This window comes from Pleurodeles waltl, chromosome 7, assembly GCF_031143425.1.
Source record: "Pleurodeles waltl isolate 20211129_DDA chromosome 7, aPleWal1.hap1.20221129, whole genome shotgun sequence".
In the NCBI taxonomy this organism is placed as follows: Eukaryota; Metazoa; Chordata; class Amphibia; order Caudata; family Salamandridae; genus Pleurodeles; species Pleurodeles waltl.
The window spans coordinates 1,165,869,489-1,166,157,846 of record NC_090446.1 but is presented as its reverse complement, the minus strand read 5'-3'; the positions used below and the strand labels follow the sequence as shown (position 1 = coordinate 1,166,157,846).

The following is a 288,358-nucleotide window of genomic DNA, read 5'->3' as shown; positions in this document are numbered from 1 at the left end:
ACATTTTGTTGACATATACGTTCCAGTTTTAAGGTCACAAATGCAGCTGTGACTACAGCAGTTGAGTTAAACACATACCCCAGTTTATCAAAACATCATTTGTTTTCAGCGCTTATGTATGACACAACATGAAGCACTATTAGAAACAATTGCTGAGATGCTAATGAACTGTCAGTAAAGGGAACTTGTTTGCAGTGCTAATCTCACAGTAAATATGGAACCCCCACAGATACTTACCGCATGGCCTATTGTGACACTGCACAGACAGACGGGAGGCAGCCCAGATAGAGCCTAAAGGAAACGGGAAATGTAGTGCTGGTGGCTTCGAAGATCCGACTTGAACCTGGTGAAAGTGAACAACGCTCAATTTTGTTGGCACCTAAAAGCTAAAGATAAAATCGCTAGCATGAAGATCCTATGTCTCATACTTCTCATATGCACCAGCAAATTCTGATAGAGAAAAACCAATGTTCCCGTGGCGAAAACGTAATTTAAGAAATTACTTCATTTGCTGAGGAACTGTGCTTCACGAGTTTTAAGAAGTACACATAACTGGGGGAACAGGAATGTCTGTGGGCATTACCTTAGTTGTGGAGTACTGTAGGTGGAATGAAAAATGTGTCTCTAAAAGGGGCATTGGGAAATAAGTGCAACTATGATTTATTTTTTTTTTGTCCATGAGACTTGTCCCACGTAATTAAGGGGTTGGCTTAAACCATGGTAATTAAAATTCTATGTTTACAAACATGCTTCTTGGTCTCTCCATGAGTTGTATGTTATTGCATCCAGAAAATATGCCTAAAAACAAGCTAGACCTGTTGGCTTTGCCAATGCTTGTTAGATGTAGCAAATAAATGATTTTGATTTTGGTATGAGTAATTAGATTTGAAAATGTTCCAGTACTTAAAAATTGAGACTAACTTAAACATTGCTAAGATCTGTGGAAAGGGAAGTGGTCTTTAGAGTGTCTCAATCAATTCTGTTACCCTTTGCGCCACTTTCTTTCTGCCGTCTCTCACTTTGCTAAAAACGTACTCCCTTTTTCTCCCCACATCTTTCTGAAATCTCCCCTTTGCATAGCTCATAAATCATCATTTCCTCTTCACACGTCTAGCCACTCTGTTCTTCTGCACTTACTTCTCGCCATCTTCTCACTTCCCCAACCCCCACAGCACGAAACCCACCACCTCTGTTCTATACACAGCATTTTTTTCCTTTGTTACTGTCAATATTTTGATAGATGTGTAACTCCTTGGTACACTTTGCCATAAAATCACAAGTACAGTTGGCACATATGTGACCATCGCTCTGTCACTCTGCTGAGAGGCCAAGAATTGCATGTGCATGAAGTCTAAATGCCTTTATGACACATTAAGGTACTGTGAGCTCTCCCTTGTGACTCTTCACGACACTCACACAAAGCCATAAACTATCCAGCAGCCTAATGGTGAATTGGTTCAGGTAACTGAGTTATATGTTGCATGAAAAAGTTGCAGAAACACATCATATGGAAAAAATACAAATATCAATAGGGAATGTATGACGAAGTAAAAATGCACCGTAAACAGAGACTGCATCGCTGTTAAGGATTACCTCAACACATTTTACAGTGGTTGTTGGAAACTGAAGCATTGTCGTTGCCTGTAAAACACATGAATGTAGGACCCAATTAAAACCGGTAAATGTTTTTTTTTGTAATTACTAGACAGATTTTGATCAATTTTAGTGTTTTGACAGTTTTTAATTACTGACTCTCAGAGACCTGAAGGTACTTTACCACTTAAAGCCCAGCAGGCGGCACACGGATGTGGAGTAGCCTAATCAGATCCCTGGTCGCTTTACTGCCTGAAAATCACTTACATCTTCGTGGGTCACTTTGCCCTCTCAGGCCCAGTCGGAGAGGTGGGTCAACCACGTTAAATCAAAGCCAGATGCCTAGGTCTCGCTCAGCTCGAGGTAGGGTGACCACCTGGCATTGAGGCAAAATCTGGACAGGACTGTAAAAAATTCAGTACAAAGGGTCAAAATTCAGAACAAAAATTCAGGACAAAGGGTCAAAATTCAGGAAAAAAATTCAAGAACAAACTTCAGTTCTACAGGCACACGGAAGAGGCCATGCCTCACTATGTTGTCAGTGCATTTTTTTTTTTAAACACATCACTATTTATTTACTGTCGTCTTTTTGTGATTGCCTCCTGGTATGCTACATTCAGGGGTCACATTATGTCCTTGTTCAGTAGTAAATGAATGCCCTCCAGTACTGCAGCAAGTTCATCACCCCTACCCATATCTACCCAATCTTTCTTGATGAGAAAGTAACAGCAACATTTTGATTATGTTTCTGAACATTTTAAAACCCTTGGCAAACAGCTTGGGACAAGTCATTAACCTTATGTTAGTTTAAACAAATAGAACAAAAACATCTGGCTTACCCCAATTGCCCATGGACTTTCACCCTAAACAAAAAATAAAGAGGCAGGGCAGATGGTGTGGGCGACAGCCTCACACCTTATGTCAGGATGTGAGGTACCCACAACTTGTCTGTAATCTCACAGCACTAGAGTGTATGTCTGGGACTCCACATTTATCTCAGAAATGGGAGCCCGGACTACTAATCAAAGATAATAATAGAGGGGGATGAAATTGAGATCAAATGAGAGATCCGCGGCAACTGATTCAAAGGGTTGTTGCTAAGAACTGGATACATAAGGAAGAGAACAAGGTGGGGCAATTTCTAAATCAGACAAGATGGGTCCACAAAGACTAACGGAAGGTATTAGTTCCTGGGGAGTTGTCTCTGCACACAGGAGAGAAACAGAAGAGGATCTGTCAAGTGGTTAAAGAAACAACATCCATCCACCTTGGCAAACTCTTCTGGTGCAATGGTCCGCTGTTCGGGCTTGTGAAGGGTGAGCAGGGGCCAGACCCCTTGCAAGGTTGTGCAAGGCAATTGTCCGCTTTGTCCATGTCTTTAAATGGTTTTGAAATTGAGCAAAAGCCAAACTAGTGATTTGGGTTATCCCTAACTGTCAAGTGCACATACAATCTTCAACATATTTGGGATGTAAATTGCACATACAAAATACAAGAATTTTAAAATGTAATTAGTGTTTCTTTAACATATGGCACGGTTTTCCCCTTTATATACAATTAGATAGCAGATTGAACTGGGAACCAGTTACCTTTTGATACCTAGTGATTAATATCTACCATTCTCCCACTGATTTGCAGGATGGAAATCTCAACAGAGCGTCATGGTCCCTCCAAGCCCAATTTGCTTTTTGGTCTTCTCTTCTGCTTTCTGTAGTGGGCCACGTGGCACTAGTGAAGATGGTGTGTTGCCCCAGTGATAGTATTATTATGCAAACCTTCCCCTGTTCATCCTTCATTCCTTCTTCAGACATGCCACACATCTGATTTGGTCGCCGCTGAATAGCTCTTTCCACTTTAAAGCTACCCATGACTGCGGGTGGATAAGGCCTTCTGGACTTATAACGCTATTATTCAGCTGCATAGGTCTAATGGGTGGCTCGCTGGCTTTCTGCCCACCTCACTGCATGAGATGGGGTTTACTAGTAAAGACTTTTAAGGAAGGCTTAATGCACTGCTCATTGTTTCCTACTGACCATTCTGCGGATCACCATCTACGGTTATCATGCACAGCTTTCTCTTACTTTGCTAGAACCTGTAAACTCACTGACACGAAGAAACTCTATGCTCTTTGCTAAGCCTTCCCACTCGCACAGGACGGCTGTGCTCAGAGCAACTCCATCAGTGGCATGCTGCAGGTATCTTAAAATTGGAGGATTGTTTCTAGAGGGCAAGCTACTAAATTTCCAAACCCTTGTGGCAGTCTACCAACTTCACTCCGGTCAACTCCTTACTTACAACCACCTTACAAAATCATGAAATGCCCTATTTCATGTCTACCACTTAGCACTAACCCTACATGAGGTGTGCCAGAAGCTCTACACCTTAATAACTGGTGGCAAACTGATAGAATGGGTGTACAGACCTTTCCTGCAACATGGAAACCACTCCAGGTCTTCTCGTCATACTACGTGGGTGATTGATACGGCCAAACCTCTGCAAGATATGGACTGGACTAAAATAATGGACTTTCCCCACAAAGTATCCCATGGCTGTCACTTTAAGTACATTCATAGTGCTTCCTTGTGAATGCATTCAACCCGTTGCTTGCCATTGGCCTTGTGGTTTGTAACTCACATTTTGTTGCTTTCAATTTGCTGGCTTTATTTGTTTTAGGCTATGCAGTTTGAGTTTTTCCCTTCCCTTGTCAAAACCTTATTTACAGTATCCTTCATAGTGCTCCCTTTCTGTGAAAAGGCCTGTAAATCTTGTTCTTATCTCATCACATTTGCTGCGCATTAAAATAACAAAGTCAAATGTCAGGCTCTGTCCTTGGTGGGATCTTAGTGTTTACTTTTCTTTCTCTGACTTCAAAGTGAGAGGATTTTTGCGACAATCTTGCTGGATACTGGGGTTAGGAAAGAGTTTTTTCTATCACATGACAACATTTAAATAAACATCAGAATATATCAGAATTAGGAGTACAAACGAAGCATATTTTGTTAATTCTGAACTGTGCTGGAAACAAATATCTTTATATGATTAAAACAAATCATTGCATTAGGTGATGCAATTTCCACACATCATTGTCTGTGCACAGTATAGTTTTATTTGAAAAACTGCATTAGCTCTGCAAATGTAATGGTCATTTCAATCAAAAATGTGTTGTCTGTAATGGCAGTGTGTTACCACACCATGCATACTCCACTCTGCTCTGCACCACTCCACAACAGTACACCCTGCTCTGTATCACTCCACTTTATGCCACTCCATGCCACAGCACTGCACTCTTCTCCATTTTGAACCACTCCACATTATGCCACTGCACTCTATGCTACTTCAAGCTATGCCTCTCTACTCTACTCTGTACCACTCTACGCCAATGCACTTTACACCTCTCTACACCTCTGCGCTCGGCTCCTCTGCATGCTATACCACTCCAGTCTAGGCAACACCAATCCAGTCCGCACAACTCCACTCTATGCCACTCTGCAACACTGCACTGCATGCCACTGCACTCTAAGCTAATACACCCTATTCTAGTGCACTTTGCGCTGTTGCACTCAACTCTATGCCCCTGCACTCTACATCAATACACTGTACTTCATTATAATCTACTCTGCACCTCTGAACTCTATGCCACGGCTCTCTACACCACTTTACTCTATGCCATCACACTCTATGCAACTCCACTCTACCCTGCACCTCTCCACTCTAAGCCACTTCACTCTTCTATGAAACAATCTACTTGATGCCACTGCACCCTGTGCCACTGCATTCTATGCCACTGCACTGTACCCTGCACCTCTCCACTCTATGCAACTGCACTCTACTCTGAAACAATCTATTGTACACCACTGCACTCTATGCCACTCTAACCACTGCACTCTTCTGCAATGCACTCTACACCACTGCACGCTGACACTCTACTCTGCAACACTGCACTGGCTGCCACTATACTCTACACCACTCTACTCTGTACTACTACATTCTGCACTAGTACACTCGATTCCACTGCACTCCATGCCACTACTCAGCCCCATGCCACTCTATGCCACTGCCCTTCACTCTGCACCACTGTACTCTATGCCACTGTTCTTTGTACCACTCCACACCACTGCACTGACACTCTACTCTGCAACACTGCACTCTACACCACTCTACTCTGTACTACTGCATTCTATGCCACTGCACTGCACATCACTGCACTCTATGCCACTGCACTCTAGGCACTATACTCTACTCTGCACTGCACCACTCTACAATACTCCATTTTGCACCACTCTACGCCACTGCACTATATGCCACATAAGTCTACTCTGCACTCTATGATACTGCACCACTCTGCATTACTGCACTCCCTGCCACTCTTTTGTATGGCACTCTACTCCACTGCACTTTATGCTACTCTACCACATGCTACTCTATGTCACTGCACTCTGCGTCAATGCACTCTAAACATCTGCACTGTACGCCACTGCCCTCTACTCTGCACCACTGTACTCTATGCCACTGCTCTCTGTGCCCCTCTACATCACTGCACTGACTCTCTACTCTGCAACATTGCACTCTCTGCTGCTATACTGTGCACCAATCTACTCTGTACTACTGTATTCTGCGCCACTGCACTCTATGCCACTCTACTCTGCATCACTCCACTCTACGTGACTGTACTCTACAGCATTATACTCTACTCTGCACTGCACCACTCTACACTATGCCTCTGCACTTTCTGCCACGTGAGTCTATTCTGCACTATGGCCACTGCACCACTCTAAACTACTGCACTCACTTCCATTCTATTGTATGCCACTCTACACCACTGCACTCTATGCCACTCTACTCTGCATCACTCCACTCTACAGCATTATACTCTACTCTGCACTGCACCACTCTACACTATGTCATTGCACTTTCTGCCAAGTGAGTCTACTCTGCACTCTATGGCCACATCACCACTATAAACTACTGCACTCTCTTCCACTCTGTTGTATGCCACTCTACACCACTGCACTCTATGCCACTCTACTCTGTAGGAACTCTACCTTGTCCACCCCACTCCATGCCAGTGCTCTCTAAACCACTGCACTCTACACCAATTCATTCTAAACAACTGCAATGTACTCTGCACCACTGGGCTCTACGCCACTGTTCCTATGCCACTCTACTCCACTATGCCACACCACTATGCCACTAACGTTTAGCCATGTTGAACAGCAGCCACTCTGGTGTATAACATGGCTGAAACACATTGGCAAAGCCAATAACTCTTGCGTAGATGAGACCTATTGGCTTTGCCACTGTTTGTTAGTACTATGAGGTACTGAGGTCCCTAAAAGAACTGTGAATATGCAAGTCCTTATTTTAAACATGCATTCGATGCCTCGTCAGGTTAGTAAGCACTATATAAATACAACTACATCATAATATAGGCTGTTCCAAAAGGAGCAAATACATTTTGGTTAAATAAAAAAAAATGCTTTTCAAATACAGATTTAAATAATATACAGTTTTATTAACACTCCATTAAACCCACACACTCCACAGCTCACCTTGGAACACCATTAGAGAACCTCTCTAAAATAAATTATCTTTGCCATCAGAAAGCTTCAATTGGCTCCTTTGGTTAAAGATTATGCAGTTTTTCAAGCCCCTTTGCATTTGCAGATTTACTAGTTGCCCACATGTGCATTTCTTTAGGGAAGGAAACAACCTGTCGTCCGTTGTCCTTTTGGTGAAAGGCTAAATTTACAGACAAATGCCGTCCGTTAAGGCTTTCATCACGGACAACGGACGGCAGGTCGAAATTACGGACAGTCCGTGAAATTTACGGACGGGTGGTCACCCTAGCTCGAGGTCTTCTTGGACTCTTGCACACAAAATAAGCTGAATGACATTCTAACGTCGTGTGCCTATAAATGACAACAAAGCAGTGACATTTGATATTAAAACAGGCTAGGGAAAGAGGCACCCATGTAGTAATTGAATTGCTATGTGGAACCAGAAAATCTGATATTAATTCTGGCTTCTCCGCTTGAAACAAATTGTGTGACTTAGGCAAATATGTTGTTTCACCGAGCCTCCTTTCCCTTTTTTAACACACTGGAGACTACCTAGCGAATTCAGGATGTGTGTTGTACAAAAAGCGCTTTTTCCGATTTAACAGGCTCATTTTCAAGCTGTAACGTGTGAAATTCTGAGAAAAAATCAGCTAGATCAGATATTTTCCCATTGGTCTATATTGAGGCAGGGGCTACCTTATGTGGAGAACGCTAAAATAGAGCCTTTTCTGGCTTCGAAATTCGGGAACCCCCCAACCTGAATCAGGTCTATTGGCATGCATGCAGACTGTAATGTTGCCTCATCTATAAGAATCTAGGCCACATCCTAGGTTACATGGACGTCATTTAGGGATCGCAGGGGTTGCAGCTGTGACCCCTGGCTTGCCCTTTGCTACCCCTGGCACTGCTTTTGCAACTCCTGGCCTCATAGGTGGCAAATTGAGTGCTAGGAACACAGTGGCTGGTCGTCCTTGTGAACATCAGTTGGGACTCCACTCTCTTTGTTTTCTGTCAATTTGTTACACTAATAGTGAATACAAATAATGTATTCACTATTAGAGTAATAAAAAACAGTGGTGCCGAATGTCAAGGGGGCGACATGGGGGAAGGGGGACAACGAAGACTGGGGGACAAATAGAAAAAAACAATTACTCTTCCCTCTGACGCCATCTCCTGCCGTCTTGCTCCTCTGCTTTTCTGGTGTTCCAGCATTTACTGGGACACCAGCACAGGTTCCTCAGCAATCCTGGCGCTGCTCTCATGCTAAACCTAGCGTGAGAGTAGCATCACAATTGATCTGAGCTGCTTGGACTGCCACTCAGACACTACCCTTGGGTATGTACTGTCTCTCCAGCCTGGCTGTTCAACACAGCCAGTTCGAGAAACCTAAGTGCGCGTGTGTGTTTGGCTGGCCTAAGACTGCCGTCCAAACGCACATGCGCGCTTAGTGCACGCCATTTCTCCTAACCCCTCCCATGGCCCAACCCCACCTCTATCTTCACATGCTGACTGAGCCAGCAGCAGAAAAATAAAACGAAAATTAAGTATGCTGCTGGCTCTTTGCCTGGGGAGGGTAACGCCCCTCCACCATTGCGGAGTAGCCATCCCGCATAAAAACGGAGTACAGTTAACTGGAATATGCCCTTTCATGGCAGCAGTGGTAAGTAAAAAATGCTTTTAAATGTATGTTGTGTACGTTCTTGTGGGTGAGTGTGTGTATGTGAGAGTATATATAATTGTGAATTTGTGTGTATGTATAAGCTTGTGTGAGAGTGAAAGTGGAGGTGAAAGGGCGTGTAATGTCACTTCCGTTACCCCTGGCATTTTGGTGAATTGACGTCCATGCCTGGCATGCAAACTGACTTGCCTCTGATTTCTCTAGTGGCATTGTGGGCAGGACTGGAAGACATCAATATTTTTAAATGCATGCTTTAAACCTATCGAAATAACCAAATGTCCGTCAATGTAGTGATAGAATCTGAAGTATAAAGGTGAAAAGCTTCCAGTTACAATACATTTTTAGTTGTGAAGCGACTTAATCAAATGTGTACACGTGTGTTGCCTTTATGTTGCATATTGCTTCATGTCTTAGGAAGTCCAGGGCTCTTGCAGCCAAGCCAGATACTTGGCTCAGCTCTGAGGCGAAGACCCGACTGAGAAATGATCAGACTCCATATATTCCTTCCTAAAGCTACGTCTGTGACCAGTGACCGCACGTGGAATAGGATTGTTATTCTCACCACAGACGGCAGCTCCAGGGACTCACTCCACCGTAAGAATGAAAGCGAAAGTACCAAACCCTTCGTCTGCAAATAGTTTTTCGAGTTTAGAGCAGCACTACTTGGAAATGAGTACCCGTACCGAGCCGGCGGTCGTAGTGCTGCCGCTCAACCAGCCCGGGACTCCGAAGCATCGGGAGATTTTGCATGGCCTGCGCTGACGTAAGTGTCCTTGGTGAGGACTGCCTCGACGTCAGAGAGTGTCAGTGAGTGAGTACGATCGATCGCCCATAGCGCTCAGTGCAAACCAGCGTCTTCGGGGGAAGAAGCAGGGTCCAGTTTAGGAAAGCGCCCTTGCGCCATCTAGATGCTGATAAATAGCTAGTAAAGAGTAGCAGCGTAAGGGGTTATATTCACGCAGCGCGTTAAAATGCTGTGCACAGTACGAGTATAGAAAGTGTTATTATGCCAATGCAATACACAATTATTGTAACGTGCGGTGCTGCAGCTTTAACGTTCATCTTGTATGACCTTTGTTCTAACACACACGTTCCCCTTCTCATTCTCTCTCCCCTCATTGGTGCTGGAGAGGCACCGGCCATGGTGCCCATGTGTGTTACGGGTCCACCGTAACCCGCCGCAAATCATGGAACAAACCTTACGCATAATGTGAAGAAGTATTTTCAAAGTTCTAAAAAGTGTACTGCTTTAACCCATGGCAGCCTTGACATTAATACTTTTCATTATGTAACTGAAGGGACAGGTATATATGGAAAGTGATGTTTTTCAAACATAAACTTAGAACAACTTCTGCCCCCGCCCTGGCGACAGTCCCATTAGTGACCAACGAGGCAAGTCTGTTGTAATGTGCACCATGCATGTGGCCCTATTCTTGTAGAAACAGCAATGTTATAGTATATTAAATTATACGCAGTGGGCTTGACCACGAGTGGGTCGGTTAAGTCTGACCCATGTGTAAACACCTGTTGTTACAAGGGTCGGAATTACGATGTTTGAAGATATTAAATGCATCTGAGAATTATCAGATCTGTTAAATAACTCAACCTTCATTACATTTCGACAGATCAAACCTGCTGAAATCAAACAGAGAAAAACCATACAGTGTATCGTGTGGATTTACAGACTCGTAATAGGTATTATTTATTGCACTGATAAAAAACGTTCCCTGTAGCATCCATCAAGTGGGTTACATAACACCTAAAATCCTAATCGGGACTAATAATTTGTTGTACAGCTGGTATTTCAAACCCACATTTTTGAATACGCTTTCATATGTGGTTATGCTTAAAATGAGAATCGTGAAAATAACGTATTTGCCTAAGGTCACACAATTTGATTATGAGGAAGCCACGATGAATTCCATGTTTTCAGGTTTCCCTTTGTACAAAGCAGCCACAAAATGAGTGCTTGTGGTCGTGCTGAATTCCCAGCACCCAGGGATTTGAGCATATTGGCTTATTTAAAGACATGCATCGGCCCTATTTCTTGATGTTCTTTTATACCTTAATCTCCCTTCTAGGTGTCTGATTCGAGATCCCTTGTCAAGTTTGTCATCCTTTTAAAACACAGCAGAATACAAGATCGTTGCGTTGGTTACAGATCATAAACTTTCAAGAAATATTGTCGGTTTTGTAATTTGTATGTGTAAGGAAATGCCTCCTGGCATGGTTAACCTCTGACTTTTTGCCTTTTGCTGATGCCAAGTTATGATTGAAAGTGTGCTGGGACCCTGCTAACCAGGCCCCAGCACCAGTGTTCTTTCCCTAAAGTGTACCTTTGCTTCCACAATTGGCACAGACCTGGCACTCAAATAAGTCCCTTGTAAATGGTACCCATGGTACCAAGGGCCCAAGGTCTCTAAGGGCTATAGCATGTCTTATGCCACCCCAGGGACCCTTCACTCAGCACATGCAAACTGCCTCACAGCTTGTGTGTGCTGGTGGGGAGAAAATGACTAAGTCAACATGGCACTCCCCTCAGAGTGCCAAGTCAACCTCACACTACCTGTGGCATAGTTAAGTCACCCCTCTAGCAGGCCTTACAGCCCTAAGGCAGTGTTAGAAGGAACTCTGTTAATAAAATAAGACATATCAATTTAACACAGTAATATAGGTTTAATCAATTTTCAGCTGGGAACAACAGGCAGACTCAACATAGAGGCCATGACTGAAGTTCTAAGTTCTAGTTCACAAGCAGTGGTATTTATACTGTAAAAACAGCAAAAAAATATGCTGACAAGTTCAGCATTGGCGTAAGCAAGAACAAGCAGTACAGATAAGATAATAAGGGAGAGGTACCTCTTGATAAGAGCACATGCACAATTATTGGTCACCTCATGGTTGGGTAAGTAACATTGACATCATTCTGCATCTCTATCTTTCTGCACGACAAGTGATTATATGTTTCATGATGCTCACGGTAGCCCTGCCTTGTGCAAATGCTTATCTGACCCTTACACAGTTCCCCTCACCAAGATATGAATGACTTGTGGTTTTTAGGACCCTTGTGCCAAGGCAGGATACACCCTTTTGTTCCACCCTGTTCGTGCTAAGTGAAGATTTTGAAAGCGACAGTTGGTGCAGCTCCAAAGAAAAACTCTCATTCTAATGTGGCTTGGGCCTCTTGTGTGTTTCAGCACAGCTAACTTAACAATGTAGCATGTGTATAAGTTTCCTAAATAATAAGTGTTTGTTTGTCCTAAATATGAACTGCCTTTTCTATTGAACCCACAGTCTGTCTTTTTTTAGCATGTCATGTATTAAGCCTTTCACTACTTACATTAGTTTACAACTATCCCTAGCCATGGCTGTCATTAAATCAAGTACATATCTGTGTTGCATTACCATCAGCCTAAGGGCTCGGAGTTCTTCCTTTAACCCATCTTCGGTTGCATTTATGGTCTTCATCAATTCAAAGCGTGTGATCTGCAGCCAGCGTGCAGTTGCTTTCACCTGAATAAATGGTAGGATGATACCAAAAAAACATTTGGGCATCATTAAATAGTCTATGTTTCTGTGGAACGTCTTTTCACACTGCAGTACCAAAAAACGTAGCAGCTCGTTTTCTCCGGTAATGGTGAAGCAAGGTTGTTGGACCGCTCATGGGATGGTCTTGTAACTGAGAGATGTCCACACCTGGTATCACCTGGGAGGGGGTGTGCAAAGTCACTAGGAAGCAGAGGCCATTCCAGTTTGGGGGTAGTTGCATGTGGAGCCGGGCCCCACACATCCAGTAATGATCCATCAGGCTGGAGGTGCCACCCTGCATATCAGCGTTGTAGGTGGTGATGTTGTAGTTGAGGTTACTCCCCACCTTCACTGTCCCATTCCCTCTGAAACAAAGAGAAAACTATGTTAATTTCATTGCTATTCTAGGGGTGTGGTAGTTCCTGTCCATGTATATCTCTGTATGTTTGCGTCCCATATTTCCTGACATAGGTCCGTTATCTTATTAAAACTTAGTGGACCTTGTGTCTCAGTGCCATTCCATAATGATATTGCTCTACATATGACTTTGGCCTCGGTATGCCATTTATCATGGGCAAATACTGATCCTGTGATACTAAGAACTGGCCTGCCTGCGCAATCAGGGGGCAGGGGTTTAGCTAAATAGTTACTACATTCAGATGATGGGTAAGACCTTCCAAAAATACCTTGATGTAATACCCCTTTTCCCCAATCTGGTGGTACCTTTTTTGCCCTGCTTTCTTCATTGTTGATATCTCTTCCATTATCTCTTGTTTTACTGTCAGGGCTTGTAGGACGTCTGGGATGGTGTCAAATCTAGTTGTGTTAACTAGTGCAGTACCAGGACTAACGTGAGTTGGTTGTAGCTGTGCTCTCATTCTGCATAAAAATAGGTGCAGAAGACAATGTGTAATGTTTGGGGATACCTCTTTTGGGAGATGCAATCCATCTACTCCAGCAGCATGGGGGATGAGAGAGCATACATAACAACTGGTGTTGGACGTGGATGTGCCTATACTATGCATGTGCTGGTACCACATATTATCAAACAAAGCAGTATGGAGAGGGTGATGGTCAATATCATTATCAACAGTTCTAAGCATGCATGTAATAATTAATATAGGATAAAAAAAATAAAATTATCCAAGGGCTAAAAACATCAATATCTGTGCACCAAGGAGGAAAAACAAACATAAAATACATAACTGGAAAGAAGAATTGTCTAATATTGGAGCTTTAGATGGAGGCTTTACTGCAGTTGCTTCTCCTGTTCTCCCCCCTCTTTATCCTGCTCGGTGTCCGAAGGGATGGATGGCATGGTTGGGGCCAGGCGGATGTCCTGGAGGTGGTACCATGGTTTGTGGCCTTGGACTTTCACTGATGTAGTCATGCTGTCTGTCACTGGGAAGGGTGCATTGAATTTGCAGTCCTTCCACTTTCTGACACAATTGCGATTATATACTAAAGTTCCCAAAGGTAATGGTGTTTGTTGATCCATTACAGGAGATGCGTGGGCACGCTTATTGGCTGCACGTGTAACCTGTTTAGAGAAGAACTTTGCAACTTTGGTTAGCTCAGACATGTATTCATTCATTTCAGTTTGTACAACTTCAGGTGCACTCTCAGTCTCCAACTTATGTTTAGTTGATGGCACAAATGTGCTCATTGTTCTACCTGTCACTATTTGATGAGGAGTCAAATGGTGATCTGATCCTGGGGTATTTCTTAAAGCAAAGAGTGCTAGTGGGAGGCAGTATAGCCATTTCTTTTTCAATGTCACACGTAGTTTACTTATTTTGTTCTTGAGGAGGCCATTAAGGCGCTCCCCAATTCCATTGCTTTGCAGATGATAAGCTGAGGACAATTTGTGTGTTATTCCTAACAAGGTGGTGAGGTGAGAAATTATATTATTGACGAAGTGGGTGCTGTTGTCAGATCTGATCCCCTCAGGGACACCACACTGCGGTATTACCTCACGGGTCAAAAAATTAGCAGCAGACTTGGCATCACAGTGAAGACAAGGTCCTGCTTCAATCCACCTTGAGAATGGGCAGACTACAACTATAAGATAGCGATAATGATTGCATGTGTCAATCATATCAATGTAATCAATGTGCAGTTCCTTAAAGGGACCTTGTGGGCGAGGTATTGTGGAAGCTGTTACTTTAGAGGTGGGACTTGGTGAATACTGCTGGCACACTGTGCAGGTGTGTATGTACATTGTAATCATCTCATGTAAGTTAAGTACAAACCAATCCTGACCTATTTGCAGGAACATATTGTCGCTAGCAGTATGTGAAGGAAGATGTAGCTGGTTTTTAGAGCTATCAGTAGCAATGGTTGGGGCATGACAGGCTTTCCCTGTTGACATTTGTCTGTATATTTAATCTGTTCCTGTCTGTGTGCATCCTCTGGCTTCCCACAACTGTTTCTCATGCTCTGGGGCATTTTCTTGTATCTCTTTTAAATGCAGATGAGCTGTCTCTGTGTAATATCTGAATGCACTCAAAGGGTCTGAAGGTGTCAATGTTTCACTAGCTAACAGAACTGTGGCATGTGTGTCACTAAGACAGCATGTTGCTGCATCTTTGGCTGCCCAATCAACCAGGGCATTTCCATGGGACACAACATCCTGACCATTAGTGTGGAATGTGCATTTCACTACTGCAACTGCATGTGGCAGTGTTAAAGCTTGTATCATGTCTCCAGTGTGGTGCGTAGAGGTACACTGTTTTGAAAAACAATCTCTGTCCTTCTAAGGTCATCAGCAAACAAATGGTCATCTGATATGTCACCCACCTGCATGTTGGGATCATAAAAGATGACACATGCCCACATCGCACCAGTGTGGCCACTTGCCATCAGTGTCCCATAGGTGGGGGACACTTCTGGAGCCTCTATTTCCAGAATGCGGTCTTTGTCTAACATTTTAAAATAGGGGCCCTGTCGTTTAAAGAGAAAGCTCTTGGGAAATTCAACTAGCTTCCCTGTCAGTTCTGGTGTTTCTGCTATGATGGTGTACACTGCTCTAGTAAAAGTTAAGATGTCTACAGGTCTGGCTCTAACTTGGTTACCATCTGGGGGGTGTGTAACCATTGTCATGATGTGTGTACATGATACTCCAGGTGTTGAACAGATCAGTCCCATCCTCTTCAAAGTGAATAGTCATGTTTAATTTTGCCATGAGATCACGTCCTAGCAGATTAGCTGGTGCATTTGGGGAGAATAAGAAACATCCATCAACATACCTTCCCCCAATTTCCATCGCCACAGGTTTAGTGAATGGAACCCTCATTACAGCCCCGGAGAACCCCTGTGTGTCCATTGATAAATTTGACAATGGCAGTCCCCTCTCACAGATACAGGACCTAGTGGCCCCAGTGTCAATGAGAAAGGTGTACTCCTTGTCATTTATGGCTACCATCACAGTGGGTTCCTCGTCTGGCCTGTGGGTTACCGATAAGACTGGACACATGAGACTTCTCCTTGGGCACCTTCATTGGGCATATCCTCCCAAGTAGTTTTGCTGGAATAGGTTTCCTACCCCTGACAGTTACCCCTTCTTGTAAGTTCTGGTGCTGCAAGGTGTGCTGCACTGTCTGCTGTGGCCCATACTGTATTTGGGGCATTGATTGCTGTAACTGTTGAGGCTGTATCTGTGGTTGAGGCTGCAGTTGTATTTGGGGCTGTGGGAGATATATCACTTGGGGACTCGTGGCAGATTGTGCTACAATGCCACCAGGCATTACCATTTGTTGGCCATAATTTGCCCTTGTCTGATTGCTAAGTTCATCTTCCTTTTTAAACCTACAGTCTCTAATGAAATGTCCTGTCATCTTGCAATAGTGGCATGTAAGTCCACTTTGGAATGTGTTTACTCTATTTCCCTCAAACCTTCCTCGCCCTCCTCTTCCATTATTCCTGTTATTGCTTCTCTGGGCATACTGGTAGGGTTGCATTGGGGTGCCTGAAGGAGGCACTCCCAGGGACACTGCAGCTAACTGGGTGGTGGCAGTGGCAATTCCTTCCTCTGTTTTCTTCGCCAGTTTCTGCTGGACCAATTTAGCTGCTGCTTTCTCTATTTTATCTTTCTTGCTCTTTTTCTTTTCTTGTCTCTTCTTACGAAAATGTATTATGTGTGCTTGTATCTCTATCCATGGTTTGGCCTCTAAGGCCACTATATCATTTAATTTATCCTGTACTTCAGCTGGCAGACCCTTTTTTACTATATTGTAAAATAGTATTGCATCCTGTCCAGTTACATCGCAACTCTCCCCCACTTCCTGTGTCCATTTTTCCTTTATTCTGCTAAGGAATTGGGCTGGGTCCTCATTTGGCTGCATTGTTTGTGCCATAAGGGACCCAATGTCTAGCCTGTCTGGATACATTTTTTCACAGTTGTTTCCAAACAATTCCCCTTACTCTATTAAAGGGTGCCCATCACATTTTGGGTTGGTCAACGTCACATCCTTTACTCCTGCCTTTGTGAACAGTAGGTCTGCCTCATCTCCTATAAGGGAACTTAGTAAACTCTTAATGTCCCCTATTGCAAGAGTAATCCCTGCAGTATGTTTTTCCAGAGCTGCTATCCATTTCCCAGCACCCTCAGCAAGTTGTGGCAACTGTTTTTTAAGATTTTCTTTGTCCATCTGGGGCTATGGTATATACTGAGGTGCCCCTGGGCCCTTGAATAACAAGGGCAGTTGTGACAGGACTGTAGTCCTATTGCCAATAGGGTGACGAGAGTCATACTTACGGGCATATTTCTACCACACTCTTAGACCTTTCTGCATATAGGGATAATCCCAGTAAGGATCCCATGTGCCCTGAAAAATACACATTTCTGCATTAGCCATGTCTCGGGGTTCAAAGGAACCCTCTCGCGGCCATGGTGTCATCTGTGATGCCAATCCTTCTGTCCAACCTGCTAGGTTGTCAGTAAAAGGGACATTATACCAACTATTTTCATACTGAGCTACTATTTCATTGGGCGTCAAATTATTGCCAGGGCATACAGGGAATGCATGTGCCATGTCTTTTCTCAGTGTCATTTTTCCTGCCATATCAAATGTTCCCTTTTTCTCATATGGGCGTGCATGCACCCCATCAAATACTAATCTCTGTAATTCTCTTGGCTTCTTTTGTAAAGTCTGTCCTGTCTTATTGTTTTCTTCTCCCTCACAGGCATATTGTGACTGTTCCCTGTGATGGTCCTCAAGAAGGGACATTCTTTTAACATGTTAAATGATGTCATCTAATGCCCCCTCTGATCCTTTGTAGGATTTTTCTAAATCCAGATCTTCCTTCACCTAAGCTGCTTTGTGTGAAGACTGTGTCCTCTAGTCCTTCTTGTTCAATCATTTGTGGCCCAGTGAGGGCCCCTGACTGCCTCAAGGGCCCTTCCTCCTTTTCCCAATTCACTTTTTGGTCTACCCTTCCATCTTCCTGCACTGTGATACCCTTGCCTACACTATTCACCTCTGCTCCTGGGTGCATGAACCTCCAGCACTCTGTGGGAGGACTTTCTGGTGTGTAAGCTATCCTTCTTGTCTCATTTTTAATGTTGGTACTTGGTTTTTGCAAAACACCTTCTTTTTTTCTAGAGCCATCCATTCTCTGTGCCTCTCTTTACCCCTCATTAGGTATACCTTTGTTTTTCCTAGTGGGGGACATCTCGTCCTCTAAATGAAGTGTAAATGTGGCATCTACTGTCCCTATGTATTTAGTACTGCTCCCACCTAACATTTCCTGTGGTGTACTGGCCATTTGAGGACATGGAGATGGGTGGACATATTCTCTATGTTCAGAAAAAGATTCTAATTGTGGGCTATACTCAGGGCTGTATATCCCACAGCAGGGGGATGTGAAGAGGTGGGTAGTGAGTGTGGGGTACCACGTTGCATCGTATACATGCCCTGTACCTTTTCACTGCCTAGCCTTAATTGCACGTCTTGATGGGGGGTGGAGAAGCCGAAGGGAGGGTCTGATGCTTTGTATTTGACTCATTCATATTTGTTTCACAAAAGACCCTCCGTAGGTCTAGTGTGATCTTCCTTTTCTCTAATTTATTTCCCTTGAATTTACTTTGTAGGAAGGTGGCCATGTGTTCTATTGTTGTATTATCAAATGTGCCCTTTTTGGGCCACGCATGTTCAAGTTTTAATGTTGCTTTGTGCCATTTCTTACAGTATTTTCCTATCCTGTCATTGTCTCCTGAGAACACCTTAACCATGTGTTCTAAAGGAGACCCCATGTCTGTTTAGTGAACTTAATCCATTGTACTATATGGTTTATACTCTAAATGAACTTCTATTTACTTCCTGGGGTATTTCCAGACTTCACATAAACTGTTACTAGGCTGTGAAGGTGATCATCAGATATATATATCCCTAATCTCTGAAAGACTTTGTTAATTTATATATATATTTGGTAGGTGCTTTTATGTGTGGCCTAAGTGGTGTGTTTGCCTGACACATCAAACCATAATGTTATTGTGATATATATACATGTTTATAAGTGACTCATATCCTAAATTCCACACTGGGAGGTCCCTAATAAATACATACAGTAGGAGGTGTAATGCTAAATATGAGTCTGTTATTGTTGCAGGGAGTTCACGTGACTGTTGCCCATGGTTTCACTGAAAAATTGCAGTGACTTCAATATCTTCACTTTCTGGCCACAAGGTGACACCAGTGTCACACATGAAAAATTAAACGGAATATTTTAGAGGCCTTCAAAGGGGTGCCTCACTCTTGGAAAGACAACTGTATTGGGTTTTGTAGATTTCAAACCAAACTCTTTTATTCTAATTATGCGAAGGTCCTGTTCACATCTATCTGAAAGGTAGTTAAATATATTTGTATGTATAGTAGCTGATAATATTTCTTCTATTTGTATACCCTCAAGATATGTGTATATGTCAGGCCTGATACTTAATCCTAAATTATACACTATGGGCTACATGTACGAAATTTCGGATTTGCGACCCACTAATTGGGAGTCACAGTGACTCGCAATTTGCGAGTCGCAAATCCGAATGTTGGATGGTGCCCCTGACACCATGTGCGATTCGCAATGGGGTCGCAAATGCCCACCTCATGAATAATCATGAGGTGGGTCACAATTTGTGACCCCCTTGCGAATGGCGGCCCTCACAGTGATGGTGGCCTGCTGCGGACAGCAGACCACCATGTCTGTGACTGCTTTTCAATAAAGCAGTTTTATTTTGCACTGCAGACAGTGAAAAGTGTGACGGTGCAACTGCACCCGTCGCACAGTCACAACACCGCCGGCTCCATTGTGTTGTGGCCGTGATCCCCGCTGAGCCGGCGGGGATCTCAAAATGACCGCGGCGGGAGTGCCGCCGCATTGGCAGCCGCCCGGCAGTCAGCCGCCCGCCAAGGTTGTAATGAGGGCCTCAGTCTTTTATTCTACTGAGGCAGACTAATTCTACATCAAATATAAGAGCATTCATTTTAATTACAGTAACTCTAATAAACTATCTGGAGCTAATGGAGTGTAAGGCATGTGTGCTATTGTTGGAATTATAGCAGCTGGAAATTAAATACATTCTTCTTAGGTGTGGTCTAGAACCAGCTTCAGGATTTTGTTAGCTCACCTATTATCACATTTCAAAAACAAAAGAACAGAATAAGAGAAATATACATGTATATACATAAAGGGGGGGGGGTCGTCTCTGCGTCTGCCTTCTTCATTCATAGGTCACATTTTACTTCCACCCACCAAAGCATGTTTGAATAGCTCAAACAGCCACTGCTGCTCTTGCATTGTAAGGGATGCTCCACTCCACCCTTTAAAAACGAATAAGGGTTGCAATGCCTGTACTGAGTAGTCATATGTTAAGTTATGTTGATTTGTATAGTGCACTAATCACCCGAGAGGGAATCCAGGCAATAGTTTTGTTTTTTTTTATTACAATTTTTCCTGTATTTGGATGGCTGCATATTTTATTTTTTTATTTTTAATCCTTTAGTTTTTGTGGCAAGTCAATGAGGCGAGTCATTGAAATCTCAAGACAGATGCCTGGCTCTGGATCAGTTTGCAGTCCTATTGGAACATGAGCCAAGCATTTTTATGGTTTCTGCTGCATCCCTCTTACCTTAGCCACCATTTTTTAGAAAGCCTTTTTGTTCCAACTTGATTTATTATATAATATGTATTACATAGTAACACATTGTACTGATGTACCTCTTCAAAGTATTAAGGATAAAATGTTATCCTTTGATGTAAAAGGGGAGAGAGATGCCCACCTACTGGTTTCAGTGCACAACCAGGAAACCTGAGTTCAATCTTGGCCTCTTTGCTTGACCAAATTGTCTTGGCCTAGGCATTCACCTTTGTTTCGCAGTGCCTCCTCTTACTTTCACATTTTAGAGATCCTGGAAATTCATCAGTCCAGGATGTATAATTATAGGAAAAAACCTCTCTTACAAATGTTTTAAAAGACATTAATAATACTTCATCTCTAATAACGGCATAGGTCACCCATAGGGTAGACATAGAAAGGAACTGACTTGCCTCATGGTTCACTAATGGCATCATCAATAGGATGGGGGGTGGGCATAATTATTACAAAGTTTACATTTAGAAACTATAAGTTCTAAAAATGCCTCTCGGTGCAGGGATATAATCTAATGTCTTAAAGTAAAATGCTACCCCAAGATATATCAATATGCTTTTTTGAAGTTAGAAGACTCATATTTCTATGAGACCTTTTGTTCCCGATTTACATGGCTAATATTTTGAAGGCTGGGTTTGTATTATGGCACTTAGAGCCAAGCCAGACCCTTGGCTCGACTCTAGTGTAGGTTTCCTTGTTAATTTGCTGACTCAGATACCTTTATTCATTTAAGGACATGATAGCTATTGCTACAGTTAGCCAATGCCAGACCCACTTGCATTGCCAATGATTGTTTTATACTAAGCTGTCATCACGTGTTATCTGCTTTGAATGCATAGCTGTCAATTCTGGCCATTGTATGCTTGTCACTGTAGATAGTAACAGCACGGTTAAAACAGCGAGCCATTTTACTGGCTGGCTTAGCCTTTACAATATCCGTTTTAACAGCACTTTTTCATTGTGACTCATAAAACTATAATGTTGTCGCTTCACTGGGATTCAGTTTGGTCTTCTTTAGAGTGCAGACAATTCTGTTCAGCGCGTGCATCAGCCCTACTCTCCCCACTGCGAGAGAGGTGAGAGAAGAGTTCGGCCAGCTATTTAAGGTTCGATACAGGATCGAACCAGAGGCATGACTGTGGCTCAGCTCGAGGTCCTCGCGGACCCTCGAGCCCAACACGAACCAAGCTCTAATATGGTCTTTGTGTGCCTAGAAATTTAAAAACAAAGCATACATCTTCGATATTAAAAGGGAGAATAAGAGGTGCTCATCTAGTTGGTGAATTGCATGACCTGAAGCTTGAAAATCTGGGACCAGTGCCTCCTTCCATGCTTGACCAAATTGTGTGATCCTAAGCACATATTTTATAGAGCCATTTTTTTCTCATTGATCACATATAAGCGCACTTTCGAATACATGAGTTCAAGGTGTGCACTGCGTGCATGTTAAAGAAATACCTTTTTTAATTTTATAGTGGATATCATATTTTCACATGATGTTTGTTGCATGATTATTAGATGCCAGCTATTTTCAGGGCACGGCTCGGGCTGTTAGGAACCCTTGGCTCGGTTCTTGCTCCGCTGTTCCTGTTGATTTGTTGGTTCGCCAACCTCCAAGTGAGAGGAGAGAGTAGACATAGCATTATTACCCCTAGCCCTTAGGGATGTGTGGACTTGCAGATTTACAACAATGCACTGTATGCGACGTAATAAATGCCAGAGACAACATTTGTGGGTACAATATGTCTCAAGTTATTGATTACACATGTTGGGTTAGCTTACGGGTGATCCAGGTGTCGGAGGTGAGTTCCTTCAATGGCCGACACCCATCCTGAGAAAGCTAGAGCCGTCCCGGTAGGTGTTGTCAGCATCAACGCACTTAGATTCTTTACAGCTCATTCCTTTATTGAGGGTTACCACTTTGCTCTTTCACTTATGTGTCATGCTCCTGACAAGTCAGAGCGAGACCCCCAGCCAGTCTCCACAGTTGCTCAGGATTCCAACTGTCCCTTGAGGAATTAAGGAGCGCCATTGCGTCCTCCCATGCCCCTTGTAAAGACTCCCAGTGACCTGAGGAATTGCTTTTGGCTCCAAGAATCACTATCTGGAAGCCTTTTATTTATTTTAAAGCTTTAGTATCGCCCTGTAACTTCGCCAAGCCTCGGGGATGGCACTTCGCGATAACCGAGGCCCCCCCCACCTGTGCTCCTCCCTTACCACCTTACATACAGCCTGCTCTTTCTAGAGCCTCAGACACTGCCCTGGGGTATGTACTGTCTCTCCAGCCTGGCTGTTCAACACAGCCAGCTGGAGAAACTTAAGTGCACATGTATGTTTGGCTGGTCTAAGACTGCCGGCTAAACACACATGCACTCCATTCCTCCTAACCCCTCCCATGGCCCAACCCCACTCCGCTCTTCATGTGCCTGAGCCAGCAGCAGATAAACAAAACAAAAATTAAGTATGCTGCCGGCTCTTTGTCTGGGGAGGGTAATGTCCCTCCACCATTGCAGAGCAGCCATCCCTCATAAAAACAGAGTTCAATTAGCTGGAATATGCCCTTTCATGGCAGCAGAGGTAAGTAAAAAATGCTTCTAGATGTATGTTGTGTGCGTGCTTGTGGGTGAGTGTGTGTATGTGAGAGTGTATATAATTGTGAATTTGTGTGTATGTATAAGCATGTGTGCGAGTGAAAGTGGAGGTGAAAGGGCGTGTAATGTCACTTCTGTTACCCCTGGCATTTTGGTGAATTGACGTCCATGCCTGGCATGCCAATTGACTTGCCTCTGATTTCTCTAGTGGCATTGTGGGCAGGACTGGGAGACATCAATATTTTTAAATGCATGTTTTAAACCTATCGAAATAACTAAATGTCCGTCAATGTAGTGATAGAATCTGAAGTATAAAGGTGAAAAGCTTCCAGTTACAATACATTTTTAGTTGTGAAGCGACTTAATCAAATGTGTACAAGTTTGTTGCCTTTATGTTGCATATTGCTTCATGTCTTAGGAAGTCCAGGGCTCTTGCAGCCAAGCCAGATACTTGGCTCAGCTCTGAGGCGAAGCCCCGACTGAGAAATGATTAGGGGGTATCAGACTCCATATATTCCTTCCTAAAGCTACGTCTGTTACCAGTGACCGCACATGGAATATGATTGTCATTCTCACCACAGACTGAAGCTCCAGGGACGCACTCCACCGTAAGAATGAAAGCGAAAGTACCAAACCCTTCGTCTGCAAATAGTTTTTCGAGTTTAGAGCAGCACTACTTGGAAATGAGTACCCGTACCGAGCCGGCGGTCGTACTGCTGCCGCTCAACCAGCCCGGGACTCCGAAGCATCGGGAGATTTTGCATGGCCTGCGCTGACGTAAGTGCCCTTGGTGAGGGCTGCCTCGACGTCAGAGAGTGTCAGTGAGTGAGTACGATCGCCCATAGCGCTCAGTGCAAACCAGCGTCTTCGGGGGAAGAAGCAGGGTCCAGTTTAGGAAAGCGCCCTTGCGCCATCTAGATGCTGATAAATAGCTAGTAAAGAGTAGCAGCGTAAGGGGTTATATTCACGCAGCGCTTTAAAATGCTGTGCACAGTAGGAGTATAGAAAGTGTTATTATGCCAGTGCAATACACAATTATTGTAACGTGCGGTGCTGCAGCTTTAACGTTCATCTTGTATGACCTTTGTTCGAACACACTCAAGTTTCCCTTCTCATTCTCTCTCCCCTTAACTGACCCCTTCCAGGGCCTTAGCTATCATTGGTGCAGGAGAGGCACCGTCCATGGTGCCCATGTGTGTTATGGGTCCCCCGTAACCCGCCGCAAATCATGGAACAAACCTTACGCATAATGTGAAGAAGTATTTTCAAAGTTCTAAAAAGTGTACTGCTTTAACCTATGGCAGCCTTGACATTAATACTTTTCATTATGTAACTGAAGGGACAGGTACATATGAAAAGTGATATTTTTCAAACATGGACTTAGAACAATTTCTAAGGCGACAGTCCCATTAGTGACCAACGAGGCAAGTCTGGTGTAATGTGCACCATGCATGTGGCCCTATTCTTGTAGAAACAGCAATGTTATAGTATATTAAATTATACGCAGTGGGCCTGACCACGAGTGGGTCGGTAAAGTCTGACCCATGTGTAAACACCTGTTCTCACAAGGATCGGAATTGCGATGTTTGAAGATATTACATGCACCCGAAAATTATCAGATCTGTTAAATAACTCAACCTTCATTACATTTCGGCAGATCAAACCTTCTGAAATCAAACAGAGAAGAACCATACAATGTATCATGTGGATTTTGGTGCACTAAATTCCAAGATTTGTGTGTTATTCCCCACAGGCTCGTAATATGTGTTACTTATTGCACTGATAAATAACGTTTCCTGTAGCATCTATCAAGAGGGTTACATAACACCTAAAATGCTAATCGGGACTGTATAGCTGGTATTTCAAACCCACATTTTTTAATGTGCTTTCATATGTGGCTATGCTTTAAAAGGAGAATCTGGAAAATAAAGTTTTTGCCTAAGGTCACACAATTTGATTGCGAGGAAGCCAGGATTCATTCCATGTTTTCAGGTTTCACTTTGTACAAATCAGCCGCAAAATGAGTACTTATTTGTCCCTCCTGCTTATCTCAAATATCAATGCGTGGCTTTTAACTCTTTCTGCATGACAGTAGAGGAAAGAAGGCAGAGTCCACATGAAAGCTCGGCTCGTTTCGACTTATAGGTTCCAGAACGCAAGCCGAGCCAGAGCGTTGGTTTGCACCAGGGCCCATAAATCCCCTCCAGCACCTCCTGCGGTCGTGCTGAATTCCCAGCACTCAGGAATTTGAGCTTATTGGGTTATTTAAAGACATGCCGCTGCCCTATATCTTGATGTTCTTCTATACCTCAATCTCCCTCCCAGGCACCTAATTGGAGATCCCTTGTCATGCTTGTCAGCCTTTTAAAAAACAGCAGAATACGAGATTGTTGCGTTGGTTGCAGATCATAAACTTTCAAGAAATATTGTCGGTTTTGTAATTGTTATGCTTATAAATAGCGGTGTACTAAAAGCCTAATACTCACCTACGTTGCATTGCACGTTTGATGCTGGTAAAGTATCTAGAGGGTTAACGCTCATTGTGCAAAAAGCAAACCTGAAGATGTCAGGCTCTGCTGATGGCAATACGAACTTAGTCGTTATTCCACCGAGGCCGACTAATTCTACAGCAAATATAAAAGCATTCACTTTAATTACAGTAACTCTAATGATATACCTGGAGCTAATGGAGTGTAAGGCACTTGTGCTATTGTTGGAATTATAGTAGCTGGAAATTAAATATATTCTTCTTAGGCCTGGTCTAGAACCAGCTTCAGGATTTTGCTAGCTCACCTATTAGCTCATTTCAAAAACAAAAGTACAGAATAAGATAAATATACATGTATATACATAAACGGGAGGGGGGAGGGTCGTCTCTGCGTCTGCCCTCTTCATTCATAGGTCACATTTTGCTTCCACCCACCAAAGCATGTTTGAATAGCTCATCCGACTTCAGCCACTGCTGCTCTTGCATTGTAAGTGATGCTCCACTCCACCCTTTAAAACTAGAAAGGGTTACAATGCCTGTTCTGAGTAGTCATATGTTAAGTTATGTTGATTTGTATAGCGTACTAATCACCCGAGAGGGTATCCAGGCAATAGTTTTTTTTTTGTTTTTTTTTTATTACAATTTTTCCTGTATTTGGATGGCAGCATGTTTTCCTTTTGTATTTGTAATCCTTTAGTTTTTGTGTCAAGTCAATGAGTCAGTCTCAAGACAGATGCCTGGCTCTGGATCAGATTGTGGTCCTATTGGAATATGAGCCAAGGTTTTTTATGGTTTCTGCTGCATCTCTCTTACCTTAGTCACCATTTTCTAGAAAGCCTTTTTGTTCCAACTTGATTTATTATATAATGTGTATTACATAGTAACACATTGTACTGATGTACCTCTTCAAAGTATTAAGGATAAAATGTTAACCTTTGATGTAAAAGGGGAGAGAGATGCCCACCTACTGGTTCAAATGCACAACCTGAGTTCAATCTTGTCTTCTTTGCTTGACCAAATTGTCTTGGCCTAGGCATTTACCTTTGTTTCGCAGTGCCTCCCCTTACTTTCACATTTGAGAGATCCTGGAAATACATCAGTCCAGGATATATTGTTATAGGAAAAAACCTCTCTTACAAATGTTTTAAAAGACATTAATAATGCTTCATCTCTAATAACGGCATAGGTCACCCATAGGGTAGACATAGATAGAAAGGAACTGACTTGCCTCATGGTTCACTAATGGCATCATCAATGGGATGGGGGGTGGGCATGAATATTACGAAGTTCACATTTAGAAACTATAAGTTCTAAAAATGCCTCTCAGTGCAGGGATACAATCTAATGGCTTAAAGTAAAATGCTACCCCAAGTTATATAAATACGCTTTTTTGTCGTTAGAAGACTCCTATTTCTACGATACCTTTTTTCCCGATTTACATGGCAAATATTTTGAAGGCTGGATTTGTATTATGGCACTTAGAGCCAAGCCAGACCCTTGGCTCGACTCTAGTGTAGGTTTCCTTGTTAATTTGCTGACTCAGATACCTTTATTTATTTAAGAATATGATAGCTATTGCTACAGTTTGCCAAGGCCAGACCCACTTGCATTGCCAATTCTTGTTTTATACTAAGCTGCCATCACGTGTTATCTGCTTTGAATGCATAGCTGTCAATTCTGGCCCTTGTAATCTTGTCACTGTAGATAGTAACAGCACGGTTAAAACAGCGAGCCACTTTACTGGCTGGCTTAGCCTTTACAATATCCGTCTTAACAGCACTTTTTCATTGTGACTCATAAAACTATAATGTTGTCGCTTCACTGGGATTCAGTTTGGTCTTCTTTAGAGTGCAGACAATTCTGTTCAGCGCGTGCATCAGCCCTACTCTCCCCACCGCGAGAGAGGTGAGAGAAGAGTTGGGCCAGTTACAGGATCGAACCAGAGGCATGACTGTGGCTCAGCTCGAGGTCCTCGCGGACCCTCGAACACAACACGAACCAAGCTCTAATGTGGTCTTTGTGTGCCTAGAAATTTAAAAACAAAGCATACATCTTCGATATTAAAAGGGAGAATAAGAGGTGCTCATCTTGTTGGCGAATTGCATGACCTGAAGCTTGAAAATCTGGGACCAGTGCCTCCTTCCATGCTTGACCAAATTGTGTGATTCTAACGACATATTTTATAGAGCCATTTTTTCTTCTTTATCACATATAAGCGCACTTTCACATACATGAGTTCAAGGTGTGCACTGCGTGCATGTTAAAGAAATACCTTTTTTAATTTTATAGCGGATATCATAGTTTCAAATGACGTTTGTTGCATGATTATTAGATGCCAACTATTCTCAGGGCACGGCTCGGGCTGTCAGGAACCCTTGGCTCAGTTCTTACTTGCTGTTCCTGTTGATTTGTTGGCTCGCCATCCTCCAAGTGAGAGGAGAGAGTAGACATTTCGTGTACGATATTATTACTAACACGTGTTACTTACACCTGAAACATCGCAGCTGCGTCTTGTAAAGTAAACAACACCTTTACAGCGCCTTTGTTCTGAAAACAAGGTCAGAGAGTACAGAATACGCGAGCGCATTCTTGTATTTAACTTGGCCAATTAAGCATTCACTGCTTTTCTGCCGCATGTCAGTAAAGAAAAGATTTAAACAAGGAAGCCTGGAGGCAGAGGCCCTCCCTCCACTAACAACTGAACTACAATTTCTCATCCCAGAATAAAAGCCTTTCTGGTTAGCACTTAATACTGACATGTTGAGGCGGCACGTGGGTCTCGCGCTTTGTTTCCACAGTGCCACAATTTCTGGTTTAGAGTTTTTAGAAGGCCAGGCGGATCCTTAGTCTGGGTGTGAACCCAACCAACATGACACTCAGCAAAGCAGCTGTCTGCTCTGATAGTCTTAACAACGTTTACAGCTACATGCGCTCCGTCTGCTTAAATCGTTTAATTTCCCAATTTCAGGTGACTAGATGCATACCTTATTGTCCCCAAACCTCCACCACATGCAATGTTGTATGTATGTTGATTTATGTAAAAGCAGCTGTGAAATGTGCTGTTTTCACATACCACCCCCGTTAAACAACAACAGCAAAAAACAGCAGAGCAGAGGTGTCATGCCACGGAATATATGTCAGAGAAAGCAATGGGAAAATAACTATCTGGCATTGAGTTGGCCATCACAAAAAAGTAATATAAGGTGTTCTATAAATAAGAACGTAAGTCTTACTAGTGGTTTATTTAATTCCCTAGTGCTTCAAGACCTTTCAGAACTTGCAACTTTATTTAGTTGAAAAGAAGGAAGGAAATGTTGTAATTTTGATTGACATCTGTTTAAATAAATATTTGTCGTTTTTTAACACTTAGGAGGTCATTCCGACCCTGGCGGTCATGGACCGCCAGGGCCGGGGACAGAGGAAGCACCGCCAACAGGCTGGCGGTGCTTCTGGGGCAATTCTGACCGCGGCGGTAAAGCCGCGGTCAGAAAAGGGGAACCAGCAGTTTTCCGCCGGTTTTCCCCTGCCCCAAGGGAATCCTCCACGGCGGCGCTGCAAGCAGCGCCGCCATGGGGATTCCGACCCCGTTCCCGCCAGCCTGTTCCTGGCGGTTTACACCGCCAGGTAGAGGCTGGCGGGAACGGGTGTCGTGGGGCCCCCGAACAGGGCCCCATTCAGATTTTCAGTGTCTGCAAAGCAGACACTGTAAATCGCGACGGGTGCCACTGCACCCGTCGCACACCAGCAACTCTGCCGGCTCCATTCGGAGCCGGCTTCATCGTTGCTGGGGCTTTCCCACTGGGCGGGCGGGCGGCCTTTTGGCAGTCGCCCGCCCGCCCAGCGGGAAAGTCAGAATGACCGCTGCGGTCATTTGACCACAGTGCGGTCTTCTGGCGGTCTCCGCCCGGCGGGCGGCGGGGTCGGAATGACCCCCTTAATGTCATGTTTCTGACTTTTCTATGTGCTGGAAATAGCAAATGCTACTGACATGCAGTTTAATGGGCCTCAATTTACCTGCCTCAGAAGGCTGGAAGGCTGAGCCTGCCTTGCAGAAATCTATTTTGTGACCCGACAATCACGTTATTTTTATCAGAAAACATTCAAATACATGTAATTTCAGTCATTATTCTACTTAATGCACACGATAAGCATGTGTTTATGTGGGAACATACGTTTATATTTCTTTATGCGTCAATACTGCAGCATCTGCTGGGATTTATATGAAATCTCAGGCTTACAGTTGGATTACCAGCAGGGTATCTCAGTCTTCTGACTTTCTGAGACTAACAAAATACGTATCACCTAGTTGACTGTGGGACCCTTGGTAACTACAGTGCAGTGAATCCTGAGGCAACTGATATGTATCTACAGTACAAGGTAATATGCACTTATTACATAAAAAAATATGCAAGTGAAAGTTATGGTTACAATGGATACCAAGGGAACATCTAAAAAACAAATAACACTTCAGGTGAGATGATTTCTTTCTTTAAAAAACAATATAGTGCTATATAGATCTACATTTCCTGGAACAATACATATAGTCATGTGCTGTGATGAGGAGTGTTTGTGGTAATTCTGAATTAGACAAGGGTTTAGAATAACACTATAATCAGTGTTAGTGAAACACATCTTCACTGTTGTACACTTGCCTTATTGCGCCACACCTTTGGCATCACTCTGCCGCATTGAAGCTGGGAGCTGTCAATTTGGCACCTTTATTCAGGACAAGGTCAGGCAGATAGTGCTGCAGGCAAAGATATTTTTTTTCCTCATGGCGCCGATTATTATGGCACCACTCCTGCCTGCACCAATTGCTCCATTAATTCTCATTAGAAACTTCATAGCATGTTTTTTTTTTAAACTGTTTTTGTTAATTGGCAATAAACTGAAAAAATAACAGTATTTGTGTTATGTTGCATAGTATTTTCTGTGAGCCTTCACTTCAGACTTATCATGAAAAAGTTGAAATCAGCCTCATCAATCTCATTGTCACCTGCACAGAGGGTGTCTCCCATCTATTTGCATTCTGTGCTTCCTCCTTCAGCCCACCAATTTTGTAGTGAGCGTATTCATAAAGTGATGTAGCAGCTTTAATAGTCCTTCCTCTACCATTCCTGTCTTTCTTCCCATCATTCCTAAATCTTTGCAAATTTCCTCAGTCACCTCTGCCTTCCCAAACAACCTTTTCAATTCTTATTGACCTGTCCTTGTTTTCACACCAAGAATAAAATTGTGATACTACTTGTGTGCCATATGGCCTCACAATGTTGCTTCTTGCTAATACCAGCCCAGTTTCATACCTTTGTCCTCCATATTTGGTGGGATGCTGTTAGACCTGTCAGCCTTAGTGTGGTCTTCCCCAAACGTTTTGCCTGCTTGCCTCCATCTTTTCTGGATATTTGCTCAGTCGGCCTTAGGACTCTGTGCACCTTACCACTGCTAACCAGTGCTAAAGTGTTTGTGCTCACTCCCCTAGACATTGTTCTAAAGGCGTACATTTGATTGGCATATTTAATTTTTACTTGTAAGTCCCTTGTAGAGTGGTATACCATATACCCAGGACCTGTAAATTAAATGCTATCAGTGGGCCTGCAGCACTTATTATGCCACCCACTTACATATCACTTCAAAACATGTCCCATGCCTGCCATTTGTTGCCTGAAGGCAGTGTCCCACTGCCATGTCAACATGGGATTTAAGACCCATTGCCAATCCTTAAACTCCTCCTTTATTACATATGTCATCCCTAAGGTAGGCCATGGGCAGGGTGTTGTGGTAGGACATGTACTTTTAAGTTTTACATATCCTAGTAATGAAAAACATCAACGTTCGTTGGTCACTACTGTGAGGCCTACCCCTCCTATAGGATAATGTTGGGGATTCCTCATGACATTGATTAAGCTGTACTTCCTAAACCAGAGGAGCAGAGGAGGTAGCTATCTCATGTTTGGTATCTATGAACTTATAATGATAAACCCTCTTTATTGATAAAGATGAATTGATCATTTCACGTTTGAAAATGCCACTTTAGAATGTTGGTATTTTCCTGCCTTTAAACCATTGTGCCTTAGGTCACATGACTGGGTATAACTGACATTTGAGACTTTGTGAATTCACCCCAGGCAGTCAAACAAGAGTGGGATTAGAAGAGCACGTCTTCCCAATCCACATTTTCCAAATCACTAGAATCCTTTTGCCATTTTTCTCAGACTCCCTGCACTGAAATTTCAAAGTAATCTGACAACCAACATGATAGACTATGTATGTAATGACTGGACAAGAGCAACAAACCATCAATGAAGAAGGCAAAACGTACTAGTATTTAAACCAAACTGCCATTACCAAATGCCCTTCTAAGGAAATTCCTAGTAATCTTACATATTTCCTTAAATAGGAGCACCATTACAAGCCCCATCAGGAATGTCTCATTGACAATGGCGGGTCAAAGGGTAGCAAAGACTGAAAGTTTCGTATTTCCTAGCATTGTTTAGCCACCTTCTATGTCCAGGCCATTATGGGACAGATGATACGAAAGAGAGAGACACCTAGAGAGACATACTAAAAGTGAGAGGGATACAAGTAAAGCCTACTTAAGCTTTAAGGTAGCACTTTAAAGTGTAAATATGTTTTCCTAAGAAGTTTGTTCTGTATTTGAATAGCTGTTGTTTAAGCCACCACAAGGTCATATGAAAGCATGGAAGAGGCAGGAGATGGAGAAGAAGACCAGAGGAGCAGGGGGAAGGAAACAAGGAGACTAAATAAATTGAGTGAGGAAGGAGCCATTTTCATTGGAGTGATCTTTATGAAGAAACTGACAACTCACTGCACAGTGTAACCATGCTTTGTGGGCATCTGGTCTTTAGCATCTGACCAACAGGCACTAAGGAAAGGAATATATGAAATAATAGAACATAGAAAAGAGCAGGAGAGAACAACTGAGGGAAAGATGAAGCAGTTAGGGGTGACAGACATTCATGAATATGGTTCTAAGTGTACTCATACGGGACAGAAAGAGCCCATGGGAGGCAACATGCTGCCTACTTACTCCATGGTGTCTACAAGCAGACCTCATATAAGTGTCATGTTAATCTTTAGATTTAGCCGCATGCCCACATCTGCAAATGGAGAGGTGGGGGAGGATCTCTGGGAAGACAGCCACAATCAGGTATGGAGATGGCAGTCTTTATCAAAGACATAAGAGCGTGAGAAGGAAAGGGTTAGTTTACTGGGAAGGGCAGTGTATTAGTTGAAAAATATCAGATGTAGATTTTTTGCTTTCTTGTAGTACCTATTTTTCAGAAGATGAAGTACTCTGCATCCGAAAATCAAATGAGAATGGGCTTAGAATTGCAATTGTCCCTACCTCATGCCTTCTACAGAACAGTAGACGAAAGAATATTTGCAAATAACTATTTTCTCCCCATTAAAATGACCCCTATTGGCAAAAAACTTTTAAAATGTTATTTCTGTTTAGCTCCACTACTCCCGCTAGTAGACAGATTCATGCAGTTACAATTATTTCATCAATTACTTTGTTTTTCTATTACTTTGCCTCACACAAATTCCACAGAAATGCCCTAGAATTACATAGTCTTATAGGGAATTTTTCTTTTAGCACATGTTCTGAATATTTTCATAAATGATTTTACTATTTATTAGTCTGCTGCTCCCAGGGTTCTTAGCTATGTTTCAAGTTTGGGTAAGTCTCTGTTGCATGAGCACTTTGGATAATCACACTGCACTCCATATCTGTGCTTCATGTGTTTCAGCATTATCTTTCAAAATGTGGGCTGTATTTGAATCTATGGGAATGCCCAAGTACTTCACAGTCAAAAATATTGATGAGAGCTGAAAAATATAGTTAACGTAGAAATGTAGTAATATGTGTTATAGAGTCTGAACATGAGGCACCCACTCCCACAAGACAGTGAGAGAGTTGTCTCCTGTACTAACATTCTGTCTTATAATGCAATAAGGGTAGTGAATGGTGCAAAATATAGTATGAACAAACTATACTAAGAAATGTGCTTAACTAGCATAATTTGTTACCACTTTCGCAAAACCTGATTTGAGGCCCGAGAAAACAAATATCTTCCAATGTGGTTTTTATTAAGCCCTTTCAGGATGAAATTTATGCAATGATTCCAGTGTGTTTTAGACCCAGCAACTAAAACTCAAAATTCAAAATCATACTATACCTGCAGGTCCACAATATCTTAGATTGCAACACTTGTAATGCTTCTGCTAACAACTTCTAGAGCAAGAATCCTAAATCCACTGTAAAAGTTGTTTGTTATGTTGTAAACCCTGTGACTGGCCCACTGCACTTTAAGATTCAATAAACTCTACTCACGGACCAGGAAAATGACATGCCATATTAGGCATTATACGAAAACAGTGAAGAGGTAACACCCATAAACAATTTGCACTTGGGCTTTGAAGATAGCTCGACCCGTATTTTACCAAGTGGTAGTCCACACCCTCGAAATTTGGGTCTAGTTGCGGACTTCCTTGGAATAGTATTTGATAATGCACATTGGTGCATATGTCTGACTATGAAAATAAAGCATAACTTTCAAGAAAGTTCTCTTCCATCCCTCTCGGTCTAGTGCAAACATTTAATGCGTGAGGCTCATTGTCTGCAAACATAAACATAGCAAAACATTTGACAGTTCAGCGGAGTAAAACATCTATGTTGTTCTAAAATTCCAAAACACGTATATTACTTTGAACATGTATTTCTTGTAAAGCACCCTGTAGACAAAATTCGAGATGGTAAAGGAGAATCAGAATGTTCTCCACACGAGCTCATTGGGGCAGCCTTGCCACCAGAGCTCTTACTGCGCCTTTGGAGTAAGACATATCCCATTTCAGTTGTACAGTTTGTCACATATCTGCGAAGTTTTCAGATTGCCCATGTGTGAGATACTCATGGTTGCAGTGTGCATATTAGTGACATTCTACTGCGAGTAAAACGAAGAGATGAAGTTAGTTAGGAATTTACAATGCTCACAGCTCTAACTCGAGCAAACACAAGACCCATAGCATTACAAATGCTTGCTTTCTTTTTGCAGATGGGAGGTGGGCAATACAAGTAGATGGAGGCGGGGTGGGCAAGACAGACAACTAGAGGATGGCTGGGAGGGCACTGGCAAAACAGACAATGAAAGAAACAAGCATGTGCAATGGAATGGGTCTTGCGTTTGCTTGAGTTAGAGCTATTAGCGTTGTAAATTCCTAAATGGACTTTTCTTGCCACATAAATTGAAAATGAAAAGTAAAACTGTTGACATAAGCAAGTCAATTCAAAGCAAAATGTTCTCTTAGTGAAATCGCATGGGAGGAAACTCAGCACACAAAGGAGGGATATTTCACAAAATGCACCAATAAAAGTGAAGCATTGAAAACAAGCACAGCAAAGAATGAATAGGAAGAGTCGGCGTGGTTAAAAGCCCGCAGGGAGATTACAACAGGCCAGAGTGCTTGCGCGCTGGACCCTTAAAAAAGAGTAAACTCAGATGCAAAACCTAAGGTAAAGAAAATAAGTGACAGTGAAGGAAGAGATGAAAAGAGGGTCGATTGCAGAACACGAACACGTCCTAGACGGGAATATGCACTAAGCCTGACACTATAGGACGTTTTCCTTTACTCATGATAAACACGTAACAGAGCAATTGGTTCAGTCATCACTGGAAACAGCACCGGGTTAATGTTCTGCGGTGATTTATAATGTACACTGAAGTGCAGCCTCCACTTCAGATGTTTAACAGTGCGAGTCACAAAAACAATGGATTGAAAAAAAAATCCTAAATTGTATAGTTGTGCCATCTTCGTCTAATTCCTCCTAAACGAAGGGCATTTGAATCAGGGCTCCAGGGCATGCGTGTTCACAACAATAGAACTCTGAGTTAAATTCACTGCATTTACTTCAGGAAGCGAGCTATTTATTCAGAGCTTCGTTCTTTTGGCTTTAGAGGCTGGCAGCATTTCCACATTTGTTGCATTCTTTGCATGCTTCCTGTCAAGAGGCTCTGAGGCGCTTAAATTAAATGTAAGTAAGAACAGAGCTAGAAGTGGCGATCTTCTGAAGCGATGCAGCAGTAATTGTGAAAATGTGGGAATAATGATGAGACTGCTAGACTATAAATACACAGGGGAGTTGGTTCGTGGCCAGCAGCGATAGACGGAGGGGCTATCAGCAGCGACAAGAGAGGGAGTGAGGAGACAGGTCAAGCAATGAAGCCGAATGGGGTGAGGAGAGAGGCAAGCAACGGCGGAGTAGGGAGAAAGCAACAATGAATGAGAAACAAAAAAGAAGCATCTCAATCCCAGGAGGATCAGTTGAATGGAATCTTAATTAGTTAGTACGTGGTCCATGCTCAAGGGAAGAGAGAGACACATAAAGAGGAAGGGAAGCGCCCCTTAACCGACCAATCAGAAGCAAGGAAATGAGATTGATCATGAAGCCAACCAATGGTAAGTAATTGGTAGGCTGCAAGCCCCTTGTTTGTATACAACATCTCTCTCAAGCTACAGCTCATGTGCCAGCAGCATATGCGCTGTCCCAGGTGAGACCTAAAAAGTTCTATGATGGTCTCAAAACACATTTTTGTCTTGCTGAAGACATGGCATCATAGAACTTTTTTAAACAAAAGACAAGTGCTAACCAGCATGATAGAATGCCCACCTCATTAAAGGACAGATACGTTATTCCAAATAAACGAGGTTTGCAATAAGAACAAATATGTGAAATATATATATTGACAGATTAGCGCAAGGGTATGTTTTCAAATAAATGTTTGTCTTCCTGTACAGCCATTTTCTGGGACAACAATAAACTTGATAAGCTTGTCAGTTAACCCATTGATCACAACATCCCAGCTAAAAACAGTGCTCTGTCGGAATGTGAGCCCCTTTGAAGCAGGCAGCTAGAGGTAATGACGAGGACCCTCTTCACTGTGCAAACAAAGGCACTGCACGGTGTAGCCTGATAGCACTACAGCCTTTCCCTGCCGCACTGTCTCTCCCAGGATTCCGAGCTCACTTACCATATCCATAGGCTCACTTAATTCTTATTGTATGTGTCGTCATATGTGGAGTACAGAAAATAGTAGTGCACTCTGGTGGTGGTGCAGGGCGGACACTTGGAGCCACTCACAAAACCAGCTTCTGTCATTCTGCTTATAAGCTCTTTCCTCTGTGAAGCAGGTCCCTGTGATTGCCTTACCAACACTGTGCATGACAGAGCAACGATGACACATGCACTCGTAGTGAGTGCTGCATTGGGGAATAAGGGAAAAAGCACTATGACGGGGCCAGTGCTGGCAGTGTCAGAGCAACTATTTTCTGCCAGGAGGGGACAGGGATCGGCGGGAGGGATGGGCTAACAAGCAATGAGAAAGGAGGGATGAGGCAAAAAGCAACAAGATGGCACAACAGGGAGGGATGTATAGGGACAACTAGCAATGGAGCAGGAGGAGAGCAGACAGTAGAAAAAAAGTACTTAAATCGAAGTGTGACCATTGCAAGAACACCTATAAAGAAATCAATCAATACTTAGTCCATTTTCCATAAAGTACACGAAGAGGAAATTAAATGGGTATGCCCTGACCTTGGGGAGCAACGAAATGAGAGTGACGATAAAGAGAACCCATGAACAGTAATGGACGGGCTCTAAGTTGTCTTTAAGTTAAGTTAATAAAGAAAGATCTCAATCTCACAAGCAACAGCGCTAACCTATACAAGAGCTAAAATAGGAACACTAGATATTGGGATTAGTGTAAAAACCCAAAAGCTATTTCGCTTTGTATACTTGACCTGACCTGACCTTTCACTAATAGTCCTATTAAAATCTTTATTTTCCATCTGCACTTAGGAAAGAGCTAGAAAAACACTTGAAAGTTATTCTCTGCTTATTTTTTTTAATCTGACTTAACGTGGAAATCATATTTTTGATAATTTAAGCTGGAAAGTAACTTTGTGAAAACATAGTTTAGTCTGTTAGAGCCATAACTGGCTCAAGACCAGTTCTGCCAGTCATTTCACCTCCAGAGATAGACTGCCCATCCTCAGCTGTGGGGAGAGAACAACCCTGTCTCGAAGAACAACAGGGGTGGATAGGAACATTTGCAGAACAAAGAATAGCTTTGGTATTACCTCTTTTGAGTTGGATATGCCAGGGAGAGCATCTACTATTCATTCCCAGTACCCTTCTAGACAGCCTGTCATCAGTCACAACAAGAGGTAAAAACAGTTGTTCCACCTATCACACACCCAGAGCTGTAATACACATCATTGACTGGGAGAAGTAACAAATGCATCTCAGAGGACAATGGCTTGCCTCTGAGCCCAGGAGAGGTCAATGGGTGTTAACTACTGACCCTTCAGCAAGAATAAACTATATGGAAGTTGACTGGAATAGTTGGCAGAACAAAGAGCATCTTTAACACCACCTGTTATGACTTGGAGATGACAAGAAGGGCTTCTTCTGTTCATCCCCAGGATCCTCTTAAACAGTTAGGCTCCAGCCACAGTGAGAGGGAAGAACAGTTTTGACCCTTTCAGATGGGGAATTGGTCAATAAGCTGAAGACAGCCCTGTCTGATGGCAGCTGGGTCCCACCATCGTGAAACAGGGGCCCCTTGGTAATTTACAAAAGGCAAGGAGGAAGTGCTGCAAAAGGAGGAGGATGGTACAATTCCTTCTATCATTTGCTACAGCACAGGACACATTTGGCATATCCACCATCCCATCCTAAGGAAATTCATGGACCCATAAAAATTTAATCTGAAGAAGCAGGCCCTGTTGGAAGAAGATTTCTGGCTCCTGTGGGAAGAAGAGGACTCACACAAGGACTCAAGGACTCTTGAATCCTGCTGGCACCTAGGGACTAGAACTGCTCTCCATGAGTCACATTATTGGCCTCCTGTCTACATGCTTCAGCATCAAAGGAGAACGACTCCTTTCTTTAATAAGAGGACTAGCACCTACAGGAGACCTGGCTGGAGAAGACCTGGGGTACAGAAACTTACCTTGAGGAATTAAGGGCTGCAGGACTAACCAGATGGTTTCCCTGCAGTTGAAGATGAAGGGTCTGATTTTTATTTGGGTGGACAGGTTACTCCATCACAACGGATATCCCGTCCACCACAATATAAATCCCATTATTTCCAATGGGATTTATATTTCAGTGGATGGGATATCTGTCACTGTTTTGACGGAGTAACCTGTCCACCAAAACCTAAGTCAGTCTCGAAGTCTGTAGGTAAAGACATTGACCTGGTCAACTCACTTAGTATATCCCACCTCTTCTCTTTCATGGTCGGACAAAAAATATGCCTAGGTCTAAGTCCATAGCGTACTGTTGTTTTTCCATAGTGCTTGAGTTTTTCTAGGTGCTTTTTTGCCTTAAAACGTTGCCTTAAATCTTCAATTCTTCTTAATCTACTCTGAAGATCTTTGTGTCTGTTTGCTCATTACACTTTCTCTATTTTTTGCATTTTCTCAGTTTTATTTAAATAGTTTGGAACCTATATTTTCTTGTGTTTTTTACTTTAAAATTGTTGGTACTACTTGAACTTAGCATACACTTCCCTGGCAATTGCCTGCTGCCACAGCAGGAGTTCAACAGGGATTCACTCAGAACTGTATTTTGACCTAACCAGAATAGGTTTATCAAGTTGGCATGGGTGCCTCCCTCCCAAATTATATACCCCACTTCTGACAATATTGTAACCATCCGTGTGTAAAGTGCTCTAATATTCTTTGGGTGCCTTTTGTGCTATATGAAACCCTAAATAATATCTTTTGTGAGCCATGGCTAGATATGACATTGAGTCCTGCCTCAGCAACAATAACACCTGATGACTGCACCATCAATAAATGTGCTCTCTAAGGTAGTATTGGTGGTGTGTGTGAACTTGATATTTAAGTTGGAAATAAAATTAACAACTTGCAAGACATTTCTCCTTGCCCCTTTAGAGCATTTGATTGCAAAAATTGGGGTTTTTGTCCTTGAACCTCAGGAAGCAAATACTACTGAAAGCTTAATAAACCTACCTCCTTTTGATTGTCTGAGGGAGGGAGTTAACGGCACGTGTCAACACATAATCAAGACTAGTATCTTATGGAATGATCAGATAGAGCGAACATGAAAATGGTACACAATAATTATAAAGTCCATGCACTGTTATAGCTTTATGATAAAACTATTAAAGTTTAGTTAGCAGTAAAGATTAACTAGATCAACGCAGTTGATCAGTAATATTTAAGTTAAGTTAAACAATGTAATGTGAACAATCTGGCTTTCCTTTGTTTGACAGAGTGGAAAGGGACTGAACGTAGGTGTCATGCTTGTCATAATGACTCAATTGCAGGTGTGATGTTGTCTTTGCAGGGGGAAGTGAGAAAGTATTCTGTGACTGGCTTGTTTGAAACTTAGGGCCTGATTTAGAGTTTGGCAAAAGGGTTTCTCCATTACAATGGTGACCAATATCCAGACCGCTGAAATCTAAAGCCCATATGATAGATGCAATCCCTGCGATCAACAGCCGGCCTACCATAGAACCATGCAGGGCTGGTATGGGTCTCCAATTAGCACACAGTAGTCCTCCAGTCTTAGGGGAGGCAGAGCACATCAGGTAAGAAGCACTGCAGGAGTGGATGTCTTTGTAGGTTTCTTGAATCCTCCGCCTCCATGCTGGCTACAATCACAAGAGGGTCTGTACTTCAGTACTTCGACCGATGACAAGGAGAGCTCTGCTCTCAGCAGGGTTCTGTTCTGAATAGATTAGGCAGCAAAATGGCTCCCTTGTCTCAGCAGCATTCCACAGGTTGAGTCGCGATCCTCACAGTAGTACAACACCATCTTCTGAACACAACACCTAGGAACATGAATTTAGAACATCCATATTGTTCAGGTGTAGCAGTGACCATTGTGTTGGGCATAGTCATTTTGAAAGAGTACAGGTTGTCGAGCTTCAACTGGTCTGAACATATAGAAAAAGTATCAAGAGTGGCCGCTGTTCCACTGAGAGTTTTGTGAATCAGAAGAGGGAAGGGCTGGACTCAGCACATCCACAGTGTGCTGTAGGTTCCTAGGCCACCCTCAGAGCAGAAGACGATGCCCTGATCCAACCATTCCCTCAGGGCTCCATTGTATTGGAGTTCTCCTGCAGTGCTGGGCTGTTTTGAATAATTTTGTCAGGTCTAAACTTATTTTGCAGTTGGGCCCATGAACTATGTTTGTGACATCATAGCTATAACTAGCCATCTCGCGGCCTTACTGTGGGATAAGATGCGTACTCTGCTGCTGAGAAACTCGTTTAGAATGTTATGTCGACCTCCTGCCATAGGACCCGTGACCAAGAAACATATCAGAAAATTACCCACCAGCCGGGCAGCACAGTGCCACTGCCACCGTTTTGACCCCACATTACTGGGAAAGAGTTTGATAAAATATTATTCCAGAGAATTAATAATGGCATGGAATGTGCTGCACAATTTCTGGCTTTTTCTAGCGCATAATTCAGCCACTTGTATTGCGTACTGTAACACTATTTTGACACCCAGCACTGAACCTGTCGGCAGACCAGTCCAGTACTGCGTCAGAACAGCCTGTGCGGCACTTGTGCACACTTCTGACGCTGTGAGGCTACTCAAAAGGCCATTACCACACCACCTCTTTTTGGTGCAGTTAGCTTTCATTGCTGCCCCGGCTTCAGACCTTGTAAAATTTACAGAGCGGACATATCCACGAGTAGGGGCATAGCTTCAGCAGGGGCGTTTTGGCGGTGTTAACCTCCCCCGCCCCCCCCCCCCCCCATATAAATGTGTTATTTAGTAACTAGTTGGGCGCAGTAGCTTTCAGTTAGGTATGGTAAGGCTCCGTCGGATTTCGCTTGGGATTTTTAAATACTCACTAAAACACATGCACGCACTCTTGTCTGTTTTGAAGGTCTTAAAACATGGATATTATACAAAGTACTCGAGCTCCCACTCCTCTCCCCTTTACCGATTAAGCTATGACCCCGTCAATGAGCCATGCATGGATGGAGGAGCACTTTCCATAAAACGAGAAGTTACATTTTCAGATGGGCATTCTGAAAGGGGCCTTTTATGCTTTTCGGCTTCCGTTTGCTTGTGTGGCACGAAAGTAGCCGGACTCTGGGCATTAGTGTTGATAATAGTCTGTGCTCTCAACTCTATGTCTTCATTTAAGAGCACTCACAAGTTTTCTTATTGCATGTGTGTAGGGTGACCAGATTTTGAGGATAAAAAACCGGGACAGGTCAGACATAAAAGAAGGACTAAAGACTTTACTCTCACTTTTATTTCTGTCCTATCCTGTCCTGTTTTTTGCATAGCTTTGTGAATGTGTGCATATGCATACATAGATATATATGAACACACAAATTTACACACACGTTTACAAGACTACATCTATAAAATTAGCTATGGTTTGAACTTCAACCCTGCACACCCAACCTGCCCCCACCCACCTCTCTCTGGCCTCTGATAAAGGAGATAGCTTTTGCTTCCCTAGCTGATCTGACCTTTGTCCCAAAAACCGGGGCATTTATTTAAAATTAAGAGAAGCGTTGGGACACCAGGACTGTCCTCTAAAAACAGGGACTGTTCAGGGAAATCAAGGATATCTGGTCACCCTACTTGTGTGTGATGACATCATCTTAGCAGACTGCTTCTTCAAGTGATTATAATGTGTAAAGTCATGAAATAAGGAACTGTCAAGCAAGGGCACACTTCGGAGCCTGCGGTTAAGTCGGTTGTTTTTAGCTGCATGGAGGAGAACTCATGTTCTTAATTAAGGATCCTGAACGTGACTGCTGTGGGAAGACTGTTTCTCTACAGCGCATCACTTCAACAAGTAGTGGAAAAATGATAACAGGTCTGACTTTAATGTGCTGCACTCTGCATTCACAAAACATGCAGCTCGTAATGCATCCACATGGGCATACCCAGGGTTGGATTGGGGCCACAATTAGGCCCAGGCAGTCAAAACAAAGTGGCCCACATTTGCAGATCGCAACCTATCCCATAACACTGTTTAGTTAGGAGCATAGAGCTAATGTTGGTAAACATTTCTGGTGCTAACAGTATTTTAAAGCTTATAAGGCCAGGAACATTTGACAAGACTGGAAACAAAATTATTCCACCTTATTCGCTTTGGCCTCCCTGGAATATTTCTTACCCTAAGGTCCACTGAGAGCCTTCCTCATCCTCAGGCCTTTTACACTCACCCAGGGCTTTTTAGATAGGCACAGTACTTTTACAATACTTAAGAGAGGCCCAGAAATCCAGTGATCAGAAACTGGCGAGAGGCGCATCATTATTTTTGTTTAACTTGATGCTAGCATCATGCCTAAGTTCCAACAAATAGAATGATGCTAGTGTGTAAATGCAAAAATAAATATACCTAGTGTCACTTTCCTCACATACATGTAGTTTTATATAGCACAAATGTGACACAGGGGTATTGGAGCGCTTTACAAGAGCTCCAGATAACAACACAGAAGGTCAGATTAATTTCTTTTTAGGCTTAGGTGTATTGTGTGATTTGCCCAAGATCACAGGATGTTGATCTGATGTTAGGACTCAGACCTGGATTCACAGTTTCAAAGTCCGCTAAGGCCACAGACTCTCTTTGTTGGCTGCAGGAACTGATATGGGACAAACAAAGAACAGCAGAGACTAATTTATCCCCACCCTGTTCCATGGAGCAGAGGGGGACAAAAATAAACTGCGGAGTTCCCTCTCTACCTCTCCCCAACCCCCACCGCCCATCTCTTAGGACCTCTCCCCAGTCCTAGTCCTCCGGAAAGCAAGTGGTAACTGCTTCCCATCAGCAGCTCTATCACACCTGGAGGGTGTCAGGGGGCATGCTGTGACAGCCAGACAGCCCATTGTCATTCTGTCTGTGACAACTGGCTGGCTGCGCTGACTTCATTGCTCAGTATATGTATGTCAAAGGTGTTAGAACAGCCTTTCACGTTGATGGTGTCGGAGACACAAAAATAGATCGCACTGTTTAATAGACTGAAAAACCATGCCTTCACACACAGCTCTAACACCACTCACTCTGCGCTCACGCCACATCATGCACTCACACACCACACCCTACACTCACATACACCACTCTGACTGCAGACACGCTGTTTACCCTGAACACATACCACTTGTCCTGCAAACACACACTGCTCACTCTGTACTCTTACTCACTGGTCACTCTCCACATGCAATGCTCAAACTGCTCAACGTGCACAGTCGTAAACCACTCATCCATTTAATCATGTACTCCCTCACCCTGCGCTCAAACACTTCTCATCCTACACACATGCTCTGCTCATTTGGCACACTCCCCCTGCACCAACATCATTCACCCAGCACTTATGCACCACTCACCCTGCACACAGACACCATTCAGCAGGGACCCAAGACACTGCTCATCCTGCATTCAAATATCACTCACATACTTCTCTCCCTTCTGGCAAACACCTCTCACCCTGCACTCACATTCCTTATATACCTCACATCCTTCAGTCAAACACTAACACCACTCTTGCTGACCACTCTTCTTGCACACACCTCTCAGCTACACAAACTGCTCACCTTGCACATACACTCTCATCCTGCACACTCACATATTGCTCACCCTGCAGACTCACCACTCAGTCTATACACACACTGTCACTCAACCCTGCTCACCCTTCACACAAAACACTCATTCTGCACCTCACAGAAACTCTTACAGCTCTCCCCAGCACTCACTATTCATCCTGCCAACTCCAAATACCCACCCTGCACTCATCACTCATCCACCACTCACCCAACACTCAAACTGCACTCACCTACCACTCACTCTGTACTGACAAACCACTCATCATGCACGTAAACACCACTCTTACAGCTCTCACTCTGCCCACACACTACTCACTCTGAACTCAAACACCAAACCATGCAGCACTCATACATCACACCCTACGCTCCCACACATCACTCTACCTGCACCCAGACACACTGCTCATCTTGCACTCACATGTTCAGCTCACTCTGCACACTCAGACACTGGTCACTCTATGCAGAGTGTTCACCCTGTACAGTTACACAATGCATGCTCTGTATATTCATCCTGCCCTGACATCACTCACAGTGTGTAGGAAAGTGCTCCCTTATTGCCTAGTTCTTGATGCAATTTTGACTGAAAGTGCACTGGGTTCTTGCTAACCAGGTCCCCAGTGCCAGATCTCTTTCCCTCAAATCTGTGCAATTGTTACCTAATTGACCAATGCTCTGGCACCCCTATAAGTCCCTAGTAAATGGTATCCCTGGTACCTAGGGCATGGGTACCAAAGAGGGTCCACGGACTGCAGCATGTATTGTGCACCCTCAGGGATCCCTCACCTAGTACATGCAAGGCTGCCATTGCAGGCTGCATGTCACGGTGCAGCTAAAAGTGAAAACACAGCATGGTACACAGCCTGTGTGTCATGTCTCCTAACACTGCATGTAATATCTGTAAGTCACCCCTACAGCAGGCCTAGCAGCTGTAAGGCAGGGTGCATTATATTACACATGAGAACATATCTGCAAGAGCATATATGCCCCCACTATGTCTTTATTGATTCACAGACATAATGACTGAAGCTATTTTAAGTACATGTGCTGGACACTAGTCAGTACAAGTTCCCCAGCTGCATGATGGCTGCACTGAAAATAGGGATGTTTGGTATCAAACACCTTGTATTAATAAACACTTACTGATGCCAGTGCTGGATGTATTAATACATGCACCTAGAGGACACATTAGAGGTGCCCCCTGAGAACCCACCATCTACCTGTGTGCTGGCTGACTAGTTCCAACACATTTCTGACCCCCAGGGGTGAGAACCTTTGCTCTTGGGTGGACAGAAACAAAGTCTGCTCTGGCAGGGGTGTTAGCACACCCCTCCCAACAGGATGATCTGCAAAGCTGCATTCCAAGGCAGGGGGCTTCAAAGAAGTCCACCACACTTGATATGTAGCTCTAGCTTCATTCAAAGGAGAGGTTGCCGACTCCCCTGCCACAGGCCCCATTTGGCACCTGGACAGGTGGGAAAATTAGTAGTCAGAGAGGCATGCCTACCTCTCAGGTCAGTTCCACCCCTAAAGTGAGCTGCCAGATGTGGACACAACTTTTGAAAGTCTGACACCTTGTTAATGGCAGAACTAGGAACCCTGGGACAGGGTTATGCCCACTTTCCACAGGAAGTGGTAATATAGGAGGTGTAGTGACCCCAGGGGTAAATAGTCCATTGGCTACTACCCTATGCTCCCTGAAACACCCCAAAATTCTGTATTTTTATGGAAGCCCCTGGCACTAGGAAAGTAGAGTCCGCTGTCTTAAAGAAAGACAGTCCAGAGACGAAAAAGTGAGAACTGAAGACCAGTGACAGACTCAGCCTGCCTACCAACTTCGACAATCGTGCTACATGTGCCTTGTCCTCTAGCTGCTAAACACCCAGCCCAGGAAGACTCTCTGTCTTCACCCCAGCACGAGGGAACTCCAGAGGAGTAGCGGAGCTGCTCCCCCGCATCCTTTCAGACACCTACAAAATGCTGAAGAGGTCTCCGGATTCCCAAGACCACACCACTGCATGCTGAATGGGTCCAATGGTGCCAAAGTGGTCCCCATCCTCTCCAGTGACAAAGTCCATGGTGGGTTTCCCCACTGCAGCCTTCATACATACATCTGCAGCCTCTTTGGGCAGGCCCCCCTCATCCACAACCTCCTCCAGTGACGGCAATCCGACAGCCCACTGCACCCGGATGCTTCAGACTGAGGAGAAGAGGACCACTGGTGTCTCTGCATCCCCAAGGCTTGTGAGACTTGAGCCCACTTGTTGGTTCACCCTGGCTGTTCCCCAGTCCACACCTGCAGCTTGTTTGTGTGAGATCCTTCCACTGTGACAGCCATTGGTGATGGACATCTGACGGTCCAAGAACCCTTTGCACTCGGACACCCCAGACCAAGGAGAAGAGGAACACTGATGTCCCTCCATCCTCGAGCATTGCAAGACCTGAGCCCACTTGGGGTCGCACCCTGACTGGACACCCAGTCCTAACCTGCAGCCTCTTTCCAACTGGACAGATCCCTATTGACTAACATTGGGCACCTGATGCCATACCCCTGCACCTGGCTGCCCAAGTGCTGCCTACTGTGACCTGCTGGTGTGGTCCTGACCCTTGCCCAAACCTTACCTTAAGACCAGGAGATTTGTTCCATAAGCTGCTGTGTTCTACCTGTTTGCCTTATTTGTTGTTCCTTCATATGCCAACGTTGTAGCTTTCATTGCACTAGGTGATGACTGATTTGTCTTGCAAAACTTACTTATCTGATCGTATTGACTCTGGTGCCAAATACATATAAAGATACTTGTTAATTTTATAAATTGGTGTGGATCTCCTTATTGAGTAGTTTGTCTCATTTATTGACTGTGTGTGTATTTGCAAGTGTCTTACACTCCTCTCTGATAAGCCTAACGTTGCTCGACCACAATTGTCCCTAAAAGAGCCCCTTGGATTTGCTAGAGCAATCCCTGTCCACTAGTAAGAGAACCCCTGGACTCTTTGCATGATATATCTCATTTTGATGTACCATATAGTCAGCTTCCTTTGCAGTGCACTTAGACACTGCTCATTCTGCACAAAGACATCATTGTGCTGTACTCACACACCAGTCATAGTGCACTCACATACTGCTCACTCTGCACTAATACCACTGACACTGCACTAACATCAATCACATACTGCTCATCATAGACTGACTAACCACTGTAAATCACTCACCCTGACCACTCATCCTCCACTCACCCTGCACAATCATGCACTGCTCATGCTGCATGTTCGCTGCTCTCCCTGCACACACTCGTAACTCCCACCCTGAACCCTCACACACTACTTCTCTTGACACTTACACCATGGTCACACTGCATGGAAACACTTTCTCCCTGCACTCAGACCCCTCACCCAGCACTCAGGCACTGCTCACCCTGCATAGTCAGAAGCTGTTCAGGGTACACTCACAGTACTCCCCCTCTTATCACAACATGTTCACACACCTCTCTCCTTTCACTCACACTGCTCACCTTGAACTCATTCACCTCTTACCATTAATTCAGACCTTTCATCTTTTATTCACACAACCTCCACCTTGGATTCATCTATCGCAGACTGCCCTGAACCCACACTCCACTCACACACCAGTTGTACACTTCTTACCCAGCAGTCACTTACCTCTCACCCAGGACTCAATCACTGTTCACTCTGCACTCTTCTACCTTTCACAATTGTGATTTTTGTTTAAGCATTTGAGCATGTTACAATTCATGCAACAGGGAACATACATCTCACATTTAACACCAGGAATCAACAAAAGCTAATCATTCTCGAAAAAAGAGAGAAAAAACACCATTGTGTCAAGCAGTGCCATGTTAAGGTATATAAAAATGCAATTTGATTCTCGGCATAAAGAACTCAAACAGAAAAATTGCACTCTGAAGTTAATGATGGAAAGGGAAACAGAGAAAGAGAATGGAACTCCAATACCACAAAATATTCCTCTTAACTATGCTCCTTCCATCTTTGCTGCTGTCAGAGAAAAACAAACAGTAAATTAGCTAATTATTTAGATGGTGTTTGTAAGGAAATGGCTCCCTGTTTCAGTTACCCCCCACGTTTTGCCGGATACTGATGCTGATGCTGACTTGACTGAGAAGTGTGCTGGGACCCTGCTAACCAGGCCCCAGCACCAGTGTTCTTTCACCTAAAAAGTACCATTGTTTCCACAATTGGCACACCCCTGGCACACAGATAAGTCCCTTGTAAAAGGTACCAGTGGTACCAAGGGCCCTGTGACCAGAGAAGGTCCATAAGGGCTGCAGCATATGTTGTGCCACCCTAAGGGACCCCTCACCTAACACATGCACACTGCAATTGCAGATTGTGTGTGTTGGTGGGGAGAAAAAGGCAAAGTCGACATGGCATCCCCCTCGGGATGCCATGCACACAAAATGCTGCCTGTGGCATAGGTAAGTCACCCCTCTAGCAGGCCTTACAGACCTAAGGCAGGGTGCACTGTACCACAGGTGAGGGCATAGCTGCATGAGTAATATGCCACTACAGTGTCTAAGTCTATTCTTAGACATTGTAAGTACAGTTGTGGCCATATCAAGCATATGGTCTGGGAGTTTGTCAAAAATGAACTCCACAGCTCCATAATGGCCACACTGAATACTGGGAAGTTTGGTATCAAACTTCTCAGAATAATAAACCCACACTGATGCCAGTGTTGGATGTATTAAATAATCCACACAGAGGGCATCTTAGAGATGCCCCCTGTATTTTACCCAATTGTTCAGTGCAGGACTGACTGGTCTGTGCCAGCCTGCTGCTGAGAGATGAGTTTCTGACCCCATGTGGTAAGGGCCTTTGTGCCCTCTGAGGCCAGAAACAAAGCCTGCTCTGGGTAGAGGTGCTTCACACTTCCCCCTGCAGGAACTGTAACACCTAGCAGTGAGCCTCAAAGGCTCAGGCTTCATGTTACAATGCCCCAGGGCACTCCAGCTAGTGGAGATGCCCGCCGCCTGGACACAGCCCCCACTTTTGGTGGCAAGTCCAGGGGAGATAATGAGAAAAACAAGGAGGAGTCACCCACCAGTCAGGGCAGCCCCTAAGGTGTCCTGAGCTGAGATGACCCCCTGCCTTTAGAAATCCTCCATCCTGGTTTTGGAGGATTCCCCCAATAGGATTAGGGATGTGCCCCCCTCCCCACAGGGAGAAGGCACAAAGAGGGTGTAGCCACCCTCAAGGACAGTAGCCATTGGCTGCTGCCCTCCCAGACCTAAACACACCCTTAAATTCACTATTTATGGGCACCCCAGAACCTAGGAAGTCCGATTCCTGCAACCTGAAGAAAGAAGAAGGACTGCTGACCTCCAAGCCTGCAGGGAAGGAGGAAGACGAGAACTGCTTTGGCCCCAGCCCTACCGGCCTGTCTCCAACTTCAAAAACCTGCTCCAGCGATGCATCCGACAGGGACCAGCGACCTCTGAAACCTCAGAGGGCTGCCCTGAACTACAGGACCAAGAAACTCCCGTGAACAGCGGCCCTGTTCAAAACCAGCTACTTCTTTGCAACAAAGAAGCGACTTCCAAGGACTTCACGTTTCCCGTCGGAAGTGTGAGAATCTACACTCTGCACCCAACGCCCCCGGCTCGACCTGCAGAAAACCATCACCTGAGGGGGGACTCCCCAGCAACAGCGAGCCCGTGAGTAACCAGAGACGACCCCCCCTGAGCCTCTACAGCGACGCCTGCAGAAAAAATCCAGAGGCTTCCCCTGACCGCGACTGCCTGTAACAAGGGACCCGACGCCTGGAACCAACACTGCTCCTGCAGCCCCCAAGACCTGAAGGAACCGAACTTCGAAGCAGGAGTGATCCCCAGGTGACCCTCTGCCTTGCCCAGGTGGTGGCTGTCCCGAGAAGCCCCCCCCTGTGCCTGCCTGCACCGCTAGAGTGACCCCCGGGTCCCTCCATTGAAACCTATACAAAACCTGATGCCTGCTTTGCACACTGCACCCGGCCACCCCTGTGCCGCTGAGGGTGTGTTTTGTGTGCCTACTTGTGTCCCCCCCAGTGCTCTACAAAACCCCCTCTGGTCTGCCCTCTAGGACTCGGGTACTTACCTGCTGGCAGACTGGAACCGGAGCACCCCGTTCTCCATAGACATCTATGTGTTTTGGGCACCTCTTTGACCTCTGCACCTGACCTGCCCTGAGCTGCTGGTGTGGTAACTTTGGGGTTGCCTTGAAACCCCAACGGTGGGCTGCCTATGCCCCAGGACTGAGACTTGTGAGTGTTTTACTTACCTCCTAATCTAACCTTTACCTACCTCCCCCAGGAACTGTTGATTTTTGCAGTGTGTCCACTTTGAAAATAGCTTATTGCCATTTTTACAAAGACGGTACGTGATATTGTTTTCATTCAAAGTTCCTAAAGTATCTAAGTGAAGTACCTTGCATTTAAAGTGTTTACTGCAAATCTTGAACCTGTGGTTCTTAAGATAAACTAAGAAAAGATATTTTTCAATATCAAAACCTATTGGCCTGGAGTAAGTCTTTGAGTGTGTGTTCCTCATTTATTGCCTGTGTGTGTACAACAAATGCTTAACACTACCCTCTGATAAGCCTACTGCTCGACCACACTACCACAAAATAGAGCATTAGAATTATCTACTTTTGCCTCTGTCTTATCTCTAAGGGGAACCCTTGGACTCTGTGCACACTATTTCTTACTTTGAAATAGTATATACAGAGCCAACTTCCTACATTGTTTAATAGCATTGCAATGACATGTTCGTGACCGGAAACGCAAGGTCCTCACGTACGCATCTGACTGGTTCATGCCTCTGGCTAAACAAACAAAACAATTATGACAGCTGCTTGGAGGGTAAATATATATGTTTTTATATAGAAACACACAGCTTTTGCCAAATCAAAAACTGTACTCAGGGGAACCAATATCTGGGAGAAGCCACAGCCACTCTGGAAAGCCAGAGCTAATGGGGCTTAAATAGTGAAAACGTATCAAACAACCATGGCATTCATTTTTTGCAATGAGCTGTGTATGGTATCAGTCTTTGAAATTTGTTGGCAGCACATTTCCAATGTTACAAAGGTCAATAATGGTTTCATGTTTTCCATAGCATTGTGAAATACTTTGTCAGCATGAGAGACACATTCAGGATAAGGACTGCCACTGGCCATATACAGGAATTGGGAATATAGGTTCTATCCATTCAAATGCATCTCAACAGAATGGAGGTTTGGCAATAGAACAGAATGAAGGAATGCATTTATCACCTCAAAATTAAAAGAAATATTTCCAGTGCTTAATTTGTAAATAAAAATGTGCCAGTGCCCAAAGCCCTACTCTTAAACACACGGCTGCTGCAATTAAATGTGGGAACACGGAATACTGAGGCAGTGTAATCCTAAAGCCATCTTGGTCCTCTTTAATCCATTTACAGCCACTCCCTGCCCATTTATCTCACTTTTGCCGCTTTCTGCTTTCTCCCATTGTGATGCTTTTTCTTTTTTCTCATCCTCCATCTTTCCCATATGTGTATTTTGCTCACAGAAAATGCTTGAGGCAGAAGAGAAAGCTCCAGCACTCAAAAATAAGTGCCGGTGTTTCTCACCGTGTTCTGCCACATAATTCCTAATGCAGTTTAGGGAAATCATTGAAGCAGCACACAGTACTGAAATCCAACATGCGGACTATATTCTGGTCCAAGATCAACTAAATGTTGCCTCCTTGGACCAGCCTTTCCCTGCTCCAGCTGCACGTGTCTCTGTTCACTACAAGGAATGATTAAAGGCCGTTAAGTTGCAACCAGCAGTAAGCAATTTTCAGTCACCATTTTCCTGCCTGAATACATCTCTAAGAACAGGAAAGACATGTTGAGCTGAGGTAATATAACCAACATTTTAGTACCTCGCGAGTACCTGAAAAACTTGAATTCTACCCATATGTCAGCAAGTCAATTTCAAACACCAGATTTGCAAAAAATGAAGCTATTATAGTCACCTGAGTTTCAGGGGAGATGGCTACCAATGTTGTACGAGGTCAAACATTTTTGAGGACTGGGGAATCACTTTAACCTAAGTTATAACTAAACATTATCTGTCGTTCCTCCTAGACAATAATTCTATTCAACGTAAGGCTCTCGGAGCCCCTCAAGCACTTACTCCTTAAGTAGGTTTTTCTTTAGTCAGAAACCCCTGTAGCTTTGAATCAAACTTTTATCTTAACAATCCTTCAATACACATCACCCAGAACCTCCTATAAGTCAGGCGCTGCAAGCTAAGTGAAGCTTTCAAGATTAACTTACATCAGGACAACAGGGGACCTGCTGACTGCAGCTTTAAACTCAAACAGTAAAAACAAAACTGACAAATTATGCATCAAATTTGCCCACCCATTAATTAAAGTAAAGACTTATAATTAATGGAATTCATTAATAAAGTAATTTAAATTAATTTAATTTAATTTGAATACATACATTTAAGTTAATTTAATTAAGTTCTTTAATTAATAAATGTAATTAGTTAATTAATTAAATTAATTAAGGTAAAAGAGTTATGGAGTCTCCATTCTGTCGTGGCATGTAGGTGGACTCTCTAAAGTAACACAAGAACCAGAGGCTGTTTCTTTACTATATACTCATGACTTGTTCTGCCTACAGGAAGCATAACGAGTGAGAGCTTCCCAAATGCCAGGCTACATTGAGCTCTTTACACCAGGACATAGAATAAAGAAAAAGGGCCATGACAATGGTGATCTAGCCATTTACATTACAGAAACTAAATAGTACAAGATAAATAAAATCAATACTTCTACTACCGCTCTGTTAGAAATGTTAATTGAAAATTGGGATTTCGGCTTGCAGGTCATTAATTAATGTTTACATTAAGCCATACTTTAAAGTCAAGAATCAAATCATAGAAGATACTGAGGTTTCTTTGCGAGGTTTGAAACTTACATACAGTTATACAGTTTGGATAATCACTGGTGATTTCACTTCTAATCTCAACTCTAACACAACGAAAGGCATGCAATACACAGATGACACCTTTGTAGGGCATACCGCAACAAGAAACCATACTTCAGAGAAAGCACTCAACAGGAGCATCATTATTATCCTCCCTAAACAGTCTGGATCTTCAAACCCTAAATAGTTAGTTTATAAATGATCTCCCCATTCTTTATACCCATCACACAGCAGCCTTGCAATTCCGGGACAACACCTTTGGGTCCCTTCAGCTATTCTCCCATATTGCACATTTTTACATCATGAAACATTATGAAAGTGATGACTAGCCACAAGTATTTGGCGTTATAAATACAAACACCACAATGGAAAATGTGTCAGCAGTTTTTAGTGAAGGGCAGGAAACATTGAAGAGAAAAAGCTCGAGCCAAAAACCTGCATGACGAAAGGAAGAGGCATATTGAGCTGTCAAGCCCTAATCTGCATTCGGACATCACAACAGCCTGTGAGCAGATAGAGAAGCAGCTGATAGCACTCTGTGCTCCCAAGGGTGCTAAAGGGAAGCACACCAGCATCCACAAACAAGCACATTTCTGGTATTCCAAAACCCTGTGGAATAACAAGTCTACATTAATTAGGAAGGTCAGATTACTGAATAAAAGTCCTGAGGATCAGTGCTTAATTTGTGCTTGTTGTTTCCAGTGCTGAGCACCGGCACTTGTTTTTGAGAGCTGGCGCTTAGTCTTCTGCCTCAAGCATTTACTGAGAGCAAAAGACACGTTTGGGAAAGACGGAGGAAAACAAAAAAGAACAAGTATTTTCAATGCAACGGGTCTCGCAGTTGCTCGAGTTAGAGTTATTAGCGTTGTAAAGAAAAAAAACGCAGCTCGATTGCACTATGTAAAATGCAGCGCCATTGCGCTGTGTGGAAAATAAACAGATAAAGTAGTCCAGACCCCTGGCTGAAAACATTGAGCTTCGTATGTTTATAGTAGTTTACCGGTGCAGTGTAGGTGGGATAAACACTGGAAAAGGCTTGATTTATGCATGCCTTTCACAAATGAAAACAAGCGAATTTTAAAAAGCAAGCCCACAAACCAATGTAAGTGACTGACGTGACATGGGCGTGGTTTGAAGCCCAAAGAAAGATTACAGGATGGACGGAGCACTTTGCCCTCGCCCATAAAAAGTGCCAGGACTCAGTACCGGCCCATTTAACTACTTTGTTGGTGCTTGTTAGAATATGTGTAAGTGGCTTGAGGTAGCGAAGCATTAACAACCCAATTACAGGTTATCAAGGTGGAAATCCAGTGTGGATTTCTGCTCTGCACGATTATCTGGGGTCTGGTGTTTCTGCAACCAGTTTTTCCCAGGAGTGGGCATACGAGAATAGAGTTTACCAGACGGAAAAATTAACTGGTAAAACCGCTTTGGGAAGTAGGTGCGTTGCAGCCTGCTTCCATTCCACAGCTCCGGTATGACTTTTTACCAAGGCACGGGGGGGATATATCCTCTCCAACATCTCCCACGTTCCCTCCCATCTCCCCGATCAAGAATCCGTGCAATCCTTGCTGGCATTAACTACCTGACAGGCGAAATGCCTACATTAAACACACAGGAATCGGCATGCCTTGCAGCGTCTGGCCCAGCAAAGCCAGACATGCACACTTTTTTTTCCAATGGGTTTAACTTGTATGTGCAGGGATTCTATGCAAACTTTCCTGCCACACTGATGTTTCGCCTAGAATGTCTCACAATTTGTGATTGGGCCCTACACGTTTACCTACTGCCCTTGCCAGTGAGTATTTATTTACAAAGTGAAATCTGTGAAGGATAACTTCCATTGTAGAATCGACCACTTTGGGCGTCAGGGGAAGCAAGCAGCTGTCCCTTTTACATTACAATGTTTTACAGAGATTGCAACCCCTTTGCTATAAAAGGACAGGGTTCCAATGGTAGAAAACAATGAAGGCGAATGAAGAGATGGTAGTTTTACTGCCCTTTGCTTGCCTCCATCTTTTGACTTGCCACAGAATGAATCCTGAGTCATGTAAATTGATGAGACAACATTTCTGAGAATACTTGTGAATGTTCTATTTGCATTATACAGGATTGTTTATTATTATTATTTGTGTGTTCAAAAGCTGCTATACATGGGAGCATAATACATCTTTACAAATACCCAGTGAAGCTCAATGTAGTAACACAGTTCAATGAGAGTGAAATATCGGGCACTGTCCAAAGACTTGTCTCTGACAGTAGTACATTGATGACATATTGTTTTGATTAACTGGCAGAATTCTAATTCCAGGTCCGAAAATGAGAAATTTAGCGAAACAAAAGGTCATCCTTTAGCAAAAAGTGCTTGGTTTATTTAGCTGAAAAGCAAACACCTGCAGTAATAAATGGAAATTGTTGAAGTAACCAAAAAAACTGACTTTAAAACATATCCTTCAGTAAGTCTTTTTTTGGATTTAAGAAACCAAGCACATCCAGAAATTACTTTTTAAAAGAATATTTGGAACCAGGCTTTCTTATTTTTTTTTTTAGCAGACCATTTCTTTCTTTCAGTGAGATGTTTTTAATTGCACTGAAGCAGCTTGATTTTGATTTTATTGGCTATCCCCGCTGAGTAAAGATTTTAACAGATGCGCGGCCTTAAGGGTTTGCGATTAGTGCTAGAATGCTTACAACTCGAACACCTCCATAGGATCGGAATTTCAACGGGCAATAAGCGCTATATTTTCCTAGAACACCGTATCAGAGTTTCAATTAGAGTCCTTTGTGTGGTTCCATGGCGCCCAGTCAAAGTGCATTTGCAGATTTACATATATCCTTCAGGGCTCGTGTCTAACAAATGTTATGATAATTTTGAAGATGGCCTGTTCAGTTCATTCAGAGAAATCAACAACGTTTTTACGTTATTACGAAACAGCTGGTTTACTACAGGATAGCGCTACAAAAATGGCCACGGGTGTGTAACTACTGCGGAGCAAAAAACGAAATACGAAAAAGTGTTGCGGAAAAACACCGAGGCAGCTGCACTAATGAGAAGGTGCCCTCGAATGGAATGTGAAAGTACTAAATACAAGCATTTGCAATGCAACGGGTCTCGCGTTTGCTCATGTTAGAGCTGTAAACTCCTAACCCGACTTTTCACCTATCGGCAAAAGTGCATTTATGTACCTAACCCGAAAAAATGCAATTAACTGTGTAAAGCACTCGACTTCTGCTAAACAAAATTGCGCTAGTAAAATAGTGAAAAAGTAGTCCATGAGCCGGACAAAAAACAGCGAGCCTCGCATGTTTTCTGTGCTTGGTCGATGCGCTCGAGGAGGGCTAGCCACCGGAAAAGGCATGACGTATGCATGCCTTCGACTAATGAAAGCAAGCAGATTTTAATAGGCAAGCCCACGAACCAATGAAAAACACTGACGTGACGTCGACAGGGCTCTGAGCCCTTTTCCAAACCCTAAAGCGTCTCGCTGCGATACGCATGCGCGAGCGCATGCAGCAGGCTCGACCCTAAAAAGCGTCACATGAGAGAAAGCAAAAAGCAGCAGCTGTGAGCTGAAGGGGCAGAAAGTGGTTTTAAAGGAATTGAAGAGGCCTGAGATGGTTTCAGAATTACGCTGCCGCAGTATTCCGTGTTCCACATTTAATCGCAGCAGCCGCGGAGGAGGGCCTTGGGCACCGGCACCTTTTTATTTACAAATTAAGCACTGCTGAGGATGCCTCTCAGCTACAGAAGGTATAAGAACTACGAATAGGATACAAAAGAGCTATTTGGAATGCAATAAGAACAAGGAAGATAAAAAATGGCTGCCCAACTGTCACAAAAAATTAAGCAAAATTCTGACAGTCAACCAGTAGTAAAAAATATCTGGCACAAATGCATGGCAATAACGTCTTACATGAAGTATGGGTGTTCCATATTATTGCACTTTACTGGAGCTCTTGAACCTTATCTAAGCGGGGGGACGAGGTGAGCTAGTACTTATCTAAGTATGCTTCCCAGTGCAGCCCAGTGCTGTCTCCAACAAGAGAAATAATTCATCAGTAATGGTAGAACTGACTGCATGCCGGGTCCAAATCGCTGACTAGCTGCCTTATACAAATATTACAGCAAGTCCTGGGCTATTACTCCTCATTGTCTACTCTAGCGCTGCCTCATCACAATGCTTTATCTAGATTCCTGGTGTGGAGAAATATTATAGACAGTATTCAACAAAGGTTCTACTTCGGACTCAAGCTACTAGAGGCTAATAGTTCTGTGATACACAGAGACAAAGTACTTAGCACATTTCCTATAGAAATATCTGGAGGGTTGGGCACGCAATATCAATTCAATTCAAGTTTAAATCAAGTTTGCACACTGTGGAGAACAAAATTTTGTGACCTAGCCAAATTGATCAGGACGTCAGTCATTAAAAAAATATTATTAAACACCTGTTTTGTTGATTTCAGTGCAGCAATTGACCCTGTCAACAGAAATCCTCTATGGAAAACATTGGACAGTTTGCAGATACCTCCTCATTTTCTTCGGGTAACAGCTGCTTTACTCAGCCATCTGGGTGAAAGTTAAGTTTGGGCCAAACCAATCACTTTCCTGCAAGATATATACAAGTTCCAGCTTTAAATAAGGATGTTTCCTCGAACCCTGTTGTTTAACCTCTATAATGCAAAAATGAGTCCTCAACTTGGAGCTGGTGAGACCCATCCACCAAAAATAGACTCTCAATTTATCACTCTTCTTCAGTATGCCTATGATGTTGTGGTATTAAATTGTACTGTAGGCCTCCAGAAGTAAGTGCTTCCTTCTGCCACTTAAATTTCATGTCTGTCAATTTTGACAAAACCAAACTTGATGTAGGCTGAAAAACTCTCAACATACAAGTATCAAGGAGTCTCATTCCAAGAAAAAGGCGTTCATTGTCAACATCTGAATTCACTGAAACATAGGCCCAGATTTATGCAGGCTTAGCACCAGTCCAACGCCACATTAGTGTCACGTTTCTTCACTAATGTGACGATGGAAGGCCAGAAACGCTGCACCAGGCATAATGTATACAAGGAGGGCGTTCCGGTTCAAGGGGGGCCGAAAAAACAGCACAAAGAAATCTAAGATATTTCTCTCTATCATTTTTATCAGCATTTTTAATCCCTGCTAAGAGCGAGCTTTAAAATGAGGCTCCCGTTGTTTCTAATGGGCCTCTGGGTGCTTTGCAGGATTAAAGTCATAATTTTTGGCGCTAATCGTGCAAAGCGCCGGACTAATGTAAAAAATTATGATGCTAGTCCCCTGACTACCACCAAGGTGCCCCATATTTAAAAAAACGGTGCACACATGGAGGCATTAGAGTGGCAAGAAGGGGGCGCAAGAAAAGTGGTGCTGCAGTAGGTGCAGTGCCGCTTTTCATAAATCTGCCCCTTACTCTCACTGCTATGCTTTGCTTCAGTGCTTAACAGAATTTAACAAGAAACCCCTTACTTGACATTCAAATCTGCGTTTCTTAAGTACTGTTTTGAATTAACAAATGGGAAAAAATCCAATATTTTATATTTGGTCAGAAATTAACTCTGAACCTTTCATAGCAAAAACCCCACAGGCATATGCATTTCAACTCCTCCTTTACAGCTCTGCAGGCGCACGGGCTGCATGAATTTGAAATGTGTTCTCCATATTCAAACTACCAATCAGCAAAACCAGGTATCAACGTATCCAGGCTGTTGTCAACTAAAACAAATTCAGCTACGTTTTGGCCTTCCCCCAGCCATAGATTTTCCGACCAGACAGAACTCAGCAGCCAGATGGACCTACATCACCCCCACCGGAAGAAATTCCACTAGCTCCCTCTACACAAGAGATGCCAATTCAATATTTTGATATCCACCTACAAAGCCCTCCAAAACCAAGGACCAAACTCCTGAGCTCCACCTCTCTCTCCCTTGCCCACACCACCTGCATCCACCACAGCAGCAGTGGAGGTTGTTCCTTCTTCTACCTCGCTACAAAATCTGAAAAAGCCTCCCCATCCACCTGAGGAAATCTCCATCCCTCCTGGAATTCAGAAGGTCACTCAAGATCTGGCTGTTTGACTGAGACCACGAGCAGCCTTCACCCAGCACCTTGATACCCTCTGGGTGATTAGTACGCTATAGAAATCCAGATGATTGATTGATCGACTTTTTCTGATAGACAATATTAATACAATGGCAATGCCTTACTGAACAAAACCTTTGTTGCTGAATTATATAATTTTGAGTAGTATCTGATGAAAGGTTTTTCTTTGGAAATTGTGTTCTCTAGAGAATTTGGAAATGATGTAGTAATAGCTACGTGTTCTGAAAAGTAATAAGAGCTGTTTAAGAATGCTACAAAATATGCTATAAACTGTACACTATATACCCATGATTCCAATTTCACCCCCCTTGCCCGAAGTTTACAGGATGTAAATTCATGGAAAACCAAAATAATAGAAACCCATTAATGGGAACCCAAGTATTAAAAAGTCCCATTGAACAGAAAAATAAATTAATACATTAAAAAAAAATAAGAAAAGTCACAGAAAAATTTAATATTAGTGTACTGAAAAAATAGAATCACAGATTTTAAAAGAAATCTAATTATTGCCCACATAGAGAATGCTAAAAAGAAAACATAGATTAATAATAAAGAAGAAAAAAAGAGGCAAGTACGGAAACCATTAAGAAGAGAAATAAAGATCAAACATTGGTCCCCTACAAAAAAGAGTAGAAAATTAGGAACAAAGGGTAGGAGGAAAAGAGAAATTTGAAAAAGTCTAAACTTGGGATATTTAGCTTTTCTACCCACCTTAAAAGAAGGGAGGAGAGGTAGGAAAGTGGAGGAGGAAGTGAGAAAAAAGCATGGGAAGGAGGAGTAACAGGATGTGAGATAGGAAAGGTGATTAAGGGACAGAGGATCCATACACACCTTGCAGATGAGTCAACAGCGAACATCTGTTTTCAGTATTAATGCAATTCACAGCTTTAAAAAGAATGTAAAAGGCAATTTCGAAAAAAGATTTTCTATCATTCTTTTTGGGCGTATTGCTGTTAGCTTGTTCAAGCCTTGAAAGTTGCAGACATCCACCACCCATGGATCTGTTTATTGCCACCAAAGAGTTGCATTTTCGTTTCTCTGTAGAACTAAATCCAGCCAGGAAATGGATTATTTTATTTACAGAGGCACACCCTTCTCCTTCTAGTCAGTAATGACTTTCTGCCCTTCCTTTTCTTGTATAGCTGACAATTTTCCCTAGTGCTACACTTTCTTGGCTTTCTTTTTATCTCTGCTGGATGGTCTAAAATCCACATTGCAAAAGCTTTGTGGTGTGCTTCACCTAGCTGTGTTAGCTGAGGAGAATCAAGTCCTTTCTCACTAAATCTCAATTTTGTTTCCTCCTAGCATTTGTGACTTGGAGATTGCATGAAGAAACTCACATATCCATGTTTGAGTCTGTCTTCCATTGCCCCACTGAAGGTTATTTTTAATTCTGCTGCACTGTAGGTGGCCGGCTAACCACCCATTGTGAAGTCTGACCAGCCTCATTATTCCCTTGTTGTTTGAAAAGTGCTGTTTACATTTGCAATGGACAATACAATGTGTATTGCAATGTCTGCTGTATCTTCTTCTGGAGTGAAGCGGGGTGGGTGCATTGACTAGCCCACGTCGGATGTCTTGAGAAACCCATGAGAATTGTGTAAAGTAGCACTGAATGATTGGCATTTCACAATCCTCCAATAGTAAACCCAACCACTGTAGAACTGCAAATATGTGGGCAGCATTTGTTTGCAAGAGAGCATGGGCGAGATTAGCGGCATCACAGAAGGTGCAATGCATAAGGTAACCTTAAAACATGTTTACTTTTAGTGGTATTAACAAAGAGGAATGTGATCAATGGCAATCAGACAGGACTCTTCTGTAAAGGAGCCTGGGATAACCATTAAGCAGTTGGGGGCAGGACCTAAACCAACAGAGCACCAGCCTAAGACCAGCACAGCACCAGACTTACACGTGTATGAGGCAAGACCAAGACCAGCACATGACGGGCCCTTAAGCTGTTGAGGACTGGACATACACCAGCAGAGTAATGAACCAAGACCAGCACAGGAACAGACCTACACTAGCAGGAGAACAGCATGAGACTGGCCCTAAAACATTTATCACAGTAAGCTAACCTGGTACTAGCCTGCTTACCGTTAATCATCATGAAGTAATCTGTACACACCAGGCGGTGCTGTAGAAATCTTCTTTATTAGTAATAACCTTCTTTGACAGGTCCTAAGCAAGTCAACACTATGACCGAGCATCAGCTCCTCACCAGCTCCTCCATCCTCTCCAAACATTTTAATCCTCCCCTTCTCATAAACATGGAATATCCAACAGCAAAGAAAGGTCACTCTACTATTCCACATTCCATAAAAACAAATGCTACAAATATAATGAACATGCATTGTAGTGAACATAAATTACTACACTTCCCTTCTTTTTACAAAACAATCAAAAAAACTATTACCATCATATCCTTCTAAATTATTTGCAACAATTCACTTCTAGGTCATCTGCACAATATGCATTACTTATCCCTCTATTGTCTTCCTCAGACTCATCAGGTAATAACTCAGTTGGAAATGATGTGTCCTCAGAGTCATGAAAAGGCAATTCTCTTTGAATTTCAAAATCAGTACTCATGGTATCCAACCACCAATATTTACAAACTGGTACTACTTTTCACCCAAGAGCCTGTTTTCCATTAACATTGCAATGTCTTGCTATTATTAACTAGTTGTATTACACCTTTAACTACTTTGTTAGCAGTTTCTACAATACCATTACCTCTGGGATGTAACGTGCAGTACATTTCTGTTTAATACCAGAATGCTTCAAATAATTTCTCATCTCTTCAGGTTTGAATTATACACCATTATCCATAAGGTTAGTTGCAGGGAATCCTTTCCTTTAAAATACTTAATCTAGGAATTTTTACATTGTTTGGATATTCAATAAGCACAATTCAGTTCATCTTGAAAGGATGTCAACCAATACGATAATGTATTCGATACTATTATCATGTGAGGCCAGGGGCTCCATAATAGCCAGAGCTATCTATTTGCACGTAAATGTAGGACAACCAGGAGAGCTCAAGGGTGGGTTTAAGGTTTTTTGCAACCTATCTGCTCTCTGATACTCAATGCAAGGCCTGACAAATCGTTCTGTTTCAAGGACAATTTTAGACCACAAATATAGATCCGCTTAGTCTATGTAATACCCAAATTTCTTTCATAACAAAGAGCATTAATTGTTCTCTAACACCAGGGACTTACTTTATCATCCCTCAGTTTTTTTTGTTTTTTTTCACCATCAGTCATACTTTTACTTCCTTCAATACATCATCATTTCTATAAACTTCCATCCGTTTTTCCTTATCAGAAGTGTTTCCAGCACTGTCAATTTGAAACACTGCTGCAATGCAATACTCATTCCATGGATCCATATTGAGAGTGAGGTAAAGCCATCCTACTTAAAAAAATCTGCAGTAAAATTATTTGCCACAGGAACATACAGGACTTCATACATAAAATCCTGCTACCACATAGAAGGTCTGGCAATTCATGCAGAAACTCTAAACAATTCTTTTGTGGTCAACAGTTGAGTTAAATGCCAATGATCACACCTTAAAATAAACGTTCTTTCTCACAAAATGTTGTGAAAGTGTTAAAGGGCCCACATATGTTAGTGACTCTCTTACTCTATAACAGACAACGTTTTGCAGTTGGTGAAAGCAAACAAGAGGTGAAGGATAATGACAACCTCTTTACCAGACTCACTACCTTGTGAACCTGCACCAAAAAAGCATTTGCAGCTCTGTATTTACAAAGGTAGTGACTGAAGAATCAAAACCTTGTAAATTGTGTGCTTTAGTGATGATAGTCTTAAGTTCAATAGATGGATTTTGGCATTCATTAGACATTTCAATCTTAGACTTCATTTTCAATAATGTCATCATAGCATATGTCTTTGCTGAGCAGTTCTTGACAAACTTTGAATAAAATTCAGTCAAACCCAGAAACGATCTAAGATCATCCTTTGATTGTGATGAAGGAACGTTAGTAACAGCATCAATTAATTTTCTTTAGGTCTGATACTTGTCACTTAGCTCATGACCCAAATAAGTAACTTTTCTCTCCACAAATCTGCATTTGGCAATGTCTACAGTTAATCCCTTATTCTGTAGGACTTTAAAAGCACTTCTCAATCTGCCATTGTATTCTTTTTTACTGCATCCTATGATGAAAATATCTTGCTAAAAAAATATTACCACCAGCATATCACAAAATAGCACCTTTGTAGGCCTTTAAAAAACCTCAGCAGCAGATGTGAATCCCAAAGGCATGCATTGGAACTGAAAGCAACCAAAAAGTGTGCAAAAACTCTATTAAGTGTCTTCTTGGTGGATATAATGGAATATACCAAAGATAGAACAATGGTAGAAAACCACTTGGAATGTCTGGTAAACAAAGGCACTCCTAACAATAAAAGTAATATTACAAATTATGTGTATCTTAGGCATTAGCTTTACATGTGAGTGGACCTGTAAAATCTTTACTTTTCCAATTTTACCATTAAAAAAATTAGAAAAATCAATTCTTTGGTATTTTCACTGTCACACACAACCATAACGGGTTCCGGACTGTAGGGTCTAAAATTATATCCAAAGCTCTCTGATCTTTTCAGCTTACAATTAATGGTTCATCAACAGTGATATATAATTTGCAAACAGACTGCCTCTTTTTTAGTTGGATTATGAGATGTCTAAAATCAAGCTTTGTCAATTTTATCATGAGTACAGCTTACTTGATTAACATCTGTTGGTTCCCACTGTGATCCTATGACTTGTAATAAGACCTATTCCCATACTGACTACAAATTGATTGTAAATGGTGACCCTGAATCAGCAGCACCCTGAAAGGACACCCTCCAAATAACACCCAACAATGGCTTGTTTTGTTTATTGCTACTGATGTTTAACACCACTCTTTATTCTTTGAACAGCATTCTTCTGTAGTGTCTTCCTCTGATGAATCTGTTGTTTTCTCTGCATTACATGCTGCAGTATTCTTTTTCTCCGTTTTTTACTTGCACGCTCTTGTGAACTAACCAAAGGTAACACATTCCAGATATTTGTCTATTTTTGCTGGACACTTATCAGATCCAGCACAATGGTTTGTACTTCCACAGTGGTAGCATATTGCTTTTCCTTGATTTTAAAGAGGCCCTTTGAGAATTACTTATCTTTGGCCATGAAGCTCCCCATGCCCCCCATTATAACTCTCACACATTTGTCTTTCTGAAATTTTATCCACAACCCCAATTTTTTTCCTCTTGTGGTAATGTAGCCTTAGCACAACCTTCTTTACCAGTGCAAGTGTTTCTTTTTGACTGGAATCTCCTTTGAGCCGCAATCTCTCTTGTACACCTTTATTCCTTGCGTACAGTACTATTTGGTTACAAATTATTTCATTGTGCAAATTACCAAATCTGCACGTGAACACATTTTAGGGATGGAACTGTCTTCAGTGGTTTCGCTTTTCTCCCGTTGTCTCTGAAAAAATTGTGTCTTGTCACTGCTTTGCAAACTATAGGAGAAAAATACGCATCTAAATCTAAAATAGTGTTTTTTTAAATATCTGTATCACCAGCACCTCTATCCACCTTTTGCATTTTATTATTACTGCGCAGACCTTCAGGTCCTAACTGAGCATTATGATTTTTTTTTTCCTGTCTGCAGATAAAGCACTGCTATTATCATCAACAGTTGCAGTGTTGTTGAGGAAATACTGTTTCCACTCAACTAATTTGATACATGGTTCATCGGGAGCTTAAAGGATCTCTTTAAGGGTGCTGATGCTTAAATTATATGGTGCAGTCGTCATATCTATTTACTAAGTGCTGGTACGGCAAAATAAAGTTAGTTTTTTCAAACTAAAGGCGCAGGTAGATATAAATAGAATACTGAGGGAAACGAGGAATTAAAAAAATATGTATACAACTGTACATTCACATGAAGAAAACGAATAACATCGAACAGAAACTGCATTCAACAATAGTAATGGCTTGTATTCCGTGAAGTAACTATTGAAATGGTTCCCAAAAGCTGGCGGCAAACCGAGTCATGCTCCGTGAACTAGCATGAGGATGCTTCGGGTGATGATCCTTGCTTGGTGGGTCTTATCATGTCAAAGCACACGCAGGTGGTTTCAGAAAATGTGTGGAACGGAGAGAAACAACAGCCAGCAAGGTAACCATTACTCCAAATGTTCTCCTGCAACCAATAATCCATCAGCATTAGAAAAAGACACATTGGTTCTGACCCGTGAAATCTCTTAATCGCAGCAGAGTAGTGCGCCTTAACAACATTATTTTTTATTACATTTTGGAGATAATGAAATTGTCCTAATGTAGTGTGGGCTATGGAGGTTGTGGTGAAACTCGTCACCAATTTCTGTAGTAACCTGCACACACCATCGAAGTTGTAGAAATCAGACTTTTTCTGCATTGCTCCTTGACCTTGGATCTCCCATCTGCTAGCGAGCTGCACATTTCCTAGTTTAGAAAACTAATTTCTGGCTATGTAACCCAGCAGATTTATTTTTATTCTCCCTGTTTGCTTCTTTAATTTCTTTTGATTGTATTTTGTTTCAATTTCCAATTCGTCTTTATTTGAAGCTTTTATATTCAGCATCCTCTATCCTTCAAAGTGAGGACGGCACTCTCTAAATGTTGAAAACAACTTTACAAAAGTTTGGAAGGCATAACTATGATCCCTGGAGGCTGGTGCACTGTCGCTTCACGAGGAAAGTGAAAGCAGAAGAACGATATTCTAAACAAGGAAGTCTCTTCTGTTTTTCAGAGTACTCCTGGATGTGTGTCACCAGAGGAGACAGTGCTCCGAACTCATTTTTACTACGCTCCAAAGTCTAGATCGTAAAGTACTGCGAGTTTCTATATTGTCCTATCAGATTGAGCCTTACCGTGACACGTAAGTACACAATCTTGAACTTTATATATTGCAATTCAAAACAGAACATTGTGTCTTACAGGCTTTGTCTGCATCGAGCAGGGATTGTGCTGGGGTCATAAAGGAATAGTGGAGGGAGTTATTGAAGTCCCCAATGTAGCAAGCAAGAATAGAGCATATTTGACATGTTTGTTTTGCAACAGTGTTTGCTGTTAGCATTGCAAAACATGGTGTATATGTTATTTATTCACATTGTGTGTTAACACCAGTGGAATGCACACTTGCACTATTACTAAACAAGCATGTTTGGCATGCAATTACAGAAGGGCAACAAATACAAAATATTACAGTGCAAAGGCGAGTCATTATAGATTTCAATTTGCATTTGTTTCTGTCGGACTCTGGTCTAACTTTTGTTTTCTATATATCTTCCTATCTGGCTCAACATCTGTCTTTCTCTTATCTATCTTTATCCATCTGTCCCTCTGTAAGCAATCTTTCGACCACTATCTGTCTGTCTTTCTCTTTATCTGTATGTTTCTGTGTTTAGAAAAAAAATACTACATATACAGACCCTAACAGCTTAAAGTTGTTTACTTAACAACAAAGAGTAGAAGAAATGGATCTTGGTGCAAATGCTATCATATGATGTTCCATTTAGGTTTTGTTCCTGTTGCGCTTATTGGTGATAAAGTTCTGTATATCTAATGTATACTTTGTTATTTGCTAGTCCAATATATATATCCTATTGTTATATATTTATGTTCAGTTTTTCTGTTCTTTTTTATTTCAGGTGGCAATACATGTTGAATTAACCAAGATTTGTTGCCTGGTCTTCCTTTCCCATTGATTATTACCTGTTGTGTTTACTAATCTTTACAAACATTTTTTACAGGTAAGTTTTGTTCTCCTCGTATTTGCTATATTATATAATTTTTATTTAGCACTGTAATATTTTTTTCTTATTTTTGTAATGTCACCTTGGTTTTGTATATTATCTGAGCCCTGGATTATTTACCTTACCTTAGGGGTTCCGGCATCCCTACACCTTTTGTGGAGTGTTTAGTTGTTTTTAATGGTCCTTTCTGCGGCTTTGCTTTTAGCCACCAATATTTCTCTTTCAACAAGATTAAGGGTATGTTAGAAATGGGGTCTTTGGTTGACAGTCAGGTTACCCCCTGTTCAAGCAAGGACCATCACTCTAGTCAGGGTAAAAGAGAATCACCCTCAGCTAACTCCTGCTTACCCCCTTGGTAGCTTGGCAGAGCAGTAGGCTTAACTTTAGAGTGCTAGGTGTAAAGTATTTGTACCAACACACACAGTAACTTAATGAAAAACACTACAAAATGACACAACACCAGTTTAGAAAAATAGGAAATATTTATCTAAACAAAACAAGACCAAAACGACAAAAATCCGACATACACAAGTCAAGTTATGAATTTTTAGAGATTAAACTCAAAAATAGCGCTTAGAAACAAAAATGCTTTGATGAAATGTTAACACAGGGTCGTGACGGAGTCGTTCCCAACAAGCCGAAACCAGCGGCGCTGGACACGGAGTCGTGTAGACCCCCAAGTACAGTACCTTTGGTGAAGAGTGAAAACAAGCCGATGCGCGCAGTCGGGAATCGCGGCGTCTGTGCGAAACGTTGAATCCGTGCACTTTGAGCGGCGTCGGTCACGACGCGGTGCGGCGACTTCCACAGAGTCGCGGACTTCAGCGGGGCTGCTGCGGCGTCAGGCCTGCGAAGGTCACGGCGTCAGGTGCAGGCGGTGTTACCGGATTCAGCAGCGGCGTCGGTCCGAAGTTGTCCGAAGTCGATTTCCTTGGATTCCACCAGCTTTCCTTTCAAGGGCCCAGGGACTGGATAGGGCACCACATGTCGTGGCAGGAGTCTCTCCAGAGACTCCAGGTGCTGGCAGAGAGAAGTCTTTGCTGTCCCTGAGACTTCAAACAACAGGAGGCAAGCTCTAACTCAAGCCCTTGGAGATTTCTTCACAAGATGGAAGGCACACAAAGTCCAGTCTTTGCCCTCTTACTCTGGCAGAAGCAGCACTGCAGGAAAGCTCCACAAAGCACAGTCACAGGCAGGGCAGCACTTCTTCCTCAGCTATCAGCTCTTCTCCAGGCAGAGGTTCCTCTTGGTTCCAGAAGTGTTTCTAAAGTCTGTAGATTTGGGTGCCCTTCTTATACCCATTTTAGTCTTTGAAGTCACCTTTCTTCAAAGGGGACTCACACCTACTTGTGAAATCCTGCCTTGCCCAGGCAAGGCATCAGGCACACAGCAGGGGGTTGGAGCCGGCATTGTCAGAGGCAGGCACAGTCCTTTCAGATGAGAGTGACCACTCCACCCCTCCCTCCTAGCAGAGATGGCTAATCAGGAAATGCAGGTTACACCCCAGCTCCCTTTGTGTCACTGTCTGGTGTGAGGTGAAAAACAACCCAACTGTCAAACTGACCCAGACAGGGAATCCACAAACACGGCAGAGTCACAGAATGGTTTAAGCAAGAAAATGCCCACTTTCTAAAAGTGGCATTTTCAAACGCACAATCTTAAAATCAACTTTATTAAAAGATGTATTTTTTAATTGTGAGTTCAGGGACCCCAAACTCCACATGTCCATCTACTCTCTAGGGGAATCTACACTTTAATCATATTTAAAGGTAGCCCCCATATTATCCTATGAGAGAGACAGGCCTTGCAACAGTGAAAAATGAAATTGGCAGTATTTCACTGTCAGGACATATAAACCACATTACTATATGCTCTACCTTATCCATACACTGCACCCTGCCCTTGGGGCTACCTAGGGCCTACCTTAGGGATGCCTTACATGTAAGAAAATCGAAGGTTTAGGCCTGGAAAGTGGGTACACTTGCCAAGTCGAATTTACAGTGTAAAAATACACACACAGACACTGCAGTGGCAGGTCTGAGACATGATTACAGAGCTACTTATGTGGGTGGCACAACCAGTGCTGCAGGCCCACTAGTAGCATTTGATTTACAGGCCCTGGGCACCTCTAGTGCACTTTACTAGGGACTTAACAGTAAAACAAATATGCCAATCATGGAGAACCAATTACGTACACATTTTACACAGAGAACATAGGCACTTTAGCACTAGTTAGCAGTGGTAAAGTGCTCAGAGTTGAAAAGCAAACAGCAACAGGTCAGAAAAAAATAGGAGGCAGGAGGCAAAAAGATTCTGGATGACCCTGCATAAGCAAAAGTCCAACAGGGTAGTTTCCTGTAGTGTATTTGTATCCCACCATAAAAGTTATTCATAGCATATCTCTGCATACAAGGATGTATAACAGTTCCACTCACATCTGTAACATCTCTTTCTGTCCCTCTACATTCCACAGTACCCTGTGGATATATATATATATATATATAGACAAAACTGTAAAAATTCAACAGTTATAGTTACCTGAGCTAACTACAACTTGCGCTCCCATAATGCACTGCCTATGATCTCACATTACATCACTGATCTCATATGACATCACTGATGACATCATCCAGTAAGTGTAAATGGTTGTATCGATGTGTGAGTAGGTATGTGAGTGTGTCTATGGATGAATGAGTGGTTGAATCATTTGCTGTATGGGAGACTGAATGGATGTGTAAGTTGATGTATAGGTGAGCGAGTGACTGTGAGCAGCTGCATTTCATTTAGTGAGTGGGTCTGTGGGTGGCTGCTTATGTGAGTGGGTGTCAGAGTGGTTGGCTGGGTACGTGAATGGGTGTCACTATATTGGTGAGTGACAAGGTGAGTCACTTTCTGTATGGATGAGTCAGTGAGTGTCTGAATGGTTGTAAGCATAACAGAGTGCCTGTGTCAGTGACTGTATGGGAGAGTCAGTGGGTGTATGAGTGGCTGTATCGTAAACTGAGTGAGTGAGTCAGTTTTTATATAGAATAGTGACTGGATGTGTGAGAACATTTGTTGGTCAGTGAGTGGCTGTGTGAATGGCTGTAGGGGTGACTGAGTGGGTATGTAAGTGCCTGTTCATGTGAATAAGTTGGTGTGTGAATAGTTGTATAGTTGAGTATTTGCGTGTGTAAGTGACTGTAATAATGAGTCAGTGACTGTGTCAGTGACTGTATGGGTGAGTGTGTGGTTGTGTCAGTGTTTCTACAGCTGATTAACTGGAATAGTAAACTATTAATGGGCTGCATGAGTATGAGTGGGTGTATGAGTGGGTGTGTAAGTAAATGTATGAGTCTGTGAATACCTCAGTTAGTAGTGTGTGGGTGAGTGAGTGGTTGCGTCAGTGGGTGTTTGAATGAATGTCTGTATATCACTACTTTTATGCATCTCTGAATAAGTCTGAGAGAAAATGTGTGTGTGTGGGTATACAAGAGTTTGTATCAGCAAATGAGTTAGTGTATGACTTTGTGTGGATGATGTCATCAGTGATGTCATATGAGATGCCATCAGTGATGTCACTGACCATGTCATGACTGATGTAATATGTGAGGGCATAAGCAGTGCATGACAGGAACACAAGTTATAGTTAGCTCAGGTAATAATAACTGCTGAATTTCCACAGTTTTGTATGAGTAACTTCAGAACCGATCTATAACGTAGATTTTTCAGTGAATTTCTAAGGTTTTTTAAATTCTGTTTCCTAAGTATAATGTCCCTGTAACCTTTGTTTTTTTCAGTGAATTGCTAAGGTTTTTATTATATTTCCTAAATATAACATCCCTGTAACCTTTGTTTTTTTTCAGTGAATTTCTATGTTTTTTTAATGTATAGTAATTTTAATTAATATATAGTAATCCAACCACCGTTGCTCACAGCCTTTGCCCATGCGTGGCGGTGGTTGGCCACAAGGTCAGTGTGTGATATTCATACTGAGCTATGGGGTTTAATTTTGTTTAATCTTTTTTTCTAGCCCTTCATGGGCTTTCAATTTATTTATGTAAAATAAAAAATACAAAATAATAATCAAAAACCCTTTACGGGCTATCTGGCACCGGGGGGAAGCCTTAAGTGCTCCCCCACGTTCCCTATATATATATATATATATATATATATATATAGTTTTTTTTTTTTTTAAATACCCTTTACGGGCTATGTGGGACTGCGAGGGGCCCCTCAAGGGCTCCCCCCATGGTCCCTATTTTTTTAAAATGTTTTTTTAATAAAAAGTTCTTACATGCTCTCTGACACCGCAGGGGAAGCCTTAGGGTTTCCCTCGCAGGGCCAATGCTTCAGCAAACACGGAGCTGCTTTAACAGCAGCTCTGTGCTTGCTGAAGCATTTCATCTATGTCACACGTGCAGAGGACAGAGATGAAACTTCAGATTTTGACAGCGGGACCTGCTTTGAATGTCCTGTTGTCAAAACCCAGGCTATGTCCCAGGGGGAGGCCCCACCCACACTAAATTGTTCATGCCTCCCGGGACCTGGCCCACCCAGGCTCCTATAAAAAACACAAGCGTTTTCTTTTTCTTTTTTTTGCTGCAAATTTGTGAAATGATAATAAAAAACATTTTTTTGCTCTGGGTGAATTCCTCTGGGACCCGCCACCAGTGTTATGGGCTCAGGGTGTCTCTACCCTGGCCCCTTTCATTTTATTTTGACTTTTTTTCAGGGACTTGGCTCAAACCGAGCCCCAAGATGGCTGACAATACTTCCTGGTTTGAAGGGCTGGCAGCCAATCACAGCTGTGCATTTCACTGCACGAGCTCGTCTTTATTTGTGAATACTTTGCTTACAGAGATATACAAATTTGAATCTCCCTAATTTTTTCAAAAACGTCTGACTGGATTTACTCCAAATAACCAAAAGCGTGCTCTATGGCCCGACAGCTAGCTTTCTGCCAAATTTGGTGTAATTCCATCCAATGGTTCAGCCTGTTCTCATGTCTAAAAAATCCTATTGAAATAAACATGGCAAACACAACCTTTGTTCAGCCCCTATTTCTCGTCCTTGCTTGATGGATCACCCCGAAACTTTCCATGCGCAACCAGAATTACTGTGACAATTTGTTTGGAAAATGGTGTTAAGATTTGTCAAACAGTGGCATTAAGATTTGTGAAACTAGGTCCTAACTATAACTACCTAGTGGTGACCGCCACTAGGAAATATATATATGGTAGGATACATTCCTCGTGTGTTAGAGAGCACCCATTGATCACAACTTTTCTATGTGTTCCTAAAGGTATTACTGATTGTAGTGATTACCAGATAGCAGTTCCCAACAACTCACTGGTGGGACAACAGGTAGTGCAGGCCAGAAAGAGGGAATGATCAGGTACTCCAACATTCTATGGGAAATAGAGAGGTAGAAGAATTGGGGTGCACTCTTCCTTTTACGCCACATTAAACACACTAGTGTGTCTTCCTGCCTACAGGAAACTGAAAGGAGAGTTAATATCCACAGACGGGCTGCCTGGAGAGGCAGGAGATGGTACAAATAACTGGAACAATGTCTCTTATCTCTCATTCCCCTTATGCCTAAATATTATGGCATTGCCAGGTGACTTACAGCCCATGACCCAGACCACAAACTCTCTGAGTTCCTAGGACTCTGAATTCACTGGGCAACCAAGTGTGTTGCCAACTGGTAACTCCTTTATAGATCAAAACAATTCTATGGACTGTCTACAGCGTGAATACCACTTACAGAGATGGCAGGTCTCTGTTGGCACCCCACTATTATTATTATTGTTGCTTTTGTTGTTATTATTATTATTAGAAGTAGTAGTAGTTGTGGTAGAAGAAGTAGTATATAGTGCTTCATATTACTCTTCCTCTTTTTCTGCATGCTAAAAATAAGCAATGTTACTACAACCAGATTTAATGCTCAATACTCCTAAATGGTCCTTAAAGGTCCAGTTAGCTGTAGTGGTGATTACTGATCTCCTTGGGTCAAGTGAAAGCACAAGGGCTACAACAGGGGTACTAAAGATGTGTTTGAGTCAGAGAGGCTCTGATATATGACAGAGGTCCTTTTTAGGGTGGGTGACTGGAAACTTGTCAATGTTGAAAACCAAACACAGGGTGAGAATTGCAGAGTACTATGAGCCAGTGAGTATTGGGTTAAGTTTTAGATTTTTCGTTGCAGCTTTGATCTGAAACAACATTGGTTAGATTTTGATATGAAGGCAATTTTTCACACAGTTTGGTTAGTTCATAATTTTGTGTGCAGAACTTCACTGTCTCTAGTAACTCAAAATGTTGTGTGATTTACCTGCATCAGCTGGTTTAGAGTAGAAGCTGCCTCATCAAGAGACATTGTCTCCTCAAGTGAGACATTTCCATCTCAAATCTGTCCTCTGCTGGTATGCAACTGATGTTTTGAGTAAGATATACTACAGCAGAGAAAATTTACCTGGAAAATATATTTAACATAATATGCTTAATTTTGTGAAAATTAGCAATATTGGAAAAATATATTGTTGATTTCACACACCTTTATTTAATACCTATATGAATGCCTGAGGATTAAATCATCTATTAGATTTTGGGTCCACTCTTGCATACTGGTAGTGTTTGCCCTTTATTTTTAGATCTGGGATTAGACTGGAGCTTTTGATTTCACTAGAATTCTATGTATAATATACTTACGAATCAATCACTCACTCAGTCAGGATTTATAAAGAGCAGCTAATCCCCCGCTAGAGTATCAAGGCACTTGCTGGTCCGGGAGACTTATTCCAACAGCCAGGTCTTCAGGGCCATTGGAATTCCAGAAGTGAGATGATGGGTGGTTCCAGGTTTCTGCTGTGATGTGAGAGAAGGAGCATCCTCCATATCTGCTTCATTAGATGCAGGGGAAAATGGCAAGTGAAAGGGAGGCAGAGCATAGTCTTCTCCACGGTTGGTGTAAGTTCAGGTGGTGATTAATATATGCAGGTCCTTGGTTGTGTAGAGCCTTGAATGCGTGCGTCAGCAGCTTGAATTGGCATCTCTTCTGTATGGGGAGCCAATGGGGTCACCTGGCATGGGGTGTGATGTGGGTTCGTTGGGAAGGGCAAAGGAAGAGTCTGGTTACAGCATTCTATATGGTCTGAAGCCTCTGTAGAAGGTGTGTGGCGATTCCTACATAGAGGGTGTTGCCGTAGTCCAGTTGGCTAACTTTTAAGGGTTTTCAAAGTGGCCTCTTCATCCATTGATCTGTTTTTCAAATATTTCGACTGCATACAACAGCATTGGGCAATGGGTCAGACTTCTTAAGCTAGTGGCTATTTTCACTGTGACTGATGGCATTCAGCCCTTTAATAAAAAACACTTACAAGGTAGTTCCCTTAAATGCCATGGACTAGTGTGGCCCAAAAATATTTTTGCTTTTAGCCAGTGGGTTCTTAGATTGATAGAGGGCCGGCAACTTTTTCAGCAATAAAGATTTGCAAAAAACATAGCACATTAAAACAAGAACCTAGCAAAACCAAAGGGCTGCTATGCCCATTGGCATTGCTAATGGTCGTTGAAATTTGGATTTAGCACAAAAGACAATCTGTGGACTGTAGAGAGTTGCTCCCATCTGGATATCTACGCAGCCTGTTTGCAGCCTTTTAAGGAAATCCTTTAAACACGTTTGAGACTATTCTATTTTGTTTGTAAAACATATATTTTGTTAGATGTCTTCATTACAGAGGGGGGGTAATTATTTGTTTCTTTTGCTGTGAAGATTATCTTACTGTTTTATCTACTTTAGTGAACCTGTCTCAGTCTATTGCTCTCAAACAATTGTGCACAGAAGATTATGATTGGTGTATTGCTTTGTTTTACTTCTTGTAATTGAGCATTTAAAAAAGGGGGTTTACAGTTGCACAGATATTTATTCAACCCTCCATCCATTTCTTTATTTATGTGTTGCAGTCAGTGCCCAAAGCAAAGACCTCCCACTGAAATGCACTCTACCTTTGTTGCTGCATGATGTGAGGAGGGACTTTAAGTGTAAGATGTAAATTCATTTTCAGCTACAAAAAACACGACAAGTTAAATAAAAATAAATGAGGTTGAAAATTAAGAGCTATATTTCAATTAATTACTTTGTTTTAAAATAATCATATCTGTAATAAGGATTATCTTTTTAGGTCTTGTCTATAAACAGCTTTAAGCTGTCTGTTGTCTCTGTTAAAAAACCTCTTGTGGACCGTACTAAAATGTGCAGTGTGCTTTGTGTCAGCTCACTGCTTACCTTTGGTTGGCTTTCTTGCTACTCTCATTTGCTTGCTTCTCTTTCAGTATTTGTCTTCCTTTCCTTGGGTCCGAACTGCATTTAGTGGTATGTAAAGTATTTCCACAGTATATCCTATTCATGTTCCACAAAATGCAATTCACAAACCTATGACCAAAGACATCTGCCTTCAGCTGTTACATCTTTTCTAGGGAAAGTTTTGTGCCATGTTGGCAGATATCTCCACACACGTTTTAGTAGTAGTAAATGTAAGAGGGACCAGGGTGTGTGGTGTGGGAAAATGTTGAATAATTACTACTAAATGAGAGGGATTTAGGGAAATTTAAGGAGTGGTTCTAGAGGGACATGCTAATATAAAAAATAAGCACAAAAGACTAAGGGGGTTATTACAACTTCGTAGGAGGTGTTAATCTGTCCCAAAAGTGACGGTAAAGTGACGGATATACCACCAGCCGTATTACAAGTCCATTATATCCTATAGAACTCGTAATATGGCTGGTGATATATCCGTCACGTTACCGTCACTTTCGTGACGGATTAACACCTCCTCCAAAGTTGTAATAACCCCCAAAGTCACTTGTAATTCAGACAGACAGGCAGAAAATCTTTATTTCGGCCACAATATGGCTATAAAACACCAACAAAACAATAACCTTCAAACATAATACATTTCAAGCATATTAAGTTTAAAAGGACAAAAAGGTCTAAAAGCAGTTTACATAAAATAAAGAACACAAGATTAAAACATCAGAGAGATATGCAATTTAACAGCTGCCTTTAAAAATCCACCCATTCTAAAGACAGACATCCGGCAACGTCTAGAGATAAAGGAGTGTTGGCCTACACTTTGTGATTCTTGCTTTCTGAAGTACTGGAATAAGCAGGCCTCTAGTCAAGTCTCTGTAGAACCAACAAAAAAACAAGAAGTACAATAAAGTTTGACTTGTCGCAAGGGCAGTGACAGATAGTAGACACATCGTACTGTCCAAGAGGGAAACATAGTTTTCACCTGATAGATCCCAGGCAGAATCAAGTGAGAAGGGACCGCTTCCAAGGGCTGGAGAAAAATAAAATGGTAATTCACAACTTTCTCTTCTAGAAATTACTACAGCCCTAAAGGTTTGGGCATAGCAAGCACCACACATTTTCAACCACTACAACTGGTACTGCAACAAAATTAATGAATGAATGAATGTCCAAACTTGTAGAGCCCACAGCTAGTACGAGAGCGCCCCAGCGCTGCAGGCAGAAGCAGGTGAAGGTACAGGATCATGGCAAACTAAATAAGCGGGATTTTAACTTTTTACCAAAACACTCCACATTCGCCATGTTCCTTAGATAAAAAGGGAGATGATTTAAGATCTGAGCTGCCAGGGCAGAAAATGAAGACCCCCATCTTCTCATCCGAAAAAAGTAACCACCAACATCCAGGCATCATCAAAGTGCACAGCCCATGATGGAAAAGATTGCTGTAACCTGGCAATGAGAGATTGTGGCCTGTACCATAAAAAGCTCAGTGATCTAAAATGAGAGCTTTGAATATGATTCTCTTTTCAACAGGGAGCCAAAGAAGTGTTTTCAAATACAAAGAAGTGGAGGTCTGTTTGGAAAGTCTAAATAAAAGACCTAACTTGCATATGTTGAATCAGATGATCTGGCAGACCCAGCTAAAGTCTATTTGAGTAGTCAAGTCGGGAGATAATCAGAGCCTGAAGAACTAATCTCTGTGCCTCCCAAGGGAGAAAAGCCGGAAATTTTATCGCACGTTCATTATCCAAATACAAGACATCACCAGCGAAAAGATCTGAGCCTTAAAAGAGAGGTGAGAATCAAACAAAACCTTGTCACTTCTAGCAACTCCGAAGGTGTAAGAGGCACCAGGCATTCCCTTGTCCAACTCCCTTTCCAACCTGGCAATAGGTTTGGCCCAAATAACAGAGTGCCTTTCTCATCTGGGTTGTATGGTAGATTCGTTTTTCTCAACCAACTCATAACTCCCCATCAACTAGGCCGAGAAAGCCTTGTTTGCTAAGATAGAATCACCCTCATAAGAACCCTCTGAGGCTTCATTAATGGAGTATTGGCTGGCACACCCATTTGTGTGTTTTATCTTTAATACACGCAGACTCAGGTGCCCTGAAAGGAGAAAGTTCATTTCAAAATATTTACCATCTAAATGGAAAGTGAACAGTAAACCAAATATCTAATGTCATGCAGTACTCCTGTGAGTGTAACCCAAGCCATTGACTGTCGGTGAAGTGGAGCTGCCCCACTACCTCTGCCTTGTCTGTGATGGTGTAAAACCAAATGCATTGCTGTTAAAAACAAGCAGCAGCAGACCCAATAATTTTCTCTGGAATCATTTTCACTAAGCCTTGATAGCACACAATACAGGGGCAGCATGGGATGCTATGGAATGAGAATTTATATGGCATTTATTACCCTTGATGATGGCTAGAACGCTACTCCAGGCCAAGAGCAAGCCCAAGAGTTACCTAACATTTAGTACACGTGTATGATTTCCAGCAGCTGCAGTACATACCTTCTCACACATGCAGCAAGCTTCACTCATACACACAACAACAATTGTATAAGTGACACTAACAATGCAGGATCCTTCACGCAAAGCAGTGCAGTTGAGCAATCCCTCCTACATACCAGGGATAGGTCAGGCAGCAGGAATGAAAGCTACCCTTACTACAGGGCACCTACAGCATGAGAAACGTAGCAAAAGCTTCCCTCCTCTACAAAACAGGTATACATCTTCAACACCACTGCAAGATTTCCTCCCTGCAGAATGCATCCATCTGAGCTCATCTGTGTCGGAGTTGAAACAATTGTATACATAATCCAGTTCCACAGTTCCTGAATGCACTGTGTTCAAGGTTAGTTTCTCAGGTTCACTATTTGGAAAACAGTACAGCATCTATTACCCAGCTAGCATTTCGTGGGAGCAAAGTCTAAAAGAAAAGTTCACTTTAGCAAGAATGGCTAAACATTTTCTGCACAGTCAGGCAACAGGGCCTTGCAGGACTCACTCGGGCAAAGCAAAGTGAATTAAAATGGCACATTCAGTTATATAACATTCAGAATTATAAATATAACATTAATAAGCTTTGTCAGTGTTCATGTTACAATAGATTTAACACAAAAAACTTTGTTAATATATTGCATTAAGTGTGATGCACAACTTTTGCATGTAATATTTTAAACATTACTCTCTTGAAATCATTTATTGTTTTAGTTAACACTATTAATTAGCATGATAGAGATTCACATATAGTTGAATCGATTGATTAAACATGAAGTTTAAAGGCTATACCAGCACACTTTTGAATTGCTATTCAACAGTGAATGCACGTTAATGTAGGCTTTCATCGCACCACTTCACAGCTGATATGTTAAACCTTCAAATAACAAAATGCAAAAATTGTCACATATAGATGATCACTGTGATGCCAGGGGTAGCAGTAATATTTCTGCTACATCAGTAGCATTTCCCAGAAGTTCTTGCTTTATTTATTGTGGAAGGATACAAGATTGAGTGAATGTCCTAGGGTTTGAAGATGTGAATGTATTTTATACATTACTGTAAGAGTAACACAGAATGCAGAGACATGTCAGGATATAAGCAGTATAAAACTACAGAGCTACAGACAACCATTACATAAAAGGACCGGAGAAGGGTAAATCAAACACTTTTGGGATGAGTAAAAAAGAGCGCAAACTCAGAATGGCAGTGGGGCCACACAACAACCACAGTTGCCCCATGCCCAGTTACTTGTGGATGTGCTACTTATGAGGATGCTTCCCCTGGTGACCAGTTAGTGCTAGTGTGACTCGTGTATGTGTCCTGTCTGAGCCCTGCTTTCTCCTGTGCCCCAGCCATCACTGTCCTGTCTGCCTAGTCTGGTGCTGTATAACCCTGATATGTTTTTTGGTGTTCAGCTACCTGACATGTCTTGATCTCTGCAAGTGAGAATGCATCCTAATGTTCCTTACTGTTCTTCCCTGGTATTCATTACTGTGGATACTTTATTTTTCTGATACTAAAGCCCAATTGCATGTCAGCGGATAGGGAGAGAATTGCAAGGCTGCAATAAAATGAAGAATATTTGACAAAGATAGTGATTCAGAGATGAACCTCTAGTTTTCTGGGTCCTCAGGACTGGCAGTTGGCATAAACAATGTGTTGGCCAAGGCATGCTTAGGCTTTCGAGAGCAACCCTTGGCAATATTGAATCTTGTGATAATGGGTGGGAAACTGACTGAGTTTGATAGTTGTTTGTCTGGGCAGGATCTAAGCAAAAGATTTTCTGTTTATTTGTCATCTTTGTTATAGCGCCATAATAGTTTCTCAAGAAGGGTCATTTGAATACTGGGGTACTGAAATCTATAAGTGCCATTGCATATTGATTTATGCCAATACTAGAAAATGCAGTTTTGAAGAAAGGGATCACGTCTTCACATAGTTTTTGTAAAGATAGTACCTGTGATTAATTGGAAAAAGATGTACCCAGTTTTAAGTAGATTCAAAAGAGTTCTTCTAACAATTCTCAAGTTAAATAATATGAGACTCAAAGGCACCTCGCTGTACTCTGTGTATGGTTTGTAGCAGTGGCCACACGCTTGTCAGCCAAGAAAATTGTATGACATTTTGGAGTCCCTAACACGTATAATTCATTTGTTGTGTACTGTTTGGCAGATTTATTTTCTTGAGGATTTGCCTCATTAAGGCAAACAATGTTGATTTGGAAGACGTGATCCAGGATTCTGATGGATCATCAGATAAATAGTGCTCGCCAAAAACGTGGTACCAGTGAATACACCTTTTATTGTTCACTTTGTGTTTGTGAGTAGCCCATGATTCCTGGGAAAAAAACTGATCTGGTGCTCAACGCAACCATGTAACTTTTTCTACACATTTACCTACTGTGCTATTGGACCTTACTGCTAAATAATACCATTTGTAGTTACTTTGTTTCAAGCCATGATAAAAGTAATTGGCTTCTTAGCAAAACACCATATTGGCTTAACATCATCTGTAGAATTCTATATGCCATTGAACGATTGAAAAGGGCACCGGCAGTCGATTCTTAATATAGAATGGACTCCTGAGCAAGCCAGATATTATTTCTAAATTATTATGAACTAAGCACAAAGGAAAGGATTTCACTTACAAACCAATCTGACTGGAATTATGTAAATGTACTCTTTGTTGTACAAGATCAAACCAATTAAACGTTCAAACCCATGTAGCAGGTAGGGTCAAACCCAAAGGATCAAGCACCCAGCAGTTACATCAGATTACATTTAACTTAAGCGTATCGCTTAACCCATCTTTCACAGCAGGCAGCCCTTTCTCTCCGTTAAGCACGTATTAAAATCTGTTGTTCAAGAATGGAAGCATGTTAGAGCTCATCATTAAGTGTTATGGCAGGCTACCCATGGTCTCAGCACTTCACATTAGAATACTTGCTGAAGATCTATGTGAAATCAAAGAGGTGTCTGCACCACCAGACCCTAGTGATGCTTCATATGCCTCATGAAGCATTGATCATGTGTCAGCACTCAACCTTAAATCTGAGTATGCATGTTCTGCTTATTTACCTCAGCATATGTAGAGCTTGCACACAGCACAACAATAATTGGCAGACAGCAGCAAGTAAAACATACAGTTCCTGCAGTAGATTGCCCTGGAGCTGTAATCCTGTGCCACCATCAACAGCATGAGTTTTGCAGACTTGGGGAGAAACCCCACTACTCAAACTGATTAGACATCAGCCAGGGCCGGCCTTAGCGCTGGTGGTGCTTGGTGCGATGATCTTTTTTGGCGCCCCCCCATCCCATGACTACCTCCACAGATTTCTTCACTACCACCTAGCAAAAGTGCCCCTCATCTCTCCATAGCACCTCTCACGTACATTTTATTTGTTTTAAAGTGCTTGTAAAGCTTGGCTTTGCTAATCCACTCAGCTATCTACATAAAATATAGTTCTGTCTTTACAGCAGGTATATTAGCTTTCTTTGCTACTTTATGGTGAGTCAAAACTGGCACTGGACAAAACGCATATCTCTCTCTAGCAAGAACATTAATCACTGGAGTAATCTTGAACACACACGGATCTTTTCAGCAGGTGCTTTTAAATTGCAAGTTTTTGTAAGTTATTGCTCAGCGCCCCCCCCCCCCCATCCAGGCCAACACCCAGTGCAGCCGCACCTGTCGCACTGCCTTATAGCTGGCCCTGACATCAGCTCAAGGGATTAGTACAATTTAAAAAATCACTGTCATATATCAACCAAAGAATGTCTTCACTGACCACTGGAAACTATGAAACAACCAAATACATGGAAAGTTGATATTGCATCAAAGGAGGCAAGTTACTTCATTGGCACGAAATAGGTCGGTTAATTCACACTACACACTGTTTGTCTGTAGCGCAACTATACCCCCGGAGCACTGGAAAATAAAATAGTCAGAAACACACTGATAAAGCAAACATTGGCACACATGAAACCCAGCATAGTCAACATTGATTTTCTTTGCACATCCACACACGTCTGCCATGTGTGAAGTAATACGTGCCGTTGTTGAGTGCCATTGTTGAGTTTATAGGCATTCTCATCTTTCTTTCCAAACTGCTTACGTTTTTTGCGAAGCAAGATGTATTGTTTTTATTACCCTTTGTGGTTCCACTCTTTCTCTCCCCACATCTGTGACCTTCTAGCACCCTGTAATGCAATGGGATGCTTAAAACGTCAGCAATAATAGGTTGCATGCAGATATTTGCATCTGGTTGTAGGCAGAAGAAACTCGGTTGGTATGTCTTCGCATGTGTCTCCGACTTGCCAATGACCTATAGAGTTTTTTGTTGTAAGAAATTGGGTTTTTAGGTGAGGTGAGTGAGAGGCCCACTCAAGTAATGAACAGTCTTTGTCAGGATGAACCACAAAACTCACTAAGTCAATGAAGTCTTTATTCGATATTTCATCATAAAAGACATGCTACACGTCATAATACTTATAAAATTATCAGTGCTAACGATAAAACAATAAATACAATATTTCATAAAAGCTACTAAGAACGTATTAAATCTACTAATGCTTCTTTTGTTAAATATTTTAACATATTAAAAAGAAAAAAAAAGTACATTACTTTGAAAACTCAGTTCAAGGTTCAAGATAATTTACTTATCTAAAACATGTAGCTGTTTTTATAGTTCAGAACGAATTATCCATGCCCACCCCAGGAATTTGGCCACCCCTATTGCTATAATAGGTGAAAGATCAGTTTTAAGGATCCTACAAGCAGTCTCAGCCGATTGTGTGCCCAGACTTTTACATAGGGGAACCAACCACTTCTTCCTTGGGGCAGCATATAATGGACAGACAAAGAACAAATGGCACACATTTTCCCGCATTTCACTACACAATGGGCATTTATCTGGGCCTCCCGTGCCCCAGGTTGAGGTTAAACACCTTAATGGTATTGAGCCCACTCTAACTTGGTGATATAATTTGCGGTCCATAGGTTTTGTAATAACATCCCAGTACTTTTCAATTGCGGAGACATCTTTCACGTGTACAAATGTTGTTGTAAGGGAACTACCTATAAGGGATGAGTGTCTTATGCCTACCACCCATTCCCAATATAGTTGTTTCAGCTCTTTTTTTGAAGGAAAAGTAGCTGAGTCTGGGTTGTGCCAAAGGGCACCTAGACCCATGGCACAAAGGGTGGTTCTAACACCCTTAAACCAACCAATCTTATCGGATCCTAGGGCGTCCCTTACCTCGAGGCATGCTTTCGCATATAATAACGGCTCTGGGGTAGACCACAACCTCCGCCAGAAGGCCAAGGGCCGAAATCTGGCTTGATCTTCCACCGGTTGGAGCCCAAGGTCATAAAGGAGCGGGATGCGTGGAGATGACCTCGGAAGACCAACCGCCCCTCTTATAAATCTGTTTTGGGCCAGCATCAGTCGGTCCAGATTACTATAACCCCAAAGCTCAGCCCCATACAAGACTGAGGGAAGAATTTTTGACCCATAGATTTCCATAAGTGGGGACATCGGGCGGGTAAATGATCTTTTATATTCCTTAAGAAGGGCACCACCTAATTGAACATGTTTAAGAGCTTGGATATCAATCTGGGGTTTCCAACTAAAATTATCACTAAAATGCACACCCAGATATGTAAATTCATTAGTTTGCTCAAGAATAGCACCACCCATTTTAACCCTTGCCACAGTTTGTGTTCGACCTCTTAGTACCATGAATTTTGTTTTAGAAACATTTACTTCTAGCTCATGCTCGACACAAAATAACTCAAATCTGAGTAGGGCCTGCTGGAGCCCTTGCCTTGTCTTTGATAATAACAAGGTGTCATCCGCGAACATGAGCAGTGGTACTTTCATTCCCGCTATCTGGGGAGCATCCGTGGGATGTGTTGCAAAATATTTGGTAACCCCGTTAATAAACAGGGAAAACAAAGTGGGAACCAGGACACATCCTTGTCTAACACCTTTCAAAACATGGAACCTGTCCGTAACCTCGCCAGGCTTACCCCAGCGGACTTGGGCATAAGTATATGCATGAAGATTCATTAAGAGTCGCACTAGAGCCCTGGGCATTCCCTGTTCCAGTATGCAATCCCATAATTTAGTCCTAGGGACCAAGTCGAATGCAGATCTTAGATCCACAAAAGCTGCATACAACTTGCCCTTACCCAAAAAACCTGTTTTCCAATATAAAAGGGCAAAGCGAAAGGCTTGATCAAGGGTGCTTACGTGAGGTCTAAAACCCGCCTGCAACGGAGTCAAAATATCTGAGTCTGTTAGCCATTCCTGTATCCTCCCTAAAATGAGGCGCGCTATGATTTTTTGGATCGCATCAATAAGGCTGATAGGCCGGTAATTTGAGGGTACTGAGCGATCGCCTTTCTTGTATATAGGAAGGATTTCTGCCTCATACCATGAGTCAGGAATTTTAGCGCCAGCTGCAACTGCATTTGCCAGGTGGAATATTTAAGGTACCCACAGGTCCTGGTCTTCCAAAAAAATGTCAGCTGGAATACCATCAGGGCCAGGGGCCCTCCCTTTGGGAAGGTTTTGCAGGCAATTGATAACTTCAGTAACTGAGAACATTAACTGCTCGGCGGGCTCAAGACAGTAGGGTATAGTCACTTCTACTGTATGACACTTAAACTGATCCTCAAATTTTTTTACCCACTGATGATTAGAGACAGATGCTGGGCTATAGTGGGCGTCCTGCGAGATACCCCATTTTATGAGGTACCAAAACTGTTGCATATTGCGTTTACCACAGGCTTCTGACAACATAAGCCAGCGTTCCTCGTCCCACTTTTGTTTTGCTTTGCGTTTTGCCTCATTATAGAGTTTTCTACAAGATCTAATCTGGCTATAATTTTTGTTTTTAATAGCCTCGAAGAGAACTCTTTTTGTCTTGCTACACTCTTTATCAAACCAGGTAGTGGATGAGTATTTCTTGGTCCTAGGTTGTTTAGGGATAAATTTGATGAACAACTTTTTAAGTTCCTGAAACAAGTCAGAATGGGTACGTATAAATTCGCTGTTAATCTCGTCCTGTGAGCCACAATTGGTTAAAAGCTCCACAGAACTAGACACTAAGGTTCTTATCGCCCTGCGGGCCCCAGCATCCACAGCTATTTTGGGCCAGCGTACCCTACGCGTATCATTGCTCACAATGACCTCTTTTTCTGTTATATTAGGACCACTGCCCTCAGACCTCTGAAAGCTGGAATCCCTTAAGGTCAAAACCAGCGGGTCATGATCGCTCTCTGGGCGTTCCGTAACTAACATATCAACAACTGCAGACCATTGCCTCACATCAACCAGAATATAGTCGATACGACTACTGTGTCTGCCGTTGTTGAACGTATGCCTGCCCTTCCTATCTGACTTGACCCTACCATTAACAGCTCTTAGACCCACTAAATAAACCTGTGCTCAACCCTCTGCCAGCTTCCCATAAAAGCAGCCAGGTTTAACTTTGAGGCAATGTGTAAAATATTTATGCAGATCTCAAATACTAATAAAGTGAAAACACAACACAAAATCCCTTCCCAGTTTAGAAAAACAGAGTAATTGTAAGTAAATAAAATGACAAAAATTCAATTGGGAGTACCGGAGTTATGAATTTTTGAAGTTTAATTTGAAAATAGTGTGAAAAAGCATAAAGTGACATCTGCAATTATCTGTCCATATTTGACCAGGTCAAGTTGAAGCTGACCGCAGTTGAAGGAGAAGTGGGTCACATCAGAAAACATCAATCATGCCTAATCGTTTTCGATCAAAGCACTCTAGGAATTTTAACTGAAGAACTCATAGATCTTGTAGAATATGCCATCTTGACAAGCTCCTTGCTCTTGCCACTGATCAGGAAAAATATTGTACATAGTGAATGATTTACAGGATCTGGGAGAAATGTAAACTGATATCTCTTGGTGAGCTGGGTCGAAAGTCCTGTGTGCATTCACAGAAGCACAGATTGCCAGGGTCATCTCTTCATGAGCATCTCACTCTTTGATATTTAGTGGCATCAGAGCTACCTCTTTGAAGACTTATTTGACAAATAAACGAAGATGTTTGTGCCATTTATATTCTACCCTTGAAACGGATTCTGTTTAGAAAGTATCCCTTCCAGGATTTTCATCATGGACATTCATTGTAGGAACTGCTTGTCCGTCAGTTTCGCTCACAACTACAGATGATCCAGAGTAATGGAGGGATCTTCAACCAGTGACAGCATCAACAGCACCCCTGTAGTTTATACCCTCCAAGAGTATGTGGAGGCAAGAATAGATACTAGGAGATGAACCTTATGATGTAATCAACAACTGCGACGGTACTATAGAGAAAAGTGTACTATAAACAAAAGTGTGCATTATCGTTATGTGACAGATTTTTTCCAGTGCTACTAAAGAGATTTACTGAAAATTAAGACTGTGATCTTTGCAGGGGACTTATCTATTTTGAGAAGTTCACCTTGTGCTACAAAGCTCAAGAAAAGCTAGAAATGTAGCTGAATATCACTGAAATACAGAAAACCTGAGCATTGTTATATGCGACTCCAGATCTGGTTATGGAATCAGCGGCATTGCCTGTGGCTCTTGATGCATGAATAGTGGCTAACTTAACTATTTGGTTAAGTGAGATCCCTGCTGCAAAATTTCAGAACTCCCAGTCCACCAAGTCTCCAGTTCCCATGGTTCATTTATAGGAGGGAAAACCACCGTTTTTGTGATGACAGAGCCCCGGCAAGTTCCACTGTCAAAGATCTGTGACTGGAACTCTGTCTGCCATAGGGCTGCCACTCTAAGAACATCAGAAGGTCCATCCTATTTAGTTAGAGTGGGCTTTGTGATGTTTATTTTTTCTGCCTGGGATTGTTCTGCTAGGCATGGCAGTGCTGAGGAGAAAAGAACAGAAGGAAAAAAACTGCTGCTTCAATTACATATATTTTTGATTTCTAAGCACAACCTTGATCTGGGAGGATGTTTCTGAGAAACCAAAATAACTTCTGCCCATTTCACCACAGCAAAGAGCCCGTCAAGCATTTCTTTTGGGCTGAAATAGATTCCACTGTGTTGTGAGAGCACTCTTGGTGAAAATGATCTATCAGTGTGACTAAACAATTTAAATATGACAGACAGTTCTCCACTGGACATGTGTAGGTGAGTCCTTAGGAATATTAAAGTCAATCTTTTGAGGAAGGATCTTAACCACAGGACCCTTTCTGAAATGTGCTAAGGTGCTAAGGGGCATATTTATGAGAGGCTTCAGCCGTCTTTTCATCACATTTAGTAACACAGCAGCGGCTTAAACCTCTCAACCATATTAATGTGGCGACGCAAAGCCACGTTGCTTGGCTGTGAATGGCCTCATAGATGTGGAGTAAGGCAAGGCAGCGCTAATCGCTGCATTGCCTTACTCTGCACCAGGGAGTTGTTCCATGGGCATTGTGGTGGGTTTCCTCCATGGATTTTGATGCATTCCCAGATTTACATAAGCCTGTAAACCTGGGGATGCTCCAAAACCTTAAGACTCCCCAAGGAAGGCACAACAAGGAAAAGTATCTTCATTTCTCCTTGATTTTCCTCTTTCTATGTGTGCTGAACAAAAACAATCCTGCCAACAATGCAGACACCCTTGCACCATGGATCAGCGCAGTTGGAAGGGAGAGGAATGTGCTGTTTGACGTAGTTATGGCGCATTCATGTCCTTTTCTTTTGACTCACTGCACTGCCCTGCTCCAAATTCATGTAAATGTGGCCCTAGGTGTTCAGAACTGCATCCTTTTGAGAGTGGAAGCCATTTTAGGAGTTCAATGTTGAAACCACTGTGTAGTGGCTGACATGGAGTTGGAAAAATATTTTTGATATTTTTGTTAGGGCTAACAGATTGCATTTCACGTGGAATCCCTACCAAAATGACCAGTATAGTTTACGATGAGAATTTCAAATACTTGTCAATTTGAGGATTGGAACCACAGTTGCTCCAGTCTCTAATTGACTTTTCAGGATTTTGGCCCTCATTATGAACACGGCGGTCAAAACAGCCGTGTTCACTCTGGCGGTCTTTCTAGTGAACGCCAGCTCCCCCGGAACCCCGCCGGCCGTATTCTGAACATTCCTCTGGGCCATCAGGCGGAAACATTGTTTCCGCCTGCCAGCACAGGGGAATGCATGGCCAGGACATTGACGGCGGCTCCACATGGAGCCGCCGCCAATGCCTCTGTGCAATGGGTACAGCTGCATCCGTCGCGCAGATCACTGCAAGTAAATCGGGCAGTGACCTGCAAGATGGGGCACTGCACAGGGGCCCCTGCACTGCCCATGCCAAGTGCATGGCCAGTGCGGGGGCCCCCAGGGGTGCCCCAGTGCACCCCTTCTGCCAGCCTTTCCTTGGTGGGGAAGCCCGCCAGGGAAAGGCTGGAGGCTAAGGGATCATTATCCAAGGGGCAGCACTGCTGCCCTCTCGTATAATGATGCCGACCACCGCCAGGCTGCCTCACGGAGGCAGCCTGGCGGTGAGTGAGGGCCGCCCCATGGGTTCATTATGTGGCTGTGTGGGGCGCCATGCTGTCTGGCGGGATTTCCCGCCACCGCCGCCATGGCGGCCCACACCACCATGTTCATAATGACCGCCTTTGTCACATAAATCTGTATTTTGGCTGCACACCCAACTCCACTTTGTTTTTCATCTGGGTGGCAGATCCGCTGCTAAATGAGGTTTGAGGAAAATGTTACTCTTCCGATCAGAATTAGGAGATATGTGTGCCTTCTTAATAAGTATGAAAGGTCTCTTCATGTAAGGGTAAAAATCCTGCATTATATTCAATTTCAACATATTGATACAAGGTCTATCTAACCCATTCTGCCTTTGGTAAATGTACATTAAAATACGTTTTGCATGATATTGACTTTAGATATGACATCCAGCTAGGAAAATGCACTTTCATTGACCTGGCTATGGATTGCAGGTATGTGGCCCTACATATTATAATTCAAATAAAGGGTTACCCACTGTGGGAAATATAGAAAGAGGAGAATAATCTTGCCCAAGAGCATTTTTGTCAAATCTGTTTATGCTCGAAATTTGAAGAATGTAATATTATTTATTGATGAGGAACAATCAGTTTTCAAAGTTCTAAGTGAGATCTGAGAAATAGGAGTTGCTGCCTCACTTAAAGAACAGATTTTTTTAGTTTGTTATATCTTCTCTTTCAATATGATGATCCCCAGAGAGCAGGCTAAAGACAAAAGGCAGACAGGTGTTTGAAGAAGAGAGCTGAATACCCTCAATGGTGTTTCTTCAGATTGAGGTTTCACCACAGAAAGTAGCAGGTGAGACATTCTATAAGGTAGATACCAGAACAGAGCAGCCTTGTATGGGCTGTCATGTAAAACCAGTAATCTGCAGATGATTAGAACTTGTAAAGTGTAAAGAACAACATAGCCTGTAAGGTCTCAACTAGGAAATACAAGACTATGACATATACATAGTGATGTAGAGTGTACAATATTTGAAGGAACTTTAGTATTCAATGAAAAGCCAGTGGAAGGGTACCAATGTTGGGATAGAGCACCAAATGTATGAGGTCACACAGCCATACCAAACTCAGGGGCATATTTAAGAGCCCCTAGCACCATGGTAGCATTGCTTTTAGTGATGCTCCGGTGGCGGCATGCACTACACCATATTTACAAGGTGGCGTTAAGTCACTTTTTGTGGCTTAACGCCACCTTGTAAATACAGCCCCTTCACAGGCAGCACTTTGTGTGGAAGGGGTGTGCAATGGGTGTTGCTGTGGGCGTGCCACTGCAACACCCATTGCATTTTGACTCTGCCCCAGAGTTACGAGTTTTTGTAAACCTAAGGCAGCGCCAAAATCTAACGGCACCCCAGGGGTAGCATTAGCAGGGTGCAACAAGGAGAAATGCTTTCATTTCTCCCCGTTTTTTGCACTTTCTATGTGTTTAAGATTGTTTTGTGCAGGAAAATGTTCCTTCCGGCACAAAAACAATCTCCCCCTCAACGGAGCCATCCTTGCACAATGGTGCAAGGTTTACTGCGTTGGCAGCAAATTCAGCGCCGGTGCAGTGGGCAACACAGGGTTGCGTCATATTCTATTAAATACAGCGTATCCCTAATTTGTGAAAATGGTGGTGTGCGACAGGCAGCACTTTGTATGGATGGTGTGTGCAATGGGTGTTGTTGTTGGCGTGCCACCACAACACCCATTGCATTTTGACTCTGCCTCAGACTTACGAGTTTTTGTAAACCTAAGGCAGCGCCAAAATCCAACGCCACCCCAGGGGTGGCATTAGCAGGGTGCAACAAGGAGAAATGCTTTAATTTCTCCTCGTTTTTTGCCCTTGTTATGTGTGCTGCATTCTGCATTCTGCAGCACACATAGAAAGAGCAAATCGCCATTTAAGATTGTTTTGTGCAGGAAAATGTTCCATCTTGCACAAAAACAATCTCCCCCTCAACGCAGCCATCCTTGCACAATGGTGCAAGGGTTACTGCATTGGCGCATGGCAGCAAATTCAGCGCCGGTGCAGTGGGCAACACAGGGTTGCGTCATATTCTATTAAATATGGCATATCCCTAATTTGTGAAAATGGCGGTGTGCAACGCTGCCAAATTTGGCATAGTGATGCGCGACGTCATTTTCCCTTAAATCTGTAGACTCTGCTGCGGACGTGATGCAGGCATCATGACTGTCAATTTGGAATGTAATGCTGTACTGATGTAGTATACTCCATGAACAGTGCAGTTCATGTGTTGTTGTCCATTTTTCCATTGCAAGGAAGATGGAGCTATGGCGGAGAATCTTGGATAGGGTGTACTCTGTTGGGACAGCACCATAGAACAAGGGACGACATCAGGAAGAGGTGGAACGACCTACGGAGGAAGGTACGTTCCCTTGCAGCAAGGCACCGGCTCGCCATACAGAGGACTGGCGGTGGACTCCCACCTCCTCCCCCACAGCTCACAGCATGGGAGGAGCAAGTACTGGCAATACTGCATCCTGAGGGACTCACTGGAGTTCCCGGAGGACTGGACACTTTTAAGCAACATTTACTACCTATCACCCCCAATACCTGCATGCCATCCCACACCCTCACTCCCATCACTCCACTCCATCCCAAACACTCCACCTACACATATAACTAACCCCAATGCCAAGCCCTGTATGCCATACCAATGCTTGGACAGCCCTCCCAGCCCAGCATGGACACCCATCACTAAAGCATGCACAGCATAGTGAAACTAACATACCCACAATACATCACCATACACAAGCAAACGGTGGCAGGGCAACACCAACGATAGAGGGGAAGTGAAGGATGTACAAATTTCATGCACTTGAAGCATAATACATCACTTACATCCCCACAGGTACCCCGCCACTATCCAGTCCCCCAACAGACAATGCCCCCAGTGATGACAGTAAGTCTGGATTTCAGGATCTGGAGGACCTACCTGGCCTATCAAGGACCACTGGACAGCTGTTCACCCAAGCACAATCACAGTCCACCACAGAGCCTCCCCCATCAGGATCCAACACCACAGCGCCCACCCAGCGTACCCAAACCTCTGTCCCCAGGACACGTCAATCAGCAGTGTGCCCACCTGTACAGGGACCTCAGGCCACACCTCGCCCCCAAGACAATCAGGGACCTGGGGTCAGTGGCAGTGGGCACACCGTTTTTACGGGAGAGGGGCACAGGCCAACAGGGAAACTGGGAGGACTGCTGTGCACCAGGGGGAGGACAGGAACAGGGAACCGACTCTCCAGGAGGCACTCACCGAGATCCTGGGAGCCTACCAACAGATCCAGATCCTTGACAACGTGCAGGAGAACAGGCGGCTGCAGGAGGGACCGTACCAGGGGATGAAGGAGGACTTGCAGGCCATCAACACCACCATTGCAGGGGTGCTCACAGACATGGCCAACATCTTGAGGGAGGCAACAGCACACCAGGGGGTCCCTACCACTAGCCAGTCAACTGAAGAGCCCTCCACTTCCTCTGCCGCTAGTGGGCAGGAGGCCCCTCATGGAGTGGAAACTCTTACGATTCCTGTACACCTGTTCATTCTGGCTGGGGTACAAAAACAATATGTGTCCCATCAATCGCCCCAATAATATTGGAGATATGTCCCATTGCATAGAATCCGGCCTTCACAGTGTCCAAACACTCCACCTGGGGGAAAGCTATGTAGCTGCACATGTGTTTTACCAGGGCAGACAACACTCTTGGCAGCACGATTGAGAACATTGGCTGTGAAATTCCTGCTGCCTAGCCCACTGTCACTTGGAAAGAACCTGGTGCCAGAAAATGGAGCAGTGATAGCACTTGCACAAGAGGGGGGATCCCAGTCGGTTGACAGATAGATGAGATCAGGTGAGGCTTCAACTGGGCACAAAGCTCTGTGATTGTGGCCCTATCAGGCCTATAGGTGAGGCTGATGTGCCTGTCCTCCAGTGTAGCTAAGTCCACCAGTGGTCTGTACACAGGGCATGTCTCCATCTCCTATTCATCCACAGCGGTAGGTATCTAAGGGACACATGAGGGAGTAGGCTGTCACAATTTGAACAACTAAACAACTAAACCACAACAGCAGTCCACATTGTGCATTTATGTATTGGGACAGTGTAAATTTCAAAGTATGTGCCTATTTAACCTGTGGCGCAACAATTCTTGATAGGCCTGCTCACCCCCCCTGAAATGGCGACTGCCTGTCCTGTATTGAGGGACAGGTGGAAGTGAGGTAATTCTGACGACATTGAGTGTTGTGGTGGTAGGCGGTCGTGTACCGCCGTGCAATTCCTCATTGGATAATATTGGGCCCTATGGAGTACAGTGGCCAATGGGGATGTACGCCGGTGGTGACGGTGTACACCGCTGCGGACGTGACCGCCATTTTCTATCTGATTCCTCGTTTGTTTCCTGACCTTCAACAGGATAAGACCTACACTGTGTGTGCTGCTGTGACCTGTGTCTGGAACCTATCATGGCCTGTGTGACCAGGGAAAGGGCCCCAGCCTTCAATTTGGAGGAGCTGGAGCGACTGGTGGATGGGGTCCTACCCCAGTACGGGTGGCTGTATGAGCCTCCAGACCAACAGGTGAGTACACTTTGGGCACGATGCATGTGGCATGGATGCATGGAGATGTGTGTGAAAGCATTGCATAAGGGAGGGATTCTCTGTTGGCAGTGTACATGTTGTGCGCTGGACTATGTGTGTGCCAATGGTGATGAAAACGGGTATGGTGGGCCATGTGTGTGACAGGCTGGACTGTTAGTTTAATGCAGTTCTCATGTATGCAATACCTCTGCAGGTCAGCACCCATCAAAAGAAGGGATTATGGTGTGCCATCGCCAAGGACGTGCAGACCCTGGGGGGTCTATGGCAGGCAGAGCACCCACTGCCGAAAATGGTGGGAGGACCTGAGACGCTGGGTACGGAAGACCACTGAGGCCCAGCGGGTGGCCTCCCAATGAGGAAGGGGTACCTGTCGGACCCTGACCCCCCTGATGGCCCGCATACTGTCGGTGGCGTACCCTGAGCTGGATGGGTGCTTGAGGAAATCACAGCAGCCACAAGGGGGGGAGTGGGGTGGTTTCTGGGTTGTGTGTTAGTGGGTGCCCCTAAGGCCAGGCCACACATTGCAGCATGGGTAATGGTTGCATGTCAAATACCTAGATGTTAGTAGTTACTTTAAGGCAGGGTATCGTGGGTCCCAGGTGTGCTGCAGTTGGCGGTGTGTGATCCTCATCTTGCCTTGGTGACTAGCCATATCACTGGTAGCGCAATGCATATTGCTTAGGTCTGTTCCCTGTGTGTAAGGGTGCTGTGTATGCCAACGATGGTGTTGGTGCAGTAATTGACCAAGTGTTTCCTTTTTCTTTCTGCCCCCCTTTTTGTTCTGTCATCCTGTCCTTGTGTGCATTAGCATCATCTGGCGGAGAAGCAGGGGCACCGGCGACAGAGGGAGCTGCATCCCACAAGACCCTGGATACAGAATCCACTGACGCCGAGGAACCAGTGGGACGGAGGGCGAGGGGAGCACCACGGCGGAGACAGGAGGAGACGACACAGACTCAGATACCTCCTCCGATGGGAGCTCCCTGGTGGTGGCAGACATCTCTATGTCCACCCCAGCTGCAGGTACAGCCACCTCCCCCTGTACCAGCACCACCCTCCCAGTAACCCCTCAGCGAGTTTGCCCTAGGCACCTCAGGCCCTGCCCCAGAGAGCCCTGCTGCCCTGAGTGAGGGAGCTATTGACCTCCTGAGATCCATCGCTGTAGGGAAATCAACCATTGTGAATGCCATCCAGGGGCTGTCATCCCAGATGCAGCAATGTAATGCATTCCTGGAGGGCATTTATGGTGGATTGGTGGCCCAACAGAGATCGATTCAGACTCTGGCCTCCTCTCTGATGGCAGCCATTGTCTCTGTTTCTACCGTCCTCCCTCCAACTACCACTTCCCAGTCCCACTCCCCTCAACCCGAACCCATCTCAGGCACACAGACAGATGAGCATGCACACAAGGCAACAAACAAGAGTGGCACAGGCAAACACAAGCACCACACTTCATCCCACAGGCACTCACGTAAACACCATACAGTTGCAGACATGACAACATTTACTGCCTCCACTGTCTCCCCCCTCCTCCTGCTCTTCCCCCTTCCTTCCAGTCATGTCCACACTCACACCTGCATGCACTACATATACATCCACTACCAGCATCACCACACCAAGCAGAACACACACCTCACTGGTAGCCAACTCCACAACAGCCATGCACTTGTCCCCTGTGTCCTCTCCCACCCTGTCTGCCTCCCTCTCCTATGGGACACAAACGCAAGCATTCACACACCCAACAGCCACCCACCTCACATCAGCATACTGCCCATGCACCTGCACCCAAGTCCAGCAGACATACACCTCCAACAACCATTCCTTCACCCTCCACTCCCATTACTCCTCCCGCCCCACCGTCCCTGAAAAGCTTTTCCTTTTCCAATTTGACCTTTTCCCTACCCCTCTCCCCCCTCCTGCATGTATGGGCAGGGTACCAAGGACACAGCCCAGCACCTCAGCCAAACAGTCCATGGGGACAGTGGTAGCACCACCTACCCGTGGTGGTAAGGATACCAAACCTCCATCACAGAAGGAGAAGGAGCCATCACCACCAGGGAAGAAGGGGAAGGGGCCTGCACCACCTGGGAAGAGTGGGAAGGGCCCTGCACCCCCTATGAAGAAGGGGAAGGGGCCTGCAGCACCTGTGAAGAAGGGGAAGGGGCCTGCACCACCTGTGAAGAAGAAGAAGGAGCCTGCACCACCATGCAGAGAGTGGAAGAGCCCAGCCACCCCTACCAGGAAGGGTAAGAGATCCACAACTCATGTACAGGAGGAGACAAGGCACTCTACGCCAGTGGAGGCTGTCAGGCTGACACCACCACCAGCACCAGCTGTCACGGGCCCCCCACCACCAGCTATGGAGGTGCAGCTATTAGAGAGTACAGAAGCTGCCCAGGAGGCTCCTCCATCGACAACCACAGTGCAGCCATCGGACAGTGCAGAGGCTGCCCAGGAGGCTCCTCCATCCACCACCACAGTGCAGCCATCAGACAGTGCAGAGGCTGCCCAGGAGGTACCTCCATCCACCACCACACTGCAGCCATCACCGCCAGTGGATGCCATGTAGGCCACTCTCCAGGGGCTGCTGTGTGAGTTGCCCCCTCCAGAACCAGTGGGCAAGTCACCCACTTCAGAGACTGTGGCCTTGCACTCCCAGCAGAGAGAAATGGGCATGGAGCACCCTCCAGAACCAGTGGGCAAGTCACCCACTTCAGAGACTGTGGCCTTGTACTCCCCAGGACAAAGCAGTGGGCACTGAGCCCCCTTCAGAACCAATGGGCAAGTCACCAACTTCAGAGACTGTGGCCTTGCACTCTCCAGGACAAAGCAGTGGGCATGGAGCCCCCTCCAGAACCAGTGGGCAAGTCACCCACTTCAGAGACTGTAGCCTTGCACTCCCCAGGAAAAAGAAGTGGGCTTGGAGCCCCCTCCAGAACCATTGGGCAAGTCACCCACTTCAAACACTATGGCCTTGCACACCCCAGGACAAAGCAATGGGCATGGAGCCCCCTCCAGAACCAGTGGGCAAAGTCACCTACTTCAGAGACTGTTGCCTTGCACTCCCCAGCAGAGAGAATTGGGCATGGAGTCCCCTCCAGAACCAGTGGGCAAAGTCACCCACTTCTGAGACTGTGCCTTGCACTCCCCAGGACAAAGCAATGGGCATGGAGCCCCATCCATAACCAGTGGGGGCGTTCCCGTATTCGGCTGAGGTGCCCCCCATCCTCCTGAGGTGCCTTCCCACTTGCAAAATTATGCTCCTGCAGTGTTCTCTCCGGATGTGTCAGGGTACAGGTTGGGCTTTGGACTGTGGCCTTGTGTTCCCTTATGACTTTGGACTGGGCATTGGCCCTTTATGGACATCTGTAAATATATTTGGTTTGTGTGGTGGGTTTTGCTATGCTAATACATTGTCAGTACTCCAGCATTGTGTTCTGTGTTTTATTATGCCATGTGTCGTGTGCCATTGGTTTACGTGTGCAGCTGGTTGTGTGTATGGTGTGTGTGTGTCGGGTGTGTGATGTGCGTGTGTGTGTCACTGTCATTTTCCTCCCACCCTCCCTTGTGTGGCTGTACTCACCGTTGTCGTCTTCGTCGGCATTGGTGTTCCAGGTGGAGCATGACGTAGAAGATCATCAGGAAGACTTGCAGTTCGGGTTCCATGGCGATGTGGTTCTTCCCTGTGTCTCCAACGGTGAGTCCACCAGCGTGTTGGTGGTATTACCGCCACTTTATCACTCACTTCCAGGGTCATAATGAGGGCCATAGTGTGCAGGATGCAAGACAACCACACTCACTAAAACAAATTGTGGTAGAAAATGAGTTACTTGTATAACCTGGCGTAGGCTACAAATGTCCTTAAAACAATTTATAATGTCCAACTTCCAGTCCTCTTTGCTCCTTACCTCACACCTTTTGTGGTATTAGCACTGGAAATCTTAAGTGTTTGATTGCAGCGGCCTCAACACTACCTAGAATGCAGCCATTGCCTCTAGCCTCAACAGCTTTGGTAGACCGGCTAAACTCTTGACTGCTCTTGGTTCAGCATAGAGTTCAATGCATAAAACTTGGACTAGTGCTGTGGGTCAGATCAGGCGAACAAAAAATAAATCACAGTCCCCACTTAAAAAAGACTAACTTGCTAATATTATTGTGTTGGTCCATGAATGAGAGAGCTAGCTTTATGTGGAGTGACACCACCACATTGTTGCCTTTCCTACTTCTGTGGGAGATGGTGTGGTGACAGGGAACTCATGTTGTTGGAGTTCAGGTGGGTGGTGGCCCTCATATCATATGGTATCATATGGTAAGTAATGTGTTTCCCCACCGTTGCCAGTGAGAGTGGACTCGTAGCCCCTTCTTTCATGACCACTTTTCACATTCAGGAGAACTTAGATGATAGATAGGGAGTGGTGGGAATCATAATTATGACCGTTTGCACTTCGTCTTATCCACAACACTCCTTGCTGTTGCCATTCTCTCCTTCTACGGTCTTTATCCTTAGCTATCACTGCTACTACCTTCACAATATATTTCCACCATCTTCTACGCATGACACCTTGACTAGTCACAGTGGTAGATGGTCCTATGCCATTGGTGACTACAGCACCACTCAAAAAAAGTTTGTTCCCATAGCTCTTTCACCCTGTCCCCTCTGTTTTTACATGACCCACGCTCTAAGATCCTCCCTTTAGTACTGACAATATTTTATAATGAACTGCTTGGACACTTAATACATGCCCTTCTGTCCTTGGGCCTGTACCCTCTCATCCCATCTCACACACTACCTATCACTGTTAGGAGCTATGGGCCTCCTGGGTTTGTCTTCATTGTGATGAGAAAAAAAAACAAAAATTTCCACACAACCCCTCACAAATCTCTTGGAGTACTTTTCACATGCAGCCCGTTAGGAGTCTTACTGTGCATGCTCTTAATGTTAGTGGCCTAACCCATTATGTGAAATGGAAGTGAGTATGAGAGTGAGAATCTGCGTTGAGACTAGGTAGTCAGGGAGTACCACGCTTGTAAGTAGCCGATACAGGGAGTTTTTGTCTTGCTCTCAGTACGTTTTACCATAAGGGACTGGTAAACCTGGTAAACCTGCTCAGGAAAGTACTACAGTTGAGAGGTTACAAAAACTTACATTGACCCAGCTGGTCATTCATAAAGCCAGCTACAGAGGGCGTGTCTTTGCTCCTCGGTTTTGCCTATTCCCCGACTGGGGAGAAGGGACACAGAGCCCTGGATTGCATCCTCCTTCCCTGCCCAGAGCTAATGTGCTTCTCAGGGGGAGCCTGGAACCCAGTCTTCAGCCCTGTAAAGGATAAATCGGACCGTTACATACTCTATATCATAAGAAACTGGCATGTCTTTACAGACTTATTTGACCACACCATCGTAGATCCCTGGCGATTGATTCGACCCAGCACCCCTGACTATACATTCACCTCCTGCACACATGGCACATGTACTAGGATTGATTAATACCTCACAATGGTGGCCCTTCTTTCACATGTGGAAGATATAGTGATTTTTCTGAATGGCACTCCAGATCATGATGTAGTATGACCATAGGTATCCTAACACCCCCAGATGGGCCAATGGTGCTTTATTGTCACCTGGTACAGGACCACGGTGATTAAAAGTGAAGTTCAAACGTTTTCACACACTTACCTGGAAAAAAAATAGCCATGCTGCATCTTCCTCCAATTAGTTATGGGAAGCTTGGAAAGCAACCCTCACAGGGAAACTGATGATGGACTCAGCCTTTATGAAACAACAGATATGTGAAGTATATCAATCACTGAAATGCGAGTGGACCATCTCACTAAGTGCTATTCCAAAACACATTCACATGATTTGCTTCTGGAACAGCTTTGAAAGAACTCAAAACTTAATAATCTCTACTCCTCACAAGCGGGACAGTCCCTCTTTAGTTTAAAGTAAAGGAATTCCACCTTACCTTGCCCATACTGACCCTGTCGAGACCCTGCAGAAATAACAGCCCAGCTAACAGAGGATTACACTGAAGAAGGGATTGGCCAGGTCATTAATGACCTTCTTACCTCTAAAATTCCAGGGATAGATGGATATTCACGGAATTTTATAAACTCAATAAAATACTATTGGGTTCCCTCCTGAGCAAAATTTTCAGTGAAATTCAGGATGGCTCACCCCACTCTCACTGAAGATGTAAGTCAAGAATATCACTCAAACCCAACAAATACCTGCTAGATTGCATGAGTTTCCAGCTCATTTTATTAATCAATGTGAATCTAAAGATATTAGCTAAGGTGTTAGCCAGTAGGCTTATGGGTTTGTTACCATCACTGATACATTCCAACAAAGTGGGCTTCATCCCACACTGGTCATTGGCCTCTCATGTATTGACTCTAGCACATGTGCTGTTTCAAGCCAGAGATGGAAGTGAGGATAGTAGTGTTCCTCAATGCCAAAAAGGCTTTTGATCGGGTGAAGTGGGGCCACTTATTTAGACTACTGAGCTTCATTGGAGTAGGCTGGATATTTTTAATGACATTGAAATGGCTAAATACTGGTCCCACAGCAGTAGTTTCTTCCACCAAGCATATCCTCAAATCAGCAGGGGAATATGGCAAGGGTGTCCCCTATTGCCTCTTCTTTTTGTACTCACTCTTGAGCTGCTAGCGATAGCCATTCCACAACACTGTGAGATCCAGGGGATCCCCATTCCAGCAGAGGAATTGAAGGCATTACTATATACCGACAACATCCTCTTGATTCTGCCTAATCCAGCTACTTCCTTGGCACATCTCTCATTCCTAATTTCAGATTTATCTACCATTAATAGATAACAAATCAACTGAGGAAAATGTAATGATGCTATCCCCTTAACTCCTGCAACTGCTAAAAAAAACTGAAGTACCTGGCAATTCTACTGAACCCAGGACATTGCAACATAATGGAAAATGGGTGACATCCCTTATAGACCAAAGTCAGGCAAGATATGAAGAAATGGTCTGCTCTGAATCTGTCATTAAAGGACAGAGTACAAGTTTTCAAAATGAACATGATACCCAAGTTTAATTATGTGTTTTGAATGATCACATTAGGGATACCGAAAAGAATCCTTGTTAACCTCTCCCAAATAATCAAGCTGTTCATCGTGGGAAGGAAGAAACGCAGATTTAAAATATGCAAATTGTATGCCAACACAAAATGTGGGGAACCTTGATTTCCAAGCCCAGTGTATTACTGGTTGTCATTCCAATTGGTGCAACTTTGCTGTTTCCTACACTTCACATTGGAACGTCCAAGATGGGTCTCCATTGAAGATACCTTGTTATGTAAAATGGGTGGTTTTTGTAATTTGCATTCTACGGACCAACAAAAATGTGTTGAATCTAGCCCGATTTTGCAGGCCATGCTCCATATATGCACAAGGTGCACCACCTACTGAACGTGCAAAGACATAAACATGTAGGTTCTCCATTTTGGGGCAATGGTAAAATTAAGATTTCAGGCCAAGAACCCCTATGGATGGACTTCATTCAGAAAGGTGTGATGAATTTAGATCAAGTACTATTGGATGGTAAAATGATATCCTTTGAAGAAACTCACACCAGATACAATCTCTCCCCCCATCTATCATGGAGATATTTTCAATTAACACACTCCCTTAGTGCAACAGAAGGGCTATTCCCCACTACCTCGTCAAAGTCTCTATTATGATCCTACTGATTAACACAGGCAAAGATAGTGGATGACTCCACATGTTGGAGATGTACTGCCCGACTATGCTGTAGTCCATATAGTGTGGGAAAACAGAAGTTGAGACACTATTGGATAGATTGCTAGGGCGAGGGCGCATATTATGGTAAATCACTATGAGGAAAGCAGCAGCAATTTAGGTGAGATAGAAGAAGAATGTACAAGGAACTATTGGAAGAAAATGATCAGAGGGAATGAATTATATTTATGTCTTTGAATTAAAGCCAACTACTTTGAATAATGGTTAAAACTCGTTTTGGGGGAGACAGTGAATTGATACAAAAAAGCCTCAATTTGGATAAGAAACTACTGGAGCAAGATTTAGAACGAAAAAAATAGAAAATTTGAAAAATTAGTGGGGTACTCGAAAAATGGATTTCTATCTTTGAGGTATTAAGGCAAAATAATTAATTAGGCTACCAATACTCAGTGGGGAAAAGGTAAGCAGGGAGACTCGCTTGTATATAATCAGTGAATTTAGGGAACAATAAGTGAATTTGGGTATCTGTTATAAAACAACCAAGACAGAAGGTGTTTATTCTGGCATCAGCCATGTGACATTCCAAGGCTGTGCACCACAGCTCCAACTAGCGAGGTCAGATCAAAGGTAAATAATAATAGAATTCTGTTACACAGTAAACATTTTCCTGCATGTAAGTAAACCACATCTCTTTTTTTCCGTTAAGGACACACAACTTACAGAAGGTGCTTAATCATCTTTACACAAAAACAGACACATAAACGCATGAGGAACAAAACAAAGTTGAGACAAAAGCATGGCAAGGAAACTGTGGCGAACACTCAAAACAACCCTAGGATAAAACATATTTATGAAACCAAATGAAATTGCAACCATTTACAAACCAACTTTACTGCAAACATAACTTTCCAACCTGCCCAGTGGTATGTATCTTCTTGCCAAGTGTCTGACCACTGGTATAATTCTATAAGTGTTGTTCGAACAGTAACCCTCCTGCCCCCCCCTAACCCTCACCCCCCGGCGCCTTGAAACCCTCACGGGTGAGTAGCGCGCTTTAAAAATCTTTTTGATTGATTGTAAGAGTTTTTTCCTTACCTGTTGGCCACGGTCGGGCAAAGCTCCCGAGGTTCTGTCTCTCTTCTGTGGGCTTCCACCCATGCCTCTGTCTTCTCTGATCCCAGGGCGCCATTGTAAGGGACAGCTCCTGAGACAGTATGTCTCTTCAGTGGCCATATTTTTTTTTATTTTTTTTTTACTGACCTGTGCTGACATGACTTGATCCTTTGCTCTGGGATTTACAATAATGTGATTTTTTTTATTGGTATGTCCATCCTAAAATTGGTGGATCGGACTCTGCAATGCACACTTTGCCGACTGTTCATGCCCCCTGATCTTAATATTGGCAATTATGAAACCAAACACACCAGTGCTCACTCCTTTGTACCCTTTTGAGTTAACATCTGTAGTGTGCGTTGAGAATATCAAAATGAGAACATTGATGGCACAGAATTTGGAGGACAAAATATCAAATCCAAAGTGTTGACAGGTAAGCAAGTCTAGATTTTCTATAACTAACCTCACGCTGATGTACCTATGCACGTAGATATGGAGTTAGGAATAGTAGATCTGTACCTTCCTATATGCACCTACCTTTTGATATTTTGTCCCTTGATACTTTGTCTCTGATATTCTTGAACCACAATATTCTGAGGATCAATATTTAGTAGTACTATCAATAGTATCATTTGGTTTTAACACTTCCCTCAGCCATAAGAGAGCAAAGATGGTCCTAGGGAACATTCTTGTATAAATACCCAAAGTCCACCAGTAAAGATATATCTTTCTCTTTCACATTAAAGTTGGCTCTAGGTTGTTTTTCTCTGCTATGTATACTTTTATCTCTATCACACTGACCATTATCCTCTCCAGGGCAAACATTTTCAACACTTTTGCAATAGTAATGGCTTCCTTGCAACCTATATCCTTTGCTGCATTTTGTGCTGCAACATTCACACAACAAATTTGTATTTTATTAATTCTTCTGTCATCATCCCAAATTAGCATTCTGAAGCCAGGTCATGTGGCTTCATGACCTGGCATTTTTTGAGACTGTGTATAAACTTGTAGTGGCACAGTGGAATGTTGTCAGATTTAGGAATCTGGTCTACAAATGCTGTTTGCTTCTTCATACACTTCTAATAATTTGTTTCCATTCTCATTAAGCATTCTGGGTAGACACTTTTTTTCTCACAGCAGGAAAATCTATCCTCTTGCCTGTAGAAATGTTTCAATCCAGTCTTGGATTAATTAAAAAGCTAGATGGGGGTTATTATGGTTGGATTTACACTTATTTTCGCTTTCTTGTCTTTACAGTACAGGGAGTGCAGAATTATTAGGCAAATGAGTATTTTGACCACATCATCCTCTTTATGCATGTTGTCTTACTCCAAGCTGTATAGGCTCGAAAGCCTACTACCAATTAAGCATATTAGGTGATGTGCATCTCTGTAATGAGAAGGGGTGTGGTCTAATGACATCAACACCCTATATCAGGTGTGCATAATTATTAGGCAACTTCCTTTCCTTTGGCAAAATGGGTCAAAAGAAGGACTTGACAGGCTCAGAAAAGTCAAAAATAGTGAGATATCTTGCAGAGGGATGCAGCACTCTTAAAATTGCAAAGCTTCTGAAGCGTGATCATCGAACAATCAAGCGTTTCATTCAAAATAGTCAACAGGGTCGCAAGAAGCGTGTGGAAAAACCAAGGCGCGAAATAACTGCCCATGAACTGAGAAAAGTCAAGCGTGCAGCTGCCACGATGCCACTTGCCACCAGTTTGGCCATATTTCAGAGCTGCAACATCACTGGAGTGCCCAAAAGCACAAGGTGTGCAATACTCAGAGACATGGCCAAGGTAAGAAAGGCTGAAAGACGACCACCACTGAACAAGACACACAAGCTGAAACGTCAAGACTGGGCCAAGAAATATCTCAAGACTGATTTTACTAAGGTTTTATGGACTGATGAAATGAGAGTGAGTCTTGATGGGCCAGATGGATGGGCCCGTGGCTGGATTGGTAAAGGACAGAGAGCTCCAGTCCGACTCAGACGCCAGCAAGGTGGAGGTGGAGTACTGGTTTGGGCTGGTATCATCAAAGATGAGCTTGTGGGGCCTTTTCGGGTTGAGGATGGAGTCAAGCTCAACTCCCAGTCCTGCTGCCAGTTCCTGGAAGACACCTTCTTCAAGCAGTGGTACAGGAAGAAGTCTGCATCCTTCAAGAAAAACATGGTTTTCATGCAGGACAATGCTCCATCACACGCGTCCAAGTACTCCACAGCGTGGCTGGCAAGAAAGGGTATAAAAGAAGGAAATCTAATGACATGGCCTCCTTGTTCACTTGATCTGAACCCCATTGAGAACCTGTGGTCCATCATCAAATGTGAGATTTACAAGGAGGGAAAACAGTACACCTCTCTGAACAGTGTCTTGGAGGCTGTGGTTGCTGCTGCACGCAATGTTGATGGTGAACAGATCAAAACACTGACAGAATCCATGGATGGCAGGCTTTTGAGTGTCCTTGTAAAGAAAGGTGGCTATATTGGTCACTGATTTGTTTTTGTTTTGTTTTTGAATGTCAGAAATGTATATTTGTGAATGTTGAGATGTTATATTGGTTTCGCTGGTAATAATAAATAATTGAAATGGGTATATATTTTTTTTTGTTAAGTTGCCTAATAATTATGCACAGTAATAGTCACCTGCACACACAGCTATCCCCCTAACATAGCTAAAACTAAAAACAAACTAAAAACTACTTCCAAAAATATTCAGCTTTGATATTAATGAGTTTTTTGGGTTCATTGAGAACATGGTTGTTGTTCAATAATAAAATTAATCCTCAAAAATACAACTTGCCTAATAATTCTGCACTCCCTGTAGTGGTGTTTGAGTCGTATTTCTCCAATTTTTTAATTATTTTTTTGGTGAAAGAGTTGGTAATTCTGTCGTTGTCCGGTAGGTGGCGCTGTGGAAGTACTTTATGGTTGGGAGAGCTGTGTTGGTGGGAGTAGATGTGAGTAGCAGCAAGGCAGTGTTATACGAGGAGAACTGCATATAAGGAGTACGTGGGGCTGTGAACCAGTGAGAAAGAGATGTTATTTAGTCCTTTTATTCCGTCTGATATTGACAGTACTATTGCATGAAATCAGTCTATCAATATACTGGCTAAGAGAGCACACACACGGGAGGAAGGCGTGTGGTGTTGACACGGTCAGGTTACAACTGAAGGAAGTCTCTCTGGGCTCAGTGTTTGCCTGTATATGCAAACTTGTATTAGTGGTGCACGCGTATGGCTGTTGATTTAAGTTGATAGAAGCGTTATTAAAAAAAATCTGATAGGCCTATGTCGGACATACAGGGTGATCAATTGTAGTTTTCACAGTTGCGAGAATTTCTGGTTTTGTTTGTAGCAAAAATAAAAATTGAGCAATAATGACTGTAGTATTTGAAGCAGAATCCAATTCAATGTGTGAAAGAGTAACCAAGTTCACAAAGCAGTGAATCAGTCCAAGCTGTTTCACGTGCAAGGGCAGCGTAGGAGTAGAGAACGCGCTGTCGGAGTTGTTTCCCTTGAGGCTGTGCCTCGCCAGCTCGTCGCTGAGAAGTGTTGTAAAAACAAGCGCAAGCCAGCATATTTCAGGAAACAGAAGATGTTTATTCGGGCAATAACCAGTAACAGCTCCAACTGGCAAGGCAAGTTCCTAAGTAAACTATAAGAGAACCCCAGGACACACATTTGGCCTTTTGTTACACAGTGAACGTTCTCCTGCGTGTAATTACAACAATATCATCAAGGAAACTGCACAGTACTGACAATTGTGTCCAATGTAAAAGTTAAAGGGGCTGCCTTTTACAGTCCCAGGCTACAGTAGTAGAACAGTAGCACCTAAAAATCTGAGCAAATGGAAATAAAAAATGAGCACCCCGAACATCGGTATGAACGGAACCAATAAAATCATATACAGGGGAACATAGAAAAGATGGGTAATGGGAAACGTCCTTTACGCCGACTTTTTTATAACGAAGTCCTGGTTAACGAAAGCGGAACAATGCTTTTTTTAACCACGACTTCGTTATTTTGTGCCTTAACCACGCATGTCCTGAACAACGAGCATGCGTGGTTAAGGTACAAACAAGGGAGTCTGCTGAGGAGGACAACGCAGATAACGAGGCGACGACTCAGGAAAGTGGGGGTTTTTATGTTTTGGGGCGGGGTGGGGGGTTTTAGGTTTTGCAGCGGGGTTGGGGGCGGGGCGCTTTAGGTTTTGGGTTGGGGGTCTCGGGGTTTTACGTTTTGGGGTGGGGTTGGGGTGTGAGGCGTTTTAGGTTTTGGGGCGGGGTGGGGGGTTAGGGGGTTTTAGGTTTTGGGGCGGGGGTTGGGGGGGTGGGGCGTTTTAGGTTTTGGGGCGGGGGTTGGGAGGCGGGGCGTTTTAGGTTTTGGGGTGGGGGTGGGGGGTCTGGGGGTTTTAGGTTTTGGGGTGGGGTTGGGGGGGTGGGGCATTTTTGGTTTTGGGGAGGGCTGGGGGTCAGGGGGTTTTAGGTTTTGGGGTGGGGTTGGGGGGTGGGGCGTTTTAGGTTTTGGGGAGGGGGTGGGGGGTCAGGGGGTTTTAGGTTTTGGGGTGCGGTTGGGGGGTGGGGCTTTTTAGGCTTTGGGGCAGGGTGGGGGGGTCAGGGGGTTTTAGGTTTTGGGGTGGGGTTGGGGGGGGCGTGGCGTTTTAGGTTTTGGGGTGGGGGTCTGGGGGTTTTAGGTTTTGGGGTGGGGTTGGGGGGGTGGGGCGTTTTAGATTTTGGGGCGGGGTGGGGAGTCATGGGGTTTAAGGTTTTGGGGGGTTGGGCATTTTTAGTTTTGGGGCAGGGGTGGGGGTCAGGGGGTTTTAGGTTTTGGGGTGGGGTTGAGGGGGTGGGGCGTTTTAGGTTTTGGGGTGGGGTTGGGGGGTGGGGCATTTTAGATTTTGGGGTGGGGTGGGTGGTCAGGGGGTTTTAGGTTTTGGGGTGGGGGTTGGGGACGGGCGTTTTAGGTTTTGGGGTGGGGGATTTTAGGTTTTGGGGTGGGGTTGGGGGGTGGGGCATTTTAGGTTTTGGGGCGGGGTGGGGGCTCAGGGGGTTTTAGGTTTTGGGGTGTGGTGGGGCGTTTTTGGTTTTGGGGTGGGGGTGGGGGGTCAGGGGGTTTTAGGTTTTGGGGTGGGTTGGGGGGTGGGGCGTTTTAGGTTTTGGGGAGGGGGTGGGTGGTTAGGGGGTGTTAGGTTTTGGGGTGGGGTTGGGGGGTGGGGCATTTTAAGTTTTGGGGTGGGGTGGGGGGTCAGAGGGTTTTAGGTTTTGGGGTGGGGTGGGGGGGTGGGCATTTTAGGTATTGGGGTGGGGTTGGGGGGTTGAGGTGAGGCATGCAGGATCAATGGGTGCCTATTACTAATGCCTTTACCAGGAATGCCTTTACAACAAAATATCGTTGTTAAGGCATTCGTGGTAAAGGCATTAGTAGTAACAATGAGGTTGGTGTTCCGACCTCGTTGTTCAGTCACTTGTTGTTTTGGCAGTCGGCGTTCCGTCGTACAACCATGGGTAATCAAAAGTGTTGCGAGCTACTGGCAGCTCCAAAGGTAAAATAATGGAAGAGAGTTAATGTTCATAATGTTGGTGAATTAACTTGGAGTCTGCAATAAGTGCAGTTTCAGTGGCCTGACTAGGAGGGAAACCTGACTGGCTTGGCGAGAACCAAAGACAGATCTGAAAATAAGCTGCTGAGATTTAACTATGAAGAACAAAAGGAGGAGTTTTGGAAGCTGTGTTGGCTGAGACATGGGAGGAATACAGGGCAAGGAAAGCTGTATTAGGTAGCCGTATATTAATAAGAGATGTAAGGTAGCAGGATTCTGTTAGAACATATGGATTTGCTAAAAATAAAAGTGAGATACATACAAAGGAACAAACAATTAGCACAAATAACAGGGTCAATAGCCCATGAGATAAAGGACCAGATGTATCAAGTTCCTTGTTTGCATTTCTTAAATAGCAAATTTTAAGAAATCGCAATTTAAGAAATGCAAAATGGGATGTATCAAAATTGCGAGTCGGTTATAGCGTTTTCTTAAAATTTTTGTAAAAAATTAGTGATTCGGTATTTGAACATTGCAAATTACAAAAACAGCAAACCGGAACAGGCTGATGACATCACAACCAGGAAGTGAGTCAGCCCATGCTGTTTCCAGGAGCCACATCCACAGGAGCAGGCAGAGAGACACAGCCCAGCACCAGGGAGGCAGTTGTGTTTTCCAGCCAGGACCAAACAGCAACATGGCCAATGATGGGAATGTGAAGGAGAAAGGAGACAGGAAGCGCAAGCTCAAATTTAGTGAGCAGGAATTGGAGTTGCTCACTGAGGAGGTGGTAAGAAACCACAACAAATTTTTTGAGAAGAACTCACTCCAGGTACCTGAAAGTGAGAAGAGGAAACTGTGGTCAGAAATCCAGACAAAAATATGCACAGTGAGTATTGCGCAGCGCTCTGTTGAGGAGATACGCAAGCGATGGTACAACTTGCGTTCCGATGCCAAAGAGAGGCTGTCCAGCAGGCTAAAGGAGGCAAGGAGCATCGGAGGAGGACCCCCCACCCATACACCGTCTACACCATTGGAAGACATGGTGGAGTCCACACTGCTTCCTGAAGCTGTCAGTGGTGTCACTGACATTGACACCTCAGGGACACGTAGCACCAGCAAAGGTAAGGGCAGTAAAGATGTGTATCCCCATATGTGCATCTACAAATGCCCCTTAAAAAACAGCTATTAGCTCGATGCATTGTGATAAGTAGTCCATGCCACATCTTACATACAACCCATTAATGACTTATGGGAGTGGTAGTCCACACCCCTCAAGTGCTAATCCCACATATATAGCAAGTTAGTGTACAGCCACACAGATAACAACACAAATAACTCACAGTGGTACGATGTTAGTGTACATTCATTATTATTGTGCAACATTTAGTGAAATATTCATAAATGACATGCTACACATTGTCGTTGTAGATATCCCGGGCCCTGACGCAGCAAAAGTTGGAAATGTGGGGGATGGCAAAACACAGCCACAGCCCAGCTCAAACACCAGTGAGTCCATCAGTATTGCACCAACTAAACACAGGGCAAAGGTGTTACCTCTCCCAGAGTATAAACTGGACTCAGATGAAATGCTAGATGAAGTACCCACACCACGCCCAGAGGCTAGATCCACAGGAAGACAGCAGTCCCTGCCCCAGTGCCAGTCAACTCCTCTCAGGAGGCGTCACGATGCAGGCAGACAGTGCACAGATGAAGGAGAGGGCCAATCAATCTTTGGTGGCCTTGAAGATTCCATGCTGAAAGTGCAGCGCCTGCAATGCAAACACATGAGGTCAATGCACAGGCAGTTTGTGTCTCACAATGACAATATGGGAGTACTGCACAAGCAGTTGGATGCACTCAATGAAAACATGGGATCCATGCACAAGCAGTTGGAGTCTCTGAATCAGGGACAGCAATCAGCAGCTGAAAACATAAAGGAGTTGACAAATGGCGTTAGGGGACTCTGCAGTGAGATTCAGCGGGAGAGTGTCAGCCACCGTAGGGGCCATCACCAATTTATGGGAAGGTTTGATGGGTTTTGCAGATCGGTCAATCAGCTGGCTAGCTCAACTACCTTGATTTCACGACATTCTGCGGGCATTCAGGTGGAGATGGCACAGTGCAGTCGGGACGTTGCATAGGGATTGGTGCAAATAACCAATGTTCTGGATGCAATGCAGACAGCACGCAGTGCTACAAATAGCAAACTTGGTGGTGGGGATAGCGAGGAGCTCTCTAGCCTCAGCAATCTTACAGCCCCTGTGTTGGATCCTAGGTGTCACAATACCAGACACAGTACTGTCTTGGAACCCGCTACAAGAGGTGCCAGCGAGGCCACTGAACACTCAAGTGGAGTGCGTGGACGTAGGAAGTAATGTTGAGGGCTACAGGGGACTAGCTTAACATGTAGCTCTACAGTTATATTATGATGCTAATAATGTGACACGGTTACTCACACATGTTTGCCTATAGTACATAGCTATGTCATATTGACACATAACTTATTTGAATTCAAGGTAATAAAGATGCTAACTACAGAAATACATAAAAATGAAGTGGTGTTGTCATTACTTACATCAGAAATGGTTGCGCGTGATGTCAGCACGTCTTTGCCTACTCTCTGCTGCACTGCTCCTGTCTACTGGGTGAAGGTGTGGCAAGGGATCACCATCCTCATCTGAGTCCGGCTCTGTGGGCTCCACAGGTATGCCCCTTGTCGTTGCAATGTTGTGCAACATAGCACATGTAGCCACAATTTTGCAGGTCGTCTCTGGGCTGTACTGTAGTGCACCTCTACTCTTATGGATGCACCTGAAGCAGCTCTTCATCACTCCAAAGGTCCTCTCCACCACACTGCGGGTTGCCCTGTGTGCAGCATTGTACCTCCTCTCAGCTGGCATTGCAGGGCTCAGGTAAGGCATCAGTAAATAGGTCCGCACTGCGTAGGCACTGTCTCCTGGAATGAAAAGAGAGTAAAATGAGTACTTGTGATATCTGATGTCACATTTACATCAATGCAACATTGTCAACTATTACATTACCCAGTAGATATCCTTCACAAAACTCCCCAGCTAGTAGTCTTGTGTGAATTCCACTGTGGCGAAAGATGTAGGAGTCATGTGTGCTACCTGGGTATCTAGCCACGAGATAGGTTATGATGTTGGAGGCATTGCTAATCACTTGTATGTCCATGGAATGATGATTCTTACAGTTCCGATAAACATACTCAGTGGCCAATGGTGGACAGATTGCTACATGTGTCCCATCAATGGCACTTCTGACATGTGGGAAGTGGGCAATCTGGTAGAAATCATATTTTGTCTGTAGTAATTCCTGAGGGGTGTTGGGGAATCTTATGTGCTGTTGAATTTTGCTCAGCACGGCATTGAGAAATGCTTTGAAAAATTGTGAGAGGGCACTCTGTGAGACCCCTCCTGCTGCTGCTGTGACCCCTTGATAGCTCCCTGAGGCTAATAGGTGCTGGGAGCATAATACTTGTACATGGGTGGGTATACTATCGCTCCTGTGTGTGGTGCGCTGCAGTAGGAGTTGTAGATCAGCTATCAGCTAAAGTATCATGGTTGAGCTTCACCTGTACTTCTCATAATTTCCTCCTCTGTCTGGTCAAAAAAGATTATGCGCACTCTGAAAATGCACTCCTGTCTTGTTCTCCCTCTCCTCAAACCTGCCAGGATCCTCATTCTCCTCACCATCACGTAGAGTGCAGGCATTGTGGAAAAAAGGCTGAGTCATTCTGAGCCTCTTTATATAGGTTGCACCTGGTTACCACCTGATTTCAATTTGTGGTAAATTGCATGTGCAAAAGGCCATTCTGCGAATATTCGCTATTTGCAGATTTTTAATGCATCACATTGCGAAACATAATTTGCGTGTCGCAATCTGCGTCTCACAAATAGCATCATGATTTTGTGGATCGCTATCTACGATTCACAATTCTAGTTCGCAATTTGCGTAACACAGATAGCAATTCGCTACATCATGTTGCTATTTGCGATACGCAGATTGCAACACGCAAAATCATGTAGCAGTCGCAAGGAATCGCTATTTTAGTGATTCCTTATTTTCGCACTGCGAGTGTCTTTAATACATCGTATTTGCCATCTTTGCATTCGCAAATGGCCGATTTTTGCGATTCTCACCGTTTGCGAATGCAAAAGAGTTCGATACATCTGGCCCAAAGTGGGCAATTCCAGCTTTAAATACTGGCATCGTTGATGAGGCAACCAGTTGAGATGGCTGAGTAGCGATAATGGGTTTCGATTTAAGTGGTATTTGTTAAAGGGGCATTAGAGTGGTGGCTTAAAAAATATTTTTTTAAAGTGAAATTATCAGAGAGATGAGAGGAAAATGAGAAGGTAGGAATAATTATTTGTGCATTCTTTAAAACTCATTTACCAGGGCCGGACTGCTTAACCAAAAGCAGCTCTGGCAAAAAAAACTCAAACCAGTTCAGCCCGCTCCCGTCCTCTCCTCATTCAGTTTCCCTCTTCACATCCATCCATTCTCTCTCTTTGCTTTTATCCTTTCTCACTGATCAGTCACACTCTCTCCATCGGTTCTCCTCCTCTTGCTCTCTCTGACTTGAACTTCCCTGTAGCTGCTGCAACAAGTGTCGGTGAGCTGAGGAAGTGGCTGAAACACCAGCAGTGGCCCTGGGCTATCAAAGCTGGCCCAACAGCCCACCAAGGAAATGTCAGATGAAATATAAGGTCAGTCCAGGATGTTATTGATCACAATTGGAATGCATTGACTGATTAAGTTCTACAAGGAGGCGACAAAGGAGTATTTGTCCAGTTAACTCTTCTATCCATTAAAAGTCTCTATGTTCCAGTTCATTTCTCACTTTGGGAAGATGGGTCAAGTTCATCATGAATACGGCATGCACAGAAGATGGTTATTTTGGGGCTCTATCAGGTACAGACATTGAATTGTCAAAGAATCGCATGCTGTGAATCAAGCTGAGCCTAAGGCCCTCATTACAACCTTGGCGGTTGGTGATAAAGCAGTAGTAATACTGCCAACAGGCCGGCGGTAAAAAAAATGGAATCATGACCACGGCGGAAACTGCCAACACAGACAGCCACTTTAACACACCGACCGCCACGGCGGTAGCAAGAAGCACTGCGGCGGTAACTGCCAACAGCCAGACGGAAGACAATGTTCCGCCCACTGTATTATGAGAGGCCAATCCGCCACCTTTTCCAGGGCGGTACCAATGCCATCAAAAGCATGGTGGAAAACAGTACACAGAAGGGAAACGACTCACCTCTGGACACTCAGGGAACAACCACGACATCATGGAGTCCGAACTACAGGTGTTACCCATGCTGGTCTACTTCCTCCTACACCAGGAATACCAATGCCGGTGAAGACGACCACGGTGAGTACCGCCCCTAGCACACAGGGGAGAGGGGAGGAAAAAGAGAGTGACACACACATGCAACACACAATACCCCCACCCTCACTCCCACCCCCACCACCGTACACACAAACAGATGCAGTAACATTACATATACACCCCGTACCCCTCAGGAATAATGCAAGGACAAAATGATTTGAAGAAAGTCAGTGTAATGCATAAAAATACTATGAATAAGTGCATAAAAAAACAAATGTATATACATATTTACAAATGCAGGGACACTGCCCAGTCCGTAATGTTCGTGGGCCACATGGCCATATCACATAGGCCAAGGCCCCACTTGACTCCTGCCTCAATACGGAGAGAAGACTGCTAGGGCATCAGGTCAAAAATACACAGGCACCTCAGGGGGAAGGGGGATGGGGGGGCACCTCAGCCAGAAGATGGGACAATGCCACTGCTCCTGGAGGGGGCTACATGCCCTCTGTGATGTCCTGGTGAGTGCAAGGCCACAGTCTCTCAAGTGGGTGGTTTGCCCACTGCTTGGTCCTGGGGAGTGCAAAGCCACAGTCTCCAAGTGGGTGGTTTGCCCTCTGCCTGGTCCTGGGGAGTGCAAGGCCACAGTCTCTCAAGCGGGTGGTTTGCCCACTGCTTGGTCCTGGGGAGGACAAGGCCACAGTCTCTCACGTGGGGGTTTTGCCCCCTGCCTGGTCCTGGGGAGTGCAAGGCCACAGTCTCTCAAGTGGGTGTGTTGCCAACTGCTTGGTCCTTGGGAGTGCAAAGCCACAGTCTCTCAAGTGTGTGGTTTGCCCACTGCCTGGTCCTGGGGAGTGCAAGGCCACAGTCTCTCAAGTGGATGGCTTCTTCCACTGGTTCTGGAGGGGGAATAGTGCCCAGTGTGCTTCATCCTGTCAAGGAGGGGGTGAGTGGATGCCTTCTTCCACTGGTTCTGGAGGGGGCATAGTGCCCAGTGTGCTTCATCCTGGCAAGGAGGGGATGAGTGGATGCCTTCTTCCACTGGTTCTGGAGGGGGCATAGTGCCCAGTGTGATTCATCCTGGCAAGGAAGCGGTGAGTGGATGCCTTCTTCCACTGGTTCTGGAGGGGGCCTTGTGCCCTGTGATGCAGCACTTGGGGAGTGCAAGGTCACAGTCCCTCACCTGGGGGTCAGACCCACGAGATTTTTAGTGGGCAGGATGCATGACACTCCATGGAGGCAGGACTAAAGTCCATCCGCTGCCGACGACGGCTGCACAGTGGTGGTAGTGTCGATTCAGGTGGCGGTGCTGATGGTGGTACAGGTGGCAGTGCTGGCAGTGGTGGGGGGAGGCTCCAGCCCTTCCCCTGCAGCCTTGGATGGCTGCCCAATGGGGCTGCTGCTGCTGGCAGTGATGCTGGTGGGGGTGCAAGTGGCGGTGCTAATGGTGGTGCAGGTGGCAGTGCTGGCAGTTGTGGGGGGAGGCTCCAGCCCATCCCCTGCAGCCTTGGACGGCTGAAGTGCCATGGTTGGTATTGTGTGCTCAGATTCAGCTCCAGCACCAGCTCTTCTATCCTTCCTGCCAGCAGAGGCCGGCCCTTTGTCATTGCCCTTGGCAGCTGGTGGTCCCTTCTTGCCCTTGGCAGCTGGTGGTTCCTTCTTGCCCTTGGCAGCTGGTGGTGCCTCCTTGCCCTTGGTACATGGTGGTCCTTTCTTGCCCTTGGCAGCTGGTGGTTCACCTTGCCCTTGGCACCTGGTGGTGCCTCCTTGCCCTTGATAGCTGGTGGTCTTTTCTTACCCTTGGCAGCTGGTGCAGGCACACTGGCAGTGCTTATGGGTGTCTCCTTGGAGCCTCTCACACCTGCAGTATCTGCTGAAACGACCATAGCCGTGGACTAGGTGGCTGAGGTGCTGGCCTGGGTTCTGCCCACCGTGGCCCGAAGGGAAGGATGGGGGAGGGGCAGAGAAGAGGTCAAGGGTGGAGAGGAAAAGCTTTTTAGGGACACTGGGGCGGGAAGAGGGTGAAGGTTTGGGAGTTGAGGAAGAGGGAGTGGTGGTTGGAGGTGTCTGCTGTGTTTGGGTGCAGATGCATGGGCTGGATGCTGTTGTGAGGTGGATGGCTGTTGGGTGTCTGAGTACTTGCGTTTGGGTACTTTGGGAGGAGGGGGCACAGTCACAGTGGGAGAGGACACAGGGGAGGTGTGCATGGATATGGGGGTAGTGACTGCCAGTGAGGGGTGTGTAGTGAAAGGCATGATGGTGATGGAGGTAGTGGATGAGGGTGTAGTGCATGCAGCTGTGAGTGGAGATGCTACTGGGAAGGAGGAGGACGAAGAGGAGGAGGGGGACACAGTGGGAGACAGTGCATGTTGGCATGTTTGATTCTGGATGGTGTTTGTGTGAGTGCCTGTGGGATGATGTGTGGTGCTTGTGTTTGCCTGAGCCACTCCTGTGTATTGTCTTGGGTGCATTCTGGTCTGATGGTGTGCTTGGGATAGGTTGAGGTACAGGGGAATGGTACTGGGTAGAGGAAGTTGGACATGAGAGGCTAGAAACAGGGACAATGGCTGCCATCAGAGTGGAGGACAGAGCCTGGAATGATCTCTGTTGGGCCACCACGAGTGAATGCCATCCAGGAATGCATTTGTTTGTTGCATATGCCCTGCCAGCCCCTGGATGGCATTCACAATGGTTGACTGCCCAACAGAGATGGATCGCAGGAGGTCAGTAGCCTCCTCACTCAGGGCAGTAGGGCTGACTGGGGCAGAGCATGAGGTGCCTGGGACGAAGGAGATGCTCACCCTCCTGGGTGAGCGGGCACAGGAAACACACTGGGGGGCTGCTGGGAGGGTGGTACTGGTACGGTGGGTGGTGGCTGTACCTGTAGTTGGGGTGGCCACAGAGGCCACCACCAGGGAGCTTCCATTGGAGAAGGTATCACTGTCCGAACTGTCCTCTCGAGACTCCGCCGTGGTGCTCCCCTTGCCCTACGTCCCACTGGTGCTCTCACAGTCGGTGGATTCGGCCTCCTGGGCCATGTGGGATGCAGCTCCCTCCGTCACCGGTGCCTCTGCTCCTCCGCCAGATGATGCTAATGCACAGAAGGAGAGGGTGAAAAAAACAAAAAGGGGGGGAGAGACAGAGAATACACTTGGTCAATGGCAGCAACAACACCACCGTTGTCGTACACAGCACACAGGGAACAGCCCTATGCACTAGGCGATGTACTACCAGTCACAATGCTAGTCACCAGGTCATGGAGAATAATGCCTAACGCCAATAACAGCTTATCTGAGACCCACAGATCCCTGCCCAGTAGTAGATGCCCACTAGCATGTTTGGGGTGCTGTACATCAGACCCTCCCCAACATGGAACCTATCCTGCAATGTCTGACCTGGCATAGGGACACCCACAGGCCTACATCCCCCACCCTGAGAACACCCCACTACGCACAATTTGCAGAATTGGAAACTGTACTCACCCCCTTGTGGCTGCTGTGATGCCCTCAAGCGTCCAACCAGCTCTGGATAGGCCACCGCCAGTATGCAGAACATCAGGGGGGTCATGGTTCGATGGGCACCCCTTCCTCATTGGGAGGCCATCCCCAGTTGGGCCTCCACCGCCTTCCTTGCCCAGCGTCTCAGGTCCTCCCACTGTTGGTGATCCGCCTGCTGTAGACTCCCAGGGTCCGCACATCCTTGGCGATGGCATGCCATTTACCCATATTCTGATGGGCGTTGACCTGCAGAGAAATGAATATAGAAGAAGGGATCAGTCATACCGTCCGGCCTGTTACACTAATGGCCCACCATATCCCTCCCATCCCCTTAGGCACATTTATTGCCCACCATACATGCAGCTCTCTGCCCACGACCCCTCAACCACCCCCACCTTACACAAGGCCTTCACACACAACACTCCATGCATTCATGCCCCATGCATCATGCACACAGTGTACTCACCTGTTGGTCTGGAGGCCCATAAAGCATTCAATACTGGGGTAGGACCCCATCCACCAGTCTCTCCAACTCCGCAACGGTGAAGGCAGGGGCCCTTTCTCCAGTGACGCGAGCCATGGTCAGTTCCAGACACAGGTCACAGCAGCACTTGCAGTTAGGTCCTCTCCTGTTGAAGGTCAGGTAGCAAGTGAGTGAACAGATAGAAAATGGCGGTCACGTCCGCGGCGGTGCATACCGTCACCGCCGGCATACATCACCATTGGCTACTGTACCTCATAGGGCCCAATGATAACCAATGAGGAGTTGCACGGCGGTCCTCGACCACCTCCCGCAATGGCACACAACGTCAGCGGAATTACCTCATTTCCACCTGTCCCTCCACACAGCACAGGCGTCCGCCATTTCAGGGGGGCAGGCCATGGCACCTAACTGCGTCACAGCAGACATAAGCACTTTTAGGGGCCACACGTAAACATATAATTTCTGTCACAACATGCAATGCATTTTACTGTGAGAATATGTTTGAAAATGACCATCTGCACACCGTTTTGCCCCCTAGGTTATAACCGCTGAGGATGATTAGGAGATGGAGACATCCCCCCATGTACAGGCCCCTGGTGGACTTGGCAACAATGGAGGACAGGCACATAATCCTCACCTACAGACTTGATAGGGCCACAATCCAAGAGCTGTGCGCTGCTTAATTGGAGCCAGACCTGATCTCAGCTATCTGTCAGCCCACTGGGATCCCCCCTCTTGTGCAAGTCCTATCAGTGCTCCATTTCTTGGCAAGTCGCTCCTTCCAAGTGACAATGACCATGGCAGCAGGGATGTCACAGCCAATGTTCTCAGTAGTGCTGACCAGAGTGTTGTCTGCCCTGATGAAACACATGCGCAGCTACATAGTTTTCCCCCAGTTGGAGGATTTGGCCACAGTGAAAGCTGACTTCTATGCAATGGGATGTATCCCCAACATCATTGGAGCAATTAATGGTACACATATTGTCTTTGTCCCCCCCCCAGGAGAAATGAACAGGTGTTCAGAAATCGAAAGAGCTTTCACTCTATGAATGTGCAGATAGTGTGCCTGGCGGACCAGTATATCTCCCATGTGAATGCAAAGTATCCTGGGTCTGTGCATGATGCCTTTATCCTGAGGAATAGCAGCATCCCATATGTGATGGCTCAACTCCAGAGGCACAGGGTGTGGCTAATAGGTTAGCCCATGGTCCCAACCCAGTGTATGTTGGTATATGGGTGTGGGGTTGGTCCTAAGGATCAGTGTGTGGCTAACAGGTATCCCTCGATATTTGCAGGTGACTATTACTCCAACCTCTCATGGCTACTGACCCCAGTGAGGAATGCCAGGACAAGGGCAGAGGAACGTTACAGTGAGGCACATGCACGAACAAGAAGAATTATTGAGCACACCTTTGGCCTCCTGAAGGCCAGGTTGAGGTGCCTCCATCTGACAGGTGGATTCCTGTGCTACTCACCAAAGAAGGTGTGCCAGATCCTCGTGGCATGTTGCACAACCTTGCCTTGAGACGCCAGGTGCCTTTTCTGCAGGAGGATGGGGCTGGAGATGGGCGTGTGGCAGCGGTGAAGCCTGTGGACAAAGAGGAGGCAGAGGATGAGGATGTGGACAACCGAACAACTATCATTCGACAGTACTTCAAGTGACATACAGGTAAGACTGTAACTTCACCTTCCATTGCTGTTTTGTGTAGTGAATTCTGGCAGGCTGCTGTTCCCACTACCATGGCCTCTTACTGTAACCTTTGACATGTCTATTCACAGATATTTGTGCCCTACTATGGCTCCTGGTGTATTGAATGCAGCACAATACAGGTCATACCTATGTATACATATTTGTACAGTCTAATTGCAATGTCTACAGATTGTTAAACGAATACATCCTTAAATCATTTGCCATACTCCATACTTATATTTTTTAAAAGGGTGTTTATTTAAGTGCTGAGAAGTAAATGGGGTTGTGCAATGGGCTTGGGTGATGGTGGAGGAAATTCCAGGGTAGAGTCCAGTCTATTTGTATCACAGGTGCATTATCGAATGGGGCAAAGGAAGGGGAGCAATGGCAGTCCAAGGTGGACAGGGTAACAGAGTGGGACACAAGGGTGACAATCAGGAGAGTCTTATTTCCTGGTGGGGGTCTTGGCAATGTTCTCTGGTTTGTACCTGGATCGCAGGAACCGTTTGCGGGGTGGTTCTCCTTTTGCAGGGGGTGGGGTGCTGGTAGCCTGTTGCTTCTGTGGTGGGGTCTCCTGTCCACTAGCGTTGGCGGAGGTGGAGGGCTGTTCATCGGTGTGGCTAGTGTCAGGTCCCCATTGGTGTGCCACTGCCTCCCTCATGGTGTTGGCAATGTCAGCCAGCACCCCTGCAATGGTAACCAGGTTGCTGTTTATGTCCTTCAAGTCCTCCCTGATCCCCAAGTACTGTCCCTCCTGCAGCCGCTGGGTCTCCTGCAACTTGTCCAGTATCTGGCCCAGTGTCTCCTGGGATTGGTGGTATGCTCCCAGGATGTTGGTAAGTGCCTCGTGGAGAGTCGGTTCCCTGGGCCTGTCCTCCCCGTCGCACAGGAGTCCCCCCAGCTTCCCTGTTGTCCTGTGCCTCTGTCCCCTGAACCGTGTGCCCACTGCCCCTGACTCCAGGTCCCTGCTCATCCTGTGTTCGTGGGGTATCCTGGGGTCCCTGCAGTGGTGGACACACTGCTGATTGAAGTGTCCTGGGGACAGAGGTATGGGCCCGCTGGGTGGGTGCTGTGCTGGTGTTTCCTGAGGGGGAAGCTTTATGGTGGTATGGGACTGTGGCTGGGTAACCGACTGTCCAGAGGTCCCTGATGGGCCAGTTTGTTCATCCTGATCCAGGTGTCCAGAGCTGCTGTCATCACTGCGGGCCTGTTCTGGGGGGGACTGGATGTTGCTGGCACCTCTTCTCCAGTGACGTTGTGTGGAGGACCTGTCGGAATGTAAATGCAGTGTTATAGTTTCTGCGTGTGTCATCTTGTGCATGGGTATGTTGCCCTCTATGGTTGATATTGCCATGGCAGATTAGCCTTAGTGCGAGTAGTTATTTGGTGGGCTAGGTGTTTGTCTCTAGTGTGCATGCAGTGGTGATGGTTGTCCAGGCAGGTCTGTGATGGGTGTCCATGCATTGGTATTGCATGCAGGGATTGGCATTAGGATGAGTGGGTTGTGATGGTGGGGTGTGTGGAAGGTGGTGCAGTTATGGGGGTGAGGGTAGGGGTAGGGATTTGTGATGGCATGCAGGTAGGGGGGTGATAATATTAGAGAGTTGATTACCAGAGTCCATTCCTCCTGCTACTCCTGCCAGGCCCTCAGGATACAGTATTGTCAAGACTTGCTCCTCCCATGTTGTTAGTTGTGGGGGAGGAGGTGGGGTCCACCGCCAGTCCTCTGTACAGCTATCTGGTGTCTTGCAACCACGGAACGCACTTTCCCCCGTAGGTTGTTCCACCTCTTCCTGATGTCACCCCTTGTTCTGGGGTGCTGTCCCATGGCGTTGACCCTGTCCACGATCCTCCGCCATAGCTGCATCTTCCTTGCAATGGATGTTTGTTGCACCTGTGATCCAAATAGCTGTGGCTCTACCCAGATGATTTCCTTCACCATGACCATTAGCTCCTCCTCTGAGAACCTGGGGTGTAGTGTGAGTGGTGTGTATGAGGGTATGTTGGGTGATGTTTTGGGGTGTATGCTGTGTGGTGCATGGATGGTGTATGGATGATGGTGTTTTGTGGCTCTGGTTCTGTGGGTGCTCTTGGTGTCTCTCTCTCCTCAGTAGTGTGGGTGTGTGGTTTATAGTTGTGTGAGTGTGTGGGTGTGGTGTGTGTATGGGTGTCAGGTGTGCGTATTTTGAATTGTCCAATGTAGTGTTGTTTTGTATGTGTGAGTGTATTTTGAGCATGGCGGTATGTACCACCAATGATTTACCTCGGTTAAATGGTGATTCGTGGGTCATAATGCTGTGGGTGTAGTTCTGTTAACGTAACGGTGTGGGTTTTGGTACTGCCAGTTTATCACTGACCTTTGGGCTGGCAGACTTGTGTGTGTGTCTGTATAGGGACGGATTTCTATGTGTGGGTCATGATACGGTTAGCGGTATACCGCTGTGGTCGCGGTATGTTGGTGGCAGTCAGCATGGCGGTAAGTGGGACTTACTGCCAATGTCATAATGAGGGCCTTAGTCTCTAAAAGATGGCCACCGAGATGGAGCTCCAGGGAAGAGCTCCTGGGTTTGGGATTACTAATCTGTGAATATCCCTTGATATACCCCGCCATCCTCCCTTTCACTTTCTACCTGCAACAAGGAACTTGCAAGAACTCACACTTGCGCAACTGGTCTCACTTACATGTGCATTTTTGGATGATTTGCTTCTCTCCAAACAGGAATTCTGAGTGACTGGCCGATGCATGCATTCTGCCCAACGCTTCCAAGACCAATGCCTATGGCTTATCTCACTGCACGCCTACTCTGCCTGTGTGGCTGCTGCACATCTGCTGCCAATGCCTGGTGGAGAGGTCAGTGACCCAAATAATCTTAGGACCAGCTGTGGCATATGTGTTGGAACCTTCTGTGGGACTAAAGATCTCCTGTCTCCCCCACTTGCCTCCAACATGCAAAGTACAGGAAGACAGCCTCCCACCTTGGGTGTGCAAAGCATTGTGAGTCTTGAAAAGTTCACTATTGGCCTGCTCGTTGCCCCTCAACCCGTCACTGGTGGGGTTTTCTTGCCCTGGAGGGCATCCTCACCAGCCACAGAAGCCGCCTCCCTTCTCCCAGCCGATGCAATCAGGTCCCAGGCTCCGTCACAGGGTTCCTTTGGCCTGCCCAAGTCTTCCTTCATTACTTGCCTCCTCCTCCTGACAAGATTTCTCCTCCCAGATTACCGCCCGGTCAAAAACAGCCGGACCATTTGACATGTGCGTCCTCTCCCTCAGTATTTGCAGCTGATTATAATGCTGCTTGTTTCTGGTGGGAACCCTCTGTTGTGGTGCCTAATACTCAGTGGTTGATGTTTTGTGGTAGACTCTGAAGGTGAGTCTCACAGGGCTTTGGCCTGCCAGCCATTTTGGTGTTCCCTCTCTCGCCTTTCAGACTGAAGGACCACATTCTCAAGATGGTGGCTCTCTCTTCCCTCGTGCAGAGAAACTATCATTGGACTGCTTTCGAACAGGAAGAGAAACTGTCATAGGACTGCTGACACAAAGTTCAAGGAAACCGAAAAAGGACTTACTTGCTCAGTGATCAATCACAAAAAAGTTCATGGAAAGGATTAAAAAAAGAACTCAATGCTCAAACGGAAAGTAAATGAGCGGCCATCTTGTAACTGGACCTAACCTCTTTTCTATCTTGAACAACTTACTCTAGCCATATCAATGCAGCTTTTCTCACAGTAACTTAAAGCTCCTGCCCTATCAGAAATGTTTCAGTGTTTGAGCTTCATTTTCCTCACTCCCTCCTCACCTCCCCCTTAAGAATCTTATCACTAACTACTACCCCCTTCAGAAATGTATCACTAACTACTACCCACTGTGCTTTGACACAGGTTCGCAGCCTGGATTGATACTCAGCAGTTCAATTGATAACTTCACCACAGTGGCACAGAAATGTTTAGGATGCTACACCCAATATTACAACTTTAACCCCTGACAAACCTGTTCAGCACTTTTGTGTCCTAGTTACTCGCTCAGATATGGATCCTAATCCCCTAAGAGCACTTGACATGAAATGTGAGCCGACTGGCCACAATTCTTATAAAATCTGTACTCTCACAATCTAACAAAAAAGGCATCCAAGAGGTTAAAGCACAGACTCCTCAAATCTCACCCAGAAAATCTTATCTCTGACTCCTACTTTTGCTAGAAATAAGGAGCCATAATAAGTGACCTTATCTTTTACACGAAAAAACAAGCGCTGTGTAGGAAAGCTCTCTACCAATTGCTCATGATTACCACATCTAGGAAATCCCCTCATGTTCTAAGACTCTCAATAGCTCCCTCACCTGCCTTCAGATCAGATGTATAATAATGGGATCGTCCTCATAGAGTCCTCAGACCACAACCTAGAATTATTTGATGACATTTTCTTCATCATAAAAAATGTGGTGACAAGTAATGAATCAACCCCTCCCAAGGTCATCCTACTTCTTCAAATAACCCACAGGAATCCCAAGAAGTATCTGTGCATATCTGAACCACACCTAGCACCACAACCCTCTTCCCCCTTGCATCTCCATGGCATTCAACACACATAACACCATTACCTCTTCAACTCATGTAGGTTCTGAGTTCCTCCCTTGAATCATCATACTGAATTGTACCCATATTACATCGCTAGAGCAGTTGACACAGAGACACACAGCTACAAAAGTATCACCATCACCCTGATTCTTCCTTCAACCTACGAATACGTCAGTGTAGATTCTACTAGCCTGCCTACAACACTCCCCATGGCCCATTCAAGAGCCAACTTGAAGTCCGATGGCCCTAATACAAATGGCAACATTACCATCCTAGACCCAGCTCTCTTACCTACCCAGTTCTTGAGCTCTCCACCTCCCCTTCTCAAACTTAACCCCATCTCAAACCAATCCTCCCCTGCACAGGTTCCCCCTGAACAGCAACACTCCATCACCGCAGTCCGGAGCACCCTCCCTCCAAGCCCCTTAATCAACCCACGACCACTTGTTCCCACTCCTCACCAGAATCCAGACTTCTAGAGATTACACAGGATCTTTAACAACTTAAGGCAGATTTACAAAGACTAATAGGCATCATCCTAGAACTGGCAAACAATCAGTGGCTCAGTATAACTCCTGGGAGGAGTAGTCTCAACCACGCCCAATCTACCATTTACCCCTTTAGGCTGCCATATCACCCCTCAGCCAATGCAATCTCAATTAGTCTGACTTCTCCTCACCTGAGATGGAGAACTATACCCTACCCCAGTGACTCCACTAGGCCCATTGGGTTTAAAGAGCCACTATCTGACAGGCACATCCACTCCCTCCTCCTCTCTTAGAATTCCACACAGTCTGATAACACAGACAATGTTGAACAAATACAAACAATTCATGCAAACCCACAGATAGAACCTACGCCCAACTCCAAAACCGTAAACATTTCCAACCTTAAGTATGTTACCATCAGACAGACTATCTCAGAGGTCACCATACCTCTCCTAAAATGTATGCTGCTCAATTTCAGAACAGCAGTAAGACACGAGGTGGACATCGCTGAACTCATTCTTACACATGAACTTGACCTCTTAATTCTGATGCAACATGGCTAAATGTTTCATATGCACCTATCCTTGACTTACTAGTCCCTCCCAGCTATGATATCATAAGACTAGATAGACCCTGCAGACCAGGTGAAACAGGCATAAACTGTGGCTATATCCTCATTTCAATATCCATGCATCAATATTGCAAGTAACAACAGACCAATTTGCAAACTAAACATGATCTACCGTCCCCAGGAGATAACCTATCATTCATAGAACAAACTAGGTGAATCAGCTCATCCTATGCGGGACAATACTGCACCCAGATCTTTCTTGGAGATTTCAACCTCCACTGGAATGACCCAAATGACTCTGCAGTGAACAGCCTCAAAACCTTCCTAGCTGACCTCAACTTGATCCAAATCTACGACAGTCCTACCCACAACAAGGGTGCAACCTTGGCTATAATCAATGCTAAGGCAAATTCTATTCAACATGAATCTATAGTCCCATGTGACAGAGCACCACTGCATCACCTTCCCCATCAAAGAACCAATGATAGCTAATAAGGCACAACTGAAGATACCTAAGCACTGGAAAAGGAGCACATGAAAAATAAACCTGAATAATCTGTCATCTCTCAGCAAAAATATCTTGCGTCCTCTGGTGGACATGTCAGATGTCCATGACCTTATAGATCAGAATAACTCAGTGAGGAACATTCTAGACATGATTGCGCCCTTAGAGGTAAAAAGAATGTCTACTAAAGACTCCAGACCATGGTACAATGGAAGCCTAAATGCAGAAAGACGTACTTTGAGACTTGCTGAATAAATGTGAAGATACTCTCCATTGCTCAAACACTTTAAGCATCTGAGATTACTGAGTATTAGACTTGGCATCCTTGGTGTGGTCTCCCCTAACTTTTTGCCTCTGTTTCCCAGGTTGTTGATGTGTGCTGGGCTCTGTTTTTGCTGTTTTTGTTACTCTGGGCACTTTACCACTGCTATCCAGTGCTAAAGTGCATGCGCTCCTATGTAAAATGTATGCGTAATTGGCTTTTCCTGATTGGCATATTTCATTTACTAGTAAGTCTCCAGTACAGTGCACCTGGGGTGCCCAGGGCCTGTAAATCAAATGCTACTAGTGGGTCTGCAGCACTGGTTGTGCCATCCACATTAGTAGCCCTTTAAACATGGCTCAGACCTGCCACTGCAGTGTCTGTGAGTGGAGTTTTAAACTGCCAATTCGACTTGCCAAGTGTACCCATTTGCCAGGCCTAAAACTTCCCTTTTTATACATGTAAGGCACCCCTAAGGTAGGCCCTAGGTAGCCCCGTGGGCAGGGTGCAGTGTATGTAAAAGATGGGACATGTACTTATGTTTTTTACATGTCTTAACAGTGAAATACTGCCAAATTCGGTTTTCACTGTTGCAAGGCCTATCTTTATCATAGGTTAACATGGGGGCTGCCTTTAAATATTACTAAGGTGCAGGTTCCTTTAGGGAGCAGATATAAATGTGGAGTTTAGGGTCTATGAACTCACAATTGAAAAATACATCTTTTAGTGCAGTTGGTTTTTAGATTGTGTGTTTGAAAATGCCACTTTTAGAAAGTAGGCATTTTCTTGCTTAAATTATTCTGTGACTCTGCCTGTTTGTGGATTCCCTGTCTGGGTCAGTTTGACAGATGTGCTGTTTGCATCTCTATATTAGACAGTGACACAAAGGGAGCTGGGGTGTAGCCTGCATATCCTGATGATCCATCTGTGCTAAGAGGGAGGGGAGGAGTGGTCACTTACACCTGAAAGGGAGGTGCCTGCCCTCACAAATTGTGGTCTCCGAACCTCTGGTGTGTGTCTGGGGCCTGTGTAGGAGGCTGGCCTGGCTTGTAGTGGGTACCAGAGGTACTTATACCTTGTGCCAGGTCCAGTTATCCCTTAATAGTGTAGAAGAGGTGTTTCTAGCAGCTTAGGCTGATAGAAGGTAGCTATGGCAAAGCAGCTTAAGCTGAACTAGGAGGCATGTAAAGCTCCTACTATACCACTGGTGTCATATGCACAATATCATAAGAAAACACAATACACAGAGTTACTAAAAATAAAGTTACTTTTATTTTTATGACAAAATGCCATAAGTATCTCAGTGAGTACCCTCAGTATGAGGATAAGTTATATACACAAGATATATGTACACACACCAAAATTAGGTAAGTAATAGCAAGAAAAGTAATGCAAACAGTGTAGAATTGTAATAGGAGCACATAGGGATAGGGGGAACACAAACCATATACTCCAAAAATGGAATGCGAACCACGAATGGACCCCAGACCTATGTGAGCTTGTAGAGGGTCGCTGGGACTGTAAGAAAACAGTGAAGGTTAGAAAAATAGCCCACCCCAAGACCCTGAAAAGTAGGTGTAAAGTGCACCTACTACCCCCAGAGAGCACAGAAGTCGTGATAGGGGGATTCTGCAGGAAGAACAAACACCAGCAAAGCAACAACAGTGGATTTCTGGACCTGAGTACCTGTAAGACAAGGGGACCAAGTCCAATAGTTGCAACAGTGTTGAGAGTGGGCAGGAGCCCAGGAAATGCCAGCTGAGAGTGCAAGGAAGCTGCCACCTGTTGGAAGAAGCTTGGAGTTCTGCAAGAAAAAAGAGGACTAGGGACTTCTCCTTTGGAAGACTGATGTCCCACGTTGCGATGAAGCTTGCAGAGGTGTTCCCACGCAGAAAGACCGCAAACAAGCCTTGTTAGCTGCAAGGGTCGCGGTAGAGGTTTTTGGGTGCTGCTGTGGCCCAGGGGGGACCAGGATGTCGCCACTTGGAGAAGGAGACAGCAACTCAGGGAGCCCTCACAGAAGCAGGCAGCACCTGCAGAAGTACCCCAACAGGCACTCAGAAGAAAAGTGAACTGGAGTCCATGCAAAGTCACAAAAGGGAGTCCCACGACGCCGGAGGACAACCCAGCTGGTTGTGCACTGCAGGAAAGAATGCCGCGGATCCAGGTGTGGATGTGCATGAAGGAAATCCTGGAAGAGTACACAGGAGCCGGAGCAGCTGCAAACCACATGGTACACAGCAATGCAGTCTAGCGTGGGGAGGCAAGGACTTACCCCCACCAAACCTGGACTGAAGAGTCACTGGACTGTGGGAGTCACTTGGACAGAGTTGCTGTGTTCCAGGGACCACAATCTTCAGGATGAGAGGGGACCCAGAGGACCAGTGTTGCAGTCTTTTGGTGCCTGCGTTAGCAGGGGGAAGAATCCATCGACCCACAGGAGATTTCTTCATAGCTCCTGGTGCAGGGTGAAGGCAGGCTACCCCCAGAGCATGCACCATGTGGAAACAGTCGAGAAAGCCGGCAGGATTAGGCGCTACAATGTTGCTGGTAGTCGTCTTGCTACTTTGTTGCAGTTTTGCAGGCGTCCTGAGCAGTCAGCGGCCGATCCTTTGGTAGAAGGTAAAGAGGGAGATGCAGAGGAACTCTTGTGAGCTTTTGCATTTGTTATCTGAAGAATTCCCCAAAGCAGAGACCCTAAATAGCCTGAAAAGGAGGTTTGGCTACCAGGTTAAGTGGATTGGCTACCAAGAGAGGTAAGAGCCTATCAGAAGAAGCCCCTGATGTCACCTGCTGGCACTGGCCACTCAGAGCAGTCCAGTTTGCCCCCAACACCCCTGTTTCCAAGATGACAGAGGTCTGGGACACACTGGAGGAGCTCTAGGCACCTCCCCTGGGAGGTACTGGTCAGGAGAGTGGTCACTCCCTTTTCCTTTGTCCAGTTTTGCACCAGAGCAGGGCTGGGGGATCCCTGAACCGGTGTAGACTGGCTTATGCAGAGATGGGCACCATCTGTGCCCATCAAAGCATTTCCAGAGGCTGGGGGAGGGTACTCCTCCCCAACCCTTCACACCTATTTCCTTCCTGGGCCCGCCTGCAACCGACTCTGTGGTCCTCGTTGGAGTGCGACGACCCTCACAGGCTCGACACTGCTGCAGCCCTGTTGAAGTCCATGACTCCGTGGATTGAGAAGAATCTCCAAGGGCTAGGACTGAACTTGCTCCCTGTTGTGAAGTCTTAAGTTCATCAAAGACTTCACCTACGAGCACCTGGACTCTCTGCTGAGACTCCTGCCCTGACAAATGGTGCCCTATCCAGTCCCTGGGCCCTTGAAAGGAGAAGCTGGTGAAAATCCAGGAAAACTGACTTTGGACGACTCTGGACAGACGCTGCTGTCAAATCCTGTGATGCCGCCTGCAACCGACTCTGTGGTCCTCGTTGGAGTGCGCGACCCTCACAGGCTCGACACTGAAGTCCGCGACTCCGTAGAGGTCACCGTACCATGTTGTAACTGTGACACCACCTGAAGTCCGTGGTTTCAACGCTTTGCACCGATGCTGCCTCACCTCCACCGCTCAGCAGCAAGGACCCGACCCTTCTTCATGATGCCTCCAGTCCTTTGCCCCGCAGTGGGGGGGCGGGTCTGTGGAAGCACTTTGAGGTAGAGGGGAGGGACACCTTGACATCCTTATGGGATCCTCAGGGATTCACCTACACCATAATGAGAGATGCCCTACTCACAACATATGGTCTTACCCCTGAGCAGTAGAAGGACAAGTTTAGGTCCTACAAAAAAGAGTCTCAAACCTGGTTGGAGTGTGTGGATTTCTTTTGCAGGTCACTGGATGGTTGGGTGAAGGGCAGTGAGGTGACAACTTCTGAGGGGGCTTTACAATTTAATTGCTTGGGAGCACTTGTACAGTTTATGTTTTCCAGAGCTGCACCAGCACCAAATGGACAGTAAGCTGACTGACCCCAGGAAGCTTGCGCAGGAAGCGGACTCCTGGGAGTGTTCAAGGGTCCACAAGAGGTATGGGGGAGACCACGCCAAGGTTGGGTAGGGTCCCTCTCAGAAGAAAGGGGGATAGGAGTAAACAGGGGGCGTTCTCTAAAGGGCCCCAACCTAGTTCCCAGGGTCAGGATTCCCAGCCCCCAGTCAAAAGAAGCCATTGTTCTCCAAAGGGAGAACTGTGGAAGGAGGTCCCCCTCGTAAGTTTTAGTCATGTGACCAGCTGGGTCATGTGAGGAGGGACCCCAAATGCCCCAAGAGTACAGCGGCACCCACTAGTGAGCAGTCCCAGGGTTTGGCTAGTGTAGCGCTTGGAGATGAGTTGGTTCCAGGTGGCTGGGAGCCAGCTGAGATGACCCTTGTCTTGCTAGAGGACATTGAGATGGTCCAGAGAACCCTCGTGCCTGAGAACACTAAAAAGTACAGGCAGTGGGTGACCATTAATGGACAGAGGGTGGAGGATCTGAGAGACACAGGAGCCAGTGTGACTATAGTGAGGAGTCACCTGGTGTCTGAAGAGCAGATAGATCTCCATGTATTTCACCAAGTAGTTGCAGTGTACAACTCAGAGTGCCTGTGCAGAGTGGTGCAGGTTTCCTTTGAATGGGGGGGGTCTCAGGTTCCTTGAACATAGCTGTGAGTCCAACCATGCCTGTGGATTGTTTGCTTGGCAATGACCTGGAGGATTCCCCTTGGAAGGAGGTGGAACACAGGTCACATTTGGAGATGTTGGATCTGCCTGGGTGGGTATGCGTATCCACCAGGTCAGTGGCAGCCCAGAAGGGTGGTGAGAAACCACTGGAGCCTGATACAGTGACCCAGGGGACCGCCAAAAAGAGGAAGGGCAAAGGGCATGGGAAACCGGCCCCAGAAGTTCCCACGGTACGGGATGAGGCGGAGACTGAGGGTGATGGCCCGGTGCCTACAGGGGAACAGGTGGCTGAACTGGGGGAGGTTCCTGAGCTGTCGCAGTGGCAGCAGGAAGGTCGGACCCACGAGGGAAGAATTCTGTGAGGCACAGAAAACATGCCCTACTCTAGTGGGTTTAGGGCAGCAGGCTGCAGACCAGGCGGCTGGCAAGGAGCCAGGATCTCACCTGATCTATCGGGAGGACGGCATCCTGTGTAGTGAGCCTAAAGTTGCTGAGCCTGGTCAGCCCGTGAGCTGGTGGTACCCCAGTCCTTCAGTCCCTTCCTACTTGGTCTGGCTTATGATGTGCCTTTAGCTGGACATTTGGTGCAGGACAAAACCTTTGAATGGCTTGTCACCCACTTTTAGTGGCCCCTAATGCGCAGGCACTCGGATGCTCATTGTAGGTATTGCCAAACTTGTCAGGCAAGTGGCAAGAGTGGGGGGAAATGTACGGCTCCCCTCCAACCTTTTCCTGTAGTTAGTACCCTCTTTAAAAAAAGGGTCGGTATAGACATTGTGGGGCCTCTGGATCCCAAGACAGCCATGGGCAACAGGTACATCCTGGTCTTGGTGGACCATGCCACCCGGTACCCAGAAGCCATTCCGCTGAGATCAATAACTTTCCCTGTGGTGGGTCGTGCATTGATGGGGGCTTTTACCCACATGGGGTTCCCCAAGGAAGTGGTATCTGATAGGGGTACCAATTTCATATCCACGTATATGAAATCCCTGTGGCAGGAGTGTGGGGTAACTTATAATTTCACCACCCCTTACCACACCCAAAGGAATGGTTTGGTTGAGTGATTCAACTGCACCTTGAAAGGCATGATCATGGGCCTGACAAAGCCCTTGAGGCAGAAGTGGGATGTCCTCTTGCCATGCCTTCTGATCGCCTATAGGGAGGTGCCTCAAAAAGGGCTTGGCTTTAGCCTGACTTGTTCTCACAGTTTACTAAGGTACTGTACCTGGGGGTCTGTGTGACTCTGCACCCTGCACCCTGCACCCTTGGTGTCGGATTGCTGTGAACGACTCCGTCACGATGCCGTGCTATCACCTCACCGAACCATTTTGTGTTTCTAAGTGCTATTTTTGAGTTTAATCTTTAAAAATGTATACCCTGACTTGTGTATGTCAGATTGTTGTTGTTTTGGTCTTGTTATGTTCAGATAAATATTGGCTATTTTGCTAAACATGTGTTAAGTCATTTTGTGATGCTTGTACTGTATTACTATGTGTGTTGGTACAAATACTTTACACTTGGTCTCTGAAGTTAAGCCTACCTGCTCATGCCAACCTATCAAGGGGGTAGGTGGGGGTAACTGAGGGTGATTCTCCTTTACCCTGAGTAGAGTGAGGGTCCTTGCTTGGACAGGGTCTAACCTGACTGCCAACCAAAGACCCCATTTCTAACACTGAGGAACATCTATGACAAACACATTAGAAACTCTGAAGCAGATTTCACAGAAACCAACTAGATAAAGCCAGAAACTGACCCAAAAAACCTTTTGAGCTCATTAAACTACAATCGATTAGTCAACCCAACCCTCGTCCAATTGGCTCCAGTCTTCAGCTAAACTGTGAGGAGTTTGCCTCCTTCTTACTGGAAAAGACAAAAACATTGAAAGTGATCAGCTGATAGCTATGGAGCATCTTTTGTTCTTACCACATCCAAGCCTCCCCTCTCCCTGGGTCGTTGAGCCCCCATGTCTCACAGGTCTTCCCCCCAAAGACAATGCTTCATGGAACATATTCAAAACCTTTGAGAAAAGCGACATTCTCAAAATTCTAACAGCACTGAAACCCTCAAACCACTTCAGCAACCCTTTACTATTGAATCTCTTCAATGAGATCAAATCATCTATACTAGTACAGTAAATGCCTCACTCCTTATAGGCACTATCCGAGATTGTCTAAAGTCTGGGTAGGTTAGCCCTATTGTGGAAAAAACCCATGGCAGATCATACAACTTCCGCCCATTCTCCAACATTTCAACTCTGGCAAAGCTCCTGGAGAATTGTGTCCATGTTCAATTAGACAACCACATAGAACAATTCCAACTTTTAGACCAATCCCAATTCGGCTTCTGCCAGGTCCACAACACTGAATTGTCTCTAATGCACATAGTAGATGGTGCACTAAAAATGTTAGATCAAAACTAATCCTGCTCGACCTCTCATCACGTTTCAACACAGACAGCCTCCTAGACTTACTGGAATGTAGGATGGGGCTATGAGGGCCCGTTCCTAATTGGTTCACCTCGTTTCTCAACAACATGACACAAGGAATCAAGGTAAATCAGTTCTTATTGATTCCCACACTGGTCGCACTAGGAGTCCCACAGGGAACAACACTCTCTCCCACTCTCTTCAAACTGTTCACCGAGCCTTTAAATTAAATTCTGAAATTATCTAACATGCAATATCACATGTATGGTGATGACACCCAACTGAACTTGGAAATCTCTTCACCTGAAGTGTCGAGTATCGAGTCTCTCAACATAACCCTACTAAAAACCCCAAACTGGCTGACATGCAACCACTTCAAACTAAATGCTCTCAAAATGAAATTCCTCTTAATTGCTCCACCCAATCAGTCACCAGATATCAGAGAATGGATTAGGCATCTAACAGCCCATAACTGTTTACCACACTCCATAGACTCCACAAAATCACTAGGAATAATGCTAGACAAGAACTTGGACATGCAGGAGCACATCATTAATATCATTAAAGGAGTTAACTTCCAAATAAGGATCCTAAGGAAAATAAAACCCTTCCTCCCTCTTGATGATTTCAAACCAGTGATTCAAGCCCTAGTGATTTCCAACCTGGAATATGGAATTGTAACCATCTGTGGCCTACCTAGATCTAAATTTGGCTCCACTAAAGGCATCTCTTAACTCTGCTACAAGGGCTCATCACAGGAACAAAAAGATACATTCACGTCACTCCTGACCTGCAAACCCTAAACTGGCTTCCATATAAAAAAAGATTTAATTAAAAATTGCCTGCATGCCCCATAAAGCCCTACACTTCAACACCCCGAAGTGCCTAGCACAAAAACTGGAGCTATCCAGTGGGTGCAGATTCTCTAGAAGTACCAGCACCTTATTGCTGAAACCACAGAAATTCTGCAAAAAGAAAGAATACAAAAGAACCTTCTCGGGTATTGCCCCAAGAATTTGTAACTTGTTGCCCCCTGAAATCAGACTAATCCCCTCAACAACATAATTTAACAAGCATTTGCAATGCAATAAGTCACGCATTTACTTGAGTTTTAGTTATTGGCATTGAAAATGCATAACTGGACTTTTTTGCCACACTAATTATCAACCCTGCCACATATTTTGGTCCTTTCTGCCACATAATTCCAGTGGCCCTGCATATAACTAAAAGGCTGGTAGGCCCACTGGAATATGTTTTCAAACAAGGCACTTAAAACACAAACTACTCCCAGGTGCAACACATATTTACTGGGCAGTTGGTACAGGCAGCTTTACCCATGGGGCAATGAATAAATAGTTGCACTCAAAGAATGCATGCTCACTGGATCACTGTCCCTTTACTGCAGTCTGTGGATTCAAACAAGACGCCCATGATTTTTCACACACTTGAGAAGAGCCATCTCACATGATATTAATGACCCTCAGTTAGGCCCTCATTGCGTCTTTGGCGGTCTTTTGCACAGACCACCGAAGCCATGGGCTTTGGAAGAATGCAAGTGCTGGTGGTCTTCCGACTGCCATATTATGAGTACTGAGGGATTTCTACCACAATTTGGATGAAAATCCACCAGCTGGCGGTGGGAGGTGCAGGGGCGGTTCCACCACTGGCCCACCCTGCCAAAGGGACTCCACCAGCCGTATTACGAGCAGTAATACGGCCTGGCAGTGTCCTGACGTTGGGGTGCTGCCGGCGGTGGAAGCACCCTTTCCCTGCCGGATGGCCTCCTCGCCGGACAAGGTAAGTCGATCGTCTGACAGGGGAGGGGGTGGCAGGGTGGGGGCCAGTTGTGTGTTTGTGAGTGAGTGTTGTCTGCGTGTGTGAATGTAAGTGTGTATGCATGGGTGTATGTATGCATGCTTGTAAGTGTGTATGAATGCGAGTATAATTGTTGAAGTGAGTGCATGGTGGAATGGTGGAATGTCTGTATGAATGCGTGTAAGGATGCTTGTAATTGAATGCGTGTATGGATGCTTGTGAGGGAATGCATGTATGGATGCTTGTGAGTGCATACGTGTCTGTATGTGTTGGTGAATGACTGTATGCGGGGTGCATGTGAGTGTGTGCGTGTATGCGGGGAGGGGGCGCTGTACTGGGAGGGGGGCACTAGACTGGTGGGGGAGCTATACTAGTACAAGGGAGGGAGGTGGGGTGCTGTTCTGGTAGCGGGGAGGGCAGTTCTGGCATGGACGAGGGGGGTATTGGGTTTGCAGGGGGAGTGGGGGAGTCGTCATCTGGTGACAGGAAATAAATTTCCTGTCACCGGTAGCCTTTCTGCCAGGGTGTTTGTGGCGGTGCTCCTACAGCGGAAGCCCTGGTGGAAAGCCAACTCCTAATACCGGCACGGCAGGTCTAACCACCCTGACGGTAGGAACGGGTAAGTGACAGTTTGACACAGACCAAACAGACACACCTGTAATCTGGAGGTCTTCACCGCCGGCCCGTCAGCGGTGGGAGCGCCACCACGAGTCTGGCGGTCAGTGGACCGTCAGACTCGTAATGAGGACATTAGTCTTGCACTAAAATATTAGTTATAAAATTTTACAGCATAATCAGCTGTAAGCTCTCCTCGAGGTTAGTTTTATAAATACACGCGCACACACAGCTCAAGTTTCACAGACTCAAACATATGTAGTTCATCTAGTCAGGTTTCTGCTTTTATTCGCAGCTCGTATCTTGGGCTGGTTTCCAACTTTACGATATTACAGTTGTAATGCACTCTTTAATAGTAGTGTATCAATAAAAACATGGCACAGCCAGGATTTCAGCACCTTCCCTGACTGTTTTCATCATGGACTGCACCTACAGCTGGGCTTAGCTGCCTGGACAGGGTTTGGAAGAAACCGCAGTGTACAAATTTCAAAGGTATTTATTAAGGATTTCAGTAAAGTTGTTGTAGGAAAGTACCCTCTTTTTGGCATGGTTATCCTCACTTTTGTCCGCTATTAGTGTGCTTAGATTGTTTTCACCAGAACCTCAGTGATCATGCTCTCTCTCTTAAAATGTGGTTACCTTGGACTTTTGTGTACTGCAGAATGTATTATGCCCCCATGGGAACCAATGCAAAATGTGTCTGCAGGATTGCCATTGCCAGGTCAATGTAAATTATCCCTAAGGTAGGGTCTTCCAGCCAAAAGGGCAGAGTGCAGGTCCCTGTGTGTGAGGGCAGCCCTGCATGGACAGAGGTGACCCTACAAACCCCAGTTCCAATGTTCTGGACTTCGCAAGTGCGGGTAAACCATTTTACCTGTGTACTGGCCACAGGTCACTCACTACCTGTGGTCCAGCCACTTAATGGTAACTCTAAACCTGGGCATGTTTGATGTCAAACATGTCGGAATCATTCCCCAATACTCCCTAATACTAATGCCAGTATTGATGGCATGATTCCATGCACTCTGAGGACCCCCCCCAGTATTGCTCCTACCAGTCTTCCAGGGTATATGGGCAGCCCACACTGTTTCTGCCCTCCTGCTGCTTGACCAGCTCAGGTAGGGGAAGGCAGAACAAAGGATTTCCTGTGGGAGAGGAAGGCAACACCCTCTCCCTTGGAAATAGCTTATACAAGGCTGGGGAGAGGTAGCCTCTCTAGCCACCGGTTTGATTTGAAGTGCACATTTGGTGCCCTGCTTGCATAAACCGGTTTGCACTGGTCCAGGGGCCCCAATTCCCTGCTCTGGTGTGAAAGTGGACAAAGGAAAAGGTCACTCCCCTGTCCTTCACCACCTCAGGGCTGGTGCCCAGAGCTCCTCCAGGTGGCCACTTGATTCTGCCATCTTGAAAATAAGATGTGCAGAGGTCCCGGGGGGCATCTGAGTGGCCAGGTCAGGCAGGTGATGACAGTGATCCCCTGCTTAGTGACCAAACTCCCTCTTAAAGCTATTTAGTGACTCTCTTGCTGGTGGGTCCCCAGATTCAGCATGCAAGACTCCACCAGGACTCCTCTGCATTGTCTACTTCCTCTCCTGGCCACGGGAACCACAACTGGACACTTCAGGAACCAACAAGAATGCAACTCCAGAGACAACCTCACCTTGCAACATTGTTTCCCCGGCTCCATCCAGCTGCTGCAACATTTCCATGGCTGTGCATCCTCTGGGGATGGCAAGACTTCAGCTGCACTAAGAAGTAAGAAGGAATCTCGCTTGGAGTAAACGAGTCACTTCCCTGCATCTGCAGGCACCTACAGCAACAACATCCTGCTGTGTGGATCTGCTCTCCTCTGGAACTGCGTGGATCCTCAATTTCAGTATTATTTTATTTCAGCTGTTCTGTAGGAAAACGTTGTAGGATCTACACAAATTATCCCTTGCTGAATTCAAAATGTTGTCTACTTTTCAGAAATGTTTAGCTTTCTGGGATCGCAGTTGGTTAGTGGTCTGGAGGACCACCAAAAGGCCTTGGCAAATGGAAGTCAGAGCAAAAGAAGAGTTGCAAGGTTGAAGAGGACCAACAAGGTCTAGGAGACTTGACCCTGGGATGGGAGTCTGGGCTAACCCTCAGTAGTTGGGAATCCCAGCAGAAGCAAGCGCAGCGCCCACCAGCGACCCACTGGCAGCAGGCACAGTAAGTTGCGGTGAGGCCCAATTGGCACACCCGGAGAGGAGTTGCCAGAACAGGGGACAGGAGACTGTCCTTGCAAGGACGCCCATATCTGTCACTAATTGGAAGGAGGCTGATAGCACAAAAATAGTAAAAATGTGGTACGTCCCAGTAAAATACCAAAATTGTGTTGAAAAATGTTTTTTTCTGATTCAAGTCTGCCTGCTCCTGAAAGCTGGGAAGATGGTGATTTTAGTACCGCAAACCCTTTGTTGATGCCATTTTCAGGGGGAAAAAAACACAAGCCATCTTCTGCAGCCTTTTTTCCAATTTTTGTGAAAAAAATGAATTTTTTGCTGTATTTTGGCTAATTTCTTGGTCTCCTTCAGTGGAACCCACAAACTCTGAGTATCTCTAGAATCCCTAGGATGTTGGAAAAAACGGACACAAATTTGGCGTGGGTAGCTTATGTGGACAAAGATTTGAGGGCCTAAGCGCGAACTGCCCCAAATAGCCAAAAGAATGACTGCCACCTGAGGGGGAAAAGGTCTGGCAGCGAAGGGGTTAAAGTGCTCTGCAGTAACACGGCTGTTGCATATAAATGTTAAAGCATGAAATACGGAGGCAACGTAACTTTAAAGCTATATCAGGCCTGTATATTCCATGTCCATCCACTCCTGGCCCCTTCAGCTCACTGTTACAGCTGATTTTTTCCATTTGTGACTTTTTTCTTTAGAGTGCATCTAATGTAAAAATGTCAAAATAACTCTGGCAATCAATGTTCTTTCTGGAGAGAGAACATACTTTTATCTATTGGAAGCCTGGAATCATTATAAGACAGTGGAGAGGATTAATGTGCCTGCTGAAAAGAAAGTGTACGTGGCAGATCACAAAGTGCATGTAATGTAAAAATGTAAAAATAACTCTGGCGATCAATGTTCTTTCTGGAGAGAGAACATACTTTTGTCTAGTGTAAGCTTCAAGTCATTATAAGGTAGCGCTAAGGGTTAATATGCCTGCTGCAAAGAACATGTACTAAGCAGATCAGAGTGCATATAATGTAAAAATGTCAAAAGAACTCTGGAGATTAATGTTCTTTCTGGAGCGAAAACGGCTTTGATTTCCACCTGTGGGCCAAATCTCGACTATGAAGTCACTCGAGGTCACTGCTATGTGTCCTGTTGACCCTTTGTTTTGTCCAAACTCCCTACACCTTGCTTCTGACTCCACAGAGACCTAATTTCCCACACTGGACACAGTGACACCCGCCTACAGCTTGCCTGGCATGATGAGCGGCACTGCTTTCAACACATCTCAGGACCTGGAAAGAAAATGCTTTCCTATGTGCCTGGAAGCACCAGTGCTAATAAAAAACAAATACATAAATATTTAGCATCCATTATCCAAGAAGGTAATCCAGTAACCTACAGATCACACGAGTAAAAGCAAAAATGAAATGACTCGCATTAGATACCAGTGTAAATATTGTGAGCAGAGCTCTAATACCACCAATCGAGTTCGTGCTCTGTGCGCTGTCAGTGCCATGGCAGCCACAGAGTGCAGACAAAAGAAACGAGTAATTAAATAAAAAATGGAGGTGGGCGAGCTGTGCAAAACGAAAGAAAGGTGCGGCTGCCATATGTAAACATAAAGCGCGGCATGCAGTTGTGTAACAAAAAAAGGAACTGGAATGCCTCATGTAGTCCACGGAAACCTCCTTAAACAGGGAGAAGTTGTGGTGCAAGGACTAGAGCTGCTGACTTTGGAACTGAGTCCCTGGGTTCGAGTCACAGCGTTGGCTCAACATCACAATCTAGCTGTGCCTACAAAACGTTAATATGTGCTTGTCTAATGTAGCTGGTACTTATGTAAAGCCTCCAGTACCTTTGGGTGGAGTTTGGGCTACTTAGCAAACAAGTAATTAAAAAATCATACTGGGGAGGCACGCTCATAAACAGAATCCAAACCAAGTGAACAAGAAAGTGGGCTCAGTGCTGAAACATGAAGCGTGGTGCCCTTGTAGATATAAGTTAGCTCTGTGGCAAGAACAGGAAAAAAAATAGTCCCCCGAGTCAACAGATACCCGTGCAAAGCGTAACAGTACAGTACTTGTCCCTTGCTCTCGAGGAAGGCTAAACACCAGAAAAGGCATGATGTGTGCATGCCCCTCACACATGAAATCAAGGGTATTTTGAAAGGCAAGCCCACCAACGAATGAAAGTGATGGATGTGAGTTGGGCGTGGCTAAAGCCTACAGTATAGATGACAACAGGTCGGAAGCGCTTATATCTTGATCTGAAAAGGAAGTTAAACTGCTACTGTCAAACAAACTTCTGCAGTAGAGTTCACAAACGCTACTCTCCAGACCCCAACTGGACACATTGCTTGCACCTATGTAAATTATTCTCTTATTATGACCTTGTATATTGATTTGGCGGTCAGGTTCTTGTAGTGGTCTCTTCCCTCTTCCGGGAGATACTATAACCTGTACTGTTCTCAATTATGTTATTGTATGTTTTAACATGTAAAGCGCTCAGATACCCACAAGGGTCATGTTCGCGCTATACAGAACTTTATATAAATAAATAAATGTATCTTGGATGTTGTAGTCTTTTAATGTGTTATTTCTAACTGCTGAATAGTAATGTAAATAAAAACAGCCTTGAGTTTGGCTCGTTTTGTACTGTGGGAATACCACATACTTACCTTTTGTCTAAGTCTTGTGCTAAAACATGCCTCGGTGATTAAGATGTGTATTTTCAGTTCATTTATCCCGAATGTGCATCAAACTGGCAAGTCATCTAACTTTAATGTCTCTCAGTCCTGTGCCAGGCTGTTGGTTGACATGTTCTTTCTAGTAAATGCATTTGGTTATCTTAATAGTTTAAATATTTGTCATCCACAGGTGCTCAATAACATGGCTGGCCTCCGCAGTGGATTGTTGTTGTATCTGATGCCAAGCCTAGTTCAGCTCACTGGTAAGTCCCACAGTTTCTCATTTATCAGTTTGTCTCAAGATCACAACCCCTCGACATTTCAGAGACAGTCAAAACATGTGTCCTTAGATCAAAGTCGGTATGTGATCCTAGACAAATTAAGTCAACGTATATAATAGAATGCAGGTTGCATGATTATCCAAATACATTTGGGCAGTTGACAGGTATATGCCTTTCAATCGGAATGGTCCCTCAAACTGGGCAAGTGAAACGGCAGCTTTATTCCAGAATGTTCTAAAAATCCCTTTCTGATATACATTCTGTACTGTCCTATATAGAATAAGAGTTTGTCTTAGGATACCCCATTCTATACAAACAAAAAACTCCAAATGAAGTTCCAAATTTGAAACATGTAATGTGATAGGAGCAAACACTAAAGGGGGGAGGTCTCTTCACTATGCCTTAGAGTCTGTTAACTCTTTAAGATCAGACCCAGAATTTGTATCTAACTCTTGCTTGCCCAGTATTTGCATTCCCAAGCAGGCATGCAGTAATTAAAGGTGCTGAAGCTGCAGGGGCAGCAGGACCTACAGAGTTGAAGAAAACCCCTGCATCCAATTATGTTAGTCTTTTACTACCAAACCAGAGGGAAGGGGTAACTATTATCCTTGCGTGGTTTAGGTTTTCTGGTGCTTTTGCCAGAAGACAACCTTTCTGTCCTTCTTAATTTATTGATTAATTTTCTCTTGGTGGTGTTTGTCTCCCATGCATTCTCTGTAATGGGAAGAATTAATTGTTTTTGTTGTCACAGTTTCCTTGTCATTTTGTTGGACTTAGTTTAAGTAAACACATCCACAAAACATTTACAATCTCTTGCAATTTCTCTTCTAAAACTTGAATATCTCTGTCTTGACTCTTATCCCTCAATTTTTCTCAGTTGATCCATGTTTGAATTCAGCCTCTTGTCATTTGTTCACACCTTTTGCCACCCCACTCTATTTATTTCTTCAGTTTTTTTTCTAGTAATATGATGTAAGCATATTATTCAGAATTTAGAGATATCCACTACCCTAGCGGACATCTCTTACGTTGCCAGGAACCCCTGTCACATCGATTCCTATTGATGTGTTAAAAGTATAACTTGTGTTATCTTTTTCTCATTTCTAAAACAAAATCCTAAAATCTTAAAGCAGGATTTTCTTTTTGAAAATAAAAACACCATTGGCCCCTGAGAGTTTTAGCCCATGGCATGGGGGTCATTCAGCTGTTTTTACTTTCACTACTGTCATGTTTGAATGGTGGTGTATGAAAGTAAAAGGTGGCCTTTTGTCTACCCTCTCTAAATAGAGCAGGCAGACAAATAGACAAACCTGTGACAGCTCTTAGTCTGTTTGGCTGTTGGAGCAATATGTCAGCGACGGAGACACAGTAGTCTTTGCACTGACATGGTTAAGTTCTGCCCATATCTAAAGGAGGAGGGCAGAACTTCAGTTTGGCAAAAAGGATACCCTCTCTGCCAAACTCTAAATCAGGTCCAGAGTTATGATGTGCAGAATGATGTGTACAGAGGTATATAAGCTTCTTCAGATGTAGAGACATAAAGATGATTTTGATTACACTCCTACATTAGCAGTAGTACAACCAATCTTTGTCTTCACCTCTAATGATATGCACTAATATTCCTGTTTCTCTCTTCAAGGCCGTGCTGCATGTTGTGCTTACATTTCAGTTATCTGAAAAATAGTTTTCTAGATGACATGTATAGTATGGCTCTAGCTTCTCCCCTGGCTTATATTGTGATGTGTGCTATTTCTCAGGTTTTCAGTGTCATTTTGTGTAATATGAATCACTTTTGTAAATGACACCTCATTATACTATTTTTCGCTTCTCCGCAAGGTCCAAATAAATTATAATATTAGAGCATCTTTGACAGCCAGCAGCACCACTACACTATCACAATGGAAGAGTCCTCCTTGTTCAGATCAGGGTTAACCTGCTCTGTATCTTTCCCTGCGTGTTCTAACAATTGTGAACATAACATTGAAGATCATGCCTTTTAATACCACGTTCTTTCATGAACTCTGTTAATTGAGTATCGTTTTCACACTCCTGCTGTGCTATATAACCGTAGATTATGTCTAAAATAGTCGTACAACTACCCACTTATAGAGCAGTGCTAGATACCTTTATAGCAATCCCTCATGTGAAATCTTCGAAGGGGAAATGAAGAGGCTTCTTTGTAAGCAAGTTTTCTTAACTAGATTAGGCATGTATATGAATTAGGGTCTACCAAGACAATCTCATGGTAGATATCCCTTCTGTAAGAAGGAGAATGCCTAACATAGATGTTTCCAGAAAGATAACAACATAACTCACATCTACTTTGTATAAATGTTCAACCCATCATTTACCTGTTTCAAACTGAAGACTGTTTATATTTAAATCAATTAACCTACTAAGTCCTTCTTCATACTGTCCAACTTACCTAGAAGGCTCCAATGTGTTACACATGTACAATGTTTTCTATGCTCTGATAATATATTTCATTAATCTGTATTAGTTAGGGAACCTCACAACATACTTAAAGCTTGACAATCAAGAGTCAAGCTATACAAAATCACAAATACATAAAAAAAATTGTTTGGGAGTGTGTGACCTAGTAAACGCATCACCGCACCGCAATGATCTGTCTGATGGCCTAGAAATCTGCATTGCCCTTGGATGTAATTGACACAGTATCTTCATTAATGTTCTGGGGCTTTCTGAGACACTATGGGGGTCATTATGACCCTGGCGGAAGGCGGAGAAGCGTCGGTAAGACCTCCAACAGGCTGGCAGTCTTTTTTTTCAAATTATGACCATGGCGGTTACCGCCATGGTCATCTGCCGGTTCTCCATTCCGCCCGCCGGGCTGGTGACCTGGGTCTCCAGCCCGGCGGCCGTCACTATACCGCCAGAGGTATTTGGACCCAACTGACCACCGTGGATTTCATGCGGTTTGAAACCGCCATGAAATCCATGGCGGTAAGCACTATCAGTGCCAGGGAATCCCTTCCCTGGCACTGATATGGGTCTCCCCCAACCCCCACCCGAATCCCTCCCCACCCCGACCCCCAACATCACATCACTCACTCACACACGACACGCACGCAGGCACCACCAACACACATACAAGCATACACACTGACATACATGCCACCATCCACACACACAGTCAGACACGCACACCCACATTCAAACATACACGCACACATCCATACAGACATACCCACAGACATACATGCACTCATTCCCATACTCACGACACCCCCGCAAGCATGCAGGCACTCAGACATCCCCACTACATCCACACACACCCCCATGCACGCACACAACACACAACACCCTCCCACCCACCTCCCCTCATGGATGATCGACTTACCTGGTCCGACAATCCTCCGGGAGGGGACGGGAGCCATGGGGGCTGCTCCGCCGACACCACACCATCAACAGAACACCGCCACGCTGAATCACAAGACGTGATTCGGTGGGCGGGGTTCTGTTGGCGTGGCGGTAGAGGTGGAGCAACCTCCACTTCCCCGCCGCCCCCCAGTATGGCTGTTGGCGGCTCTCCATCCGAAAAAGGACGGAGAGCTGTCAACAGTCATAATAAGCTGAGCGGCAAACCGCCAACACTAGCAGGTCTAAATGACTCCCTCTGTCTCCTCGGAATACTATTGTTGAGTGGTTAAGTGAAATGAGGATGAGTTCCTTAGGGACTGGTTTTTGGTGGGGGCACTTCTGCAGCCACTAACCTACACCAAAGCATAGCCAATGTGCCCATGCTGATATGCATTGACTTATCTCTTAATTAGAGACTTTCATTGATGACAGGCTGCATTTTCTGGAGCTGTATTCCTATTTCGGAAGTGCGCTGCTGTGGTGCCTTTGGTAAATAAACCATCCCCTTGCATTGGGTGAGGTGGGAAAAATGTAACATCTCAGTATTTGTAGTCTTCTGTCAATACCCTGGGGAATTGAAATATTATCCCTTACAAAAGCTGTACTAAGCAATGGTCTCAAAGGGCTATGATGCCGCCTGTAATGTAAGGGTTGACCGTATTGTCCCTTCGAGCTAATGGTGAGGACTGACAGTTTCACTTACAGGAAACACTCAACTGTATATATTCCATCCCTGAATATCAGTGCAGGCACTGAGACGGCTACAGTCCCATGTCTAAAGATAAAACAAATATAACACAGTAAGAGGGCAAAACGGACAAGTATGTTAAGCCAATTTCTGCCATCAAGCCTGCTAAAGTCCCACTTCCAGCTCTTGGCTAGATGGAAGAACAACTTCCAGTTTCATTCAACTCAGTGGATCTAATCCTTCAAGCAATGGAGGTGCTCTTGAGAACAATATTGGGGAAATGGACTTCCACGTCATCCTTCTGTGACAAGATTTGTCAAATGTAGTTGAATGAATCACCGAATCAGAGGGGCGCATATCTGTGTGGAAAATGCAGTTAAAGAGCTTCAGTGCACAGTGTCTCAGCAGGTCATGTCCTCTAGGGAGTTACTGCAATGCACAGAGGATGCAGAGGGCCAATCTAGGTGGAATAACCTACGCTTCCTGGGATTTCAAGAAAACGCTGAAATCAAGGACCCAGAATTGTTCCTAAAGAAATGTCTAAAATCATTCATTTCTGGAATGGGCTTCTCACCCTGTTCTATAATTGAAAGGTTGCATAGGGTCCTAAATGGACAACCCCAAGTGGGAGCCCACACCAAACAATTCATTGCCTATTGGCTTAATTTCAGGCCTTTGCGCAATCAAATTAAAAAATATTGTGAGGTTTGAGTCCCACTCAATACTGATTTCCCTGACCACTCAAAGATTGTCCAAAAGCTGTGAAAATCATACAACCAAGTCAAGCAGAAGCTCATAGCTATGGAACTCAAGTATATGCTGCTGTTCCCTGATACCTTAGGAGTTATCTTTTAATTGCAGATATTCTTCTTTACATTCCTGGATCAAGCATGAAAATGTGTGGAAGAGACACCCTTCACTAAAAAGAAAGGAACAGCAGTTAGCAATCTCAGATGAAACTACACACAAGAAACAGCGACCAAAGTGTACGCATAGGTCTTGCTCTAGAAGAGGAATCTAAAGTGCGAAGATACTGTGAATGCATCATGATGCTGCCACTAGTCTTGTCAATTCTTCTGGACTTGGTAACTAGCTGTAATAGAGGGACCGAAGCTATGCCTAAACTAACTCGAACGTCAGCTCTTCAGAAAGAAAAATGATGTGAACTCTTTTGTTGAGCTCGATAGATGTGGAGTGGTAGGGAATAAGGCTATCACCAGGTAAGTTGCTGGATATTTTCCTAAGGGGGGGAGGTGTATGCAGTGCCAGGAAGGAATATACTACTTGAAGCAACCGAGAAAGGAAAACATTTAGGTCCTCATTACGAGCCTGGCGGTGGCGGTCAGGACCGCTGCTGCTGTGGCGGTCGGACCGACACATAAATACCCTTAAGGTCAGACTTCCAGGGTTCCACCAGCTCCACCGGGATCCATGATCTCGAGGGCCTGGCGGTTGCAAAGATCGTAATCCGCCAGGGCAGCGCTGCATGTAGCACTGCCCTGCCGATTACGACCTTGTTCTCTACCAGCCTTTTTACGGCAGTTTCACTGCCATGAAAAGGCTGGCGGAGGACAGGTGTAGGGGGAAGCAGTTGGGGCCCTGCACTGCCCATGCACTTGGCATGGGCAGTGCAGGAGTCCCCCTGCACAGCACTGTCACAATGTTCACTGTCTGCTGTGTAGACAGTGAACATTGCAAGGGTGCTGGTGCACCCTGCGGGCTACAGCATTGCTGCCGCCTTGATTATGAGCCGGAGACAATAATGTAGCCTGTGTCCTGCTAGGCCGGCAGCCGGAAACCAAGGTTTTTGCCCACCAGCCTAGTGGGAAGCTCCTAATATGTCAGGCGGAGTGGTTGCCATTAAGGCAGCAGCCACCCTGTTAGGAGTTTGGCGGATGGGCTTTCCCATCCGCCAAACTCATAATGAGGGCCATAGAGTTAACTAATCTGGACCAGAATAAAAAGGTGCTGACTTTAAAGACCAACTCTTATTTTACAATTGGGGCTTGAGTTAGGGACTTTTAGGGAAATTAGCTAGGGCAAAGATGTTCTAAATGGTTGGGCATATTGTCTTATTTACTTTGATATATATTTCATAGTCCAAAGTATGAGGTGGGGGTAGGTTTCTCTTTACACATTGATCTGTATATTTAGTTTAGGTAGCTGCAATAATACATCCCGTTCCATTAAGATAATTTGCACACAAAAGTATTTTCACTCTGAATCTAAAATACCACTCAGTGTCGTGACTGAGTTCCTGCTCACTGTCTAAGCAAACATTTCACGATATGTTTTATGGTCAGCATGTACAAGTAACATTCAGGAGAAAAGGAGTTATATCAACAGTATCCCACGCCAAAAATAAAACAAAGGACTATGGCCCTCATTACGACTTCGGCAGTCTTTTTTGAAGACCGCCGAAGCTGCTGCGCCAGCAGACCACCAGTGTTGTTGGTCTGCTGTCTGCCATATTACGAGTCCTGAAAGGACTTCTGCCTGTTTACGGGTGGAAACCCAACTCTGTTGGCCTAGCCAACGAAGTTGAAGAGGCGGGTCCACTACCAGCACCGCCACGCCACGCCAACAAGACTCCACCTGCCGTTTTAAACTATGTGATACGGTGTGGTGGAGTCCTGTATGGCGGTTCTGTGCTGGCGGTGGAAAACACCAGGACCCATCCCCTCCCAGACGACCACCTCACTGGAAAAGGTGCATTGATCGTATGGAAGGAGGGGTTTGGGCAGTGTTGGGTGCATGTGTGTGTGTGTGTATGTGTGCCTGAATGGGTGTGCGTGGAGGGTGTGTGTGTGTGCGTGTGTGGATTAAGAGGGGGTGGATGTGGATGAGTGTGTATGAAGGGGGTGTGGATGAGTGTGGATAAAGGGTGTGTGGATGAGTATGGATGAAGGGTGTGTGTGTATGAGTGTGGATGAAGGGTGGTGGTGTGTGTCCATGTATGCTGATGAGTGGGGGGTGCATGGGGGTGTGTGGACATGTGTGTGTCTATGTGCCGGTGACAGGAATGGGGATTCCTGTTGCAGGGTGCATGACCACCAGCATTTTCGAAAATGCTGGCGGTCTGCCGAGTCCCAATACCAATGGTGATATTACGGCTACCACAGGGCTGGAGGTGCTCACCTCCAACCCGGTGGTGTGACCGCCCTGGTGGTATGGGTGGTGTTATATAGCATCTTAGCCCTTGGCCTGACTGCCACCGCGAGTCTGGCGGTCCAAGGAAAGCCAGACTCATAATGAGGGCCTAATTATATAGAAAAAGCAGTGTTGAAAACAGAGTAGAAAACAGTTGACCCAAGCTAAGAAGATTTGCCACGCCTCCCAAAATCAACTTTATGCATACAGAAATAGAATTTGTAAACTGTTGTATTAACTCACTCAAAGGCAGCAGACATATCAAATCAAATACAAAGAAAATTAGAGACGGAGGGGGCTCTTGTGCCTCTCTCATTGATATAATGAATACTTTTGTTAATTTTTATAACATTGACTTCTGTTGTACCTCTGGTGAAGAACTGGCTGATTAATTTGCTGGTATTTGGCTGCCTCGAATTAGCTGATGAGGAAACTACTATAAAGACAAAATGGACACCTGAGGAAATACCAGATGTTATTACCTAGTTAACATCGAAAAAAATACAGGTCCCCAGTTAAATTCTTTAATAGCCTATCCGCTTTTTAGTTCAATGATTGGATAAAATATTGATTTTTTTTATATTGTGATACAAGGGTATCAAAACAAGAATATTGTGTTGTAGGAAATAGCATCAACTGGAATATCACAGGTTAGAATATTTATTTTTAGGTATGTCTTTACGTATGACTTTCTTATTGTTGTTATATATACTGTTTGAAAAAATATTGCTTTAAGTAATACCATCTTTAAAATATTTTTAATGTGTTTTTGTGTATGTTTTTATGTTATAGTGTAAAACAATATTGTCATCTAAATGTATAATTCATATTCAGTTTTAATTTTTTTTAAATTTAATTATCCAAAAATATTTAATAAAAAAAATATGATTTGTGCTTTTTATTTAGTAATAGTGGGATGTTGAGTGTTTAAGAATAAGGGATAGGGAAATGTTTAAAACATATATATATTTTGTTTTTATTTTACTTGGTATTTTGAGAATGTATTTATATTTTATACCATTATTTTCACATTTCATAGTTTAAAATATTTTAATTGTAATGTTACATTTTACAGATTTATTTTTGGTATATTTAGTTTTTTATGTTTGATAGAAATAAATTTAAAATGTATTGTAATTGGTGAAAATTATACATTTAAAAAAATATAAATAATGTTTGTCTGGAAATAAAGAATTATTCAAACACACAGAAGGAGAGCGGATGATTGTTTGCAATAAGTCTTACAACTGGCAATCACTCAAGGTAGCATTCCAAACCATCATTCTTTTGCTGTTCATGCCACCTCAGTTTGGACCCATTCATATGCAAATTGTCTTGACCGTGATCCAGTAAGAACAGTCCTGCCCTGGCTGCAAGGCCAGGCCCCCTGAAATCAGAACACAAACAACTCAACACTGGTTTTGCCCTGATTAAGGGTGCTTATTCAGTTGCAGCATGGTTCTAGCAGTACAGTGAGCACAGGACCCATGTCTGGGCAAACTTTGCTGCTTAAGATGGTACACTAAACACACAATAGGAAATGGGAGGAATGTTTGCAGTAAGTTTAACCACTGGTAATCACTCTGAGTAGCATTACAACCCATCATTCTTTGGCTCACCATTACACCTTAATGTGGACCCAGCCATATGCAAATCAGTCCTGACCCTGCCCCAGTAGAAATAGTCCAGCCTGAACTTGCAGGCCAAGTCCTCCTTCACCCAGAACACAAACGTTTTCACCCTAATTGAGGCTTTTCAGTCGGGTGTAACTTGGCAGAGTGAGCAGGGGACCCACTTCTGGGCATACCCTTGCCACTTCAGCAGCACATCAAACACACAAAAGGTGATGGAAGAAATACTTGCAACAAGTTCTACAACTTGTATTTACCAGGGTTAGCATTCCAACCCATCGTTCTTTTGCCCACCATGCTACCACAATTTGGATCCAGCCATATGCAAATCAGAGTTGACCCTGCTCCAGTAGGAACAATCCAGCATGCCCTTTTATTTTTGCATTTTTGGGAGGGTTTATTTTTTCACTATTTATGTGGATTATTTATTCTGGGGTTATGGTGGATCATGGACATCACCTACAAAATCATTTTTTTATTTTTTTATTTACTTTGGTAAGGGTAATATTATTGTTGTAATTATTATTCCTTTATATGAAAGTGAAAATGTTGTGTTTTGAGATACAATTTTGTAATCATTTTTATGATATAATAGTCTTATTCATCACTCTCATGGTGTATTATTTTATTTAGATTTGTTTTATAGCCTGATGCATACAGATATTTTGTGTAATAATTATTAAGAACATAAACTGGCTTTTTTGGTTGCTGTTTTTGTTGGCTTTTTGTGTCTGTAACATTGATAGGTCAGTTAGAGTATTTTGTAGCAATCATTTTTAAGTGTTGCAGTCCTTTCTTATTTACAGAGAGCTGCACTTTGAATTGTAACATATCTTTTGTCTGTTTGGATATTTATGACTTGTTTTGGCTTACTGGTTGTTTTATTCATACTTGTTTGTAGATTAGTGCTTTTTGGAGGATGTTTAGGGATTATTTTTGGGTGGGGTGGCATCGGCACTATATGTATTGGAAGGCATTGTGCCATCCTTCCACTTGAGTTGTTGGTTTTGGATTGTTTAGCCATGTCACTGTTATGCACATTTCACCATAGGATTTGAAACTTGGATTGGCCTCTGTGGCCATAATAATCACGTCTGCCACCCCAAGTGTCTCCAAGGTAGCCCATAAGGGGACCTAGTTTTTGCTCATTTCTTTGGTAGTATTGGGATTCCATTAGTATGTTGTAGTGAGTAACCACTTCTAGGACTGATACATATGCTAGGACTATTATCAAAGTAAATGTGTTGTATATTCTACACTTAGGGCCTCATCACAAGTCAACAGACTGCCAGACTCGCAGTGGCAGTCATGACTGTCGCAGGTTTGTGGACCGACCGCCAAATTAAGAGTTTGGTGGTCGAACAGCCAAATTAAGAGTTTGGCGGTCGTACCACGAAATGAGCGCTGTCTCCGCCGGGAACAATGTTCCCGACGGGCTGACAGCACTGCAGGTTGGAATCAGCCAGGGCGGAGCTGAACTCAGCGCCGCCTTGCTGATTACAACCTGGTTCTCTTCCATCCTTTTCATGGTCGTTTCACCATTGTGAAAAGGCTGGCGAAGAACAAGTGCAGGGGGCCTCAGGGATCCCTGTGCTGCCCATGGCATGGGCAGTGTAGGGGTCCTCCTGCCCAGCACCCTTGTAATGTCCACTGCAGACAGTGCTTATTACAAGGGTGCTGGGACCCCCTGCAGGCAACAGCTTTACTGCCGGCTCAATTACGAGCCGGTGACAATGCTGCTGCCGCTTTCTCGCTAGGCTAACGGGCAAAATCTTGGTTTGTGTCTGTTGGACCTGGCTTTTTGACAGGGTCATCCCCAAACTTTTTGCCTTCCTCCTTCTCTTTTTCTGACCTCATTTTTGCTGGTTTTTAGACTCTGCGCACTTTACCACTGCTAACCAGTGCTAAAGTGCATATGCTCTCTCCCTTAAAACATGGTAACCTTGAATCATACCTGATTGGACTATTAATTTACTTATAAGTCCCTAGTAAGGTGCACTTTATGTGCATAGGGCTGGTAAATTAAATGCTACTAGTGGGCCTGCAGCACTGGTTGTGCCACCCACTTAAGTAGCCCCTTTTCCTTGTGTCAGGCCTGCCATTGCAAGGCCTGTGTGTGCAGTTTCACTGCCACCTCGACTTGACATTTAAAAGTACTTGCCAAGCCTAGAACTCCCCTTTTTCTACATATAAGTCACCCTTAATGTGTGCCCTAGGTAACCCCTAGAGCAGGGTGCTGTGTAGATAAACGGCAGGACATATACCTGTGTAGTTATATGTCCTGGTAGTGTAAAACTCCTAAATTCGTTTTTATACTACTGTGGGGCCTGCTTCCTTCATAGGCTAACATTGGGGCTGCCCTCATACACTGTTGAAGTGGCAGCTGCTGATCTGAAAGGAGCAGGAAGGTCATATTTAGTATGGCCAGAATGGTAATACAAAATCCTGCTGACTGGTGAAGTCGGATTTGATATTACTATTCTAGAAATGCCACTTTTAGAAAGAGAGCATTTCTTTGCACTTAAATCTTTCTGTGCCTTACAATCCACGTCTGGCTGGGCTTGGTTGACAGCTCCTTGTGCATTCACTCAGACACCCCCCAAACACAGGGTACTCAGCCTCACTTGCCTACATCTGCATTTTGAATGGGTCTTCCTGGGCTGGGAGGGTGGAGGGCCTGCTCTCACACAAAGGACTGCCACACCCCCTACTGGGACCCTGGCAGACAGGATTGAACTGAAAGGGGACCTGGTGCACTTCTTAGCCACTCTTTGAAGTCTCCCCCACTTCAAAGGCACATTTGGGTATAAAACAGGGCCTCTGCCCTACCTCATCAGACACTTGCTGGAGAAGAAACCTGAACCAGAAACTACATCCTGCCAAGAAGAACTGCCTGGCTGCTCAAAGGACTCACCTGTCTGCTTTCTACAAAGGACTGCTGTCTTGCTGTTGGCCTGCTGCCTTGCTGAACTCTTGTCTGGCTGTGAAAGTGCTCTCCAAGGGCTTGGATAGAGCTTGCCTCCTGTTCCTTGAAGTCTCAGGACCAAAAAGACTTCTTCCTTTCACTTTGACGCTCCGTGCGTCGAAAATTTCGACGCACAGCTTGTTTCACGGCGAGAAAAACGCCGCACACCGACGCTGATCGACGCGACGCCCTCGGGACGATCGAGACTTCGACGCACAACCTCGCAAGAACAAAGCCGCCCGACTTTCCAGGAGAAATCGACGCGACGCCTACCGTGAGTGCGAAACTTTGACGCACGGCCTCGCAAGGACAACGCCGCCCGACTTCCAAGGAGAAATCGACGCGACGCCTGCCGTGAGACCAAAATTTCGACGCACGGCCTCGCAAGGACAACGCCGCCCGACTTCCAAGGAGAAATCGACGCGACGCCTACCGTGAGATCGAAACTTCGACGCGCAGCCCCGCAGAACGACGCGCAGCCGGAAAATAAGCAGGAGAATCCACGCACAGACCCGGGACATCTGGTAATCCCCGCGATCCACAAAAAGAGACTGTCTGCGCGCCGGAAAACGACGCCCGACTTCCCCGCGTGGAAAAGAACGACGCAAGTCTGTGTGTGCTGAGAGGAAATCGACGCACACACCCCTTTTTCCACGCATCTCTTCTCCTGTGGCCCTCTGAGGAGATTTCCCACCAGAAACCAGGTACTCTGTGCTTGAAAGACACTTTATTGCTTTTTAAAGACTTAAAGACACTTAATATCACTTTTCAGTGATATCTTTACAAATTCGTATTGCAACTTTGATCATTTTGACCTACAATTACCCAGATAAATATTCTATATTTTTCTAAACCCTGTGTGGTGTATTTTTGTGGTGCTATATGGTGGTATTGTATGATTTATTGCACAAATACTTTACACATTGCCTTCTGAGTAAGCCTGACTGCTCGTGCCAAGCTACCAGAGGGTGGGCACAGGATAATCTTGGATAGTGTGTGACTTACCCTGACTAGAGTGAGGGCTTTTGCTTGGACAGAGGGTAACCTGACTGCCAACCAAAAACCCCATTTCTAACATTGGTGATCAGCGGTGAGGATAGGACTTGTATTTGTGCAGTGACATACAGTAGCTAAGTATTTCACTACCTACCCACAGTTGAAGGTCAACTTGGTTTTTATCTCTTTTTGCAAATCCGTTTTTTTTTCCTGACAATTTTCAAAAACTAAATCCTCACTCAACATGTCTCTGACTGGGTCTCAGACAGGGGACTTTGACCTAGTCCAGTTGGATACATATACGGTCAAACAACTAAGAGGATTCTGCAGGGCATTGAGGGTACCCACCCAAGGGGCCTCCAGAAAGGAGGACTTTCAAGTGGCGCTGAGGGCCTGGGCAGAAGCCCATTTAGAGGATGATGAGGAAGAGGAGCCAGAAAATGGCCCCTCAGAGGAATTTTCACTATCTGTGGATGGTGTTACCACTGCAATTGTGCACCCTTCCAGACCAGGGAGCAGTGTCTCTGGGCAAAGCCTGACCGCAGAGGAAAGGAGAGAAGAAAGGGAGTTCCAATTGCAAATGGCAAAATTGGAAATTGAGGCTCAACAGGAGGAGAGAAGGGCAGAAAGAGAAGCCAAACAAGCTGAGGCTGAAAGAGCAGCCAAACAGATTGAAGCTGAAAGAACAGCCAAACAGATTGAAGCAGAAGCTGAAAGGGCAGCCAAACAAGCGGAAGCTGAAAGAGCAGCCAAACAGGTGGAAGCTGAAAGAGCTCTGGCTGAAAAGAAACTATTGTTGGCTCATGAACTGAGTCTCAAGGAGCTGGAGATCAAGGCAAGACAGTCTGAATCCAGCAATAATGGTGGCAGCATACTGACAGGACCTGCTGGAGAAAAGAAGGTTCGTATACCCAAAAATGTGGTGCCCAGTTTTGTGGTGGGAGATGACATAGATAAATGGTTAGCTGCTTATGAAGTTGCACTAAGGGCTCATGAGGTTCCTGAAGGGCAATGGGGGGTAGCTATGTGGGGTTATGTACCGCCATTGGGGAGGGATACACTCCTCACATTGGATCAACCTGATCAAAACACATACCCACTTCAGAGAGCCATTTTACTTGCCAAGTTTGGGCTGACCCCTGAGGGATACCGTCAGAGGTTCAGGGACAGCACCAAACAAACCACACAAACATGGATAGATTTCTTTGACTTCTCCAGTAAGGCACTGAATGGATGGGTGCGGGGCAACAAAGTAACTGATTATAAAGGTTTATATGACTTGATTCTGAGAGAGCATATGCTTAATACTACTTTTACAGAGTTGCGCCAGCACTTAGTGGATAGTAAGCTGACTGATCCCAGGAAGCTTGCTGAGGAGGCGGACCTCTGGGCAAGCACCAGAGTGTCCAAAAAGGTATCTGGGAGTGACCCCGAGAAGGGTAGTTCCGGTTCCCCCCAACAAAGTGAGGGGGAGGTTAGAGATGACCCAGACGAGTTCCCGAGTAAGGGGGGAAGAAAGGGTTCCCATACCCCCTCTGAGAAACAGGGTGGGGGTTCTGGTGGGCAGTGGCCCAAAGTATCCCATTCCCAACCCCGCTGCTTTGAGTGTTCCCAGATAGGACACAGGAAGGGGGACTCTGTCTGTCCAAAGAACTCACCCAATATTGGGACCTCTACAGGGGTGGCCAATGTGGCCTTAGGGGAATGTCGTCCCCAGGGGCAGGTCGTAGACCATGCCTTCATCTCCTTTAGTTGGGAGGTGGACTTAGAGGGTAAACTGGTGATCCCTGAGGGTGGGAGTCGTCACTTCCACCAGGTGGGAGTGAATGGGATCCCAGTCACCGCTCTGAGAGACACGGGGGCTAGTCTTACCATGATTGTGGAGAGACTAGTGTCACCAGAGCAGTACACCGGACAGGTGTGTAGAGTGACTCCAGCCATTGGGGAAGATTTCTTCCGCCCCATGGCCCGGGTGTCCCTAGAGTGGGGTGGGGAGGTGACCCAGAGGCGGGTCATAGTTAGACCCCAGCTGCCCATTGACTGCATTCTGGGGAATGAGTTTCCCTTAGTGTCAGGAGAGCTGAGAGGGCTGACTCCCAAGGGTGCCCTAACAGTTCAGATATCTGGCGGTACCACTCCCCAGAGGAGGGTATGGAAGCCCAGATGGGGAGGCACGGGGAAAAAGGACTCACCCCTGCCCTCTGTTCAGCCTCAGAGTACAGACCCTGGGCTGAGGGACCAGTATCAGGGACCCACCCCTGACCTGGTGAGAGTGGAGAAGGGGTGCCAGACCCCTGGGGTTACTACCCCCCATTCTGGGATGCTACAGGAATCCCTTGGGAGCTCCCTACCAGCCCCCCAGCTGGAGGAGAAGCTCCCACCTAGGGTCTCCACCTAGCAGTGGATGGTCAGGGGCCTGGCTCATAACACTGACAGCTGTCAGTGGCATCTATTGGTTTCTGTCCTTGTGGGCAGAGTTTTCCCTGGGTTGGGGACAGAAGTCAGACCCAAGGAATGGAATGGGCCACATCACTTTGTTGGCCATGGTGATACTGTCTGCATACTGGGATACATCTGTAAGCAAATTAAAGTTAGGAGCTGTACAGATGGGGTCCTCAGGTGATGAGAAGGGTTCCCCATGGGCCAGATCAGTGGCCCCAAAGAGTATAGACAAAGAAGCCTCACTGAGTTCGGAAAGGCGTAGAACTGGCGAGTGCCCCTGCAGTAGTGGGCCATTGTCCATGTTCTATCGCCTTAAGCAGGGAAGTCCATCAGAGTGTTGATTAGTCTACCCTGGCTTTAGGCTGGGAGGGGGTCATGTTGGACCTGGCTTTTTGACAGGGTCATCCCCAAACTTTTTGCCTTCCTCCTTCTCTTTTTCTGACCTCATTTTTGCTGGTTTTTAGACTCTGCGCACTTTACCACTGCTAACCAGTGCTAAAGTGCATATGCTCTCTCCCTTAAAACATGGTAACCTTGAATCATACCTGATTGGACTATTAATTTACTTATAAGTCCCTAGTAAGGTGCACTTTATGTGCATAGGGCTGGTAAATTAAATGCTACTAGTGGGCCTGCAGCACTGGTTGTGCCACCCACTTAAGTAGCCCCTTTTCCTTGTGTCAGGCCTGCCATTGCAAGGCCTGTGTGTGCAGTTTCACTGCCACCTCGACTTGACATTTAAAAGTACTTGCCAAGCCTAGAACTCCCCTTTTTCTACATATAAGTCACCCTTAATGTGTGCCCTAGGTAACCCCTAGAGCAGGGTGCTGTGTAGATAAAAGGCAGGACATATACCTGTGTAGTTATATGTCCTGGTAGTGTAAAACTCCTAAATTCGTTTTTACACTACTGTGGGGCCTGCTTCCTTCATAGGCTAACATTGGGGCTGCCCTCATACACTGTTGAAGTGGCAGCTGCTGATCTGAAAGGAGCAGGAAGGTCATATTTAGTATGGCCAGAATGGTAATACAAAATCCTGCTGACTGGTGAAGTCGGATTTGATATTACTATTCTAGAAATGCCACTTTTAGAAAGAGAGCATTTCTTTGCACTTAAATCTTTCTGTGCCTTACAATCCACGTCTGGCTGGGCTTGGTTGACAGCTCCTTGTGCATTCACTCAGACACCCCCCAAACACAGGGTACTCAGCCTCACTTGCCTACATCTGCATTTTGAATGGGTCTTCCTGGGCTGGGAGGGTGGAGGGCCTGCTCTCACACAAAGGACTGCCACACCCCCTACTGGGACCCTGGCAGACAGGATTGAACTGAAAGGGGACCTGGTGCACTTCTTAGCCACTCTTTGAAGTCTCCCCCACTTCAAAGGCACATTTGGGTATAAAACAGGGCCTCTGCCCTACCTCATCAGACACTTGCTGGAGAAGAAACCTGAACCAGAAACTACATCCTGCCAAGAAGAACTGCCTGGCTGCTCAAAGGACTCACCTGTCTGCTTTCTACAAAGGACTGCTGTCTTGCTGTTGCCCTGCTGCCTTGCTGAACTCTTGTCTGGCTGTGAAAGTGCTCTCCAAGGGCTTGGATAGAGCTTGCCTCCTGTTCCTTGAAGTCTCAGGACCAAAAAGACTTCTTCCTTTCACTTGGACGCTCCGTGCGCCGAAAATTTCGACGCACAGCTTGTTTCACGGCGAGAAAAACGCCGCACACCGACGCTGATCGACGCGACGCCCTCGGGACGATCGAGACTTCGACGCACAACCTCGCAAGGACAAAGCCGCCCGACTTTCCAGGAGAAATCGACGCAACGCCTAGCGTGAGTGCGAAACTTTGACGCACGGCCTCGCAAGGACAACGCCGCCCGACTTCCAAGGAGAAATCGACGCGACGCCTGCTGTGAGACCAAAATTTCGACGCACGGCCTCGCAAGGACAACGCCGCCCGACTTCCAAGGAGAAATCGACGCGACGCCTACCGTGAGATCGAAACTTCGACGCGCAGCCCCGCAGAACGACACGCAGCCGGAAAATAAGCAGGAGAATCCACGCACAGACCCGGGACATCTGGTAATCCCCGCGATCCACAAAAAGAGACTGTCTGCGCGCCGGAAAACGACGCCCGACTTCCCCGCGTGGAAAAGAACGACGCAAGTCTGTGTGTGCTGAGAGGAAATCGACGCACACACCCCTTTTTCCACGCATCTCTTCTCCTGTGGCCCTCTGAGGAGATTTCCCACCAGAAACCAGGTACTCTGTGCTTGAAAGACACTTTATTGCTTTTTAAAGACTTAAAGACACTTAATATCACTTTTCAGTGATATCTTTACAAATTCGTATTGCAACTTTGATCATTTTGACCTACAATTACCCAGATAAATATTCTATATTTTTCTAAACCCTGTGTGGTGTATTTTTGTGGTGCTATATGGTGGTATTGTATGATTTATTGCACAAATACTTTACACATTGCCTTCTGAGTTAAGCCTGACTGCTCGTGCCAAGCTACCAGAGGGTGGGCACAGGATAATCTTGGATAGTGTGTGACTTACCCTGACTAGAGTGAGGGCTTTTGCTTGGACAGAGGGTAACCTGACTGCCAACCAAAAACCCCATTTCTAACAGTGTCCGTCAACCCAACGGGAAGGCCATAATGGGGCTGGCTGGGAGGTCACCAGTAAGGCAACTACCCCCCCCCATCTGAAGAATGGCGGACGGGTCTTCTCGTCCGCTAAACTCGTAATCAGCCCCTTAGTGCAAATTTATGGCGGTGTCTCCAAATGTCTTTATTAAAATAATAATAGCAGAAATGTATGGCTATCTGTGGGTAGATTTTATGAATTGTTTGCATCATTACCTTCTCAAAATCTACATTTATTTTTTGTGGGCAGTAATTGCAAATTGGAATTTTAATCTTGTTTAGTGGTTTATAGTATGTTGCACTTTGCTTGTTAGGCTAGTGGGTACACTAGTGATATATTACTATTCTGATGTTCTTTATGTATGGTATTTATATTTGTAAACAGTGGAGGACATGATTTGAAGGTGCTATCCATTATCCACATTGCAAGCTGGGCAAGTGAGAGTATATCATTCTATGTTGTATATATGATTATTCTTGCAATGGAATCTCTGCCCAGTGGATCTCTGCTTGGGGATAACCACAGGAGCATGAACATCAAGCAGGGATTTATCTACTAGACATCAGTGATTTTGGGAGAGTGCCACCTTGGGCAAGGTGTTATGCTCCCCCCAACCAAGCAAAGGTTTAATTGTTTCAGCCCCCTTTGGGGTAGATGGTGGTGTCTGCCTGCACCCTGACGGGGGGAAAAATCCCCCAGACACAAGGAGGAAATGACGGTGTGGCGGCTGCCCTCAATGGGCATGCCCTGCCCCCACCCTACAAGGGCACATACAGTTTTTGTGCCACCCCAGGTGGTGGATGTGCGATCCCCTCCAATCTGCTTTCCCGAGGCGGGAGGTGACAGAAATCCCACTAGACATTAGAGTAAAATTAAAAAAAAACATGGGTGGGGCTGCACACCATGGGCATGGCCATACCCGCACACCTGAAAGGATACAGACAGTCTTTCTGTCCTCTCTAGGGGTGGATGGGGGTGATTCACCCCAATCTGCCACCCCTCCGGGTGGCAGAAATACCACTAGACACCAAGAGGAAAAAAATCATAGGGTTGGGAGCTGCCCACCATGGACTTGGCAATGCCCCCACTAAAAAAGGGCCCTGATAGACTTTTTGCCTCCCCCACCCCTGAGGGGTTAATGTGGATGTTTGCCCTCAAGAAAGCTCACTAGTCACCAGGGTAAAATTAAAAAAAAAAGCATAAAGGATGGGGATTCCAACCTTGGGAATGGCCCCTCCCCATCCCCGAAAGTACAAAGGCACTTTTTCAGCCCCCACAAGAAGGGGGGGGCATGTTAATTACCCTCAATCTGCCACCCCCCACCCAAATCCTCCCCCAAGGGTAGAAAGGTGTCAAGACACTAGGTGAAAAAAGCATAGGGGCGGGGCCTTCCCACCATTTTTAATTTTTTTTGGACTTGATTATTTTCAATATGACAACAAAGAACCCTGCTTACATTTATTGCGTTATCAAGGCACATATTACCTATGGCAGAATTTAACTGGTCTTCCCTCTAGCAAGGGAGTTGAGTTCATGCCCTCTTCATTTAATCTCTTCTACTGTTGCATCGTCAGTTAATGAATTATAGGAAACCCTTAACCCAACTCAAAACATTCAGCATACCATGATTGCTCTAATTCTGCACTACTGGTTTCAATTTACATTCACACCTTGTCTACAGACCACCCTCTCCCACGAACGATGTCTTTGTCTACTCATCTCCTCCTCCATGACTATTGCAGCATCTTCCTCCCCTCGCACTGTATGCAGCACTCCTGGTGGTTTTGTCAGGGCGCCACTGCAGGGTAATCACGAGCCTTCCTCAGCCCACCAATCATTTCTATTCCCCCCTTCAGTGAATGCTGTTAATACCACCATCCATAAATCGGCTATGAACTTTCAGCATAGTCCTCTCACCTCCTCAGCTCTCAGTGCAGCACCCTCTGCCAGCACCCAGCTCTCTACCATTCTTCGCCACCTTTTACGCGGCGGTCCGTCCATTGAGCACCAATGCAGCACTATCTTCCTGTGGGTCACTGTGAGAGCTAGCTCTAGAAATCTATTCCCCACTTTCTTCTCTGGCCTACAGGGGTATAAGATGAACAGGCATATTTCCGTTAAAAAAGTCATGTCTAGCAAGTGTGCGTTCCATGTCTCAGGCCACCTTGATCCAGAACTGTCCCTCTCTGTTGCAGCTCCACACCACATGGCTAAAATTCAGAGACACCTTGCATACCTGCCCTGTGATGTGTTCCCATTCCTTAACCCAGACTTTCTGCGGAGTGAGCCCTCCCACCTAGTCCTGAGAGGTGTAAGGAAAGTAACATTTATTATCCAAGATGTCTTATAGAGCAGATGATCAGTTTGCACCCCTCCAAAAAAGTAAGGAGATCTGAAGGTAGTCATGTGTTCACAGCCCCAGAATATTCAGTTCCTGCATTTGCGTTTGTGCTTGCTGTAGTGCCATGTACATCAGGCTGGCAAACCATCTTCCTCCCTCATCACCTCTAAAATGTGAAGATGTCCATTCTTCATAGCAGTCCGCCACTGTCTCTATCCCTGCCCTGCCTCACTCTCGTAGCATTGACTCCATGAAGTCCCCTCTATTAGTTGGCCGCCCCACCAAGTGGAGCGCTGGTGCACATAGTTGATGTTGCTTTGTTTTGGTGACTGCTGCCCTCCATGCGCAGGTCTCCTGGCCCGATTCAACTTGACCCCCTATCATTAGTACTGTAATGGCCTCTCTTTGGGGCAGCTGTTGACACCTCCCATCTCTTCCACCTGGAATTCCACCAGCCATTAGGCCAGCCACTGTAGTTGTGCTGATAAGAAATATACCTCGATGTCCAGGACCCCAACGCCCCCTTCAAGTCATCCATCATCTCAGTATGTACGTCGAGGTCCAGTGCTTACAGCTGTTGCATATTAGCTCCTGCAGCTATGCATTCAGCGTGTGAAACCAAGCCTGTGAAACTCATTTTGGTAAGTTTGTGAAATAATAAAGAACTCTCTGCAGCATCACCATCTTTGACAGTGTAAATCTTGCAATTATGGGGAGTTTCAATGACCGCCAGAAGTGCAAGCTACCTCTCAGGGCTCCGTCTAGGATTCCTTTTCTTGTGTCCGACTCAGTGTGGTATACTTTAATTCCCAGGTATTACAGCACTCTAGGCTCCTGCCATATGCAGGTTTGTGTCACCACCCACCCCAGTGTATAATTAAGTCACTGATTCGTCCCACCACTATCCTAGGTTCATATGTGCCATCACAGCTCTGAGATAGTCCCAGCGAATGGTGTCAAATGCTTTCTTTATATTGACTGAAAGGACCAGGGCCGTGCCCCAGAGGTACATAGGAATTAAGTCCATCACTAGTCATCTTATGTTTTGTGAGGTGTTACATTGGAGAATTAAACCTCACTGATCTTTATCAATAAGTGTTAGTAGGGGCTTCCCTCCATGGACATGGCCATGTCCCCATCCCAAAAGGGTGCAGACAGCCATCCTGCTCCCATGGGGGCGTCGATGGGGTGATTACCCATTACCACAATCTGCCCCCAGGGGAGCAAAAAGCCCTCTAGACACTGGGGTAAAATTAAAAAATATATATAGGGGTGGAGCTAACCACCATGGACATAGCCATGCTCCTACCCCAAAAAAAGAATGATTGCTCCCAGTCTGCCTCATAGGCAGAGGAAGGAAGGAGTGATTACCCCCATTCTGTCCCCTCATCAGGGACTGCATTTATGGAATATTTTTTGGGGGAGTGCCTCCCTGTGCTCCCCCCATCCTGGTGCCCAGTAGACTTTCTACCCCTCTTCCCACCCCCTCTGCTCCCCAGGAGGTGAGGGGTGTTGGGCCCAATCCGCCCACTAGATACCAGGGATTTGATTAAAAAAAAAGGACGGGACAGTCTGCCCTGGCATTGAGCCGTACCTGAGTCCCAGAAGGGACAATAGTGTCTTTCAGCCCCCCTGGCGGCAGATAGAATGTTTTTGCCAAATTTGGGGCAAAAGAAAAGACTGTTGACCACCCCCTCACCTCAAAAGAGAAAAAACATTCTTCCTGCTCCTCTATGGATAAGCAGGAGGTTTGCCCCAATTTGCCCCTATGGGAGACAAAAAGCCCACTAGACAACAGGGAATTCAAATGGGTTCCAAAACAAGCAAGAGGAGGGAGAGGCCTATTCTGCCATTAAGCCATGCCCCCCCACCATAGAAGGGGCAATAGTGTATTTCTGCATCCCTGTGGGCAGATAGAAAGTTTGTGCCAGTTGGGAAGGTTGCTCTAAATCTGGACCCGGAGACTCTGTCGAAATCTCAATATTGTCCCACTTGCCATGGTGAATGGCTGCACTTTTTGGGCTTTGGTATGCCCCACTTGGAGGACAACACTACACCAGGACATTTCAGAAAACTAGACATTGAGGACAGTCCAGGATGGTATGGCTTGCTTGGATCCCATGGCTTTTTCCTACCCACATTGCACTTCATTCCTCAGACTCTGCCTAAAGTCACACATTTTCCTTGCATTTCTGTGATGCAAACTTTTAGAATACCCAGGGATCCACAAATGTCCTACTATCCAGCTTTCCCCCACTTGTTCTGCTCTAGAGTCCACAACAGGAAAAGCCCCAAAACATAACGTGGAAACATCAACATTTCCTGTCAAGAAACTAACCTGATTTGCAAGTGGGGGATAGCTGTGTCAACTGGGCCTAATCTCAACCTCCACCTAGGGAAACCTACCAAACCAACACATTTGTATAAACGAGACACATGGGAGCATCCCGGGTGGTGTGCTTTGCCTAAATGGCATGATGTTCTCTTACCCACAGTGCTATGGAAAGCTCAAACTTTGCCTAAAATCATGAATTTTCCTTGCATTTATGTGGTGTAATGTTCTGGAATTCACAGGGATTCACAAGATTCCTGCCACCCAGAGCTCCCCCACTTGTCCTGAAAAAAACACTACCGTACTTTACGTCTGGGCCTAATTACTGCAACAGGAATGGATCAAACCAGGGTCAATGGAAGACCCACAGTGGAACTCCCACTGACCTTGGTTTGATCTGTTCCTGTCACAGGCACTATGCCCAACCACACAAGTGGGGCAGTGTTTTTATTGGAACAAGTGAGGAAATGCTGGATCGGTAGGAATTTTGTGGATTCCTCCTGATTCCAGAAATTACCATTATAGACGTTTAAGAAAAATGTGTGATTTTACCCAAAGTTTGAGGTTTGCATGGCTTTGTAGATAAGCAAATCTTGTGGTATTCGCAGCAGGCACACCACCATTGGTTTCTAGTTTTCATAATTGTCTGTGATCGGTAGGCTTCTATGAGTGGTGGCCAGCAGGGCCCTAAATACAACAGCTACCCCTATTGCTGATCCATCCATGTATAGTGTTAGGACCTGTTTTTAGGTGGTCTCTTTGTGGTGGCCTCTTGGCCTGCCCACACAAGTAGGGTACCTTTGTTATCCAGAAGCTGCTGGGTGGTATGCACTTTGCGGAGCCCCATAGGTTCTGGAGCGTTCCTGCACAGAAATGTGAGGAAATGTGTGTCAACATTTGGGGTTTGCAAAGGCCTTTGGGTATGAAAATCAGGCAGGCGAGAGCCATGAAAGTCAACAAAGTTTCAACAGAGGGACTTTCTTGCCCGTTTTAAAAAGGTTCATCAGTTTGGGAGCTAGATCTTCCACATACGTGGCATCGATCTCCTTTGGAAGCCCTCAGTGCTAGGTGTTTCCCCACTGGCCATAGCTTTTATTACAGCTCAGACCTCCGGAATGGGTAATCTCGCCTCCCAAAGCCTCTGCCTCCTCAAGGGGCAGTGTTGGAAAAGTCAGGGGTGTCAAAAAAATTACTTATGTCTGTTCCAGAACAAGTTATTTAACTTTGATAGAGTGTGAGATAGTAATCCTGAAAATCTTTATAAATTTGCCTTAATTGTTTGCAGCTGCTGTCGGATTTGAATTCTAAAATCACTAAGCCCGTTTAACAGAGTTCACCAGCCAGGCTAGAAGCATACCGGTACGGTCTTACTCCGCGTGAGCCCTGGTCATGTAGGTCTTGTAATCAAAGCACTGAAGGCGCTTCACTTGCTCTTCCACTTTTTCCCTGGCTTACAATATCTCAGTTTGCACTCCTCGGTTGCACGGTTTTCTCAGTTCAACCCTACGCAATGCTACTTCAGAGGCTGAGGTTTCCAGGAGCAGCTTGTGTCTTATCCCCACTGATTCAGCTCCTGCTATGTCCCAGTGTGCCCACCCAGGGACATAGCTGTTTGCTGTGGCTCAGCAGCTGCAGCCAAGCCACATTCTGCTGTTTGACAGCGGGACCTCTAAAGCAGGACCTCTAAAGAGATGAAATGCTTCGGTAAGCACGAGCTGCTGCCAAAGCAGCTCCATGCTTGCTGAAGCAATAGCACTGTGAGGGAAGCCTTAAGGATTCCCCTGCGGTGCCAGATAGCACATAAAGGGCTTTTTATGAAAAAAATAAAGATACAATAAAAAATAATAAATAAAAAAAGAAATCAGTAGGGACCATGGGAGAGCCCTTAAGGGCTCCCTCGTGGTCCAAGATAGCTCATAAAGGGCTGGGGAAAAAAAATAATACGCATAAGACTGCCACACTCATGGTGGCAGTGGCGGTCGGACTGCCACCAAGGTGGTGGTGGACCTCCACATTACAACCGTGGCAAAAGCGCCACGGTCGGCCCGCGGGCACCACAACTTTTAGGCTGCTAGACGGTGTGGCAGTGCCAGCAGTCTTAATCCACCAAGACCGCTGCCCTGGGGATTTCGACCCCCGTGTCCGCAAGAGTTTGCATGGCAGTTCCACCGCCATGCAAAGGCTGGCGGTGACAGGGTGCCGGGGGCACTTGCCATGGGGAGTGCAGGGGGCCCCATGGACAGCCCTGTCATGATTTTCACTGCCTGAATTAGAGGCAGTTAAAAGCACGACAGGTGCAGTTCTGCCAAACGCACCGCAACATTGCCGCCGGCTTGATTACAAGCCAGCATCAATGTTGTGGTGAGTTTCCCGCTGGGCCAGCAGGCGGAAAACTGGAGTGGTCGTTTTCCAGCCCATAGAGTTTGGTGGATATTAAGGAGTTCTGATTAATGAGTCATGAATAGTAATGAGGTAGGTCTATTTGTGACTCACTGGGAATTACAAAATGTATCTGGGTGAGATTTCCTAATTGTGAATCACAAAAATTCACAATTTGGAAATCGCAAAGCCAAACCTATGTACATCTAGCCCTAAATTGTTTGGCGATCTTTCAGGTCTGCTACCTATTTCTTGAGTTGCAGGCAAGTATTGTGGTTTTCTGCTGATGAGCCTTTTCACAGCAAATTTCTGCGGGGAAATAGGGAAAGAAAAACTTGGTAAGTTTGTAACGTTTTGATGTGTGTGATCAGAAATGGTTTTCTGCGTCTATAAGCTAGATGGGAAGCACCACAGCATTTTCATGATTCAAGATTGTGTTCTTCAGGTGTTGTTTTAAATATTTGCATTGTACATTTTTTGGGACTTGAGGCACAGGTAGATAAACTGAAGAACATGAGGGCTCAATATGACAATGGAAGCTGTAGAATCATTGCTCAGACACTAAAGTTTTAGAGGGCACTAATGGTACAGATAGGTTGGGAGGAATGGTCTAGAAGGAGGGGAGGAGTTCACAGCAACATACAGTAGAGTCTAAGACGCAAGAGCTCAGTTTTGCCTGAATAAACTACACATTTCTGCTGCTGGTCTTTCTTATTGCTAGCACTGCACTCCCTGTCCTGGCTGCTGGAAGCCTTGACAGTCAAATTTAGTTTAGATTATTTCCACCACTGAAGAAAGGTTTGGTGAAAATCGATCAACTTTCACTTTCCTGGAAAGGCCGGCTTGTGATACCTAGCGATAAATGGAGGTCAAATACATGCTTCTACTCATGTTTACTTGTTTTTAGTAACATCCTTTTTTTAAACAAATTCATTAAATCATTTGATTATGGTGACCATTGTGGAACCCTGTGACACAAATAAAAATACAGTCATTTAGAAAACAAATTATGTTAACAGTTCAATAAATAAGTTTAGTTTATGTAATCAACCAAAGTACTAAACCTATATCAACTTCAGACCGGTTTATTACCATGCCTACATGGTGGCTACTACGGCGGGAGGATTTGTTGGAAACTTTGACTCTGTTGGCCACTATACTAAAACAACTTGAGATTGTTCTTGGTTCTGGGAGAACTGTTCATAGGTTTTGGCTGAAGGGTGCATCCTTTCCTCTCTTCACCTTAAGAGTTGAAGAAGAAACCAATGTTTGCAATAATGTTAGACAAGAAACTTAAGTTCTCCAAAAGTAAGGAGATGTTATCTGTAGCTGGCAGTAATAATAAATGGAAATAATGGAGTTGCCGCAGACGTGGTTGCATGAATTATTAATCAAGGATTTAAGTTGATAGCAGGCTATCCTGGATAGCTCTGTCCCTATGTAAACCAATAACATGTAGGTCTGACCACAGGACATTACAAATGACATATGAGGGTAAGGATATATCATGTCTCGTATGGTTATTTTGGGATATTGATCGAACTGAAGAGTGCCAGTGGCAAGATGCATTTTGTCTGCTCAACAGTTTTCCACAATGCCACGATCTCGCAAGATTTTTTTAATCTATAGTTTGTTGCTATACACGAGCAACAGGAATCACTGATAAGTATTTTTTTTTAAACAGCTGTTCCTAAGTTGTTTTATCAGTCGGCTACAGTGCTGTATTTTCAAGAAGCTAGTTAGTTACATATTCTTAGGAGTAGCCTTTAAGCTCCATTTTAGGCTTTACAAACGTAGCGGTGTTAAGACTTTAACCAGTATTAGATTAAGGTCTTAACTACCCTGGCTGATCACACAAAATGTTAAAGTATGGAAAAATACAAAAGTGTCCCTTCTGTATTCAAGGAACATTGTATTGTGTTAATGATTCCGGTTCTTATCGAGCAGGCTTACTCACGTGACTTCCTTTAAGAGGAAGTTTCATTGTATTACTACGTAATATTTCTTCCTTCCTTTCTGTATACTTAATTGTTGAATTTAGAAAACTGATTAAAATGCAGTGTGTTCAATTGCATGTTTGCCAGAAATGTTCTATATATTTCAATGTGTGCTCACTGTAAACAACGGTATATTAGGTAACTATTTTTGTTGATTTGATTTTTGAACTGTAAATATACACATTTTAAAAGCTTAAAAAGTACTTTGATTCGGATTATAACATTTGTTGTTAATAGAGTGGCTACCCAAGGACGTGGAAGTGTGTAAAGTAAAATCGTTACATTTGTATAATTTTCGACCCACAGTGTCCTTCTTTTCAACTTTTTACATTTGGAAAGCATGTGACAATGGGAATTTACTACACCAGTTACACTTTCTAAAAAAAAAAAAAAATGGAAAATCCAAGAATAACTATGTGATTTTCTGATACTCTTTGTTATTTCTCATCTTGCCTCTTGAGAAATACAAGGAAGACAGATATTAGTCTCACTACAACATTCTCCAATCCTAGCTCACACATTCTTACCTAAAAATTGCGTAGTGTTTGCATATTGTTATCTTTACCCGAACCAATTAAATAAACTACAAAAAAGGTGCAGATATGTGTTATTTTCTCGCCATTGTCACGCAGGCCCGTGAACCTACGAAAAATTTATGATTGCTCATCAGCATTAATGGGTGGAATTGTATATGAATTCTCACAGACTCGCCCTTACATTTACTATATTTGTGAGTATGGAAATTCTACTTTACAGTGAAGCATGGAACTAAAATAAATTGCTGCCCACTCAATTATGTCACATCAGCATCTGCTCATGAGCAGGGCAGTAGCAGACTGGCTTGCGTGCGCATCACACCCAGGACGGCTTGAGGCCGGTTCAGTTAATAGGGCATACCTTCCCTTCAGTGCAGTGACATGTGGCTGAGCGCCAGTGGAGCTCCCCAACTCACAATGAAGCATGACTTGACACCCATGTTGAATGCATCCTTCTCTCTTTCAGATCAATTCAGTCAAAAGAGGTACTGTGGAAATTCCATAAAAAAATGTGGCACAAATGCAGAGATACAGTGTAGTGCAAACCGTAGCATTACATATGCAAGGGTGGAGCAAATCAACCACTCGCGGATAGGAGACACAATCTTGGACATGTCGCACCACACTACCCAGAATGGACGACTACACCTCACCTTGAACGGAAGCACAGCAAGTCTACACATCAACAACGTCAAGCACAGTGATGCAGGAACCTATCAATTCTATCTGAGATCTGAAAACGACTCGGGTTTTCTTTACTCAGCAGATCTCAAAATCGAAGGTAAGATCAAGTCAGATTTCGGTATACGCAGTACTAATAAAGATGGGCATGTAGCTAAGACTAAAACATAAGTGATTTTATGATCCATCTATGTACATTCTGTTACACACATCTTTGTTATTGTGGCACATGTGTTTCATTCATGTTAATTATTAGTTGTGCCAATTGTTGACATGTTCACAATGATCAAGATGAATGAAAGTTTCATTTTGAATGTGGCGTTGTCCTCAATTGAGCACAAGGCCAGGAAGTAATCAATGCTTTGCATTTCATTACGTTTTTTCAAGAGTGAAGATTAATTATGGGGCCAGTCCACTAACTATAGCATGTAAAATTCAAGCCATTTTCTCGATGAAGTTGATGGGCTGAGCATAGTGGTCAGGATGGGACCCGATAGTTACTATGGTCTCACCTTTAGTGGCCGTACAAGGCTTTGAAATGACACTTTTTTCACTTTTCAGAAAGGAATGGGAGCTCTGATCTGAATTGGTCTACGAATGTCACTTCTGGAAACTGTTGCTACTCTTCAATATATTTTTTGTTCAGTTTTATTATCTGTATGTTCTAGTTGCTATTACCCTAACCATATTTTGAGGTCTGCTGTTGCTTGGCACAGAGAGTCTATTACCTTAACGATATAGACTCTTCAAAATGCAAAACAGTGTATTTCTTTATAATGTGATCTTTGCAATGCATTTCAGTTTAGTACAGTTGTTAGAAGTGACAGATTTAATCATGAACATAGAAACATTTATGGCACCCCCCCCCGTACTGCCATGACGGTGATGCTATTAGTAAACCAAGAGAAAAGTCTGTTGTCATTTACCCTCTATATGTGGTCTAGTGTGTAACTATAGATGGAGTGGCATTATAGTCTTTTTCTTTTGTACAGGGCACCTTCTGAACTGATTAATTTAAAGGTGCTGTCATGTGATGATGAAGGTAAAGGAGGAACTGTGAAAAGTAGTTGCCTAGGACCACACGGTATGATCAAGTGGAAGCCGGAATTGATGCAAGGTTTCCTGGTTTCTCATTGTGAAACTCAGCCACATCTTCTTCTACCATTTTACATCACAGCTTAATGCCTTGTGTTTAATTCTTTGAGGCCCTAAGACAGTGCACAGTGTTAAATACATCCATGCTATGCATGTTTCAGAAGTATTCAATCAATCAGTACGTTTGTAGAGTGCTTCTTGTCACCTGTGAAGGTATCCAGGCACTGGCAGGATCTAGTTGATTAGCTGAATAGGTAGGTCTTCAGGGATTTTTGGAACTCTGGAAGAGATGGGGAGATCCAAGATGGAAGTGTAGCTAATTTAATGTCTTCACTGCTAGGTAAGAGAAGGAGCAACCTCTGCATTTGCTACTTCAGATGTGGGTGGTGAATGATAGAGAAAGGAAAACAGAGCAGAAGTATGTGGTGAGCTCAAGTAAGTTCAGACGGTGGTATGCAGTTGTGTAGGGTCTCATATGCATGGGTAAGGAGTGTTATATAGTATTTTTCTGTACAGGGAGCCAGTGGGGTATAGGGTGATGTGGGTTCATCTAGGGAGATCCAGGACAAGTCTGGCTGTATCAGTCTGTATGGTCTGCAGTTGTCAGAGGAGGTGAGCTGCTATTCCAGTATACAGAGCGTTGCTATAGTCTACTAGGCTGGAGATGAGGGCCTGGGTGGTGGTGCTTCTTGAGCTTTGGGGTAGCCATTTGAATATCTTACAAAGTATGCAGAGGGTGAAGAGGCAGGAGGAGGAGACGGAGTAGACCTGAGCCATCATGTTTAGCTTGGTACCTAAATTCCTAGCGTGGTCAGTGGGGGTAGGAGTAGGTCTGAGTTTGAAGGGCCACCAGGATGTGTTGCATGGGTAACTTTTGTTTCCAAAGATCAGTACCTCTGTTTTGTCTGTCTAGAGGTTCAGACAGTTGTGCTTCATCCAGTTGGTGATGTCTGTCATGTTGTTATGGAAGTTGGCCTTGATGGTGTCTTCAGAGAGGGAGAGGATGAGTTGTGTGTCATTGGTGTAGGATATGATGTTTAGTCTGTGCGTTTTGGCGATGCTGGCCTGAGGTATCATATAGGTGTTGAAGAGGGTGGGGCTGAGCGAGGATCCTTGGGGCACTCCACAGATGATTTCCTTGGGTTCGGAGGTGAATGGAGGAAGGTGGACTTTATGCCTTGTTCTGACGTTGAAAGGAGGAAATCCATCTGAGAGAGATCCTTGGATGCCTATGTTGTGCAGCCTTCTGATCTGTGTTTGGTGGGAGACCATATAGAAGGCTGCAGTGCATTCAAGGAGGATCAAAGCTGCAGTTTTTCCTTGGTCGAGTAGGGCTTGGATGTTGTCTGTAGCTTCAGTGAGGGCTATATTGGTGCTGTTGTTGCTATGGAATCTGGATTGGGAGGGGTCAAGTTGCATGCTCCATTCCAGATGGGAGGAGAGTTGTTGGTTGATGGCTCTTTCTAAAACTTTGGCTGGGAGCAGGGACATTTGTTGGTAGTTATTAAGGATGCTGGGCTCTGACAATGGTTTCTTTAGTATGGCATTGACTTGTGCTTGTTTACAGTCCTCAGGGAAGGAGACCGAGGCAATTTAGGTTTTAAAAAAGGTTAGTACTGGCGTGGCCATGGGCGTCAAGATGGGGGTCGCACTCTAAGAGTGCTCCGGACCCCTCCGTCATCCGCCGAATCCACTGTCATAATCGATCCTATTTGTCCCAATCGGGACCCGAGGGGTGTCTTGGAGGCCCCCTGATTCCGGGACCTCAAAATCCGGAGCACGGGAGTGCCTGCCGCCGTTGGGGAGCGGAGCCGATCGAGGGACCGGGCCGCGCCGAGGCAGGAACCGCCCTCCGGCCGGGGCAGCCGAACGAGCGGCGTACCAACCCCGACGGTCAGGGACGATGGGGCCAAGCGGGAGACCGCATGCGCGGACGGCGGCGCTGAAGATGGGTGAATCCGGAGCGGGCCGGCCCCGTGGATCGGCGGACCGGTTGCCGGGAGCCCGAACACCGATGCACTGACTGACTTGGGCAGCGCGACCTCAGGTAGGAAGCGTAGAGGGGCGCGCTCAGAATTCCGCACCCTCTGGGCCCCGAGAGCCATTATCACACACCACTAAGAAGGGGTTGACTGGGCCTGCGACCTGGAACCTGGGGCCTACTGGACCTTTGCAGCGAACCGAGGGGGTGTCCCCTGCCCCGCCCCAGAAGACCATCCGCTGACTCCCCCCCTTGAAATGTGAAACGCCGAAAACGCACCTGCTCCGGCACGGGAGCAAGAACAGAGGAGAGAGTGGAGGCAGGGGCCCTGACTCGGGTGGATCCGTGTGCCAGAATCCTGGAGCCTGCACCTGGGGGGATATCGAACTGGTAGAAAAACAACTTCGTGAGCTCCCCCCCCCGCCAAGGGTCCGCGGAGTCTTGGGCCCCGGAGGATGCTGGCCCGGGGGCGGCCCTGGGTCGACGCGGTCCCATGCCTGCGGGGGCCCCAAGCACCATAGACTCACCAAGAGTGCACCACAACAACAATTGGGCTCGCCTGATGTGGGACTCCTGCTCCAGAAAAATCCGACAAGCCTTAAATCCTGGGACATACCACGTGGGGGACAGGTGATCCCAGTGAAAGACCTGGTGGCCAACCTCTGTTCAGCGCCTGGCTAGAACCCCCTCCCCGGGATGGCCGCCCTTCCGGACAAGAGACACACGACCCATATCGTAGATGCGCACCGCTCCCACCAGATCACATCTGCACTTCCTTGGCCCCTCGGACAACATGGGTAAAGATAGAGCCGCCAAGCAGGCGCAGCCATCCCAGCAGAGGATCGACCAATTTACCACACCAACGGTCCCCAGAACCGGAGATGACGCTCCACTTAATGAACAGACTGCAGATGGGGTCAGTGCTATCCTTCTCGCAATTCAAACATCGCAACGGGCAGTGGAAACCAAGATTGGTGAGGTGAGGGAGGAGATGGGCCTCGTAAGGCAAGACCTTAGAAATGCAGTGGGCCGTATTACGGAGGTGGAGAACCGTGTCTCACAGACAGAAGATGACTTGGCCGACCTTAGAACCAAGGTGGCTCAGCTGCAGACTAGGACCGGCGAACTCCACCGCAGAGCGGAAGACACAGAGAACCGCTCCAGACGCAACAACCTACGCTTCGTGGGCGTACCGGAGGGGGCGGAAGATGACAAAGCTACTGAGTTTCTAGAAAATTGGATTAAATCCTGGATACCGGAGAACACTCTTTCACCTTGGTTCGCGATTGAAAGAGCGCATAGAGCCCTGGCCCCCTGGCCCCCCCCGGGAGGCCCACGAAGCCCATGATAGCGCGCTTTCTTAACTTTAAAGACCGTGATGCGATCCTCAGAGAGGCCAGGCGCTCCCCTGACCTCCTCTGGGACAATCAAAAAATGTTGGTCTTCCCGGACTACACTCGCGAGGTGCAAACCAAACGCCGATCGTATGAACAGGTGAAACAAAAGCTGAGAGCGATGCAGCTCTCCTACATGCTCCTCTTCCCAGCGCGCCTGAAAGTAATCCTTGCCGGCAAAGTACACTTCTTCGAGTTACCTGAGGAGGCATGGGACTGGCTGACGGAAGAGGGCATCGGAAACCGAAGGGGTCCAATTGATTCATCTGGAAGCCTCCGGATGACACGCCCGAGCACGCAACCAATCGAGCAGAGAGGTCGGAAACGCACCAGATCCAGAAGAGGGAGGCCGAAGAACTTCAACGCCCAAACAGTCGAGGATAACGATCCGACCCTGGCCCCCACACCGGGGAGGGGACCAACGGTTCAACCTGGAGAACAGACCTCGAAAGAAGAGCAACGAGTGGACCGTTTGAGCCAGTCTCCTGAACTTGGTTGACTCTAATCTTCGTGTGCTGAGCTCCTTCTGCAATGGACCGCACTAACAGATCTAGATGGCGTCCACATGAGTGGTGCGCTGCACGCCCACGACGATACCATGCCAAACACCCCAACAACTTTATTACGGACAGGGGGTTTCTCATTAATCAACTGCAATTGATCCGACATACAGGAGGGGTCCACCACTCCAATCGATGGCAGTCTGTACGGCTGTGTTGGCCCCGTTGGGCAGTAGGGCGACAGATGCTTCAAAGGTAGAAGTATGGGGTGGGGGGGAGTTGGGGAGTTTAAAGCTCACGTTAGGGCTTAGTGAAATGGTTGTGATAAGTTACTATAGCAATACACACACCCGCCGCACAGATCCTTTCCACTCAAGGTGCCTATCTCTGGCTCCCCTGGTCAGGTCCCCGAATTCCTGTAACGCAACAATGGCACACACGGTCCCTGCATTGACACAGATTCTCTCTTGGAATGTTAATGGCCTCCTAGATAAAATCAAAAGATCTGCAGTGTTCAACACCCTGCGCAGGTATGCCCCATCAGTGGTCCTCTTGCAGGAAACCCACCTATTGGGAACCAAACTGGCTTTGACACCTTCTTATCAACTCTCCGCCGGACGATTATAGGCCTCCCACAGGGGCTCACACTTATTGGGGGGGACTTCAATTCGGTCCTGGATCCTAAGATAGACGTATCCGGACCTATTTCATCCACCCGAGTAGGGAGAGCAGCCAAATTAAATGGTTGGGTAGCAAGTCTGGCCCTGTGTGACGTGTGGAGGACATGGCACCCCAAAACACGACAGTACACACACACCTCAGCGGCTCATCATTCTCAGGCAAGAATTGATCTTATGCTCATGCCCGCCCTGGACGTCCCTAGAGTCACTGGCGCAGAGATATTATCCCGGGGAGTCTCGGATCACTCTCCAGTCCGAGTCCGAATAGGAGACATAGCCCTAAATCAGCGTCCCATATGGCGCATGAATGCATGGTACCTACAGAATAATGAATTCACTCTCGATATAAGAGACCACCTCACCCAGTACATCAAAATCCGGGATCCGTACAATCCCTGTGCATAGTTTGGGAGGCTTGTAAAGCCACACTCAGAGGCTATGCCAAGTACCGTGTGTGCACTCGCGAACGGGCACGAGACGTACAAGTGACAATCCTCAAAGCCAAAGCCCTAGCCCTGGAGCAGTCAGAGACTACAGTGGCATCAGCATCTGCCTTGAGGCGTTTAACGGTGATTAGGGAAGAAATAAGACAGCTGGTGTTTGAGGCCGCAAAACACACATGGAGGGCATCGGCGGCTCGCGTGTATGGATGGGGCGATAAAAATGGCAAACTCCTGCATTGGTTGGCCTCACGGCCGCTAGCCGACAGAGTTATCCCAGAGGTCGCGGACGAGGCAGGCTCAATCGCGAGGACCCCTCGGGAAATTGCTATGACCTTTGCCTCATACTACGCCCAACTATACGCTGAGCGCCCTCGCCCGCAAATTGAAAGGGAATCTCCCCTACTAGATGACATAACCCTCCCTAAAATCCCGCAGGCAACCAAGGAGATTCTGGAGGAACCCATAACCTTGGCCGAAATTACAACGGCCATGTCCGGGCTAGCATCGGGCAAAACTCCTGGGCAGGATGGCTTTCCAGCCGAGCTCTACAACAAATGCGGGGACATCTTAGGTCCCCATCTGCTCACCATGTTTAACGAAGCAACAGAAAAAGGACGTTTCCCCGCAGAAATAGACCAAGCCACAATAGTGGTGATTCCGAAGACCAGCCCACCAGCACCCGACCGCTCAGCCTACAGACCCATTTCCCTGCTAAACGCGGAGATTAAAGTGCTCTCGACATTGCTGGCCACTAGGCTAAAGGTAGTGCTCCCCTCGCTGATACATCCAGACCAGTGTGGCTTCATGCCCTCACGCAGCACCAGACATTGTATTAGGAGGTTACATAATGCCCTAGCTCGACGCGACACCTTGCCCAAGTTCCCCCTTGCTCTCCTGCTAATAGACTTTGAAAAAGCCTTTGACACTGTGGACTGGACGTACTTAGAGCACGTTTTAAAGAAAAACAGTTTTGGACCTAAATTCCGAAACCTAGTAAAACTACTTTACTCCGACCCGAGAGTCCGTATTCAGGTGAACGGGGTGACATCCGATCCATTCCCCATCCGTCGCGGGACCCGCCAGGGTTGCCCCCTATCACCGTTACTCTTCGCCCTGGCAGTTGAGCCCCTGGCAAAATTACTGAGAGAAGACCCACTGATATCAGGCTGGGCATGGCCGGCGGGACCAGAGGACAGAGTGGCATTGTATGCTGACGACCTCCTCCTTTACCTCTCCAACCCGGCAATGAGCGGCCCGCGGGTCCTAGAACTCCTAGAGCTCTTCTCGCAAGCCTCGGGGCTTACCCTGAACGCCAACAAATCCCTACTGATCCCACTACACCCCTCGAGAGACTGTGTTAACTGGCAGGAAAACATCCCAATCCGCCGCAATAGTTTTAAATATCTGGGCGTCCACATAGCTCTGCTCCCAGAGCGAGCTTGGGAACTGAATATCATGCCGCTCCTTAAAAACTCCAGGAAAGACCTTCAACGTTGGCGAAATCTACCACTCAACACGCTGGGGAGAATAGCTCTATACAAAATGATGGTACTCCCCAGATTCCTATACCAGCTACAAAACTTTCCGCACCTAATCCCTCGGAAATGGTTCAACGAGGTCGAGACTATGGCACGCCAATTTCTGTGGCACGGCTTGCGCCCCAAGCTGGCTCTAGTCACATGTCAAAGAAACGTCTATGAAGGGGGACTGGGGATGTCCAACATTTATTTTTACTACCTAGCTATGCGCCTACTGGTGATTAATGACTGGCTAACGGGGGGTTGGACCGATCCAGCGTATAGACTGGAACTTCAGGAGATGGGTTACAATGGGGTTTCCAACGCCCTGTATGGAGGCGTGATTCTAAAATCCACTCCAGAAGTGACCAAGCTGGTCCTCACGGGATGGCACACTGCACAGAGAGCCACGGGGTGGTGGACTCGCCTAACTCTCCAGACACCTCTTTGGCAGGGGAAATGGCTGGGGGAGGTCTCCACCCTGGAGGGCTTCCGGAACTGGGACAATATTGGGATAACTACGCTAGGCGACATCTGGGGCAACTCGCACATTCGATCATATGAGGAACTTCAGAAAACATACTCTCTTCACAACACCCAGTTTCACAAATATCTACAGCTCAAACATGCCCTAAGGGTACACGTGCGACCAGGAGACAGCATCCCAGAGTATAGCCCGCTTGAGGCTACGATTATGGTGGGGCACCTAAATAAAGGGGGAACCTCCCAAATATACCGATCTATCCTCACTAACACATCCCCTCCCCTCGAGGAACTTCGCCGGAAATGGGAGGAATGGGTGGGTCCCATGGAGGATTTAGACTGGAGTGAGGCACTAATGGCTCCCCGAACATTAGCCATATCCACACGGTTTCAGTTCCTACAGTCCCTTTACCTACACGCAGCTTATCTTACCCCCAAGAGTCTCCACCGGGCGAGTCTTCGGCCCATAGACGAGTGCCCCCGGTGCTCTCAGCCAGGAGCTGATTTCTTCCACATGGTCTGGGCCTGCCCAGTTATAGAGTAGTACTGGAGGGCGGTTATAAAGGAAGTTTCCGAGGTACTGCAGTCTACGGTGGAGGTATCCCCAACACCACTTTTGCTAGGGGCACTGGGCGAGACAGGGCTAAATAGATTGAGTCGCACGTTCCTGGGAGTAGCTTGCTTGGTGGCAAAAAGGGACATTATGTCGGAATGGAAGGCCGTAAAAGCGCCGACCCTTAACAATTGGAGACGAGGAGTGGATTGGTGCGCAGGATGCGAAAGACTGGTGTATGAAGCGAGAGGGTGTCCTGAAAAATACAATAGAATATGGGGGAGATTGGTGGGTCTGTTGGCTGGCTGATTAAACTAAGACGACAGGAAGCTCCGCACACCCCCGAACAAAAATCACCCAATGTCCATGGGGCAGCAATAGCTGAAGTCCTTGCTCTGTGTGTGGGGGAGATCGAACATTGGCCACAATAAAGGGGGAAAAATACTCTGATCTCCCGTGGAAATGGCATCAGGAGGGTCGGTCAATTACTCTAATGTCATAAAGACGGGACCACAATTTCCAGAATCCTTCAAACCTTTAAAAACTTAACTCAGACTGCAGAGAGGCCGTAGGCCTTCCAGGTCTCCGGGTTCCACAGAACGAATGAGACAAAGGTGGCAGATGTTACATCGTGATGAGAGCGCTATGGTATTGAAATTGGTGTTTCTCAGGTATTGCTGTATTGTATGTTCGTTATGTATTTTCCTTTTTGTTTTCAAAATACAATAAAAATCTTGATTAAAAAAAAAAAAAAGTTAGTACTTGGCTGATTCTAGCTTCACCAAGGATGAAGATGTGGTGGCGGCATGGGTTGCTCGGAGCTCCTCAGTTCATGATGGAGGTGGTGTCCTGTGAGGCAAGCTGGCTCCATTTGGTTAGTCGGATGTACGTTGCGATGATGGGGTTGTTATGTTACTTCCAGGCGTCAGTGGCCTTGTGCTGGCATTTGAAGTTTCTTTAGACGTTGGTGATATGGTTGTGGAAGAAGCTTGCAAGGTTGTTGCAAAGTTCCTATGAGAGGGTAATGTTGTTTGTTGCAACTGAGGGGTTGGAGAATTATTTGACAATATTGAAAAGTTCTTTGCTGTTATTGCGGCTTGATTTGATGGGTGAGGCTAAGGTATTTTTCTTTGATTCACTCAACTGTGTGTGGTAGAGGTTGAGGGCTGTCTTGAAGACGGTCTTGTAGGTGGTGTCCTTGCTGGTGTGCCATCGTATTTCCAGTTGTTTACAGTGTCTTTTAGTGGTTCTGAGGTCTTCAGTGTACAAGCTAGCCTGCTTGGTAGACCTTCTGTGGGTGTTGCTACCGATGGGATTGATGCTTTGGCACAGTTGGTGATCTAGTTATTGAAGATTCTGATGTTCTGGTCAAAGTTGTTGGAGGAGATGGAGTGGATGGTGTTGAGGGCATTGATCCATGTGTCCTTTGATAATTTGCTCCACTGCAGTGGAGGGGGTGTTGAGCAGACTGGGTGCAGAGGTCGGTGAGCTGGTGATGTTGAAGTGGATGATGGAGTGGTTTGTCCAGATGAGTTCCATGGCGTGGTAGTACCTGTTGCGGTCACTGGAAGTGAAGATGGGGTCTAGCATGTGGCCTGCTGTGTACTTGGGGTCGTGGACAAGTTGGGTGATCTGATGATGTTCATGCTGTAAAGGAGGTTGGTGGTGTCCATGTCATTGTGGTCATCAATGTGGACATTGAGGTTACCGAGAAAAATTTAGTTGTTGGAGTCCATGGCAAGGGGAAAGGGGATGATGAAGTTGGTGATGAAGATGCAGAAGGCTGGACATGGTCCGGGAGGATGGCAGGCAAAGGTGCCCCTGATTGTGGTTTTGCTGTGTGTTTTGAGTCAGAAGTTGAGGTGCTCCATGGATGGGGTGATGTTGTTCTTTTCGATGGTGGATTGGATGGATTTGTTGTGTATGATGGCGATCCCTCCACCTGGCTTGTTGATGCTGTTGCAGTGGATGATCTTTTATCCTTCAGGTATTGCAGTGGCGATGTTGGGTGCAAAAGTTATGTTGAGCCAAGTCTCAGAGAGGAAGAGAATGGCGGTGTGAGAATGGAGATGAGGTTCCAAATCTTGCTGATGTGTTTGCATAGTGAGTGTCTGTTGAGAAAGGTGCACGTGAGTTGACGTTTTTGTTCAGGTGGTGTCTGTGGTGTGTTTGGGGTAGTGTTGGTCAGAGTGTTGGTGTGTGTGCTATGGCAGGTGAGATGACAGTGGGTGCAGATAAAAGGTCCTACTGTGTATTGTGGGTAGGGACGTTGGCGGTGTTTGTTGTGGCGTCCAGGGTCACAGGTGTAGAGCTCAGCAATGGTGTATCTATGGAGGATGGGAGAGCCAGGAAGCCATGACGCTGGGTGTGGTCCAGGCACAGAGAGGTGCAGATGGGCTCGCCAACACACATCCACTGCATGGTTGCGCTGCAGCTTGGATTAAGAAGGTCCTGGGGTGGAGGGTCTTCTGTGGGTGGGAAAAGCACTGAGCAGGAAAACTCAGGTGAGAAAACCCAGGCAGCCACAGTGTCACTTGGTCAAACTGTGGCAACTGGATCAGGCAGGAACAAGCAGGAACTGGAGGCCACAAGCAAGTGCCAGGCTAGGTGTCATGGTGCCTACTAGTGCAGTCACTCTTCAGCCTGCATTACGTAGGTCCAGGCTAGGTGTCATGGTGCCTACTAGTGCAGTCACTCTTCAGCCTGCATTACGTAGGTCCTGTGGTGGTCGGGGCTTCTGTTAGCAGGAAGAACGGTGAGCAGAAAACCTGGGAGGGAAAACCCAGGCATCCGCAGTGTCACTTGGTCATATGGTGGCAACTTGATCTGGCTGGAGCAAGCAGGAACTGGAGGCCACCAGCAGGGGGCAGGCTAGGTGCCTAGGTGCCTACTATTCGTGGTCAGAGTTTTTGGGGAGTGTGATGTTTTACTTTGAAATCTAAAATGAAAACAAGAGCACCCACTATTGGTCAGTGACTTGAGACTATTTGCTCCATGTAGCTAGAAAGTCTTTATATTCATTGTTATCCATTCTTGAAATAATTCATCCACCTATGCCTCACTATCCAACTGTTCATTTATTGAGCCCTGCGCCACTGTCTACAATCACCATTCAACCATTCAATGATTGGATAAGGTTCTCTCACAAAAAGTGTGTTGTTAAATGCACCATTTGATTGGATAAGGTTCTCTCACAAAAAGTGTGTTGTTAAATGCACCATATTTGTAATTTTTTCAAATGATTCTTGGGGAGAACAATCTAACTCCCCCTTACAATGGTAAAGCTCGATAAGTGCAATCTCTTACTACATGCAGTGTGGGTCGTCGGGATGTAAAATTTGCCACAACTGCTTTTGGTTCCAGGTTTGGCCCTGCTTACTATCAAGGAGATGAAAAATGCCAGTCAAAAATGTACTGTGTATGTCTTGACGATTAAGTGGGGGTCTAATGTTGAATGTTCCACAGGTCGGACATGGTCAGGCAGACAGCAAATTGTTCCCAGCCTTAAGGCATGGGCTCTGAAACAATCTACATTTTGTGATCCCAGTCATCTGCAAATTTGCAACTTTAAAAAATGCAGCAAGATTTTAATCATATTCCGAGCCTTGTTTGTCTCTGTTTTACTGGTGTTTCAGGAGCTCCTATTCTGTTCTCTTTCTCCTTTTCTACATTTTTTTTTCTCTTGCTGATATTTTAGCTCTTTTATTCTGTTATTTGTTTCTAGTGCCATGATGATTCGGTGTATTTGTGCTGCGCGAATATAATAATAACCTCAGAGTCCTTAGAAAGCTTATTCTTGAAGATAACTTCATGCCAGTAGTCCAAGCTCTGCTCATTTCAAGACTTGACCTTAGAAATGCCTACTTATCTAATCTTCCCAAGATCAGAAGTGCACTAATCAAAACAGTAATACATAATGCTGCCTGTCTGATTACTGATTCGCAGAACAACTTTCTGACCACATTACTTAAATTTTGAAAGAGGCACTGTTAGAAGATAGAAAGACATACAAAAAGCCAGGGATAGACAAAGAGAGAGAGAGAAAGACCATGAAAGAGGTGTGGAGAGTGAGAAAAAGGGTGAATGAGAGAGAGGGAGAGAGAGAGAGAAGGCTGGAGACAGAGAAACAGAGAGATGCAGGGAAACACAGAAAGAGAAAGAGAAAAACAGAGGAATACATTGAAAGAGAGAGATAAAATGCAATAAAGGGGGGCAGAAGCAGGAAGAGACAGAGAAAGGCAAGTAGAGAACAATAAAAACAGATAGCCAGATAAAAGAGAGAAAGGGAGAAGCAGAGAGAGACAGATAGGGGAAAGAGAAGTGAATGACAGGAAGTGATGTAAAAAGACAAAGGGAGACTAGAATGAACAAAGAAAGATAATTGGAAAGAGAAACAAAGTCAGATGGAGAAAGCCATGGGTATACAGAAAACGTTAGGTAGAGACATTTAGAAATAGGGAGAAGGGCAGAGACAGATTGGGCCAAAAAATTGCTAGAGGGAGAGAGAAACAAAGAAAGTCTGAGAAAAACAGAGGGAAACAGAAACCACAAGAGAGAGAGTGAAAGAGATAGAGAGAGTGAGAGAGAGAAAGAGAAAAACAGAGGTAGGAAGGCAAGGTGTGGCATCTATCTATCTATCTATCTATCTATCTATCTATCTATCTATCTATCTATCTATCTATCTATCTATCTATCTATCTATCCATCTATCTTTGTCTGTCCATTTATTTTGATCTCTACTTGTCTTTCTGTCTTTGTGTCTCTCTAGTTGTTTGTCTCTCTCTCTGTCCATTTCTTTGTTCCTATGATTCCCTCTACTTCTGTCCCTCTCACTCTGTCCCCTCAGTCTATCTGTCCTTATTTCAAAGCCGGTTTAAATGACACTCTTCCAGCTTCGGAGGCCTTGGGGCACGAGTTATAGTTACTTGAGGTAAATCTAACTGTAACTGGTGAATTTCCATGGCCTCGTACGTTTAATAGGTGAGCTTACCTATAACGCCCCTGTAATCTTTTTTTTAAGTGAATTTCTATGTTTTTTTTAAATTCAGTTTCCTTACTATAACGTCCCTGCAACCTCTGATTTTTTTCAGTAAATTTCTATGGTTTTTTAACTTATAGTAATTTTCATTACTATACCTTAATTCAAACACAGCCGCGCACGGCCTTTGTACATGCACAGCGGTGGTTGCCCACAGGGCCAACCCCTTATAAGCACCCAACCATGCATGGCCTTCACCTGTACAGAGCTGAGGTTGCCAGCAACCCCCTATCCACTCAACCTCATGCTGTGCACAGCCTTTTGGTCATGCACGGCGCGTGTAGGCCGAGCCTCTCTGGGTGTGAGAATAGGTGTGAGAGCATGTATCTGGGAGTGAGATGGCTGTGAGAGTGTGTGTCTGGGTGTGAGAGTGCGCAGATCAGTGTTTTAGTTGGTGCGTCAGTGTGTGTGTGGGTCTGTGAGTTGGTCATAAGGGTGTCAATGGGTCTGTGAGTGGGTGTGAGAGTATGAGTGAGTGCACAACTGTCTGAGTGTGTCGGTGAGTGGGAGTTGAGGGTCTGAGTGGGGCAGTGAGTGGGTGCACAAGGCTCTGAGTGGATCTGAGAGTGGGTGCGTGAGTGTCTGAGTGGGTGCGTAAGTGTCTGAGTGGGTCTGTGAGTGGGAGAAATTGATTGAAAGAGAGACAGAAAGAAAGTGAGAGGGAGAAAGATAGCGTTTTTTAGGCTTTCCTGTATGATATACTTAGAATGAGATATTTTTGTACAATTTGAAATAAAAAAAATGTATCTGTTTTTTTTTAAATTTTAAAATAATTTGTACTTTAAAAAAAAAAAAAACAGAGAAGCGTATCTGGCTGGTCTCGAACCCTGAGTCTCAGAGACTGTTTTCCTTTTTTTAAATTCATTTTTACACCCTTTAAGGGCTTTCTGGGACCGTGAGGACGCCCTCAAGGGCTCCCCCATGGTCCTGATTGTTTTTCTTATTTTTTTTTTTTTTCTGAAATGCCCTTTACGGGCTATCTGGCACTGGTGGGAAGCCTTAAGGTTTCACTCACTGTACCATTGCTTCAGCAATCATGGAGCTGCCTTAACAGCAGCTCTGTGCTTGTTGAAGCATTTCATCTCTGTTCCCTGCATGCATGCAGGGGACAGAGAGGTTCGTTTTTGACAGCGGAACCTGTTTGACAATCGAAGTGTTTGCTGTGTTTTGGCTGCCAATTCACAGCAAACAGCTATGTCCCGGGGATGGGGAGCCAGCCCGCATTATATTTATTTATAGCCCAAGGGAGGTGGTGTCCCCCATGGTAGTGGGCTTGCGGCCCCCGCATATTATTTATAAGCCCCAGGGATGTGGCGGTCCATGGGGCAGCAGTAGGGAGCCAGGAAGCACCCCCCCACCATATTATTCAACAAATGCCCCCAGGACTTGGCCCACCTGGGGGCTTTATAATAACAAAGCACGGGAGCCCGCACGTCATTTAAAACATTTCTTTACGGCAGACCCACCACGACTCCTGACGTAAAATAAAAAAAAATGCTTTTTAGCCCACCACCATGGCTAAGGGGTCAGGGTGTTCCTACCCTGGCCCCTTTTCTTTATTTTTTACCTTTTTTCTGGGACTCGGATGAAGTCTAACATGGCTGACATCACTTCAACGGCTTCCTTGTTGGAGTGTTGTCAGCCAATCAGATCTCAACACAAGATCTGGACAGGTCGCAAATCCTTCGTATCCCTACAAATTTGTTTTCCTCTTAATTTCTCAAAAACTGCTGAATGAATTTACACCAAAACAACAAATGTTCACTTTACAAACCAGGACCTACCTTTCTGCCAAATTTGGTGTAGTTCAGTCCTGTAGTTTTGGCGCTATCGTTGTTTCAAATCCCTAAAGAAAAATGAATGAGGAAAACTTGTGAGTAGGGCCCGTCCCCTTTTTTTGCCCTGGGAACCCCATATTCCGATTCCCTGGGGTCAGGCATATTACTGAAGGGGAGGGAGGCCAAGCCGCTTTTGCCCTGTGGACCCCTTCATCTGGGGCCCAATGTCATATTTAAGGGGAGGGGGCACGCGGCCACTTCTCAGGTCTAAGGTGGCCCGAGGATCCAATCCCCTGGGGTCGAATTCAGAATGAAAGAGAGGGAGTGAAACATATGTCAGTTTCTGACTGAGACAGCATTCTTAAATCTCCCACCAAACGAGAGCAAACACTGAGGGCCTCTTCACGAGACTGGTGGTCCAAAGACCGTCACCCTTGCTGTTGCGGTCGGACCACTGCAACTGTGGCTGTCGGAAAGCCACTTTACAGTCCTGGTGGGCGGGACCACCATCTCCATCGGGAACGTGGTTCCTGACAGGTCGACAGTGGCCAGAGTTGTAACCAGCCAGGCTGATTACAACCTTCTTTTTGCCACCTTTTCTATGGCGGTTACCCCACCATTGAAAGGCTGGTGGAAAGCCATCACAGGGGCTCCCCTGCCCCGCACCATCAGAATGCACTTTGCAGACAGTGCACATTCGGATGGTGCTGGAGTGCTACACTATTGGCCTTTGCTCACCTAGGGGAGCTGAGGCCAATTACACAGCACTGCGTACAATGTTCTACATTGTAATACGGTCGGGGGGATGCCACCACCATAGCAGTGGCGGCCTCCCCGCGGCTTTGGTCGGTCTCATGGTGGGACCACCAAAGTCGTAACCAGCCCCTCAGTCTGCTTGCAGCTGACAGGACATTTTAAAATGCTCCAGCTGGCTGTGAGCAGACTTGTGTTCTGCTCCTGGGGAAAATATTGCTCCAGCCCAGAAGGAGCAGAATAAGTAGAAGCTCTCTCCATGTGAGAGAAATGCTGGGTCCTGCACCATGCAGGGAAGCAGCTAGGGCCTTTGGGACCCTGGGGCTTCCCCTGCAGTGCTCAACATTATGCTTGGTGGGTGCCCTTGATGGGCACCAGGCATCCAGCTGTTTATAATGTCCAAAATAGGATCAGGAGTGGAGGTGAGTGCCCACCCACCCCTTTTAAATAAAAACAGAAAGCCCCAGGGGGTGAGGCCCTAGGGACCTGAGAAGGCTCGAGAGGTGGGACAAAGGGACCCCTTCCTCTTTTAAAAATGTGGGTGGAGCCTATACATTGTATCTATAAGGCATTAGTACCTGGTCCTGATATGGGTCACCAATGGGGAAAACTTTCATCCAATTCCAATTTTGCTACAGCTCAGCTATCCTCTACAACCCCTAACATTACAGGTGATGTGGGAGCATAATACCTGGATGACCATCTCTATTAATAAATTTGCTCCTTTAACTCCTACGAAAAAGAATTTGAAAACTCAGCCTTCAGCCCCATGGCTCTCACAGCCCCTAGCAGAGCTACATAGTAATGGAACGTAAGTGGTGGTAGGCCTACAACGCAGAGGATCTGACTAAATTTAAAAAAGCCTTGAAAGCCTACCATATCCAGATTAAAACCACAAAAAGAAATAATTTCTCGACAAAGATTGACGTTGCTCAATCCAATCAGAAAAGTCTTTTTTGATATTGCCAAATCGTTCCTACATCCAAAAGCTACTAACAGGGAGATACCACCTTCACAAATCTTATGCAATAAAATATCGGCATATTTTGAGGAAACAATACAGACTATCCAACAAGCATTTGAAAGCCCCTCTTCTTTTAAGAATTCTTTAACAAGTTATATTCTACATTGAAGACCCTCTTTGTTAACTTTCCAGAAAATTACTTTAGCTCAGTCTTATCAAGCAATCTTGGCATGTAAATCAGGATCCCCTTGCAATCCGTGCACCCCTTGTGTACTCCATAAAGTTGTAGATTGCATAAATCCAAGGATTAATTAAACAACTACCACACCACACTAATCTGTCTAATTTTCAGCCTATTTCAGTGCTTCCAGTGTTAAGAAAAATTATGGAAAAGTTGAGTATTCACAATTAATCGTGTTTATGGAAAATGCCAATAGTTTGCACCCTACACAATTAGATTTTTCCCAACATATTCCACTGAAACTGCACTGTTGGAGGTAGCAGACACACTAAAAATGACGCCAGATGCGGGGAGAAATGCAGTGTTGATTTTACTGGATTTATCCATGGCATTTGATACCATCTCACACGATATACTGTTGCAATGTGTTAAGGACTCTGGTATTTTCCATCTAGTTTAGGCCTGGATCAAATCGTTCCGATCTGACCACAGACAGGTGGTGATGATAGGTTCCTTTTTCTCTCCCTAAAGACCTGTTAACTCAGGGGTTCCCTAGGGCTCTTCACTTAGCTCAGCATTATTCAACATTTATATGGCCCCCCCTAACCACGCTGACTTTCTCATTTGGCATTGATGTTACCTCCTATGCCGATGATGCACAATTGATGCTGTCATTAGACAAAGACTCTCTGTGCTCTGAACTGAATTTAAAAAAGTGCCTGGCTGAGATTGGTGGATGCAAGTTAACCATCTCAAGTGGAACACCGATAAGACGGAAATTATGCTTTATGGTAAGTCTAATTACTTTGACCGTATGCAACGGTGGCCTAACTCCACGCCAACACCTTTGGCTACAGTCCAAGTTGGCAGAAATCTTGGAGTAAAATTTGATACGGCCCTGTCCTTTCAGCCACAAGTGACCACTGTGGCAGGCACATGTTTTGTCATCATTAAATCTTTGACAATTTGTTTTGATTTCCTCCCATTGGCGGGCCAGAAAATCAGTTGCTGTTGCTCTAATAACATCAAGATTGGATTACTGTAACAGTCTGTATGCCAGCTCCTTGAAGCTAACCATCCATCTGCGGCCAGACTGGTTTTGAAGCAGCCCTGGCTTCCAGTGCATAAAAGGATTTTGTTCAAACCTCTTTTATTGATATTCAGAGCTTATAGAGCGCTGGGACCAAAATACCTAACTGCAAGAGCCACTCCTCATACAACATTACATTCTTTGAGTCCTTCAAACAGCAGTTTACTTAAGATCCCTTCTTTCATACTTGAAACACGAGGAGGAAAATGGTTCACGATTCTGGGTGCAAAGGCCTGGAGCCACCTTCCCACACATCTTCAATTCATGGAATCTGAAGAAATGTTTGGAAGGCAGCTTAAAACTTGGATTTTTGGTATTCCAGATGCACTCTGGTATTCGGTTATGACTTAAACCTTAAGATTTGGGAACCACATAGTCGTGCAGCCTTACAAATATTCTGCTCAGTGCTGAGATGCTCCTTTGGGCGTGACAGTGCACTTTATACATCGTTGTCATTCATTCATAACGTCCCTGTAACCTTTGTTTTTTTCTTTGAATTTCTATGGTTTTTGAGCGTAAAGTAATTTTCATTACTATATATTAATATCCCCCCTGCGGGGGTGGCCGCAGGGCCTGCAGCCCACCCCACTAACCATCCTACCCCATGCTGCGCACGGCATTTGACTATGCGCAGCGGGAGTTGGCCACAGGGCCTGCCTCTCTGGGTGTGAGAATAAATGTGAGAGTGTGTCTCTGAGAGTGAGAATGACTGTGAAAGTGTCTGTCTGGGTGTGAGAGGGTCTATGTGGGTGTGAGAATGGGTGTGAGACTGTCTGATTGCACTCCTGTAGATAAAAGATGCATTAACCTCCACAAAGGATGTCAGATCGTTTTTCAATTTGGAAATGCTGAGTAAGCACACTTGCTTTGCCTTTGCCAAGCCCAGGCGTTAGGATCATTTGTCCTTTGCAGAAGTAGAGATTTAGCTGGGACACCTGCTACATTTATATTTGTAAGTGCTTCCTTTAGAGGTTTACCCTCTGTGAAATCAGCATCATGGGCAGAATGGAAGCTCACCTGCTCGTTTATCCAATAAGAGTCCACAGTTTTGCACAAAATGTCTACCCAAAAAGAGCACTTTCTTCTGGTTAGGTAGTAAGTGCTACCTCGTTGAGTTAATGTCCATTGTGGAGAAGGGGGGCTGTGCCTCCCCCTCTTCCCTGGCTGATTTTGGCCCGGGGACCCCATCCCCCAGAGGGGCCTGTCCATGTCACTTGGGTTCCTTCCAGGGCACCCAGTCACCACCGTTGGGGCCATGGGGGGGAGCCTGAAGGCCCCCACAGTTCCAGCCAGCTCCCCACCTCCTGCGGCTTCCTGTCTGTGAGAGCAATAGTTTCCTCTGTTTCCTGCCCACGGGCAAGAAACCGAGGATACCTCTGCTTCCAACAAGCAAGAGCTTTTTGACAGCTCTCGCTTGCTGGAACTGGAGTGTTTGCTGTGATTTGACAGTAGCTGTCAAAGTTCCCGCCAAGTCACAGCAAACAGCTACGTCACAGCGGAGATCACCACAGGACGTAGCAGAAGCTAGGCCTGGGGGGGTGGTTGTCCCCAGGGCCATTATTGACTCCACAGGGGAGGGAGTCGCGTTCCTCCCTCCAGTAATTAATTTAGCCCCTAGGAGGTGGTGTTCCCCGGGGCTGTAAGGTGGCGGTGCAGCCCCGCCCCACCTTAATTTTGTTAAATTGCACCAGGGATGTGGTGGTGACCGGGGCTGCGGGGTGCAACGTGGGCCACCCAGCATTAACTCATAGTTAGCCTCGGGGAGGTGGTGGTTCTTGGTGGTGGTCCCTGGGGTTTTGCGAGAGGTCATACAGGCCTCCCCCTTTAGGCAAAGGTTTATAATAAAGAAGAGGGCCTTTAACAACCACTATATCTTAAGATCGAAGAGTGCTAATTTATGGTGGTGGTCCCCGGGGCTTGATTATAGCCCTCAGGGTGGTCATCTCTGGGGCTAATATAAGCCATAGAAGGGGGCCCTGTGCGCCCACCTCCTTTTTCAATGCCCCCGGGACCTGGCCCACGCAGGAGCTGTTAAAAAAACAAGCGTGTAAGCCCGCACTTGGAAAAGTGTGCATGTGACAGACTGTCCAACATAATATTTGCTCTTGAGGATAAAGCTGGGATAGTTGTGTCATTGGTGGGGAGTGGTTATATTACAGCACCTCAGCAATCTTTTGCACTAGGGCACTGAGTTATATGGCTGAGGGTTATCCTTCTTTAGTTAAGGGAATAGGGTGGCTCAAGGAAGCATTTTGTTTTGTGGCAACACCCACTTTACGATTTTCTTCCAGATAGACTGGATGGCCTGGGGTAGGGTCTGGCAGGCAGCAGCTGCACACAGAGCTAGTCTGGTGTGGTTTGGGGGCTCTGTACTGTTTTTCTAAGATTTGTAGGTATGGTGTTACCCTGCTCCTTCATCTGACCCTGGGCTGGTAAATAAAAGGAGCAACTTGTCTGCCTTGGATGGTCTTTAGCATTTGCAGCCTATCTAACTGGAACAGTCTGCTTGCTGCAGGATCAGATGTGGTGCTATGACAGGGCGACCCTGTTCTTCAAGTTACTATCTCTTCTGCCCAGGCCCACTGTGTTTTGTTGTCTTCTTTCATTTTGAAAATTCTCTCCACTGCCCAAGTCTGAGTGAGCCTCGTCCGAGTGAGTATGTCCCCTGAGCAACACTACTGCTCACTAACTCACTCCATGCCCAGGCTTTGCTACCCAGTGGCTGGGCCCTTCCAGAAGACTGTAGCTGTGCTCGTAAGCATTAGGGCACACAAGTACATTAATGAGGTAAGAAACAGTAATATTACCCCTGGATTGAACAAGGGGGAGAATGCAATGGGCTCTAACTAAAGGCCTCCTCTGTAAAGGATTTCAGGTTCTATCTAGTCTTCAATTAGGAGCGAGAAAGTGGGTTTGGAGAGGGCCACACGCAACACGTTGCTGGTATTTCTCCCTCCCCATCCCGATTTTAAGCATAGATCAAAACTGGCCTTGTGTCATGAGGCTGCTTTTGCCTGCATGACGCTTGCTTATCTGGCAGCTTTGGAAACAAGCTGCTAAGAGGATCAAATAGAAAATCATTATTAAAATAGCCCGATATGGAGAAAATTCCTTCTTGTTGAGGGTCTTTAGATGATGGAAGTAGATCTCTGTGGGATCCAACTTTGGCATGGTAGAATCCAAGTAATCTGGCCCAGCGGGCTAATGCAACCCTTTCCCCCTTGCTCTAGCAGCTACAGAGGAGGTGGGGTTATATATGGGCCAATTCTGTCTGCAACCTGGCAGACAAAAGCTCAAAATTAATGATATAAAGGACTGCAGTGCCAATAAAAGAGCAAACAGGAGCAAGTAGGAATGAAACATGAGCAAATAGAAAAAGGAAAGAAGAAAGCAATATTGGGGGGAAGGATGAAAGACTGGATGGATGGATGGATGGATCGATAGGTGCATGAATGAGTGGATGAATGAGTGGTTAGCTGGATGAGTGGGTGAAAAGGTGAGTAAATGGACTAATGGATAGGCAGGTGAAAGGGTGACAGAGAACAAGGGTGGATTGGTGCATGGACAGGTGACAAAATGTCAGAGTAAAGGGATACATGAGTGAGTGAATGGATAGATGGGTGGACAGGTGAAAGGGTGGCTGGCTAAAGGGAGGGATAGGTGGATGGACAGCTAAAAATATGGCACAGTAGAGAGAGTAAATGTTTGAATTAATGGATGTGTAAATCAGTGGCAGAATGGGTGGATGGATGGCAGAGTGGATGGATGATGGATGGATGACAGATTAGGTGGATTGATGGCTGGCAGAGTGGGTGGATGGATCAATGGATGGCAGAATGGTTGAGTGGATGAAGTGGGGAAAGTTTGAATGATGGATGCAAGAATGAATGGATGACAGACAGTAAATGTGAAATAGTAGATGGAAGGGTGAACGGATGATTAGGTAGATGCTTGGTTTGAACAGACATTGGCACAGCTTTGAATACACTTGATTCATTTGCTTGGTGCCATCAGAGCTGCATTGAATACACTTGACTAATTTGCTTGGTGCCATAGAGCTTTAATTCAAAGTGGGGTTATTTTAATTTTCTGGTGACTCCCTTGCGATAAAGCAATATGTATTGCCAACATTTTACAGTTAACGATCTCCATTAAATAGCTTAGTGGATTACTACTTCAGCTGAAGAGACCTGTGTTTAGCCTCCAGTTCACATGTCTGACACTTGTTTCCTTGTCTGCTGTCCCATTTCCATGGCCCGTCTCTTTCACTTCCCGTCCCCTCCATTACATTGTCTATTGTGTTCCTTTCTTGCCTCCCCTGTCTTCTCAACCTGTTTTGCCCTTTCCCTCTTTTCATAGCCTCCTTTCTTCGGTACATGTCCTTGACTCCCCTCCTTGTCACTGCCTTCTTTATTACCTCTGCACCTTCCTCTTTTCCTGTCATCCTCGTTTCATGGGACTGGGTTTTGACAGCACATTTGTAAGGGAGACCTTCTGCTGACAATATAATTAGAGGGGGTCTTTACTTCACTAATTTTAACCATTGACTTTCTTTGATCAGCCTCTTTCACCCATTGCCTGAGACTTTGTTAATCTAAAATTGTCTCGGCCTAGAGGAATATTTATCTCTTGTCTAATAATGTATGCTTCCACCGGCACACAAATGCTTGTATTGATCTGCGTGAGGGGCTACTTTACAACAATTGTCCTCTATGTCTGCTTCTGCTCCCTCCAGTGTGCCTCATTTTAATAAGCTATCATCATTCACATTAGCATATTAAACCTACACCTCTTGGATTTGCCATTGCTTGCCTTCCTTGTTTTCCATTTCCCATCCTTGTCAACAGTCCAAAGCATGCACCCACTCTGTGTTCCACTTCCATTCATGTCTCTTCTCGTCTTTCACTTTTCCTTGTCTCCTTCTACTCTCTCAGCTCTTCTGTCTTCCTCGTTTTCTCTCATCATTCTTAGTCTGCTCTATTCCTTCAATTCACTTTACTTCGCTTTTCTTTCATGCACAGTACGTCCTTTCATTCCATATCTCTGCTTTCTTAATTTCCTCTAATCCTACTTTCCAGGCTCCCGTATAAATCTTTCTGCTCTGCTCCACGTTTCCTCCCTCCAATCCTCTTCTCCTCCTTCCCACCTTTCTTTTCTCTGTCGCTCCTTTACCAGGTGGAGAATCCTCTATATGTGGACATGTGCTTGGTTGGGGACTTAGTTTTTTTCTGACTAGCAAATTTGTTTGCTTCAATAATTTTTCCTGGAAATTTGTGCTTTAAAATGCACTCTTTGACCCCATTTGTTTCACAATGTTCTTGCAGGGAGGATCTCTCCAGAAGTAGGATGACGGAAGGCTGTATATAACGGGGACTTCACTATTGCATTCCTGAACTGTGCTTATGCATATCCTTGCTATCAGGCATATTGGTAACTACTGTTACAATGAACCAAGACTACAACTCCAGAATGTAATGATATGTAAAAACAAAGTTGTGGTATGCAAAAGTGGTGAAATGGAGCCATCTTGTCTCCCTACCCACAAATCTTCATTTATTTCAGGTTTGCTTGCATGAGCATTCAATTTAGATCTCAACTTTGCACCTCATCACTATCAAAATCTACCAGCTACCGCCGAACCTTACAATGCTTTAGACCAGTGGTTCCCAACCTTTTGACTTCTGTGGAGCCCCACTTTATCAATGCTGGAACCCGGGGACCCCCACTGAATCATTACTGGAATCCGGGAGCTCCCTCACTGAGACATTACTGAAAGCTGAGGACCTAATCTGATAATGTTATTTAATTTTCTAAGCAGTCGCAGACCCCCTGAGGAGGCTTTGCGGGCCCCCAGGGTTCCCCGGACCACAGGTTGGGAACCACTGATTTAGGCACATGAATTAGTGTCTTGTGACACATTTGCATGATACATAGTGATTCTTACACGTGCGTACACATGATCACTCTTTTTATTAGTTTTTTTTTCTGAGGCTGCACAGAAGCATTGCCAAAGTCAAAAGGCGGAAACGGATTGACCTATTGTCTTTGCCAATGTTTATGTTATTGTGCAGACTTTAGCTGTGTGTTTTTTGAGAGTGCTGAGTACATCATATAACCGAGGGATGGAAGGTACATAATTCTGAATAGTATCATATTAATGTGTGTGATTTCATACATTTGGTTCGACTTAAAAATTTACAGACAACATCACCATTTCAAGTTACAGAGTTTTATATAGCAGACAGAACGGAACAGATATTATAATAAACGTAATTTGGATTGGTAATTTATTTGCAAAAGTTGGTAATTATGACATAGTACATTTGGTGAAGGTACCCCTTCCTGCACAAAGACAATCCTGCATACTGCAAGGGAGCCTGTGTTGGTGCTAGGCAGCCCACTGTGCACCAGCGCAGGGGGCAAGGGCAGGAATGCACGAATGCATCAAATACTGCACATTCCTGTCCTTTTCCAGTGATGCAGTGCAGCGCAGCAAGTAGGCTTGCTGTGCTGCACTGCACTACTTTTCCCTAAATATGGGCCTCAGTTCTGTAATGCAGCATTAATGCCTGTTACTGAGGGCTACACTGATGGTTGAAAACTAACTACACAAGTTCTAGGTCCGAGCCGTAGGTAAAGGTTTATAATAAAGAAGAGGGCCCTTAACAACCGCTATATCTTAAGATTGAAGAGTGCTAATGCATTTCGAAAATTCTGCTCACCACAGATGGAAAGTTTTATATTAGATATGGAGATACAGAGAGGCGTTCTTGGAACTGAGGGAGCAGGTGAGCTATACTAGTCATGTGTACTCAGTTTGGAAAATTTGGAGCGTGACAGCCGATCAGAACATTTCCTTTGCAGACTATAGCTTCCAAAAAAGGCCTGTTCTAGGAGCACCTAATGACTCCCAGCTCTAAGTCCCTCTATTGTGCTCGATTTGGGCGGGCAGAGGTGCTGGCTTGCAGGACATGGCTATTATATGGCCCCCCGCTGGCCATTCTCCATCACTGACATCCTGAACTATCCAGCATTCTAGACTTCGGGGAAAGACCTTACTATTTTACCCCCTCGTGTTGTCTGAATTTCGGACTCGGGCATGCATGGCAGAAGGAAATGCAGATTGCTGTCCTTGTCAGAGGATACCACACCTGAGACCTGAACAAGATGGTGGTCTGAGGCCTAAAATTCGGGAGGAGTGAGTGTTCCCTTATAGTGAGAACAGTTACCAAATCATTCAATCAATCAATCGAATATTTTTAGAGCGCGACTTATCATCGGGGGGTCTCAAGGCACTGAAGGGGGATGTGTGTCAGTCAAAGAGACAGGTCTTGAGGTACTTCCTGAACTGAGCCAGCGAGAGTGGCTGTCTGAGGTGAAGCGGCAGCTTGTTCCAGGTGTGTGTGGTGAGGTAGGAAAATGATCTTCCCCTAGCCATGTTCTTCCAGATCCTAGGGATGGTGATGGGGGCCAGTTGAGCAGAGCGGATTTGCCTGGGAGGTGAGTAGAGGGAGAGGCGACGGTTGAGGTAGGCAGGTCCGATGTATTAAAGGGCTTGTAAGCATTTGTTAGGAGTTTGAAAGTGATGTGTTTTTTGACGGGGAGTAAGTATAGGTCTCTCAGGTGGGCGGAGATGTGGTTGTGGCGGGGATGTCCAGGATGAGTCTTTCCACAGTCTTATGTATTCTCTGGAGTCGTTTGGAGTTTCTTGTTGATGCCAGCATAGAGTGTGTTGCCGTAGGTGAGTTTACTGCTGATGAGTGCATGGATGACTGTTCTTCTAGCGTCAATGGGGAGTGTGTGAAAGCACAAGGTCGAGCCGGTGTTGAATTAGCAGGCCATAGAGAGCGAAGAGTCCAGAATGATGCTGAGGTTGCCTGCGTGGTCGGTCGGAGATGGGGCAATTCTGAGGGCAGTGGGCCACCAGGAGTCATCCCAGGCCGTGGGGATGAGGCCCAGGGTGAGGATCTCTGTCTTATCCGAGTTGAGCTTGAGGCAGCTGTCTTTCATCCAGTCGGTGACTGCCTTCATTCCGTTGTGAAAGTTGCTTTTGGTTGTCAATGGTTCATCGGTGAGGGTTCTGTGTGCTGTGACCAATCTGGTAGCACTGTTCCTGCCAGGCAGCCCAGCAGGAGAAACGTACTACAATGTTCTTGCCGGCCAGCCCAGTGGAAACATTATAATACACTCAGGGGTGATGCACTGCCAAGGTGGTGGCGCCCTCCCATTACGTTTGGGGGTCTCGGGGTGGGACCGCCCAACTCATAATCATTTGAATTGTTCTGTTTTGGTCAATGGGTGAAACCTGATTTAGAGATGTTTTCCGCTTGTAAAACTCAGACTCAGCCAAGAGGGTTGGTAAGTAAGGGAGGGAGTGGACCAAAATTGCCCTCAGTGTTCAACTTCTTCCTTGTGCCGTCATATAGTGATTAATATGGAGAAAAGTAAAAAATTGATTTTTTTTTAAAGATCCATAAATCAGCTTGATTCAAGTGGAAAGTGAATAATGTTGTTTGATCACGGGAAGCAATACACACACTTAGGGATAGTTTAACCAGCATAACCCTTTTAACTCTTTTAATACTTATATTCAACAGCAAAATCCCTAAACATTAGCATTTTGGGAGACTTAAATGATTCTGTCAGGCCACATGTAATGAGGAAGTACAAAATAAATGTTCTGTCATGTCTACTACTTACCATTAAATTATGCCCTCAGAATTAAAGAACATTTTGATATCAAAGAGAAGGAAAAAATCTGAAATGGCTGCTGGTTGTAGAAAACATATTTCCGTTCAACCTATGCGTCTGGAAATAGGGCTAACTCTGGCATGCTACTAGGCTCTGGAAGCAATTGTGTTGGGGCTTCAGAATTTGTTTATATTGGTGTTTTTAATATACCCAGTTGTAAAAGAACACAAAAAGAGCATTACATTCTCTCTCTCATTTCTTCGGAATATGTAATTGCAATGTTAACTCCCTTTTTGTAATAGCTCTTTATTAGGATGTCTTTAATGTATAGCACAATTCATGATACATGAAGCCCAAGAGCAACAAGATTGAAAACAACAGCTTAACTCCCCCCTGCCCTCATCCCAAAATCAAAGGCAAAACCAGTCAGCATACGACCTGTATTATTATAGTAAACTTCCGGCCCCAAAACTTGTACATCTCATTAGCATTCTTGACAATCCACTGTTAGATCACACTAAATGTATCCTCTCCAGTGTGACAGATTTCAATCCATCCCAAATCTTTGGCATCTGAGACCCCTTCCCTGTTCACTATACTCACTTCTCCCCCCACCCCGATGTACATTTTCCTCTCTAGACCTACCTACTGAAAACCGTCCAAATGCAATGCTACCTCCTTAAGTGATTATGGAGCTGAGTTAGCTTTTGGTGGTCTTTATCCGACAGGGTGACAGAGGCCATTACATGCACCATGTTGATGAACAGAAGACTGCCAAGTTTTTAGTTCACCTCTGACCTGGCAGTACTCTCAGTGCATTCACATGGGAAGTATTATCACTGACTGACTTAGATATCCCTCTGGTGTTTACCTTGTGCCACATGAGACAACTTGAAATTAAATTATGGTACCGTTCTTGGTCATACAGTGGTGGTCTTACTGTGAAGGCACTGGGAGTTTGGGGCACAACCACCATCTCACCAAACTTTTTTGTTTTTGTTCAGAAATAAAGTCCCAGAGTCAAAGGTTAAAAAAAGTAATGACCTTCATGCCCTCGGTCAATATTTTTTCCTCTGTTTATGATAGCAGTGACAGACTAAAAAAAATACATCAGACCGTTTGATGCCTATAGCCTTCAGTCCATCTTAGTAAGTTTTCCTACTGAGAAGCCAGCAAGGGCACCACTATGAGAAACCTGACTGTCTTTCTGAGTCAAAATAGAGTAGGCAGACCAAGAGTTTGGTGGACTGGGAAAGGCTCTGTGACAGAGTACCCTGAAAACCAAACTCTGTGTCAGAGCCTATATCCATAAGAATTAGCATTTGATTTTGTTAACGCGTCCCTTTATGTCAATTTATTACACATTAGGAATCGTTTTAGGCCAATTAATCTTGTGACCTAGTGGAGAGACACCGTAGGACGAGATAACTGATCAATATGTCAAGCAATATATCAATAATGTCATCAATATTTACCACCACAATGTACTTTACTTTGGATAAAGACATTAATGAAATTGTCGACACAACCATGACCTTCCAGGCATGAATAACCACACCTTTTAATAGAATTTTTATGAATTTTATTCCCTATTGATTACAATCTACGAGCAGAAGAGTTAATTTCAATACCAAGAAGCATAAGAGCATAGTCATGATATGGCAACTGTGATAGGATTTCGTTAATGCAAGAATCATAAACATAGGAACATAGCATGGCGTGAACATAGATTAGGTTACAACAAGTATCATATACGTCTCAGTTCAGCAAAGCGTAACGTCAGTCATTTGTCTATTTGCGCCAGTCAGAGTGAATTTTCTATCCTAACCACTAATTAGCATCCGCATGTTGGGCTTCATGCAAAACAATTTAGAACACCAATTTAGAAAAACATCTAGCTATGGTCTCTATCAAAAGAGCAGTTGGTTCCTAGAAAGGAAAAGCAAACAGACAAATTACAAATTGCATTGTCATAATTACCCTCCAAGGATTAGAGCAGCACACAGGATCAGTCTTCGTCTTCAGGACATCAGGCAAAACGCCATAAGTCTAAACTCGTCTAAAGGACAGGGGACACATCCCTCATAAGGAGGAAAAGTGTAAAGGGGCAGTCTATGGGTGAGGATGGTTTAATAAGTCTCCAAGTCACCGGACAGAGTGACAGAGTTTCTGGATCAAATCAATAGCATTCCCTACCTAGTTCTGACAACCCTTCTGTGACATGGGTTTTTATCCCTTTTTCGTAATACCTTCCACCAAAATTCTATTGGACATTTACTATACTCCACTATCTTTAACCTATCAAATTTTACATTAGATAATTCCAATTGTCACCTCACGATAATTCATAACATTTTGATTGGTCTTCATAATTGACGTCTTCGGAGGTGGCACATCCGGGGGGTTACTTCACCGTTTGGCACGTCTTCTCGGGTCATGAGTTCCTTTGTCCATGGTTTAACGTCCTTGTACATTACATTAATCTACTTTTGTTTCAATTTTGTATTAAAACTCATACTAAAGCAGCAAGCAGGCGGATGAGAACAGAATCTGTGTTGATACATGGAATGAAGAAAAGGAACATTTGCAGGGTCATGGCCCTTTGCGAGTCAGCACACTGAAAAACAGGAAAATGCCTTTAATATGAGAGCTAGGCAGCTAAATCCACAGCTCCCGCTAACTTAAGGCCTAAAGGATTTTCAATGCAGTATCGTAAATGTTAATGTAAGCTTGATTAATCATAATACAAACAATTTTACTCATTATTGTCATTAGTTCGCATACACAATGGTAACTTCACATATTATAGTCATAATTCAAATGCACGTTAAGCAAATCGCTATTTATTGTAGTTTTCTATGCAGCATCGTTAAGCATTAGTATAAGCATTTCACTTTTAGTATATGTAATATTTAAAGTACGCTCTCTCAATTTAAATCAAATTGTTAAAATGTGGGTGTAGGAAAGTACCATCTTGCCTGGCATGTTACCCCCATATTTCACTGTACATATGTTGTTTTAGTTGTATGTGTCACTGCCAGCCAGGGCCCCAGTGCTCATAAGTGTGCCCTGTATGTGTTACCTGTGTGATGACTAACTGTCTCACTGAGGCTCTGCTAACCAGAACTTCAGTGGTTATGCTCTCTCATTTCTTTCCAAATTGTCACTAACAGGCTAGTGACTAAATTTACCCATTCACATTGGCATACTTGTACACCCATATAATTCCCTAGTATATGGTACTGAGGTACCCAGGGTATTGGGGTTCCAGGAGATCCCTATGGGCTGCAGCATTTCTTTTGCCACCCATAGGGAGCTCTGACAATTCTTACACAGGCCTGCCATTGCAGCCTGAGTGAAATAACGTCCACGTTATTTCACAGCCATTTACCACTGCACTTAAGTAACTTATAAGTCACCTATATGTCTAACCTTTACCTGGTAAAGGTTGGGTGCTAAGTTACTTAGGATGTGGGCACCCGGGCACTAGCCAAGGTGCCCCCACATTGTTCAGGGCAAATTCCCCGGACTTTGTGAGTGCGGGGACACCATTACACGTGTGCACTATACATATGTCACGACATATGTATAGCGTCACAATGATAACTCCGAACATGACCATGTAACATGTCTAAGATCATGGAATTGTCACCCCAATGCCATTCTGGCATTGGGGAGACAATTCCATGATCCCCAGAGTCTCTAGCACAGACCCGGGTACTGCCAAACTACCTTTCCCGGGGTTTCACTGCAGCTGCTGCTGCTGCCAACCCCTCAGACAGGTTTCTGCCCTCCTGGGGTCCAGCCAGGCTTGGCCCAGGAAGGCAGAACAAAGGACTTCCTCAGAGAGAGGGTGTTACACCCTCTCCCTTTGGAAAAAGGTGTCAGGGCTGGGGAGGAGTAGCCTCCCCCAGCCTCTGGAAATGCTTTCATGGGCACAGATGGTGCCCATTTCTGCATAAGCCAGTCTGCACCAGTTCAGGGATCCCCAGCCCTGCTCTGGTGCGAAACTGGACAAAGGAAAGGGGAGTGACCACTCCCCTGACCTGCACCTCCCCTGGGAGGTGCCCAGAGCTCCTCCAGTGTGCTCCAGACCTCTGCCATCTTGGAAACAGAGGTGCTGCTGGCACACTGGACTGCTCTGAGTGGCCAGTGCCAGCAGGTGACGTCAGAGACTCCTTCTGATAGGCTCTTACCTGTGTTGCTAGCCTATCCTCCTTCCTAGGTAGCCAAACCTCCTTTTCTGGCTATTTAGGGTCTCTGTTTTGGGGAATTCTTTAGATAATGAATGGAAGAGCTCATCAGAGTTCCTCTGCATCTCTTTCTTCACCTTCTGCCAAGGAATCGACCGGTGACTGCTCTGGACGCCTGCAAACCTGCAACAAAGTAGCAAAGACGACTACTGCAACCTTGTATCGCTGATCCAGCTGCCTTCTCGTCTGCTTTCCTGGTGGTGCATGCTGTGGGGGTAGTCTGCCTCCTCTCTGCACTAGAAGCTCTGAAGAAATCTCCTGTGGGTCGACGGAATCTTCCCCTTGCAACCGCAGGCACCAAAAGACTGCATCACCGGTCCTCTGGGTCTCCTCTCAGCACGACGAGTGAGGTCCCTTGAACTCAGCAACTCTGTCCAAGTGACTCCCACAGTCCAGTGACGCTTCAGTCCAAGTTTGGTGGAGGTAAGTCCTTGCCTCCCCACGCTAGACTGCATTGCTGGGTACCGCGTGATTTGCAGCTGCTCCGGCTCCTGTGCACTCTTCCAGGATTTCCTTTGTGCACAGCCAAGCCTGGTCCCTGACACTCTAACCTGCAGTGCACAACCTCCTGAGTTGTCCTCCGGTGTCGTGGGACCTTCCTTTGTGACTTCGGGTGAGCTCCGGTTCACTCCACTTCGTAGTGCCTGTTCTGGCACTTCTGCGGGTGCTGCTTGCTTCTGAGTGGGCTCTTTGTCTTGCTGGACGCCCACTCTGTCTCCTCACACAATTGGCGACATCCTGGTCCCTCCTGGGCCACAGTAGCATCCAAAAACCCTAACCGCGACCCTTGCAGCTAGCAAGGCTTGTTTGCGGTCTTTCTGCGTGGGAACACCTCTGCAAGCTTCTTCATGAGGTGGGACATCCATCCTCCAAAAGGGAAGTTCCTAGTCCTCGTCGTTCTTGCAGAATCCACAGCTTCTACCATCCGGTGGCAGCTTCTTTGCACCCACAGCTGGCATTTCCTGGGCATCTGCCCACTCCCGACTTGATCGTGACTCTTGGACTTGGTCCCCTTGTTCCACAGGTACTCTCGTCTGGAAATCCATTGTTTTTGCATTGCTGGTGTTGGTCTTCCTTGCAGAATTCCCCTATCACGACTTCTGTGCTCTTTGGGGAACTTAGGTGCACTCTGCACCCACTTTTCAGGGTCTTGGAGTGGGCTATTTTTCGAACCCTCACTATTTTCTTACAGTCCCAGCGACCCTCTACAAGGTCACATAGGTTTGGGATCCATTCGTGGTTCGCATTCCACTTCTAGAGTATATGGTTTGTGTTGCCCTGTACCTATGTGCTCTCACTGCAACCTATTGTGACTATACATTGCTTGCACTGTTTTCTATTGCTATTACTGCATATTTTTGGTATTGTGTACATATATCTTGTGTATATTTGCTATCCTCATACTGAGGGTACTCACTGAGATACTTTGGCATATTGTCATAAAAATAAAGTACCTTCATTTTTATTATATCTGTGTATTGTGTTTTCTTATGATATTGTGCATATGACACCAGTGGTACAGTAGGAGCTTTACACGCCTCCTAGTTCAGCCTAAGCTGCTCTGCTAAGCTACCTTTTCTATCAGCCTAAGCTGCTAGACACCCCTCTACACTAATAAGGGATACCTGGACCTGGTGCAAGGTGTAAGTACCCCTTGGTACTCACTACAAACCAGGCCAGCCTCCTACAGTGGGTAACCTTTGAATTTTTCATTGGTTCATTTAAATATTATATTTAGTGCTATGCTGTCATGGGGTACAAGTGTTTAAAAAAGCGAGCCATTATAGCACACTTTATTGCTGATGTGGCACACTATCAAACCTTGACGTACTACTCAGTAATAGTTGATTCAGTAGTTTTCGAAAAGAAAAGAAACAACCTTACTTATAGCTTTTGAGAGATCATGTTCTGCAGAGAATTTACCTTTAAAAATAATTTTAAGAAGCAGGAAGGAAAAGAGGGAAAGGGATTGTATTTGTCCTTTTTGTCCCTTAGGTGTCACGGAATAAAACATCTAAATCCCATTTGTTGCTATGTGGCGAGTTGAGGCAATCTTAACCACTTTACATTAGTGAGATTTGTTTTAGAATAATATAGAATTGGTTAAGGATGATGTTAATGATATCATAAACCTGTAAAAACCATCTTCCCACTATCATTTTTTTTTTATGTTGAAGTTTAATTATTCTGGCTATCTTTATATCTTGTGGATCGCAACTTCTGCTGGAGTTTGTATTTTCAGATCCTTGAAGGTCGCTTACATAAATAAATAATGAAATAAATACATTTAAATAAAACTAAATAACAATGCAAACAAATCTGTTTAAATTTAATGCACAACTACAACATTTTTACTTTCATCTTCGAAATTAGGCACAGCAGTGGTCATGACACAAAAATATGATTAAATGGTGACTCTTGACAGGTTTCGAAAATTGCACACATTGTGTTTCTATCGCGATATAATTAGGTTGGCCTACAGGAAATAGAGAAGTTTTATCTGTAGGATTGTGATGCTGTTCGACTGGTAGGACTGGGTAATAGTAAGTCACATGTCAGAAGCCTTTACCCTTGAGATGGAACCAGTAGACTCATTTCCTTGCAGAATTCATAGCCTCTAATTTTTTCTATTGGCAATACAAAGTTAATGCACAAATCTTAACTAATAGGTGTGTTTTCTTTCAGGGCCCTCAGAAATTCCACAAATCAGTGTAAAATGGATGGACATGAAGATTGTGTGCCAGGTTACCGGAGGCTGCCCTGCAGGGACCATACAGTGGGCTGATGGCAGTGGAACAAACTGGACAAGGAGTGCAAGCTCTGAGGAAAAGAACGGTGTCCTTACCAGTACTTTGCTGTTACAGAAGTCCTCCATCATGGCGGAATATTACTGCACAGTCACCTATTGGTATCAGGACAAGACAGAGAGTGAAACTTGCTTCATATCCAAGGAAGAAGAAAGTCAGTGTAAAGGACAGAACTCCCTAAAATCAGGTAGCGTTTTCTGGTAGGTCTCAGACCACAATATTCTTGGTACAGCACACTCAAAAACAGTGATAGTGCAAGCTTCGGGCACACGTTCAAGAAGTTGACCATAGACAGAGCAGTTAAATCTACCCTCACACACACAAGCAAGTAAAACAACATCTACTGTACCATAGCTTGAGCAGCAGCCATAGCTTGAGTAGTAGCAGTGCAACCTGCATTAACCTCTTTGATACAGAACAGGCACTGCCTTTACAGCAGTGGTACACACCTTCCACATATTCTATACAGCTAGATAATTTTCCAGAATACTGCAAGCTTCCCATTTATACAAAAGGCCAGGTTTACAAGGCCCTATCACCAGTACAGCGTCGCATTTACAAGGTGGCATTAAGCAAATTTTGTGGCTTAACGCCACCTTGTAAATATGGCCCCTTCACACGCAGCACTTTGCATAGAAGTGGCGTACAATGGGTGTTGCTGTGGGTGTGCCACAGTAACACCCATTGCATTTTGACACTGCCTCAGATTAACGATATTTCGTAAACCTGAGGTAGCCCCAATATCTAACGCCACCCCATGGGGTGGTGTTAGAGTGGCACAACGAGGAGAAATGCTTTAATTTATCCTCATTTTTTGCTCTTTCTAAGTGTGCTGCATCCTGCAGCACACTTAGAAAGAGCAAATTTCCATTTAAGAATGTTTTTGTGCAGGAAGGTTTCCTTTCCTGCACAAAAACAATCTCCCCCCTCAACACAGCCATCCTTGCACCATGGCACAAGGGTGGCTGCATTGAGGCTCGGCAACAAATCTAGCGCCAGCACAGGGAGAAACAAAGACCCTCATTATGAACATGGCGGTTTTCACCTCTGTGCTCAGGCTGGCGGTCATACTACTGACCGCCAGCTCCCCTGGGACCCCGTCTGTTGCATAATAAACATTTTGCTGGGCTGGCAAGCAGAAACATTGTTTCTGCTCACCGGCCCAGCAAAATGTCTGGCCGAGACATCGCCGGCGGCTCCACATGGAGCCGCCGTCAATGCCTCTGTGCTACAGGTGCAGCTGTACCCGTCACGCAAATCACTGCCCGTAAATCGGGCAGTGACCTGCGCGATGGAGCACTGCACAGGGGCCCCTGCACTGCTCATGCCAAATGCATGGGCAGTGCAGGGGTCCCCAGAGGGGCCCTGGAGCACCCCTTCCACCAGCCTTTCCCTGGCTGGGGAACCCGCCAGAGAAAGGCTGGGGTCAGTAGGGATCAATATCCGAAGGGCAGCAGTCGGAGGCAGTATGACGGTGGAGGAGGCCCGCCTATGGCGGCCCGCCGTGTGTCCATTATAGGGTGGTTCAGCCGGCCATGCCGGTGGCAGGCTTTTCATCCGCTGCCAGCATGGTGGGCTGAACTGCCGGGGTTCATTATGACCCCCACAGTGTTGCGCCATATTCTATTAAATACAGCGCATCCTTGCATTTCGAAAATTTCAGAGCAAGGCGCTACCAAATTTGGCACAGCTCCACGCTCCGTCATTTTCTAGTAAATCTGGGCCAAAAGCTTTTACTGCAAAGGGTTGTCTCTTCTTTTCAAATAGTAGTTCAAGCATACCTCAACAATAGATCTTTTACAAAACTGACAGCAGCAGGGCAGGCTTCCCCCAAAGTAAATCTTCCTTGTAAGCATAATAAATAGAAATATTTTACTGCCTGGAGAAGATACATAAACAGCACTGGTGTGTGTCTGTTGCATCAATTTAACAACTCTCTTTTCCTCTCTGCACCTTGACAGAACATCCTGGGGATTCTGAAAAACCGAACAACGCTTTGTATTTCTTGGTTGCTGTTCCTGTACTGATTTGTGCTCTCTTGGCACTTAGGATATATTGCAGAAGGCGTTTCGTTCACCAAGGTAAGCACATACAGGGTGGAATTATGTATGCTGGCCTTGGAACGTCTTGCAGTAATTCTTCAATTACAATGAGATCTTCAGATCCAACAACCAACAAAGACTATGGATTATTTCTAGTAATGTGGTTTCATTCCCATCCATATCACAAAGCGTTCAATTCAGAGCACGTATTGTCTCTTACTAATTCCATTTTTTTGATAAACACCAACCTATGTGCATGGGCTAATCAGACTTTATTATCGTCTTCCATTAAAAAAACCTACGTAAAATTTCACTAAAAACAGAACACATCAACTTAATATCAAGAAGCTAAAACAGCAACATCTTACACCAACCCACAGTGCCTTTTAGGAAATGACCAACAGAACTGCATACATCTTGGTCACTCAGCTGTTGAAGGAAGAGCAAAGCTGCCCTGCAATTAATACAATTATTTTGTCGTAGCAGTGGTACCAGATAGTTTTTTAAAAGGCTCATAAAATGTACAAAAAAAATCAAAGTGCAACAGTGTTTGTGGGGATTGTTGATCACAGGGGCATATACAGATATCACCAGAGGAAAACTGCCCTTGGGGAAAGGACAGCATCCAACAAAGAAACCCAACCTAAAGTGAGTTATTAACATTCGCTCACACACATTATGAACATACAATAGGTAAGGTGCCGGTCCCGGTGATATTTGGGCCATACAATACTCCCTGACAGTCAGCTTTATTACTTCATTAGTCTTTCGGGCTGCTTGTCTGTGCTTGAGAAAGCAATCTCAAACCCATGCTTTATCTTTTTCAGATATTCAATGCAGATTCTCAAACAAATGTGGGGAGCCCAGAGCAGTCATAGAGGCTTTAATATATTGCAGCCACAGGATTGAACAAACAAGATCACTAACAAGGCAGTCCTTAATAGTTAATTCATTGAGGACAGCCTCTTCGTTGGCCCAGATCTCACATCAAAGCTCCAATGGAGCAACGCTAATTCTATCCTGTAGATATTCTAGGCCCAACATCTGATGGATAGAGAAGTGCGATGTGTAAGGTGCAACACCCACCAACCGGCGGCAGAATCGATTTTCCTCTACCTGAAGGCTCCCAACCTCTTTATAGCCCCACAACCCCATAGCATAAGTCACAGCAGGTAGACACTTCCTCTCATAAACTTCCAATATGGGGGCAACCGGCTGCCTCCCTATATTAGCAGCTAGAGAATAAGTAATTCCCACTGTGCGCGAAAAACCCTACTTTTCAATCAGAGAAGCGAACTACAAGCCTCATCACATTCAAACCCCAAATATTGAAAAGAACTTACTTTTGCCCTCCTATATGCACCGGACACATCCTGGTATTCTTAGGGCCACAGACCATTACAAAAGTTGCGCACAATTAGTTTCAAGGTCCAGACATTTCATGAACTCAACAAAGCTGTCCAACAGCTGCCTAAGCCCATTGGCTGTCCTTGCCAGCAGGACTGCATCAGTTGCATATAATAAAGCCGGAATGGCATTATTGTGAATGCACGGGACATCCGCTTCTATAGAAAACAACGTTTTCTCTAGGTTGTTAATATATCAAAGAAATAAGAAAGGAGCGAGTACACACCCTTGGCGTACACCTCGACTAACTCTAAAAGTTGAGGTGATTTCACCATTTGCCCAATACCTAACTTTTGTCCTCTGCTCCCGACGTAAAAGTCTCAGAAGGTTTACCAGCCCACCATCAAGACCCATGGTCAATAAAATTCCCCACTACCTCTGCCTGTTGACACAGTCAAATGCACTCGACAGGTCCATGAAAGCTGAAAGGATGGAAGCACCCTTCACTTATTTATACTTAGCCATAAGAAGGTAGAAATTAAGCCACTTTTCTATTGTGCCCATATTGGCCGATAACACCTGGGGTCCAAGATGTTGCCCTTTTTAAAAAATCGGTACCACTACAGATGTTCACCAAGACATTTAAAGCCCTGCTCTACACACCATGTTAAAAATGTTAGTTAGAAGGGGGGACCAAAACTCTGGATAGTTTAAAAATAGATACATTGGAATCCCATCCGGTCCGGGGGCCTTCACGAATGGCCTTTAATACTTCCATCTCCAAAAAGGGGGGACTAAGATTCAAAGGTAAATTCAGCTGATCGATATAGACCCTTGCCTCATTTGACCTATAGATACTGGAAAAATTATCAACCCAGGCTTCAGAGGTAATATGTGACATAACAACGTCTGAGGAATTACTACTGTATTAGCAAGACCTGCCTGAACCACCCGCCAAAAGGCCTGGGTATCCTTTTTCTGGAGGACAACCACTATAGTTTCCCACTGCTCTTCCTTGACTTCGGCCCTCTGCTTCTTCAAGGCCCAGACATATGCCTTGCTACAGGCAGATACAACAACCTAATATCAAGAGGTTTGTCTGAGGGCCTGATGCAGCGATGCATTTGCTATCCTGCATGATTTGACAAACCATGAGCAACGAGCTAAGGGATCTTTCTTTATATGTCTACTCATCAAATCCCTAATACGAGACAGAAGCTCAGCAAAGCCTAATAGAGAGTTAGCAGTGTCGCCGCTATCCGCTTGACACGTTATCAAATTAAAAGTAATTTCACACCTGATCCATGATAAGCGCCAAATTTGCAGAACGCCAGACCACCCTCCTGCTATTGTTCTTAGTCCCTAATGTTTGATTGGAACCAACCTCCCTCATTCCAGCCTGCAAGGGAGCTTTAACAAATATGGCCAGAGGGTTATGGTCACTATACTGTAGACAGATGGTGTCACTTCAGTGATGTAAATCAAAGCAAAATGGTTCAGAGAAACAAACACATATGTGATGGTTGAGTTACACCCCCGGCCAATAAAGGTTGGAGCCACAATGCTGTTTGAGCTAATAGGAGGTCTGATCAAATAATGTTACAGAAGAACAGAAGAAAGGCATATAAATGCAGCCCCTTCTGGTTCAAACCCGCCTGGTCCAGTTCACAACTGACAGGGTCAAAAGGGGAGTCCACTTGTCGGAATATATCTCCTAATTTGGCATTAAAATCCTGTGCCAGTAGTAAATTGAATCAACCATCTTTTGCCTGGGCTCTATCAGCCAGAGAGCAAATAACTTTAGAAAGGTCTCCAAAAGTAGAATTATTATTAGATACAAAATGATTATTATAATAGTTCACCATAAAAATTCTTAGCTTGTCATCCCAGCTAACCTCTAACATCTGAATCCCTCCCTCTATATCTGTTGCTACCGGGGGATTTTTACACTCAATGTTAACCTTCGACCAAGCCACCAAACCCCCTCTAGTATGACTTGAGAATGAGGGAGTGGCAAAATTGCTCAATGCTAGTGTACCCATCAAGAACAAATTTGGTACAGCCCAAGTTTCCTGCATTGAAAAACAATATCACAATTTGATATGAATGACCACCATCTCTCAACCTCCAGTTTTGAGGCCAAACCAGCTACATTCCAGCTAAGAAATTTAAAATATGGTTTCTTACTAGCAAGAGGTTGCAATCCAGATGACAAAATTATCACCTCTCCTAGTGAATTCACATAGAAACTCATCTCAGACTCATTCAGCCTAACAGTGATGCTACCCCCAATGCCTGCACACCCCCACCAACCACTCCACTAGGCACATTAATAGAAGTTGTAAATGGTTGTCAGTCGACGTTTCCCAGCTCATTCAAAGCGGAGTAATTATTACTAATTGGGAAAGGAGTACGGGCGGACAGTACCTTATACCTGGTGCAGAAACATGTTGTGGAATTTGGTTTACAGTAATATCGGCAGCACCAGCAGGGGCTAGATGTTTATTAAGAAAAAACAGTAATATTCTGATCTGCTTAAATCTCACCATGCCAGCTCTGGCGAGGGCAAGCATGTAGCGGGTTCTTTATCCCGAGTCGAAAGGATATTGGAAGAAGGCGACAGACTCAGGGTTTTAAGGGGTTAGTGCTTTTATTTCTATCTGCTCGTAGGGGACACTAGCTCGTGTCACAAAGCTTTTTGGTGTTGTCAGAGTCCAGAAACCAATATGAATCCCTTTTCTTTCAGGGTCGAGAGTTCCGGGAATGGCGTGTTCCGATGTGGAGGGGGACCTTGTTTCCCCGAGGCTCAGTGGGACCGTATTCCCCAAAATAAAGAAGAAAGAAAAACAAGGCACAGGTAAGTGGGGAATATAATTTATCTCCTGTTTCCTTTATGGTTAGTAGGGAGTGAGGGACGAGGTAGTGGGGGGGGGATAGGTGAAGCTATGTCTCCTAATTCCTTATAGTGTCCTCTCGGTGACCCCTTTTCTCTTAGCTTTTCTTGCTGTTTCTGGGTTAGGTTGTGGTTGTAGTTATAGGCAGGGTCTGGGTTCCCATTTATACCACCTCCCCCTCTTTGCAGCACCGTAAAATCGGTTGAGTGGTGAGACACCTTTGTAAAGTACGGTAACTACGTAGTTGGATCGGGTTTAGGATCGTGATGTTGTTTGGTTGCCCTTTCCTTAATAGGTCTGTCAAGGGGGCCGCCAAACTGGAGTAGTGAGGAATAAACCTTCGGTAGTACCCCACTAACCCTAAAAAGGAACGAACCTCCTTCTTCGTGGTGGGAGCCTTAGTGTGTAGGATGGCTTCGATTTTATTCATTTGTGGACGTAGTATGCCTTTACCAATGTGATATCCCAGGTAGGAGATCTCGTTAAAAACTAGTCGGCTCTTGGCGGGATTGGCCGTTAGTCCAGCCTTCCTTAAAGCCGAGAAGATTCTGTCGAGGTGGATCAAATGATCTTCCCAGGTCTCACTGAAGATAACGATGTCATCCAGATAGGCTGCCGCGTATCTGTTATGAGGTCGCAATATGGTGTCAATGAGACGTTGGAAGGTTGCAGGAGCGCCGTGTAACCCAAAAGGAAGTACCTTAAAGTGATATAACCCTGAGGGAGTAGCGAAAGCCGTTTTTCCCCTATCACCGGGGGCCAACGGAATCTGCCAATACCCTTTTGTTAAGTCGAGGGTGGACATGTATTTGGCTTTTCCTAACCTTTCCAATAATTCGTCTATCCTTGGGAGAGGATATGTGTCAAACTGGGATATGGAATTGACTTGTCTAAAGTCAATACAAAAGCGTATGGACCCGTCAGGCTTGGGTACCAATACCACTGGTGAACACCAGGGGCTCTGGGAAGGCTCTATGATGTCTAGGTCTAACATTTTTTTTATTTCGTTTTCTACGAGGATTTTCCGAGCTTCAGGGATGCGATAAGGCCTTAACCGTACTGTTTTCCCTGGGGGGGTGATGATTTGATGGTGTACCAATCGGGTCCTACCGGGCATCGATGAGAACACCGGGATATGGTTATAGAGGAGTTTGTCTAACTGTCTATTTTGGTGAAAAGAGAGGTCTGTATTTATGACAGGAATTTCCCTTTCGCCAGGCGGATCAGTGGGACACCATCCTATCTCCAACTCCTTAACAGTGTTAACTAGACATCCTGGCCTTTGTTCGGCTGGAGGTTCTTCCCATCGTTTTAACAAATTAACGTGGAAGATCTGTGATCTATTAGGATTATCGTTGAGCTGAATTTTGTAGGTTACGGGTGTTACTATGCCTGTTATAAGGTATGGTCCCTGCCATTTTGCTAACAATTTGTTGTCTGAACTGGGGAGAAGGATTAATACTTTATCCCCTATGGCAAAAGACCTTAATTGGGTATTCCGATCATAATTCCTTTTCTGTTTGTCCTGGGCCCTTTCCATGTGTTCCCTAACGCTTTCCCATACTGTATGTAGGTGAGTTTTTAAGTCTCGGGTATAGTTTAGAAGGGTCTTTTCTCCTTCTTCCTCTTCCCACATTTCCGCGGCCATGTCTAGTAGGGTCCTGGGTTGTCGCCCAAATAACAACTCAAAAGGACTATGGCCTGTAGATGCTTGTTCGTGGGTCCTGATTGCGTATAAGACTAAGGGAAGTTTTCTATCCCAGTCCTTACCTGTCTCTGAGATGGATTTTTTTAGTAGTGTCTTTAGGGTGCGGTTATATCTCTCCACCAAACCATCGGTTTGTGGATGATAGACCGACGTCCGCAATTGTCTAATCCCTAATAATTGACATATTTGTGTCATCAAGTTGGACATGAATTGGGTGCCTTGATCTGTTAAGATCTCCCGAGGAAACCCGATTCGGGAAAAGAACCCAATCATGGCGTGGGCGACACTCTTAGTGCTAATACTAGAGAGGGGAATAGCCTCAGGATATCTAGTGGCGTAGTCCACTAATACCAATATATAACGATAACCTCTGGATGAGGGTAAAAGGGGGCCAACCAGGTCCATCCCTATTCTGGAGAAGGGAACATCAATGATGGGAAGAGGTTGCAAGGGGGCCTTCCTCCGTGAACCTGGATCAATCAATTGGCATTTTGGACATTGTTGACAGAACCTCCTAATCTGTGAAAAAACCCCCGGCCAATAAAACTTCCTCAACAAATATTCTTCTGTCTTCTCCCTTCCATAATGGCCACCCCCTGGCTGGCTGTGCGCTAAGTGTAGGACTTGTTGTCTGTAAGGCTCGGGAACTATCAACTGTTTTTTTTCTTCTTGGTTCTGATTAGTGACTCGATATAATAGATCCTTAATTACAGTGAACGAGGGACCCTTGTCTTGTGGGGTCCGTGGTCGTGCGCTTCCCCAGGCGTGGATTAGACTGGGGTCTTCTCTTTGAGAGGTCCGGAAGGGGGGAAGAGTAGTAAGGGCAAAAACCTCTGTAATTACCCTCGCGAGACTGGGGTTGTCCGAGTTGTAGGTTTTCTTGATCCTTCTTTTTTCCTTCCGGGAGAGTTTGGGTCGCACCGTCGGAGGTGACAGGGGACTGGTGGAAAAAGGAGCATCTTTCCACCAGGTATTCGGTTCTTCGGCCGGGCGAACACTCTCCAAGAGTTTGGAAAACTCCGAAAAGTCAGTCCCTATAATGGCCTCTTCAACCAGCTGTTCTACTAACCCCACCCTGATGGGGTTTTCTTTTCCTTCCCAGATGAGGGTTGTCCAGATCAGGGGGTATTCTCTGGTTTCTCCGTGAATACAGCAGATTGATACCGTAAGCCCTGACGTGTGGAGACTCTTATTAATCAAATCAGCCCTGACAACTGACTGGCTACACCCTGAGTCAATAAGGGCCACCGTGGGTTTCCCATTGATAAGCAGTGTCTTTTTGTAAGGGGTTGCCCTTCTCCCAGTGTAAAAGACCCTTCCCCTCGTGACCCCTATTTCCATGGGTTCCGGTTTCTCTGTTTTCAGGGGACAACCGCGAGCGATGTGACCCCATTCTCCGCAGCTAAAACACTGAGGTTGTTGTATGTATGGCCTTTCAAGACCCCGTGGTTTCCCTATTTCCTCATTGATTCTTCGGCTCCCTGATGAAGATATCCCAGAACCTTGACGTAGGGGACTAGGCGCGGATCGAGGGGTTGTGACTTTGAATTCGAGGGAGCGATGAAAAGCACAGGCTAGCTCAATGGTGGTATTGGTATCCGGGTTTGGATGTTGCTTGATCCAGTTACGCGTAGAAGGCGGTAGAGCGTCTAGGTATTGTTCTAAGAGCACAATCTCAATAATGTCTTCCCGATTAGTCCCTATGGGGCCCAACCATTTGAGACCCAGATCTTTAATCCTAAAGTATAGAGCCCGGGGATTTTCGGAGGGTCCCCATTTAGCCTTTCTAAATCGGACACGATAATGTTCAGAGTCAAATCCCACCCGTTCCAAGATGCTCTTTTTAATATCCTTATATGGGGTTGTTCCGCCGGGGTTTACCGCCTGATAAGCGGCTTGGAGTGTTCCCGTTAATAAGGGGGTGATATATTGGCCCCAGCGCTCCGGTGGCCAGGTAGCGGAAGTAGCAACTCGTTCAAAATTGGTGAAAAAGGCATCGGGGTCTTCACCTTCTTGATATCGTTGTAGGACTGAACTAGGCACATTTGGGTGTACACGAGTAGCGGCTATTGTATCAGTGAGATTTTTAATGGCGGTTTCATGAACCAACTGGTTGTTGGCCATTATAGTAGCCTGGCTTTTGAATGCGTTTTGTAGTGTCTCTCTTTCCAACTTAGCCTCTTTTTGTTGCTCTTCCCACACCAATTGTAGGTGTCTCTGTCCTGAGGCCAACTGTTGCATCATATCAGACATGCTACACTGTTCCTCCATTTTCTGGAAGCCCTTGTCGCCAATTCCAATATCCCACTTCTGACACCACTGTAGCGGGTTCTTTATCCCGAGTCGAAAGGATATTGGAAGAAGGCGACAGACTCAGGGTTTTAAGGGGTTAGTGCTTTTATTTCTATCTGCTCGTAGGGGACACTAGCTCGTGTCACAAAGCTTTTTGGTGTTGTCAGAGTCCAGAAACCAATATGAATCCCTTTTCTTTCAGGGTCGAGAGTTCCGGGAATGGCGTGTTCCGATGTGGAGGGGGACCTTGTTTCCCCGAGGCTCAGTGGGACCGTATTCCCCAAAATAAAGAAGAAAGAAAAACAAGGCACAGGTAAGTGGGGAATATAATTTATCTCCTGTTTCCTTTATGGTTAGTAGGGAGTGAGGGACGAGGTAGTGGGGGGGGGGATAGGTGAAGCTATGTCTCCTAATTCCTTATAGTGTCCTCTCGGTGACCCCTTTTCTCTTAGCTTTTCTTGCTGTTTCTGGGTTAGGTTGTGGTTGTAGTTATAGGCAGGGTCTGGGTTCCCATTTATACCACCTCCCCCTCTTTGCAGCACCGTAAAATCGGTTGAGTGGTGAGACACCTTTGTAAAGTACGGTAACTACGTAGTTGGATCGGGTTTAGGATCGTGATGTTGTTTGGTTGCCCTTTCCTTAATAGGTCTGTCAAGGGGGCCGCCAAACTGGAGTAGTGAGGAATAAACCTTCGGTAGTACCCCACTAACCCTAAAAAGGAACGAACCTCCTTCTTCGTGGTGGGAGCCTTAGTGTGTAGGATGGCTTCGATTTTATTCATTTGTGGACGTAGTATGCCTTTACCAATGTGATATCCCAGGTAGGAGATCTCGTTAAAAACTAGTCGGCTCTTGGCGGGATTGGCCGTTAGTCCAGCCTTCCTTAAAGCCGAGAAGATTCTGTCGAGGTGGATCAAATGATCTTCCCAGGTCTCACTGAAGATAACGATGTCATCCAGATAGGCTGCCGCGTATCTGTTATGAGGTCGCAATATGGTGTCAATGAGACGTTGGAAGGTTGCAGGAGCGCCGTGTAACCCAAAAGGAAGTACCTTAAAGTGATATAACCCTGAGGGAGTAGCGAAAGCCGTTTTTCCCCTATCACCGGGGGCCAACGGAATCTGCCAATACCCTTTTGTTAAGTCGAGGGTGGACATGTATTTGGCTTTTCCTAACCTTTCCAATAATTCGTCTATCCTTGGGAGAGGATATGTGTCAAACTGGGATATGGAATTGACTTGTCTAAAGTCAATACAAAAGCGTATGGACCCGTCAGGCTTGGGTACCAATACCACTGGTGAACACCAGGGGCTCTGGGAAGGCTCTATGATGTCTAGGTCTAACATTTTTTTTATTTCGTTTTCTACGAGGATTTTCCGAGCTTCAGGGATGCGATAAGGCCTTAACCGTACTGTTTTCCCTGGGGGGGTGATGATTTGATGGTGTACCAATCGGGTCCTACCGGGCATCGATGAGAACACCGGGATATGGTTATAGAGGAGTTTGTCTAACTGTCTATTTTGGTGAAAAGAGAGGTCTGTATTTATGACAGGAATTTCCCTTTCGCCAGGCGGATCAGTGGGACACCATCCTATCTCCAACTCCTTAACAGTGTTAACTAGACATCCTGGCCTTTGTTCGGCTGGAGGTTCTTCCCATCGTTTTAACAAATTAACGTGGAAGATCTGTGATCTATTAGGATTATCGTTGAGCTGAATTTTGTAGGTTACGGGTGTTACTATGCCTGTTATAAGGTATGGTCCCTGCCATTTTGCTAACAATTTGTTGTCTGAACTGGGGAGAAGGATTAATACTTTATCCCCTATGGCAAAAGACCTTAATTGGGTATTCCGATCATAATTCCTTTTCTGTTTGTCCTGGGCCCTTTCCATGTGTTCCCTAACGCTTTCCCATACTGTATGTAGGTGAGTTTTTAAGTCTCGGGTATAGTTTAGAAGGGTCTTTTCTCCTTCTTCCTCTTCCCACATTTCCGCGGCCATGTCTAGTAGGGTCCTGGGTTGTCGCCCAAATAACAACTCAAAAGGACTATGGCCTGTAGATGCTTGTTCGTGGGTCCTGATTGCGTATAAGACTAAGGGAAGTTTTCTATCCCAGTCCTTACCTGTCTCTGAGATGGATTTTTTTAGTAGTGTCTTTAGGGTGCGGTTATATCTCTCCACCAAACCATCGGTTTGTGGATGATAGACCGACGTCCGCAATTGTCTAATCCCTAATAATTGACATATTTGTGTCATCAAGTTGGACATGAATTGGGTGCCTTGATCTGTTAAGATCTCCCGAGGAAACCCGATTCGGGAAAAGAACCCAATCATGGCGTGGGCGACACTCTTAGTGCTAATACTAGAGAGGGGAATAGCCTCAGGATATCTAGTGGCGTAGTCCACTAATACCAATATATAACGATAACCTCTGGATGAGGGTAAAAGGGGGCCAACCAGGTCCATCCCTATTCTGGAGAAGGGAACATCAATGATGGGAAGAGGTTGCAAGGGGGCCTTCCTCCGTGAACCTGGATCAATCAATTGGCATTTTGGACATTGTTGACAGAACCTCCTAATCTGTGAAAAAACCCCCGGCCAATAAAACTTCCTCAACAAATATTCTTCTGTCTTCTCCCTTCCATAATGGCCACCCCCTGGCTGGCTGTGCGCTAAGTGTAGGACTTGTTGTCTGTAAGGCTCGGGAACTATCAACTGTTTTTTTTCTTCTTGGTTCTGATTAGTGACTCGATATAATAGATCCTTAATTACAGTGAACGAGGGACCCTTGTCTTGTGGGGTCCGTGGTCGTGCGCTTCCCCAGGCGTGGATTAGACTGGGGTCTTCTCTTTGAGAGGTCCGGAAGGGGGGAAGAGTAGTAAGGGCAAAAACCTCTGTAATTACCCTCGCGAGACTGGGGTTGTCCGAGTTGTAGGTTTTCTTGATCCTTCTTTTTTCCTTCCGGGAGAGTTTGGGTCGCACCGTCGGAGGTGACAGGGGACTGGTGGAAAAAGGAGCATCTTTCCACCAGGTATTCGGTTCTTCGGCCGGGCGAACACTCTCCAAGAGTTTGGAAAACTCCGAAAAGTCAGTCCCTATAATGGCCTCTTCAACCAGCTGTTCTACTAACCCCACCCTGATGGGGTTTTCTTTTCCTTCCCAGATGAGGGTTGTCCAGATCAGGGGGTATTCTCTGGTTTCTCCGTGAATACAGCAGATTGATACCGTAAGCCCTGACGTGTGGAGACTCTTATTAATCAAATCAGCCCTGACAACTGACTGGCTACACCCTGAGTCAATAAGGGCCACCGTGGGTTTCCCATTGATAAGCAGTGTCTTTTTGTAAGGGGTTGCCCTTCTCCCAGTGTAAAAGACCCTTCCCCTCGTGACCCCTATTTCCATGGGTTCCGGTTTCTCTGTTTTCAGGGGACAACCGCGAGCGATGTGACCCCATTCTCCGCAGCTAAAACACTGAGGTTGTTGTATGTATGGCCTTTCAAGACCCCGTGGTTTCCCTATTTCCTCATTGATTCTTCGGCTCCCTGATGAAGATATCCCAGAACCTTGACGTAGGGGACTAGGCGCGGATCGAGGGGTTGTGACTTTGAATTCGAGGGAGCGATGAAAAGCACAGGCTAGCTCAATGGTGGTATTGGTATCCGGGTTTGGATGTTGCTTGATCCAGTTACGCGTAGAAGGCGGTAGAGCGTCTAGGTATTGTTCTAAGAGCACAATCTCAATAATGTCTTCCCGATTAGTCCCTATGGGGCCCAACCATTTGAGACCCAGATCTTTAATCCTAAAGTATAGAGCCCGGGGATTTTCGGAGGGTCCCCATTTAGCCTTTCTAAATCGGACACGATAATGTTCAGAGTCAAATCCCACCCGTTCCAAGATGCTCTTTTTAATATCCTTATATGGGGTTGTTCCGCCGGGGTTTACCGCCTGATAAGCGGCTTGGAGTGTTCCCGTTAATAAGGGGGTGATATATTGGCCCCAGCGCTCCGGTGGCCAGGTAGCGGAAGTAGCAACTCGTTCAAAATTGGTGAAAAAGGCATCGGGGTCTTCACCTTCTTGATATCGTTGTAGGACTGAACTAGGCACATTTGGGTGTACACGAGTAGCGGCTATTGTATCAGTGAGATTTTTAATGGCGGTTTCATGAACCAACTGGTTGTTGGCCATTATAGTAGCCTGGCTTTTGAATGCGTTTTGTAGTGTCTCTCTTTCCAACTTAGCCTCTTTTTGTTGCTCTTCCCACACCAATTGTAGGTGTCTCTGTCCTGAGGCCAACTGTTGCATCATATCAGACATGCTACACTGTTCCTCCATTTTCTGGAAGCCCTTGTCGCCAATTCCAATATCCCACTTCTGACACCACTGTAGCGGGTTCTTTATCCCGAGTCGAAAGGATATTGGAAGAAGGCGACAGACTCAGGGTTTTAAGGGGTTAGTGCTTTTATTTCTATCTGCTCGTAGGGGACACTAGCTCGTGTCACAAAGCTTTTTGGTGTTGTCAGAGTCCAGAAACCAATATGAATCCCTTTTCTTTCAGGGTCGAGAGTTCCGGGAATGGCGTGTTCCGATGTGGAGGGGGACCTTGTTTCCCCGAGGCTCAGTGGGACCGGATTCCCCAAAATAAAGAAGAAAGAAAAACAAGGCACAGGTAAGTGGGGAATATAATTTATCTCCTGTTTCCTTTATGGTTAGTAGGGAGTGAGGGACGAGGTAGTGGGGGGGGGGATAGGTGAAGCTATGTCTCCTAATTCCTTATAGTGTCCTCTCGGTGACCCCTTTTCTCTTAGCTTTTCTTGCTGTTTCTGGGTTAGGTCGTGGTTGTAGTTATAGGCAGGGTCTGGGTTCCCATTTATACCACCTCCCCCTCTTTGCAGGACCTTAACTCCCTCTCCTTGGTGTCCTTCCGCCCAGTCAGCCACCCGTAACCCCAATTCCACCCTTGGTACGCTCGTACCTGGTCGGGCCACGCCCCTCCAGGGACGCGGCCGGCTTGTAGACAGTCTCCCGGCTTGTCTTCTACAGGGGCGGGAGGCGCCCTGGGTGTTCCGTTCTTCGCGCGTCCTCCTCCTCTCGCGGCAGGGTTATCCTCCGGATGCAGGGGGTTGCTGTGTCCGGAGGTGCTCCTCGTGGTGTCGGCGTCTCTCTCTTCTCCTCTTCTCGTTTTTTGTCCGTCTTCTCTTTTCCGTATTTCTTCCTGACGGATGACGTTAGACGTCATCACGTCAGGAGTTCCTCGGATGCCCCCGGGGTATCCGTCGGCGGTCGTCTTCTCTCCTGAAGCCGCGGCGTCCGGAGGCGCCCGGCTACAAAGCACTTCCATAGCAACACCAGGATTGCAGAAATTGACAATCACATAGTCGCCAAGGGATGGCCTCCTCAACAGACCTATTCCTTCCACTAGTCGTACAAACAAAATCTCTTTAAAAAGATCCCACTTTACAGCATACATTTGTATTTAACCAAAAAATGACTTTATTTATAAGAGCTGAAGTAGCTTCATTGATGTTTGCTTGAAACCTAGGCACATTATCTAGGATAACCACATAGGGACATGAAGCTGGGGGGCAAATTGATGACCAGGAGCTGAGACTGAGGGTGCTCTATCAAGTGGTGCCTACATTGGCTAGCATGATGTAAAATCTTATTAGAAGTTTGGGGAATTGTGTCCTGTGTGCTGGGGGTAATAGAAATTGTGGCTAGCTGATTAACTAGGCCCTCTTCATCAGATGAATAACTAGGACCAGGAGCTAATAACATGGAACAATCAGAAACCATTGACTGGGTTGCAACTGGCTGTAATTGAGCGGGTCCCTTCCCTACCACAGACATTAAATTCCCCAAGCTAGATTCTAACGAGGCTAATCGGCTATGTATATGTTGCAACTTGGAGTCTAACAAGTCATTAAACCAAGTCTTCATCAATGCCCAGGAATCAACATTTGGTGGGTGCAATGAAGCCAGATTAACAGGATTTTTGTAATTCAGGAGCTGCAAGGGTCGAGTTAGCTTAGGTTTTAAAGCTTCTTCTTCGCTGTTTTCACTAATGGGCCAGAGTCTGAAGAGCCACCTAAGACCCCAGAACAATCAACTGCATTCAGACTTTCTTCCACCACTGGATCACCCGTAACAGCTCCACCTGGCTCCAAACAGGGGGTTTGAGTAACAGAGACAGTTGGAGATGTACTTCAAGCAGAACCAAAGCCGCATATAACAGCGGAACTTGATGGCTTTAATGTCCTCTGCCACTAAGGAAAGATGACTTAAATTTATTTCATTTGATACCAAATCTACAGCCCGCCCTAATCAATTATCAATAGAGGACCGAGGATGAGTTTGCAAAGTTGAAGTGGAGCCAGTAATAACTTTCCTTTTTACCATATTGTCCAAACTTCCCAAGGGGGGGGCAGACGATGCCCACAACAAAATAGACAAAAGCTTACCGGGTGAAGAATAAAATGTTGAAAGAGCATGGGCCCAGCCCGGCCTCTGACGGGCTAAGACGGGTCCTTCTTGGCCCGGTCTTCACCCTGGCATATGTCCGGGTACGTCAAGCATAGCGGGAAGTGTTGCTGTGTAATAAGCGCCTCTGGGTGCGAGAATCAACCTACAAGCGGCCTTCTGTGAAAGCGTCTGGATCCAGCAGTGTGCGGCCCCCCTCGAGGCAAACAAAAGAGCATCAGAGTTATTAAGCAGTATGAGTTTATGAGTGCAAACCTGCTATAGTAATTTTTAAAACATGGTTGTGCAACTTTAAAAGATTTACTTGTTTGGGTGTACATACATCTATTACCAGGGATGTTCTTGGTCAGAATGTACTTTGAGTTTGTGCAAATGCAAACCGTCCTCAATTGGGAGTATTCACAAAGTCCTCTCCAACTCATTTGCAAATGTAATCCTGGCAAGTGCAGGAGTAAATACTTTTTTAGGGTGGTAAGTGAAATAGAACAGCCACAAAAGTTGATGTGGTGTACGTCAAGCAGTTTCTACATAAGGAAAAAATCTCCCCTGTGAAGACAAGATTAGCTGATGTGCTTGCATTTGCTCTAAACCAAAGAAGGTGCGAGTGTTCACGTGTATATTGTTGCATCCAAAAATGGAATTTGCTGATAGTTTTATACTACTTTTGAATTATAGCATTGGAAAACGTGTGTGAATTCCAAACATCTGTAAATCCAAACCTGTGCAAGGCTCAAAACTTCCAGCTTTAAATGTGCTAATTTCTTTGTGAATCTAGCCACAAGAAACTGTAGTGAATACTATCCTGTTTAAATGGTAAGCAGGAGTTAGCTTAACCTTCTGGCTTGTACACTCGTGCCCCCGTCACTCAGTGACTTTTACCCTACTTAGTTTGCTCTGTTTTAGAGCAATTATTTTATTATATCTTTCCAAGATGGCTGCATTGTTTTAGTTAGGCCAATGTTTTAGTTTTATGTTATCAGTGCCACTGTGCTAAGGCGTCACTATCAAGCGACAAAGATAAACAAACTGTAGGTATTCACATTAGGCACTTTCCCTCTTTGCGCTTTCGAGGGAATTGTTTATGTAATTGCCGCCCCAAGCATGTCTTGTTATCTATTGTTTGGGAACAGACCTACGTCAGGGGGCCGATCAGATCTGTATAAATACATCTCACACAGACAGATAGTTAGAGGGATGACAACCAGATGCCATTGACGCCATCCATGCTACATGGCGCCTGGGCGCTGACCCAGTCTTTGTGTCCCCACGGAGTCTGAGCTAGAGACCTCATTCCAAGCTAACGAGGGTTGGGGTGCTCTTCTCATGGACATGGTACTGGCAGATTAGGTTTATCACACCTAGCTCTTTTTAGGTTAGGGGTTGGGTTCATCATGCTAGGGTATTAGGACGTATATCATATCTTATGTTATTTTATGTTATTGCAAGATGGTGGAGGTCTTTGTACTTATGACTCTCATTTTCAGAATTCTGTTTCTTGCACTGTTCATTATCCTTATTGCAACCCATGCAATTTATCGTAGATTGCAGTATTGTTAATAAAAAACTATTAAGACTTTTACTGCATCCCCTTCATTGCCTGTGTGTTTAACTGATACATGTTGTTCATGTGAGAAAGGGGTAATCTCTGTTTAACCATGACACTCCCTGAGATGTCGCACTCTTGAGTCCATGCATAAAGGTTGCCACAAATCACCTGTTACTACTTGGGTTTTTGGTGAGGTGCTGCTTGGGAGCCGGGAAGGTTGGAATGACAGTTGCGATTTGTTGTAGGATTGGCATAGTCGCCTACAAACATAAGTAGTGTCATCCTTAAATCAGCAGTCGTGCCTATTGCAAGAGTCAAACTACGACAAAACCATGTGTTAAAACAAAGATTGGTAAAGGAAGTTGATCTGAATTTGGTGTTTTTTTCACTTGCTAACCCACACATTTAGAAATGTTGTTTTTGTTTTAGGGCATTAAAGCAAGAGATTACATTAAAAGCAGTAGCGAATACTATGCAAATCGTGTCAAGGCTTGGCTTGTTACAGGAGACAAGAGAGGTCTTTGCTCTGAATGCATTAGAAGATACAACATTCTGAAAAAGTACTGTGTTGAAAGAGATGTTTTTTCAACAAGACCCTCACATCCGATTAACATTTAGCAGCAACTAACACAGGGAAGAGTACATATTGTAAATAAAAGCCGAGCTAGCTGGTGTTGATGTAGTTATGTGAAAGACTTGGCCTCTCCATTTATTTTATGGCTGTCTTCCTGTTCCCGTACCCTTCTCCTACTATGGAAATAGGAAAGGCTAATGTTCCCAATATCCCGTTGTGGTTCTCCGTGTGCTCTAGTTTAAAGCTCTGCTTACTTTGACCTCAATTGTTATAACTGTAGATAGTTATATAACACCATGGGCACACGCGTGTCCCACCTCACAGGTACTGACATCACATTTGTACATAGCTCTGCATTGCTACAGCAAGTTAATGTACAATACCATGGTTATATTGGACCTGCCAAACGTACCAAATAAACAAAAAATAGTAGTTTTGTGAAAAACAAATATGTAGATGTAGATATTGTGTGTGTGTGTACCTGCATGTGAGTGCACGTTGTGTGCCCATATGCTGCAATCCCACCCTGTATTCCATGAAAGTTCAGTAAAACTGAACAGTACTGTGTGCGGTGCAAAGCTGACACAAAATAATAATTATCACTGCAATGTCTATAAGATCTTACTACAAACCGAGCAGCAGGGTGCCCCGTGCATAGGAGCGGACATAGTGTACATATCAAAGTTGCAAAGGTGGAAAACGTTTTCACATGCTTTATCCCACTCTTGCAGGTAAGGGCATAATAAAAGGTGAACAAATAAAGAACATGCATAATGCACTGTTATTCAGTTATGACAGGTTGAATTATTCTCGAATATTTCAGAAAAACTGCTATGCAGAGCGAACTTTACAGAAGGCTTCTGCTGTCTTAATTTGTTGGTCAAAATGAGCTAAACAATGCTGTTGATAAATTTCTACAAGGGTAACATACAAACGATTTTGTACACAATTTCTACAAAGTATCTTATGTACGCATGTTTTTTGGAGGTTTGACGATAGCTGGGAATGAGGAAAGGCTACTAGATGTTATGTGTGCCAAATTAATTAAAGGGTAGTTTCAAAACCAACCATCTCACTTCTTTCATTAAATACAACGTCTTTAGTCACAATGCTACACATCGGAACAAGTGTGTGAATTCAGAAAGTTAGACTTATGTTAGCGAAAAATGCCTTTTGAAGTTTGAAAGCCTGTTAAAAGCCCTCACTTAAGCCAGCCACCACGTCAGAGCACACCCCCCAGCCCACCCTGAACACACGCAAGCTGCTCTCTACCCTAGAGACACACATCCTGACACGGCAGCCACAATTACAATGACAGTGACCGACCGGGGCCAGGCCTCAACTTGGCTACCCAATAGGAGACGACTGTAAGGTGGGTTTTGTTTTAAAAATACAACCAATGGACAGCTGCTACTAGATCGCTGGACTCGCTCGATAATAAACGTTTTTCAATGTGAAAACTGAATTTTTAGCAACACCTGAACTGCGCCGCTCCTTTAGAGGAAGAGACTGTAGAGGCAGGGACCCTAATTTTCAGATTCAGTGGCAGCTGTCATAGCCGGGAGGTGACTGCTGGGAGAGAGCTGTACGCATAGTTTAAAGTACCCGCAGGTCGTGTGAGCAGGCTAAGGGACAGACGGCTCTTACAGTGGGAGAGCAGAAGGGTAGAAAGGAAGCCGTGGGCCCTGGTGCAAGCAAAGCCCGTTTGACCGCTGTTGTGATAGTTATATGCAGCAATTATCAGGGTTCAATTGGCCCTTCAGGACTCGGGGCCCCGGTGCCACTGCTCCGGCTGCACCAATGATAGCATATTATTTGCTGAGGGAGACCTGAGAACCCAGAATGCTGAATGCTGCCAGCAAATGTGCTACAGCACCGAATCCAGTTGCGAAAAAGGTACAGGCGCTTAGTATCAGCAAAAAGCAGTACACAGGATTCCTTAATAGCAGTAGCGCTAACCTTCCGAACGTCGTTATATTTTACATTAATTCTTTAACCCATCCATGCAATTCTGCTTTTGTAAGACACGCGATGTGCTGTTGACTTGATATGAAAAGCAAATCGGCAAATCCACTCACTAAATAATATGAATAAAGTGAGTTAAAACGGAAAATAAAAACACGTTTAGATATCTGTACTATCATGAGGGCGTGGGCGAGGCACCCGAGTATTTTTGACTATATGCTGTTTTCTTGTTTTGTGTTGACTGGTAAGAGTGAGGTAGTGTACATGGATGCGGGATCCACAGTGCAAGATCAGTGGTCTAAGGGATAGACCAATAATATCTGCATGTACATACCATCCAGATGTTTTAAGATTGTGTGTAATAGAGTGCTACAGTGATAGCGTGGATTATCCAGTAAAGTCATGATTTTTTAATTTCCGCCTCTCTTTCACTTTCAGCCAGTGTTGTTTCAGAACAAACACCGTCTTTGGCTCCTCTTGGCAGGAATGGTAAGACAAGCCACTGGTTAGAACTCTTCATGTAGCTCTTGGGGGATGGAATGTTTAATATGGCTTGTTTTGAAAGACCAACTGAGACAAACTGAATTTGTTGGGGTCGGGGAAAGCAGTGTTTCTTTTCCTGAAATAAATGGCTTTGTGCTATCAGTGCACAAGGTAGAGCGAGGAAGGAGATACAACTCGTAGGTCCAGAAAAGTTACAAAAAAATGTGTGGTGTTGTCCAAATGTTTCCAAAGGTGTTTTTCAAATCTCAAAAATGGCATATATGCTGAAATGCACATTTTATGTATGTATGATTTTTGTAGGTTTTGCACCACATGGCGCATATTTTGTAATTTTTAAGCTTAACATGAGATACATTAACACCGAGGAAGAAAAAGCGAGCACACCTATATAATGCACCATATGAAGCATCCATAGACACTAGACTCAACAATGACAGTCTAAGGAGCAGGGCAGAGTGAGAGAAAATGTCTGGCCTTTAAATCTGATCTAAATGTGAGGAATCCTTGTTCTAACACTGAATTTCCTATGAGAGATTCTATACCTTAGCCCCTCCCATTGAATGGAGCACGCATGGCTTAGGGTGATGATGTCCTGCCCAGAGAACTAGATCGATCGAATATTCTGGGAGGAGAATTCTTGCTAACCTGATTCTTTGGAAGTCCACCCTATATCAAGTGACGTAAAATTCCTTAATCCATGGGTTTAAAACAGATACATTTTTCCATATGTAGCCAATATAGCTTTCTCCTGCGTTCAGACAGATGATCGAATTTTCTTACCTCTTTTGTTAGTCAGACCCCCGCAATTTGTACCTCCTGCTTTTTATTCCCTTTTTTAAGCCCCCATGTATAAGGAATTGGGTTAGGTTAGTATTGAGTTTTGACATAAGCTTACCTGCATTGTTCTTAGTGGTGATGAAAATAGATTGTATTCAGGAGGAAATCCAAAAGTAGAGTTCTTGCTCACAACTATATTGATTTGACATTGCATATTCAATTGTACATCTAGCCAATTTAACTACCACTTGAATAGTTTTCACCAGCAAGAGGGCTGAGAAATTACTTTGTTTCCTTTAGATGAGGGATACAGTAAGTACGGCACTTGGGCCACTTGTGGCCCTCCTGGCATTACACATGCCCCCGGCAAATAACAGCACTGGGCGTTGTGTACCTGACAGTGCACCAGTGTCGTAACATTAGCACCCACAGCCCCTGCGGTGGGAAGGCCCCCTCCCCAGCTCCAGGAAGCCCCTCAGCTCAGTACCCTGGCCTAATACCTCCTGACTGAGTCCATGGGGGACCCTCCATTTACTTTGCAGAGGGGCCCCCTCAAATTTCATTACGCCACAGCTGTGCACTAACAATTAGGCAGCTGGTAAATGGAAAATCCTTTATATACATATTAAATAAAGTAAAGAGAAAGGTGTCCTGAACCACTTTTCATTAAAAAACACCTTTGTTTTTAAAGACATTGTGCAATAAGCTTGTAAAAATATGATAAAATGTCTTCATGTGTATTTCATTTACACGCAGAAGCGTTTCACTTTAGTACAACAGATTATACCACTGCAGTGAGAGGCATTTATTAAAAGTTATATTTTTAGACATAAAGCCAAATCCATTTGTGCACCCCCTGACCCTACAATAGGGATTCAAGAATCAAGTCAGTTGTCATGTGCAAACAATAGATGGCCTAACATTATTATACACGGAAAAACATTATAATTTGTTAAATTAATCTCAAGAGGTTCTGTACACTGCACATCCTGAACTCATGTATTTCAAGGTGATCCCATATCTGACAATGAAAAAAGGAGGCAAAGTGAAATAAAACAATTGCCTAGAATTACAACAGTTTGTTCAAGGGGGGAAACTGGGACTGATCCCAGGTTTTCTGGTTTCACATTGTGCTATCAGCCACTAGATGGTTATCACTTCCCTTTCTCGTTTTACATCAAAAGTTAATGCATTGTCTTTAAAACTTGGCACATGAGGTTAGATCATGGGTGACAGAAATTAGTCACATAAAGGTTTGCTTTGTTCAGCCCCAATATCCAAGAGAACTTCGAGCTGATCCAGAGCCAAGCCTCTGGCTTGAACCTGGCTCAGGCTTCCAGTGCCTACCCTCCTTCATCACATAATGGCAATTAGGAGGACAAAGGATTAGGAAGGGTATGATTTCACTACCATACAGACAATTTGGTGAAGCGGGAGTACCAGCACCACACTGCAGGACTATTTTTTTCAAAATTCATAAGTTTTTCACTAAACCATATGTTAGTGAGTGGACTAGGACACTCGGTGTTCTGTCCCACATGTGTAAAATCACATAACTGTTGGGTTCCATTCCTGATTTCTTGTCACATACTTACTACAAGTGTTTAATTTGATTCAAGTTTTTCCTATCTTTGTTAAAAATATAGAGCAGGGAAATATGTTAAGAAAATGATTACCCAAGCACACCCAACTTGTCACAAGCAGAGACAGAGATTAACAAAATAAAATACCTTCTGGTTCCATGGATTCCATCTTACTCATTACAAAATTGAGGTATGAGTGTGTGTGATGGTGATTTTCAGGGACTTATCTCATCAAGAAATGCCACTGTGTTCATGTTGTGGAACACGCGCAGACTTTTAATAGAAAGTTCACAGCCAACATATTTTAGCAAAGTGGTAAATCAAGCATTAAACTTCAATTCTATTGTTGCCATGGCTAAACGTTTCCTACTGTATCGAGTCTAGCAGTGGAGGCTGAGTGTGTTTGGCTGGGTAAATTGCACACCTTGTTCGGGTTTTTTTGTCAATACATTTTTATAGCATTTTATACAGTAACTGAGCCTTTTTTAAGTTCTCCTAATGTTTAACCATAAGATGCTAAAGTCATAAGGAGATTGTGAGGCCTAAGATTTTATTTCCTTAAATTTCAGTAACCAGGTTAATTCCTTTTTATTCTTAATTCGTCAAAGTTAACACTAGACTCCAGGGGCTTTATTTAGAGGTCAGTACGGAATTAAATGCTCTCAATAGTTCCATGATTAACTATCCAAACCATGTCCATGCTTCCCTTCCCGTATACCCACCTTACACCCCTAAAACCACCATTCTGTTGGCATCAATGCTGCAAAGGATCATGGCACAGACCTTACTTTTAAGTCCCTGGGATTAATGTTTACGAGTACCCATGCTTTAAAGGATTTTAGTTTAGCAAGACTACTACTTTTCTATCTACATCTTCAGAGTGTGTATTGTTTTCCAAAAACATGGAAGTGAAATATATTAGAAGAGGAATAATTATATAGAATAATTTAGTGCAAATGTACTGTCAGAATAGACTCTGTTGTAGCCCACCAATCAAAGCAAAGCTGGGTCTTTCATTATTGAAGATATTTAAAGCAGGACTAGTATTTATTATATACATTATATAAAATAACTTTAAACTTATATTCAAAATCTTTACAGTTAATCAATAATAAACAGACAAAAATAGAGCTTCATAAAACATTACACATGAAAAATTTGAAAATGACAACTGTTATAAACTGGGTTTCTGGTTGGCAGAGGTATGCACCCAGCCCAAACAGGAACTACAGTCCTAGTCAGGGTAAGTCGCAAGCACACCCTAGTTTAACCTGTGCTCACCCTCTGGTAGTTTGGCATAGAGCAGTTAGACTTAACTTAAGAGGCAATGTGTAAAGTATTTTTTTTCAAGTATTTGTACAACACTTCAAACAGTAAAACAGTGAAAGCACCACACAAAAATAATCCACACCAGGTTAGACAAATTGAGTTTATTTTAATAAATAATAGACCAAAACATAGCAAAACAGTGCTTAGAAGCAATAGGTGCTTAAATGGAAAAATCTGGTTGCACTGGACCGGGGCCAAAGTGAAAAGTTCAGGCAGACCATGATGGAGTGTGGGCGGGATACAGGGACCCTCTGGGGCCCGCTGAACAAAAGTACCTTGATCTGGGATGCGTTGCCATCAACAAAGATGCAAGGTGCAGCCTAAGCAACTTATCAGAGTCAAGTCAAGCAGTGGATGAGAAGGTCAATTTTCTCCACTCACTGTTGCGATACATCAGTCCTGAGTGCAAAGCGCTGGTTCCCAATGGGATACAAGGCTGCTGCCACAGTTGGTGATGCATCGATTCAGCAGGTGGTGTGCTAGTTCCAAAGGTGATGCATGCGGTCCGCTGCATGCAATGATAAGGACGCACTAGTTCCAACTCACACAAAGACAAAGATGCAACAGTTCTAATGAGGGTGCATGGGTCCTGATTGGAGCAGCATTTTATACTCACTTCCAAGGGCCCAGGACTGGGTTGGCACCATTGGGCAGGGCAAGACTTGCAGCAAGCGAAGGCCAGGTGCTGTAGCAGAGTGAGTTTAAATCTTTTGTGTCCCTGAGACTTCAGAAAACAAGAGACCATTCGGCTGGCCCTTGGAGTCACTCAGGGTTCTAGGTTGGAGAGATACTGGTCCAGTCCTTCGCACCCCCAGGAAAGAGGGCAGCAGGCAGCAGGTCAGCACAGCAAAGCAGGAGTCCAGCAGAGTAGCATCTCAGCATATTGGCAGTCTTTGTAGCAGCACAGTAGTAGTCCTTTCTGGCAGAGTCTCCACAGGTCCAGAGGTGTACTGAGTTGGTGGTGTCAGAGGTCCAGTACTTATACACTGAAGTGGAGGAGCATTCAAAAAAAGGTCTTTGAAGTGCACAGAGTGCCTTCCCTTCCTTCCCTGGCTCAAGACCCACTACATGGGGGTATGCAGCCCTTTGTGAGGGGCAGGACATTTCCCATTCAGGTGTAAGTGTCAGCCCCTCCCTGCCATCCTGCCTATGGTGGCCCATCAGTGTGTGGTTGTCCCAACTTAACCTTCCCTTTGTATGTGGCTGTCTAGATGGAATGCACAATCCCAGCTATCACCCCACCCCAGACATGTATTGGAGACAGGCAGCAGGTATCAAACAGCTAAAGTAAGAAAATGCCAGCGCCCTAAAAGAAGCATTTCCAGAATCGCAATTCAAAATCCAACTTCACCTTACATTGCAATTCCGAATTGTGAGTCCAGAGACAACAAACTTGAAAAGTATATCTCTTTGCAATCAGGAATTACACTTAAACACTGTATTAAAGTAATGCCAATGTTATCCTATGGGACAGATAGGCCTCACAGTAGTGAACAATGAATTTGGGAGTTTGTTTTACTACAAGGCCAGGTAAAACATGAAAGTGCATGTCTAAATACACTGTACTCTGCCCTATGGGCTATGTATGGCCTACATTAGGGGTAACCTATATGTATAAAAAGGAAAGGTTTAGGCCCGGCAGGAGGTTTATCTTACCAGATTAAAGAGTCAGTGTAAACTGCACATACAGGCTCTGTATGGCAGGCCTGTGCCATGGTTAGAGGGCTACTTAGGTGGGTGGCATAGTAAGTGCTGCAGGCCCACTAGTAGCATTTTATTTACAGGTCCTGGACACAAGTAGTACACTTTACCAGGAACTTATAAGTAAATTAAATATGCCATTTAGGGTTAGGTCAATGTTACAGTGATTTCGGGGAGCAAGCACAAGCACTTTAGTACTGTTTAGCAGTGGCAAAGAGCACAGATTCCAAAAGACAGCAAAAATGGGGTCAGAAAATGGAGAGAGGCAGGCAAAAAGTTGAGGGGAAGACTACCCTAAAGTTTTCAGGTCGAACAACACCTCAGGGCAAAGAGTTTGCCTCATCCAAATCTTCCTTCCCAACACTTATCTATTTCTCTTCTTAAACCCTATACAGTTTCAATAGTTAACAAATATTATTTATTCTTTATTAACCAGTACATATATTAAAGCATTTTATACAATGCAGCATTGTCCTGAAGCATAACTGGTTGCTGCACAAATAAACAAGGTTATTGTAGTGTTTGTACTTTATGTGTTTCTTCGTTGGTATGATTAATTTAATATGCTTTTAATCCACCACTATGTACATTTTCACATTTTGTTTTAAATATGCAACTAATATTTGCTAAACAGTAAATGATGCCTTCCCGGTTAATTATTGTTCAATTGTTGCTTTTTTGGTTACATTTCTCAGATATAGAGATGGCAATCGAAGTCCAACATTGAAGCAGACAGATTACATTAATCTCTGGGCACATGAGGCTGACTTGTGATAACACGAGACTTGTGATACATGTACAGTCAAGTTGATTCAGTTGTCTGGTGGATAATGGTTCGTGATTACAGCTTTCCCATGTACAGAGCCTATTTCTACCCATCGGAGTAGATGTTGTTCACCTCAAAGGTCCATGAAAGGAGCTTCAGGTCAACACGATCACCAAATCTTAATGTCCCAGTGGCCAATCAGACGTCATGCGACCAAAACATTTAACACTCTGGCTTGAGATCAGAAACTTAGACACTCATTTCGGAGGAAAACGGATTGTCAAGGTTGGGCAAGTGGTAATTGATTACCTTTCTACTCATGGTAGATTCCCCAACATGGAGCTCATGAGAGTGCCTTAGTAAAACAATTTCCGTGCCTGGTCAGTTGTGCTGCTCTCCAAGATTGTACGACTTGATTTCTGCTGCCACATCAAATGGATACCCACAGCCTCGGTATCGTCCAATCGGAGTCCGAGGATTCCGTTTTGCATCACATGAACACCAAACCTAAGGCTTATTTGATTGGTCATCAACGCTATTAAAAAAAGCACAGCCGGGTCGTTTTGGAATGAATTTGTACATGTTTTATAGGTTTAAAAAAATGTATTTGTCTTTTTCTTGTACAGTTAAGGCGAGCATAAAGGAGAGTTGGCAACTGTGCGGCAATTCGCCCTCATTCCGCGTCATTTAGCTATATTCTGATGCAACAAACCTCCATTTATTTATATCTTGTGAAGTTAGCTGTCATAAAAAGATGTATATTCCAGATGTATCTTTAACAAAGCAAATAAGATATCATCACCATATAAAGCCTGACTGAGATAACTTGAGAGAGGTTACCAGGTAGTCAGCTCGGCATAGGAACGTTTTTGTACAGTGAGTTAATCCTTCCAGCTCTGTGTGCTTTCAATTACAATAACTAGACCAGTGTTTCTCAACGTTTTGGCTTCTGTGTACCCCCACTTTTTCATTACTGGAACCTGGGAACACCCACTGAGTCATTATTAGAATCTGGGGACCCCTGCCCCGGGTCACTACTGGAAGCCAGGAACCCCTGCTTAAACATTGTTGATGCTTTTAACGCAAAACAATACACACAAAATACAGAAGCAAGCATTCATCAAACACATACACAAATGATAACACATTTTATTTATGTGCAAACAAATTGTAAATAATAAATGATACTTTAATAGGAAGGTTGGAGCTTTTCTAAATTCAATTGAAAACACACATGGTCCATACTGTATTCTGTTTGATGCATCTGCACTGCTCCCATGAAACAATCTGAGGATACTAATTTAATTTTTTGCCTGAAATTTCAAATTCCTTGACATTTACAGTACATCTAAATTTTCAATTGTACTTTTAGCCACATTTTCTAAATACACTTTATTAATCTGTTAACAATTTTTAATCTTCTAAGCAGTTGTGGACCCCCTGAGATGGCTTCATGGACCCTCAGGGGCCCCCGGACCACAGGTTGGGCACCACTGAACTAGACATTTCTTCAGGGATATCCGACACCACATAACTTCATGGACAAGCAGAAAGTCTCTCAGATATTTCATGTATGTGACTATTATTTCTGGTCAAAATTCTATCTGAGTTTTCAGGGTGGGGTGATTCAGAAACTTTGTTTTGCTCAGGTTATCACTTTACCAGCAATGTAATTCCTCTCGGCTGGCAAGAAATCATCAGCTTGTTTTTTTAGATATTCACATTTGCCTAAGTCTGTACTATAAATAAACATGGCAGAAAATCAAGGAGTGGGTAAACCACCGCAAATAAAAGTATTCCTTCTCATAAGCTGGAAAATCAAGTAATGGAACAGACAAGCAATTTCTGTAGGTTGCTTGTTTTATTTTTTTTATTTTTTATTCTTGACATTTGCTTTGATCACTGTCTGCTATTACTTTGTTTTTTACTCTCTTGTAAATAGTTATGTTTCTTCTGTATAATAAAGATACTTTATCTGGTCCCTGATGGTCACTGATTAACTAGTCGAGTATTGCATGACAGACACATTATACATTTCCTTGGTTGCTCAACTGCAAGACTTCATTTCTATCATAAGATGTCTGTCATTGTTTATGTAGGTAACCTCCTCCTCTCTATTAACCACAGGGCCTACTTCTGGGGGCCAGTGCAAGCCCTTTCCATTGTTATGGAATCTATGTGCCACTCACCCCCACTGTTTTTATAATTTTGAGAGGAAGAGATTTTTCATATCTTCAAGTCTCTGTTCATCACCAACATGGGGAACCACCATATGCCATTGTTTGTGGTGGTGCCACTGGATGTAGCATTAAACAGTGTTGGTACTGATCAACATCTTCTTCCTCTGGTGTCTTTATGGCCACTAATGCCTGTTGTGCCTTTATTGGACCTCCTTTACAGGGTTATGGTTGCCCAATCATGGATACTCTGCATCAGATTGCATAGTCACTCTTCTGGGACTGAAAACAGGAAGACACCATTTCTTGTTTTTGCCACAGTTGCCTCAGTGTACCCCAGCTGTCAGTGTTTGATGTGTTCCCATTGGAAAAGAGATATTCATAAAATCTGTAAAGTGTGACATAACTAGAAGTGCACTGTTACAGAGTGAGTGCTGTCCGGTCAAAGAGGAGTAATGACATTCAACCAAGGTCCCTTAAACTGGTCAAACAAAATTATATTGTCATACAGCAGGAATTCCAACTTGGGCATTGGCTGTGGAGCATTTATGATGTAGTGGAAGGCTTTCTAGTCTTTCTATGGATCATAAACCCTTTCTGGTGGTTTTGCAGTCATGGGGTCTACAAAGGTATCAATAAGTTTGGGTGTGGTGATGGCATGGTTGTAAGAATTTTAGAAGAAAAATTGACCATGTGCCAGACTGATAAATAAAAATCAATGGACATATTGTTGGTAGAGAGTACCTAAAATGTAGTACGATAAAAGTGCGGACATTAGATTTGTAGCTGGAAGATGTGTAGTCATTATTGTGGATGATAATTTGGAGTGTTTGATAAGGCTGATTTTGGTCACAGGAGCAGTATGATAATTTGCAATAAATAGAATAGTTCTCCTGATAAGTCCCACGGAGAACTTTCTTGGGATTTTTGGTGAATTCCTTTGATTAGTTGGATTTTAAGAAGATAAACATTTGTGCCTTCACTCTGGGTAAGGTTAGCCTATGAGAGGCATGTAGGTGAAATTATTTCCAAAAAAGATTACAAGAAGGGGTATGGTTACCAGAGATCAACAAAATCGAATTGTTAGAGGAAATGTGTTCATTGAAAGAAAAGAACATTTCATTGTGGGCAGTGATTCTCATGAATTAATCTCATTAGTGAAGCTTGGACAAAGATTGGGGGGGACCACATTTTCCCCTGATTAACAGGAGAGTGAAAGACTCACTCTGGTGGTTTTTAATGGGTGGAAAAGGTTTGTATTGGATACATTGTGGTAATTGTGCACACATAGCCTGACGCAGAAGAAATTCTGTAAAGATAAGTGCTGACCTGGGGTAGGCCTTATATTGCTGGACAGTAATAGAGAGGTTAGTAGGGCTTACTGGAAAATTGGTAGTGCATGCACTGTGTTATAGATATAGGTGAAATCTGCCTTAGAATGTACTTTAGCTCCACTTAAATCAACACAGTCCAGCAATGTATTATACTGAGGTAAAACGTGCATGCTGAGTTTGAGTTTGCAGTTTCCAGTAGTGTACATATGCATCTTATGGGACTTCAATAATTGTTATGTTTCTCTGGCTCAGCTCATAATCAGATTCCAGGCTTTTGTCCTGCCTTTTGGGCCAAGTACTCTGCTCCCCAGCCAAGCGAGCACTGACATCCACCCACACAAAAGGAAGCAATGTTTAATGATGGACAAAGTTCCTGGGAGAGGGAAGAGGTGTGGGAATAGTTTGATAATTAGATTGTCCCACTGTACCTGGGCTTGGACAGCCCAGGTCCACTGTAAAAAGAGGAAGGCCAGACATCTGGAGTGGGCTGGAGTGGGCCTCCTACCCTGCCCCTAAGAATAAACTTGGCATCTGGGTTCCCCTGGTGTGACCAGGGCACCAAATGACACTCAATGAAAGAAAAATAAATGCAGCACAGGTCTGCAGTCTTATTTGAACATGCCAGCTAATCATATAAGCAAGCAGTACAGCTAGGAATACCCTTGGAGGGGGTCTGTTTTGCAAACTCTTTTGAGCAGTGAGTCCTGTAACCTGGGCATGTACACCACCATTGTGTTGTGTGGGGCTGCAGGAGGTGCAGCAGTTCTCCCAAAGAAGGTTTAACAAACTCACTTTAAGTTCTGAGGAAGCAATTTAGAACCCCCAGGAAAGGTTTACCTTGAAAGTAAGCATTCCTTGACTTAGAGTGCAGGGACCTGTACTGGTTGGTCCTATGGCTGAATTATGTGGCACAAAGAATGTATAAAAAGACTCTGAGATGTTATTTAGTTTTGTAATGCTATATTCAAAGTATTTTATAGCCAGTGATTATTGATGAAAGTGCAATACTTAGAATAATTGCATTTGAAAATGGTTTTTGATTTAAATGATTCTAACATGTGGTTATTGTATTTAATGATGTGGCAACCCCTAGACAAACCTGAATTGGCTTGCTCTATATATTGATGTGGTGACCCCTCAATAAAGCCAATTAGTGTGCCGTATTTGAAATGACACCCCCTTATAATGTAATGTTACATCTGGTATGAATGGGAGGCATTGTGATTATGGGGTTCAGGAACCATTAGGGGCAAAATGTGATATATTGGTGTCAGAAAGATATTTCCATCTAACTGTTAGATATATTTGTAATTCAATGTGTGGTATTGAGTAGTGTGTATAATAAATGTACTTTCCCCTTTATTCAAAGAAAAAGCACTGATGGCACAGTAATATATTGAATGTTATTATTTACTAGGCGTTTACTAGCTCACATCAAACTCCACTGAATAGGCCATGGCTGCTCTGCTTCGCTACCTTGGGAGAGTCAAATGCTACTGCATGGTCCCCACTAAGGAGACAATTGTGGCCCTATTACTTGCGTAGAACCCATATCCTGCATAACTAATAGCCCAATTTCTTACAATAACAATATCTCAAACCAGAGTTTGGAAGGCCCTTTTAATATCTTGAAAAAAAGCTCAGTGCTAATGATTATGGCAGCAATTTCGTACCTGCCCCATGTTAAATCTGAAGACCTTTAATGTGTTCCATTTGTCTCTCCAAGATAGACAGTCTTCCAGAACAAAGGGTCCCCCACAATGAATCTAGGAAAGTAATCTGTAAAGTAAAGAGATCAATGCTCTAGCAGGGGCCAAAAAGCAAGTCTTTTCAAAGTAGGGGATTAAACTAACTATACAGACTACAATTGATTATCCCTCAGTTCTGACACATCCTCAGTGTAAAGATATACTCATGAATAAAAAAAAGCAACCAAGGGCTTCTGAAAAACACCTGATAAAGGGAGAGATGATTGTACTTAGACATAAAACACATCCGTATCCTCCTACAACCTTAAACACATACATATTGCTCCATGGGCAGTGGAAACCTCAGAAAAGAAAGTGAAACAGAAGAGACTGGACATGGGTGGCCTCAGCATTTAAACCAAGTTTTTCGTACCCCTCTGAGCTAGGAGACTGCTAATTCTAAATTATGCATCAATCCACTCTCACAAAAGAGACTATGCTTTTAAAATTATTTCTTGGAACATCACAGGTAGTGCCAGAATTCTTGATAGTAAATTTCTTGACAAGTTATGTTATAATTTGCCTTTAGAAAACCTGGTTCAAATATGGGATAAGCCTTCCAGGTTTTCTTGCTTTATATGCAATCAGATTGCAGGGCAAGGTTTTTTTTGTTCCTGGAGATATCTTTAATTTAATCGGTGCAAAATGAAATATGTGTCTCAAATCATGTCTAACCAAATCTGACTATACACAAGTTTGCAAACTGCCATTTCTGAACCACAAGGGTCACTCTGAGGTGGATATTGTATAATGTATATATCCCCATACGCGTTATGAGAAATAATGGTACAATAAGCTCTCAAGACTAATTTTGACAAATAGATGGTATGAAAAGTTTAATGGTAACAGGAGATTTAATTATATTAATAATATGTCACTTAAAAGCACAGAAGATGCAGATAGAATCAGCAAATTTTGGGACATCCCTGATATGATTCATTCTTTTAGAAGCAGGCAATGGTAACTGTTGAGAAGACCTGACTTCTCTTTCTTTATGATGTACAATTGGTAGGGTGCCTCCAGACATTCCAACCAACCAATCCAACATAAACAATAAATAACAGCACTTTATTGACACAGACACGTTTTCCCTGGGTTCCTTCCTTCAACATAGGTGAAAGAGGTGAAAGTGAGGAAAGAATCACTGGCCACAGAGTAAAACTCCTAGTCCACGGAGCTGATGACATTTAAAACAATGGGTACGCAAGAATGAGTCACTTCACTAAAATATCTTAACTAGACCTAAGTGTCAAAATCCAGGCTATGTCAATGGAAGGGCTTTTTGAGAACTAAGGGGGTCATTACAACATTGGCGGTAAAAGCTGCTTACCGCCGTGCAGAAGACCGCCAACACACCGCCGTGGCCGCGGAATTCCGCCACAGCTATTACGACCCACATCTCGAAATCCGACAAAATTCAGACACCCACACAAGTCCGCCACACCAAAGGTCAGTGATAAACTAGCGAAAACAAAACCTCCACCGTCACGCCAACAGAAATACGCCCATGCTATCATGACCCACGAATCCACTTGGCGGTCTTTCAACCGCAGTATTCCAATGGCGGTACACACCGCCGCGCTCAAAATACACACACACATACAAAACACCCCACATTGGGCAATTCCAAATACACACACCTGATACACATACACACACCACTCCCACACACTCAATACACTACAAAACACACATCCACATCACCCACAAACCGCTATGACCAAAAAGTTCTGAAAGAAGACCAGAGAGAGACACCACCATTCACAAACTAGCAGCCACAGGCACCCAACACCATCACCCACACAACTTCCACGCACAAAACACCACACACCACTACATATCACCACACTTATCACCACACAAACCACCCCACACATCACCCACACCACCATGGCACGGCAAAGACACCCAAGGTTCTCGGAGGAGGAGCTCAGGGTCATGGTGGACGAAATCGTCCGGGTTGAGCCACAGCTATTCGGATCACAGGTGCAGCACACCTCCATAGCTAGGAAGATGGAGCTATGGCGAAGAATAGTCGACAGGGTCAATGCAGTGGGACAGCACCCAAGAAATAGGGACGACATCAGGAAGAGGTGGAACGACCTACGTGGGAAGGTGCATTCCATGGTCTCAAGACACCACCTGGCAGTACAGCGGACTAGCGGCAGACCCCCACCTCCTCACCCACAACTAACAACATGGGAGGAGCAGGTCTTGGCGATTCTGCTTCCTGAGGGCCTCGCAGGAGTCGGTAGAGGAATGGACTCTGGTAAGTCAAACCTTTAACTATCATATCCCCCACCTTACCTGCATGCTATCACAGACCCCCACCCTCACCCCCTCCCCTATCACTCCAACTCCTCACAAATGTACTAATAACACAAACCACACATCCCAACACCAAGCCCTGCATGACACAACAAAGCATGGACACCCATCACTAAAGCATTCCCACTGCACATTCCCATAACCCCCCCCCAACCATCATCACACAAGCCCCCACACAGGAATGCTAGCACTGGGGTACACGGTCACCCACCCATTGTACACCATGACACACACAGATGCAATAATCATGCTTTTACACCCCTGCAGGACCACTACCCAACGTCACCAGATAGGAGGGTCCAGACATCTCCACCCCACCCACAGAAGAGGCCCACAGTGATGACAGCAGCTCTGTCCAACTGGATCCAGATGACCAGCCCGGACCATCGTGGGCCTCGGGACAGTCGGTTCCCCTCACACAGGCACAGCCCACCACAGACCTTCCACCCTCTGGTAACACCAGCACAGCACCCACCCAGCGGGCCCATACCTCCGTCCCCAGGACACGTCAATCAGCTGTGTGTCCACCACTACAAGGAACCCAGGATAACCCACCACCCCAACAACAACAGGGACCTGGGGGCAGTGGCAGTGGGCACACGGTCCAGGGGATGGAGGCACAGGAACACAGGGGAACTGGGAGGGCTGCCGTGCGACAGGGGGCGGACAGGCCAAGGGAACCCACTCCCCACGAGGCCCTCTCCTCCATCATGGGAGCATACCACCACTCCCAGGAGACAATGGCAACGGTCCTGGCAAAGTTTCAGGAGACCCAGCGCATGCAGGAGGAACAGTATTTGGGGTTCAGGGAGGAACTCAGAACCATCAGCTCCGCCCTGGGCACCATCGTAGGGGTGCTGAAGGAAATACTTAACACCAGGAGGGATACTGGCACTACAAGGGGCCCCTGACACTAGCATGGACGATGAACTGCCCACCACCTCCGCCGGCAGTAGTGGACAGGAGGCACCACCACAGGACCAGCACCCTCCCCTGCAGATGGAGAACCACCCCGCAAGTGGTCCCTGATATCCAGGAGCAAGACAGAGCACAATGCTAAGACCCCCGCCAAGAAATGAGACCACCCTGGTTGTCAAACCACTGTCCCACTTTGTAACCCTGTCCATATTGAAACTGCCCCAGCTCCACTTCCTATGCTCATATGGGCACTGCACCTGTGAGACTAATAGACTGGACTCTGCCATGGACATTCCTCCACCATCACCCCTCACCATTTTACAACCCCCTCTAATATTGAGCACTTCAATAAACACCCTTGAAGCACAAAACAATCTGGAGTCAGTCTGTGATTTCAAAATTGTGTATTAGCAATGACAGTGCAAAATGCTTTTTCAAATGTAATGTCAACATACCTATGTCACACATCTCAAGTCCATGAGGAATCTAAGCAGATGACACACGTTGGAAACCACACCTGTGAAACCGTAAGGGAAATGTACAACTCAGTGACCATATACTGGTTGAAATCGACAGACAGGATAGAGGTAGAAGTGTTAAAGTACTTGTAGTAGGTAGGAATGTTTTCTCACCTGTGTGTCACTGGAAATATTGCTGGAAGACTGAGTCCCTGTTGTCAATGTCTTCTTCCTCTGCTTCCTCCTCATCACTGTCCACAGGCTCCACAGCTGCAACAACACCGCCATCTGGACCATCCTCCTGCAGAAAAGGCACCTGTCGTCTCAAAGCCAAGTTGTGAAGCATACAGCAGGCCACGATGATCTGGCACACCTTCTTTGGTGAGTAGAATAGGGAACCACCTGTCATATGGAGGCACCTGAACCTGGCCTTCAGGAGGCCGAAGGTGCGTTCGATCACCCTCCCAGTCCGCCCATGGCCCTCATTGTAGCGTTCCTCTGCCCTGGTCCTGGGATTCCTCACTGGGGTCAGTAGCCATGACAGGTTGGGGTAACCAGAGTCCCCTAATAGCCACACCCGGTTCCTCTGGAGTTGCCCCATCACATAAGGGATGCTGCTATTCCGCAGGATGTAGGCATCATGCACAGAGCCAGGGAACATAGCATTTACCTGGGAGATGTACTGGTCTGCCAAACATACCATCTGTACATTCATGGAATGATAACTCTTCCGGTTCCTGTACACCTGTTCACCCCTGTGGGGGGGGACCAGAGCTACATGGGTCCCATCAATGGCACCTATGATGTTGGGGATATGTCCAAGGGCATAGACGTCACCTTTCACTGTAGGCAAGTCCTCCACCTGAGGGAAAACGATATAGCTCCGCATGTGTTTCAGAAGGGCAGACAACACTCTGGACAACACGTTGGAAAACATAGGCCTGGACATCCCTGATGCCATGGCCACTGTTGTTTGAAATGACCCACTTGCCAGGAAATGGAGCACTGATAGCACCTGCACTTGAGGGGGGATTCCTGTGGGATGGCGGATTGCTGACATCAGGTCAGGCTCCAACTGGGTACACAGTTCCTGGATTGTGGCACGGTCAAACCTGTAGGTGATGATCAAACTTCTTTCCTCCATTGTCGACAGGTCCACCAGCGGGTGGTACACCGGAGGATTCTGCCATCTCCTTACATGTCCCAGCGGACGGTGCCTATGAAGGACAACAACGACCTCAGAGTCAAACAACTCAGAGGTAAGTACCCACAGTCTACACAGAACACCATTCATACTCAAAATGTGACCTGTATTTGTGTTGTGAGACAAGGCTTAGGTATGTGTGACACAGTTGGTAATTAGGCCATGTCGGCCCTTGAAATGGCGGCTTCCTGACCTTTAAACTGGGACAATGGGATGTGAGGTAACTGCGCTGGCGTTGTACACCGTCGCAGTAGGCGGTCAAAGACAGCGGCGCAATGCTGCATTGGTTAACATTGGATCATATGGGTCCCAGGAGCCAATGACAATGTACTCCGGCTGTGATGGTACGCGGACGTGACCGCCATTTTCTAACTGTTGAATCACTCGATACCTGATCTTCGACAGGAGAGGGCCTACACTGCAAGTGCTGCTGTGGCCTCGGTCCGGAAGAGGCAATGGCTCGTGCATCTGGGGAAAGGGCCCCTGCCTTCACTACAGAGGAGTTGGAGAAGCTCGTCGATGGGGTCCTCCCCCTGTACACGCTACTCTATGGTCCTCCAGACTAACAGGTAAGTACACAGGGAGCATGTTGTATGGGCTATGCCTGTGTGGAGAGGGCTGGTTGTAAGAAGGAAGGGGGCACAGTTCTGCGTGCGTGGAGGACTGTGAATGCATGTGCCACATGGCAAGGGTAGGGATGGGGACCACTCACTTTGACGGTGCAGTTGGTAATGACTTCTCTTCTTCCCCTGTACATGTCATGTAGGTCAGCGCCCACCAGAAGAAGGATATTTGGCGTGCCATCACCAAGGACGTCCGGACCCTGCTGGTCCACCACAGACGGAGCACCCACTGCCGTAAAAGATGGGAGGACATTCGCCGCTGGAGCAGGAAGACGGCGGAGGCTCAGCTGGGGATGGCCTCCCAAAGTGGGAGGGGTGCCCATCGAACCATGACCCCCCTGATGTTCTGGATCCTGACGGAGGCCTACCCTGAGTTGGATGGGCGCTTGAGGGCATCACAGCAGACACAAGGGGGTGAGTACACTATCATTCAGCGGACTTTGCGCGCAGTGAAGGTGTCTGGGTGGGGGAGGAGGGCTGTGGATTTCCCTAGGCCAGGGCGAGTTCCGTAGGCTAGGCCCCTCCATAATGCAGGCCATGTGGCACCCCACCCCACCTCTGTAGAGTGCCAAGTACAGGTATTCATGCCCCTGTGTCATCTATGTGTGCAGATGTCGGCCATAGCCATGTAGGCCATGTAGGCCATTTCCCAGGAATTGCATCTGTAGAGCCCAACAGCGCGACGTAGTGCAGGGGGCTGCTGTGTCTGTATTGTCCGCCAACGGTAGCGGTAAGCCATGCACTCAACATGTCTTTCTTTTGTCGTCCCCCCCTTTTTGTGGTCTCCCTGTTCTTGTGTGCATTAGCATCATCAGGCGGAGGTACAGTGGCACTGGAGCACGAGGGAGCTGCATCCCACATGGCCATGGAGGGCCACACCACGGACTCAGAATACACCAGTGGGACGGAGGGCGAGGGGAGCACCACGGCAGTCACAGGATCTGCAACCAGCGACACGTACTGGTCCTCCGATGGGAGCTCCCTTGTGGTGGCGGCAACATCTGTGCCCCCCACTTCTACAGGTACAGCCGCCACCCCCCTACCAGCACCGCCCTCTCAGCAGCCCCTCAGCCTTTGCCCCATGCCCGCTCACCCAGGAGGGAGGGCATCACATTCACCCCCAGGCACCTCAGCCCCTGCCCTTGTCACCTCTGCTACCCTCAGTGAGGAGGCCTTTGACCTCCTCAGGTCCCTCACTGTTGGGCAGTCTACCATTTTGATTGCCATCCAGGGTGTAGAAAGGAAGTTGCAACACACAAATGCATTCCTGGAGGGCATTCATTCTGGTCAGGCTGCCCTTCATCAAACCCTGCAAACTCTGGCCTGAGCACTGATGGTAGCCATTGTCCCTGTGTCTAGCCTCCCCCCTCCAACTTCCTCCACCCAGACCCAATCCCCTGTACCCCAGCCTATCCCAAGCACACCATCAGACCAGCCTGCACACGCCTCACCACACAAGGGAAGCTCAGGGAAACATAAGCACCACACATTCCACAGGCACTCACGCAAGCATCACACACATACAGACACACCAACATCCACTGCCTCCACTGTGTCCCCCTCCTCCTCGTCTCCCTCTTCCCTCCCAGTCCCGTCTACACTCACACCTGCATGCACTACCTCTACAGCCACTACGTCCCACACCAGCACACCCACCACCACACCCCGCTCAGGTGCAGTCACCACCCCACTACCATTTCCACATCCCCTGTGTCCTCTCCCAGTGTGTATGTGACGCCCCCTCCGAAGATACACAAATGCAGGCATACACCCACCTAACAGCCATCCACCTCACGACAGCCTCCAGCCCATGCACCTGCACCCAAATCCACAAAAATTACACCTCCTACAACCACCACCTCTTTCTCCACTCCCAAACCCCCTCCAGCTACCTGTCCCAGTGTCTCAAAAAAACTTTTCCTGTCCACCCTTAACCTATTTCCCCCCGTCCAACTCATAGGTCCCGTAGTAGCACCTCAGCCAAAAAATCTCCGGGACCTGTGGTGCCTGTTGTTACAGGTATGTGGAGTGCACCGGCCACCAGGCCAGCCAGTGTGGCATGGAGCCACAGCACAGCCAGTCCCCCCCCTGTGAAGCACCAGAAATTGGACAGTGCCCGGCGGGAGAGGCGGAAGACTCCAGCCAGCAAAGCCGCTCACAGGGGTCCCGGGGGGAGTGTCGAGTCAGCTGTGACTCCTCCCAATGTGGGGAAGGGGCAGAAGAAATCTCCAAAGTCTGGGAGGAGCAGCAAAGTGGAGAAGACCACCATCATCCCCGCTGCCCAGGAGGCCACCGCCAGCCCCATCGTCACTGCCCAGGAGACCACCGCCAGCCCCAGAGTCACTGTCCAGGAGGCCACCGCCAGCCTCATCGTTACTGCCCAGGAGGCCACCGCCAACCCCAGTGTCACTGGCCAGGAGGCCACGGCCAGAGTCACTGCCCAGGAGGCCACCACCAGAGTCACTGCCCCAGAGGCCACCGCCAGCCTCATTGTCACTGCCAAGGAGGCCACCTCCAGCACCATCGTCACTGCCCAGGAGGCCACCACCAACCCCAGAGTCACTGGCCAGGAGGCCACCGCCAGAGTTACTGCCCAGGAGGCCACCGCCAGAGTCACTGCCCAGGAGGCCACCGCCAGCCTCATCGTTACTGCCGAGGAGGCCACCGCCAGCCCCATCGTCACTGCCCAGGAGGCCTCCACCAGCCCCATCGTCACTGGCCAGGAGGCCACCGCCAGCCCCAGAGTCACTGGCCAGGAGGCCACCGCCAGCCCCAGAGTCACTGGCCAGGAGGCCACCGCCAGAGTCACTGCCTAGGAGGCCACCACCAGAGTCACTGCCCAGGAGGCCACCGCCAGAGTCACTGCCCAGGAGGCCACTGCCAGCCACAGCCCAGCTGGTCAGGAGGGCTCCGCAAGCCACAGCCCAGCTGACCAATGAAGGACCGCCAGCCACACCACTGCTGGGGAATGAAGGACCGCCTTGGCAAGGACCGCTGAACAGGCCAAGGACCGCTGAACAGGGCAAAGACCGCCATGGTAAGCACCACTGAACAGGTCTGACACTGCCAACTCAAGCACTGCTGAACAGGCCAAGGACCGCTGAACAGGGCAAAGACCACCATGGAAAGCACCGCTGAACAGGTCTGACACTGGCAACTCAAGCACCGCTGAACAGGCCAAGGACCGCTGAACAGGGCAAAGACCACCATGGAAAGCACCGCTAGCCCATTAGCGGCAGGGGCAGTGACGCAACTGGGACCGTCATGGGGTGTGTGCTGCGCTCTGGGCACCAGTCCCCCTCCAGAACCAGTGGAGAACAGCATCCACTCTGTCTGTCCTTAGCAGGATGAAGCACTCTGGGCACCAATCCCCCTCCAGAAACAGTGGAGAACAGCATCCACTCCGTCTGTCCTTGGCAGGATGAATCACTCTGGGCACCAGTGCCCCTCCAGAACCAGTGGAGAACAGAATCCACTCCGTCTGTCCTTGGCAGGATGAAGCACTCTGGGCACCAGTCCCCCTCCAGAATCAGTGGAGAACAGCATCCACTCCATCTGTCCTTGGCAGGATGAATCACTCTGGGCACCAGTCCCCCTCCAGCACCAGTGGAGAACAGCATCCACTTGAGAGACTGTGGCTTTTCACTCCCCAGGATGTTACAGTGGGCAACCCACCCACTGTAGAGACTTGAGAGACTGTGGCTTTGCACTCCCCAGGATTGCACAGTGGCCAACCCACCCACTGTATAGACTAGAGAGACTGTGGCTTTGCACTTCCCAGGATATGGCAGTGGGCAAGCCACCCACTGTAGAGACTTGAGAGACTGTGGCTTTGCACTCCCCAGGATTGAACAGTGGGCAACCCACCCACTGTAGAGACTTGAGAGACTGTGGCTTTGCACTCCCCAGGATTGAACAGTGGGCAACCCACCCACTGTAGAGACTTGAGAGACTGTGGCTTTGCACTCCCCAGGAATGAACAGTGGGCAACCCACCCACTTGTGAGACTTGAGAGACCGTGGCTTTGCACTTCCCAGGATATGGCAGTGTGGCAACCCACCCACTTGTGAGACTTGAGAGACTGTGGCTTTGCACTCCCCAGGATACATCAATGGGCATGGAGCCCCCTCGTGGATCTGGCGTGGTGCACTCATCCGACTGAGGTGCTCCCCCTTCCATTCCCCCTGAGGTGCCTGTTTTATTTCTATCTGATGCCCCTGCAGTGTTCTCTCCATTTGGATCGGGTATCTCATGTGGGCCTCGCCCATGCATTTTGGGCCCAGTGGTCCACGGACTATGAATGGTGCAATACCTGCACTACTAATCGTGGTGTATATTTTGTTTATTGCGTATATATATATATATATATATGTATATATTTGCTTACTGTATTTTTATATATTACAATGGTTCCACTCATTTCCTTTTGTCTTTGCATTCTTCCGGGGGGGCTGGAGGGGTGTTACTATAATGTATGGATATGCATTGGTGTGTGTGTTGTAGTGGGTGAGGGTGGGGGTTGGGATGTTGGTTGTGTGTGTCCCTGTGTTTTTGCCTCCCCCCTTGCCTATGTCGTAGGTGCAGTACTCACCGTGGTCTTCGCCGCCGGCGTTGATGATCCTCGTAGAGAAGCAGGAAGACTAGCGCTGGCAGAATATGGAGTTCCGGCTCCATGGTGCCCTCCTTCCTCGTGGAGTGTGTAGAGGTGAGCATTTTCCCTTTGAAATGGCTGTTTCCGCCGTGTTTTTATCCGCAGTGAATCTGCCCCGGAAAAGGTGGTGGATTGGTAGGTTGTGATACTGTTGGCAGTACATTGTCTACCGTCTGTCTGTTGGCGGTGACCGCCGCGCTGTTTGTTTATACCGCCGTGGCGGTCTGAGTGTTAAAGTGGTTGTCTTTGTTAGCGGTTTCCGCCACGGTCATAATTCCAATTTTTTTACCGCCGGCCTGTTGGCGGTCTTACCGCCGCTTTAACACCGTCCGCCAGGGTTGTAATGACCACCTAAATGTGTACATCTAATTTCATCCTTGTCTCCACACAATTCAGGAACTCTCAAGACATGACATGAAATGCTAATCAGTGCCCTTGAGTTTGTAAATCCAGTTATGTCTGACTTAATGAACAATGGTAGAGTGAGGAATGCTGGGAACTAAAAAAGCTTATGTATGGCTGAACTATAAAATGTGAAATTTCAGCTGGACAAACTCACTAGAAAAAAATAAGACACTCATTGCACTAGATGAAGAGGTCTGTATGAAAAGAAATGTAATGAAAAGGGAGCTTCGGAAGCCAAAGAGACCTTGTAAGCAAAAAGATGGACATATATAAAACTCCAGGCTCATGCCCATGATTTTAAGAAGTTTTGGTATGTAGTACTAATTCTGGGAGAAAGGGGTGACAGAAACACAAACAATTAATTTTATTTGGACAGGTGAATGGGAAACATGCTGATACCGACAGATAAGCAATTCAGTTTTGCCCACATAATATAAATATTCCTGCATCAAATATTGCCTCAAGGGTCTTTGCGTTACAAACATTGGGGGATCCTGAACCAACAGGACTATGGTGATCATTATGACATTAACGGTGACTGTTAAAGTGGCGGTAATACCGCCAACAGGCTGGTGGTAATCACAGCCAAATTATGACCATGGCGGTGATACCTCCCATAGACAGCTAATGTATCACACCAACCGCCAGGGCGTTAACACCACTGACCATGGCGGTAGCTATCAGCAGCCAGGTGGAAGACAAGGTACCACCCACCGTATTAAGACATAGCAAACTGGCACTATTTCCGAGGCGGTACCAACGCAATCAAAAGCCAGGCAGAAACACTGCAAAGTAAATGAAAAACTCACCATCAGAAACACAGAGAAGACATCTGCCGCCATGCTCCACCTGGAACACCAACGCCGACGAAGGTGACGACGGTGAGTACAGCTGCCTAGCACATGAGGGAGGAAGGAAAAGGAGAGTGACACACACACGCACAACACACAACATTCACACACTCACCATACACACAACCAGCTGCAGAGTAAAACCAATGTCACCGGTCCCATGTGATAATAATGCAAGGACTACAATGAGGATTAACTGATACTGTAATTTGATTCCAACAGCCACCATATTGTGAATATGTTAACAAAAATAGGTGCAAATGTCCAGAAAGGGCCAATGACCAGTCCAAAGTACAAAAGGCCCACATTGCCACAGGGCACAGTCCAAGCCCCAACTTGATTCCTGACATTATCCGGACCATACTGTGTAGGGGCATCATGTGTGAAATGGGCAGGCACCTCAAGGGGAAAGGGGTGGGGGGCACCTCAACTGAAGTGGGGAACTTGCCCACTGGTTCTGGAGGAGGCTCCATGCCCATTTCACTTTGCTGGGGAGTGCAAAGTCACAGTCTCTGAGGTGGGGAACTTGCCCACTGGTTCTGGAGGAGGCTCCATGCCCATTTCACTTTGCTGGGGAGTGCAAAGTCACAGCCTCTGAGGTGGGGAACTTGCCCACTGGTTCTAGAAGGGGCTCCTTGTACAACAGTCCCTAGAGGGTGGCCTACATGCCCTCCGCTGGAGGTGAGGGCTGCTGTGTCTCTTCAGGAGGTGAAGTCTGCTGTGCCTGTGCTGGAGGTGAGGGCTGCTGTGTCTGCCGGTGGAGTTGTTACCCCGGCTGCCTCTCCTGGAGGTGAGGGCTCCTTGCCCACTGCTGGTGGAGGTGCTACCCTGGCTGCCTCTGCAGGAGGTGAGGGTTCCTCGGCCACTGCTGGTGGAGGGGGCCTCTTGCCTCTCTTTGGTGGTGAAGTGTGAACCTTCCCCTTTTTTGGGTGGTGGAGTGGGACCCTTCCCTTTCTTGGGTGGTGGAGTGGGATCATTCCCTTTCTTGCCTCCATGACTAGGAGGTGCCTTCACTGTCCCCGTCTCCTGTCCCTTGCTTTTCACCACCCTAGTCCTCCCTTTCTGAGGCGGAGGTGTGCTCACAGTAGGAGTGGCAGCAGTCACACTCTGGGGCCCCTTTGTGCCTGCGGCAGTTGATTTGATGGGAGCAGTGGCAGACTGTTTGACTGAGGTGCTGGGCTGGATCGTTAGGACCCTGCTCTTATGGGCAGGGTGGGGGGGTGATGGGGGAGGGAAGAGGTCAAGATGGGCAAGGAAAAGCTTCTTAGTGATGTTGGGACAGGATAAGGGTGGAGGGATGGGAGTGGAGATTGAGGGAGTGGTTGTTGGAGGTGTACGTCTGCTGGTTGTGGGTGCAGGTGCATGGGCAGTGTGCTGATGTGAGGTGGATGGCTGTTGGGAGTCTGAGTGCGTACGTTTGTATCTCTTAGGAGGGGGGCAGACAGGGAGGGTGAGGACATGGGACGCGTGGATGGATGTTGTGGAGCTGTCTGCAAGTGACGTGTGTGTGCTGCTTGGTGTGGTGATGGTGGTGGCTGTTGATGCAGTGCATGCAGGTATGAGTGCGGATGTGACTGTGAGGGAGGAGGAGGAGAAGGAGGGGGAGACAATGGAGGCAGTGGATGTTGTGTGCGCATCTGTCTGTGTGAGTGCATGTGGTCTGAAGTGTGCTGCCTGTGTTTGACTGTGTCACTCTTGTGTGATGTTTTGTGTGCTTGCTCGTCTGTATGTGTGCATGGGATGGGTTTGGGTTGATGTGACTGGGACTGGAAAGTGGTAGTTGGAGGGGGGACGGTATGAACAGGGACACTGGCTGCCATCATAGAGGAGGCCAGAGCCTGCAACAATCTCTGTTGGGCCGCCAATCCTCTGTGGATGCCCTCTAGGTATGCATTGCATTGCTGCATCTGGGGTACCAGCCACTGGATGGCATTCACAGTAGTTGACTGCCCTACAGAGATGGATCTCAGGAGGTCAATAGCCTCCTCACTCAGGGCAGCAGGGCTGACTGGGGCAGGGCCGGAGGTGCCTGGAGTTAAGGAAATGCCCACCTCCTGGGTGAGTGGGCACGGGCAATTAGGGGGGGGGGCTACTGGGAGGGCAGTGCTGGTATGGGGCGTGGCGGCTGTACCTGTAGCAGGGGTGGTCCCAGAGGTGTATGCCACCACCAGGGAGGAGGAATCATAGTCAGTGTTGTCACCTGTCTCTGCTGCGGTGCTCCCCTTGCCCTCCATCCCTCTGGTCCCCAATTGTTGTCACACTCACTGTACTCACCCCCTTGTTGCTGCCTTGATGCCCTCAAGCGCCCATCCAGCTCTGGGTAGGCCACCGGCAGTATGCAGGCCATCGGGGGGGTCAGGTTCCAACAGGCACCCCTTCCTCATTGGGAGGCCATCCCCAGATGGGCCTCCGCGATATTCTGGGCCCAGCGTCTCAGGTCCTCCCACCCCCCAGGGTCTGCACATCCTTGGCGATGGCACGCCACAATCCCTTCTTGTGACAGGCGCTGGCCTGCAGAGGTAATACAGACAGGAGGACACCATTAAACATACAATCCAGCCTGTCACACATATGGCCCACAAATACCATTTGCATCTCCATTGGCACACACATCTACCTGGCGCCCTCCATGTACACTACCACCAGACATACCCCCCCAATGACACAATGCTTGTACAAATATCTCCATGCAACCTTGTCACATGCATCGTGCCCATGGTGTACACACCTGTTGGTATGGAGGCGCATACAGCTGTCCATACTGGGGTAGGACCCCATTCACCAAGCGCTGTAACTCCTCCAAAGTGCAGGCAGGAGCCCTTTCCCCGGTCACACAGGCCATGGCAGGATCCAGACACAGATCACAGCAGTACACGCAGTGTAGGTGTTGTTGTGTGGAAAGTCGGGAATCAAGTGAGTTTTTAGACAGAAAATGGCGGTCACATCTGCGGCGGTGTGCGGCGGCGGTGACGATGTACACTGCCGCCGCTGATCCCTTTGGCCACTGGAGCCCCATTTTAACTAATGAGGAATAGCACGGCGGTGCAAGACAGCCTTCTGCCATGGTGCCCAATGCTGGCAGAGTTACCTCACTTCCACCTGTCCCTACATACAAGACAGGTGGTCCCCATTTTATGGTGGTAGACAATATTCAGAAAATGGAGAACTGCATCATTGCTGTAAATTGCACATACATTACCATTCACATTGTCCCATCACATTAATGCTTTATGTACACTAAGGTGGTGGTTCCTTTGTTAAAAATGTGACACCCTACTGTCGCACCGCTGCGTGCGGCACGAGCCGAACATTCGGCTCGGGCCGCAGCACGCATTTCCCAGACGCAACGCACCCCCAGTCTGCTGTGTGCTTCCAGAGGCCTCAAATTGGGAATGGGGCCTCGTTCTTTTGCTGTGCACCGCGTTTTCAGGCATGTCTGACCCCCCCCACTCACCTGTTCTTTTCATCTCTTTTCTTTCCTTCTTTTCTTCTTTTCTTGGACATCTGGTTGTGCCTTCCTTTATGTCTTTTCCCCCTTCCCATGTTACCTTTCTCTTCCCACCATTCCTTTTTCCCTATTCTCTATGGTTCCTAGTCCATTCTGTTCTATGTGCCTTTCCCTATCTAAGATGGTGTCCTTTTACTTCGTGTTGGTCATTTAAGGGCTGTGATTCTTTCTCTCCTTGCGCTGCAATACTTTCTGTGTGAATGGTGTCTTCGCTCCTGCTTCCTCGTATTCTTGTGCTGGTTCTCGTCAGTTCAGAATACTTTTTCCTGTATTTGTGCTTGCTGATTTCTCTTCCTTTTTGTTCCTGTTTTAGGAACATATCTTTGTGGAGGTTTTTTTCCCCTCTGGTGCTACTTCTGAGGGACCCGGCCTGCTCTTGGCGTACCCATTGCCTGCAGCACCGTGGCTACCAGAAAGAGTTGCCCCTACATGGGCCAAGGCCGAACATTCAAGAACAGGATCCACGTCAAAGGGTAAAGCAGCACGTAAGTCGTGACAGATTGCAGCGCCAAATACTCCTGACGTCGTCTAACATCATGGATGATACAATGGCTGCTGCTGCAGATCCTGATCAATCTCTTTTGGCAACCATTCAGCAACAGGCTCAGGAGCTGCAACAATTACGCAATGAGAATTCTGCTTTACGACAAGCTTTGGCCTTTCGCAATACGGATGTTCCGGCCGTCTCCACCTCTACTCCTTGTTTCTCCGGTGAACCAACTAAGCTGCGAGAGGTCCTCGATGCATTAACTGTGTATTTCGCCTTCCGACCTATCCAATTCTCCCACGACAAGACAAAGGTAGGATATCTTATCAGTGCCTTATCCGGTCCTGCCTTGGCCTGGGTAACCCCGATGGTATCCTCTAATGACCCAGTATTATCGGACTATCCTGCCTTCGTGAGTCAGTTTAAACAGATGTTCAGTCGTCCAGGATTGGAGGCCTCTGTGGAAGAAGCCTTATGTGACATCCAACAAGGCTCACAAGATGTCCTCCAATATATTACCCGCTTTCGGCAGCTAGCGCCTGAGACCACTTGAGTGGAACGAACTCTGGTGACTTTATTCCGCAGAGGACTTAAAGAAGAAATCAAAGACGAGTTAGTACACTCCATTCGTGGTCTGATGGATCAGGCTCTTTCCATCGAATACCGTCTCCAAGAGCGACGTATGGAAAAGAGAAAGAGTAGAGGATCATCTCAGCCAAGCACTTCACGTGTCTTTATGCACTGTCCCGAGGAACCTCATCCTCCCGCCAGAGACACCGAAGGCAAACCTATGCAGGTGAATACTACTCGAGGACCACTTTCTGTTAGCAAGCGGGAAGACAGACGTAGGAGGGGATTATGCCTGTATTGTGGTGCTGCCGGCCACATGCTCCGGACCTGCCCCGTTCGTCCTTAAAGGCCATCAGGAAACGGCATTTCCCATCCTCTGTAAGAAGGGAGGGGACGGGATCATCAGCTATACCTTCCCATCAGTTCATTCAAGGACAATGCCACTACTTTGTTTATGTTACCTGTGACGTTACATTTACCGGACGGCCGTCAATGAAGAACACTGGCTTTACTTGATTGTGGTGCCAGTGGCATATATATGGATAAGACTTGGGCCACGACTCAACAAAATACCAACACGACCCAAAGAAACCCCAGAACAAGTTCACACAGTGGATGGGTCTTTAATATCCTCTGGTCCAGTTGATACCACCACCATGACACTGAGTCTACAATTTGGAAACCATCAAGAACACATCTCCTTTGATCTCATATCATCCACCAATCATACTATCATTTTAGGAATTCCATGGTTCACAAGACATAACCCTTATGCAAATTGGGAAACCCGGACTATTTCCTTGTCCTCCCAGTTTTGTCATGAGAACTGCTTTGCTTCAGACATTTATTGGTCACCGAAGAGGTTGATGCCTACTGAAAGTATTACTGGGTGTTCCATCAATACAGTTCAAGGAGTTCCTGATCACTATCTAGAATTTCAAGATGTGTTCCAAAAACCAACCAGACCTGTGTTACCCCCACATCGAGATTACGATTGTGCTATTCCCTTGGAACTCGGAGCTATCGTTTTTGGGAGGCTGTACTCACTCACTGAACCGGAAAGAGAAGTACTAAAAGAATATCTGCAAGAAAACTTACATAGCGGTCTTATTGTACCATCGTCCTCTCCGGCTGGGGCTCCTCTCTTTTTTGTACCCAAGAAAACGAAGGATCTTTGTCCCTGCCTGGATTTTCGCGGGCTAAATAAAATAACTATAAAAGACCGTTATCCTTTGCCTCTCATTAAGGATATACTAGAGGCACTCAGAGGGGCTCAACGATTTACCAAACTGGATCTTCGTGGAGCCTACCACCTTTTGCGTATTAAAGAAGGAGACAAGTGGAAAACTGCTTTGCAGACCCCATTTGGTCATTATGAGTACAGAGTTATGCCTTTTGGTCTTACTAATGCCACCTCCATTTTCCAGAGATTTATGGATTCAGTATTTTCTGATCTCTTGAACCATACGGTCGTCATCTATTTAGACGATATTCTTATTTATTCTATACGTCCTGAACTTCATTCCTCTCATGTTAAACAGGTCCTCCAAAGACTCCGGGAACATCAACTGTCCTGTAAACCCGAAAAGTGAGTTTGACAAGACCGAAGTCAAATATTTGGGATATCACCGTAGTCCCACTGGCATAGCTATGGACCAAGAAAAGGTACAAGCCATTCTAGATTGGCCTTCTCCTTCCTCTATTAAGGAAACACAATGGCCCTCATTCTGACCTTGGCGGTCTTTTCGCAAGACCGCCGAGTTACCGCCGCGGTGAAGACCGCCGACCGCGGCGGTATGCCGCTGTGCGCATTCTGACCGCTGGGAGCGTTCCGCCGGAAAACCGCCAGCAGCCACACTGGCGGTCGGCGGGAAAGTGGAGACTGGTCAACCTCCACCGCCACGCCAGCAGAACACCGCCCACAGAATTACGACCCACATTTCTGTGTGGCGGTCTTCTGTTGGCGGTCTTCTGTTGGCGGTCACCTCCCCATGGCTCCCGTCGCCTCCCGGAGGACCAACGCACAAGGTAAGTTGACCGTCCGTGAGGGGAGGGGGTGGGGGGGTGTTGTGTGATGTGGGCGTGCATGGGGGTGTGCGTGTGAGTGTGTAGAGGGGGTGTGTGAGTGCGTGTATGCGGGCGGGGGGTGCTGCTGTGTCTATGGGTAATGTGTGCTGTTCGGCAGGTGCGCATGTCTGCATGTATGTGTGCGGGTATGTGTCCCCGTTGTGTATGTGTGTGTAGGGGGTGTGTATATGTGCATGTTGGGGGTGTGTGCATGTCGGGGTGCATGTATGTGCATGTCGGGGTGGGGGTGGGGAGGGGGTTCGTACCACCTCTGGGGGGTGGCAGGGGGGTGGAGGGTGTGGGGGGAGGACTCGGGTGGGTAGTGGGGGGTGGGGGAAACCCCTATCAGTGCCAGGGAAGGAATTCCCTGGCCCCGATAGTGCTTACCGCCATGGTTCGCACGGCGGTTCCCGCCCGCAAGAAACCGCGGCGGTAGGCAGGGTCATAATACCCTTGGCGGTCTTGGGACGACCGCCGGGCCGGAGTGCGCAAACTCCAGCCCCGCGGTCATGACCGCCGTGGCGGTCGGAGTGGAGAAGTGGCGGTCGGTCGCGGCGGGGACCGCCGCGGTCAGAATGCCATTTTTAATACCGCCGGTCTGTTCGCGGTCCGACCGCCGTCTCTCCGCCGACCGCCAGGGTCAGAATGAGGGCCAATGTTTTCTAGGATTGTCTAATTTTTATCGGCAGTTTATCTTGAACTTTGCAGAACAAACCAGCCGCATAACGCAAACATTAAAAAAGGAAAATCTAAAGAAAAGCTTCGTCTGGACCAAGGCGGCAGAACAAGCTTTTCAGAGTCTAAAAAAGGCCTTCACTCAGGCACCGATATTGAGGCACCCAGATACCAACAATTTATTGTTGTTACAGATGCTTCCAAAAGAGCCATCGGAGCTGCCTTAGTCCGATGGCAAGAAGATGACGGTCTTGAACATCCTGTGTTTTATTTGTCCCATGTACTTTTGGCGTCAGATCATTACTCAGTACTTGAAAGGGAGTTGTTAGCCCTGAAAACAGCCTGCCTTGAGTGGAGACAGTTTCTTATGGGTTCCAAAGAGCCCTTCGAGGTAAGAACAGACCATCGCAATCTACAATATTTGCGTAACTTTTTATGCCAGAACAGTCGTCAGGCTCGTTGGGCCGCCTTTTTCAGTCAGTATGACTTTTATGTCACTTATATTCCTGGATCCCAAAACATTCTGGCTTATGCCCTATCTCGCCGTTATCCAGATTGTACTTCTACCCCACTACAGTATCTTCTTGAGCCCAGTAAAATCATCAGAGTAGCTCAGTCTTTCCTGGATGAGGTACAACTGGAATACTCCAATCTGACTGATCAAGAAGTAAAGAAACTGAACATATGTAAGATGCAAGGATATTATTATTATAAGAACTTGTTGTTTCTCCCTACTAATGGAGTCATAGAAAAGGCACTACAAATGTGCCATGATTCACCGGTTGCTGGTCATAGAAGCATTAAGGCCACACAAGAACTACTATCGCGATCTTTCTGGTGGCCTACCTGGAAATCAGATGTCGAAAGATACGTTCAGGCTTGTCCCATATGTGCTCAAGTAAAGATTCCCCGTACCAGACCTGCAGGATTACTACAACCATTACCTGTTCCACCGGTCCCCTGGCACACCATTTCTACTGATTTTATGTGTTCATTACCTCCATCAGCAGGAAACCGGGTTATCAGGGTCACTATAGATTCATTTACTAAGATGGCTCACTTCACTGCTCTGAAAAAACTACCTAATTCCCAAGAACTAAGTCAGATATTTATCCATCATATTTTCCGACTCCATGGACTTCCACACAGCATTGTATCTGACAGGGGACCTCAGTACATCTCCTGGTTTAGGAAACATTTTTGTAGGACACTAAGGGCCTGATTCTAACTTTGGAGGACGGTTTTAAACCGTCCCAAAAGTGGCGGATATACCACCTACCGTATTACGAGTCCATTATATCCTATGGAACTTGTAATACGGTAGGTGGTATATCCGCCACTTTTGGGACGGTTTAACACCGTCCTCCAAAGTTAGAATCAGGCCCTAAATATCAACATAGCACTCTCATCGGGTTTCCATCCTCAAACCAATGGACAGACTGAGCGTCTCAACCAAGGATTGGAGCAGTACCTTCGCTGCTTTTGTAATTCTACTCAGAGCAACTGGAATACTTACCTCCCTATCGCTGAATTCTCCTACAATAACTCTGTCCATAGTGCCTCCAAGGTCACACCTTTTTTCTGGTCTTATGGCTATCACCCTACCACTTTTCCTACTACTCCTCAGTCTACCTCTTCACTTCCTGCTGTTACTTCATTCTCCAGACGACTTTTATAGATTCATAGATTGATTCGCTAACTTGTTGAACACCAAGAGATACATGAAGAGAATAGCAGACAAGAAACGGAGGGATGCTCCAGAATATCACCCTCAGGATAAAATCTGGCTTTCATCAAAATTTCTACCTTTATGCCTTTCTCAGATTAAGTTCACACCTCGTTACTATGGTCCTTTCCGAATCTGTCCATCTTCACTTGCCTCGTACCAGAAGGATTCACCCTGTCTTTCATGTTTCACAGCTAAAACCCTATGTACCTGATCCTTACTCTCGTCAGTTTCCCTGTCCTCCTCCCGTGTTAGTGGATGATGTACCTGAATATGAGGTACGGGAGATTTGTGATTCTCGTATCTTTCACAAACATTTTCAGTACTTGATTCATTGGAAGGGTTACCCTCTCAGTGAATGCTCTTGGGAAGATGCATCTTCTGTTCATGCACCTCTTCCGATTCGTCATTTTCACTGCTTGTTTCCGCACAAACCTGGGCCTTCGGGAGGGGCCTACTGTTGCGCCACTGCGTGCGGCACGAGCTGAACATTCGGCTCGGGCCGCAGCACGTGTTTCCCAGATGCGACGCGCCCTCAGTCTGCAGTGTGCTTTCAGAGGCCTCCAATTGGGCATGGGGCCTCATTCTTTTGCTGTGCACCGCGTTTTCACGCATGTCTCACCCCCCACTCACCTGTTCATTTCTTTTCTTCTTTTCTTGGACATCTGGTTGTGCCTTCCTTTATGTCTTTTCCCCCTTCCCATGTTACCTTTCTCTTCCCAGCATTCCTTTTTCCCTATTCTCTATGGTTCCTAGTCCATTCTGTTCTATGTGTTTTTCCCTATCTAAGATGGTGTCCTTTTACTTCCTGTTGGTCGTTTCCTGTTTGTTGGTATTTAAGGGCTGTGATTCTTTCTCTCCTTGTGCTGCAACACTTTCTGTTTGAATGGTGTCTTCGCTCCTGCTTCCCCATATTCTTGTGCTGGTCAGTTCAGAATACTTTTTCCTGTATTTGTGCTTGCTGATTTCTCTTCTTTTTTGTTCCTGTTTCAGGAACATATCTTTGTGGAGGATTTTTTTTTTCCCTCTGGTGCTACTTCTGAGGGACACGGCCTGCTCTTGGCGTACCCATTGCCTGCAGCACTGTGGCTACTAGAAAGTGTCACCCCTACTTGGGCCAAGGCCGAACATTCAAGAACAGGATCCACGTCACTCGCTCTGCGGCCTCCAGGGTAAAGCAGCACGTAAGTCGTGACACCTACTCATTGTTGTGTCCCTTAGATACCTACCACTGCGGATGAATAGGAGGAGGAGACAGGCCCCTGTGTACAGACCCCTTGTGGACTTGGCTTCACTGGAGGACAGGCACATAATACTGACCTATAGACTGGACAGGCCCACAATCACAGAGCTGTGTGCTCAATTTGAGCCTGATCTGATCTCAGCTATCTGTCATCCCACCAGAATCCCCCCTCTTGTGCAAATTCTAGAAATGCTCCATTTCCTGGCAACTGAGTCTTTCCAAGTGACAGTGGGCTTGGCAGCAGGACTGTCACAGCCAAAGTTCTCGATCATGCTGGCAAGGGTTTGGTCTGCCTTGGTCAAACACATGTGCAGATACATCGCTTTCCCCCCAGGTGGAAGATTTGGCGACTATGAAAGCCGGATTCTATGCAATACGACATATACCTAATATTATTGGGGCGATTGATGTAGCACATATTGCATTTGTCCCCTTCCCCGCCACAATGAGCAGGTGTTCAGGAATCTGAAGAGTTTCCACTCATTCAGTGTGCAAATGGTGTGCCTGGCTGACCAGTACACCTCCCAAGTCACTGGCAAGTATCCTGGGTTGGTGCATGACACATTCATCCTGAGGAATAGCAACATCCCAAATGTGATGGCACAACGACAGATGCACAGGGTGTGGCTAATAGGTGAGCCAGAGTCTCCACCCAATGTATGTCAGTGTATGCCTTCAGGAGTTATCCCCATACCATTGTGTAAGGCTAATGTTTGTCCCTCAATGCTTTCAGGTGACTCTGGCTACCCAAACCTATTGTGGCTGCTGACCCCTGGGAGGAATGCCAGGACACGGTCTGAGAATTGGTATAATGATGCAGATGGGCGAACCAGGCAGATCATCGAACGCACCTTCGGCCTTCTGAAGGCCAGGTTCAGATGCCTCCATCTGACAGGTGGATCCCTGTGCTACTCCCCTGAGAAGGAATGCCAGATAGTAGTAGCATGCTGCATGTTGCACAACCTGGCCCTTCAGATGACATGTGCTTTATCTGAAGGAGGAGGAGATTGGGAATGACCCTGTGGCAGCAGTGGACCCTGAGGACAGTGAGGATGAGGAGGCAAAGGATGAGGATGTGGACAACAGAACATCAGTTATACGTCAATACTTCCAATGACACACAGGAGAGACACTGTAACTGACCATTCCTCTATTAATGTTTTCTGTGTGGCTGTAGCAGGATGACATTCACTTCCTTTGCATCTCAACTGACTGTCACCTATGCCTTTTCAATTTGCAGATGTTGGTGTTATAACAACTGTGTACTGATGTGATGACTACAGACAGCTGCTGGTCATTATTTGTATGCTATCATAGTGTTCAGGTCATTTGCACAAGATGTGAATGTTTTCATAATTGCACATTTTCATCACATAAATCTCTATCACTCAAGTTGTGTTCAAGGGTGTTTATTGTAGTGCAAATTATAGATGGAAAAGTGCAATGGAATGGGGTGATGGTAGAGGAAAGTCCAGGGAATTGGTCCAGGCTGTTTGTAGCACAGGTCCAGTGACCAAGAGGCCATAGGAAGGGGGGAAAAGGCAGTTCAAAGTGGACAAGGTGACAAGGTGAGACACAAGGGGGACATTCAGGAGGGTCTCATTTCCTGGTGGTAGTCTTGGGTCTTGGTCTTAACAAGTGTCTCTGGCTTCTGTCTGGGTTGCAGGGAACGTTCGCGGGGTAGTTCACCTTCTGCAGGGGGAGGGGTGCTGGTGGCCTGCGGGTCCTGTAGCAGGGCCCCCTGTCCACTAGCTGCAGCAGATGTGGAGGCTGGTCAGTTGACTAGCTAGTGGTAGGGACCCGCTGGTGTGCTGCCCATTCCCTCATGATGTTGGGCATATCAGCCAGCACCCCTGCTATGGAGACCATGGTGGTGTTGAGGGCTTGCAAATCTTCCCTGATCTCCTAATGGTGTATCTCCTGCAGCCGCTTGTTCTCTTGCATGTTGTTAATGATCTGGCCCATCTTGTCCTGGGATTGTTGGTAAGCCCCCAGTACATTGGTGAGTGCCTCCTGGAGAATCGGTTCCCTGGGCCTATCCTCCCCCTGGCACACAGCTGTCCTCCCAGTGTCCCTGTCCGACTGTGCCTGTGTCCCCTGAATGGTGTGCCCACTTCCACTGACCCCAGGACCCTGATTGCCTTGCCTGTGAGGTGTGGACTGGGGTCCCTGTACAGGTGGGCACACTGCTGATTGACGTGTCCTGGGGACAGAGGTGTGGGGACATTGGGTGAGTGCTGTGTTGTTGGATAATGAGGGGGGAGGCTCTGTGGTGGACTGGGAGTGGGCTGGGGTGGCTGAGTGATCAGTGTTCCCTGATGGGCCAGGAAATTCATCCAGATCCAGAAGTCTAAAGTTACTGTCATCACTGGGGGCATCTTCTGTTGGGGGACTGGATAGTCGTAGCACCTCCTCGCTGCTGGGATTGGCTGGGACACCTGTGGGGATGTACGTGATGTATTATGCTTCATGTCTGTGACATATTGTACATCCCTAGCTTCCCCTCTATTGTTGCTGTTGCCCTGCCACCTTTGTTTGTGTACGGTGATGTACAGTGGGATTGTTAGTTCTCCATGCTGTGTATGCCTTGGTGATGGTTGTACATGCAAGGCTGTGAAGGCTGTACATTCATTGGTATTGCACGCAGGGCTTGGCATTGGGGTTAGTCACATGTATAGGTGCACTGTTTGGGATGGAGTGGAGTGATGGGAGTCATGGTGAGGGGGTGAGATGGCATGCAGGTATGGGGGTGATAAGTAGTAAATATTGACTCACCAGTGTCCAGTCCTCCAGCTACGCCAGTGAGTCCCTCAGGATGCAGGATTGCCAAGACTTGCTCTTCCCATGCTGTGAGCTGTGGGGGAGGAGGTGGGGGTCCACCGCCAGTCCTCTGGATGGCGAGCTGGTACCTTGCTGTCACGGAACGTCCCTTCCCCCGTAGGTCGATCCACTTCTTCGCCCCTTGTTCTTGGTTGCTGTCCCATGGTGTTCACCCTGTCCAAGATCCTCCACCATAGCTCAATTTTCCAGCCAATGGATATTTGCTGTACCTATGCTCCAAACAGCTGTGGCTCTACCCTGACTATTTCTTCCACTGTGACCCGCAACTCTTCATCAGTGAAACAGGGGTGCCGTAGTGGGGACATGGCTGTTGTGTGGTGTGTTTTGTGCGTTGTGCAGAGGGTGTTGAGTAATGTGGTGGGATGTGGGATGTGGGGTGCATGACAGATTAAAGTTATTTTTTTTGGTGTGTGTGTAGTTGTCTCTGTGATTTTCATGTGTGTTTTGTGGCAAATTTTGGTGTTCTTAAAGGGTTGTGGGTAATGTGGGTGTGTGTTTTCTAGTGCTGTGGGTGGGTATCAGTGCCAGGTTTGTGTTTTTGGTATTGGCTATTGTTGTGTTGTTTTGTATTTGGGTGGCCATTCTAACCGCGCCAGTGTGTTCTGCCAGTGGTTTACCACCGTTGAATGTCCGCTGTGGTGATTCGCGGGTCATAATGTGGTGGAGCAACAGTATGGGTGTTCGTACTGACACTTTAACACTTACCTTTGGACTAGCGGATATGTGTTTGTGGCAGTATTCTGTTGGTTTACTGTGTGTGTCATAATATGGCAAACAGATGTTTGTCTCCACGATGGTATGTTGGCGGCCGTCACTGAGGGGGTAAGCGGGATTTACCGCCAATGTCATAATGAGGGCCTATATTTAAATTAGATTAGTGGAAAGGTTCAGTACTGCATCTCATTTTTAAAGAGGGAGATTATAACAAACACCAGAATAGTAGAACAGTTCCTACAAGAACCCCTTTGAGAGGGCCACGGGTCATGAAACATTTACTGGGCCTAGTATTTGAGGTTGAGACCCTTTTCCTGATGTCTTGTGGCCCAACTTACTATGGATTCTAAGTAACTGGGCCAAGTACCCCTTCTGTGCTTGACTCTCAAGATATGCCTGGTGCAAGCAGTCCAAGGCTCCCTTATGGAGGCTTAGCTTTGGTGTTTACGGGAGAGTGGACACAGGCTCACAACTCAAAAAAAACGTGTGGCAGCAGCAATAAATCATTGCCCAGGTACTCACTTTTATGAAAAAAAGAGAAATATTTTATTTTGTACCCCTAGTAACACAAATGAGAATTACAACATTCACAAACAATTACACAGTCTCCCTTGAGGTTGGGGCTATAGTGTTTGTATGGCAATTCTCTGTCCCATGCCCTCTTTGTGTTAGTGATAGTGGCTATTCCCTATTCATTATGGGTAACATCCAGGGTATGCCCTACTAGTAATCTGAATCTCAAGAGTACAATATGAGTCTGATATAAAGTCAGTAGTGTCCCAGCTGTACTGTGCAAACTAGCAGCAAGTTCCCCAGCCCAACAGGCCTGAAATCAATCTCACTCAACCTGCAGGCATGGAGTGTCTAGAGTTCATGCACGCGCTCTGTCCACAGGTGCACGATGCAGCAGCAGCTGAGTTCAGGTGAGTGTCACATGCAGCCCAGGTGGTTGTGCTCAGCGGTTGCAAAATCCCTCACTTTCATGCGAACTCCTGGAATGACCAGAGGTTCTTCTGCAGCTCCTCCTTAAAGGTAAGGGTTTGTCTCCTGGTGGGGGGTGGTTATGATGTTCCTCTTTTGGGTGATGGTGCTCCTCACTTCTCTGACAGGGGATTGAAGTTCAGGCCACAGTTCTTGATGCTCCAGGTGGCCCCATCTGGCATATGGCGTCACCGTATCTCACAGTACATGGGCTCCCACCCGATTGGCACTGTGAAGTCTTCTGTGGCTGCCCTCCTGTAATACAGGGTTGCAGCCCGCGACCACTCAAGGCTATGGTCTTTACCACATGGCATCTTTTTCACTGTAGCCCCTCCTGGAATACAAGGTCTCTGACTCAGCACTACGCTTGAACTCTAGCCTGAACAGTGCAGTATGGCATCTGGCAGCCCTTCCTTGGCATATGGAGGTCGGTGACTCTGTCCTGCGCATAGGCCACAACCCAATTGGTGCAGCAGCCGTTTACTTACACCTGGATGAGGGAGTCCACTCAGCACTGCTCCCGAAAGGACATAGCTTCCTCCAACGCTATTCAATTCCTCACAGGGTACACTGGTCTTTGCAAGCAGACTGGCGCTGGTGTTTCAGACTCCAGGGCACGTGACCTTGGACTTCCTGGGTGGTGTCTCCTCACCTAGCAGAGAGGCTAGCAGGGCTTGGCCCCCTGTGCTGGTAACAAGCAGAAGTCTTGCACAGCTTCCCCTCCTCACACAGCCTGTCTGGTTGCTTGGCAGATAACAATTTTAGATTTTGGGAAGCTCAAACTCCTCTTCTTAAATGTGATTCAGGTTCTGAGTCTTTTAACTTTTATGTTGAGGATCTGCTTCTTTTGAAGTGTCCATTACTCTGCTCTCTCTTCCTCTTGAAAATCAGTTTGTCACAGTAGAAGAGACTCCAATAGTCCCACAACACAAGCGATGGGAGTGATCAGAGTTCACACCTGGATGTCAGCCACAGTGATATGTGCATCAAAGGTTTAGCCCAGGATCCCAACCCTACTCTTTATGATTCTCTTATCAGCTCCGCCTCCATCCTGATATGTGCCCAGGCCCCTTCCTTGTGACCACTGTTAACTAAAGAGCACCATTTGAAGCCTGGCTCTCCCCTTTCTAGTGTATGTTCCACCCAGCTTACAAGAATGCCGCAATACACAAATCTGTCTGGTGATCTCTCTACCTCTTCTCCATGTTTCATCATGCAGGCCTGAGTCTCCCAAAATGAAACCCAGGGTCCTCCATGTATTGTACCATTCATAAGCACATATACACCCAGTGCACGTATACAACCTACACACGCTGCACAGTACTGTATCCTTCATGTACTGTACCACTCATAGTCACACATACATTCAGCACATGCATTTACCATGCACGCACTGCATAACACCGCACAACATCCTCCATGTACTGTAGCACTCATAGGCACCCATTCACGAAGTACACACAATCACCATGTACGCACTGCTCAGTACACATTATCCCTTTACTCTTTCCCAGGCAGACATACACCCAGCGCAGATACCCCACTTCACTTCATAACAAATCATTGTAGGCCAAGGATGACATAAGCACACAGCAGCGGAACTTTAAAAATGAGTGAGCCTGCAGTCTTCACTCCAGTGACTCAGGTTAAAAAGGACTTGTTCACTACTACTGGTCACTTTATAGTATGCTGCCACCACTGCGTTTGTGCTGGTTAACTCCTGGTGTAGGCAGTAGCTGCTCTCCACTATGAGGGTGTTGATTTGGGGACCCCTCTCCAGGCCAAGGCCACAAACCATGGCCTCTGTTGTGGCACACACATATGTTCGTGTTTGCCTATGACAACAAAGGGCAGCATTGCGGATCCAGTCATCAGTACAGTTGGGCACTCCAGGCAGGGGTGCACATCCATTACAATGGAGAGGACTTTTCCATCCCAACAATCACACTATTGGATAGTGCATCTGTTGAGAATAACTCACTTTTGCCACTTATCCATTGTGGTTTCAAGAAAGATGCTGAACCACAGACAATATAATGGGACTAAACATAATGGCACAAGAAGTGGTGAGCAGACGGGAATGTAGGTTGTACGCCTGTTTCCTTGATTAGTCAATTTTCAATAGAGTAAATCAGGCCAAATTGTGATATAGGCTGAATACAGGAGGGATTGAGCCTTCCTTCTTAAGTCAGTTGCCTCCTACACTGGAAAACCTGGATATGTGTGAAGACTAGGGTTGGTACAAAGGTAACAAAAAGGATATCCGCAAAGAAACTATTAAAGCAGGGTTCCGCGCTGCTCATTTTTGTTAAACTTATATACAGCAGACATGAGCCTGCGTCTAGATGATTTACCACATTTTCCACTAAAAATAGGGCCCCAACATATGTCCTCAGTTCAATATACAGAGATATTACAGTGTTCTTTTGGATACCACCGAAATTGGTTTAGTTGGGAGGACTTCTTGGGCCCACGTTGGTTCTCCATTTTAGCTTAGTTTTATATTTTACATGATTAATCTGACATCATTTTTTAACAATGGCATTTTACACACTTTATGCTTGCACACTATTATTCCAAGAATATACTGTACATGCGGCTTGTTTTTAGTTATCCTTTCTTGACTTATAATTTGTACTCTCTGTGCTTGCTTTGCCCACTCTGAGACAACTTCTACCCTCTAGACATAACACTGCATCACAGCTGTGCCTCTAACACATGGTGGTTTTGATTATATAAACTGTAAAGTGCACCAGAGGGGTCAGAGGAGCACTCGATCTGCTACTGCCCTGGAATGAATGCTGTGTTTGACATGCAGCTCCACTGACTCACATATTCCATATGGCAGAGAAGGATTGCCAATGCCACTCTAGACTGGCATCCTGGTTCAGCCTACCAGGTCTGGGGGTCTCAGGCTTTTCTCTTAGATCAGACAGAGGTGGAGGGTATACTCACTATGCTTTCAGATTGTAGATAGTGCTAGGTAGGAAGACTCAGACCTAAGATAACCAGAGATCAACTGTTTATTCTCTTCACCATATTAGTAACCCTTGTTACAATGCTTTGTTTCTTCTGCCTAATTATTGTAGCTCATTCTGTTCATGCAAGAATAAGATAGTTTCAATAAATGATTTGAAAGCTTTATTCATATCTTTCTTGTGTTTACCCTGAACATACATGAATAAAACAACAAAAGGGGTAAGTTCTGTTTCCACAGCTTCCTTTTTAGCCAGAATGTCATGTTTGAGGTTGCTCTAATGATCTGTTACGCTGGGAAGGTTGGGGATTCAGGTGAGCTAGCTAGGCATTGGTTTGGGAGTTACTGATGGTGTATATGTAGTCAGTCCCTTCATCTGCCACCCTAATGCACGGTGCTACCTTTTAATGGGAAAAGTATAACAGTCTGGTGTTGGGAGCCATCAGGGACTATAATCAGATTATTAAATTCACAATAGACACATATATGGTTTCTATGTTAGATGCAGCATTGATTATATATTGCTATATGATGTGGAATGAAGGTTCACAACCCTTGAAAAATCTACTGTGAACAAAATTATACACAGGCAGTGCACAAATGCTGTCTGTACAAATAATTTATAGTGGTATCCAGAGAATCAGATCTGATTCAGAAATATTTCCAGTTCAGACTTTTCTTAAAACCAATACTAGACACAAGGACCGATTTGAGATGTGTGTAGGAAAGTACCATCTTGCCTGGCATGTTACCCCCATTTTTACTTGTGTGTCAGTTTGTTTTTGCCTGTGTCACTGGGATCCTGCTAGCCAGGACCCCAGTGCTCATAGTTTGTGGCCTCTATGTGTTCCCTGGGTGGTGCCTAACTGTATCACTGGCCTCTGCTAACCAGAACCTCAGTGTTTATGCTCTCTCTGCTTTTAAAATTGTCACTGCAGAGTAGTGACCATTTTTACCAATTCTGATTGGCACACTGGAACACCCTTATAATTCCCTAGTATATGGTACCTAGGTACCCGGGGTTTGGGGGTTCTTGGAGATCCCTATGGGCTGCAACATTTCTTTTGCCACCCATAGGGAGCTCAAACAATTCTTACACAGGACTGCCACTGCAGCCTGAGTAAAATAACGTCCACGTTATTTCACAGCCATTTTACACTGCACTTAAGTAACTCATAAGTCACCTATATGTCCAACTCTCACTTAGTGAAGGTTAGGTACAAACTTACTAAGTATGAGGGCACCCTGGTACTAGCCAAGGTGCCCCCACTTTGTTCAGGGCAATTTCCCCAGACTTTGTGAGTGGGGGGACACCATTACACGTGTGCACTACATATGGGTCAATACCTATATGTAGCTTCACAATGGTAACTCTGAATATGGCCATGTAACACGTCTAAGATCATGGAATTGTCCCCCCAAGCCAAATCTGGTATTAGGGTGCCAATCCCATGCATCCCCGGGGCTCCAGCAATGCCCCCGGCTACTGGCAAACTAGCTCTCTGGGGTTTTCACTGCAGCTACTGCTGCTTCTAACCCTCAGACAGTTTTCTGCCCTCCTGGGGTCTGGGCAGCAGATTACGAGTTTGGTGGTAAGACAAGCTGACCACCAAACTCGTGGGGAAGACGCTACCATAATACCGGTGGCATCCCCCCAAACTATAGTGTCGTCCATGCTGGGCTGACTGGTGGAAACAGTGCTAAGATATTGGTCTTGCTACTTTAAGGGAGCCAAGGCCAATATTGTAGCACACCAGCACCATCAAAATGCTCACTGTTTGTAAAGCAGATTTACAATTCCCACTCCAAACTAAGCATCTTTGGGAAAGGGCTGGACTCTGGGCTTGTAGTATTCACAATTTAAAATTGGGGAGAGTGTTGGACTGCTGGGGGGAGCAGATGTCCCATTCCCACTCCAAACTAGACAACATTGGGGCAAGTGTGGGACTTAGGTGGGCATATTATCTATTCCCACTCAAACAAAGCAACATTGGGGGAAGCTATAGACTCTGGAGAGGTCAGATTTACAACTGCCACTTCAAAGTGTGCAATATCATGGAAAGTGTTACATGGTGGAGGGTTTAGCTCTTCTATTCCAACTCCAAAGTAAGCAATGTTGGGGAAAGTGTTTGGCTCTGGAGGGTCAGAATTAGGATGCTCACTCCAAATTAAGCAACATTGGGAATAATGTTGGATTCTGAGGGAGTCAGATTTACTATTTCCTGTCCAAAGTAATCAAGATTGGTTAAAATATTAGATTCTGGTGGGATGAGATGTAGAAACTGAGGAAAATGTTTAATTTAGGACATGTAAAATGCATTATTGAACTCCCAAAAAGTACACAAAAAATGTTTTACATAAATATAAACAAAATAAAAGTAAAATATAAATGTATTATGTATTAAACACAATAGATATCAAATTAGTTTGTCTTTAAAATAAAGTTTCATTTTAAAAACAACTTTATGTTTAAATTAATGGAAATGATTTAGTAAAGATTCTTATAATCTTAGGATCACTCTCAATAACGTAGCCATTTGTGAGTTGCCACAACAGTCTACAAGAATGCTCCTACTATTTTCTTAAGATTTGCTCTAGTTTTAGATTTATCAGAACAATGTGTAACTTTCATTACTGTACCAAATTGACAAGTTGCATAACTTATGCCACTGACATACCTTATGCCAGTTTATTTAAATATTGTTTTTTTATTTGTTTTAAACAAACACTTTATTCTACCAAGCAAAAATATTCTCCTCTCACTATTATTTCTCTATTAGAAATTTGGAGTGAGTGGAATATCTTCACACATGGCCTAACACAGTTACTTCACCATTTTTGCACACCAGATAGCAGACATAAGCATGAAGGAATGGATTTAATCATTTTTATGAACTTTATTAACTTTAATACCTACAAATTTAAATAAAAACAATACAAAATATGCATACACTTATCGTTTGTTATATCACACCAAGTATTACCCATGAATATTGGGTGTTTCCATTGGATAGCCCTTTTTATGGCTCATGTTTCAACAACTTGAAATTATCAATAAAGTGTTTTGGTGTAACTGAGTAACTTACATAGCATATCTTACTCACCCCTGGGTATCTTATTCACTTTGTAAATCTTCCTCATGCATATATAGCTTACACACAAAAGTGCATAAGGTACTCATTAGTAATGAAGATATGACACAGTGAGAAAGATAACCATAATCAAATGTCTGAGTAAGACAGTGATATCTACAAATGTTATTTAAAACAGCCGAACAAAAAAATAAGATAAATTAAAACCACAGTTAAAAAAATCCAAATTGAAAGAATATTTCACAAAAACAAAAATGCTTGTCCCAGGTCAGTTTACTCAATGAACGTTTTGCCTATTCATTTTAGCTCCCTAGCATGTTACCTAGTGATATTTTTACAGCTGTGCTTTCCTTGTTTGACCTTTGTGACAATTTGTGAAGTGTTCTGGCTCCAGGCCTTGCTATGTAGCATTCATTTTAATTCCTGGCTTTACCCAAACCAGTAGTATCCAATGGGGTTTTAAATTATTATTCCCTAACGTAGGCGGTCATTATGAACATGGCGGGAAAGATCGTCGACCGCCGTGGCGGCGGTGAACAGAATCCCACTGGCGGCGGCGAATGGAAACCCGCCATATAATGATCGAAAAACCCAACCCCGCCAAAAATTCCCAGACCCCCACTCCCCGCCAGGACCCTGTCGGCGGGAATCCCGGCTCACCCCACCCCACCACCGCCAAGCACACCCACATCCTACCCTCCAAATAATGATGCACAAATCACCTCGGCGGACAGTGGAGGCCGGACGACCACTGGCGGCTACGACCGCCATTGGTGGCAAGTGGGCCCAAAAGCAACCAGTGCACATATTGGCTAGGCTTAGCACCCACACACCTGACACCCATCCAGAACACCATTAAAAAAAAACCAGACATACCCCACAATCCCTTGCAACGAAACCAGGACCAGAAGACGGAGAGCACCAGAGCCAGACGGAGAACGCCAGCAGACAGGACACGCATAGTGACCCACACAGGAGCACCCAAACCCCATCCCCAGTCCCGACGCCATCCACCACCCTCACCATGTCCCCCCCAAACATCCACGCTTCACCGAAAGGGATCTAAGGACCATAGTGGACGAGATCCTAAAAGTGGAGCCACAAATATTCGGGTCTGAGTTGTAGGACACACCCATCGCCCAGAAAATGGAGCTGTGGCAGACCATTGTGAACAGGGTGAATGCAGTGGGACACCATCCAAGCACCAGGGACGACATCCGCAAGAGATGGAACGACCTGCGGGGTAGGTCCGGGGCATGGCTTCCAGGCACCACATAGCAGTGCGGAAGACTGGGGGAGGACCGCCACCCACACCACCCGACTACACCGACTGCAATGAGAAGGTACTCGCCATCCTGCACCCGGAGGGACTCACTGGACTCACTGGACTCACTAGGGGAATGGACTGGGGTAAGTCATCTACAATTAGCCCACATACATCATACCTGTAATGCATACACCACCCCACCCCACCCACACTCACCTAGACCCACACCCCACCCAGCCATTACCTACCACATCCACCACCCTGCATCCCACCAACTCACTACCAGGCCCACATCACTCCCGCTGTGCACAGCCACTCACCCCTGCACGTACCCACAATGGAATAATAACCCCCACCACAATGTAACCCCATCACTGCCACTAAATGCAATGTCCACGTCACAAAGGCACCCTGGAAGACCACTGAAAGGCACACCAGCACAAAATTGCACATTTCAGTACACCTCAAACCCTCATGCCTATGTAACATACATTTCTATGTCCCCCAACAGGCACCACCACCCACGTCACCCTAATGGAGGGGACAAGGAGTGCCACAACACTTCAGGGAGACAGAGGCACATCACAGGACACTGGTGAAGGATCCCTGGACACTGATGAGCAGGCAGGCCCCTCACACAGCCCTGGATGCTCACCATGCAGCAACCCCACCCAGGAAAACACTGTCACCCCTATCACCCAGTCAAGACCAGCAGGCCAGGGGAGGCGTACCCACACCAGTGGACCCAGGGCACAAACAGGTGGAACACAGCTACAGAGGCCACAGTCTCCCACCCCCAACATGTAGGAAGACGAGAACCCCAGTACTAGTGGCACATCAAGACCTGCGCAGGGGACAGAGGCAAAGGGGGCCAGGGCAAGGTCAAGTGCCCCAGTGGGTCAGGGAGTAGGGCACCGGATAGATGGAGCAGCCCAGGACATAATTGCAGGCCTACCAACATACCCAAGACAGGTTGGCACAGATTGTATCCACCCTGGAGTAAAGTCAGAGGATGCAGCTGGAACAACACCAACAGGCCATGGAGCAGTGGAAAGACCACAATACCACAATGACCACCATTGCTGGAGCACTGCTGCAGTTGGTAAACAAACACTCAGACACCCACACCGGACAAGAGGCCCCCACAACAGCCCTGGACAACCAGCAACAGATGACCCAAGCAGCTGAAACAGCACAGGCAATACCCTCCCAGGAATCACAAAGCCCAACCATGCCACCCCAAGAAGCTCCACAGCAGGCGCCCAAATGTAGTCTCAGGCCAAGATATGGCACTAGAAACCCAGCTAAGAACAAGCTCCCCTCCAACAATTGACACTGCTACTACTGTCAAGCAACCATCCCACCCATTCACCAAATGCACTTAGCTGAGGGCTAAATAAAGTACTAAACTACAAATAGGACCCACCTATGATATCAAACAGGCCTGCCACCAAGTCCGTTTTGAGGACACCCAACCATTACGACTTCCATCACTGTACATAGCACATTTCACTATATTCCACCAATAAACAACATATCTCACCTGTAACACTGTCCCCTGTCTTCAATGTTGAACAACGTGGAGTATGAATTTAACTGGCAGAGAACAACTTTATTGTCAATTTGTGCATGGTGGTTGTAATGTGTCTTTCAAATTAGTCAAGAAGGGAATGCATATATTGTCTGTCAGTACCATGCTCAAGAGGTCCATGTCTTGCCTATCATGACCAATTCCCACTAGATGACATGGCACTATTACACTTTGAGTCACTAACCTCATTTACAGGCTTAAGTCCCACACAGTTATTGGAAGTAGAGTTGTATCAGTTGGTTCCTGGAATTGACATCTTCTCCTTCCTCATCCTCACCATCACTCTCCTCATCTCTCTGAGGTAACTGATCAGGACCTATTGTACCCTCCACCTCCAAAAGGGGGATTGAATGTCTCACTGCCACGTTGTGCAGCATGCAACGACTATTCTACACACCTTATCAGGCCCATAGGCCAGGGAACCCCCAGAGATATGTATGCACCAGATTCTAGCCTTGAGGAGACCTATAGTACACTCTATCATCCTCCTAGTATGTCCATGGGCCTGATTGTATTTCCTCTGTGCATCCGTCCTGGAATTCCTCACTGGTGTCAGGAGCCAACACAAGTTTGGATAGCGAGAATCACCTAGAGAAATGGTCAATACAGAGTCATCATTGTAATGTCCTTAGTCAGACAGGCTGGTTTTCTGCAACGTGTCAGTTAGTGACAGGCAAACTTACCTATGATCCACCCTCTGTCCTATTGTAGTTGTTTCATCTTCTGTGGCACACTACTGTTCCTCAAAACAAATGAATCATGGACAGAACCCGGAAACATATCATTCACATGGGATATGTACTGGTCTGCAGTACATACCAATTATATGTTCATGGAGTGAAAGTTCTTCCTGTTTCTGTACACCTGTTCACTCACTCTTGGGGGACGATGGGTATGTGGGTGCCATCAATGGCACCTATAACATGGGGAATGTTTGCAAAGGCATAGAAGTCAGACTTGATGGCAGGGAGGTCAGCACTTTGGGGGAATCACACATAGGATTGCATTCAGAAATCTTGTCAGTACCTGGCTGAACATTGGCTGTGAGAAACCAGCACCCATGCCCACTGTCACTTGTAAAGAGCCCGTGGCCAGAAAATGGAGTGCGAAGAGCACCTGCACCTCAGTTGGAATGTCATGCTGATTACGATTTACGGGAGTCAGTGCAGGATCCAGTAATGCACATAGGTCCTGAATAATTGCACATGTGAGTCTATAGGTGATTATGATCTGACACTCCACCACGGTCCCAATATCCACAAGTGGTCTGTACACTGATGGTGCCCTTCCTCGCCACAAGGGTTGGTACCTGTGAGGGGTAAGAAAAAGGAGTCATGTGCAAACATACACTGGCATATTTGCTACATACATTCACTGCATTCTTCATAGTAGTGTCTTACAATAACTGCAACCTGACAGATGTACATGTACATCACTAAGAGGGAACGGAGTAAATCATGTGTGTTTATATACTAAATGGATAGAGCCCTAGGTGCTTCATATGGCTAGTAGGCCCAGCATTGTGAGTATTATGAATTTCAAGATGGCAAAATGTCTGCCCAATGTAGTTCTGCCCCTTCGTTGTGGATGTGACCTAAGACCACTAGCAGTTAACGTTACAGCGTACGGTGGTGTTGACCGCTGTTCGCAACCTCATTGGATAACATGGATGCCAATGGGGAATCCTGACGTATCATGATCGCCGCCGGCGGTGACGGTACATACCGCCGCGAAGCAAACGCGCGTTCCTCATCGTTTGATCACTTGACTCCCTGATCCTGTGCGGACAAGTACTCCACTCTGTGTACTGCTGTGGCCTGCCTCTGGCTATGGATGCTCCACGTGGTGCAGGGGAAAGGGCCCCGGCCTTCACCCAGGAAGAACTGGAGAAACTGGTGGAAGGGGTCCTGCCCCTGTACAGCAGACTCTACGGCCGGCCAGAGGTACAGGTGAGTCCAGGTTTGGGGGGCACTGTGTGAGTGATGGATGGAGTTGATTGCTCAGATGTGTGCTCCTGTGAGCCAGGATGGGGTTTGCTGCATGGAATGCTGCATGCCACTCTCCTGCATGTCTGGGAGTACTGTCTGTCCTATGTCTGGCAATCTGCCAGCTGTTGCCATCGTGCAGGTGCCTGATCTCTGTGTTCCATTTCTGTCTCCCTACTAGGTCAGCGCCCACCAGAAGAGGGAACATTGGCATGCCATCACCAAGGAGGTATGGACCCTGGGGGTCTACAACCGGCGGAGCACCCACTGTCGAAAGAGGTGGGAGGACCTGCAGAGCTGGGTGTGGAAGATCACTGAGGCCCAGCTGGGGAAGTCCTCCCAACGTGGAAGGGGTGCCTGTCGGGCACTGACCCCCCTCATGCGAAGGATCCTGGCGGTGGCGTACCCAGACCTGGACCGGCGCTTGAAGGCTGCACAGCAGTCACAAGGGTGTGAGTACTCACAGCCCATACTTCAGCCTGGAAGGATGAGTGTGTGTGCGATAGGGCTCATGGTGCTTAGAGCAGGGTTTTTGACTGGTGTCTAGCTACTGTCTGCTCCCCAAAGGATGTAGGGGTGTCCCTGTCAGGTTTAACATACCTCACCTCCAATACAATTACAGAAAATGGGTGTAGGTCAGTATACTGCTCAGTAGTCAGGGCCATGTTCATGGGCCTAGTGCACGGTGCTGCCTGTTGGGTGTGTCTTCTGGGTAGGTGTATGTCTGGCCATTGTGTATCAGCATTCAGCTACTTACAAGTGTCTCTCCTGTTTTGTCTCCCCATCCCTGTTCTCTTGTGTTTGTCTGGTACAGCATCAACATCAGGCGAGGGAGTTGAGGCACCGGCAAGTGGGGAGGTAGCGGCCCACGGATCCTCCGAGGCAGAGACAACAGATGCCCAGGGCACCAGTGGGTGGGAGGGCGAGGGGACTTCCACAAGGGAGGCTACTACCACAAGAGGTAGTGACTCTGAGACCACCTCCGATGGGGGTCCTCCGGCGGTGGCAGACACTAGTGGACAAACCACGACCGTGAGATCTTCCACCACCCCCATACCATCAGCGCCCTCCCTTCTTCTCCCCACTGAGTTGCCCCAGAAAGGTGGGTGTCTCCTTCGCCCCAGGCACCTCCTCCCCTGCCCCAGTCAGCCCTGCTGCCTTCACAGAGGAGGCTATTGACCTACTGAGAACCATCTCTGTAGGGCAGACAACCATTGTCAATGCCATTCAGGGGCTAGCATCAGAGGTGCAGCAGACAAATGCCCATCTGGATGGCATTCACGGTGCTGTGTCTGCCTTACAGAGATCCTTTCAGGCTCTGGCCTCCTCTTTGACGGCAGCCAGTTTCCCTGGCCATTCCATCCCCCCTCCAACCTCCTCTACCCCTTCCAGCACCCCACTCCCTTCACCCATCCAATGCACACAATCAGACCCGCTTACAGGTACATCAACACACAAGAAGCACACTTCCAAACACAAGCACCACACATCCCACCACAAGCATTCACACAGCCAACAGACACCTGCACACACAACAACGTCCACTTCCCCAGTGTGCTCGCCTCTTCTGCCTCCCTATCTGTCCCCTCTACATCCACACCCTCATGCACTGCACCTTCACTCACTGTTACTGCTCCTCTTCCTGCACTCACCACAATAGCAGACAGCCATACATGCACCCCATACACCACACCTGCACTTACCACTTCCACTGTAGTTGACACATGCAGCACACTCACCCGACTTGCAGACACCCACCCAACATACATCCACACTAGCTGTCTGTCTTCTCCACTGTGTCCACCCCCCCACCTCTCAAAACACTCAAACGCACCAAGACACCCACCCATCAGACATCCACCACACCACAGCATACTGAGCAGTCACCGGCACCCACTACACGCACACCTACACCGCATACATCAACTCCCTCTGCCTCCACTCCCACACCCTCATCCACGCCCACCCCAATTGCTCCCAAAAAACTTTTCCTCTCCCGTGCAGACCTGTTTGAACCCACTGGCCCACCCCGTCTTGTCTCGAAACGTGCTGACCTCCTTGCCCTTTCCACTCCTTCCACATCGCAGCCCACCCCGTCCAGCCTTCACATTCCTGTGCCCCTTCTCCAGTGGAGAAGAAAGCCCGCTCAGAGCCTAAGGCATCCTGCTCAGCCCAAGACAAACAGCCCCCATCCCCTTCAAAGGAGAAGCCCACCCCCCCTCCAACCTCCTCACACGTCTAAGTCCCACCCCTGTTGTAAATCCCCACCCCCTGCCTCCCTTCCGTGAGGTGCCTGGATCCCCATTTGGTGCCCCGTTCAGTGGAGTACCCAGCACTTGTGTGAGTCAGGTGTGGCCAGTTACGGCCAAGGACTAAGGACTTCTTATGGACTGGCCATTGGCCCTGTTGGCACTGTTTTGCTCAGTGAGCTACATATTAAAAGTTCTGTGTGGCCCGTGTTTGGGCTGCACGCAGTTCCACCCTGGTTTTTGTTTAAATTATTTATGGGTATGGGGCTACTGCATGTACTATGGCCAAGTTGCAGTGGTCTCGGTCGGGTGCGTCCCTCTTGGTGTGGGGTGTCTGACTTGTGCTGCTAGGAAGGGTTGGGGGGCGTTGCGGGGTGGGTGGAGTGGGTGCTTATGTTAGTTTGCCCTTTCCTCCCTTGTGTTGTAGGTTGCGGTACTTACCGTCGTCGTCTTCGTCGGCGAACTCAGTCGTATAGATATATAGCAAGGAGCAAGGCTGGCATGATCTGCAGCTCTCTGTCCATGGCTGCTGCTGCACATTATGTGGAACTCCGGTGAGTGTTTCCTTCTATTTGTTTCTTTTCCGCCTGGCTTTGTGTGGTGGTGGTTCCTGCCCCGAAACTGGCGGAGGAATGGTGGTTCATAATTTGATGGGCAGGTTGGGCCTTTCCGACAGCCTGTGGGCAGACTCTGCCGTCGTCAGCGGGACTCCTTTCCTGGTGGGTGGTGCGCGGGATGCGTGAGTTTCGTTTGGTTTATTATTGGGCAGTCCGGACCGCTCCTCTGTTGGCGGAACGGACCACCATGTTAATAATGAGGGCCATAGGCCCTCATTACAACGCTGTCGGTCGGTGTTAAAGTGGCGGTAATACCGCAACCAGTCCGGTGGAGAAAAAAAGGGGATTACAACTGTGGCGGAAAACGCCAACATAGCCAGCCACTTTAACACTCCAACCGCCACGGTGGTATAAACAAACAGCGCGACGGACACCGCCAACAGACAGGCGGCAGACAATGTACCGTCCACCCTATCACAACAGGCCAATCTGCCACCTTTTCCGGGGCGGAACCAACACGAACAAAAACATGGCAGAAACAGTACACAGAAGGGAAAACACTCACCTTTCCACACCCTACGAAGAACCAGGACGCCATGGAGCCTGAATTGCAGATGCTCGATGATGGTCTTCCTGCTCCTTTATCAGGAGCTCCAATGACAGCGGCGACGACCACAGTGAGTACAGCACCTACAACACAGGGGAGGGGGGAGGGAAAAGAAAATGGCACACACATGCAACACCCCCATCCCAACCCACAACACCATACACACAAATACATGCTGCAACATTACATATACACCCCTCCACCGCCTGGAAGAAAGCAAGGACAAAAGGAAATGATTTGAACGAATGTAATCATGTGAAATATCATTATCAAAATTCTAAATCCAGTATATACAATTATGTAATACCAAATACACAAGTCCAGATAATGCACCAATCATTGTCCGTGGACCACTGGGCCCTAAATGCATGGGTGAGGCCCACACATGACACCTGACTCCAAACGGAGAGAACACTGGAGGGGCATCAGATAGAAAATACACAGGCACCTCAGGGGGAGGGGGGCACCTCAGCCTGATGAACGCACAAAGCCACTGCTCCACGAGGGGGCTACATGCCCACAGTTTGGACCTGGGGAGTGCAAAGCCACATTCTCTCAAGTCTTTCCAGTGGGTGGTTTGCCCACTGCTCTATCCTGGGGAGGGGAAAGCCATAGTCTCTCAAGTCTCTCCGTGGGTGGTTTGCCCACTGCTCTATCCTGGGGAGTGCAAAGCCGCAGTCTCTCAAGACTCTCCAGTGGGTGGTTTTCCCATTGCTCTATCCTGGGGGGTGCAAAGCCACAGTCTCTCAAGTGGATAACAGTCTCCACTGGTTCTGGAGGGAGCTTTGTGCCCAGAGTGCTTTATCCTGCCAAGGACTGAGGTACTGGATGTATCTCTCCACTGGTTCTGGAAGGGGCTTTGTGCCCAGAGTGCTTCATACTGCCAAGGACTGAGGTAGTGGATGTATCTCTCCACTGGTTCTGAAGGGGGCTTTGTGCCCAGAGTGCTTCATCCTGCCAAGGACTGAGGTAGTGGATGTATCTCTCCACTGGTTCTGGAGGGGGCTTTGTGCCCACAGTGCTCCACGTGCAGTGTGGCCGGAACAATACACTCTCCTGGGTGTGTGTGCCATGAGATTGCCGAGGTACAGGTTGCATGATACGCCATGGAGGCATAGACTTACCCCACACTTCTGCGGCTTTGCATTCCATATGCAGGTGACAACTGTGATGACAGTGATGCTTCATGGAAGCTGCCCAGGGTCCTTGAACTCACCACCAGCATCAGACGACTGACCACTGGGGATGGTAGCCATGTCTGCACTGTTTAAGGACGTCGCGGGGTCGCTGGCAGTGCTTGTGGCGATGTCAGTCGTGGCGGTGCCTGCGGCTGGGTCTGTGGCGGCGGTGGTGGCTGCGGGGTCTGTGGTGGCGGTGCTGGCGGAGCCGGGGTCTGTGGTGGCGGTGCTTGCGGCAGGGTCTGTGGTGGCGGTGCTTGCGGCGGGGTCTGTGGCGGCGGTGCTGGCTGCGGGGTCTGTGTGGCGGTGCTGGTGGCGGGGTCTGTGGCGGCGGCGCTTGCGGCGGGGTCTGTGGCGGCGCTGCTTGCGGCGGAGTCTGTGGCATCGGTTCTGGTGGCGGGGTCTGTGGCGGTGGTGCTGGTGGTGAGGTCTGTGGCAGCGGTGCTGGTGGCGGAGCATGTGTCAGCACCAGCTGAGTGATAAAGCAGGATGTCTCCTGCAGCCTCGGACGGCTGCCCACCAGGGAAGAGGCTGGGGACTGTTGCAGCGGCTGTAGACATGCCGGAGGCGGTGCAGGTAGCGGTGCAGGTGGCTGTGTTCTCCGCCGTACAGGTTGGTGTGGACGTGGACAGAACGTGTGACACTGGTACCTCAGTCTGTGCCACCATGCCCTCTCCTGACCTGCCCTTCTGTTTTTGGCCCTTCCTCACCTTTGATGGTGGCGCAGTGGTCTTGCCACTATCCCCTTTCATTTTCACTGACCCCTTGGTGGCAGGTGTTTTCGGCTTCTCCCTCCAGGATGTGGGCACCTTTTTAACATTGGCAGGTGGCGGAAAGTCCTTTCCCTCACTCCATGGCACACTGGCAGCTCGGATGGTTGGCGCACTCCATGACCCTGCAGTTGCTGGCACCACCGTGTCTGGGGATGTGGTGGCTGAGATGCTGGGCTGGGACCTGGAAAGCCTGGCCCTAGGGGAAGGACAGGGGGGAGGTGTAGGGAAGAGGTCAATGTTAGCCAGGAAAAGTTTTTTAGACACACTGGGATGGGTAGATGGAGGGAGTTTGGGAGTGGAGGAAGAGGTAGTGGTTGTAGGAGGTGTACGTCTGCTGAATTTGGGTGAAGGTGCATGGACTGGAGGCTGTTGCGAGGTGGACGGCTGTTGGGTGGGTGTGTGCCTGTGTTTGTGTACTTTGGGAGGAGGGCTCACTGACACACTGGGAGAGGACACTGGGGATGTGTGAATGGTAGTGGGGGTGGTGAGTGCACGTGAGTGGTGTGTGGTGATGGGGGTTCTGGTGATGGAGGCAGCGGCTGAGGATGTGGTGCATGCAGGTGTGAGTGGAGATGAGACAGGGAGGGAGGAGAAGACGTGGAGGAGGGGGACACAGTGGAGGCAGTGGATGTTGATGTGTCTGCATGGGTATGGTGCTTGTGTGAGTGCTTGTGGGATGTGTGGTGTTTATGTTTGCCTGTGCAACTCTTGTGTATTGATGAGTGTGCATGCTGGACTGATGCTGTGCTTGGGATAGGCTGAGGTACACGGGATTGGGTCTGGGTGGAGGAAGATGGAGGGGGGAGGCTGGACACAGGGACAATGGCTGCCATCAGTGCCGAGGCCAGAGCCTGATATGCTCTCCGTTGGGCTGCCTGGCCAGAATGAATGCCGTCCAGGTATGCATTTGTTTGTTGCAAATGCCTCTCAACATCCTGGATGCCATTAAAAATGGTAGATTGCCCAACAGTGAGGGATCTCAGGAGGTCAATAGTCTCGTCACTGAGGGCAGCAGGGCTGACTGGGGAAGGGCCTGAGGCGCCTAGGGCAAAGGAGATGCCCACCCTCCTGGGTGAGCGGGCATGGGAAACACACTGAGGGGCTGCTGGGAGGGTGGTGTTGGTAGGGGGGGTGGCGGCTGTACCTGTTGATGCTGTGGGCACAGAGGGGCCCGCCACCGCAAGGGAGTTCCCATCAGAAGAGGAGTCTCAGATGTTGGTCTCTGCTCCTGTCCGTACCGTGGAGCTCCCCTCGCCCTCTGTCCCACTGGTGGCTTCAGACTCCGTTGTTTCGCCCCCCTGTGCCAAGTAGGATGCAGCTCCCTCCTTCTCCAGTGCCAATGCTCCTCTGCCTGATGATGCTATTGCACACAAGAACAGGGAGACCACAAAAAGGGGGGAAGACAAGAGAAAGACATGTTCAGTGCATGCAACACCTCTACCGTTGGCGGACACAACAGACACAACAGCCCTCTGCACTACGCCATGCACTTATAGTTCATAGATTAATCACATGCCCATGGGGTACAAGGCCTAAGCCCGATTGCTGCACACCTGGAAGTCACAGGAGACTGACTAGGTGTAGATGGCACTAACCACTAGAGGGGTTGGGGTGCCACAGAGCCTGCCCCACAAGGGACCTTGCCTACCAAGCTCGCCCTGGCCTAGGGGAACCCACTGCCCACCTCCCCCACCCAGACACATCCTTATGCGCGCAGAGTCAACTAAATGAGAGTGTACTCACCCCCTTGTGGCTGCTGTGATGCCCTCAAGCGCCCATCCAGCTCCAGTTACACCACCGCCAGGATCCAGAACATCAGGGGGTCATGGTGCGATGGGCACCCCTCCCACATTGGGAGGCCATCCCCAGCTGGGCCTCCGCCGTCTTCTTGCTCCAGCGGCACTGGTCCTCCCATCTTTTATGGCAGTGGGTGCTTCGTCTGTGGTGGATCCCCAGGCTCAGGACGTCCTTGGCAATGGTACGCCAAATAGCCTTCTTCTGGTGGGTGCTGACCTAGAGGAATAGTACAGGGGGAAAGGAAATTACTTACCCGTCAGAGCTTTCATACTCATTGCCCCCAGCTCCCACCCTTGCCCTGACTCATATGCACTCACCGTCCGCACATGCAGGCCTCAGCCCCCCATGTATCTTCCATCCACACCACTCCAAACAGGCATTGCCCATGCAGCAGGCTCACAGTGTACTCACCTGTTTGTCTGGAGGACTGTACAGTTGTGTGTCCTGGGGGAGGACCCCATCCACTAATTTCTCCATCTCCTCCGAAGTGAAGGCAGGGGCCCTTTCCCCAGACACATGAGCCATCGTCGCTTCCAGACACAGGTCACAGCAGCACTTGCAGTGTAGGTCCTCTCCTATTGAAGGTCAGGTATCAAGTGAGTGAACAGACAGAATATGGCGGTCACGTCCGTGGATGGGCGTACCATCACCTCCGGCGTACATCGTCATTGGCTCCTCGGACCCATAGGGTCCAATGTTAACCAATGCAGAATTGCGCTGCGGTCTTCGACCGCCCACCGCAACGGTGTACAACGCCAGCACAGTTACCTCATATCCCCCTGTCCCACCTTACAGGTCAGGCAGCCGCCATTTCAGGGGGCCACATGGCAGTAATAATAACTGTCACACCAACGTAGGCCTTGAATACACACAGTTACTGGCACATTGTGGATTAATAAATGTGTGCAAATTACATTTTGAGATTCCTCAGTGTTGGCTGACTCTCTGCTCACTGTTCTCCTCCATAGGGCACGTCTGCTGGGGCAGGTGATGAGATGGCGGCATCCTCCGGTGTACAGACAGCTGGTGGACCTGTCGACAATGGAAGAAAGACACATCATAGTCACCTACAGACTTGATCGTGCAACAATCCAGGAACTATGTGCCCATTTGGAGCCAGACCTGATGTCAGCTATCCGCCATCCCACAGGGATACCCCCTCTAGTGCAGGTCCTGTCAGTCCTCCATTTCCTGGCAAGTGGTTGCTTTCAAACAACAGTGGCCATTGCATCAGGGATGTCCCAGCCAATGTTCTCTAATGTGTTGTCCAGAGTGTTGTCTGCCCTGCTGGAACACATGTGCAGCTACATCGTGTTCCCTCAGGTGGAGGATTTGCCCACAGTGAAAGGCGACTTCTATGCCCTGGGACATATCCCCAACATCATTGTGCCATTGATGGGACACGTGTGGCATTGGTACCCCCACGCAGGAGTGAACAGGTGTACAGAAACCGGAGCAACTACAATTCTATGAATGTGCAGATGGTGTGTTTGGCAGACCAGTACATCTCCCATGTGAATGCCACGTTTCCTGGCTCAGTGCATGATGCTTACATTTTGAGAAATAGCAGCATCCCTTATGTGATGGGGAAACTCCAGAAGCACTGTGTGTGGCTTATAGGTGAGGACAAGGACCCTATACAATGTGAATAGGTGTCTGGGTATGGGCTTGTCCCTAAGAGTTAGTGTGTGTCTAACAGTTGTCCTTCGATATTTGCAGGTGACTCTGGTTACCCCAACCTGTCATGGCTACTGAGCCCAGTGAGGAATCCCAGGACAAGGGCAGAAGAACGCTACAATGAGGCACATGGGCGAACTAGAAGGGTGATCAATGAACCTTCAGCCTCCTGAAGGCCAGATTCCGGTGCCGCCATATGACAGGTGGTTCTCTCTACTACTCACCAAAGAAGGTGTGCCAGATCATCGTGGCATGCTGCACAACCTGGCTTTGCGATGCCAGGTGCCTTTTCTGCAGGAGGATGGGCCAGATGGTGGTCTTGTGGCAGCTGTGGAGCCTGTGGACAGTGAAGAAGAGGAGGCAGAAGAAGAGGATATCGATAAACAAAACAACATAATCATGCAATACTATCAGTGAGTCACAGGTAAGAAGATGTCACTGCTTCCCATATCTCATACTATTATTGGAGCTAGCATAAGTCTGTCTTTTACACTCAGTCAATGGACCCTGACGTGTCACTTTGGCTTTCCATTTCACAGATGTGCGTCCCACCTTGTGCCCTCTGCTATATTTCCTCCAGGCCTACAGCTGTGTTACATCGGTATGTGCACAAGTAAATTGACATTGCTATATTCCATTGTTATTGCAATTACACGTTTGTGAAAGCACAGACTGACTCCAGATTGTTTTCTGATTGAAGTGTGTTTATTTCTATGCAAATAAGTGGAGGGGGTTGTAAAATGGGCAGGGGGTATGGTGGAGGAATGTCCATGGCAGAGTCCAGTCGATTTGTTTCACAGGTGCATTGTCCAAAGGGGCATAGGAAGTGGAGCAATGGCAGTTGAAGGATAGACAGGGTGACAAAGTGGGACAGAAGGGTGACATTCAGGGGGGGTCTCATTTCCTGGTGGGGGTCTTGGCAAAGTTCTCTGTCTTGTTCCTGGATCTCAGGGACTGTTTGCGGGGTGGTTCTCCATCTGCAGGGGTGGGGTGCTTGTGTCTTGTTCCTGTGGCTGTGCCTCCTGTCCACTAGCGCCGTCAGAGGTGGAGGCCTGTTCATCGTCCAGGCTAGTGTCAGGGGCCCCTTGTTGTGCCACAGTGTCCCTCCTGGTGTTGACAAGGTCTTGCAGCACCCCTGCAATGGTGACAGGGTGTTGTTAATGGACTTCAGGTCCTCCCTGATCCCCAGATAGTGTTCCTCCTGCACCCGCTGGGTCTCCTGAAACTTGGCCATTACCATTGCCATTGTCTCCTGGGAATGATGGTAAGCTTCCATGATGTTGGAGAGTGCCTCATGGAGAGTGGGTTCCCTGGGCCTGTCCTCCCCCTGTCGCACAGCAGTCCTCCCAGTTTCCCTGTGCCTCTGTCCCCTGAACCGTGTGGTAACTGCCACTGCCCCCAGGTCCCTGATTTTCTTGGGTTGGTGGGTTTGCCTAGGTTCCCTCTAGTGGTGGACACACTGCTGATTGACATGTCCTGGGGACATAGGTATGGGCCCGCTGGGTGGGTGCTGTGGTGGTGTTTCCTGAGGGGGGAAGCTCTGTGGTGGCTTGTGCCAGTGTCAGGGGAACCGACTGTCCTGAGGTCCCTGATGGGCCGGGCTGGTCATCTTGATCCAGTTGTGCAGAACTGCTGTCATCACTGTGGGTCCCTTCTGTTGGGGGACTGGATATGTCTGGTCCCTCCTGTCTGGTGACGTTGGGTAGGGGTCCTGCAGGGGTGTAAAGGCATGATTATTGCATCTGTGTGTGCCATCATGTGCGATGGGTGAGTGACCCTGTACTCCAGTGCTTGCATTCTTGGCTTGGTCCTTGTGTGATATTTGGTTTGGGGTCTGTGTGGGTATCTGTAGTGGACATGCTTTGGTGATGGGTGTCCATGCTTTGGTGTTTCATACAGGGCTTGGTATTGGGATGGGTGGGTTGTGATAGTAGGGCATATGTGAGGTGTTGGAGTGATGGGGGTTAGGGTGAGGATGGGAGTATGTGATGGCATGCAGGTTGGTTGGGGGGGATAAGGTAGTAAAGAGTTGACTTACCAGAGTCCAGTCTTCCTGCTACTCCTGTGAGGCCCTCAGGATGCAGTATTGCCAAGACCTGCTCCTCCCATGTTGTTAGTTGTGGGGGAGGAGGTGAGGGTCCACCGCCAGTCCTCTGTACAGCAATCTGGTGTCTGGAGACCACAGAACGCACCTTCCCCCATAGGTCGTTCCACCTCTTCCTGATGTCATCCCTAGTTCTTGGATGCTCTCCCACTGTGTTCACCCTGTCGACAATTCTGAGCCATAGCTCCATCTTCCTTGCAATGGAGGTGTGCTGCACCTGTGATCCGAATAGCTGTGGCTCTACCTGGACGATTTCCTCCATCATGACCCTGAGCTCCTCCTCAGAGAACCTACGGTGTTGTTGAAGTTTCATGAAGTGGTGTGGGTGATGTGTAAGGTGGTGTGTGTTGTGATGTGTGAGGAGATGTGTTGGTGTGTGTTGTTTGAGGTGCGTGGATGTTGTGTATGTGATGGTTTGTGTGTCTGTGGATGCTGGTGTTGTTTATAGTGGTGTCTCTCTCTGGCGTAATTTCAGAAGTCTGGTAGTAAGGGTTTGTGGGTGATGTGGGTGTGTGTTTTATATTGGATTGGGTGTGTGGGTGTGGTGTGTGTATGTGTGTCAGGTGTGCGTATTTTGATTTGTCCAATGTGGTTGTGTTTTGTAAATGAGTGTGTAATTTGGGCGCAGCGGTGTGTACCACCAATGGAATACCACGGTTGAAAGACCTCCTCGTTCATTCGTGGGTCGTGATAGTGTGGGTGTATTCCTTTTGGCGTGAAGATGTCAGTTTTGCTATCGCCAGTTTATCACTGACCTTTGGTGTGGCGGACTTGTGTGAGTGTCTATATTATGGTGGATTCCGAGCTGTGGGTCGTAACAGCTGTCGCGGAATCCTGCGGCCGCAGCAGTATGTTGGCGGTCTTCTGCACGGTGGTAAGCAGGATTTACCGCCAGGGTTGTAATGAGGCCCATAGTCTGTTAATCAGTGAACATGTTCTGATTTCTTTATAGCCATGCCAACTTACTCATAGACTATTGCTGCCATAGCTTCAGTAATGTGCAATATTACACTGGGAAGAATTTCCTTTTTGCTCTACCTCAATGGTATAATTATTAGTGAAGATATAAACTTTTGCCCCTCCATGCATTTATCAGAAAATAAACTCAAGACATGTCAACTCTTTCAAACCTTCATTATTCCCCTCATAAAATATATAGAGGCAAAATGTTATTTTCTCAATCTTTTGGACATTTTAAATATGCTGTGGGTTAATTTTGTACTCTGGAGAAGTCTAAGAAAATATGTAAAATATAGATTTTTTTTTGCAAGAAATAGAAGACGTTCTATGGAAAAAAGTATTTTCTTCTAGCATGTAGAATTAATAAAAGATATGCTAATATTGCCCACTTTTGAGCTGTCTGACACAGGCACAGTAGAAAAAAAAATATTGTCTGTAAGGGGCTCTTGTGGGAGAAGAAGCTGTGAGCCCCCTGGTGGATTCAACAATGGTCAAAGTGTTCTGAAAGAAACAAATTGCTCAATTAACAAATGAGAGAATAAAATTGGCAGAAAGCTTTACTTTTTAAAGTTTTTGATTTGATGTCCAGTCTATTGTAGCAGTGTTAGGCCTGGGCATAACTCACAGAGTTCTGCTCTGCAGAATTCTGCGGAGTGCAAATAAACTCTGCTTGCCTATACAGAACTCTGCAAGACAGCAAAACTGCTCTTCCGTCTGTGTCCACCTGTTCATGTTGCTTTTATACATGTTAGTAGTGCGATGCGCACTTCTAGTTGGCAAGAGGTCTGTGAACAGCACCACACAGTCAGCATGGGCACAGCCATTTTGTTTTACCTGCTTTCCTGTTCTGTGCACGTGTTGGGCCTGATTTTGTAATCCTAATTCTATCCACCCCTCATTTACATTTATCTTATTAATGTATGTCTTTGAATTTATGTATTTTACATTTCTGAGGTTTTTGTTCTTTTTTTTGTGACGTTTTGTGTTTCTATTTACTACCTTATTTCTCCCGTTCTTCTCCTCCCTTCTTTTTTCTATTTATTTCCCCCCTCCACCCAGCACCATGGCAGAGGGCGAGGACCGAGTGGGTAAGCTGCGCACACGCACCTTGCGATCATCAGCACTGACAAGGGGTGCAGCCCACACCATTTGTTATAAGGTGAAGGTGGTCCTATTTTTTTTTTTTTTGTGTGCAATGCCACCTCCCCTTCAGGTTGGCAGTGGCCGGTAGGCCTTGGAGTGGCTATGCCCTGTGGAAGTGCCAACTTTTGTGGGGGTGCGTTTCTGGGGTGTGCGCCAAAACACTGGGGTCCGGCGCACCCAGCAGCATTTAACGTACCCCAGGGCAGACATACTGGACTGTGAGTAGGACATGCTCGACCTGCTTGGTGTCGAGATGTCAGGGCTTAGTGAGTAATTATTTATTTGTTGTGTTCTACAATGCTCTTTTTGTTAAAATGGCATGCTGATGACACTCAGAGGTAAGTAAATGGCATGCTGTTGACACTCAGAGGTAAGTTAAGTTAATTTCATGTTACGATGAATAATATGTGATCCAGTTAGAGCTAGCCAGGGGCTTAGTGCTACCTAATCATACTAGACGGCGCTCGCTTGGGCTGTTTATTTAAGAAGCCATGCAGACTCCTCTCTCTGTCACTAAGATTGTGGTAGTAGCAGTAAGTAATATCAGTGAGTTAGCGTTTTCAATGCCTTTTATTTATGTAGCTCATACAGTCTCAATCGCAATCTCCCAGCGATGAATATTATGCATCTATGCAATGAAAAGGGTCACTGAGTTGGCCTACCAAAGGTGGTTGGAAGCAAAGCTCATCTGTTGCAATGAATTAGTAGTTCCAAATGTAGTTTAGGTTTGGGAAAATTTAGAATAAGGCTTAGGTTTTGGAAATGAAGAATATGGTCAACTTGATACTAGTACTATAGGCAATCTGATTTAGAAAAATACAATGTTAGTGTGTTTGCCTTTGCCTGTCAAAATATGTTTTGGGAGATTAACTGTAGCACTAATGTTTGTTTTTTATCTTCTTTATTTATTACCTCAGCTCCCAAAGGCAAGAAAAGGGCTAGTTTGGATGCAGGTCAGGGAGACAGGGTGCCACCACCAGTGCTGCAGCTGGCAGATCTGCTGGTATGTCCTTCTTTTATATTATTATTATTTCCCTAACGTTTACCTCTCCCTGTTTAGAATATTTTTTCCTTTTTTGCTGTGCCTGTCTCCTTTATTTTCCTACTCATCTTCATTCTATCTAAGGGTTGTTAAATTCTTGTTAGCCCTGCATTATCCTAGTTGTTTTGTACATCTCATGTTTCTGTAGCTGAATGTCTTCTGTCTGTACTAGTCTGTAGTTTTAATCTGCTTTGTTAGTAAGCTTCCCTTCTCTCCTTATATATTTTGTCGATTGGTATTGTAAGTCTAAGAGAACAGATTTTAGGACAGGTATTCTACTGTGAAGATTGCATGCCCAAGTAAGCTTTTCTGTGCACATGTGTTAAGAAAGCTTTCTTTTTCTTGCTCATGCTCAAACAGTGAAATGAGCGAGTGCCCATGGTCATGGTGGACTACCCCAATGTTGTGTTGTATGTATTATCGTTCATTTATACAGTAGTATACCATAGTAGCTGTTTCAATGATAGTGCAGCATGGCTGGAAAGTAGTATGAGGATGGTCACATTGCATTTGCCAACCAAGACCTCACCATATGTCCTATATTTACCAATTATTCCACCCCTCCCTTCTGCTTCAGTGACTTTGGGACTTATTATGAAGTTGGCGGGCTGCCAGCTGGCCCGCCAGCCCCATGGAGAGGAGACCACTACAGAGCTGGCAGTCTCTTCCAGCCCTATTACAAGATTTCCACTGGGCTGACCGGCGGAAACCTCAGACATCTGAGGGTTTTGCCGGTCAGCCCAGTGGAAACTGTGTGGCAGCATTGCATTCCGAGGGTGATGGGCAGGGAGGCCCCTGCACTGCCCATGACCTGGTTGTGGGTAGTGGAGGGGGTCCCCTTTGGCCCCCAGCATGGGCTTTCCACCTGCCTTCTTAGGATAGGGTCTCTGCCATGAAAAGGCAGGCGGAAAGTGAAGTCGTAATCAACACAGTGGTGCTGCTTTAAGCACTGCCATGGCTGAGCACCACTTCGACCGCCACATGTCTGCTGGGAACTATGTTCCTGGTGGTGGTGGTGGTGGCGGTCAGACCGCAGTGTCGCAACTTGGTGATCAGGCTGCCAGGAGTGCAGCGGTCTGACCACCACCATGATTCTGGTGGTCTAAAGACCGCCAGAATCGTAATCCGACCCTTAGAATCATTACAGCTCTGCCCCTCTGTTGGACCTGGCCCTTCCTCCTTTTATTCCTGACCAGTTTGTGTTGGTTTTAGTACTCTGGGCACTCTACCACTGCTAGCCAGTGCTAAAGTTCATATGCTTTCTGTGTAAACTGTATTGATGATTGGTTTATCCATGATTGGCATACTTGATTTACTAGTAAGTCCCTAGTAAAGTCCACTAGAGGTACCTTGGGCCTGTAAATCAAATGCTACTAGTGGGCATGCAGCACTGATTGTGCCACCCACATGAGTAGCTCTGTAAACATGGCTCAGACCTGCCGCTGCAGTGTCTGTGTATGCAGTTTTAAACTGCCAATTCGATTTTGCAAGTGTACCCACTTGCCAGGCCCAAACCTTCCCTTTTTATACATGTAAAGCACCCCAAAGGTAGGCCCTAGGTAGCCCCATGGGCAGGGTGCACTGTATTTTAAAAGTGGGACATGTACTGATGTGTTTTACATGTGCTAACTGTGAAATACTGCCAAATTAGTTTTTCACTGTTGCAAGGCCAATCTCTCTCATGGGTTAACATGGGGGCTGCCTTTAAATATCCTTAAAGTACAGTTTCCCTTTGAGAGCCGATAGAAATATGGAGTTTGGGGTCTCTGAATTCACCATTTAAAAATACATCTTTTAGTGAAGTTGTTTTTTAGATTGTTAGTTTGAAAATGCCACTTTGAGAAAGTAGGCATTTTCTTGCTTTATCCATTCTGTGACAATGCCTGCTTGTGAATTCCCTCTCTGGGTCAGACTCACAGTTGGGCTCTTTCTGAATCTCTTCTAGACAGTGACACAAAGGGAGCTGGGGTGTAGCCTGCATATCCTGATAAGCCATCTGGGCTAGAGTGGAGGGAGGAGTGATCACTTACACCTGAATGGGCTGGGCCTGCCCTCACACAATGTAGTCTCCAACCCCCTGGTGTGTGTCTGGGGCCTGGCCTGGGCAAGGCAGGATCCTGTAAACAACAGAGACTTCTCTTTGAAATTGGGCAACTTCAAAGGCAGAAAGGGGTATAAGTAGTGGACCCAAAACCCCAGACTTTAGATTTATATAATATTTGTTTCTGGAACCAAGAGGAACCTATGCCAAAGAGAAGAGCTGAAGAGTTGAGGAAAAGTCCTGCCTCTGCCTATGATTGTGCTTTGTGGGCTATCCTGTAGTTGCTGCTTCTGACTGTGGAAGAGGGCAAAGACTGGACTTTGTTGTGCATTTCTG

At 45.9% G+C, this 288,358-nt stretch overlaps 1 protein-coding gene across 1 annotated transcript; it reads left to right on the top strand.

The window, feature by feature from the left end:
- The first annotated feature begins 77,102 nt into the window (after nucleotides 1-77,102).
- Nucleotides 77,103-231,454, top strand: LOC138246070 (uncharacterized). The gene is made up of 10 exons (XM_069200272.1): nucleotides 77,103-77,222; nucleotides 139,508-139,580; nucleotides 167,555-167,869; nucleotides 201,849-202,157; nucleotides 203,932-204,051; nucleotides 208,106-208,216; nucleotides 212,456-212,566; nucleotides 216,807-216,917; nucleotides 223,252-223,302; nucleotides 229,403-231,454. Exons 2-10 carry the CDS (start codon nucleotides 139,520-139,522, stop codon nucleotides 229,432-229,434), a joined length of 1,221 nt encoding a protein of 406 aa, XP_069056373.1. The 5' UTR covers nucleotides 77,103-77,222; nucleotides 139,508-139,519; the 3' UTR covers nucleotides 229,435-231,454.
- The last annotated feature ends 56,904 nt before the right edge of the window (nucleotides 231,455-288,358 follow it).

Coding starts and splice junctions, on each gene's coding strand:
- LOC138246070 (XM_069200272.1), top strand. CDS start 139,520: ATGGCTGGCCTCCGCAGTGGATTGTTGTTGTATCTGATGCCAAGCCTA. Junction 212,567..216,806: donor GAAAGAAAAACAAGGCACAG/GTAAGTGGGGAA, acceptor CTTTTCTTTCAG/GGTCGAGAGTTCCGGGAATG. Junction 216,918..223,251: donor GAAAGAAAAACAAGGCACAG/GTAAGTGGGGAA, acceptor TTTCACTTTCAG/CCAGTGTTGTTTCAGAACAA.